The 249780-nt window shown below is 42.1% G+C and overlaps 2 protein-coding genes across 4 annotated transcripts; one reads left to right on the top strand and one right to left on the bottom strand.

The window, feature by feature from the left end:
- Positions 1-40183: 40183 nt before the first annotated feature.
- On the bottom strand, positions 40184-182211 carry AFG1L (AFG1 like ATPase). 2 transcript variants are annotated; one of them, XM_037894589.2, is made up of 13 exons: positions 182008-182211; positions 162050-162273; positions 135565-135616; positions 134346-134447; positions 125041-125171; positions 115024-115123; positions 112781-112839; positions 79727-79809; positions 72444-72514; positions 72087-72187; positions 46363-46503; positions 43432-43545; positions 40184-42302 (listed from the first exon to the last, which is right to left on the bottom strand). In XM_037894589.2, exons 1-13 carry the CDS (start codon positions 182090-182092, stop codon positions 42174-42176), a joined length of 1392 nt encoding a protein of 463 aa, XP_037750517.1. In that variant the 5' UTR covers positions 182093-182211; the 3' UTR covers positions 40184-42173. The 2 variants fall into 2 exon arrangements, 1 of the variants encoding a protein (XP_037750517.1); XR_005224661.2 differs by having other exon boundaries at positions 42166-42302; positions 43432-43507; positions 182008-182189.
- Positions 182212-213766: 31555 nt separating this feature from the next.
- SNX3 (sorting nexin 3) lies at positions 213767-248886 on the top strand. 2 transcript variants are annotated; one of them, XM_007057403.4, is made up of 4 exons: positions 213767-214203; positions 241783-241878; positions 242228-242352; positions 248179-248886. In XM_007057403.4, the coding sequence occupies exons 1-4, from the start codon at positions 214042-214044 to the stop codon at positions 248282-248284; spliced, it is 489 nt and encodes a 162-aa protein (XP_007057465.1). In that variant the 5' UTR covers positions 213767-214041; the 3' UTR covers positions 248285-248886. The 2 variants fall into 2 exon arrangements, with proteins under 2 accessions (XP_007057465.1, XP_027675598.1); XM_027819797.3 differs by lacking the exon at positions 213767-214203 and adding an exon at positions 239020-239469.
- The last annotated feature ends 894 nt before the right edge of the window (positions 248887-249780 follow it).

Raw genomic sequence — 249780 nt, 5'->3', positions numbered from 1 at the left:
GAATTAGCTCAGAAGAGAAATAAAATTATCCTTGGTTTATTTATAATTATGGATTAGCAGTAGTGTCTGAAATAATTTGATTTTAAATGGTTATAAAAAAGTGAGGCTCTGATGCTGCATGCCTTTCTCAGTAAGTCAAAACTGAGTATGGCTCAGAATTTGGCCCTAATTATGTATTTTGTCTCCATTGCAAATCTGAGTGGCTCCCATTAGGAGTCTTTCACCATTATTTTATTATAGGGGACAACACTTCAACAGATATAGGATATAATTTAGATGTCAACTACAAGATTTAGTACATTTTAATATGGATACAAGTAATCCTCAATTTTCCTGATGGAATGGGGACATTGAATTAATTGGGATAAACATAGGTTCCAACAACAAAGGGAAATTTCAATGCAGTTAACACACATCTCATTTAGGATCATCAAGGTTTGACTCTGTGAGCATGTCTGCAGAGGCCATCTACAGGAATTAAAGGGTAGTTCAGACTCTGGTAAGGATATCACCAAGGGTACAGTTGTGACACTGATATTTGTCCGCTGAGAACTAAGCTAATTATTAGTTTGTATTATTTATAATGTGGTAGCACCTAGGATCCCCAATCATGGTTCAGGACCCCATGATGCTAGGCACTCTACAAAGAATTTAGCCCACCAGTTCATCTCTGAGCAGTCACTAAATGGTAAGGACCTTCAGTAGTTCACAGGCTGGAACCATTGACCTATAGGTGATAGGCTCTCCCTCCTAATATTCCCCTGGACTATTGAGTGACTGAGGTGTGCACTGAGATTTTTAAACATAATTTATCCTATTTAAGAAAAGTTTATATAGCTCAGTATTCAATGAGACCAGCATTGGATAGTTGGAATTAATTTGCCAGAATTACCAGTAGAGTTAGGCCCACTTTTATTTTTCCCAGATTCACATCACAAGAAGAGACCAGGCTTCCTTCCTGACTACCGGGGCACAGTCCTGGCATGGACTGAAATGCTAAGTTACATAGAATCTCTTTTTAAAATGGTCCCTTCTGTACTTAAATTCTATGAAATCTATGAACTAGACTATTTGTTAAAATTGAAATTGGCTGGCACACCTTCCATGTCAATAAATACCTTCCAAAAGAGATCAGACAGAAATATGTTGTAAAGAAAATTCATATTTAATGGAGAATGGTGAGAACACTAAGGGATGTATTTCCACTTCCGGCACATGGGTTGGGGGGAGAGGTAGCAGGCTATGCAGAGCTGCTATGTCCCTTGCTCGTGCAGTGGAGTAGGAGAGGGTAGGAAGCAGAGATAACTTTGAGTCTGCCCTACCAATGTATTTGGAGGCATAGTTATGCTGGCATGCTGGGCACCCCAAAAGAGATTGGCCTCATTGTGCTAGATGCTATATACACTATATATGTATGCTATATGTATAGATGGTAAGAGCCAGATTACGTCCCAAAGAGTTTACCATCCAAACGGGCAAGATAGACAAAGTATAGCAGACAAGAAGTAGTATTATCGCTATTATATAGATGAAGAACTGGTGCACAGAGAGATTAAGTGACTTTTCTGAGGGCACACAGGAAGTCTAGGCAGAGCTGGGAACTAAAGTTAATTTTCCTGAGTCCCAATCCAGGGCCTTAACCACAAGATCATCCTTCCTTTTAAAAGTCCACTGACATGTCAGCCATATAGTCTTTATCAAAGGGAGTTACAGCTAACCAGTTCTTCAGAGCTCCACATAGAATTTATTGTCTTCATTTTTGCTGTGTAGAGGAAGAATGAAAAATTAACACCAAAATTTTTTACCTGCACAGACCTCCATATAAAAAAGGAGTAAATGGGCTAAAAGCTGCTTATTACAATCCCAGGAGTAGCCCCACTGAATTCAACATGTAAACTGAGCAGAATTTAGCCCAAAGTCTTCATGATCTGATCACTCTCTTCCTTCAAGTCTCTCCCTAAAACTCACTTCTTTACCACTTCTTCCATATCTCATCTCAAAATCCTTAACTGATCTCTCATTACAACATAAACACACACATGCGCGCGTGTGTGTGCGCACACACACACATATCCTTTGGCACATGCCAAACATAAAACTGCTCACTCACTTTGCTCACATGTTGCATCCATTCCCTCAGCTCCATTGACAGAATTTTCAAAAGGGCTCAGCTTACAGGAGTTGGCTTCAGTGGCTAAGCAGAATTAGACCAGCACAGACACCTTTTGAGAATCCACCCGTGTATTTTGTCTATTCAGATTGAAAACTCTTCAAGGCAGAGCTATGTTTTCCTGTATGGCACTCTCTCTGCATATGATCTTCACACACTCTAGCTAACTACTTATTGTGGTGGGTCATGCTTCTACACAGAGGTATGTGATGCCACTCTTCCCACATGGAATGTGGGATTCAGCAGCTTCTGTGGCAACATCCCCTTTCCTGAATTGTGGGGAAGGCTATCTACAAATCCAGAGGTTGGCATGGGTGAGGGAGTACAGTGAGTGAGTAGGGAGGAGTGGACTGGCTGGGGGCAGAGCTGGTAAGGCTGCAATTTATCTCCATCCAGCAGAACTTGCTAAAAAAAAAATCAGCCTGATGTTATATTACCTATTTTGTGGAGCCTCCTCCATTGTGGGAAACTCTTTAAATGTACAGATATATTTAAATCAATGATGCACCCTCACCTGGATACTGTGTTCAGTTCTGAGCACCCCAACTCAAAAAAAGATAAGCAGAAATAGAGGGGATTCAAAGATGGGCGACAAGTCACAAGAATGATAAAAGACAAAGAAAAACTTCCTTATGAGACAAAATTGGAAAGACTAGCAGTTTTTACCTTCAAGAGGAGACCAATACAAGGGATTAGGGTGAAGTTATGCAAAATAACGAATAGTAAGAAGGTAGATCAGAAACTTCAGTTCACCACCCTGTCTCATATACAAGAACAATGGAACAGTAAGTGAAACTAAAGGCAGCAATTTTAAAAAGATAAAAATAAATGTTTTTTCACACAGTGCAGAATTAGAATGTGGAACTCAGTAGCACAAGGTATAATTGAGGCCAAGAACTCATCATGACTCAAAAAAGGATTTGGATATCTTCAGAGAAACTAGAATAGCTGTCCCGAGTTATAATAGTAAGGTTTGAAAAAATAAAACACTCAGATAGTTTTGGAAGGAATATAAATGCTCATGTTTCAGGGCATAAGACAACCTCTAACTGAGGAGATTAGGAAGAAAATGTCCCTATGGGCAGGCTGTTTCATAGCTGTCTACTGCAGGGTTTCTTGCACGTTCCTCTAAAACATCCGGTAGGATGTCAGAGATAGGATACTGATCTAGCTGGACTTCAGATCTGACCTAGGATGGCTGCTCCTATGCTCTGTAATACAATACAGTTATGTAATGAGGCAGCTCTAAAAATTTTATTTTGTCCTAATTTTTAATGTGTGCCAGCCTGCCTCGTTCATTGCACACCATACAACAAATATGCATGCTGAATAAAGCTGACGTGCAATTTTGCAGTGAATGAGTCCAGGGTTTGCCAGAGAAGGTTACAAGAGCTGTGCCCCACAAACATTCCCTCTGAACAATGGACACTGTGATTTGGAAGACTAAGGGTGGGTTTTGACTGTGGATTACTGACTCACCAAATATCCTTATGTGGGGCAGGGGCGGCTCTACCAATTTTGCTGCCCCAAGCGGTCGCAAAGCTGGTGCCTGGATGAGGGGAGAGACAATGCAGTAGCAGATGAAAGGGTTGCATTGCTGTGGAAAAGGAAGGAGAATTCCTTCCCCTGACCACTATGGAAACCTCTTTTACCAAGAGAGCTTGACTCAGGGTTGAGAAACGGGCCCTAAAACTGGGCAGTTTTAAACTCAAATATGCCTGCATCCAGTAGAAAGTATCTGCCACCTTCGACACTCTGCAGGCCCCAGAGACTGCAGTTGCTGGCTCCAATAGACAGGCTGACCAATCTAAGGGAAAGCGATCTATTGCAGAAGGCCCAAAAGATATAAATCTCAGCAAGGAATTATAAAGCAGACTGGAGAAGTGAGAAGATCTCTTCTACTCTACAATTCCCAATTACAGTCCAGTCTGCTTTCCACCTGCTGGGGTTGCACTGCCAGAGTTTACCACAGCTCTCAATCTTGTAGTCTTTACTCAAGAAAAACTCTTACTGAGTTCAAATAGTGTTTGGACTGAGTAAGGACTGCAAGAAAAGGACCATCCACTAGGTGGGAGAAGTAGATTTTTAACCATTTATTTTATTTAAAACAAGAACCCCAAAGTGTATATAATTTAAGCATTAGCTGTGTTGCCAGCTTTCACAATTCCATTGTGAGTCTTGCAATATTTGGTGTTTTTCCTTAAAGACCCAGACCCTAAAGTCCTATTAAATGAAATCTCCCCTTTAATTTAAAACAACCGTACAGTCCTAGACCTTATGGTTTCAGAGAAAAGCTTGAAAATGTCATCTGTGTGTATTCTAAGGGTTCAAAAACTAGAAGTCAAATAGAAAGAAACCCACATGTAGGGTTTTTTTTAACAGCTCATGATTTTGTGGGGGGACCTGTTTTGTGGATTTTTAATACTAGGGGGTTTGCAATAGTTCAGTTTGTATAGTGGAATTAATCTAAGCTGCTAAAACCTACCAGCCTTTAAAAAAGAGAGTCCTTCTTTTTTGCACTAATTTTTAGGCAATATCTGAAGTATTTCACCTCTATGATGGAAGATTTTGCTCTCTGTGTGTTATTCAATGAGGCATTTAAAAATCTCAATTTTTTCACTCAATATTTTGCAGATTGACAGCTCTGATCACTTGGTTGGGTGCTTTATTCATTTCACCAGGACTCCTCTAATGAGTCAGGAAATGTGGTTCTGCTCTTGGCTCTGACGCTGACTCGTGTAATCTTCAGAAAGTCACTTAACCTGTTTATGCCTCAGTTACCCCACATAGGAATAATACCTGTTTATTACTTAATTACCATATTAGTATAATTTAACATGCTCCTTTACCTAGATATTTGAAGGTATGATCACTACCCTAGGCGCATACAGTCAGTCTGCCTCAGAGAGGTGTTGCGAGGTATTATTTATGAAGGTTTGTAAAGTATTTTGAGAGGCTTCCAAGAAAGGTGCTATATAGAAGAAATATCACAATGCACCTATTATTATTAACATAAATAAAGCACCTTCCAACTGAGAGGCTCAAAAGTGCATTCAGGAACCCTTTGCCCCTCTCCTTTCCCCCATGCAGCAGAATTATTTGCAAAGAACTGAGCAGGACGCCAGAGTGTACTGTACAACAGTGCTTCTCAAGCTATCTGATGTGGGGGACTGGCAATTCTTTTGTCCAATGTGCGCGCAGACCGGCAGCCAATGGCTCGCGGACCGACACCGGTCCGCGGACCACCACTTTGAGTAGCACTGCTGTACAAGGCAGTAAGTTAAAAGCTGCTGGCCTGACCCCTCTCCTGACCCCTGAGCAGCAGGTCCATGGACACTTTCTTGGGGGATGCATACAATATGCTGTACCAGGCATGGACGCATCAGCAGTGCATGGACTGGGAACTGTATGCAACGCAGAGCAACTCTCTTCGCAGCCTTCTCAGGGCTTTATAGGAGCCACCAGTTACCCGAACTGCAAACAACCCACACCTTCCCCTCCCACCCCCGCCTTCTCGTAGGTCGCTCCCCCTCCCAGCCCGCCTCTCCCCACCAAGCTAGGCTGCGGCGTGCAAACAGATGATGTCATGCTATAAATAAGCGCGTGATCACAGGGACCCGCCCTCTCTCAGCATTGGCCGGACACTGCCATCCGTCCAGGCAACGGCGTTCCTGATTGGTCGTGCGGGGCGCCCCCTCCCCCGCCCATTACAAAATAATAAACAAGCTAGTAACATTAGGCGAGGGGCGTGGGCAGGCTGCTGTAGCCTGCGCCGCTGCCGCCCGCGACCCTGCTGTGACCGGGGAGGGGCCCCGGCAGCGGCGGGCGGCCTCTCGGGCCGCTGCGGGAGGGCGCCCCGGGCAGAGGGCCCTGCGGCAGTTCGGCCGGGGTGGGGCACGTGGCAGGCGGGCAGGGCCCGGGGGAGGTTCCTTGGGCGGGCAGGGTGGCCCAGCGCTGTGTCTGTGAGCGCTGCGGGGAGGTGCGTGGCGCGGGCCTGGGGTGGGGGGGCTGTACAGCGCCCACCGGCCTGAGGCTGGGCCGGGGCAGACCTCCGTGCCTGTGAGAACTTGGGGGTGGGGGAAAGGAGGGGGCAGGTGGAAACCTTAGGGTTACGCTGCGTTGGCCGCCCGTGTTGAAGAGGGAGAGGAGGAGAGCGATGGGGCCTGTATGAACTAGATTTGTGACGGGGGGAGTAGGGTTGCCAGGTCAAAAAGGGATCCTGGCAGCGCTGAGCAGAGCTGACCAGGCTGTTAAAAGGTCAATTGGCGCAGGGCTGGCAGGCTCCGTGTGGCTCTCGGGAAGCGGCCCACGTGTCTTTGGCTCCTAGGTGGAGACACGGCCAGGAAAGCACTGGCTCTGCAGCTCCTATTGGAGCTGACCTTCTCTGTGAAGACGGAGGCAAAAAAAGCATTGAGTAGTCAGCTGTTTCCACATCATCTGTCACTTGGTTGCGTCCCCCATTCAATAAGGGTCCTACACGTTCCCTGACCTTCTTTTGCTAACATACCTGTCAAAACCCTTCTTGTTAGCTTCACATCCTTTGCTAGCTGCAACTCCAATTGTGCATTGGTCTTCCTGATTACACCCCTGCATGCTTGAGCAATATTTGTATGCTCTTCCCTAGTCATCTGTCCAAGTTTCCACTTCTTGTAAGCTTCCTTTTTGTGTTTAAGCTAACCGAAGATTTCTCTGTTAAGCCAAGCTGGTCGTCTGCCATATTTGCTATTCTGTCTGTACATGGTTTGTTCCTGCGCCTTCAATAAGGCTTCTTTAAAATATAGCCAGCTCTACTGAACGCGTTTCCCCCTCATATTAGCCTCCCAGGGGATCCTGCCCATCAGTTCCCTGAGGGAATCAAAGTCTGTTTTTCTGAAGTCCAGGGTCTGTGTTCTGCTGCTCTCCTTCCTCATTTCAGGCCACACGTCAGAGCCTGCACCCCCAGCCCAGAGCCTGTACTCCGTCCCACACCGCAATCCCCTGCTCCCTCCCACACTCCTAGCCTGGAGCCCCCTACAGTACCCTGAACCCCTCATTTCTGGCCCACCCTGGAGCCCGCACCCCCAGCTGGAGCCCTCATACTGTTGTGCACCCCAACCCTCTGCCCCAGTCCGGTGAAAATGAATGAGTGAGGGTGGGGGAGAGCGAGCGACGGAGGGAGGGGGGATGGAGTGAGCGGGGGCAGAGCCTCGGAGAAGGGGTAGGGCTTCAGAGAAGGGGCAGGGGGTAGGGCAAGGGTGTTTTGTTTGTGTGATTAGAAAGTTAGCAACCCTATTGGGGGGGGGTATCCTAGAAGGGGCCTAACTGGGGTAAGAGATATAATGCATGCTCAGCTAACCTGGTGGGATGCACACACCAGTCATATGTGCCTCTCTTCATCTGCTGTTGCAAATCAACTTGCACGTCCTTACACGCATGCCTAACTCTTATAAAGAACATAAGAATGGCGACACTGGGTCAAACTAATGGGCCGTTTAGCCCAGTACAGTAGAATTTCAGAGTTACGAACTGACCCATCAACGACACACCTCATTTGGAACCGGAAGTACAGGCAGCAGGAGAGAGTAAAAAAAATAAAAAGCAAATACAGTACAGTACTGTGTTAAATGTAAATTACTGAAAAAAAAAGGAAAGCAGCATTTTTCTTTTGCATAGTAAAGTTTCAAAGCTGTATTAAATCAATGTTCAGTTGTAAACTTTGAAAGAACCGTAACGTTTTGTTCTTGAGAATTGTGAACACTTCAGAGTTACAAACAACCTTCATTCTTGAGGTGGTGTAATGGTGAGATTCTGTTGTATTCTGTGTTCTGACAGTGGCTTGTGCCAGAGATTTTAGAGGGAATAAACAAAACAGCAAATTTGAGTGAGCCGTCTCCTGTTGTCCATTCCTAACCTCTAACAATTAAAGGTTTAGGGACACCTTGAACATGAGATTGCATCCCTGACCATCTTGGCTAATAGCCATGGATGGATCTACCCTCCATGAACATAGCTAATTCTTTTTTAAATCCAGTTATACTTTTGGCCTACAACACCCCTGTGTCAATGAATTCCATAGGTTGGCTGTGCGTTGTGTGAAGATGTATTTCCTTATGTTTGTTTTAAACCTGCTTGCCTATTAATTTCATTGGATGACCCTTAGTTCTTGTGTTATGTGAAAGGATAACACACACTTCCTTATTCACTTTCTCAATACCATTCATGATTGTATAGACTTTTGTCATATACGCACTTAGTTATCTCTTTTGTAAGATGAGCAGTCTCAGTCTTTTTAATCTCTCCTCATATGGAAGTTGTTCCACACCCATAATAATTTTTATTCCCCTTCTCTGTACCTTTTCCATTTCTAATATCTTTTTTGAGATAGGGTGACCAGAACTGCACACAGTATTCAAGGGGTAGGCATACCATGGATTTATATAGTGGCATTATGATATTTTCTGTTTTATCTCTCCCTTTGTTAATGGTTCCTAATATTCTGTTAGTGCTTTAGACTGCTGCTGCGTATCGAGCAGATCTTTTCAGAGAACTAGCTATAATGATGCCAAGAGCTCTTTCTTGGGTGATTACCGTGAATTTAGACCCCATCATTTTCTATGTATAATTGGGATTATGTTTTCCAGTGTGCATTACTTTATCAACATTGAATTTCATCTGCCATGTGTTGCCCAGTCACCTAGTTTGTGAGATCCCTTTGTAACACTTCTCAATGTGCTTTGGACTTAACTATCTTGAATAATTTTGTATCATCTGCAGACTTTGGCACCTCACTGTTAACCTCCTTTTCCAGATCATTTATGAATATGTTGAATAGCACTGGTCCCAGTACAGACTCCTGGGAGACCCTGCTATTTACCGCTTTCCACTGTGAAAATCGACCGTTTATTCCTACTCTTTGTTTCCTATCTTTTAACCAGTTATTGGTCCAAAAGAGGACTTTCCCTCTTATCCCATGACTGCTTAATTTGCTTTGGTGTATGACCTTGTCAGAGGCTTTCTGGAAATCCAAGTACAACTATATCCACTAAATCACTCTAGTCCACATATTTGTTGACATCCTTAGAGAATTCTAATAGAGTGATGAGACATGATTTCCCTTTACAAAAGCAGTGTTGATTCTCTTACCTTTTTTTTAATTGGGTATACATTTAGTTTGAGTGTCTATTATGGTGTTTTTAAATAGTTTCAATGCAACTTGCAGGCATTTTACTCTTGTGACTGTTCCTGTTCTAAATGGGATGTACTGATGGTGGTGCTCTAGCTGAAGGGGCAGCAGTACTGCTGAAATTAGCTAACTAGGATGCCAAAAAGGAAAAAAAAAGAGCAAACTGTTACTATGATGATTTTTTTAGATGACAGTCAAGATGTAGAGAGGAAAGAGGCTGCATACTGCTTAGGGCCATTAGGCAGCTGGGACACTGAGAATGAGAGTTAAATTATGAGGGACATTTTAAATGTCTCATAGATTTTAAGACCGGAAGAGATTATTGTAATCATCTAGTCTGACTTCTGGTATAAGAAAGGCCATAGAATTTCTGTGCAGTAATTTCTGCATGAAGCCCCATAACTTCTGGTTGAGCTAAAGCATATCTTTTAGACATTTAGTCTTGATTTAAAGACGTCAAGTGATGGTGAATCCACCACATTTCTTGGTCTGATTGAGACACATGCAGAAAAATTCCCTCATCCTTCAAAGGAGAGACTTTAAACACTGCCTAAAAATTAACTGCCAAATAAAAGTCTCCATTTGAAGGAGACATGAGGCACCTCTCTGTTTATGTAAATTACTGCACAAGATTTGTTCCATTCCCAGTGATAGTAACAGTGAAAATGATTCTATGTTAAAAGTACAGGGAAACTTGCACTAAAGACCACCTTCAACAGGCCACTTTAAAGCTTCCCTCAGAGTTTCTAGTATATTTTTGTTCAGCATTTGAATGAAGACTACCCTCTGCTTGCTTGTCCCTTGAGTAGTTGCTTAAAACATGCTTCACTATGTACTGTATCTTTCATTTGGTTATGGTTGGGGTTTGTTTTGAAATTACAGTATTAGTTGCTGTGTTATTAAAACAATTGTAAGTTTTATGATATATGTTGAAAGTGTAATTATATTTCATGCGGGGAAAAGTTCAACTTTAATGTCTGACCACTGAAATATGGAGAGAGAATTTAGGGCTCTGAATGAACATACAGTGAATCTGTCATTCTTAAAAGTCCTGGCTGAGCTCCCACTGAAGTCAATGGGAGTCTTTTCACTGAAATAATGGAAGCATGATCAGTCTCATAGATATGAATATGTCTTGATCTTTTCAAGTGAAATCAAAATCTGTTGTGGGGTTTTTTTGGAAGAAGCAGTGACGTTCCTACTCCACTTAAAATGCATTTCTCCTGTGAAAAATGACTGTAAAAATGAGAGTGTGAGATTCCCAACATGGGAAATTCTTTATTAGACCCTGTCATAATAGATAAAGAGGAACTGATCACAGAATTAAAAATTAATGGTAGCTTAGGTACAAGTTATCATGACTTGATCACATTTGTAATGTGATAACAGAATAAAGTCCAGACCAGTTATATACTTGGTGCTTTAATAAGGCCAGTTTCACAAGGCTGAAAACAATTACAAGCCAGATCAGCTCAAAGGAAGAATTTAATCAGAAAAGAGTGAAAGATATTTGGAAATTATTTAAGAACACCATACTAGTTGCCCAAACAGCCACAATTGAGAAAGAAGGCCATACTGGTTAAAAAACCAACCTGGCTTAAAGAGGAAATGAAGGTAGCTATAAAAAATAATATATAACAAATGGAAGAAAAGGGAAGTTGATAGTAATGAACATAATTAGATGTTAGGAATTGTAGAAAATGGATAAGGGAAACATTTGAATGAAGACTACCCTGAAGACTACAAGGAAAACTCTATGGCCAGCAGAGTTAAGGACAATGAGAAGGAGTTTTTAAAATATATTAGGAACAAAAAGAATCCTGACAGTGGTGTTAAATGGAAATTGTAGAATTATCAATAATAATGCAGAAAAGGCAAATGTGTTCAATAAATATTTCTGTTTTGTATTTGAGGTAAAAACAGGAGATATAGTCTCATCATATAGTGATGGTAACACTCTTTCCATTCCACTAGTATCTCTGGAGGATGTTAAACAGAAGCTACTAAAGTTGGGCATTTTAAAATCAGAAGCTCGCTGAACCATTAGAGATAATTTTCAGTTAGTCTTGGAGCACGAAGAAAATTCCAGAATACTGGAAGAAAGCAAATGTGCCAAATTTTAAAAAGGGTGAGCAGAATGACCCATGTAATTATAGGCCTATCAACTTCAACTGGATCCTGGGCAAGATAATGGAGCAACTGATACAGGACTTGATAAATATAGAATTAAAGCAGAGTAATGTAATTAATGCAAATAACATGCATTTGTAGAAAATAAATGCTGTCAAACTAATTCAATATTTTTATGAGATTACAAGTTTGGCTGATAAAGGTAATAATGTTGCTGTAATATACTTAGACTTCTGTAAGATGTTTGAGTTGATTAAAAAATGTTATACTATAATGGCACACATTAAATGGGTTAAAAACTCGGTGATAGGTCTCAAAATGTAGTTGTAAACAGGGAATAGTCATTGAGTAGGGTGTGTTTCCAGGGGGATTCCTGACCTGGAATAAAAACAAAATCATCACTGATAAAGTTTGCAGATGACACAAAAATTGGGGGAATGGTAAATAACGAAGAGGACAAGTCACTGATTCAGAGCGATCTGGATCACTTGGTAAACTGAGTGTAAGCAAACAGTATGCATTTTAATACATCTAAATGTAAATGTATCCATCTAGAAACAAAGAATATCAGCCATACTTATAGGATGGAGGACTCTATCCTTGTTAGCAATGACTGAAAAAGACATGGGGGTCATGGTGGATAATCAGTTGAACCTGAGCTCCCAGGGTGACGTTGTGGCCAAAAGAACTAATGTGATCCTGGGATGCATGAATGGGAATCTTGAATAGAAATAGAGAGGTTATATTTCCTTTACCTTTGACATTGATGCAACTGGTGCTGGAATACCATGTCCAGTTCTGGTGCTCACAATTCAAGAAGGATGTTGATAAATTGGAGATGGTTCAGAGAAGAACCGCAAGAATGATTAAATGATTAGATAATATGACTCAAAGAACTTAATCTATTTAGCTTAATAAATATAAGATTAAGTGGTGACTTGATTACAATCTAGAAGTATCTACATGAGGAACAAATATTGAATAGTGGATCCTTCAGTCTATCAGAGAAAGGTATAATATGATCCAATGGCTAGAAGTTGAAGCTAGACCAGTAGTTTTCAACATGTGGTCCACAGACTCATGGGGTTCTGCAAACTATTTCTAAGATTTCCAAAGGGGTCTGCACCTCCTTTCAAAAATTTTTAGGGGTCCATAAATGAAAAAAGATTGCAAACCACTGTGCTAGACAAATTCAGACTGGAAATAAGATGATTTTTTTTAATGGCGAGAGTAATTAATCATTAGAACAGTTTACCAAAGGTGATAGTGAATTCTCCATCACTGACACTTTTTTAAATCACGATTGGATGTTGTTCTAAGAGATCTGCTGTAGGAATTATTTTGGGGAAGTTCTGTGGCCTGTGTTACACAGGAGGTCAGACTAGACGATCACAGTGGCCCTTCTAGTCTTGGAATCTATGAATCTATTCTATGTGCCTCAATGACTTCCACTTTAAATGTGCTTAATTTAGAAGTGGATAGGTTTGTGTGTGTGTTTAATTGCCAGCCCTACATACTCTTCCTGGGATCTGGCAAATTTACTTGAATTTTTCCCTTCTTGTGCATTATCAATAACAGAGGTTCTGCAAACCACATTATGCCCTCATTGATACCTCTGCAATCTTATTGCCTTCAATTTAGTAAACAATAGTTCATGCACAAAAAAAGAGCTATAATTCAGCTCACTCTCAGCTGTTTTAGCTCTGAAGGGCTAACAGGAATAAAAAACAGTAAAATCTGACAACTGCTTCTTCCTTTTTTGTTTGTTTTTGGTCATTGAGATGAGCATATAACGAAATACACAGGGAACAGGTCTCTTCAAGAAAGAAGGTGCCATTTCTAAAGGCTCACATTTCATAATATAAATACACATTAAGCTTAAAATATATAAGTGATGAATTATTGCAAAGACTTGCTTTTTCAAAATGATTTTTTTTCTGGCAAAGTAGAGTGGAAAACTAGGGTGGGAGTGTAGTTTGGGGCTGACATATGTTCAAGTACAAGAGGCTTACGGAGGAATGTATGCTATTCAATTTGCTTGCAGAGGCTTTATGTCCTGTGTCTTTGCAGTAATGATGACACAAGCAGTTTTTGAGTAAAAGGAGGAAGAAATTAATTGTCCAGGCTAATGGCATCCTTGCTAGCTAGCTGACCAAGGACAGCATTTGACTATGAAAGCTGTTAATTCACCCAACCTCTCAGCTGGGGAGAACTCTTGAAGTGTGTGTGTGTCCATGTCCATGTGTTAGAAAATCTATTTAAAGCTTTTTAATTGGAAAATTAAACATAAATTGCTTTAAAACAGTAATGTACCACTTTTAAAAATGAAGACCATATGGAGCCATCTATTACTTTTCAGTATGTATTCAATCTCTCTGGTGCAATTTTATGTACCCACTAATGCATAAAGTCTTCTGAAACAGGAATAAAGCACCACAAAGCATGATTTAATGCTATAGGGTCACCAAATCTGTTTCAGATTACTGCCTATATCAATCAGTTGAAAAGAAGGGGACATCCCTGAACCAATGAAACTGTGACAAGACACAAAAGCCCATAAAGTGGGAAAACTTTGGAAACATGGTACACACATCAACAAAAACTTTCTTAAATAGTATTTATGGGGCATGCAACATATACTAGTATGAAACAAACTATATTTAAATAATCTGAAGCTTGAGACACAAACAGATTCAGTGCTAATGATACAGTACTTGTCTTGATGGGTTTGAATTTAAGATGCCTTAACTTTCAAGGGTTATGTTTTCAAATGGAGAGGCCAACTTGTACAGTCACTGTAGCCAAGCATGAAAGTAAGATATTTGTATGAGCAAATAGGTGTCTTTTGCTTATGAGTTTGTGGTAATTTCAATTGCATATTTTATGCTATTTTTTTTAATTACCTCTGCTTCCCTCTTTATGAAATGCTGTCCAGAGGCCTGCTTTGATTTTGACCTCAAGGGAGGAATATTTTTCTTCAGTCTTTAACACATCATTTCTACTGCTCCTCCCTCCCAGTTCTGTGTTACAGTGACCTTTCTTGTCCAAATAAGCCTGGATAGGTCTCCCTTCAGACATGTCAACACTCTGATGTCTCAGCCATTTGAATCACTGTGGAGTGACAGGACATGGGGCAATCTTTGCCTTCAGGATCAGAGCATTTTCCCTTCACAGCTTTCACGGTTTCTGCCAGGAGGGCAATAGCTTGGACCTAAAAATGGACCCAAGTCTCTAATGTGTCAGCAGAGAACTTTACCAGTTGGGTGGCCTTATCCAATCCTTATTATCCGATAGCATGGAGACGAGTGTGGTGTAGATGCCTGACTAGTTAGATTTTAACATAAAGCATGTTTTATTTTTGGTTTGTTGATGGTAGAGTTATTTTGACTTCTTTTGCAATGTCACCTCTACAGTCTCTCAGTGAGCGTGAGCCTTCAGTTTTGTTTTGTATATCTTATAGAAATTATACTTCTAAAAAAAATTCTCTTTAAAAGATTTCAGTGAAGAAAATGATAGGTAATTCATATATAACCCACCTAGTTACTGAATTAGCACAAAATTCTTACTTAAAGGCAAATATGAATGAAAAAGAGTGGTGTTTAAAAATCATTTTTGCATTCGAAGCAATAGACCAGAACAGATTTTGGGGCACGGAGTGGGGAAGGGATATGTATTTGTTTTCACATCAACCAATAAACCAGTTGATTGGCTCTTCCGCCAGGATAGCATCCTCTGTTCCTACTGCAAATTTTAGGAAAAAAGGTTAAATTTACTCCATCATGTAGGACAGAGGCATGTTTGTCAGTGTTTTGTGTCTTTCAAACATCTTAAAACATCACAACAAAAATGGACCTGAGTAACTTCAGAGTAAGTTCAAATCTTTAGTTTAAAACAATAGAACACAGGATCATTGTGTCCATACTTTATTATTTTTATTTTGTCTTTCTAGAATTTATAATGAGACTTCTCTAGATTGTTGACATGTGAGCATCATAATATAGTTGTTCGGCCAAAAGTAGGCCATTCAAGTGAATACTTAATGTTATAACAAACGCTTTGAGAAGTAACTACTGGAATTAATTTAGTTTTCCTCAAATTATATAGCTTAGCTGTTACAAGATATTTTAAAAAATTATTTAAAATCCCTTAAAACTTTCCTGACTGTAGTCAGAATGTGACCAGTTCAATATATGTTTCTACTTTGTATTATAAAATATGAATGTTAATGCTACTACTTACCTATAGGTGGCAGTAACATTTCATTGTTGCAGTAATTCCCAGCCTATGGAATCCTGGTATGATAGTGAATATTGATTTCAAGAATGGGTTGAAAAATATTACTATGACTGAATTTTTGCTGCAGACTGGTTTTGGAAACAGCTCCACTTGCATTGCTGTTGGGCCCTCTCATATGAGAGAAGATATTTGAACTATCATGTAGCATATTTTTCATTACTTGTCAATGATCAGTTCTATTAAATGAACTTTCAATAGAGGCCCATAATGAGGAACATGACACCAAAGAGCAGACAGGGAAGCTTGAAGTGAGGTAAGATACAGGTCTTCAGTGTATGAATTACTTTTTTTTTTTTTGCTTTGTTTTGTTTTTGAGCTTTGGGTTTGTGATTCAGCATTTTTATGTCACTAATTTACAGAAAAATTAATAATACATCAGGAAAATAAAACATCTGTGGGAAGGCAGAGAGGCTTGAACCAGATGTAAATATCTTTTTATAAGATAGTAAAAATAAAAGACTGATTTAAAAAAACTTAACCCAGTAATTAATAGTGAGATGGGTGGAGGATATCTTGTCTCAAAACATTCCCTCATCTAAATATTCCTGAAACTGGAAGCAGTTGTGGCTTTGGAATTTGAACTCAGCTATGGATTTCTCAGATGTCTCCTATGTCTACAGTGGATCTGAAAACCCTGCAAATTTTGTGGGATTAGAAACTTGAATTGTATTGTGTTGTGCAGGCCCAACCTTACCCATGAGACACAGATATATTTGGGTCTAAAACAAATAACCTACCCAATAACTGGATGTAACTGGATTAAAGTAAGCTTTGCTGAATGCACCCAATTCTAGCTTTTGCTGATTTATTGTAGTGGTTAAAACTAGATCAGAGGTAGGTAGTAGACCCAGACAGGAAGTGCCATATTTGTCCATATTGTGAGGTGTAAGAAGGAATAGAAAACTGATCTACTTTATTAAAGGGTTTATACAGAGGAGTCAACTTCTTGCACTTCAAGCAGAGAAACCCTGAATTAGTGGCTCTTGAAAGGATACAAGGTTTGCTGTTAGTGTTTGCCAAAGTTCTGTTAACACGTATTTCTAGCTCATGATGGTCACACCTTATTGCCATCTATGGCTAACAGCAAACTGCTACATTTTCAGTGTTATGCTGTGCTCCATTCAAGAAGGAAAGCATCTCGTACATAATTTACATAAATGGGAGACTCTTTGTATTTCCCACACATTAAAAGGAGGGCAGATTGGAGTTATTATATCCTTTTACCTGGATACCTCATCTCAGGACAAATGCACAACTTCTGTTTTAGACTTCATTACAGTGTCATCTCTGTGGATGAACTACTCACCTGCTGCCATTCATGTAATTTCATACACAACTAGCTTGTTGGCCAAAGACTCTTGTGTGTCTTTGACAGGGTGGACTAGGCCCTGAGGCCCCTCTGCGGGAGGCCTTGCGACTCTGCCACACTCCACCCCAGAAAAGGGCAGTGGAGCAGGTCCTCCAAGCTGCCTATACTGGCTGTGTGGGATGTAGCCAGTCAGAAGGGGCTGCAGGGAGCAGCCAGTCTAGGCCCAGCAGCCCCATATAAAAGAAGCTGCAGTGAGGAGCAGAGATCAGTTCCTTGCTAGAGGTGGAGGAGAGTGGATGGTGCACCTGACTGGCTGAGGGAGCTACAGAACCTTGGACAGAGCAGTGCTGGCAGAGGCCGGGGGGAACATGAAGGAGCTCTGGACTGGCTGCTGGAACTCAAACAGGACAAGACTCTGAGGTAAAGTTGAAGAATGTGCTGGACCACAGGGAAGTGTTGCTCAGGGAATTGTAGCAGCAATGCAGTTTATTTAAAGGGATGTAGTGGAGAGCTGTTATCTATAGGGTCCCTTGGGCTGGGACCCGGAGTAGAGTGTGAGCCCAGGTCCTGCCCCACCAGCCACTGGGAAAGTGGCCTGACCTTTGATACACCCCAGAAGGGGTACTGAACTTTTTTAGCTGAAGAATTGGGGCCAGAAAAGCCTGGAGAGGCAAAGATGTAAGGAGCACATAAAAGTGGAAGAGTCAAAAGTGTCTGTGAAAGCCTATAATGGAGGAACAATTCCAGTGTTTGGAGAGAACACACTGACACTTAACTACAAATGAAAAATGATAAAACAAGAGTTTGTGGTGGTACACAGAAGCAAGCAACCGATCTTGGGCATACACACGTGAGGTGCTTGGTCTCTTAAAGAGGCAGTGAGCCATAGAGAGACAGAAAGACAACTAGCTATGAAAGTAGTATCATAGGAAGATGTATTCACAGGAAATGGGCTTCTTTCAGTACCATACAAGACACTCTTAAGAGAGGTTACAGAACCTGAATTCTGGCCAAGACAATATATAAGTATCTTCACAGGAAGAAAATAACAGGTACTAAAGGGCTCTCTAATCTGTCAGAGAAAGACCTAACAAGAACCAATGGTCAGAAGCTGAAGCCAGACAAATTCAAAATAGAAATTAGGCACACATTTTTAACAGGGAGGATGATTAAAAATCAAAGGAACAAACTACCAGATCAAGAGTGGAAGATCCGCTTTAGCCAAATATGAGTTATGATTTAGTCAATACAACTTATTGCACCCCGTACAGGGGCAACTGGATGAAATGTAAGAACCTATAATATACAAGTACATGATCTAATGATCCCTTCTTGTCTTAAACTCTACTGAAGAGCTGCACTTAGACGAAAGTGAAAGAAAACAGTCAACATGAAGGCCAAACACTGACACAGAAATTTGTCCAAAGTTTCTAAGAAAGGTGTATCTTTTACAGCTACTTGTTCAGTGCCTTATAATATATGCTGAGCACAGAGTTCTTCCCCAGTCCACAAACCCTGTGCCAATTGGCTTCAGCTTCTTTCATTTTATTGGATTGAGTGTAAAAGGCACCATGCTTAGCAGCCCATCTGGTAGCCCCATGCTGCTCTGCTGTCACTATCCTCATCGTTTTTCTAATATAACCTTTGTCTCAGATTCATGAGTTCCCTTCTTTTCTATGTTGGAATATGAGTGGTCTCCCTTTGGATTGTTCTTATTTCATCTCCTAGAGACTTGGAACAGCCTGTACTCTAGACTTCCTAATTTCCCTAGGAACTGGTGTATGCTTACTTTCCTTCTACTCTCAAGCTGAATATACTGTATTATTCATGGGCATAAACAATTTGGGGGTCTAGCTCCCCCTGCCCGCCCCCACAAATAATTAGGGACTGCATTAATGAATAAAGGAAACACTGAATTTGGTTCTGAAGCTCATTTATCTCACTTGTTAAAAGACAACCAATTTAGTTATGGTACAAAATTACTCCAGTGATATTCAGCAGCTATTATTTTTTACCTCTAGCCCCCTCCCCCAAATAAAAAAGGCTGTCTCTGTCCCGTCTATTGATAAGCTCTGGCACGGGAAGCCTTAGATGTTTCCCAGAGCAAATTCTGGGAGCAGGCTCTGTTTCTTTCTCATAATGTGTTTGACAAAATGCATCAGTTCTCCCTCCTACAAATGTATTGTGGCCTGGGTCTGTTAATGACATGGTATTTTAGATGCCCGTGTTTAGGTACATGTAAGATCCTAGCACTGGAGAGTGGCAAGACAGTGTTTGAGGGAGCATAAGCCTCCAAACTGGGGAAACAGAACAGATCACCCTGGAGGTAGGACTTGTGAACAGAGGGAAAGAAACGGATTTATTAAACTCCTGGTAAAGTCCTGCCTAGGGTTTCTGCCATTCTTATATGTTGGCTTGCATGGGTCTTCAGTAGAGTGATCCAAACCAGACTCAAATTTTCTATTCTTTAGGGGACATTCAGCTCTGTAATTTTATGAGTGGGTCCCTATTTCTAGATCTGGAATCAAACCAAAACCATGAATCTGAAATCTGCCCAAACAGTGGGAAATTTTTAATTGGGAACTCTGCCTTGTTGGTTGAGGCCATCTCTAGTTTCCAGGTGGGTAAAGATTTCCTCTGGGTGTTAAAATATCCCCCCTCTCTCCCCGCTGTCTAAGCTGGAATTTAGCATACCGTTTCATTCCTTCAGTTTCCTCTTGGCTTATCTCTCTCTCTCTCTCTCTCTTTGTACCTCAGTGTTAAAGCTGGGGTAAAATAAGTGATTGGCTCCCCCAATGCTGTTTTTTTTTTCTGCGTGGTGTTCACAGGTTTCAGTCACTCTTACAATAATGTATCACTGAGAACTGATAGCTCGGCCCAGCTGGCTTAGATCCAGTTCTTGGGCCAGCACTGTGAGGTCCCTTTCTATTTTGAGTGGTGTGGAAAGCCCTCCAGGTCTCGGAACACTAGCACTAGTAATCAATTCTTGCAGAAATACTTCCATGATACCACAGAATCCAGCAAACAGACGTTGTTAAAGTGAAACCTGTTTTCTGGGACAGCCAGTTTGTCTTAATTTTGGGGGGTCCATACAAGTTTGTAGCAGATCTCTACATCCCTCGGTGTGCTGATTTGTGTTCTTGGGCCTTTCCAATCTGGTTACCCCAGCAATGCAGCTAATTATCTGGGGAAATCAATTCTCTCAAAATTCATTGACTTGTTTTGTTAATGTGCCTCTTTTCTATGTTAATAGAATTTAGTATTGTCTTATGTTCAGTCTCAGGCTCTTTAGCAGGGTTGGAATCCTTGTTTTCCTCAAAGATGCCCTGCAAAGAGAGTTATTGTTTCACGTCTTTGGTTGTGTTTTTTCTTTATTTCGCCTTCGATTTAGCTTGACTGATCATCTTTCTTGCCTGCCAAAATATTGCAGCTTCTACCCCTTTTTATTTATTTATTTTTTTAGTCCTGCCTTTTTAAAAAAAGTTTTCCTTGTTTTTAGACAATATTAGACCTCTGTTGTGGCAGATTCTTCCTAACAGTGAGGCTTTCTAGCAACATTCCTTTCACTACATGACCCTTAAATATGTTTTGTGTGTTTATATTTCTGAATCATGGAGAATTTTTACAGAATTGTTGTGGTTTGAAAAACCCCCAGAGGTACAGTCACCACATCAGTAGTGCTCACTAGACAGAATTTGTATATGCAGGAAAGAATGGAATATGATTATGCAGTATATTTGTTTTCCTTTATTTGCTGTCTGAAGTAGAGGGGGAAGGTCCCAGCATGGTTTTTCTCACTTGTTAGGAGTAAGAAGAAATATCTTCCATTAAGTTTGCAGGCTAGTGAAAGAAGTCACTTCCTTCCCAGCTGTTTAAAATCAGAAATATTAATACCCTATATTCAATGATCTGATTATGCCATCTTGTGGTCTTAATCATACTTGCAGGCAAATTCCAATTAAAAGCATGGAATGTAACATAATCCTCCTTTTCCATAAGTTTCTTACTGGTTCTTTTAAATTCTGAAAAAAATTATTTGAAAATAAGGGAAGAAAGAGGCCACAGGCACCATCACAATATACACAGCCCTTCTATAAGTGGTAAATGTGTAATTACAGGATAAACAGACAATTTTTCAGAGCACCTGTAACTGTCACTGACTGTACTTAAAATTAGGGGTGTGTAGCACTTCTGAAAATCAGGCCTCATCTGTAAAAGTCAGGAAAGACACTAACTGGAGTGCCCAAAATAGGCGGCCGCTTTTGAAAATGTTGTCCTGTATGGTGGAAGGTAACTCCCACAGGAACTAAGAACCAGCACAAACCTCACCACTGTGCGCCCCAAGTGTAAGGTGCACTTCTACCTGCCTTCTCTAACAAACACAGAGCAGAGTGTACTTTTAAAAACCAATAAAGCACTACCCAAACAATACTCTCCACTGCATACACAGGTCTTCCCATGAGAGAGAGCTCATACTACACACATGAGATACTGTAGTCACGTTGCTTAATGCACTACTGAAAAGCTACCATGAGGAGGGCTGTATAAGACCCTCTATAGGCTAGAATTTTTAATCAATTATCAAATACCTGTAAATAACAAAGGCTCAAGAGATGGAAATAAAAAGGAGATTTTATTTTTGTACTCTTAAAATTCATTAAATACAATTGTGTTTTGGATTTAACCATGGTTCCTTTTGCAACCGGTCAACAAAATTCCTTCCTCATTCTTTAAGATAAACATTTGATCGTTGTTACTGGCAAAACGTAGTCAGGCTCTTCCTCTTCATTTAAAAATGACACATTTAAATAATATCAAAATTTTCGAAACAGGGGAAATACATTAAAAAAAGTTTTGGAAAAAAACTAGGACAAAATTTTCACAAGTGGTGGCTTGTTTTGGGTTCTTCAACTTTTGGGTGCCTAGTTTCAGTTGCCGTGGGCCTGATGGTCAGATATGCCCAGCACCTGCAGCTCCCATAGTCATCAATTGTGGGTAGCATGGCCTTCCTCGTAGGTAACCCAAGCTTTCCAAAATGTCACATGCATATAGAGATGAGTCAGTACCAAACTCCTGCTCCATACAATTGAACTTTGGGACAGTTCTGATTATATACAAAGTGCCACCAAGTGCACAAACAAACTGGGGTGGGAGGGGAGAGAAATGTTTTGTTCTCTTTTCTCTACTAGCCTTCAGTCATAGTAAATGTTAGGTGTTACTTGTAACAATAGCAGGTAGGAGATTTTCAGAAAGATGTGTTTTTTTTTTAAGTTGATTGTGTTCTTTTTTAAGTTTAATTCCATTAGTTCAAAATGACATGCTCCCTTGGATGGTGGACAAGGTCAGACTTGTGCATTGAAAAGGACGGAAGGGAAGTTCAGGCAGTCTCTATGGGATGCTGTGAATTGCATTGAAGACTCTATGGGCACAAAGGGAATACCCTCAGCATCTCTGTGGGAGGGTGGGTGGATATGGGAGTGAATCAGGCTCCAAAGTTTGAAGGGGAAGAAGCAGCAAAGCCCAGTGATGTGAGCTTTGTATATGACAAGTTCTTACAGAAGTCTGGTACCTTACTTCTAAAAACATGGCTCCCTCAGAGTCCAAACACAACCAGAAACCAGCAGGCCTACCTCACAATTTTCCTGCCATTAATGCAGCAGGAATGGCCATGTTTTTCAGGTGCATATTCCTGCAGAATGTCTGTGGAAGACTAGAGGATAAGACCCGATTGCAGAGAGTACATTTCTCTCTGACGTGTTAAGGAAGCACACTGGATGATGCATTTGATTTATGTATACAATGTATATTGAATATATTAAAACATTTAGAGGTTTAAAAAGTGTACTATTATGGGCCAGTTGGTATGTAATGGGGTTAGAAATAAAGAGTATCTTCTCCTCTTCCCCCACTGCAGAAAGATTTGATCTCAACACTTGGTGGAGCTAGATGATGACATATGAAAAGGAACATATATACCCAAAGTAAAAATGTTTTTTACAACCATGAGGACTAACTACCTATTCATGGCTTTCAGTCTTACATGATAGCATACCACATGCACTATTTTATCTTGAAATGTTTAATCCTACATTTTAACTGGATTATTGAATTATACTATATAAATTAATTTTTAAATACAGTATAGAATAACATTCCTGATCTGACATGCCAGTGATGAAAAGGTCAAAAAAGTAAAGAAAACACACCAACCAGCATGCATTTATTTTTTTCAGAAGTCAATTTTCCTTAGGTGAAAGTTATGAAAAATAAAACTAGTAGCAAAGTTTACGTATAGAAGCCCCTAAATCAGATACAATCGCACATGTAAATATTTCCACGTATATTTTGTATGGTCCAATATTTGCACAGTGTGGTTCAAACAGCTTGAACAAGGAGAGGTAATCTCACTGCACCAGGGGGAGGGGACCAGTGAATAACCAATACCAGGAAGAAGGGGGATGGGAGAGCTCTATTCTGCTTTCAGCAGAGAAGGGGGAAGCTAGGCTCCACCCCCTCTTCCTTACTTTAACCCCTGATCACACACACAGACCTAGACATGTTACATTGAATGATCTTCCTGTTTAAAAGGCAATGGGTAAAATTTTCAAAAGCAACTGAGAGACTTAAGAGCCAGAGTCCCATTTTCATGAGTCACTTAGGCCCTAAGGAACGTAAATCTCATTGAATGTCAATACGACGTAGCAGCCTAAGTCACTTTTGAAAATGACTCAAGTCATTGAGCTGCTTTTGAAAATTTTACCTAATAGCTGTAGACTAAGTAAATGCTGAAGTCCAAGCACCATGAGGCTATTGCTAGATATAAAACTGTACCATTTCATTATTAAATAAGAGAAAGTTGGGTTTACAATGTTTACTTTTAATGGTAGGAAAAGCTGACATTTTTCTTCTTGTCAGTGGGGTAAAATGAAAGTTGAGGCAGTCAGCATAGTTGTGGCCATAGGGAGAGCGATTCTAAGGCAGGAGAGAATGAGTGAGCAGGAATTTGCACACTGTGGTTAGAGAATTCCTGTATAATGGTGAGTCAGTAATTTTAGTTCTTAAAGTGATCTGAACAAAGGGGAGGGCTCGTCACCCCACAATCTGCCCATCCCCCTGGCCAGTAATTAATTCTACCCCTAAGCCTCAAATCAGTTCCTCCCTCCCATCAGTTTGGTCCCCCCTCCCCATCTTCTTATGAATTCAGCACCTCCCAACCTCACTTCTCCTGCAGCTTCTGAAATTCTTCATCTCCCTCCCCAGGCCTGCAGCAGAGTCCCTGCTTTGCAGTGTAGGGGAGGAGCAGCAGAGCCATCCCATTCCTCACGGGGAGGGGGGAGAAGAGCTGTTCTGAGCTCTTTCTGCTCCCCCTCCCCAGCATGAAAATAGTCTTGGCTTCAGATAGAGGTGGGGGGGGGGAGAGAGAGCTCTGCAGCAGCTCTGATTGGCTGCTCTACCTCAGGATGTGGGGGACAGCTAGGGAAAGCAACCAGTCAGAGGGTGTTGTTTCACAGGTGCTATGAAGATCACGAGTCCCCTCACCAACCCAAATCATTTTTTAGAAAATGTATTTCCCAGGTCTGTGGCCCATTTCACCCTAGCGCCCTTTAAGCACTGAGGAGTTGTCTTTACTATCGGGGAGATCGACACTGCCGCAATCAATGAGGCGGGTGGCGATTTACGGATCTAATGAAGATTCACTAAATTGACAGCAGAGTGCTCTCTGGTCAACCCCGGTACTCCTCAGTTCTCTGAGGAGAGTGAGGTAAGTCTACTGGAGAGCGTCTCCCGTCAACTCAGCGCAGTGCAGACACCAGGGTAAGATGACCTAAGCAACGTCGACTCCAGCTCCGTTATTCACATAGCTGGAGTAGCGTAACTTACGTTGACTTACGCTTGTAGCGAAGACAAGCCCTGAGTAATTGTGCATCAGACTGGCAGGCTGACTGGCTGAGAGCAGTATGAAATAGGAATGTGTAACTGGAAAGAACCAGAGTAAAACTCCAAAGAATTATACAGACTGAAGAAAATATTTTAAAATGAGACCAATCAATTACACTGTGGCTTAAAGGAAATGATTATAACCCACATTGGTGTAATGGGGATGTCCTAGGCCCAGAAAATATTTAACTTTGTGCCTTATAAAGCACCTACAGTGCACCATGCCAGGCTATTATTAGGGTCAGTCTGACCTGATTAAGGTATCCCCAAGTATCACTCAAATCACTTTGCTGTGTCAATAACCAATTTCAAGAATCAACAGATTAGAGTCCCTTAATGAAACTGTAACTCAAGCCTATGGAAGCAATTACTGTCCATGAAGACACCAAATCCCATTAAAAGGTCTCTGAGTATACACACATAATATGCTATAACAGCTCTGTATTAGCCATTAGTAAATCAAGTCATCAATGCATGTGAAAGAGCCTGCGTCTACAGAGACAGATAGTGTCGTAAGCACAGTCAATTCACTTGTAGCTTCACTGATGTCGGAGAACGAATGTAATCCAATTTAGTGTCTTGCATACCTCCACTGAGAGTTTTTCTGTATTTAATTTAATTTACATATATAAATCTATGATTTTAGTACTAAAGTCAAACACCCGTGGGCAGGGCAGGGCATATTTAAAAAAGAATTTCAGCTCCAAGCCTAGATTTCTTTGGTTATGTGGTTAGAGCCATAATTTCAGTGTTATTTCTATGTGGCTCAGGCCACTATCTGGGCCTGGTACTGTAGGATCTGAGCACCTTACAATCTATAATGTACTTATCCTCCTACACCCAAGGGAGGTAGAGGAGGGTTGTTCTCCCCATTTTGTGCACGGGGAACTGAGGCACAGGGTGAGTTGCCCAAGGTCACACGGGAAGGCTGAGGCACAGCAGAGAATTGAACCCAGGTCTCCCAAGTCCCAGGTTTAGCCCCTTTACCACTAGCTCACCCTTCCTCTTCACTTGGACAGTTTGTAGTGTAATCTTGAGGGAATATTACAGTGCAGTTACATCTGATTGTTGGAACCACAGAAGTGTTTTACCATACCTAGTACAAAGGAGTCTCAGCCCTGACTGGGGTCTCTAGCTGTTACTGTAACACAAAAAATTACTAACTTACAGTACAATTTTTAGTAATCACTGCAAGACCAGAAGACTATCAGCAGAGGGTGTGCTTGAGTGCAGATTTCAGAAGTGGCCGTACAAAGGGAACCGTACAAACTGAGTGCTGACTGAGCCCTTTACACAGCATAAGGCAAAAAGCAGCAGCCTCTGTGTGTACTGGTTTGGTTTCATAGCAGAAGGGAGGAAAACCCTTGCAACACATTCTATTCATGCTTATCCTCCAGTCAAGTTCTGCAGCTCCAGCTGGCAACAGAGTAAGGCAGCATCAGAGTGCTGAGTGGTAGACTTTGGTGGTGCCCATTGGTGGTGAGAGTTCATAAATATAAAACACCCCAAAGTGTAAGAACAGCAGTGACCATGGAAGGCCTTGGGATAAGCACAGTGTTTTGAACTCACAGAAATGGAACTCTCTCCCTCACCCCACAAAAGAAGACATCTTGAAAGAAGAAAAACCGTTGCTGTAAAAATGGCTACTGAAAGATCTGAAGAAGTCCAACATTGAACATGTGCAGTATTCCTATTAAATGAAAGCTGGTTTCCACTCTTGAATAGCAGATGCCATACCAGAGTTTCTCTTTGATTTATTTTCCTTTAATCTAACGGGAATAATCATTAGGAGTGACAAGGTACGTTTTGAACCTAGATAGTAGGGAGCGGTTGAGAATGAAAGGCAATGGGAGCAGGTGGCACCAAGGAACACTAGTATCCTTATACAGAGCAGAAGGGAATTGGAGACATTTCACTTTGATACCTATTTTATGCAGTAAACATAAAGGACAATCACTTTTTCTAACATGATACTTGAGCTTGCGTAGAAAATATCAGTTTCTGTATTGCTGGTTCAGTGCTCATACACAGCATCCTGTTTTATTACTGTTTTATCAATAATTCACTAGTTATCACGGATAGTTCTCAGAAAACATCTGCTCAATGTTCAGTGGCAGTCAAAAAAGCCAACAATGTTAGGAAACCTTGGGAAAGGGAGAGATAAGACAGAAAATATTATAATGCCACTATATAAATCCCTGGTACACCCACATCTTGAATACTGTGTGCGGATCTGGTCTCCCAATCTCAAAAAAATATATATTAGAATTGGAAAAGGTGCAAAGAAGGGCAAAAAAAAATGGTTACGGGTCCAGAACAGCTTCCATATGAGGAGAGATTAAAAAAGACTGGGACTGTTCATCTGAGAAAAGAGACGACTAAGGGGGGATATGATGGAGATCTATAAAATCATGAGTGGTGTGGAGAAAGTGAATAGGGAAGTGTTATTTACCCCTTCACATGACACAAAAACCAGAGGTCATTTTGATTAAATTAATAGGCAGCAGGTTTAAAATAAACGAAAGTACTTCTTCACACGAGATACAGTCAACCTGTGGAACTCCTTGTCATGGGAGGTGGTGAAGGTCAAACATACAAATGGGTTAAAAAAAGAACTAGATGAGTTCATGTGGGATAGATTCATCAATGGCTATTAGCCCAGATGGTCAGAGATGCAACCCCACGTGCCAGGTGTCCCCAAGCCTCTAACTGCCAGAAGCTGGGACTGGATGAAAGGGGACGGATCTCTCAAAGTTGCCCATTTCTGTTCCTTCCCTCTGAAGTACGTGGCACTGGCCACTTTCAGAGACAGGATATTGGGCTAGATGGACCGTTGGTCTGACCCAGTATTGCCATTCTTATGTGAAAAACCACTATTTATTTAGGAAATGTAGGTAAACCATACATGTAAGCACAATCATACAAAAAATTCAATATTAACCACCACTAAAAGGAATGTGTCACTTTTTTGTGGAGAAATATTATATATGGTCTTAAAGCTTTTCTGTTAAAGTATGAACCTCTTCAGAACATCCAGGACATGTTTGTGTGGATTTTTTCTTGCACTGAAAGATAATTATCTTTACTCAGATTAACAATGTGCAACAAGTTGATGACACTTATTTGTATTCAAAACATTTGCCAAATGCAATTTTCCTTTTGCAGACCAGTGTACTTGGAGTATTGAATAAATGGTAACTAGATATCTAAGGATCTATTGATGCTGTTAATTTGCACACAGTTTTTATGCTTTGTCTTGATCTCAAACATTGCAAAAGGCAGCTTTCCTAAGATATATTAATGCAAAGAGGAGGAACACTTTTAATGCTTCATTGCTTGTGTCTGTATACTCTTTGGATGCATGAAACCAAAACTGGACAGGAGTCTGTGACTGAAATTGCATTTGTGTTGTGCATTCAGTGGACAGTTCAATCAGCATTTTCCAACAATTTACTTGGCAAACAGGCACAACTGGCAGCTGCCTCATTAAATGGGCCTCACACTCAGTCCGACTTTACAATTCTGGAAAATCTCTCTCTCTGCTAGGATATTCTATAGTGATCGCCACCATAGTATCCAAGCGTTTAACCTCAAGTTTCTCTCAAATACAACAACTTGGTCAGTCATTTGCAGAATGATTAAAATCTTATCTCTATAGGGAAACGCTGAATGTGCTCAACACATCAGCCAGATCAAGAAGATGTGAGTGCCAGTAATAGTCAGAACAGAGTTGGTGGAGAAAATGAAAGAAAGAAAACAACCAAAACCCAATCCTCATCCTAACTGGAGCTAGCACATGAAAGACATTTCAGTCTGTTCATAGCATACATGAGCTCAACGTCATTAGAGACTATAAACAGAATTAACTCTGTGCTTGCTGTGTGAAGATTTTTTTGGCTTTAGCAATTCTTAAAGATACAGCAGAGGACACATTTAAGACTTTTTCCTGAGGCAGAGGTAATTCTTTGCTTTTCCCAGCTTGGGTAACTTCTGCTTAAAATAATATATACATAGTTATTTGCTTCATTTTTAGTGGTCCCTAAGGGCCCCAATTAAGATGAAGGCCCCGTTGTGCTAGACACCCTACAAACATAGACATCTAGTTTCTGAAAGGCTAATGTAACCCACAGAGGCTTTGGGAATTCAGTGTTACAAGTATAAGTTAAGCCTAAAGCAAAGAAGCTATAATTATTCCTTTCAGAGTAGCAGCCGTGTTCGTCTGTATTCGCAAAAAGAAAAGGAGTACTTGTGGCACCTTAGAGACTAACCAATTTATTTGAGCATAAGCTTTCGTGAGCTACAGCTCACTTCATCGGATGCATAAAGTGGAAAATGCAGTGAGGATGTTTTATACACACAGACCATGAAAAAATGGGTGTTTATCACTTCAAAAGGTTTTCTCTCCCCACACCCCACTCTCCTGCTGGTAATAGCTTATCTAAAGTGATCATTCTCCTTACAATGTGTACGATAATCAAGGTGGGCCATTTCCAGCACAAATCCAGGGTTTAACAAGAACGTCTGAGGAACAGTGGGGTGGGGGGGGCGGCGTAGGAAAAAACAAGGGGAAATAGGTTACCATCGCTTATTAGCACTGTGGTGTCCAGGAAGTGGATCTCTTGTGTGGACTGGCTGCCTGGACCAGTCCACACAAGAGATCCACTTCCTGGACACTATGGTTCTAATAAGCGATGGTCACATAAACACCACCCTATACCGGAAACCTACTGACCGCTATTCCTACCTACATGCCTCCAGCTTTCACCCAGACCACACCACACGGTCCATTGTCTACAGCCAAGCTCTGCGATACAACCGCATTTGCTCCAACCCCTCAGACAGAGACAAACACCTACAAGATCTCTATCAAGGATTCTTACAACTACAATACCCACCTGCGGAAGTGAAGAAACAGATTGACAGAGCCAGAAGAGTACCTAGAAGTCACCTACTACAGGACAGGCCCAACAAAGAAAATAACAGAATGCCACTAGCCGTCACCTTCAGCCCCCAACTAAAACCTCTCCAACGCATTATCAAGGATCTACAACCTATCCTGAAGGACGACCCATCACTCTCACAGATCTTGGGAGACAGGCCAGTCCTTGCCTGCAGACAGCCCCCCCAACCTGAAGCAAATACTCACCAGCAACTACGTACGTTAGTTAGAACCACTAACCCAGGAACCTATCCTTGCAACAAAGCCCGTTGCCAACTGTGCCCACATATCTATTCAGGGGACACCATCACAGGGCATAATAACATCAGCCATACTATCAGAGGCTCGTTCACCTGCACATCCACCAATGTGATATATGCCATCATGTGCCAGCAATGCCCCTCTGCCATGTACATTGGTCAAACTGGACAGTCTCTACGTAAAAGAATAAATGGACACAAATCAGATGTTAAGAATTATAACATTCATAAACCAGTTGGAGAACACTTCAATCTCTCTGGTCACGCGATTACAGACATGAAAGTTGCGATATTACAACAGAAAAACTTCAAAACCAGACTCCAGCGAGAGACTGCTGAATTGGAATTCATTTGCAAATTGGATACAATTAACTTAGGCTTGGATAGAGACTGGGAGTGGTTAAGTCATTATGCAAGGTAACCTATTTCCCCTTGTTTTTTCCTACCTCCCCCCCCCCCCCACACTATTCCTCAGACATTCTTGTTAAACCCTGGATTTGTGCTGGAAATGGCCCACCTTGATTATCGTACACACTGTAAGGAGAGTGATCACTTTAGATAAGCTATTACCAGCAGGAGAGTGGGGTGTGGGGAGAGAAAACCTTTTGAAGTGATAAACACCCATTTTTTCATGGTCTGTGTGTATAAAACATCCTCACTGCATTTTCCACTTTATGCATCCGATGAAGTGAGCTGTAGCTCACGAAAGCTTATGCTCAAATAAATTGGTTAGTCTCTAAGGTGCCACAAGTACTCCTTTTCTTTTTATAATTATTCCTGTGTTTTATAACCTTCTGCCACTTTGTTTCTGCTTCCTTGTCTCTTGCTTTTAGATACCAGAATGTGGTGTCTTTTCAAACCAACCAACAAAAAAGGTGGGGCGGGGGAAGGTGGGATAGGGTTTGTGCCCAGCAGAGTTGCTGTCACCAAGGAAATGGAGTACTCCACAAGCTATATGCACTGCAACTCAGTGAGGATAGAAAGGTTACCCAAGTTCATGGAGAGGAACATCGTTCCTTACATTTCCTAGCCATTACTGTTACAGTGCTGCTTCCTCTACAGCTCCTGCCATCTGCAAAAGCCTTACAGTGTCTGACCATCTTATTTCAAATCACAGTCAAACCATATTGCTTCACCCTTTAAGTGACTTAATAGCAGACAGTTGGAGAAATGATGAGACTCTGCAGTTCTGTTATGCACAGTAACCCTAATGAGTTTTTTGCACTACAGTTCACATAGAATAAATTTGTATCATATAAATCATGGAGCTCAACTGTGTGGAATAATCTTTTTGAAGTAGAAGAACATGACAGAGCAATGTTATCATTGTTGAGGGAACTTGTAAACAGATAACTGTTGTCATCACTTGAGATCTCCTAATTATTCTTTCCTATGCTTTTATGGATGAGCTTGCTGATTGGAAGCTAAACTGAGGGCATTCTGGACAGCTGTTTGTGAACTTGCTTTGGACAGGTCGAGACCCTGATTGCATTGAAAGAAGAATTTGGAATCTTTGTATTTGAAGTGGGAATGGAATTTTGGAAAACAAGATTCTCATCGGAAAGGACTGGGTTTTATAATGATTTAAACGAACAATTTCAGCTAGCAAGTGAAGTATCAGAGCCAAGCAAACCCTTCACCCTTACAAAAAACTGCATGGTAAAATATAAGAAACTCAGCCAACATTTTACCAGCCTGAATGCAGAGTGATAGGTCAGAAAGAAACATTTCTATATTTTGATGGCACTCAAAGAGAATTACATTCATTTTTAAAACAAAAGTAGTCTTACAAATATGTGGAGAATGCAGAAAGCTGGAAAGGAGAGGAAATAAATCGCTTGCATGCTCCATCTGTTGTCCCTTTCCTGTTCTCTTAGACAGTGGATTGCAGCTATAAATGCTTCTTCTCAGCAGGAGGAAATGGGAATGCATCCATTGACCTAACCAAAAGGTAGGAAAAATATTCCATCTCAAAGGCAGCATGGACATTCCAGATTTACCATGCTATTTCATTCCAACTATTAAGGGAAGTGGTGCACTTCCAGAAGAAAGAAAATTCTCTACAGTTATATTCCTGAGAAAGGTTTGTGCTGTAGAGCTCTGCAAACCTAATGAAAATGAATCCCTACGGGTGCCTTATTAATGTGGAATACTCTGGGGTGTCTCTCTAAGCCAGGGCAAAGAAAGGTGACATTTGAAGGCACACTTTTCCTGGTCCCCTGCAACCTAATAGTGAGGTGGACAAAGCATCCTGTCTTTGAAGATGCTTCTCTGATGGATTTATGTTAGTGGGCCCTGGCTACATTGCTGGGAAAGGTCTTGCCAGCCATCCACTAAAGACATTGCGTGAACATAGGCCTAATAGGCTGGTGAGGTACCCTTACCCCAGAAAATGACAGAAGATAAGGGGAGCCTAGTATCTGCTGGCAGAGAATACTTGAACCCAAGTAGCCTTCCTAACCCCTCGGTGGGAAGAAGTCAGCAACAGGGATTTTCTCTTATAACCTGGCTGAGTATAAGGCAACGTGATTGCAAATTAAGTTCAGTGTTGATAAATACAAAATAATGCACATTTGGAGGGAAAAATTTGAAACTACTCTTTCATCTCACGGGGTTCCACATTAATAGTATCAGCTCAAAAATGGAACCTGGTCATCATTATGGGCAGCTACAATAAAAAGGCAAAACAAAAGAAATAAACAATAAAACACAAACAAGATGCAAAAGGAATGAAATTAGGAACAATACAGAAAATATGACATTATATAATCAATGGTATGGCCTCATCTGAAATACGGTGTGGAGTACTGCTCATGTTCACCCTACCTCAAAAAAGGATATTGCATAATTAGAGAGGGCTCAAAGAAGGGCAATGAGAATGATCAAGGGCACAGGAAAGCTCTCATATGAAGAGAGATTGAAAAGACTGGAATTATTTATTTTAGAAAGGAGACAGTTAAGAGGAAACAAGTATATAAAATACCGAATGGCACAGAGAAGATAAATTGGGAACTTCTGTTCACCCTGTCTCATAACACAGGAACAAGGGGACATTGAATGAAATGGAAAGATGGCTAATTCAAACGGATACAAGGAAATACTTTTTCACACAATCAAATAATGGAAATCATTGCCACAGGATGCCACTGTAGCAAAAAACTTAGCAAGGCTTACAAAGGGACCAGACATTTATGTGAATAATAATTTCTAGAGTTAGAATAGTTAAGGTTAATGTTAATTTTGGAGGAGATATTAAACTTCATGCTTCAAAGTTTAAGCCTGTTTTAAATACCTTATTTAAACAAATCTCAGCCATACCTGACAGAGCATTAAAGGATCTTATGATGAATACATCTGGTGTATATAAGCAAGCTCTGTGACCAGGCCATATCTGGTATAGAGGAACATGACATGGTAGTAAGAATGGGATTAAGAACAGAAACAGAAGGAACAAAGCTACAAAGGTTGCAGGATCTCATCAACGTGCCACTCTTCAATACCCCAGAGAACTTCAGCTTTGACAAATCTTCAGCATCGACTGGAAGCAAGATTTTGCATTGCTACCAAGCTCTTCAAGGAAACTGATATACCTTTACATTCTTTAATTTATGCTATCAGGAAGCAAAAGCAAAGTCTATCTTTAAATCCTTTGACTTTACAGAAGACAGTCACAAAGATGACTATGAGGGGGTTCTGGCTATGTTTGTTGCACCCTTTATACCCCAGAGAAATGTGGTTTATGAAAGACCATGTTTTCACCAGTGAATTCAAGAACGAGGGGAAAATGTTGAATGTTTTATAAGAGCTCTGCATACATTGGCTGAAAACTCTGGTTTTTGAGCATGTAAAATATGAAAATATCAGAGGCAGGCTGTTTATTGGGTTAACAGATAAAAACCTTTCACAACAGCTACAATTGAAGAGATTTAATCCAAGCCACAGCTATAGAGAGAGCAAAGCAGTCTGAATTAAGCAAACAGAACAAACATCAGGAACAACTTGAAAAACCTGAAAATAGCTTAGAAACTGTAAACAGACACTTGAGTGTTAAGTCATTATCATAAAACCCCTATACATGGCAGCCATGATGGACCTAGTGAGAAAGGTGAAAGAACTTGACGGAGAATTTGATGATACTGGACTTTTGATAGGAGAACCAGTACAAATCAAGTTAAGAGACAATGCTGAACAATACAGTATACAAACACTTCTACCAGAGAGACCTTGGAAGAGACTAGCTGCAGATGAATGCGAATTCAGAGGACATCATTGCAAGGTCATAGTGGACTGTTTTTCCACATATATAGCATACATGTCACAGTGTTATCGAGAAACTGAAGTGCTCTTTTTCCTCACTTCAGTATTCTAGAACAACTAGTGATGGACAATGGACTAAAATTCACTGTAGCAAAATTTAAGTCATTCTGAACAAAATATGATTTTGACCATATTACAAGCAGCCCACATCGCCCATGAGAGAATGGAGAGGCTGACAGAGCTGTACAGACAGCCCAGAAAATCCTACAGCAGGAAGATCCATTCCTTTTCTGAGTTACAGATCAACACCAACATTAGCTACTGGATATAGTTCAGCACAACTCCTAAATGGGAAGACAACTCAGAACTATTGTTCCAACTTTAGAAAAGATCCCATTTTCAAAGAGGCCAGACATGAAGAGAGTAGCAAGCTAAAAGAGTTTATGAACCCTTTTTTACAACAGACGTCATTCAGTTAGAGAACTGCTGGGTCTAGAACCTGGTGACTGTGTTCATGTCAAATTGGATGGGGAAAAAGGATGGACAACTCCTGCTGTTATAAAAAAAATAATTCCGTGCCCAGATCATATGTGATCAAGACCAACAGTGGAGAATTTGACAGAAAACATCAATATCTACAGTTTGTTCCTCAGAAAGAACAATCAACAGAGAAAACTCTACAAATAGCAGATGCAAAAGAAGATGACTCCAAGGGATTCCAAACCAACCACAGCCAGTCATTGCAACCAATAAACAGCCAAATGACCAAGTTGTTATGCATTTGGGTTGCATAATTAGAAAACCCATAAGATTCAAAGACACTTAACATACTAACCTTCAAAGACAGCATGATAGTTTAGATATTGTAAATGGTAGGCATGGAAAACTTAAAGGGGGAGATGTAATGGAATGCTAAACTGTATTATACTGTATTATACCTGGCAGAGCATTAAAGGATCTTATGATTAACACATTTGGTGTCTATAAATAAGCTCTGTGAACAGTCCATATCTGGTACAGAGGACCATGACAAACATATACACAGCACATCAATTAAAACACTTCGACAAATCTGGACTCTTCTATTAGTTTCAGACTTCTTTACTACAGCATAAATTGTTTTCATGTAATTGAAGGACTTAAAATTGTTTAACCCTTTATACATTAGACTGAAATTATAATTTATAAAATTCTCAACAAACAGTGAAATGAAAATCCAAACAAAGTTAATGCAGATACTGTAGCTGACGACAACAGGTCACATCCAGTGAAGGTAAAGCATTAAAGTAACTCAGTCATTACAAGAAGAAGAAAAACTGTAAACGAATTGGATAGAATTGATCACAAAACTAAGAAGTTTCTTTTCACATATATATAAATTGTGCAGAGGAAGGCACTGCTACAATGAGGGATGTGGTTGGCACAGCTCAGCAACTACCTAGAATTTAATTGATGCATTTATTCTTTAACCTTCTTTCTTGTTTAAATTTAAAAAACCCTCAGATATACTTTCAGAGGCTGTATTTAATTTCTAATGCACTTTTTACTACAACATCTGTCCCTAAAACATTAATAAATGAAGTCCGGTAACAGCTTTGTGAGTGTTAGTAAATTGGAAGTAATATTATCCCCATTTTATAGATGGGGAAAACTGAGGTACAGACAGATCATTCTGGGGCAAATCCAGGAACAGAATTTCCAGACCACCAGCCTCTCAGTTCTATGTCTTGTTCACAAGATCATTCTGCCTTCTCAGAAGATACTTGGCCACTATGCCTATCTCTTTTTAAAAGGTGGCCATTTTGTATAGTTAGTTGCTGGAAATGACATTTGCAGGTGATGTGAAAAGCAACAATTGACTGGGTGTGCACTATGGTCAAACGCATTCAAAAAGCCACTTCTGGCTTTAACAAGTGATTCTCCTTTTTACACAAAGGAATTTTTTTAAAAGCCTTCTTCATTCTCTGCATAGAGCTTTAGATCCCATCTCATTATACCAAAAATACCTAACTGATCCCTTTATTTATATGAAGCTAGAAATGAAAACTGTTAGTACAGAAAGAGGGAAAAAAGGTTTCAAAGTTCCAGTGCACATAAAGGATAAGAATGGCCATACTGGGTCAGACCAAAGGTCCACCCAGCCCAGTACCCTGTCTTCCGACAGTGGCCAATGCCAGGTGCCCCAGAGGGAAAGAACAGAACAGATAATCATCAAGTGATCCATCCCCTGTCACCCATTCCCAGCTTCTGGCAAACAGGCTAGGGACGCCATCCCTGCCCATCGTGGCTAATATCCACTGATGGATCTACATAGCCATTGATGGACCTAAATGAAGTGATTACACATTTATAACTAAAGTTTCTATGCTTATTAGGAACCTAATTGAAGAAAATTCTACTTTAATATTTGGGGCATTAGAAATACTTGTTTCAACTAAGTGCTTGTAACAATTAAATTATCTGACACCTATTTCACTAAGGTTATTATAGATTTATAATGGAATATAGGAAAAAACTGTACATATCAAACTCCATTATAAAGATTTTACTTAAGCCTATTATGTTAACAAATATACAAGAGCTATCAGATTATTCCTAGAAGACATCTTAAAATAACTTCATAGCAATGTTTTTACTTACTTACTAGTCATTAAGCAAACAATGTGCACATCTAGTTTATGTCTGGACTGCATGGGAAAAAAACATCACTTGTATTTCATTTAGTGACTGTCAGAAATACACCGTATATGCACATAGTTTTAAGGCCACTGAAGAGTGTGCACAATTTAACTACAGGTATTTTTCTGCTTGTCATTATATGGCTGGCATTTTCCTGTCTTTTAGAAGTAAAATATTTAAATGTAGAAATAAAAATGTAAATCAGCATTGATTGGCTGGACCTGCAATCTAGTCACAATGCACCACAGGGACTGGAGTTCAAGTGCCTTAGTAATGCCGTGGGCTGGAAGCACTGTGGAGATAATATGTCCTGCTTTTGGAGGGTGGGGGACACGTGGAATAATTTAATCATTCTCGAGTAACACTCTCTGGCCAGTGCTTTTTGGCTTTAGAGGTGCCCCAGCCAGTCCTCAGCTGGAAGGAAGGTTAGCGCAGTGAGAGCCCTTTGAGGGGCAGAAAAGTATTGTAAATAAATGTGTTGGGCCTCAGTTTTAAAGAAATCAGGTAATTTATGTGTGTAGTCACTGCACTTACCCCTGCCAGGCACCCCACGTGTTGAAACTACTTGGTCCCTTCAGTCTGTGGCTGTTGTCCAGATCCAGAAGGGGCCATAGCCAGTCCACCATGTGTAATTTGTCCACAAGTACTACACAGAGCTGTGAGCGGCTCCTCTTTGTCTCACACTCTCCACAAGTGACCCTGATGGGGTTTTTTTGTGGTTTGCCTGTTGCTGCAGAGTGTGGGGTGGGTCACTTGCTGGGATTATCTGGGTGCATTTCTCTTAATCAATTTGCTGCTGTTGTGTGGCCTTGAGCTCTGGTGCATCTCCATCCCTCCTGTTCTCTGCCAGTGGCATGTAGTAGTTTCCTGTTGGCTATAATACGTTGGTCTAATTTTGGTTGTTGGGTTTAGTGTGTGGGTGCTGGATGGTGTTGGTGTCCTGTGATATACAGGAGGTCAGACTAGATGACCTAGCAGTCCCATCTGGCCTTAGACCAGGGGTGGGCAAACTTTTTGGCCTGAGGGCCACATCAGGTTTCCAAAATTGTACGGAGGGCCGGTTAGGGGAGGCTGTGTCTTGGCCCCCGCCTCCTATCTGACTCCCCCTGCTTCTCGCCCCCCTGACGGCTCTCTCGGGACTCCTGCCCTATCCAACCCCCCCGTCCCCTGACGGCCCCCCCGGGACTCCTACACCATCCACCACCCCCTGCTCCCTGTCCCCTGACCACCCCTGGACCCCCCACCCCTGACTGCCCCCTGCCGCCCCATCCAACCCCCACTCTCATTCCTGACAGCCCCCCCAGGACCCCTGCCCTATCCAACCCCCCTGTTCCCCGCCCTCTGACCACCCTGACCCCTATCCATACCCCCACCCCTGACCACCACCCCCAACTCCCCTGCTCTCTATCCAATCGCCCCGCTCCCTGCCCCCTTACCGCGCTGCCTAGAGCACTGGTGGCTGGTGGTGCTACAGCCGCGCCGCCCAGAGCACCGGGTCAGGCCGCAGCTCTGCAACTGCGCTGCCCGGCTGCCCAGAGCGTTGGGCCAGCGGCGCGGCGCGCTGAGGCTTTGGGGAGGGGGCACAGTAGGGGAGGGGCCAGGGGCGAACCTCCTGGGCAAGGAGCTCAGGGGCCGGGCAGGAGGGTCCCGCGGGCCGTAGTTTGCCCACCTCTGCCTTAGACACTACTAGGACTCTAAGTACTTCTGGAATGCCCTCCACGGCCTTTCCATGACAACTGCAGATGCCTTCCAAAAGCTCCAGCTGAACATTTTCTTGCTGAGCGTGGAATGCAAGCTGACCACTGATCCTGACCGCTATTTTGTGAAAATGTCTTGGAAGTGACACTGGCTCCAGAGGATTTATGGGAATTGGATCTCTTCCCCCATAATTCTCCAGGGCTCACCAACATATCCCAGAAGGCCTTTTCAAAATTTCCCAGAGCCAGCTTCTTTTGGGGGCAATGCCAGGGATTTTGGGATAGGTACCCAGAATGCAATACATTGGGAAAAAGTGTAGAACAGCGCTAGTGAGGTGCAGAGCAAAACTGTGACAGCTAACATGAGTAAGAATGGCTCTGGGGGCAAACTGAACTGAGTGTGATTAAACCAGTTCAGTCTCCAATCACACCAGATCACTGAGAGACAGTTCCATTTTTTAGCTTCAGGTACAAGCTATTTAGTAGCAGGGGAAACCAGCAGAGCAGCATCCTCTCTCCATGTGAGTCCCCCAACCCTTTTCGCTAAGTTTTTGGCCCTCCTACTCCCCGCCACACAAAGTGGGAGAGCACAGGGGCTGTGTCTATAACAAGTTTTAAAAACCACGCAGATGCTTCACCCAAGTGCAAAAATGCATCTGAAAAACAACATGAAATGAAAAATGCTTTTGCAGTCCTGTTTATAGCATCTCTACTGTTATTCCGATGATACTACTGCTTTTCCCATTCAAATTCAAACATCTCATTTACTATGAATGTTTTTTTTTCATAAATACTTTACAATTCTCTTTTATCACCCCTTTGTGTGAATGAAAAATCTTGTATTTATAAAAGTATATATGTACAGACTTTGAAAGTGATTTGAAGTACAGGTGTAGCAAACATGGGTGTCTTCCAGTGCAAAGAGATGATCAGAGTGGCAAACCTTGTAGGATTAATACACCCAGCATATGGCTCCAAAGAAAACCAGGTCACGCTGGAGTAATACATCAAGTATATGGCTCCACCACCTAAAAAAGTATAAGGCCATGAAGCCCAAAGGACTAGTTCCTTTTAGACAGTTTCATGGTAGTGGCTGTTATAGCAGCAGTTTGATCAGGTTGCTAATCGATGGGGAGAGAAAAACAATAATACTGAGCCATACGCGGTACATGGATTCTTCTCAGAAGAACCAACGGTGAGATGGAAATTCAAACAAAATGTGTCTTTATACTATAAAGACAATCCTTTTATGCCCTGTCTGCAACCATTTGCCCTATCCAACGAAACTGTTTTGAAACATGCTTTTACAAATGGTTTCTAATAGAAATAATGTACTCGTCAGAAAGGACAGTACATAGCTTTATTAAAACTAGGCTTAAAAAATATCCAAGGCAATTTTAACGAAAGGCAAGTTCATGCTACAAGTAGAGGGGACATGGTTACACACCACAGTTAAGGTTTCATCTCCACTGTAAAATGTAACCATGTTGGAATTAGAGCCCTGCGCAGATACACAAATGTGTATCTGCATCCGATCTGCTATCCGCAAAAATTGTCTGCGGATATCCGCGGGCGGATTTGCAGGGCTCTACCCTGGGGGCTGGGCTGAGGCTCGGAGGCATCCCGCCCACCGGAGCCCAGTCGGGGAGAGCCGTGGGCAGCTGTGGGGAGCCCGCGGGGAGTCGCCAATCCTCCCGCAACTGCCCTCAGCCGGGCGGGGAGCCTGGGGGGTGGGGACACGGCCAGCTTTCGGCCTCCCCCCTGCACTGGGGGCAGATGGAGGGTCTGCCGTGGCTCCCCAGCTAGGCTCCACGCAGGCCTGGTCCGGGGGAGAGGGGAGACCTGTGGAGCTGCCTGGGGGCTGCTCGGACGCCTCGCCCAGGGCAGGTAGAGGGTCCGCCATGGCTCCCCACCACTTCCCCCACCTGACTCTTACCGTGGCTGGGTTGTGGCTCCGAGCCGCCCGCCTCCCCAGCCAGAACTGGGTCAGGGAGAGCGAGCTGGCAGCTGTGGGGAGCTGTGGCGGACCCTCCACCTGCCCTGGGCATGGGGCCTGAGCATCCCACTGCCCAGTGTCCCTGTCCCCCAGGCTCCCCGCCCAGGGCAGGTGGAGGATCTGTGCTGCGGTTCCTCACAGCTGCCCGCCCGGCTATTAACATCAGAGCCCTGGGTGGATACAAAATTTGTATCCACATCTACACTGCTATCCGCAGAAATGGTCCACGGATATAAAGTGGGTACCCGCGGATTTGCAGGGCTCTAGTTGTAATCTTGTCTCTTGACTCAATTGTACTATAAAGTGTGATCAAGTCATGCCCAAGTCGACACTGCCCAGTACACGGGTGTTTATGGAAACACAGGAGAAAATGTAGTGTAGCCCAGGCCTTGGTACTTTCTAGCCTAAAAGTTCTAAGGGCCCATGAAGTCCCATCCCCCATCTTCTGGCAGGAACACCCAGCTGGCAGTAGAGATGGACTCTTCTTTCTTGTGCTTTGATGGAAAGTCTTGAAAAAGTACTTTTCTACTACATTTTACTCTCTCCCTTGCATAGTTTTTTATTTTTTTTATTTAGTCACCCTTTTTAACTTGGACCTCTAAGGTGACAAGCACCCTCACCTCCGGCTAGGGCTCAGCCCGTCCCCAGGATCAGGCCCTTGGCTTTCAGGCAGTAAGATGGAGCAGCAGCCTCATTAGAATGACAGCAGACAATATTTACCTCAGGAAACTATCAGAGAGTGAAGCATATCCTTGCAGTAGAAGAGAGGAAATTTGAAGTTCAGCAGATGGCTACAAGTCAGAGTTAGGAAAATAAAAAGATAGGACACAGGAGTTCTAGAATCTTACAGACTGACTCTAGAGGGAGCAAAGTAAAAAATACAAGTAAATTTGATTTGTGTGGCTTTGAGCTTTCTTTTTGTGCAAGCTCTCATAAATATGACAAAAATAGTGCATAAACCACTAAGATGTGCATCCCTGATTTACTGTGACCCCTGCCTATATGGTTGACTTGTGCAGCAGACTAAGAAGTTAACCAGTTAACCATGTTGAATACTGAAGTCATGCTGTACCGGACAAAAAAACTGAAATATAAAAGGCATAATAACAGATCCACAAGCTGGGGGTGTCAAAGAAACCTAAACCAAAACATAAACCACAATTTACGAAGCTCTTAAATTTGAAATGGCAACATTGCAGATGAAAAGTTATGGTCCAGAGGATAAGTGCAATAATAATCAATTCATTTATATTAAAAATGCTTCCAATTCTATTAGAATCTTTTTTCTTTATATACTATTTTTTGTGTCCTCAGAGGCTTTGTTCATCTTTGAGCTACAACTATTTCTTGCTTCTGTCCCCATCTTTCCAATATTGTTCAGTCTGCATTTCTGTAAGTCGTGAGATAGTTCGTTGAAATGCAAAGATTTCCTCCTCTCCTGTAAACATGGAAAGTCCTCCAGCTGAATCCTAGATTGATATATAAAAAACGACACAGAACTGTGAGGCACGGATCTATTTTGATCAGCATCCCATCCAAACTATACCTCAGAATTCTTTAGAGAGCTAAATAATACAAGACAGTGAACAGTATAGGGTACCAAAAGGGAAATAAAATGTAAAACCCCTCAAAGTAATGTTAAAGGAAATCCCTGTTTCAACCACTCAATTCTCTGTAGAAATATGACAAAGCAATATATGTGGGCTAACAGGAAAATGATGATGTTGGCGCCTACTTCCACTTTTTTGTTGACTGACTCAGTACAGAGCTACATTTTCTTGATTGTTTTAACATACAATTGTTACAGTTTAATGGCTGATTACCATCACTGGTAAAATATGCTTTTATTCTTTCCTTAAAATTAAATAATTATAACAAATGTTAAGTAATCCCAAACCTTAGATGAATCTAAGCGATCAGAAGACAGGCAATACTTTTGGGGGCCAGTAGTGCTTGCTTTGTGTACACCGTAATGCACATTGCCAGAGGGTTAATTCATTTGAGTCATCCAAAAAAACTGCAGAAAAATGCCCTATATGGAGCGATCTAGTTAAAAATTATTTTAAAAGCTATTAGCAATTGTAATAAATCAACTAGGTAGATTCCCTCGTAACAAACACAAACTTATTAGGAGCCACTCAGACCAGTAGCCAGTGGACAGATTTGTAAGGTAGCTCTGCATCTCTACAAAGAAATACAACTGACAATTTATTTGTCATTTCCAGTTGTTAAACATAGTGAGCTAAACTGATGCCTGGTGCAACTCCACTGAACTCACTGAAATTACATCAGGGTGAAGCTTGGGTCGGTCACTATTTTCATAATTGTTGAGCAAATACATAGAATATTAAGATATAAAATGATCCATAGATTTATGCAAAATGGATCCAAATCTATTGATCTTTTCCTTGACCATACAGATACAGTAAAATATGTAATTAGAAAAGTAACAACTGTGGTGCATGGATTCTACTACACAGCAGCAAGCCATCTGTTAAATGTTTACTTCATTCTTTCTCCTGCAATGGTGCCATGATATCAGACCAAAGACAATTATGCTCTTTTGTAACAAAAGGAGATGATGTTGATATCACTCACCTGGCTCAACCCCAAATCATCCATCAGTATTCTGCTTTCCTCCAGGCCACTGTCATGATGTTCTAGCGGAAACAAGCTTTGGAGAGGTGTCAGTGCAGAACAAATCATACGTATCTGAAATAGGGAGAAATGTGTACTGGCACCATTGCTTGTGTTCTACACACATCTTGTATGGAAAAAGCTTTAAAGTACTTCACTTTGTTTTTCCAAGTACCTTAAGTTTCACCCACCCACTAGTACTGCAGCTATGTGGATTTATTATTTAGTCACTTGTGAGAGGCAAGTAAATAAATAATGATATTAACTTTAATTAACCAGGTCTTTTTCTGAACAACAGCTTGAAGACTTTTTATGCCCATGCCAGGGTGGCAAGTGCTTTCTCCCCTCAGTGATTCATTCAGCAGGAATGGATCCACCTAACTGTGTCACCTCAGAATATTTGCTATATGACATAATATTTACCGCTGTAATCTACCTTTTTAAAAAAGCAATATGAAAACCACAAGGAAATTATGGATTCTCACTAGTTAGGGTTGCACTGAGAGGATAAATGAACTGCACAGACATTCCCATCAGCTGAATGTTTAAGGAATATGAAGTCTTTCTAAAAGTTCAGTTTGGCCACTTCGTTTTGGACTCTCAAAATTCAAGTGAGTTAAAAATTTAGCTTGAGTTTTATCATTACTACTTTTTAATAATACTATTAAGGCTGGAATAATTATTTTCAGATCAGATTTGAAGAGATACTGTATACAGTGAAGTACCGGTATCCCTATGAGGTTTATGATATAAACATACTGTAATAGTATTGTGGACAGTGTACAGAATATGGATAGATCCCAGACAAAAGATTTCCAATGCAGATCGGTCTCCACAAATATTTAGTTTCACAATGATGGAAAAAATATAGATTAGTATGTATTAAGTTTTAAGTGTGATTTTTTAGATGATTTTTCCACAGGATTAGTTATAGGGTAAATAGGGATAATGTTGCTTAATGCTCATATGTACTTTGGAGGAGGTCATATTTCATGATCAGCTGATGTGCTTCTTAGAGATGATACTAAGAGGTAACAGATTGCAAAAATAAGTATCTCTGATTTTGTTACTCCATGCCTATGCATACATATTTTCTAAGACACTGTATTTTGTCCCAGTTCAGCATGGTATTTAAGCAGGTTCCTAACTGACTTCAATAAGACTACTCACATGCTTAAAGTTAGGCAGGTACTTAAGTTTCTTGGTGAATCACGGCCTTTATGATCATCATGTAAAAGACTGATATCTCAATTGATATTTCCTGATTGCATACATATTTAAGTGTGTACATATATAATCACACCCAGGATGGAACTTAATATTTTCATTACTCTTTTAAAATGATCAGCTTAAATATGAAATGCCTTTTTTATTGTTTTAATAGTGCTGATTTTGCTTCCCCATGATTGAAACCTTTGTAAATCCAAGTTAAGTGGTGCATTTATCATTACTGTTCCATTAGCAGTTCTGCAACCTGATTTAAAATCTACAATCAATGTTTCTTCTAAAATTAATATCACATTTTAACAAATATATTAACACTTTAATATTCTCTTCATTATTAGTCCCGACTGGCTGTGCTAACATGCCAATTGTCCCTTCCAAATTAAAATCATCTAGCATGAGCTTAGCTCCAGAATACTCAGTGGCACATTCTTTAGTTACTAGAATGACACCACCCATTTAATTGTTTATTTCCTGATTCAGTAAAACATCCCTATTCAGGAAGGACAAATAAGGACCTACCTAAATTTAAGCACATGCTTAAGTCCCATTGAAATCAGTGTTTGTTTTAAAACATCGTCGAATTACGCTAAGCTCACAAATTTTCAAATTGTTTACAATAATTTCTCACTTTAAAAAAAACACTTCATAGATTACAAATGTCTAGAAATGGCCAGATTTTACTCCTAAGTGAAGGTACCTTTCATAAGGGAAAATATGTACATTTCAGATATGGAAAAAGCCGAAGTAAGTTATGTTTTTGAAAAATGAAAATAAAGGAAAATTAATTCCCTGTAATTCTGCTTCTCTGAAGACATCGCATAGGATTTTCAATCCTGGAATTAAGCTGGAAGTTTTGTGACATTGTACTAAGGAGCACAAACTCAAGAGTGAGAGTCTTATAGGAGTAGGTCTTCAAAGAAGAACATTCAACATTATTAAATGATCATAGACAATTTTCTGGACATGGTCATTACTTTCTATTTAAATATGAAAAAGGTAAGTGACCTCTTTCCTCTCTCAGTACCCAAGCCACTCTTACTAAGGGTAAAGGAAGAAATTAAAATATAGCAGGACCTTGCTAGTTCACTCTAATGCCTGGGAGACACCTGGCCAATTACTTGAAACTTGTGAAAAAATAAGGCCCTGATCCTCCACTTAGCTGCCTGTGAGCAGACCCTTCCACCAGCATGGAGCCCCAATGGCTTCATTGGGGTTCTGTGCGGGCTCTGGGGTCAGCCCCCATGGAGCTCTGTCCTGGATTGGTGAGCAAACAATTGTGCACTAAAAGTGATAACAGAGGTGATAGCAGTCTATTTGACTTGATTTTTTAAAATGGATGTTGCAACATTTATTGTGTATTTGAACGATTGTAAAGGCACCCAATGAGTCTTGGCTGGACATGATCATAGCAAATTTTATAGAAGTAGTCATCTCAGTAATATATTACCTCTGTTGTCAAGTCTTTGCCAAAAAATGCAGAGAAACTGCCATTTTTGTGTGTGCAAATTATGTATGTGACTGAACTAAATGTGAGATTCTACTATAGCTGACAATGTTATCTAAAATAAGATGGTCTTACTTGTTACCTGATGGAAGACAGGATTAATTTATAAAATGGCCAAACAACATTATAATACATGTGTAACTGAAACACTTAGTTCTCACCTTATGATCATAAAATGTATCAATAAGAGTAATGAAGCGGCGAGCCTGGGTCCTTTTTGCTATGGTAAATAGTGGTATGTTACGAACAAAGACTGTGTCAAAATTCTTAGATATTTCCAAATAGTCGCTAGCTCCAACTGGCTGAAATTTAAAAAAAAAAAAAAGTGATCACTGGAACGCCCACTACAGAGAGAATGATACATTAACCCTACATTTCAAAATACTACAATTACAGCATGGTGGATGAAAACTCCTCCAAAATATTTCTTATTTTCCTCCTTTATATCGTTTGTCTCAGAGAAGCTTCGGTTTCAACGTCTTCCATTTCTGATTGCGCATTCCTATTGTTGATGTCTCAACCTAACAGTGCTTGATTGTTCAGAATTTGGCTCATTTGAAAACTTCTCATCTGCTTTTTGACAACACATTATGACCCCTACGACAATCTTAAACACAATAACAGCAATAAGCCAAAATCTGCAGAGGAATAGACTGAACATATTGTCTAGCTACAAAATCAACCCAAATTATGAATAATTTGGACTGCTATTAGAAATATCCATTATTGATGCTTTTCAGTAGCAAAATTTGCATTCAAAACACAAATCCATAGTTTAGATACTAAATCTTAATTAGAAATGTATTTGGCACAACTAAGAGCAATTGTCTCACTTTCCAGATTCTGGAAGTCAGGGGAAGCGGACAAAAACCTTTAGTTATAGCAACATTTCTGGCAAAACTATATCTAAAAGAGATGTCAAGATATTACATACAGTTCAAAACTTGATCTACCATTAATACTGAATTAAAAGCTTTAATGAAAAGGTTAAATGTTCATTTAAAGCTCTGAAATCATTAACAGAAGATACACACTGAGATAAATGTCACATGCAAGAACACACAAGCAAATCTGTTTAAAATGATTTTCTGCACTATTTATACATCAAGACCTAAGCTGTTTGCAGTGTTTTTGTAGCCATGTTGGTCCCAGGATATGAGAGACACAAGGTGAGTGAGGTAATATCTTTCATTGGACCACCTTCTGTTGGTGGAAGGGACAAGCTTTCAAGCTTCACAGAGCTCTTCCTCTTCCTCTGAGAGATTGTCCCTTCCACCCACACAAGGTGATCCAATAAACAATAATTACCTCATCCATCTTGTCACTCTCAAGACCTAAGTTCACAGGTCTACATTTTTCCTGCAATAGTCAATGATGTCCCCAATACAGTTAACCCCTATATTACTGCAGGGAATATTTTATATTGAGCTATTCATATGTAACTGTGCTTAGAAGAAAAAGGCTCACACACTGATTTACAACTTATGGGCCAAATCCTATTTGCCTTACTCATAAAGAGGTAGTTCAGTGCCTTGAATGGAACATGCAGGATTTTTCTCTATCAACACAGAAATCCCTTCATCCATTAATGAAATGTATCTACTTCTACAATTAAATATGGTGACAGTGCATAGCAACACCTTTAAACAACAGCTTAGAACAGGAAGTAAAAAAACGTTATCCAACTGAGAGTACCAGGGGAAGTTTTTTGTAGGTCAAATGCAATTACCCAACTGGAATTTCACCTGGACCTCAGGGCTCACACCTCTCCTCTTAAAAGAAATTGTAGGAGATCTTTAATTACTAGAAGTGACCAGGACCTTGGTTTCAAGTCTCTCTCCCTCCAAAGCATCAGTCAAATGGAAGAGAGCCACAAGAATTAAGATCTTGTAGAGAAGAGGTTGTCTATATAAGATACACAAACAAGGGAGAGTGAAGTTCTGAAAGACATTCCAGAAAAATCTTCTCAAGAAATAGCGAAACTGAGGCAACCAGTTTCCAGCTCCTTCAGCAGAGGAAGGCATGGATGCTCCTAAAACTTCTCTAATATCTCAAGGGTTCCCATGGATCCCTTCCCCTCCCATTCATAACCATGCAACATTCCTATGGCAACTACAGCAATTACCTACATCATGAAAAAGTAATATTAAAGTATATAAGTATTTTAGCTGTCTTTAGGGTGTTATATATTGGGTAGTCACTCAACAATTAAGCACAGAGTTTATTTTTCACTTCATTTCACCTCCCCATTCCATGAGTGATGTGTCTCACAGCTGGAATGTGGACCAAGAACAGCTGCATCATCTGGATCAGATAAGCAGGAAAAGTTTAAGGAAGTTGTGGAAGAATTTGTGGATGGAAATTCTGCAGAAGATATCAAGCTGAAACAATCCAATTTAACACCAGATTAATCTGACTGAAATACCAGCAAACTGGACAGTAGTCATATTGTATACCAGAGCAAATGATGTACAGTGTGTACCATGATGCATCCAAGGATTAGTGAGTTGGCCATAACCAAATGATTCAGCTAGTGATAACTCCTATTCCAGGTCTCCTGGAATACACAGAGAAGAACTAAATACTTCTGCATTCCAGAATGCATGTAAGGGACACTGGGAAGTGTCCTGATGGTATTTGAGAAGAAGAATAAGCACATATCTATAATTCCGAAGAAACACATAAGTGAATAACCACTCAGGTCCATTCTAGCACATGACCAGACTAAGCATTCTTTTACTGCAGCTCCAAGTTCTAAGGCATTAGTAACCCATACAGGGTAGTTTTGCACTCTACTTCTCAAGTAGTGACTTGGGCTGCCCTGACTCATTTTAGGGACAGTCCTTTCAAGGATGGAGGCAAATCTCCCAAACTAAAAGCTAATTAATAAAAGAAAAGAAAAAAGTACAAAATATTACAGAACTCCAAACCAAACACCCATCCACCACGGTGGATTGATTGAAATCAAAGTGATTTAAATGAGCAAGCAGACACCCTTGTTTTAAATAATCTATTTTAATCTTGTTTTGCATTTGTATTTCTTATTTTCCTAAAGAAAAGTTGATTCTCACTGTTCGGTAAAAATTGGTATATCTTTTTGTTAACCAGGAGGACACACTATATCCATACACTTTAAGAAATTTAATAATTTAAGAAATTATATAGCTTAACATACAATTATTCAGATTTTGATTTTTTAAAAATTATGTTAGAAGATAGTGAATGACTTTTTTAATAGATGATCATTTTTTACTTGTGATTTGTGTCATCTTGCATTTGGATGGAAATTGGAATTCAATTAAAACTGCACAAAGCAGCATTTAAAATTGCTTTTTACTTGTTAAATAAAACTACTTTAAACATGATGGATACTTTTTTATGTAAGTTTAGCAAAACATGTTTTGCATTTAAAAATTAACTGATTTTAGGTTGGACATTAGGAAAAACTTCCAGTCAGAGTGGTTAAGCACTGGAATAAATTGCCCAGGGAGGTTGGGGACTTTTAAGAGCAGGTTGGACAAACACCTGTCAGGGATGGTCTAGATCCGTGCTTCTCAAGCTATCTGATGTGGGGACCAGCAATTTTTTTTTCCAATGTGTGCGCAGACTGGCAGCCGATGGCTCGCGGACCGGCACCAGTCTGCAGACCACCACTTTGAGTAGCACTGGTCTAGATAATACTTAGTCCTGCCTTGAGTGCAGGAGACTGGACTAGATGACCTCTCGAGGTTCCTTCCAGTCCTATGATTCTATGATTTATTAAATAAAGGAAGTGGTTAGTGAATTGAACTAATTGTTTCTGGTCACCATGTCCTTCAAGATTTTAGAACTGGTAGATCTCATCCTTACACACCTCATTTTTATTCATATATTAGAAGAGGAAAACAAGCTTTCCTGCTTTTCAACACCCAGTTGGTTTCTTAACTTTGAATGAACTAGTAATGGAATTTAACTCGTTGAATTAACTGAAATTAAGAAAATATTCTCTCTGAACCTGCTACTGCTTTCAAAAGTTAGTTTAGCACATCAACAAATTTTGCTTCCAGGTGCTTAGTGAGCGACTTCCACCATGTTTGACTTGCTTTAGCAATTTGGCAGAAAATGTTCTGCTAGTATATTTTTAATGTAACTTATTGTAATGGATTATACTAAGTTTGTGCTTTAACATAGGTTGTCATAATCTCACAATTAATTTTAAATAGGTTTTTTTAAAAAGAAAAAATGTATTTTAAATCAGATTTTTTTAATGTAAATTTTTTTTTATAAATCATAAATTTTCATCCATCCTGCCACCATCCACTTAGATTATATCTTCTGACAATAAAAATTACAATTAATTAACCCAGTGGACTCCCACTCATGGAGACTAAAAAGTGCGATAATGCAAATTATACTTTAATAGAAACTGAAATAGTTGTAGAACAGACAAAAATAAAGCTAATGTGTTTCAAATCTGTAAAGAGCAACAAGGTTTTTTATAAACTATGGTTAATTTTTATGTATATCAAGATCTAATATATACACACTCAATTTATAGAGAGCTAAAATATACCTCCTAACAAGTGTAAAAGAAGATCTTGAGGTACTTCAGCAATGCAAAAGGTGGGCAATTTAAACAAAGAGATATCCCAAACCAAATAAAGCTACGGCTAGATGAGTTTGAGCACTCCTCAAGCTTGGAAATAGGTTCTATACTATTGATAAGCCAAACCCATATTCTTGTTTAGAAGCCAAATCTACGCAATAATGCTTGGTAAATATGTGCAGATAGCACCATGGGAACTGCTATGCAAATCTGAACAGAGAGACCTGGCGACCATATCTGTTCTATTCTGACTGGAATGATCTTTGACATCACTGCCAAGCTGCACACCTGCCTACCTGTAACTGAGATGTAGACAGTAATATCTCTTGGCAACAGGAAAAACTAATCACACTAGTGTCATATGAAAGACAGACCTAGGCGGGCTTTCTAAGAGCAATAGTTCTCTGCACGTAAGAACTCTATGACTTTTTCTTTTCCAAGTTCGTGTAGAAGGGCCTGGGCCTAGCGAACAAGCACAATGGATTTTAATCTTAGTTCTAACAGTGACTTGTTTTGTTATCTTGGATGAATCACTTAATGACTTTGAGCCTTACTTTCCCCATCTGTAAACTAGGCATAAGAAAAATTACCCAATTTATAAATGCTTTTATGGTACTTTAAAGCTTATCTTTGCACTCCCCAATGTACTGCTGCTCTGGGTAGACAGCTCCCTCTCTGCTGTGTTTAAGCAGTTTGAATTTACATTAGGTAATATCAGAAGAGACCAAAAATGCAGCTGAGGGTTAATGTGACAGGGCATCCGGATGATACCCCCTTCCCCATTCTCATGTCCCTGCTACATGGGCAGCATGAAGAGTGCATGGCATTAGCACTCCTACACTGGTGCTATCCCACTGAAGGATCTCTGGGCCAGTTAATCAAGCTTTATGGCCAGATTACACCTGCACTGCAGCAAAAAGCAGTTGCATTGTACTGGAGGTTCTGGCTTTTTTAACTGCAGTAATATTCAGAGGCTCCAGTCAGGATTAGGGACCCATTGTGTTAGTCATTGCACAAACACAAGAAAACATGGTTCCAGCCCTTCAGAGCACCTCAAAAGCTTTCCCCCCTCCCATATTGCCAGCTGGTCCTTATCCAGCTGCCGCTCTCTGGCAGGCACTGTGATACTGTGTGACACACCTGCTGAAGAAATATAAATCTGGATGTGGCCAGCGTATCATTGGCAATGGAGCTCAAGCATCATCACAGACAGTTACGCTTCCTTCTGTCATGATTCATGATGGAAAAACTAGGTCTGGCAAAAACAACTTCTTTTCTTCTTTCAAAATATGATAGCATGTACAAGTATAAACTTAGTAAATATTACAGAAACCCAAGTACTACTTGCTACTAAGGAGGCAGTGTTGCCTCATAGAAGGAGACCTGAGTTCTATTTCTGGCTCTGCTATTGGCCTGCTACATGACCTGGGGCAAATCACTTCCCCTCTCTGTGCCTTAGGTTCCCACCTGTTAACTTTGTAATGCACTTTGGGCCAGATTTTGAAAGGTATTTAGGTGCCTAAAGATGCAGGTAGGTGGCTAGTGGGATTTCTAAAAGTGCATATTCAAATTCCACTAGTGCCTACCTTTATTGTTAGGCACCTAAACGCCTTTCAAAATTTGAGATCTATGGATGAAAAGTTTTATAAAAGAGCTGGGTATTATTTTTATAAAGCAAAAATATATTCAACTTAAAAAGTCTGGTTAAACCTGAGATCCTGCTGGGATAATACCGAGCCCTCTGCAATACATCTCCTTTGAAGTTTTGCACATTCTGAAAGGCTCCTGATCACTCAACACAGATTAGGTTCTGACTACCATTAATCTATGTCTGCAAGATTGGTGGCAACTGATAGAGAAATGGCGGTTTTCTAAACTTTACAATTCTGACAGGCTGTATTTTATTTTATTTCATTTCATAAGCCTTAATATAATGGATTTTTCAAGCCATAATTAGTATTCTGAATTCACATATTCTGTCCCAGGAATACCAGAAGTTGGCTGATTTATTGAGTACTGAATGGCACTTTAGTTAGTAACATCTCTGAGTATATTACTCCATCTTTTAAATTTCAGTTAGGATTACCTCATACCAGTCCGTCACAAGGTAATGATGATATTCTCATCCCCCTACCTGAGCAATTAAAAAGTTCAACACTCTTGGATGTATCTGGTTAGCTGAATAATTTTCCAAATGGGAACTATTAAAATCTACTTTTTGATTGGGTGTGCATTCTTTGGTATTGTCTGAATATCTTTTGTTTTTGTAAAATTCTGATCAAGACTCAAAGAACTTTAAAACAATCAGGAGTCTGCAGGACACATTTGTCATTTTAAATTAGCAGTCAGCCATCTCATATGCTGAGCAGACTTTCTGTAATAAACTTTCACAGATAAGGATCTGATTTGCTGTTGATCTCATTGCTCCTGTGTAAAACATGCAGGTGAGGTAAAATCATTGTAGATTTTTGTAATTAACTCTGATGCCAGGCCTCAAGATTTTATCAACAACACACTAATGCAAAATGCATTAGCACTAACATGGGCTACCTCCTGACCAAGAGGCTAGTCCACTTCAGTTTGCCTGACTGCGCTGTCAACTTTGTACTTTTTTGTTTCTCTGTCTAGTTAATGCATGTTCTGCTATCATCATGTCTGTTCAAGTAGGAGGTTTATTATTTAGTGTTCTCTGTAGACTGTACTGTTCTCAGAGTTACTCTTCTATTTCCATTATATATTCCTGGTAGCGATACATGGATAGCTAGCTCTTCATTTAACAAGAGTATAAAACATCCTGCTCAGCAATGACAACACAGTATGTCCTATAGAAACTAGTTTTTCGTAGATAAAAGATGCCTTACATAAGTTAGGATGAAATGTCCTTTTCTAAACGAAGGGAAAATATTATATTGATTGATGCTGAACTAGATTATAGGTCCAGACTTAATGAAATACGTAAGACTAGTGATTGATAATTAAGAATACTGAGTGCTGAAAATCATGTACACAACAATACAATTTAGAATACATACATTTACTAAAAGTCAAAAACTGTTCAAAACCTAGAAGCTTGTGAATTTACATACTGAACAATATAAATATATGAAGCCCTTTCTACAGATTCCAGGGAAATCATTCTTCTGTAAGCAGTTTGGCTGATGATGCACAGAATCAAGACAATACCCTTACGATTATGATTCAAGAGAGAAATAATAGAACTTGGGGCATGACCTGTGATTCAGTTACATGTCTGAGGTTGAAGATGAAGAACACAGATAGCTAAAACACTCTGATACCATGGTGAGGAGTATGGTATAAAAAATGTAAAACTCAAGGCATGGTTGACAATGTAAGTGTACTGGACAGCTTTGTGAATTTAAAGGTAAAAGACAGTGATTACATTTTACCTATGGTTACATTCTGAAGATTTACTCTAAGAAATTTTCGTACTGACCTACTGACATGAGCTATATGGTCTGACTGTTCTTTAAAAGGTCCACTGTGGGGTTTCTTGCACCTTCCACTGAAGCCTCTGATATTGACTACTTCCGGAGACAATATACTGAACTAGACAGACCAATGATCTGATCTGGTATGGTGGTTCCTATGTTAATTACACACAAAAAACCTGGGTTCAAATAACATTATTAAGGTTGCAAAGTTAAGCTCTCAAAAGCTAGGAAATGCCAGAATTAAGGTTGCCTGTACAACCTTAATTTAGCTTCCTTGTGCATATGCATTATGATAAGGTCTTTAATTACATGATCACATACTGTTTTTTCAATAGGACCCCAACCTCTCTCAGGAGACTGTGTGAAGGTTGGATCTCTGGAATTCAAGCAAGAAGTGTGGGTAGCTGAAATAGTGGATGATAATTTGTTTGGAGTTCATTGTGGCTAATAACTGTGTAATCAATGCCAGGAAAGGGGTCTTATAAATTCAGTCTGTAGAAATTCCCTTTAAAGATATGGCCCAGGTTATACACATGGTTTATATGCAATTGGTTTGCAGTGAAAGAGTTGTCGGGCTCCAAGGAGCAGAAACCATTATAATAGCTACATGCTGTGGTAGCTTTCTAGCAAGGGAAAACATGAGGAGTGGCTGAAACCTTTTTGAGACTTGGGGAGCAGGAAGCGGAGAAGAGTCTCTAGGCGGAATCTGAGATGCTTAAGTGCTTGTGGATCTGAAACAAGAATTGATCCCTGTTTGTTTACTTATCATTTGACAAGTGAAGCAGCAAACAGTGAAAAAGGGAACCACGGTTGCAAAGTGTGAACCGGTAGATCTGGTAAATGCTGGTACAAAGTAAAAGTACAAGGGAGAAAAGGGTGAAGGTGAGCTCTCAGAGTTTCTATCGGACCTGTTCCAGGGCAGTGTTATACACTTAAATGAGGAACAACAGGGTGTCTAAATGACTTTCTGGTTAGGATTCAGCTGTTCTCTGAATCCAGCAAAGAAATAGGTTGTTCTGTACTGGTCCAGCACATGGTTGGTACTGGGGGGAAGCCAACCCATTAAAGCACCCCCTCCCTGTTTAACAGTAGCAAAGAGGGACAAGGCATTATAGGCCATTGCGGAAATGTATGGGGAAGGCATAAATAATCAACCTGCAACCAGTCCTTGGGCCCTTGTGTTGGTTAAGAAAAAGGATAGCAGCACCAGATTTTGTGAAAATGAAATGAAGTAACTTTAAAAGATTCTTATCCATTAGCACAAATAGATGATATCCTAGCAGGTTCAATTTGGTTTTCCATAACGGATCTTCAAAGTGAGTATTGGCAAGTGAAATTGAATCCAAAAACTAAGGAAAAAACTGCTTTTCATAGCAGGTCAAGATTTATGGGAGTTTATAGTGATGGCTTTTGGCTTGTGCACTGCATCAAGTATATTTGAGAGGCTAATGGAGAGGGTATTACATGGCATCCCCTCTCAGCCTGTCTGCTATACTTAGATGATATCCAGGTGTGCACTAAAACATTCACAAATCGTCTGTGATAAGCTGAAGGTGGCCAATTTGAAACTGAACCCAAAGAAATGTGAGTTGTTTCTGGGTACAGAATGAGTGAGTAGGGAATTTCCAGTGTCAAAAGCCAGACACTCACACAAGTGCAGAGTTTCTAGAGCTCTGCTCTTATGGTTTATTTGTGGATTTGACAATATTGCAAAACCACTGTATATGTTGGGTGAGAAAAGGAAACCAACTGTTTTAATTGTAGTCCCAGAGGGGGAACATGTACTAAAAATGTTGGGGTATATAGGATAGTCAAATCCTGATAGAAGGGATCAGATTGAACAACGGTTGTGTTTTCAAAGACAGGAATAGGGGAAATCACTTAATTTCCAATTGAGGTAAACTGCTTAGGAGTAAAACAGAAGTTTGGATCTGTGACCTGACACTCCAAGGAACCAAAAAGGAACCTTTCCTGGTTGGTTACTATGCAAAATTGGCTATTTCCAGCATTGGTCACCCTCTCTGTAGGAGTCTTCCATCTGGTTAGCTGGACCATACACCCTAACGATGATTGATTCTGGAGCTCTCCCTGCAGTCGACAGAAGATAGTGTTTGCCTCAAATACATTACATCTGCAGATATACTGAGGCCCCTTTTTAGAGCAATAGGCCATCTGTGGAACTTTCCATTTTTGGGTTAGAGTGTGATAGACTACCAAGGTACGCACATTGACATGTTCCTTGTAGATGCCATCTTTAAGGTGACCTATAATCACCTGACCCAAAGTTGAATATATACAATTGTAACTTGAGGATTAACAGGTTCTTGCCCCAAGATCAGGCCCAGTTAGATTATTGTAAAATTATCATATAATTTGGGAACCCAAATGTGCACAGGTGCAACGTTCACACTATAGGAATTCATATATATATATATATACACACACATACACACACAAATAAATGATTTATTAATAATTTAGCAAAGTTATACACACACACAAACTCAACAAGGCAGATAGAGATAATACAGAAAGTACATTTAGATGGCCATACTTACACCCTGGAATGTTAACCATTATCTCTCTCATCACGGTCACCGTCCTCATCTTCCCCAGTGGCCATCATTCTGGCCCCTCCCAAGGTCTACATCTCTCTACTTGCTGCCCCTGGGAGGTTACTTTTATTATAGGTTATGCTGATGTTACCATGTCCAATGCATATTCAATAAAGGTCCTTATTTGTATTTCCTACCTTAAGGTGTCAGTTTTCTATAGGTTAGTATATGTACGATGTTACACGTCAATTTGTTGCCATGGCGCCATTCTGTCCAGAACCTTCCAGGTGCTGGCATCAGCTATGTTCTGTGGGTGGTTGATGTCGGTATTCTGGACAAAATTCCCCTTCTTGCATGCTACTTTCAGTTCCCTATAACTTATGAGTTACTTAAATTTATCTATGCCAAAGGTTATAGGCCTCAAGCCTCACACTATCTATTAAAGCCAAATCTTACAGGATAAAAGCCTGTAGGTTCCTTGCAGAATAACAAAGCAATGAGTATAATATAGGTAAGCTGGCCCACTTGTTCTCTTAAGTCACTTACGTGCTTTTGAAAATTCCACCAGTGAGCTTCTTAACTTAGTACTAAGTCCCTACCTCTCTCTCTCTCTCTCTATTTTAAACACTTGCTTGCCGCATCTGCTTTCATATTAAAGTTAATCTATTCAAGCCAGGGACAGGGTCTTCCTATAAATATGCACATCCCCAGCACAGTGGGGCCCCAATCCTGATTGGAGCCTTTGAGAACTGCTGCACTACAAATAATAATATAATGTAAATTACAGTTTGCAGGTTACAAGGAGGCAAAACAACTTTCAAACTAAAAACATAGTGGGAACACTTTAAAAGATATGGATTGCTGTATTTTTTTTTTTTTTTTTTTACTTTGCTGTAGAATAGTATGTGATCTAGTCGTGAGAGGCCAGGACTGGTAGGAATCCGTGGTTCGCCGCCAGTATGACTTATGTTGGTCAAATCACTTAATCTTTGTTCTTCAGTTTGCCCATCAACAAAATGGGTATTATAAAAATACTTTGCTCTGATGTTGATAGGACAAGCTAATTAATATTTGAGATTCTTGGATGGAAGGAGCTATTTAACTACTTAGGATAATAATGAAAATGCAGTATATATAGCACATCAGAACAAAGTTAGATTATCAATGTAAAAATAGAGTAAGGGCATGTCTACATTAAAAACTTAAGTCAAACTATATTAGGTTGACTTACAACCATGGCAGTAATTACATGTCCACACTGCCCTCCTTTGGTCAGTGTTGTGCGTCCTGACCAGGAGCACTTCCATCGACCTAAGAGGAGCAGTGTGGGGAGCTGAGAGCCCAGACTCTCTCAGTTCCACTCACAGCTCCCTGCCAGGAGCCCCGCTGCCCCATGGGCTCCTGGCTCCCTGCTCCCCACCAGCGGCTTCACCCCCTGCCCCTGCTCTCCGTTCCCTGCTCCCCGCTGGGAGCCCGCCTGCCCCCTCCCATGCTCTCAGTTCCCTGCTCCCCACTGGGGGCATGGCAGCCCCAGGGTCTCTCAACTCCGTGCTCCCCATCAAGAGTGGGGCAGCGACTCAGAATCTTGCCTCCCGACTTCCCTACGGGAGTGGGGCAGTCACCTGGGCTCCCAGCAGGGAGCTGGGAGCGTTGGTGCAGCTGAGCTCCCAGCGGGGAGCTGGGAGCTTTGGTGTAGCCAGGCTCCCAGTGGGGAGTGGGGACGCCAGTCAGCACCTGGGCTCCTGGCGTAGAGCAGTGAGCTGGGACCCCAGGAGCAGCCTGGCTCCGAGTGAGGAGCTTGGGCAGCAGCCCAGCTGGGAGTGGGGAATCGGAAGCACGGGGGCAGGCCGGCTCAGAGTGGGGAGCCTGGGCAACGGGCAGCAGCCCAGCTGAGAGCGGGGAGGACTTTCTTGTCTATTTCATGGCTCCAGTGAGGAGGCATGAAATAGACAAAAGAGACAGCCAACAGCGGTTGTAAGTAACGCAGTGCTCTAACTACACCGACATCACCTCCACGAGAGGCATAGGGCTTGGCACTGGGCTCAGTGACCCATCATGCATTGCTTTCTGTCCAAGCATTCCATGGGCTTCCAGCTTTCTTTCACACCATATTTCAATGGCTCTTGTTTGTTGTGCATCCCAGCATCTTTGTGAGAAGGGATGGATCTCGCAACTGCTCTCCTATGCTCTTATAACTGTCATGAAGACATTGTGGGTGGCAGTGCAGTTAATTGCGAAGTTCCTAACTGAAGACGACTTCCTGTTGCCTGACATGCTGTGTGATATGGACAGGAGCAACTTTAGATTGCTTTTTGGCATTCACAGAACAGCTGCAGACGGTGGACCATCGCTTCTGGGCTCGGAAAACAAGTACTGAATGGTGGGATCATATCGTCAGACAGGTTTGGGATGATGAGCAGTGGCTACAGAACTTTTGGATGCAGAAATCCACCTTTCTGGAACTGTGTGCGGAGCTTGCCCTAGCACTGCAGTGCAAGGACACCAGATTGAGAGCTGCCCTATCAGTAGAGAAACGTGTGGCGATCACTGTGTGGAAGCTGGTGACTCCAGCTGCTACCGGTTGGTCGCGAATCAATTTGGAGTCAGGAAGTCAATCGTTGGGGCTGTGTTAATGCAAGCATGCAGGGCAATTAATTGCATCCTGCTATGAAGGACCGTGACTCTGGGAAATGTGCGTGAAATAGTGGACAGCTTTGCAAAAATGGGTTTTCCTAACTGTGGAGGGGTGATAGATGGCACACATATTCCAATTTTGACATCAGACCTCCTTGCGACGGAGTACATCAGTAGGAAGGTATACTTCTCCATGGTGTTGTAGGGGCTTGTGGATCATCTTCAGGAACACTGGCCTGTATAGAGAGCTACAAGTGGGGACTTTCTTTCCAGAACTGAAGATTACAGTGGGGGATGTTGAAATGCCCATATAGATCCTGCGCATGCCTTACAGCTGTGGCTCATGAAACCTTATATGGGAAACCTGGACAGCAGTGAGGAGAGGTCAACAACAGACTGACTACGTGCCGGATGACAGTAGAATGTGCCTTTGGCAGATTGAAGGTGCTCTGGCAATGCCTTCATGCCAGGCTAGACCTCAATGAGGATAATATTCCCTTGGTCCTGGCCGCATGTTGTACATTGCATAATCTTTGTGAAACTAAGGGTGAAAGATTTGCTCAGGGGTGGAGTGTTGAGGCAGACCGCTTGGCTGACGATTTTGAGCAGCCAGATACCAAGACTATCAGAGGGGCCCAGAGGGGGGCAATTCGAATCAGGGAGGCTTTGAGGCAACACTTTGAAATTGAGAACCAGTAATGTATATCTCTGTGATTGGTGCTGCAATGTTACATTACATGTAGTTTTCCTTGGAAATAATGGTGACATTTGGGGCCTTACATTCCAGTAAGCAAATGATGAAACTGCCTGTGTAGGTATTGGGAGTGCCTGCTATCTCAATTTGTAGGAAACAAATAAAGATGAGTTACCATTCAAAATCTTTGCTCTTGTTGCACAAGAAACAAGAGAGAGACACACACACACACAGATGCTTGGTGGGAAAGGCGGAATCAGGGAAGGGCAGACTTTCAGAGCTATCTGTAGGTCCAGCTATCCTTTTGAAAGTTGTCCAGGGCGTGGAGTGAAGGGGAAACCGAGAAGTCCCAGAAAGCGGAAAGGACTGTAGGTCAGAGTTTGGGACAGGGTATAGAAAAGAGTTCTGAATATGCTGCAGGGGAGGGCAGGCACACATCTGCTCAGTCTGCAGCTTTATTAAGGACTTCAGCATCTGCGTTTGCTCCTCCACGACTTTAATCATCCTCTCAGTAGCATCCTTAAACTCCTGATTTTCTTTTCTGTCCTGCCTTTCAGCTTCCCTCCACTCCTTGTGTTCCCTTTTCTCTGCATTGGAGCAATGCAGTACCTCCTGGAACATGTCGTCTTTGCTCCTTCTTGGGCGCTTTCTCATCTGGCAGAGACACTTGGGGCTGGTATGTGTGGGGTGTTCCTGAAGGCTACATCTGCTGAGGCAGAGGGAACAGTGCACAGAAACATGATTGTTATGTTCATGCACAGCACTGAAACATTTCAGTAAAATACACCTTTTGTAACATAACAATCACTTTCTCACTGACCCTTGGCAAGCACACATCTCGGTGAACATCCAAAGCGTGGTGAGTGTTGGCTGGGGGTGCAGGTCACTCTACATGGGGTAAAGGGCACTCTGCAAGGGTTGCGGTGCAGCTGACTAGGGAAAAAATTCTCCCACACTTTTCCACAAGTGGGGGTCATTATAGCAGACATCTCACTGCTAAGGGTAAGCAGGGAAGCAAGGGCACATCTACTACATACTTGTGGCTTCTGCCCTGGTCCCTATGCTGCTCACCTGTGTGCTGCTTTGGTCCCTGCCCAAGTGACTGCTGAATGGCGTGGAAAAGTTTCCTACAATGGGGGAAGGAACAAAGCAGCTCTGCCAAGGAACCTTTGGCAGAAGATTGCTGAGTACGTCCAGGAAACTTTCCTAGAGATCTCAGTATGCATCAACACCCTGTTCCGCTGTACTGATTAGTTGTACAGGGGAATGTCCAGCACACAGAAACACAGCCAGCCTTGTATATTTCTATACCCTGAACCCACCTCCACACTACACAAACCACAGCCACGTACCAGGCGTCTCCTCTCCTGCTTCTTGCTCGCTGAAGAGCAACTGCTGAGACTGGTAGACACTCCAGAGTGGTGAACAGTTCCTGGCTGGCTACCTGCCCCACCGGGCGACCCTGCCAGGAGCTCCACTTGGTCATCTAACTCCACCTCTTCATCAATGACTTCGTCCTCAGGGTTAGGTGCTCTTTACGCCACCTCCAGGCCTGCCGAAGTATCCACCGGGCTCTTGGCAGTGGAAGTGAGGTCGCCACCAAGGATAGCGTCCAGTTCCTTATAGAACCGGCAGGTCTTAGGTGCAGCACTGGAGCGATGGTTTGCCTCCCTCGCCTTATGGTACACCTGCCTCAGCTCCTTTATCTTTGCTCTGCACTGCAGCGTGTCCCAATCATAGATCTTTTCACAGAAGGTATCAAAATTCCTACTGCTCAAGTGCAGCTGGGACTGCACAGCCTCCTCTCCCCATATACTGATCAGATCCAGCAGTTCTGCAATCGTCCAAGCTGGAGAGCGTTTGCTGTGATAATCTGCCATGGTCACCTGGAAAGGTATGATGAGACCTCTCCATGCTGAGCCAAAAGGAAATGGAATTTCAAAAATTCCCAAGGCTTCTAAGCAGGAGGGGCAGATGGTTGTTTACCTGACTGCAGGGCAGTGGAGTTCAAACTGCTGACCAGAACAGTCAGGATGGGCATTGTGGGACACCTCCTGGAGGCCAATTAAAGTGATAAAATCAAGCGTGGTGTCAACACTGGCACTTTGTTGACAAAAATTTTGTGCAAAAAGCCTTATGTCTCTCGTTGGGGTGGTTTTATTTTGTTGCCAAAAGAGGGCATTTTTGCCGCCAAAAGTTGCATCGCAGTGTGTATGCATTCACTGTTTTGTCGACAAAAGCTGCCTTCTGTCGACAAAACTTTGTAGGGTAGACAAGGTGTTAGGTCGACATAAATTGCATTACGTCGACCTAACTATAGTGTAGACCAAGGCTAAGATGTGCTTTGGATACTTTTATGTAAGCGAATAGTGCCAGCAGAGGGCAGTATTTGCTATGCATAGGTGACAGCATCTTTGAAAGGTGCATCAGGCAATATTGAGAGCAGCTAGACTATGTTCTAGTCCTTAAGAATAAGGAGAACTTTCCTTTATCTAGAATGGATACTTCTATCTATTTAATTTATACTAGACTAAGCCTGAAGAGTCACAGTTGTCAAAGTTATCAATTTTAAAACGAGGTGAAATGTAAATAAAACAGAATGGAAGAAGAAGCAGAGGAAAAGAGACTTTCCATAGAGTCATGAAAAACTTCATGTGGCTTCAGTCTCATGAGATATTTTATTTACAATTTTATAATTTCCAGTTGGCAAATTTGAAAATTTTACATCTAATTAGTATCTGTGCTTTTAAAATAAACGAGGGAGAAATGTTTATTTGACCTCTCTATATATTTACATTATCATAGCTCTTTGACTGACCAAACGTGTAAGGAAGGAGAGATGTTGTTTATTAAACATTTTGTTAATTTCAACGCATCTGGTCTAATCCATCTGAAAGTCTTCTAAAATCTGGTAATTAGTGATAATTATAGGTGCTATTTAATTGACAGGATCCTGTTCCTTAGGCTCCAGTTTAATTGCAACCTTTTTCTTAACATACTAGCTATGTGGTCTACCTCACTTTGCAAACATTTTCTGTATAATATAGCACTTTGTGTGGTATATAGCACCTGACATAACTAAACTTTGCAACACTCTTGTCATGTAGCTAAGTTTATTCTTCACATAGAGGTGTAGTGACAGAGAGAGAGAGAGAGATTAAGTGACCTATCCAAGGGCACAGAGAGTGGAAGGGGCGTCAATGTCACCATTAGAACTCAGGAGTTGCATCTCAGGCCTATGCTCATCACCTCTCTCAGGTACCTCTAATTAATTAAGTCTTTGTTTATTTGGAACAGAAGAGGATGTTGAAGCAAAGAATAGATGTTTGATAAAAACAGACAGGTATATTCTGGAACATCACCCAACATTGAGAAGTGTCTTGGTACAGAGAAAAACAAAATTATAGCATCAATTCCAAATGGTAGAAGATTACGTGCAAGTCATGGCAGTTTCTGAACTACCAGCATGAATCTTTAGTGGGTCTGAAGTACAGAAAGGTTGCCACACATCACGATTTTGTTAAAGCAAACAAAATAGGTTAAACCTCTTTCATCCTGCTTTGTTATAAATTATGTTCTTGAACGCTGTCACATGAACCAATAAACCAAATAATTAATTGTATATGTTTGTCTTATCTTTCTGCTTTCTTGATCCTATGTTAGTTGATCATAACTGAGAATTCTACCTATTTCAGGACTTGTATCATGACAGATTGAATTGTCCCTGAGTTTACCCAAGACCCAAATTTATGACATACTGCCACAGAGAACAAGTCTGACTTTGTGTTCAGTCGGTAAATAATTACTTGTTTCTACAACTTATGCAAGAGAGTTCATCCTCTCACACATCCTCTCCAGCATAAACCCATCAAAGAATTTTGGCACTCTGGAACATGCAAGGGCTCTAGCAGATTTGAGAAAAATCTGTAATGTATTAAATTCATTGCTGTGCTTTTGTGCCAAGGAGATGATCACATATCAGACCATATCAGCTGGCATATGCTTGTTTGGGAAAACTTCACCTGATATCTTCTGAGATGTTGCTGCAACATTACAGTGCAAGCCATAAGAATTTCCAAGGACAACTGATACTCACTGATATTCTGAGTCATTTTTCCTGTCCTAAATTATGTAATGTTGTTGGATATGCTAAACCAAGGATAAATGAGAAAAAGACTTAATTAATTAATGATCTGTATAATGCTTTGAGGACCTCAGGGGGAAAGTGCTACAGATACAAAGATGTCTAACCACACTATTTTATTTTAGGTAAGACAACATCAGAGATAGATTAGATAGAAAATTATCCATGGCAATGGTAGCTACTTTCTGTTATAAAACCGTGTTTTCAGTTGCTTATAACTATACTATAAGCAAAGTTTGGCCTGAAATTTTCCATAACGGATGGCTGCCTCAGACTGATTTTTTTTGGAAAGTTTCAGCTAAAACCATTCTGCTGTTTGAGAATGAAGCTAAGAAAAAAAATATTGTTCTGCCCACGTTAAATTTTTATAACTGTTTTATTGAGACGTTCTAGTGCCGCCATCGCCATGCTTTGGAACAGTGACATGACATGTGTCAGGAGAACTGCCCTAATGTTACGCACATGTCTTGAGCTGTTCTGTGAAAATCTGGGAGCTGCGTGTGGAGCTGAGAGCCCAGGCTCACAGCCCCCCACACTTCCCCTCTTAAGCTGTTGCAAGTGCTCCTGGTGAGGACACATGCCACCGACAGAAGGAGTGTACTGTGGACATCAGCCACCAGTGGTTGTAAGTCGATCTAACATAGGTCCACTTATGTTTCTAGGGTAGACATGCCCATTAATGTAGATCAGTCCTCAGTATAGTTAGATCCATAGAAGGTAAGGCCAGAAAGAACCATTAGATCATCTAGTCTGACCCCATGCATATCAAGCCATTATATTTCACACAGTTGCCCAATAATCTGTGATTGGTTAAAGCACATCCAGCCTTGATCTGAAGACATCAAGAAATGGAAAATCCACCAACTTCCTTGGTAGTTTGTTCCAGCAGTTAAAAAGTTGTGTTTAATTTCTAATCTGAATTTGTCTTGCTTCAGCTTTCAGCTACTGTTTTTTGTTAGGTCTTTCTCTGCTGGATTGAAGAGCCCATTAGTATCTGGTCTTTTCTCCCTGTGAAGGTACTTGTACACAGTAATCAAATCAGTGCTCAATCTTCTTTTTGATAAACTAAACAGATTAAGTTTTAGATTGATTTTTAAGTCTCTCACTGTAAGGCATTTTCTCCAGTCCTCAGGTCATTTTTGTCTCTCTTTTCTACACCCTCTCCAGTTTTTCAACATCCTTTTAAAAATATGTACACCAGAACTGAATGCAGTATTCCTGTGTCTATCTCACCAGTGCCATATACAGAGATAAAATAACTTCCATATTCCTACCTACTGCTTCCCGGTTTATACAGCCATGGATCACATTAGTCCTTTTTGCCACAGCATGACACTGGGCTCTCTTGTTAAGTTGCTTGTCCACTATGATCCCAAAATCATTTTCAGAGTCACTGCTTTCCAGGATACAGTCCCCCAGTTTATAGGTATGGTCTGCATTCCTCATTCTTAGATGTATAACTTTGCATTTGGATGTATTAAAACAGTTTATTTGAATGTATTTGAATACAGCCAAATGCAAAGTTGTATTTCTAGGAAAGAGGAATGCAGTGACACAGATCACTCTGTGCTGTAAAACTGAATGGTCTCTTACCCCTTTAGTGGCACAGGGAGGACAACAGGCATTAGGTCAAGTGGTTGAGGTATGTGCTGCGGATCTAAAGGTCCCAACCCACTGATGACCGAGGTGGGGGTCAACATGGTTCCACATAATGGAACTTCTGTGTTTTTAGTTTGCTTTTTAAAAAAACCTAGGAAATTACATATGAAAATAACTTGGTCAAAAGAAGATTATTAAGGTTGCAATATCAAGCACTCAAAAATTAGGAATTGCCAAAGTAAGGTTGCTCATGCTCATCCCAGTCTTCCGCCACCTCCTCTTCCCAGTTCCTTACCCCTAAGCTCCACTTCCCAGACTGCATCCCCGCCTGCTGTGTTGTACCCTTCCATTGTAATTCATATATGGCAATGGGGTGAAGTGGCTTCTCTGAGCGGTTTCACTCATTGTTAAGAGGAGGAGAAGTGAGAACAAAAGGCAAAATTAAAGTTGGAATTGGAACTTTCCCTGAGCATTGTCAGTATCAGCTATTCAGGTTTTTTTTTAAAACTAAAACCTCATTAGTTGATTTTCACATATTTATTGTAAAATTAACTCTCAATACTCTGAATTTTAAATTTATAACTTTTCTTGTTACTGTTGTTTTAAATTACTCACAGAGACTTATGACTGTAAAATAATTTTTTATATGGAAAGTTTCCTAAGTTCACTTTTGCTTTTATTAAACAAATTTCTACCACTAGGCCTGCTTTTGTCCATCCACTGTAAAAAAAAAATAACAGAAGGCCCTAGGGAAGAAACCTGGTGGCATTTCCCCTAAATCACTCTATGGGAAGACAGAAGTTTGAACCTTGGTGGAACAAACAAGAGATTCCACAGTAGAATTTTTAGGCCCTCCTGAGATCCACATGGATCTTAGGGAGATGGGCAGGAGCCCAGTACCTTTGGCATGAACTCAGGGTTTCCCTATCCACTACCCTATGGTTTCTAGGCAGTATAACTTATCCTGCTCTTTCCCAACTCAGCCCCCAATAATGGAGGCTCTACAGTACATGGGGAACCACAAAAAACTCAGTGGAGCCTTGGTTACCTCAAAAATCAACCATCAAACTTTCCACAGAATACTCAAAGGCATTAGCCTTCACTGGAGATCAATGAATAAAAAAAATCTGGAGTTTATAAACCAAATAGTTTTTGAGATATTACATTAAAAATGTTAGACCTTTTCTGAAAATTAAAATATTATCAAAATATTATCCTCTCTCAGGAAACTGAACAGAAAGGTATTATTTTTGTGTTTTGTTTTTCAGGAGAGTGTATGTAAAAAAACCAAAGTATATGGAGTTTGCTACCATGTCTCTCTAATAAACAACAGAGTTCAAAGATATTATTTTACTGAAATGTAGTTCTTATTAGAAGTATTTTCATGTCATCCCTACTTCATTGCTCTAGGAGTAAGAAAGCTGTTGGTATATTGCTCAGATTCTCAGCTCAAAAGAAAATAAGTTTTTTATTTTGCACAAAAAGGAAAAGTATGTGTCTTTCTGGAGGTATGTAAAACATGTTGAAAATTGTCAAGATCTGAGGTCCAGAAAACTTGCCTTACAATAAGAGACGAAAGGAGATCAATCTAGCTAGCTTATTGAAGAGAAGGTCAAGAGGTGGCTTGATCAGTCGTTAGGCATCAGCACACTAGAGGACTCTTTAATCTAGCAGATGGATATGTAACAAAAGCCAGTGGCTGGAGCTGAAGTCAGCAAAGTTCAAATTAGAAACAAGGCACACAATTTTAACAGGATAAACCACCACTGGTCTGGCACAGATTTCCAAAGGATGTAGTAAAATTCTCCATCACTTGGAGTTTTTAAATCAGAATTGGCTGACTTCTAAAAAGAAAAAGTGGGTGCGGTAATATCTTTTATTGGACCAACTTCTGTTGCTGAGAGACAAGGTTTTGAGCTACACAGTCACTCTACTTCAACCACAAATTGTTGGACTAGATTCAGGAGTTCAGAGTGAAATTTATGGGTTGTGTAATACAGGAGGCCAGACAAGATGATCATAACAGTCCCTTCTGGGATTGAAACGAATGGATTTAAAGGTAAAATTGCCTGGCTTCACATTTTGATTCTGGTTTTGTCAGACAGGAGTGAATCACGGTTTCTGAAACCTAACGCTTTTGGTTTGCTGAGATGGATCACACCAGAGCTGGCAGGTTTTGCAAATCTTATTACTATGTTTCATCCAACAATTCGTGTCATAATGCAGACAACCTGAATAATTAAACAGTAGTACGCTGACATGTTACTTTTCATATATTTGAGTAAGCTGTGTCATCCTGACACAGAAGAAAGGTAGGGAAGTTTAGTTATCTGCAAATAAAAATATTAAGAGGGCAATTTTATTTTTTTTAAATATTACTTCATACTACAAAGTTAAGAGAAGAAACAGGGTTGGGTCCAGCACAGTCTATTGTGACACAAGGACCCATTAGTACCAGCTGGCAAAGGGTTCCATGTTCTATAACAGCAACTCCTATCAGCCTGACAAACTGACTACACCTAACACACTGCTTTCATAATATTTAGGTCATGTGAGGTGTCTAATAAAAAGGCCATGTGAGCTGTCTAATACAACTGTATGTCATATAGAGCCTCAATCATTGCAAGATGACTGTAAGGATATTTAAGGAGCTATGTGTATGTACTGAAAATATGTTTTCGAGTCTGTGTCCCAGGCATGGTTGACAAACAGGTTTTGCCAGACAAAGGGATGTATGTTCACCTATTGCCTAGGTTCACACGTAGATTAAGCATCATAAACCAACACAATGGAAGTCCATTTTGGACTCAACACCAGTATGTGAAAACAACTTGGAGCCAGCACACCAAGAAAGGAACCACAGGACTCATCCTGACTCTGGAGGAAAAACAATGAGCTCTAGGTAATACGAGGAGAAGCAAGGACATTTTGTTATTCTGCACTGAGGAAGTAAATGGACAGCGTGTTTACACTCATGAAAACAGGATCTCAATGAAGATTTGGTTGAATGCACTGAAAAAGGCTTAAGGGTGCGATAAACTTATTTAGACAAAAGGTTAGACTGCTAAGCTAAGTTTAGTTTTGAAGAAGTGTGTTATACTTTTGCTTTATATGTAACCATTTCTCTTTCCATTATCCTTGTTCACTATCTCTTAAATCTTAGCCTTTGATAATAAACTTGTGATTGTTTTCGCTATAACTATATCTCAGTGCTGTGATGTTATAAAGGACCTGATCCGGAGTTGTACCAGTCAAGTTGTACGTATACTGTTCTCTTGGGGACAAGAAACCTGGTAATTTCTGTGGGTATCCAGTGACAGGGGCTGGATACTATAAGGGAACGCTTTCAGAGGGGGCCAGGGGCTGGGATGCACCTGTTGCTAACCTGCAAGGCAAAGTAAGGGCTAGCAGGACCCTGAGGAGATTGTTTGGGTTGTTAATGGGCTGGTGGGGTCAGGGAGCTGACATCCAATTAAGTACACGCAAATCTTCCTCTCGCCAGAGACAGGGAGGTAACAAGGTGACTCTCAGTCCTGGGTATCCTGAGAAAGTGGCACATCTATCTACAACTTCTGGAATGTAGAAATCTCAGAAGACCATGAATGCTGGCTCTGGGCAGGCCAATCTTTTTAGGCTGAAGGTCAATTTGTTGCACAAGTCTCCTTTTTCTTTCAGCCCCCAAAATGTTTCATACTGGTAAAGACTGCACAGTGTAAGTGAGGAGTGATGTAACTCTAGGCCAGGCGTTATTTCTCCCTTGGTTGGGAGAGCTGAAAGCATCAGGCCAGTGTGTGAAAGTATTTTGAGTAAAGCACAAGAGTACCAGAAATTTTTCTGCACCTCCTCTATCCCAATAGCAGGCGGTTACAAAACACATCACCCATTTTTATTTGCAATGATGGTTCTCTAACAACTATCATCACTGCATTGGGGGACATCTCCTACCCATACTATTAGAAGAGTTCATGGGTTGCCACCCTCCCTGCTCCCCAGCTCCTCCTTTAGCCTTTTTTTTTTTTAAAACGTGAGGGGGTTTGGTTTTGGGATACCTGGTCCCTTTGTTCTTGCTGGTTCAGTTCCTGTATGGAGCAGTCCCCCAAAAGAGCCCAGTAACGTTAGCTGCAGCCCCTTTAAATTTCTTTTCCCAGTCAGCCCCATCTAGGACTTAATGAGCCTGCTTCTATACTATTTTTTAGATCCAGGTTGTCATATGGTGATGGAGGTGGGGGAAGGGAGACAGATTCCATCTCTGAGCAAGGATGCTTGTGGGATGTCCAATTCTGTATTCTGCAATTCCTTGCCTAGCCATTCAAAGTCTCCTCCTTCACGCTCACTGAGTCCCAATTTCTCTCCCCAACTCCCAGTCCCTCCCTCTCCCCAGTCCCAGTCTCCTTACCCAACCAGTTCCCACTTCCATCCCATTCCTCATCTGATCCGTCTTGCTCCTTGTCCCAATCTCCTTGTCCAGCCAGTCCCAGTTCTCCCATCACACCCCAGCTCCTTGCCAAATCTGTCTCTCCTCCCGCACTGCCCAGTTCCTCCCACTAGTTCCTAGTCCCAGTCTCCTTGCCCAGCCAATCCCAGTCTCCTTGTTGCTCTTCCCCCAGTTCCTTGTCCAATCTTTTTGTTCTGCATCCCCAGCCAACTGGCTCCCAGTCTCTCCTCCTCTCATTTCCCTCACTGGTTCTTAGGTCCAGCCTCCCTTCCCCTGGGTCTGAGCCTTCTTGTCCAGCCGGTCCCAGCCTTCCCAATTCCAACTCCCAGTCACAGTTTCTCTCCTCTTCTCCAAGCCCAGAATCCTTGTCCCAATTTACTCCTTTCCCTCCAGTGCTGGTCTGTTTTTTCCCCCTGTGTATTCAAATCAGATGGCTTCCTCCACCCAGAATGCCTGGGTGCCAACAGGGGCATGATCAAGAGCACAGGAGAGACAGGTTCCCTGCTCTCCCTTCCAATGCCTGGTCCCACTCAGGCCTGAAGCAGCTGGGAGCAACCCTTACAGGGAAGGTCCTTTTGAGCCCCTGGGCCTCTCTGGCCAGGAGTGTGCTCAGTTGCTCTGTGGGGAGGACTCATGTACAGTCTGGTCAGCGCTATGAGGGGATGGAGCATGCTCAGTGAGGAAGTTCAGAGATTTTAGTTGTTAAGCTCTAGCAAGTCTCTACTGAGCACGTGTGGACTGTGATTTTTCAAAGGCTTATAACTTGGTCAAACTCAGGTGGATTTTCACAGGGTTGGCAAAAAGCACATCCCTGACATAAAGGCAACCTTCTGCCAAATTTCAAGTTCCTACTCCATAGCCTGGGGGCACAACAGCATTTAACAGAAAAGGTCTCCATTTTTAATATGGGCAAAACAACCCATTTTTCCCTAGCCTCGTTTTCAGAAATGACTGAACCATTTTGTCTGAAATGTTCTAGTTCACTTTGAAGCAGACACCCAGCATGGGAAATTTAAGCCCACATGGGTAAAGTTTGCCATAGTTATAAACACCTGAAAACAGGGTCTTATAATAACAAGTGTTTGGTATCACTAATAATAGGCAGTGCTACCAGCCATGCCTGTAACACAGTTACGTAACTGGCTAATGTTATAATGCACTAAACTTTTACCTCTAGAGACCTATCTTCAAACCTGGGTTAGGTCATGTCTGAACAAGGACTTCATGGAACATATTTAACTTATGACTATATCACATAACTAGCAGAAAACTTGGCACTATTCATCATCACTGGCAATCTTTGCTTAGAAGAGGCGCAGAACTGAATAGCAGGCAATGACAGAGATGTGCAATGATAGTTGTGTGGAGAAGCTTGCACAGCACCTGTCTCATGCTTTGAAGTGCCATCAAACCATCACTTGAATGAGCATCAAGTTTACCCAAAATTTTAAACACATTATAATTTTGTTTACATGTGGATGTGTTTTGAGTTTTAATATTCAAGCAATAAAACTAATTATCCCAGCCACGTAATTCTATTTAGATTTTTAATTATATTCTAGGTTGCCTTCAAGAGATTATTATTGCACCATTATCCATAAGGAAACATTTACTGTTTTTCATAGGCGTTCACCCTTTTTTTCTTTTGAATTCACATCTTTTTTTGTAAGTTTTAAAAAACCATCTTTGGGATACCTGGGGTTTGGAAAATACGAACTTTAAAAAAAAGCCCAACAACTTTGAAAAGACTCAGTGTTAAACTGATCTAGATTTGACTGGGTACTCACTCTGTCACATAGCTCTTCAAATGTGAAGTCTGCAATGGTTCCACAAGCTTTATTCAGCTTCAGCTCTCTGCCTTGCACTTTTAGAATCCTTGGTCTAGTTACTATGGGAACATGAACAAAGACTCAATCTTGTCTGGATAATTACTATAAAATTCATCTCTTACAGATAGGAAATGCATAGCTTGATGAATAATAGCACATGATTCAACACATAAATTAGACAAAATGCTGATACAATGACTGCCACTTGAGTGTGGCATCAACCCATATACAGCAATGGAACTTATTAATTGGTCAGTGGAGATTGGGCATTGTGTTCTAAATGTATTCTCTTTCAAGAGAAATTAACTTACGCACAATCATTTTGTTTCTGAGCCAGCTCATCAAACAACTTATCCATGACAGCCTCCACATCAGCTTCACTTGTGCTACAGTGAAAAGAATAATAGAATATGAAATTAATAACACTTGAAGCCAACATCAAACAGCTGCCTGAGCCTGCTTAGCTTTTTGCCCATAAAAAACAGAGAACAGGATGTTATGCTCTAAATACAAACATTAGATTTAGAATACACTTAAAAGCAGAGAACATTAACTCTCAGGTAGATGATTCTACCTTATTTGCATACACTGAAAGACTTCTGTGTTTTGAGCCGTTTCCAGTAATGAGGCAATACAGGCAAAGCAAATCCATTAACACTATGTGTACCCAATGAGAAAGAAAGGCTTCTGGCTCTATCCTGCATGCAAAATAAGAGCAAATAGACAAGGCAAGGCAAAGCAGTCAAGCATCTGAAGACGTATCCTTTGAAATCTCTGAGAGGGGACATTCTGAAATTAAATATTGAAATGACTATTTTAAAAAAATCAAGTCAAACTGACTGTGCTGATCAAACATTTTCAAGTTAAAGTATCAGCTTTGAAATACCAATCTGATCAATCAACATCAATAAATTTATCAGATTTCTTCCCTTGTTTGGGAAACATCAGCTATAAACAGCAAAGACTCTCACAAAATCACCTTGTGGAGCACACAAACTAATTAGAAGACACTATATGGTTTATAGAGTCCAAATTTATAAGTGTCATCGTTTCTGTGACCTTTTTTCTCATTTTACTAAGCATATTATTTACACTTCTCCTTTAAAAACAAGAGTATGAAAACTGATAACAGTAACAAAAAATTATTGTATATCATCAAGCCAAAACTTAAGTATACAATACTTCGTCCAAATTCATACACAGTGATCTGTCAGTGAATTTACTGTTGGTGTGGAAGTCCACCTTTAAGAAGGTATAAGACACAATGAAGTTTCATTGGTAGCGTAGTTGTAGGCCTTTCTTAATTGACAAATGATGATCTATCATGTCGTACTATTATTCTCTCGTTTACTGTGCCTCAAGCACTTTAACTACAATTAACGTTGAAACTAATTAAAATCAACTGAATTAATTTCCAAGAGGAAATGTAACTACAAATAATGTTGTAGGTTTACAACACAAAGCTGTTCAGCGTTTCTGGGGTAGAGGTGAGTGGCTGTGGGGAAACAAAACCCCACATTGTTTTAAACTGCATCATGAAGTATAAAGTCAGTCTGAAGTGCTAGGAATGTTCTATTTTTCAGTGACACCTTCTGCAAGTGCCATTTCAAAGAGTAACACTTATAAAAACCAAATCTTCTAAATGGGAAGTTGTGTCAGCGTAACAGTATAACTTTCTTTAATTCATATTAGACTCTCTCATTAATAGTATTATTCCAGTGGCACATTACTGCAATGAAATGACATTAGGAAGGAAGTAGTTCAATCAGAAACAAACCAGCAAAGGGATAAGAATATTAAAAATTATTACAAATGTTTGACTTGAGGGCTACAATGAGCAGGAAGTGCATGAATACAGTTTTTTTAGGTGGATATTTCATTCCTAAAATTCCATTCCTGAGAAGATTTGTGTTGGAAGCTGACAGTGAGACCAAGCAAGTTTACTTCGATCATCACTCTCATAACTTTGGTTATTATATGCAGAGTCTGTTTGAAGAGGAGTGGAATACAGTTTTATCCACATTTATTTGCATGTTTAAAATAATAGACTATGTAGATTACGAAGGAAGAAGAGGATTGTGTTTTATAAAATAATTCTAAGTGATAACACTATAGCCGTATTATATAGGTGTCCTAATGATTGCCTTTACCAGAAAATTGAGTCATGTCAGAGCACACCTGAAGGAGTCATGTTTGATGTTAAACACAATTTTGCAGTCACTGTAGACAAGGACAAGCTGCGTTTAACATTGCAGTAGTTGGTCATGGTTAAACCCTGCTTGAAGCAATAGAAATGTAATTGTAGTAGGGCTGTCAAGTGATTAAAAAAATTAATTGCAATTAGTCACGCGATTAAAAAAATTAATAGTCGTTAATCGCACTGTTAAACAATAATATAATACCATTTATTTAAATATTTTTGGATGTTTTCTACATTTTCAAACATATTGATTTCAATTACAACACAGAATACAAAATGTACAGTGCTCACTTTATATTTATTTTTGATTACAAGTATTTGCACTGTAAAAAAACCAAAAGAAATAGTAGTTTTCAATTAACCTAATATAAGTACTGTAGTGCAATCTCTTTATCATGAAAGTTGAACTTAAAAATGAAGAATTATGTAAAAAAACCCAAAACCCTGCATTCAAAAATTAAACAGTGTTAAATTTTAGAGCCTGCAAATCCACTCGGTCCTACTTCTTGTTCAGCCAATCGCTCAGACAAACAAGTTCGTTTACATTTGCAGGAGATAATGCTGCCCGCTTCTGAAAGTTCTCACCTGAAAGTGAGAACAGGTGTTCACATGGCACTGTTGTAGCCGGTGTCCCAAGATATTTATACGCCAGATGCGCTAACGATTCTTATGTCCCTTTATTCTTCAACCACCATTCCAGAGGACATGCGTCCATGCTGATGATGGGTTCTGCTCGATAACAGTCCAAAGCAGTGCGGACCCACGTATGTTCATTTTCATTATCTGAGTCAGATGCCACCAGCAGAAGGTTGGTTTTCTTTTTTGGTGGTTCGGGTTCTGTAGTTTCCGCATTCAAGTGTTGCTCTTTTAAGACTTCTGAAAACATGCTCCACACCTCGTCCCTCTCAGATATTGGAAGGCACTTCAGATTCTTAAATCTTGGGGCAAGTGCTGTAGCTATCTTTAGAAATCTCAGATTGGTACCTTTGCATTTTGTCAGATCTGCAGTGAAAGTGTTCTTAAAATGAAAAACATGTGCTGGGTCATCATCCGAGACTGCTATAACATGAAATATATGGCAGAAGGCGGGTAAAACAGAGCGGGAGACATACAATTCTCTCCCGAGAAGTTCAATCACAAATTTATTTAACACATTATTTTTTTAATGAGCGTCATCAGTATGGAAGCATATCCTTGGCCGAAGCATGAAGGGGCATACGAACATTTAGCATATCTGGCATGTAAATATCTTCCAATGCCGGCTATAAAAGTGCCATGCAAATGCCTGTTCTCACTTTCTGGTGACATTGTAAATAAGAAGAGGGCAGCATTATCTCCTGTAAATGTAAACAAACTTGTTTGTTTTAGCGATTGGCTGGACAAGAAGCAGGACTGAGTGGACTTGTAGGCTCTGAAGTTTTACATTGTTTTGTTTTCGAGTGCAGTTATGTAACAAAAAAAAATCTACATTTGTAAATTGCACTTTCAGATAAAGAGATTGCACTACAATACTTGTATGAGGTGAGCTGAAAAATACTATTTCTTTAGTTTATAATTTTTACAGTGCAAATATTTGTAATAAAAAATATACATGTTGATTTCAATTACAACACAGAATACAATAATATATATAAAAATGTAGAAAAATATCCAAAATATTTAATAAATTTCAATTGGCATTCTATTGTTTAACAGTGCAATTAAACTGAGATTAATCGCAATTAACTTTTTTAATCGCAATTAATTTTTTGAGTTAATCTCGTGAATTAACTGCAATTAGTCGACAGCCCTAAATTGTAGTAAATATTATAATACTAAATTGTTTATATGGTTGATAAACAATTAATAAACCAATTCATCATCTATGAGATGTATGAAGCTTTCAGTGGCATGCTCGTCACCATTTAACTTTTAAAACTTTTTCAGGTAGCACTTAAAAGTCAATTTTTTCTATATGAAGCCTTAAAAGGAATTGCAGCTTTGTAAGTTTTGTAAATTACAGAACGGCAAACCTGATCTTTCTTTATAGTATCCCACTTCGTGCAAAAGAAGGTCCCTCAACTCCAAGCTTCTGTAGCATTAGACAACACAGCCGCTCCCCATCAATAATTAGAAGATACAACCACTCCCCCAAAAATGTAAAAGGGAATCTTAATCTTCATTTAAAAAAAATAAAAATAAAAATGGAAGCTTCTAGTATTCAGTAGGATGATACTACTACTGAGGGTGGTGTCTTATTTTGGTATTTCAAGTGGGTGGTACTTATTTTGTAGGTAGAGGTTGGAAGATTACTACTACATTCCCTTCCCCGCCGCTCACTCCTCCCCACAAAAATCTGACCTCCATTCTAAACACAGAGAAATTTCCATTTTTCAGGACACACGCATACCCTGTTTATTTATCGAAATTAAAGTTGTGCTAATCATACTTATTAATAGACAGCAGGGTGTGAGGATGGTGGACAAGAATCAGTCAACAGGGGGTGGGGGACAGAAGGAGGGGCATGGCAGAGTTGGCAGCAAAATATTTCAGAGATCTGACAAAAAATGTCAATGCCAGCTCTACAAAGACTGAAGGTCCTCGTGCATGTAAAAGAAATGTTTATTCCTATGGAGATGGTGAGAAAGGGAGGCAAAATGCATCCATCCCTCTGTTGGAGTTGCAAAGATTCTACTAATTTTTCTTTGCTTCACATTACACTATTTCAGTGGTTTTCAAACTTTTTTTTGGTGATCCAGTAGAGGAAAATTGTTGATGTTCGTGACCCAACAGAGCTGGGGATGCGGGGCTTGGGGCGGGCTCAGGGCCAGGCAGAGGGTTGAGTTCAGGGTGAGGGCTGTGGGGTGGGGCCAGGAATGAGGGGTTCAGGATGTAGGAGGGGGCTGTGGGCTGGGGCAGGGGGTTGGCGTATGGGAGGGGGTGGCGCTCTGGGCTGGGGGTGCAGGCTCTGGGCTGGGGCCAGGTATGAGGGGTTTGGGGTGGAGGAGGGGGCTCAGAGTTTGGGGGGACTCAGGGCTAGGGTAGGGGATTGGGGCACGGGGTTGGGACGTGGGGGGCGGGAGGGGGCTCCTGGTCAGCGATGCAGCCAGGGTGCAGAGGCAGGCTTCCTGCCTATCCTGGCACTGCAGAGCACGCTGCGCCCCAGAAGCAGCCAGCAGCAGGTCCAGCTCCTCGGCGGAGGTGCGCAAGCGGCTCTGTGTGGCTCTTGCCTGCAGGCACCTCTCCCCGCCCCCAGCTCCCATTGGCCGTTTCCCGGCCAATGGGAGTGCGGAGCTGGTGCTCAGGGTGAGGGCAGTGCGTGGAGCCCAGTGGCCCACCCACCTAGGAGCCAGACCTGCTGCTGGCTGCTTCTGGGGCGCAGCGCGGTGTCGGAACAGGTAGGGACTAGCCTGCCTTAGCCCGGCAGCACCGTCGACAGGACTTTTAACTGCCCAGTTGACGGTGCTGATCAGAGCCGCTGTGACCCAGTGTCTTACATTCCAAGACCCAGTACTGGGTCGCGACCCACAGTTTTAAAACCATTGCACTATCTTGTGGGTTCAGGAGGCAACCAGCATCCTTTTAGTAACGGAAAGCTGGATGGGACTACCTTCAGTCTCCATCACTATCACTTCACTGGTCATAAGTTTTGCAACTAGTATCATGTACTAGGGCACTAAGCCTTGGGACAGATGTGTATGTCCCAGTTATGGTCCTTTAAACTGGGAGCTGTAATTGCAGGTCACATTCTTGTTCTTAATCATTTGGCTTACAGAAAACCACATAAAGCTTTCTGCCTCTTAGGTGCGGAAGCAAACAAGACAGATCCAGGGTCAGGGCCCCGCGTGCCTCTTGGACAAAAAAGACTTGAGAGGGAAATAGGTGCAGGAAGCAAGGATCAGATGGGAAGGGTGTGGGGAGAGGCTGTGAAGACCTGGGGACAAGGGTTAGAACAAAACCCTGCTCGGTGATTATGACTGTTACAGTGCGTATTTCTAAATGAATATAGAAAAGCCCTGAGTAAAAGAACTGGAACGGGACAGTTTCCTGGAGCATGATTTCACTTTTTCCAGGTGGTATCTGGCCACTTGCTTCCATACTCCTTCCCACAGAGGCTAAGTATGCCAGATCCACAGTCACAGCCTTTGAATAAAAGTTGGCTTTTGGTTTCTGGGCTCCCATAAGGTACAGTACAGTACCATTACGGATTCACCAAATGTTTGTTCATTAAGTATAAGGCCCAGATCCTGCAAAGATTTACACATGCACAGTGAAGTCATTGAGACTACTCATAGGGATAAAGTTAGAAGGTGCCTAAATCTTTGAAGGATTGAGGCCTAAATAAGTACAATTTTGATCTAATAATTCCAAGAATAAAGAAAAGCACCATGTATTTAGAAAAAAGGAAAAACTTTCTAGTATTTAAATTCTCTTCCTCTACAATGCTTTTTAATAAAATGAATACTCAAGAGTAATTTCACTGTTGTAATTTTACTAACTAGTTCTTTCTACGTCTAGAGAAACAACTGTAACTCTTTAATTTTATTATGTGGTACAGGGACATTTAATTTCAAGAGGTCTGTCTCCCAGGCTGAAGCCCCTGAAGGTGCTCATAAACCTATGTTACTGGAAGCATACTTTGCGACTACATTGTAATTACACCATGGGCAAGAAGATATTACAGCTATAAATCTCATTTAAAATAAATTTGTCTGCACCACTTTGGTTGCCACTGACCTAATGATAGACTTGCCTTAAAAGCGCGTTGGCAAAGACAAAAGTCTGTGATGCAAAGGTGTTCCAACATTTTGACTCAAAGAGAAGATGTTTCTATCAGGCAGATGTATCCACTTGTACTTATGGCTGTATTGTGTATCATTTAAATATTTTTATCATGTTCAAATACAAAGTAAATGCTAAAGTAAATTCATCATGGTAAATACAAACAGATCATCTGTCAAAATAAGACTTTTTTTTATACCCACACCCAACATTAAATGAATCCTTGTCAGAAGATTTCTATAAATACTTAATTACTTTAATACAATACGGATGTTCTTCTATTATAAGTGAATTGCACACTCTCCTACAAGAGGATATTCATTACTTTCTAACCATCTGTCACTTCAGTTCTCCAAACACCACACCTCCCCAAAAATCTAATTAGTTTTGATTCAGTTGCACATTGTAAATGAAGCTAGTGTGGATATTGAAAATGTAGTTTAATGAAGTTAACATTATGGCATAATGGAAGGCAGTCCGCTGTACAAAATGGATCAGAAGGCAAAGAAAGAAAAAAAAAGTCACACTCTTCTAATTGTATTATACATTTTTCCTCTCCTACTGAGGGAGAAGTTATTGGCTATTAAGAAAAAAAAAGGGGGGGGGGGGGCAAAAATCCCACAATAGTTCAACTTACAGGTAGTAAAGTTTCCCTGCTGCAGGAAGAACCCGTTTCCTATAATCTATTCCAGAATCAAGTTGGATTGTGCTGCAGTATTTCTACAGAAACAAAAGATACCATGATTACTTTCCTCAGTTCTGGCATTAGGGAATGCAGGTTATAAAAATAAAACTAAAATACTAAAACCATACAAACACAACACAGTCAATCATACTCTGGAAAGAAAGAAGTACCCTACAACTACTTCTAATTTGTAGCAATCTTTATATTTTTTTAGTGCAACCAAGATTATAAAAATTCTTTAACTTGACTGAAACAGAAATACAGTTTTTAAAATCATCAACTAATTTAAGTTTTGTTGGGAAAAAGACTGAAGCACAGAACACAAAGATTAAAATGCTCTCCCTAGACCAATTATTTTCTTCATGCCCAACTGATGTAAGTCATAATAAGGAACATATTTTTTTATTTTTAATAAACTATTATAACCTTTCCATTTCCATACTTGAACCATAATGTATTCATGATCGCTCACTGACTCTATTGTCATAATAACTATTCAAGCAGAAAGCATAGAACCAACAGTACCAGGTTGCATACTCTTTGGGTGAAATCCTGGCCCCATATAATTCAATAGCAACCGCCTCATTTGTTGGATCATATTAAAGAAGTTCTGTATTAAAACCACAAATGAGTTTGATTCCCCATAGTTTAAATTCCAGGGTATTACTAATTAAGAGGTCCCTTGGTTTTTGGTACTGTTTCTCTCCCTCTGTGTGTGAAACTTGCAAGCTGCTAGTTGTGTTAGTACATTCTAAGACAGAGTCTGTTCTCAAAGCAATTCACAGAGACTCAAAGCAATACTCTAACAATAGAAACAGCACCCAGAGACTCCCCGCCCTTTTGTTGTATTAACAATTGTGATTAAAATAGAGATAGAGGATGTATGTGGATGGATGCTTGGTGTGGATAATAACTGAATGATCAGGGAGGTGCCAGCCTAAGAATCCAGTGTCCATCGGCTGAAGAAGGCGTGAAGTGGAAATAACCAGAGGACCCCCGGAGGGCAGACTGGAATCCACCCAACAGCCTCAAGAATGGGAGAACCAAAGAACAAGATAACATCTTGGAGCCATCAGGAATGTGCTATCTGCTGATTGATTCAGCAACAGCATGATGCAGCAATTCCCATAGACTGGCATAGGAAGAAATTTCTATAAAAATAGACTCTAAAAAGTGAGAACTTTGGGGTCTGATTCTGCAAACCAACTTCCAGGAGCATCAGATGAGCATCTGACAAGGCCCTGCTCCCTCCTCATGTCCAGGCCACCTGGCCAGTGGCTTGGCATGAGCAACTCTAAGGCTGGTAACTATGATAACAACCTTGCAGAACCTGTGTGTGTGTGTGTGTGTATGAATGAATGTGTGAATAAATATGAGATTGAATGGAAAGTTATAGCTATAACTAACTGCTTACTATGATAACAACCTTGCAGAACCTGTGTGTGTGTGTGTGTGTGTGTATGAATGAATGAATGAATGAATGTGTGAATAAAGATGAGATTGAATGGAATGTTACAGCTGTAACTAACTGCTTACTATGATTCTTTCTGTATTCACAATAAATGTGGTATTTTGCCTTTTTCCCTTTAATAAGATCCTGCTGGTTTTTATTTTATTGGTACAACATTTTGGTGGAGAATTGCGAAAGGGGGAATATTGGTAAAAAACCTCAGTTATTGTAAATATTGGTGTGCACACCGCCAGCTCTAGTGAGCTAGGCATTTCTATTAGGTTAACCAGACCTGCTGGCCTCCGAGAAGGTAGCAGGGGACCTGCTGGCCTCCGAGAAGGTAGCAGGAAAAACAGATTAAACCAGACCTGCTGGCCTCCGAGAAGGTAGCAGGGGACCTGCTGGCCTCCGAGAAGGTAGCAGGAAAAACAGATTAAACCAGACCTGCTGGCCTCCGAGAAGGTAGCAGGGGACCTGCTGGCCTCCGAGAAGGTAGCAGGGAAGAACAGATTAAACTAGACCTGCTGGCCTCCGAGAAGGTAGCAGGGGACCTGCTGGCCTCCGAGAAGGTAGCAGGGAAGAACAGATTAAACCAGACCTGCTGGCCTCCGAGAAGGTAGCAGGGGACCTGCTGGCCTCCGAGAAGGTAGCAGGGAAGAAACAGGTTAACCAGACCTGCTGGCCTCCGAGAAGGTAGCAGGGAGAAATAGGTTAACCGGACCTGCTGGCCTCCGGGAAGGTAGCAGGGAACCTGCTGGCCTCCGGGAAGGTAGCAGGGGAAAAACGCATAGATTAAGCTATGATTTCAGAATCTAGGCTGTGTCACTTGCTAAGTAATACCATCAGTGACAAAGAGATTGAAATATCCATGTTAAGATGTTTAAAAGAAAACAGGGTAAGCCAGTACCAGAGGGAGGAATGGAGTCAGAAGGAACTCCAACCTCACCTTTTGTTAAAGAAATTACACCTTTTAAACAAATCCTTCAAAAATTTGGCCACAGTCCTTGGACTAAACAAGCCCTAGCTGATGTCTGCACTATTTCGGACCTAGAGGATAGATTGGCTCAGTATATCCTCATATACAAACCTTCTAGTGCTGCCAAAAGAGATGCAGCAGCAATTTGGTTGTTGTGGGAGGCATGTAAGGATTCTTCCCTCAGCTTGTCTTCATGTAAAGAGGAAAAGGCACAAATGGAAAAGGGAGCAGACAATTGGAAGGTGCTGGCTACAAATACCCAAAGCCAGCTGAAAATAGTGAAAGAGGCACTCCAGGAATACAAAAAGAGTGAAAAAGTTAACTCTGCAGAGGCTGGAGGGAGGCAGGTAAAGGGGGAGAAGGTCCTATGTACGGCACCCCCAGGCATAATTACAAAGAGAAAAGAGAGCAAAAAAAAAAAAAAAAAAAAAGTTAACTCTGCAGAGGCTGGAGGGAATTAAGCAGCTAAAATTTGTGAAAATGTTAAAAAAGAAAAAAGTGTTAGAGAAAGAGCATTCTTGGTTTCTTTGCAGCCATTCTGAAAGAAAAATGGGCCCTTTTCCAAAGGAATGTCTGTAAATTAGCCAGGCAAAAATAAACTATCTGATTAAAATCATTTGACTGGACAATTTAGTCAAATTTGCTAAAAGAACATAAGAGGCTTCTATTGGAACTTAATTGCCTCAAAAGTATAAAGGGAATGTAAGCTTTAAAAAAAAAAAAAAAAAAAACAACAAAAAAAACAGAGCAGTGTGGAAGGGATGTTAAGGAAAAGAAAATGTGTATGTATCTGTCTGTGTGTGTGTAAATATGTAAAGTTCTAAGGACCAGTTGGTTTTGTTTTTGTTTTAAATAATGCCACTAAAAATCCATTTGACTCTTTAATTCAAAGTTGCAAAACTGACAGACCTTTTTGCTAGACACAGGTAATTAGTGTTATTTGGCTTTGGGATTTGGCATTTAACCCTTAAAAGGTAACTCAATGCTTTACAAAATTTAAAATGTTTTTAAGTTGTGGCTGCAGCAGGGCGGTCAAAATCAGGAGAATATAAAAAAAATTCTGGATTCTTTTTGTTTGTTTGTTTTTTTGTTTGTTTGTTTTTGTAACAAAATAGCAGATGAGAGTTGTAGAAAAAAAAAATTAAAAAAAAAAAAAGAAGAGACAGTGCCTCTCTGAAGCAACAGCAGGGGTGAGGTGCACAAAACAAAAAGAAGCAATGTGAGAAACACTGAATCTTAAAATGGCTCTGAGTAATCAGACTGTCACTTTGATAAAGGTACATGAAATCTCTGTAAGCAAAAAAAAGAAATAGTGACACCTTATGTAAAAATGGATCTGGATAATGTTATAGAAGTTAAACTATGGAAGGAATGTGCATTTGCCCCAGAACATGTGCAGGGTATATTGTAGAAGGGGCAAAAGAAATGCAAAAATACCATGCTACTTAATTAAAATGCTATTAAGGCTCCAAAGGGAGCCACAATAAGTTGGGTTTTCTTTTTCAGATTGCTGTGTGTTTTGGAAGCAGAAGTTAAAAGTAATCAAAACTCTGGTGAAAGTTGATTGTGTCCCTTTTAAGATAGAGTCTCTGAGCTGCTGATGGCTTTAAATCCAAAAGCAGGAAGCTTCTGTGAAAATGCAAATTACCTAAATGATAAAGGAAGGAAAGAACTAGCAGCACAAAGGAGCTGCAGATAAAGGACATACCTGGTCAGCAAACAAATTGTCTAAATAAAAGGCATGGGATAACAAGATAATTTTAATAAATTTAATGATAATAAGTATCCCTGTAACAACGTATAGTGTGTATGATTTTTGGAAAAACCCTTTAAGGTCATATGGTAATGATGCTTCTCAGTTATTACCTGTAAATAAAACTTAAAGCTTAACACAGCAGGAAAAACATTATAAACTTGGTCTGGTGTATAAGAAGGAAAACTCAGGGATTTAATGACTAACAGTGGGATAATTTCCCCATAACCCTTAAAAGATAAAAGCCATTGAAACCTGGCCTGCCTATAGAACAAAAACAGGACAATGTGGGGGCAATTCCTCTGTTTTGCCTACAATCAGCAAGGGTATTTGCAAAAGAAATATTTTAAGCAATAATCTGCCACCCCAAAAGGGGTAGAAACATGTTCTTTTTGTCTTTCAGAAAATCAGGAAAAGCTGATGCCAGCTGAAAAGCAACCCAATACCATGAATCTACTGTCACAATAGAAATTGTGTTTTTTGTTCTATGTTTTGTCTTGTGTTTGTCTTGTTGCTAGCACTGTTGTGTGTTTAAAAAAAAAAAAAAAAATACTGAAGACCTGCAGGAACTTAAAAATAAATTAAGCTTTCTGTCCCAGCTACAGGACAGCCTGATACAAAAACAAGTACATGCCAATGTAGACTTGGTCCAAATTGGTCTGGGTAACCTAAAAGGCCAATGGAATCTTTAGTAATGGCTTAATACTATCACATGGCTTATCCATAAGAAAAAAAAAAATTAGAAATAGGAAACTACACAGCCATAGCTATGGGACGCACTGAAATGCAGATACTTGCACTAGCTACTTTGGAACACAAAATGTTCTGGGTCATATTGGGAAATATTATGGGTTTGATGCATTTGTTAAAACAAAGAAAGAGATCATTGTTTGACACTTATCAATATGAATGGATGCAATATGTTTCCAGTATTGTAAAACCAGACTTGTTAATGGGAGAAATTGTTGTCAAAATTGCACACCAACAGTCCTTGGAGGCAAAGGTATTGAAGGTTAACCCACTCCCCATATTACACATGGGATCCTTCTGGCTACCCTGGACCTCGAGCCAGTGGGCTGGGGAGGGAGGGAAGCTATTGGACACTAGAGGTTGTACCGAATGGACTCCTCAAAAGTGGGTGTGCCTCACCTTGCCTGTTGCCCCAGAACCTTGTAGTAAAGATACATCACTAGGATCGTGTATGTGGCATGAATTGGAATCACAAACTCAAATTGCCTCACAGTACCTTCTCTTGAATAGGCTACATAGAAAGTGACACTGACGATTATAAATCTTAGTGTCAAAAGGGGGATTATGTTGGATCATATTAAAGAAGTTCTGTATTAAAACCACAAATGAGTTTGATTCCCCATAGTTTAAATTCCAGGGTATTACTAATTAAGAGGTCTCTTGGTTTTTGGTACTGTTTCTCTCCCTCTGTGTGTGAAACTTGCAAGCTGCTAGTTGTGTTAGTACATTCTAAGACAGAGTCTGTTCTCAAAGCAATTCACAGAGACTCAAAGCAATACTCTAACAATAGAAACAGCACCCAGAGACTCCCCGCCCTTTTGTTGTATTAACAATTGTGATTAAAATAGAGATAGAGGATGTATGTGGATGGATGCTTGGTGTGGATAATAACTGAATGATCAGGGAGGTGCCAGCCTAAGAATCCAGTGTCCATCGGCTGAAGAAGGCGTGAAGTGGAAATAACCAGAGGACCCCCGGAGGGCAGACTGGAATCCACCCAACAGCCTCAAGAATGGGAGAACCAAAGAACAAGATAACATCTTGGAGCCATCAGGAATGTGCTATCTGCTGATTGATTCAGCAACAGCATGATGCAGCAATTCCCATAGACTGGCATAGGAAGAAATTTCTATAAAAATAGACTCTAAAAAGTGAGAACTTTGGGGTCTGATTCTGCAAACCAACTTCCAGGAGCATCAGATGAGCATCTGACAAGGCCCTGCTCCCTCCTCATGTCCAGGCCACCTGGCCAGTGGCTTGGCATGAGCAACTCTAAGGCTGGTAACTATGATAACAACCTTGCAGAACCTGTGTGTGTGTGTGTGTGTATGAATGAATGTGTGAATAAATATGAGATTGAATGGAAAGTTATAGCTATAACTAACTGCTTACTATGATAACAACCTTGCAGAACCTGTGTGTGTGTGTGTGTGTGTGTATGAATGAATGAATGAATGAATGTGTGAATAAAGATGAGATTGAATGGAATGTTACAGCTGTAACTAACTGCTTACTATGATTCTTTCTGTATTCACAATAAATGTGGTATTTTGCCTTTTTCCCTTTAATAAGATCCTGCTGGTTTTTATTTTATTGGTACAACACATTAACTTCAGTGGGGCCAGCATTTCACTCTTTGACAGGGACTATGTCTTTGGGGATGAGGGGACTGGGTTTTTTTAGTTTTTTTTAAGTGCCCAAAACACATTTGGGCACTGTACAACCAGCAACCACAACAGGAGCCTCAAGAGAAGAACGGTCTTTAAGGGAAAGGTCTGAATAGATAAACTTGAATCAAGAAGATAAACAATAAAGCAGAATTTTTTTCAGACAGCTCAACACTATTAAGATTACCCTTAATTCCACAAATCCATACAGTACTAAACTCCATGAAATTGTTGTGGATCTCAGCTTTCCTCTGTATTAATAGATTATCTTTAACACTCTTAGTAAAGATTTCATACTTTGTTTTTGAGAATCTTTTCATCAAAGTTTGTCTGACTGTTTGACTAGGTCTGATCATTGATCAAAATTACTTTAAGCAGATAACTAATTCAATTCACAAGTATCAAATCTAGTCTATAACAACTAGATAGCAGAAAGAATAGGTTAAGGAAACCTTAGAATACCTTCACTATAAATCTAGGAACACTCTCTTTTTGATGAGTGTGCTGCTTTCCTAGGAGTTACTGATTAAAAAAAAAAGTTCACAGGAGGGGACTGTGATGATAGGGAATCTTGCTATCACTTTATAATTTTCCTTGGACATTGCTGAAGATTCTGTAGATCTAAAAGTATCAGCTGTATATTTTGATTTAGCCTTCTTCCTCCTTTTAAAAGACATAAGAGTAAAGGAAAAAAGTGAAAAGGCCACCTTAAAAGAACAAAATCCTAGGAAAGAGAATTATTAGAAATGCCTGGGAAGGAAAATAAAAACCAACCCCGCCCCGCCCAAACCAAAACAGCAACAAACCTAACATAGATTAAATGGCCACAAAAATAAAAAACAGAGTAACATTGTAATTGGAAAAAATACGCTCCGGAGATAGGCAGCAGCATGAACAAGCAAGTGAGGAATGTTTGAACTTCCCCTTAGCATCATCTGTATCTACTGGTAAGCAAGGCAAAGTAGCAGAGCCCCAGAATTTTACAGCAAGGCTGGTGTAGTCTGCTTTTCTTTGTCAGGAAGCCGTACTCAGCATTTCACTCACTAGAGCTTTCTAGTTCAACAGAAATGGATCAATGAAAATGTAATTTTCTTTGTCAGCCAGAGAAACAAATTTTGGCAAGAGTTATCAGTGCTCTGAGGTCATATATCTATATGCTTTGGGTCTCTGATAATGCTTTGCACTGGTTTCTTTTATCTGGAAATAGTGATCCCTAACTCTCACAGATCTTGGGAGACAGGCCAATCCTCGCTTGCAGACAGCCCCCCAGCCTGAAAGCAAATACTCACCAGCAATCACACACCACACAACAAAAACACTAATCCAGGAACCTATCCTTGCAACAAAGCCCGTTGCCAATTCTGTCCACATATCTATTCAAGGGACACCATCATAGGACCTAATCACATCAGCCACACCATCAGAGGCTCGTTCACTTGCACATCTACCAATGTGATATATGCCATCATGTGCCAGCAATGCCCCACTGCCATGTACATTGGCCAAACCGGAAAATCTCTAAGCAAAAGAATAAAGAGACACAAATCCCATCAAGAATTATAACATTCAAAAACCAGTCGGAGAACACTTCAACCTCCCTGGTCACTCAATTTCAGACCTAAAAGTCGCAATTCTCCAACAAAAAAACTTCAAAAACAGACTCCAACAAGAAACTGCAGAATTGGAATTAATCTGCAAACTGGATACCATTAAATTAGGCTTGAATAAAGACCGGGAGTGGATGGGTCATTACACAAAGTTAAAATTATTTCCCCATGATAATTTTCCCCTTACTATTACCCACACCTTCTTGTCAACTGTTTGAAATGGGCCATCCTGATTATCACTACAAAAGTTTTTTTTTCCTCCTGCTGATAATAGCCCACCTTAATTGATTAGTCTTGTTACAGTTGGTATGGCAACACCCATTTTTTCATGTTCTCTGTGAGATATCTATATCTATATCTATATCTATCTATCTTCCTACTCTATTTTCCACTGCATGCATCCGATGAAGTGGGTTTTAGCCCACGAAAGCTTATGACCAAATAAATTTGTTCGTCTCTAAGGTGCCACAAGTACTCCTCAGTTTTTTTGCTGATACAGACTAACATGGCTACCACTCTGAAACCTGTGGGTTTCTTTGAATTTTGCAGGAGATTATGGGAGTTTTACCTCATTTTCCACAATCACTTAGGGCTTTTAGGAGGCTTTTCAAAATCCTCCACTACTTCAGGGAGTTGTGGGATAGGTACCCAGAGGGTAGTGCAACTGCAATGGAACAGAATAGTTCGAGTATGGCTAAGGGGCAAAGTGCATCTGAAACACGACAGCTAGTTTGGTCACACTGCACTGTAGGTACTTACAATGATGTTATCTCACTAGTTCAACTACCAATGGTTCTAATTTGCTAGGGAAGATGCTTTGCATACTTTCACTTTGCTGGTGAGGAATGGGGACCGATTATGCAGACTACTGTTATGAGCAGGGTGAAAACTTGTTACGGGTTGCGTTTAAACCTCCTTCAGAGTGATGTGTGAATGACTTCCCCATTGAAGGCAGATAAGGGCCCACATCTAAAACAAAGCCTCACAGAGTCTGCCCAGAAATAGCACTAGGTTTGGCTGGGTATTGTGATCAGACGTGTGGGGGTGGGTGGCAGAATTGGGGAGAGAACACCCAGAAAACTAAAAGAAAGCCAGAAGGAGCAGCTGAAAACTCGATGGCTGACTTTGCAAGTGGTTTTTGTGTCAGGGTGCAGGCTGAAACGATTGCTCTTGAGCAAAAGCAGCTGCTTCCTGCTATTAGATTCCTTCTGCATTCAGAGATACAGGACTTTGTACATTCTTTTTAAATAAACAAATCCTGCATTATAAAAATACCGATCACCAATTTCTATTCCCAGCTGGAACACCCACAGGGCCCCAAAAATTGAATACTGCACGCGTCAAAAAGGGGCAACACTACTGAGGTCGGCAGAAGTACGGTAGCATTTGTTGCTACTGTTATTCATAGCTTGTTTGGCTGATGGGGAGTTTACCATTGTGAAGAAGGTAGGAGTTTGTTTTAATCATCCCAGTGATTTAATCTGTATAGTGAAGGAGTTTATGGAGATGAGAATTGTGAATATACATATTATCAATAACAGCTACGAAGTACCTTTGTTGTGCTCTATTTGTGGTTGATTCACTTTTTTGCTGTATGTCTGCCTTGCCTCCTTTTGTTCATAGGTTAGAAATCTTTTTTAGAAGTGAATTGCTATATTGATATTAAATGTAAAATGATTGGTATAGGATCACACAAAATCTATTCTGAAAAATATCAGTATTAGAAACACAAACATGCAGACTAGCTGCAATATCGAAACAGGGTAACTTTAACCAGAAGGGCAACAGAATATGTACATATCAGGGACATGAAATATACATTCTGTGGGTTTCTATTTTCTTTGCTCTGCTCATGTGCAGGGGTGGAGAGCCACAGAATGGATTTAGGGGGATTGGAACGCAGGAGCAGTCTGATATGGAGCATTGTATTATACTGAGCAAGTGGTACAAGCACTGGTCTAGGGGTCAGTTACTGGAATAGACACAATGTCTTCCTCTTTAGAAGCCTTTTGGTATTTATTAAATATTTCTCTTTGGAATGGCTGGTGCTCACACCTTGTTTCCGTGTCATGGCAGATATAGTTCATTGTAAGTTCTTTGTTGTCCTGCTTAAATCTGTCCTGCCTTTCTAACAGTCCTGGTTTTTCATCTTCAAACCAGAGTAACTAGAATATTCATCGTCCTGTTTCACAATGCTCTTTGTATCCCTGGCCCAGGCATGCTTATTATTGTCCCAAAATTCATTGAATTGGACTTTAAAGCCAGCCTCTTACTGCCACCGCTTGCCAGAGTGATGCTATACTCGGCAAGGTGCTTCAACAGCTGGTTGTAGATGATCGTGTTCCCAACAGAGTTCAGCTGCAACAAAATCTCCTTACCTTTCTCTGTGGTCACCAGTGTCTGTATGTCTGCCACTGACTTTTCTTTTTAAAAGTGAGGTAGCTCAAAGAGGCCCTAAAGCCTATTTTGCTAGGCACTGTATACAAATAACAAGAAGATGGCCCCTGCACCAAAGAGTTTATAATCTAGCTGGCAACATGCTCATAGGAAAGCTTTCTCTGAAACATGATTGCTGTTAATTAGATTGTAAGCTCTTTAGGGCAGAAACCATTTTTTCCTTATGCGTGTGTGTATAGTATCTAGCATAATGGGACCCTGATCTAGGAGTGGGGCATCTAGCTGCTACCACCAAACAAATTAATAATACAAATAATAAATAATAAATCACAAAGGAGTGGATCATTGGATAGTAAATATGCAAGAAACTGATGCTGGCAAAAGTAGCACACAAATGAGCTCTGGTGTGTGCAGTATTTTTGCAAAGGAGACTAAAGAGATTTTCATTCCAGGTTTCTCTAATATAGGCACGGCCACTGTTGGAGAAGTTTAACAAATCCCAAGTTTTGTTTCCATATTTGTAAATTAGGAATAACTTTAATTTACCTACCTCACAGGAGTGTTGTGAGGTTACAGCTAATGTTTGCAAAGAGCTATGTAAGGGTGAAATGCTGTAAGTGTTAAGTATTAGGAAATGTAACTGGTATGTATTGTAAAAAGAATGAAAATATGCACTAGAAATATTGTATAAATTCAAAATTGAGGGCTTTCAACATTTGAGATTTATAAAAGACGAAGATTGACATACATAAAAAAGGTAAACATTATGGAAGGGCTATTAGTATGTGGTTGTATGAAAAGATGTGTACTGTTCACAAGTACAAATAGTGAACATTATAGAATGTATATAAATGTATTGTGGCAGGTCTAGAAAAATGTCCTTTTCTCCCCCTTATAGATGCCTGTAAAGCTTTATTTATAAATTTGGGAACTGGAAAAAATGATAGTAAAATTTTACAAACTCTTCATGTTCTTAGATGCACTGTCACAGACTTCCCAGCCTTTTAAACTTAATCTTTTATTAACATTTAAAAAAAAGACTAATATGAACTATAGGTTTTAATTTCTCTTTCTTTGGATAACTAACTTCTCCATCTTCGGACTGATTAAACCCTACAAATGTGATTGCATTCTCATACTCACTAATCACCACCAAGAAATCCTAATCAGCAGCAAAAGAACTTTAACTGGAGTCCTCAGATTGTTAGTCCTTAATTATTAAAGCCACAATCCTAACTATTGGTTTACATTTTTAAAATGGAGCTTTAAACTTTCAGATTTCATCTGCTTGTGCTAGACTTCTCTTATCTTTGTCCCTAAATAAAAACTTAGGGTCAAACCTAGAGTTAGCCTACTCAGGCCTTGTGCTACTACCTTGGGTTTCCAGCAATTTCTCTGTACAATGAAGGTATTTAAAGACTGTGACTTCTTACCCCATTCAATTCAAATGCATAAAATTAATCAGCCTTACAATTTATTTTGAACTGGTTTATGTATTTATGTATACAAAGGACAAATACAATTACAGTCTGAAAATGCAATTAGTAAGTTAAAAATAGAGAGTTATCATGTACTCATTACCATATAAGTGGGAGAAAAAGCTTCTGGTTCTGGAAGGAAAAAATGTGAAGCCTCAAAGCTCAAGTGGGGGTAGACAGCACTAAAGAAGAGGCCATAAAACTTAGAACGGCCAATGGGGTGGATTTTACACTTTGAATAGCTCTAATGCTGCTGTTAAAAGTTATTAAATGCACAATGGCTGTATAAATCATCACAGAAATGTAGGACTGGAAGGGACCTCGGTAAGTCATCGAGTCCAGTCCTCTGCAATGAGGAAGGACTAATTATTGTCTAGAGCTTGTCTGACAGGTGTTTATCTAACCTGTTCTATGATGGAGATTCCACAACCTCTCTAGGTAATCTGTTCCAGTGCTTAAGTACCCTTACAGTTAGGAAGTTTTTCCTAATGTCTAACCTCAATCTCCCTTGCTGTAATTTAAGCCCACTACTTCTTATCCTGTCCTCAGTGGTAAGGAGAACAATTTGTCATCCTCCTCTTTATAACAACCTTTTATGTACTTGAAGGCATCATGTCCCCCTCAGTCTGCTCTTCTCCATGCAAAACAATCCAATTTCCCCCCCAATCTTTCCTCGTAGGTCATATTTTCTAGACTTTTAATATTTGTTGTTGCTCTCCCCTGGACTTTCTCCAGGTTGTCCACATCTTTCCTGAAGTGGTGTGCCTAGAACTGAACACAGTACTCCAGTTAAGACCTTATAAGTGCTGAGTAGAATGGAAGAATTACTTCTCATGTCTTGCTTACAACACTTTTGCAAATACATTTTTGATCCATATTTAGTTTGCGATCCACTATAACCCCCAAATCCTTTTCTGCAGTACTCCTTCCTATGCAGTCATTTCCCATTTTGTATTCATGCAATTGATTGTTCCTTCCTAAGTGGAGTACTTTGCATTTGTCCTTATTGAATTTCATCCTCTTTATTTCAGATCGCTTCTCCAGTTTGTCCAGAATTTTGAATTCTAATCATGTCCTCTAAAGCCCCGACAACTCCTCCCATCTTGGTATTGTCTGCAAACTTTATAAATGTACTCTCGATACCATTATCCAAATCATTTATGAAGACACTGAATAGAAATGGACCGAGGACACATTCCTCCAGGACCCCATTTGATATGCCCTTCAAGCTTGACTGTGAACCACTGATAACTACTCTCTGAGTACACTTTTCCAACCAGTTGTGAACTCTCCTTATAGTAGGCTTGTCAAGGCTATATTTCTCCAATTTGATTCCGAGCAGGTCATGTCAGATAGTATCAAAAACCTTACTAAGTCGAGATATATCACATCTACTTCTTCTCTCCTATCCACAAGGCTTGTTATCCTGTCAAAGAATGATATTAGGTTGGTTTGACATGATTTGTTCTTGACAAATCTATGTTGAGTGTTACTTATCACATTATTTTCTTCTAGGTGCTTACAAACTGATTAATTGCTCCATTATCTTTCCGGGTGCCAAAGTTAAGCCAATTGATCTATAATTCCCTGTGTTATCCTTATTCTCCCTTTCATAAATAGGTACTATAGTTGCCTTTTTCCAGTCCTCTGGGATCAATCCTGTCCTCCACAAGTTCTCAGCAATAAGCACTAATGGCTCAAGGATCTTTTCAACCAGTTCCTTAAGTATTCTAGGATGTATTTCATCAGGCCCTGCCAACTTGAAGACATTTAACTTGTCTAAGTGATTCTTAAGTTGTTCTTTCCTTATTTTAGTTTCAGTTCCTACCCCATTTACATTTATGTTCATGATATTAATCCTCCAATCACTGCTAACGTTTTTGGTGAAAACAAACAAAAAAGGTTTAACATTTTGGCCACAGCTGCATTTTCTGTTATTGTCTTTCCCTGCCTCATTGAGTAATGGGCCTACCCTGTCCTTGGTCTTCCTCTTGCTTCTCATTTGTAAAATGTTTTCTTGTTAAATAAATCTTGTAAAATAAATATTCCTTCCTTTAAACTCTTGTATTATTTATTTGCTATTGCATTCATGTTCAGTACAAGACCGTTTTTAAATGTTGTCATGATACTAATATATAGTATCTTGGACTAGATGACCTCCTGAGGTCCCTTCCAACCCTGATATTCTATAGCACAAAAGCCTGGTAAATAGAGGGACAAAGATTTTTAAGAAGCTCAAATGAAGGTCAAATAAAGTTAGTGTATTAACCTGGCAGTCCCCAAAGTACAATTCCCCTAAGTCGCAGTAACATATATGAAACCAAAACAGGTATATTATTAGTAGTAAATATTTATATTATGCTTGTACCCAAAGACCTTTCTGGGATTGGGGCTCAATTGTACTGGGCACTATACAAAGAGAAGAGAAAATTCTGTCCTGGATGACTTATCCTCTAAAGGTTTCAGAGTAACAGCCGTGTTAGTCTGTATTCGCAAAAAGAAAAGGAGGACTTGTGGCACCTTAGAGACTAACCAATTTATTTGAGCTAGAGACAAAACAGACAAAGAATAGAGGATGGCTACAGAATATACAAACAAATGAATCTGAAGAACTGGCCCAGCACTGTTAGTTACATGTATTGCTGCTTTTATTTATTTGGGGGTGCAGTAGGGAGTAAAGCAGCAGGGAAAAGAAAGAAGAACAGAGGGGCAATTGTAATTCATTGTCTGCCTAGCCATTGCCAGCAGATAAAGTTTTGCAGGCACCACAGCAGAGGATAGTCTTAAGCTTGGACTTGAAGGAGGAGGATGTAGTAGTAGTTGTATGGATTTTATTAGGGAGTTTTCCCCATGTAAGGGTCACCATGAGAGAAAGCATGGAGGTATTTGAGCAGCTGATTAATGGGTAGTAAAGCCAAGAGTTAAAATCGTGAGAAGTTACTAAATCAGATAGCAGCTGAGATGATGGGTTCAGAGTGACAAGCCAGAAAGTTTATTTTACTATATTTGAGGAGAATGAGGTTGCCTTAGTCAAGGTCAGAAAGAAGGAGGTGGTAGCATCACAGCATGAAATGAGGATTCATGAGAACAAGACTTTTGGCTGAGCAAATAGACAGGAAAGGCCAGATTGATCAGGATACACAGGCAAATGAACGACAGACACCGGGATGGATTTAAGCGGCAGAGTGCAACTTTATTAAATTAACACTGGGGAGAGGTGCTACACGTCCACCTCTGTTCTCATGTATCAGACATTTAACTAGTCCAGTGCATGGTTACAGGGCTCCCATCATGTAACCAATAATTTAGGATAGCCCCTGATTGGCCTAGCCCTAGGACTCAGATCGCTTCTCAGTCCTCTCACCCTCAATCCACATGCGGAGGGGAGAGGGTTTACCAAGGAGGGACCTCAGTCCATAAAGACTTCAGGTCTTCCCTTCTCCTGTAGGTTCACCAGTGAAATCCTTGGTCTCATTTGCTTCTGAGAGTTAGTTTTTTTTAGCTTTTATTCACATTGGACACCAAACACAAGTTGCGACAAGCTAAACAGTCTTACCATTCCTAATATTAAACATTCAAGACCTATTCCATTCAACCCAATCATGCCTCAACAATACTGTGAGGTAGGTGAAAAACTCCACCAGATCTCAGACAGTCTGATCCACTGGGAAAATCTACTTCCTGATCCTAAAACAGGCCAGCCAAATCCTGAAAAACACAACTCTTACACAACAACTAAAAGGAGAACAGGGGCAGCTAAATGGGGTTTGAGGCTCTTCAAAAGCCCAGACAGAGTTTAAATACACTGGGCAGGTTGGAGGAGAGGATAATGGCCAATCAGCACACCCAGTCCCCAAAGCCTGGCTAATGGGAGATGCAGGACCCGAGAATAACTGGCCAGCTCCTGCCTCCCCACTCTCTTTCAGGCACTGTGCCTCAGTCCTCCTGGTCTGATCAACAGACCCTGTGTTCATTGTAAGGGGGATGGAATGGCAAGATTTCGTCATAGTAAGACCATGCAGTCAAACTGGGGACTTATCTCTGCTTTATCTACTTATTGAAGGGATCCAGATTACATTTTGCACAAGTATTAAGAACATAAGAATGGCCATAGTGGGTCAGATCAAAGGTCCATCCAGCCCAGTATCCTGTCTTTTGACAATGGCCAATGCCAGGTGCCCCAGAGGGAATGAACAGAATAGGTAATCATCAAGTGATCCATCCCCTGTTGCCCATTCCCAGCTTCTGGCAAACAGAGGCTAGGGACGCCATCCTGCCCATCCTGGCTAATAGCCATTGATGGATCTATCCTCCATGAACTTAGCTAGTTCTTTTTTTAACCCTGTTATAGTCTTGGCCTTCACAACATCCTCTGGCAAGGAGTTCCACAGGTTGACAGTGCATTGTGTGAAAAAATACTTCCTTTTGTTCGTTTTAAACGTGCTGCCTATTAATTTCATTTGGTGATCCCTAGTTCTTGTGTTATGAGAAGGAGTAAACAACACTTCCTTATTTACTTTCTCCACACCAGTCATGATTTTATAGACCTCTATCATATCCTCCCTTAGTTGTCTCTTTTCCAAGATGAAAAGTCCCAGTCTTATTAATCTCTCCTCATACGGAAGCCATTCCATACTTCTAATAATTTTTGTTGCCCTTTTCTGAAACTTTTCCAATTACAATATATCTTTTTTGAGATGGTGACCACATCTGCACGCAATATTCAAGATGTGGACTCAGCACGGATTTATACAGAGGCAATATGATATTTTATGTCTTATTTTCTATCCCTTTCTTAATGATTCCCAGCATTCTGTTAGGTTTTTTGACCTCCACTGCACACTGAGTGGATGTTTTCAGAGAACTATCCACAATGACTCCAAGATCACTTTCTTGAGTGATAACACCTAATTTAGACCCCATCATTTTATATATATACTTGGGATTATATTTTCCAATGTGCATTACTTTGCATTAATCAACACTGAATTTCATCTGCCATTTTGCTGCCCAGTCATCCAGTTTTCTGAGATCTGTTTGTAGCTCTTTGCAGTCTGCCTGGGACTTAACTATCTTGAGTATTTTTGTATCATCTGCAAATTTTGCCAACTCACTGTTTATCCCTTTTTCCAGATCATTTATGAATATGTTGAATAGGACTGGTCCCAGTTCAGACCCCTGGCGGACACCACTATTTACCTCTCTTCATTCTGAAAACTGACCATTTATTCCTACCCTTTGTTTTCTACCTTTTAACCAGTTACCAATCCATGAGAGGACCTTCCCTCTTATCCCATGACAGCTTACTTTTCTTAAGAGCCTTTGGTGAGGGACCTTGTCAAAGGCTTTCTGAAAATCTAAGTATACTATATTCAGTGGATCCCCCTTGTCCACATGCCTATTGACCCCTCAAAGAATTCTAGTAGATTGGTGAGGCAAGATTTCCCTTTACAATAACCATGTAGACTCTTCCCCAACAAATTATGTTAATCTATGTGTCTAACAATTTTGTTTTTCACTATAGTTTCAACCAGTTTCCCTGGTACTGAAGTCAGGCTTACCGGCCTGAAATTGCCGGGATCACCTCTGGAACCCTTTTTAAAAATTGGCGTGACATTAGCTATGCTCCAGTCATTTGGTACAGAAGCTGATTTAAATGATAGGTTACAAACTAGTTAGTAGTTCTGCAATTTCACATTTGAGTTCCTTCAGAACTCTTGGGTGAATATCATCTAGTCCTGGTGACTTATTACTATTTAGTTTATCAATTTGTTCCAAAAACTCCTCTAATGACATCTCCATCTGGGACAGTTCCTCAGATTTGTCACTTAAAAAGAATGGCTCAGGTTTGGGAATCTCCCTCACATTCTCAGCTGTGAAGACTGATGCAAAGAATTCATTTAGTATCTCCGCAATGGCCTTATCGTCCTTGAGTGTTCCTTTAGCATCTCGATCGTTCAGTGGCCCCTCTGGTTGTTTAGCAGGCTTCCTGCTTCTGATGTACTTTAAAAAAAAAAATTGCTATTACTTTTTGAGTCTTTGGCTAGCTGTTCTTCAAATTCTTTTTTTGGCCTTCCTAATTATATTTTTACACTTAATTCGCCAGGGTTTATGCTCCTTTCTATTTTCCTCACTAGGATATAACTTCCACTTTTTAAAGGATGCCTTTTTGTCTCTCACTGCTTCTTTTACTTTGCTGTTTAGCCACGATGGCACTTCTTTGGTTCTCTTACCATGTTTTTTAATTTGGGGTATACATTTAAGTTGAGCCTCTATTATGGTGCCTTTAAAAAGTTTTCATGTAGCTTGCAGGAATTTTACTTTTGGCACTGTACCTTTTAATTTCTGTTCAACTAACTTCCTCATTTTTGTGTAGTTCCCCTTTCTGAAATTAAATGCTACCATGTTGGGCTGCTGTGGCGTTTTCCCCGCCACAGGAATGTTAAAATTAATTATATTATGGTCACTATTACCAAGCGGTCCAGCTATATTCACTTCTTGAACAAGATTCTGTGCTCCACTTAGGACTAAATCAAGAATTTCCTCTCCTCTTGTGGGTTCCAGGACTAGCTGCTCCAAGAAGCAGTTATTTAAGGTGTCAAGAAACTTTATCTCTGAATCCCATCCTAAGGTCGCATGTACACAGTCAATATGGGGATAGTTGAAATGCCCCCTTATTATTGAGTTTTTTATTTTTATAGCCTCTCTAATCTCCCTGAGCATTTCACAGTCACTATCACCATCCTGGTCAGGTGGGCGGTATTCTAGCCCTACTGCTATATTCTTATTATTAAGTACATTCCATTGAACAAGCCAAAATCTCGAAGCATTTAAAAGTTACTTTTTTGAAAATTTTCTCTAGATTTTAACATTTTTTCTACTTTAGAATTGTTCAAACTTAAACCACTCAACTATCCATACCTATACATCTTAATGCAGGGGTAGGCAACCTGCGGCATGTGTGCCAAAGGCGGCATGCGAGCTAATTTTCAGTGGCACTCACATTGTCCGGGTTCTGGGCACTGGTTTGGGGGGCTCTGCGTTTTAATTTAATTTTAAATGAAGCTTCTTAAACATTTTAAAAACCTTATTTACTTTACATACAACAATAGTTTAGTTATATATTAAAGACTTATAGAAAGAGACCTTCTAAAAATGTTAAAATGTATTACTGGCACGCAAAACCTTAAATTAGAGTGAATAAATGAAGACATGGCACACCACTTCTGAAAGGTTGCTGACCCCTGTCTTAATGTCTACAATATCAAGTAGGATGAACTGAAAGAGACTTCATACATAATAAAGGAATTATTTAAATGCAGGTTTTATATCAGCTATCCTATATTGCCACAGTGCCCAGTGCACATATATAAAATATATACACATGTGCACCTGGTTTCAGGTCAACTTTCCCCTTACTGTAATATCTACTCTACACATGTGCAGCAGGTTTCAGGTTCACTCTCCTTTTACCGTAACATCTGGGCTATGTCCACAGAACTGGTTTTACATCAACTCTCTCTATCATAATGCCAAGACTATACAATTGTAGCTGGCTGCACATCAGCATTCTCCGGAATGCATGGACTATACATACACACAACTCTCCCATTACTGATCTACACACAGCTGGTTTCAGATCTCGTCTCTTTTACCAGTATAGCAGCACCATACACATACTGACAATTTTACATCAGCCACTCACACTAAAACACCTCACAATAAAGTGTTAAAACTTTTAAAAAATATTATGCACATTTCAAGCAAAATTAACAAAATCATTTCCCCCCCTCCCCAAAAACAGAGGGAAAGCCAAACAAACAACAGCACTAACACATTAAGGTTCCTGGACTCCATTCATAAAAACACAATAATTAAAAATAAGGAACTCCTGAGTTTAGGTTCTCTTTCAAAATTTAAGAGAAACTTCCATAAATACTCAACATTTCAAAAACAAAGCATAGCAACTTTTAACTCTGACCATGTTCACAAAAATTTTGTATGTTGCACTTATTATCAAAACAGATTCATATGGGCAAGTTATTGTATAGCACACATATGCCTTTAGGGTAGAAAATGAGTTTTAAAATGTAACTTTTATAACAATGCAAGACAGAAATTATTACATTAGTAAATTGTTTATGAGTAAGATAATCTATTGTTTGGCAGACATGCGGTTACGTGTTAAAACATCAACATTAGAATATGTTTCCAGCTACAGATTTCAGACATCTAGTCACTGTGACATTTTAAAAGAACTAAAGAATGATTTATGAAAACCTCAACTACAAACTTAAGCACAAAAACCCCCAACCCAACATGAATGGATATGCTGCATTATATGTTCTCTATGAAAATTTGTGAATGATACAGTGTTTCTTGAATTACATAGCATCAGGGTGTTTAAATATTGAAATGCATCAGCTATTAATATCTTGTCCTATCTCCAATTACTACAGTAATCCAATCAACATTCTCTCTCAAAGCCATTTGATAACACTTTTTAAGAGCAAAAATGTGTACATATATAAATTGACAGTGTATTCAGGGTCTTGTGGTACACAATCTGTTCTACATAATTCTTGTTAGAATCATAGAATCAGCGGGTTAGAAGGGACCCCAAAGGTCATCTAGTCTAACCCCCTGCCAAGATGCAGGATTTGTTGTGTCTAAACCATCCAAGACAGGTGGCTATATTATTTTTTAAAAACTCAAATAAAAGCACCTGTGAAGTATAGATAGAGAAGAGATTACATTGCTATCTTGTATAAATTGTGGAGAATTAATTGTGTAGATGTGTGCTATGAAATATTTTGTATAGAATATTTAGTGAACTGTAATCTGTGATTTAATATTTTATTAAATAATGCGTGTGTATGGCAATATGAGATTGCCAGAGTTGAAGATGCTTTTTAGTTTTTATTTTTACCTACATGTAGTGCAATACATGAAAGATAAAGTGATTTTTAAATATTGAGAAGATATATACATATGCATACACGCACATAACTATTAGCTTTATAGAAAAACACACTTTGATGAACCTGTGCAAAAAAATAAAATGGTAAGTGTGGTTTTAAACAAGAGATTACAGGGATAATGACACCACCTTTGTAAAGTGTTTTGAGATCTACTGATGAAAACCCCTATATAGGAGATAGATATTTATTATTATTATTATTATTAACCAGCAAGGATGGCAAAGTACATATGCTAAGGTCCCAATCCTGCAAAATTTATGCACATGCTTAACTTTAAGCTTCAACTGGACTATTTACATGTATAAAGTTAAGCACATGTATATGTGTTTGCAGCACCAGGGCTAAAGAGTATAAGTTACCATCACTGTTCTGAACTACTCCAATATGACCTAAATTGTGAGTATCTTAGGGATGGGGAATCATAAGAAATGGGAAATAAAAAAAAAGAAATGTTTTAAAGAACCTGGTACTGTTCCTACTATTGTGTAAAATAACCAGAGTTACACTCTAAATTTCAAGTTAACTAATATGAAGTCCTGGTATTTTGTTTCATGGCCATCACTTTTTCTGCTACTATTCCACTAGGATGCAGTTATATGGATGGAGTGCACTCTCTTTTACAGCACCATTAGAGAACAAAATTCCATACAATCAGTTGCTTCTGCCAACTAACTTGGCAGAAACCTGCTTTCACAAATACATCTGATGGCAAGGACTGCTTCATACTACTGAAGTGAGCTAAGATTAAGAACTTTTCTCCTGTTCTCAGATTCACAATGCTATATAATCAGCTATTACGCTTACACATACATACACCATAATGAATTTTAAAAAGAAATATATATGAACACCAACTGTTTATAACCAAGGGCAAGCTGAGCCAGAGAAGTGCAACTCCAACAGAGTTTTCTCAATGAAAGATCAACAACTACTGTTTTAGACTTCAATCTTCCCTTTTCAAGTACATCCTCTCTAGCTAACTCCTTCACGTTACATGACGTCCAAACAAGTATCCAACAATAACAAGACTGCACAACTGATTTAGACTTCCCTGGCTATACATGACGACTGAAAATCCCTCCTTCCGTCAAATTATCCAACAACAAGAATTTTCATTAATCATTCTCCTCCCCACCCAGGGATAAAAAACACTCTCCCTTATGATGGAATGCATAAACGTATTGTGGGTGTCTTCCATCACTATTACAAAAAACAGTAGTTTTACTTTTCTTGGCCAAAGTCTTATCTTTTCTGGTTTCCTTGGTATTTTCATTAATTGACTCATATCAAGTGTCTAATTAAAAGCAAGAGTTTTATCTGAGGGTTTTAAAATTCTTAACTGAGGGATACCAGGAGAAGGCTAACAGACACTTCTCCTTCTGAAGAACACCACTGGAATGGAAATCATTCCAAATAATTCATAACTATAGTAAAACAATAATACTTTCTTAAGTAGGCACATAGTATGTTTAACGAACACATTTGTTTTCTGAGCCACCATATATGATTAACATTAGACTAGTTACAATGGATGGTCTTGAAATTTTCAGCTAATGCCAATCACCATCTTATTTCAGGATTTAGAGTTAGTCAAGCAGGCCTTATGATTTATAAGACCTGCTCCTCCAGCTGTTTGAAGTTAGGTGGGGCAAATTGGACCACAAGTTAACTCCATCCCTTGTCCTGTTAAGAGAAAGAGAGAGAGAAAAGGTATGCTGGCAGTATATTGGTTTCTCTCTGGGCCAGCTTCTGAAGGAGATAGAACTAGGCCATGAGTTACACAACATGTATGGGATGCAGGACCCTGAGAAGCAATGGTTGCTTGCTTTGCTTATGCTTAAGGTTAGCCCTGTTAAATGAATGTACCGCATTTTCAGCACTCCTAATACTCTGCTGTCTAGAATCCTAAGAATTTAAATTTACAACAACAAAAGCAGGAAAGAGGAATCGTCAGGTATTTCATGGCATAAAAAATTTGATCAAAGTCTTGTTCGATATGCACTCAGTTTTCGTCTTCATGTTCAGATGCTATTGAAACAGTAGACTTAAAAGAAATAATGTCAATGAATCCTCCCAAGCACTATACATGACCTCTGGGGTAATTAGCAATCATTCAAAAGCAACAAGACTAAAATGTTCTATTCTTTATTACTGTCAGCTCTTATCTTGATCAGCATTTTAATAAAGATGGTTCGTTTCTAAGACAGTTTCATGAATCAGTCATAATTACATTCTGACATGCAGTGAATAGTAAAGCAAAACTAAATATCACTTCATCAACCTTTCTAACCTTTATGCAAGTATTAACTGTAAATAATTTTTACACAATCCTACAACAGAAAATCTGCATATTTCTTAGCTTTGTACATATTCTACCCTAAGTGAATTTCCTGTGACCTATACCTGAAAAACACAATCAGCCATAATTATTTAGTCTTGTGAGATATTCAGGTGTTGCCTTTCACAGCTCAAATCAACTTCAAGTACAAAAGACTACTTGTAATGCATAATGGCACAATGCTTCAAAAGGGTTAAATGAAATGCTACTTTCTTCACAGGTTTTTTCCTATTATTTTTCAATAACTGTGGAATGATACAACATTGCAGGTTACTACAGTGGTGCTAGAAGCATCATTCCTAATACAACTTTAAAAACACTAGAAAAAATAAACTTTGTCGACAATTTTCAAAATGTTATCTTGGTCAGATTTTGCATTTTAAATAATACAAAAACAATTGGACTGAGTTGTTGTAGTTAAGACTGATCATGTATGACAAATGCAATTCTTATTTATGATATTTTAAAATTGTTATTTTAAACAGACAACAAAAATCTAGGCAGTTACGTGTTGACAAACAGAATTTGTAATATGGGTCTTCTTACACTTGTGATAGAAACATTTTCTCTTTAATCTGAGTGGTTTAACAGGAAAATCATTGAGATTAAATCTATGGAATTACACAGATTTACATCAGTTTAGCGTGTGGCCCTATAATTTTAGTGATTAAAAATAAACACTTCTAGCTACTGCAGGAGAACACACAATTCATTTTAGAATCTTGCTACAAATTATTTTAAACCCTGTCTATAAATGTCTATAAATACAGTATCCAGTAAATAACTACATTTCAAACAATGGGCAATGGGTGTAACATAAACGATTCTGAAGTCACTATGATGTATAATATTTCAGATCCTGAAACTAAACAAAATGTTTTTTATATGGGGGGCGGGGGGGGAAATGGGGCATGTGGCTGGGCACAAAATGTCTTACTTTTTCCAGCCTTTTGAAAGAGGGAGAAGAAGGATAAAGAATAAGCTGTGTGCAACAGAAACAACACTAAATTAAACAGCTCTATTTCACCTCACTCTTTTGAAGGTCACCTTGTCTCCGAGTATACATCATAAATCTTACATGTTGCTTTAAACCTACATATATTTTGTGTATGTGCATACATATACCACCCCAACTATTGTTATTACTAATGGTTCTTAACAGTCTTTAAATAATAAGCAGTGGTTTGCTGAAAGACAGAACCCTAGCAATATCTCATACTGGATTAGAAGTGTAATAATTTACAAATTAATCCCTGGTATAATTCTGTATACTTTAATGGAGTTGCACCAAAGATAAAGTTGGCTCACCATGTTATGATTTTTTTTCTTTTTTAAATTCTCATTTTATTTCTTTCCCTAGTATTAGCCTTTGCTCTTGCAAGAGCTGCTGGCACGGAGGGGGGAAAAGGAGTGTTGATTTAAGAAACTAGATTTCCCAGAATTAAAAAAAATGCGATTAAGATCTAAACAAAGGCTAAAGATGGCTTACGCTTAGCTCTGATGAGGTCCACTACCTCATTACCCACAGCTGAAAACTTCTGATGCATTTTGTTTCAAGAGAATCCAAAAGTCCTTGCTGTAAAGCAGACTGGGGGGTGCAGAGTCCATTCACTCTTTCTGTATCACAACCATTATGTAAGAAGTATAAAACACTGCCTTTATGCTGCCAAACCACAATGACTCTTCTCACATCAAAGCATTTTCACCAGTAGGGTTTTTTCTTCTAAATTTATTCAAGCCAAGGGCAGGGAGACAACAATTCATACACACTAATTACACCTAATTATCTATTCCTTTTTTCCCCCACCAACTTCGGCCAGTGTTATTTGCTATCTGGGTTTCTCACAACCTCCCCTTGCCCTGTCCATCCAGCTCAACAGTGAAGTCTTTGAAGAAAACAGTTGTGGCTTTTTACAATTTTCACAATATAAGGTTCAACTCAAATTAAATTATTCTATTATTAGTTTTGACACGTTTATGTGTTAAATATGAAGGTCTCTTGGTTAATTTGGCAAATTCCTCACATCTCTTCATGGTTAGAATCACTGGTAACACCCTCTCTTGTAGGAGCTTCTCCTCAAGCTTTCTTTTCATGATCTAAATGAAATGTTTATTGGATTAAAGTTCTTCTCTGCAGACCTCCACGGTGGCCTATGACAAAGAGCTTAAAAGCTTTATTAATTGGCTCGGGCTTTTTTGGGGAGAGGGAGGACCTTATTTCACATTACATCACAAGCAAAGAAAACTGCCACGTGTAATTAAACTAATTTATCCTGTTACATCAAGAACTAACGATAACATATCTGTAATATACTTTGATTTGCCCATTTTAATCAAAGAATTCATTCGCTGAAACAGAACTGAGGAAAACCATTATGATTTAAGGGGAAAAAAGAAAAAGAACACAAGACTCAGCTACAGTAGCAATTATATTTACCCTTGGGTGATAAAACCTAGGAGTCTGTATTTGAACAAACTGCCGGGGGAGGGGTGGAATGTCAGATATGACTTGAAAAAAGGCTTGTAATATTATATAGTTCATAGTATCTACAATGGAATGAATAGATCACAAGAATATTATAATCCCTAAAAAGTCTTTGAAGTACACAAATACAATTAAACAATCCTTGCCTGTAAATATTTTATATATTACATTCTCTCACATGCACACATACACTTATTGAAAGTATTTAGAACAAAACTGTAAACCTCTAATCAGGCACACAGTAATCTGGATGCAATGTGTTTTACTTGTTAAAATGTTCTTTGAAAACTAATCTGTGTCAAACAAAAACTGTCCTCAAACAATTCTGATATTAAGCACAGTAATTCATGACTACATTGTAGATGAAGAAGTTATTTTTATCCATTTGATTACTAGATATACTTCACAAAAATAAAATAAGCACCTCCACCAAAGCTCGCAAAAAAAGTGCCTTCTACTTAAGAGCTTGCTTGGTTACATAATAAGAAGGGAAACAAAAGGCCTAACATCTTCAGTAATGAAGAAGTCAATTGATAAGCAAAGCCATCACAATATCAAAGAATTAATCCCCCCAGTTCTGACTCAGGTGACAGTTCAGCAGAGGTCAGAGTGGCTGACACTGACCTCAAAAGCAGGTTTTAACTATTCAATGTACTGAAAGCTCCTGAGCTATCACAGCATTAGAATGGAACAAGCTGACAAATCAATTTAATCAGCAAAATGACTTTTTTTAAAAACAAATTGGCAGATCAGCCAATCAACAAATGTGTGTGTTCCTATCACAGATGGATGGACAAAGCACAGCACACAATTACAAAAAAAAAGTTATATCTACCAATTCCTTTATATGAAATTTAAAACCTACAGATCTCTCTAAGAGTTCTAAATTGGTTAAGTTTTAAACACCTTCATTTCTCTGAACCAAAACCAAAAAAATACAGTCAGCTGATAAATATTTTTAAATTGCTCTGAAGATGGTTTTGTAAGAACAGATGTACATTTTAATATGAAAACCCTATAGAATAACTGAAGCAACCTAAGTATCACTATATCACCACTAACCAATGCTGCAAAAAGTGATATTGAACAGTACCACTCCTGTCATTGTGAAAGCAGGTTATTGTGGTTAGCATCGAATTATTTAAACAAAAATAATTTTTAAAAAAATGAAATATTGATTTATTTTGACCCTGAACAAGGAAATAAAAAAATGATTCAACTGAAAGAAATCTTATAGTGGTTTAATCTCTTATAAATACCACCAATTATGGATATCTGGTTTATATTTTGTTTTATTTCAGTTTAAAAGATATGCTCAGTCAAAGTTCAAGATATTACTTTAAAACTGTACCTGTCAATGATATACCAATGCTTCAGACTTGCTTATTTTTAGTATTAATAGTAGCTTTATTGTATGTAATAATAAACTTGACAGAGAAAATATTTTAGCTATATGATGAAATTGCACTGTGTGATTGTAATTTACATAGCATTTTACAAGAAATCTTTGGATGTTTGAGAATCACTATTTATTGATAGTATTTTTGCACATCAAAGTACGGTTCGTAGAACACCAATGGTCCGAGGAGCCCCTCCTGCTGGTCCAAAGAATTCAATGTTGAACCAAACAGAGGGGGATTAGGTTGTTGGAAAGGGCAATAGTCCATGAGAGGATCTCTCTTTTACTAAGTGGCCTGCAGAATGAAAAAAATTGGTGAACTACTGCCAAACCATGTATTAAAGAATCCCTTCACCTCTCCTGCTAATAAAACAAGAACTCACTTTAGATCTTATGTCATCAAGTTTTTAAAGTATTGGTTACAACTCTACATGTAATTATCTCTGTAAAAATGTCTGGAAATTTTTCAGACTAAATCACTGGGTACTTAGGCTCCTTAACAATTTGTGGAGTACTTGCATTCTCAAAGCATTTGGAAACTGAAGCTGAGCACTTGTTTGTGAGAATCAAGTAAGCCGTGCCTGTTAAGAAATTTTTGTGAATGTGAAGAAACTTTGTCCCATACCTGCCTACTTTAGAAGGCCCCAAAACTAACAGCACCTTAGAAAAGTATGTATGCAACTATGGAATTAAGGGATTTTCACCAAAATATTTCATATCTGTGGTATATTATATTTAAAAAATGGTATGGACTGAAGAAGCAATCTGATTGGTGGAAGATTACAAATCTATATGAATATTTAGCAACAATTTTTTTCTCTGCAATCCATACGCCTACAAGAGGGGCAGGATCATGGAGGAGGTAACACTGAACAAAAATGTCCCCTCCCCCACCTTATATTTGTTTCATTTTAGGACTGTGTAAAATCAGCCAATAGATTTTTGAAAATAGATACTTAAATTTAAGCAACGCTGACTTCTATTTCTAATGCTTTTATTTCTAACCACCACAGGCCAGACACATAATTCAGACAAGGAATTCTGCCCCAACAGATGATACTCCCCACTCCTTCCTTGTTTACATCACATTTTAAAGTAAGACTGTCGTTTCTTGTTGTTGAGCTTTTCTGAAGCCACCTTTCGGTTTGCTCAGAGAATCTGGTTTTACATTAAACTCTAAAAGCATCAGGTTCAAACCAAATCTTGATCTCCAGTGGTAGAAAACCAAGCCCTTTTATAATGAATACTCTACCTTGCAGAGTTTCAGCCATGGCATCCTTGTACAACGCAGCTACAGCTGAGAGTTGCCATTCACTCTGTATTCTCTGAAATAGCTAAGTCTTAACCTACTGACAGCTTTAGAAAATTGAACCTGGATTTCAGAATAGATCCAGAATTGGACAGGGAGCCAAGTGCACTCCATGAAGAACTGCCACAGTGTGATCTCATTGGTCAATCCCACTTGGGAAGCAGGCTCCCGTAAATTGAACTAACTGGAGCTTGTATATGGTCTTTGTAATCAAGCCCAGATATTATTTATTATTTTTATTGCAGTAGCTCCCAAAGACCCAAATCAGGATTAGGGCCCTATTGTGCTAGGTGCTGTACGAACACAATGGAAAATACAAGCACTGATGAATTTACAATATAAAAAGGCAAGATAGACAAGCATATAAATAAAATACCAAAGGTATAAATCTTGTGAATTACTTAAAAAAAAAAAAATCTTTCCCCGACCCACCTCTGCCTCCCTTGTTCCCTGAGCTTGGGGCCCAGCCAATCTGCATCACTAGTGTTGAATTGATATGCCTTCTTGCTCACCCCACAAAAACTGATTCAGGAATGAAAAAACATAGGCATTGCAATTATACAACTTGGAGACAATGAAAGAAAGGATGAATGTGGGTTAAGTCTGTATCTGAAAATAAAGGGTAATTTGCTGATGAGCCAAAGATGGGAAAAGATATTTCTGGCCACTACTACTATCAGTGTGTCTAGGAGCAGCAGTGTCTAATGCATTGCAACTCCTAAATTGTACACCACATTGACAACTCGGAGGCAGATACTCTCAAAGGGTGAGAAGCTAGTTTCTTCCAATTAGTCAAAGTGGTTTCTCCGTCCCACCAATCTCAGGTCCATCTTGAGCATATTGAGGTTTAAAGCAGGCAGTTTGACATTGACACTGTTTCGAGAGAAGCAGCTCTTTTTAGAAATATACCATTTTCCTCCCACTAAAGAGCACTCCCTAAAACCTGGTATAGGAAATTAAAGCCTCTTCTGCTGAGTCATTCTGGATTCAGGTGCTAAAACCTACATTATGATTCAGGCTAATTACTACTGAGTTATGGTGGCAGGTGAGTCCAATTAGCTCCAAGCAGGATATGTGAGACTGGGAGACGCTCTGTGTGTGTAAAGGGAATTGAGAACAGAAGAGACTTCAGAGAGAACTCCTAGATGCAGTTAGGACTGATAATTTATGTTTTATTATTTTTTAATTATCCATAAAGCCAAACCCTAGGGAGGGGCTGAGGATGAACTAACTCATGGTCTGTGGACTCTGTTGAGGATAGGGTCAGGATGAAGACCATTCATAAGCAACCAATTTAATATTTTCCTCCTGAAGTTAGATTGTCATGGAAAATTTCAAGGAACACCTTCAGTTTAATTTGTGTGTGTGTTTTTTAAAAGCTTAAATAGCATAATTGTGAACATGAACAGGAAATGGTGGTTATAATGAGACAATGTAGATGAATACAATGATATAGTTCACATACAAGCATCAAGCTTTTGGGAGGAATAAATTGTCATGGTAAAAGCCTATGGCAGACAAAAAATTAGTTTATGTCCACACCTTCTGAACTGCATTCCACCACTTAAGACAATTTTTATGTCTTATTTTTAAATTTATTCAATTTTAAAAAATGACTGTCCTGCTCCCACAAGTGCCGTATTAAAAATATGAGTTTTGAAGGTCGTTCTTTACTTTATATACATTGCCACCGTTGTTCAGTGTTTGTTATTGAGGACAGAATCCCGTTGCCTGATAAGCCTCCTATGATTTGCTTTTAAAATTTTAAGGGGGATCCAAATTATTTACAAGTACTGTAACATATACTAAACTAATATTAAAGATGGATTTAATTACAGAAGTATTTAAAAACAAAGTAACATGAAACATACAAAGAACACAGAATAGCGAAACTACAAAGATTACCCTATTAACTAATCTCAGGAGCGAGAAGGTATCTCTTAATATTCCATATGTAAGATCCTGCCTAAAATCTTGAGATAACTTTAACAGTCAGGATAGTGATCTGGTTTAAAGGCATGTAGTCATTCATTTTTTTGATAGCAAAAAAAATGAGGATAAACGACAAAGGGTTTGGCAAGATAAAGATTCCATAAACCCAGCAATTACAGCAATATATGTGCGTGTGTGTGTGTACACACACACACACACTCACACACACTCTCCCAGTAAGGAATGAAGGCGGCCAAGGAGAAAAGACTGATTAATGGCAAGATGAAGGAAAGGTTCCAGTGATGCAGGCTGAACACAGTGTTGCCGCTCAGGAAATTAATATAGTTACAATTACTCCTAAGAATTAGGGCCCTGCATGTTCTAGGAGCACAGAATTTGCTGCAGAATATACCTCTGGCTGCAGAATTGTGTTGGAGAATCTCAGGCCTGGTCCACACATAAAAATTAGATTGACCTAGATATATCGCTCAGGGCTGTAAAAAATTTCACACTCTGAGCACTGTAGTTAGGTCAACCTAACCCCCAGTGTAGGTGTGGCTAGGTCGACAGAAGAAGAATTCTTCCATCGACCTAGCTACCGCCTCTCAGAGAGGTGGATTACCTACACTGATGGAAAAACCCCTTCTGTAGATGTAGGAAGCCTCTACACTATGGTGCTATAGCGGCATAAGTTGCAGTGCTGTAGCTATGCTGCTGCAGCAGCTGTAGTGTAGACGTGGCCCAGGCTTTAATTTTTAATTGAGTTTATAACTTTTATGGTTATGAAGAAAACCTTTCAACATTGCCTTCTTGACAGCATGAAACAGTAATTCTGAGACATGTGAACTGCCACATTCATCTCAATGAGATGTTAATTTTGAAGCCTGATAAGTTTAAATGTCAACACTGAATGGGATTTTCAAAGGGGCCTAACACAATTATGGGTCCTATTACCATTAAGCTTTAACGGGAATTGAGTGTCTAACTCCCTTAAGCCTCATTGAAAAATCCTAGCCACTATTAACTATTTCACTGCTGATTACTTTAGCAGAAATATTCAATTAATATATTTATCCCACAATCCCAAACTGCTTCCCACTGATCCGTAGATATCAAAACCTCCAGCTTCCCTTCCCTCAATTTCTACAATACAGTTACCTTTTGTGAATTAAAAAAATCTGTGCCATACCAAAACCTGAAAGTGTCGATACTGCATACATTCATTTTATTTATTATCAAAACAAACCAACCCCAGTGGTTACTCAACTGACTGCATTATTCATATTTAACTCAATGAAAACCTCCATTTTGAATTTAAATGAAGCTGTTGCAGAATTTCCAGTTTGTCACACCAGAGTATGCAGATGTCAAGGAGCTTCCTACAGAATTTAAGTTCCCCTTGCCATGTAGTACTGGAGTCTTGACCATCCCCACTTAGAAAGCCACTTACATAGGAGAAAATGTATTTAAACGTAAGATGGACTTGAATGTTGAAAAAGTGAGGGACAGTCGAATTCCAGAGAAACTCCAGAGAAACAATTCTTTTTCTGAGTGAGAAACAATGAGACCCAGCAATTAAAGTGGTGGTGTAGCAGAATGGTTCCCAAACTGTGCTCCACGGCACATTTGCTGGTGGCCAGAGAGCTGGATGATCACATGGTGCTAATTCTTATATTGCTTGTATAGGTGTCCATGGACATCACAGTAAAGGAAAGCTTGGAAATAAGGGGTTGAATCCAGCCACATGCTAGCCACAAGCAGAATAAAAATGTCCACGAGCAGGGAGGAGAGAATGAAGCAGATTGGTAGTAGGTTCCTCTTCTCCCCTCATCAGCTGGATTAAGTCACAAGGAAAGCATATTGGGGGGTGGGAGGGAAGGAAGGGGACAAGGCAAGAAAGAAGCATGTGCATGGGAGCAGAAATGAGAGATGAAATGAAAAGCAAAAGTAGACAATGTGATAACTTGAAAAAATTACGTATTATATAACTGAAAATATAGGAGTACCAGTAACTATTCCTTTACTTAGTGTAGTTTTTCAGTTGCAAAGCCTACACTGATGGAGTGCTTACATTTTAAGATAACATCTTTATAGAAAATGCCATTGGCTTGGGAAAAGTATGCTAGCATGATAAATCTAAAACGTCAAAAAATATTGCAGCAACATTTGTTATAACAATTACAGAAATATTACAATCTCAACTTGCACATACACAGCTGTAATAAAATTCTGTCCAAACAAATATTTTCTACTATGTTACTTATAGAAGCTAACATTTTGCCCTGTTACATGTTCAGCTTTTCCATTAAATACAGATATTAATGTTACAGATGAAAAGTTGTTCCCCCCCATTACAATTTGCTTCAACGCCATAATAAATAAAGCATTTTTTCCTGGAAGTAAGATTGAAGTAATCCTGTACAAAACTTAATTATCAATATGACAGGCAAAGAAAGAAAGCATTCAACAAGTGACTTTCCTTACCTTCAGCACAGCGATGAATGGTACAAAGTTAGCTCTCTGAAGCCCATTTTTATAGAGGTCTGAAAGAGAAAACTGGTACTAGTTTTGCTACTTAGCCTTGCCCCTTAATAATAATGCCAGCTTGTCTTTTAATCTGGCAAATAAAGCTCTGTGCTGTTAGAGGGATAAAGGAATGAAAGGGAATTGAAATTGATTTCTATTCTTTTGCTGCATGAAATTCATTACATTCTTAATAAGGGGGGAAAAAAAAAACAAAACAGAACAGCCCAAGAAAATCTCAAAAGGGATTCAGTGAAATTAGATTTAAATCTCTACTGAGAACTAAGTGATTTTAGCAGAAGAGATACAAAACCTTTGTATTAAAATAAGCTCATAAAAGAATTCGAAACGTTATGTATCAATCAGTGCAACTATAAGGCCAAAATATACAAAAGGCTTAATCTTAATGATTTTTTTTTGTAAAAAGATTTAAACTACGAAGAAATAATGTCAATTGCCAGAGTTGGTAATGTCTTTATTCTGTTGATTAAGGTTACTCCCTTCATCTTCTAGTAATTCTCATCACATATACCATTTTTTTCAAGGCAAGAAAATACAATTTGCTTTGTAGGCAAACAATAAAAATATTACAAATAAATACATTACCTTTGAAAAAAGGTTTAATTTATTAAAATATTTTATCATTAAATGCATATTTGACATTTATGAAATAAAATGTAGATTAATAAATATAACTGGTAAAACAGAATTTTATATCTATAATAAAAAGTTCTCTTTTCTGGAAACTATGTAACTGTAGGGACAGGATGAATAGTTCCATTACAGCTTTATCATCATACAATAGTTATGACGTGCTACTTCACTTTATTAATACAAGTCTCCATCTGACTGCAAGGTCATAACACTTGATAACTGGGCAGGTCAACAGAAGAATGTAGACACTGTTACAACTGCTCACCTAAATTCCCCTGCCTCTGACACAGACCACGTCAGATGATTATTATATAAGGATTAGATTTTTATCGCTAAATGTTGGTACATGTTGATTTCCCTATACACACAGGCAAACCAACAAAAAAATAAACCTATAAACATTTAAATTTATATTTCGGCAAAGTAAGAAAAATGCTGTTTGAGAACGTATTAGAGTTTCATTTAAGAATATTTACTTTGTCTATTTTACATGCTGCTTCAATGCACCCCCAGCAGCAGGGGACATTGAAACTGCAGCAGCATCCAATGTGCCTCTCAAGGAGAAGGTGATTTGGGAATCTCATATTCCCCCCTCCAACAAAAAGTGATTGTTAAGTCTCCAACTTCTTGTTAATTGAGTCGATCCAGCCCCAAGCACCATCCCACCCTGGCGCCACCCATCCTGATGGTGCATGGGGGACTGCGCATCCCAACTGTGTTGCCACTTTTGTTGGTCTTGTTTTGAACACTTGCTAAATTGATTGAGGATAACTCAGGCAGGGAGGGATGCCTGCAAGCTCTGCAAGGGGCTGGGCAGGACAGAGAGCAGGAGGGCAGCTACCAGTGCTACCGTGGCTTCCTTATTTATACATGTGCTAGCACAATGAAAACTAGTGTGAGTATGTTTTCAAAAACAGGGGAAATCACACCCCTCTAGACATAGGACTTGTCTATACCACTGATTAAGTCAATATAACTTACGTCACTTACTCAGGGGTGTGGAAAAGTCACCTCTGTGAGCAACGTAAGTTACACTGACTTAAAGCGGTGTCTACACCACGCAATGTCAGCGGGAGATGCTCTCCCAGCGACGTAGCTGCAGCGGCACCGAGGTAGCACGGTAGTGTAGACAAGCCCACAGCCTAAAAATGGGGAGGGAAGAAACAGTTACTCATTCCCTCTCCCTTCTGCTGGCCAGGCTCTGCCTGTGTCCTTGAGCCCACCCAATCCTGAGGCAGTTTCTCAGCTTTTCTCCCCACTGTAGAGATAGGAAGGGTTACAAACATCACTTAAAGAAGCTGTGGAAGCAGAGAAAAAAAATATTTGGGGGGGGGGGAGAGAAAGGAGGGGGGTAGGACCCAGGATGAACCCTTTCTTCCATATATGAGAGAAAACTAAGAGGGGTCTGCATGGCATGGACAGAATACCCCAGATTTTTAAAACTAGAGATTTTATCACCATTAAATTTGAATACATGTAAAGTGGCTTTTATAAGAAATGTGTTAGTTTCACTGTACTTTTATCATACTGGTAGCATGTTTGTTTTTTACCTTCAGGTGGCCTATTGGATGTTGCCACAACGACAACCCCATTTTGGAACAGATTTTCAAAAAGCTGTTTCAGAATCATGGCATCAGCAATGTCAGTGACCTGTGGAAGACAACACAGTTGTTTTTCTTGCTTTCAACTTCTGCCATAATAGATCTGCAAATGGTTTCATAGTCAGAAAAAAAAATGGCTTGTTAGTAAAATCCTGGAGAAGGATTCTAATTATTGCTTGGGGAGGGGAAGGGGGAAATAAAGGAGATAATTAATAAGCAGGGAACGCATGGCAATCTTTTAAAACTTGCCTGCTCTTTATTACAGAACCCCATCATTTCTTTACCAATTGCTAAATGAGTCCATGTTAACTTCTATTATAAAACTACAGGTGGGAGACACAGAAAACAGACCTACACATTTCAAAGAGGCCTAATTAATTAGAACCAACATGAAAAACAGAAGATAAAGAAAGAAAATACACACCAGCTGTTTTACATTTCTATTACCTTTCTAGTAAAGGTTGGTAGAGGTGACTTTAAATGGTCATGGGACTTCAGAAATAAGGACAAGTAGCCAACTATACATAATCAGCTGCTGTAGAAAATAGAATGATATGACATAGATACTATTGTGTGATTGTTGCACAAAACAATTCAACAGATGGCCCATCACAAAAATAAGCAATTTCATTGTTCTTTTTAAGTGCCTTCTATTACTGTCCATGAATAATCAAAAGGCACTGCAGTCACTTCCAGCATAGTCAGCCTCTTCTAACCTTCAGACAAAACATTCACTTAAAAAACATGAAAAAAATTGGGCGCTACAATTAATAGTGAAAAAAATTAACAAGCAGGAAAGTGAAAATTCTTAGGAAAACTATTTACTAAGGCTAATTTTAACTAACCTTAGGGTATCTAGAAACTGATACTATAAACTTGCAGCATACATAATGTTATGCGTCAGAATGGAGAAAAATGTAATAAACTTTTCTGAACAGAAGAAAAATTAGATATGACAGTATAATATATGGGTTACAGAATCTCACAGGCTAATAAAAAAAAATCAATGTACCCAATAACGAAACCATCTTAACTACTGTTATCTATTTCAGAGTGGTACCCATGTTAGTTTGTAACAGCAAAAACAACAAGGAGTCCTGTGGCACCTTAGGGACTAACAAATTTATTTGGGCATATGCTTTCATGGGCTAGAACCCACTTCATCAGATGCATGGAGTGGAAAATACAGTAGCAGGTATAAATACACAGCACATGAAAGGATGGGAGTTGCCTTACCAAGTGGCAGGTCAGTCTAACGAGACAATTCGATTAATGTTTTCCTCATACTTTCCCTCCTATTGTTCATTACATCAACTTGTTACACTTTGTCTTAATTTAGGCCCTGATCCCACAAGGGGGGTCTCTGCACATCTGGATTGTAGGTCTGGAGCTGCGGGCTCCAATCCTGCAATAGATAACACATGGGTAGACTGCTATACCCACATAAAGGCATGCTTTTCACAGGCCAAACAGTCCATCTATGTGTTATCAGTTAAAGGATTGGAGCCTTAGGCCTAGGGTATGTCTACACTTAAAATGCTCCTGTTGGCACAGGTAATCTACCTCCCTGAGAGGCAGTAGCTAGGGACATGTCTTCACGTAAAATGCACAGCTGTACCGCTGGTGTAGCGCTTCAGTGAAGGCACTACCTACATTGACGGGAGGGCTTCTCCTGCTGGTGTAAGTATTCCACCTCCCTGAGAAGCGATAGCTAGGTCGACAGGAGAATTCTCCCATTGACCTAGTGCTGTCTATATCAGAGCTTAGGTCAGGGTAGCTACATCTCTCAGAGGTGTTGATTTTTAAATTCCCCGTGCAGACCAGGCCTTAGTCTACATTAGAAAATGTTTGCCAGTATAGCTATACTGGCAAACCCTCCTAGTGTAGATGCACGTTATACCAGCAAGAGTACTTTTGCTGATATAGCTCGTGCCGTTCCCCAAATAAAAGCACTTCTTTGCCAATATAACTGTGCCTACAATAGGGGTTTTGCTGGTATAAAACATCATACAAAAAAAAAAAATCACACCCCTAACCAACTTTACTATACTGGCAAAAGTTGTGTGTGTATATCTGGCCTTAAACTTTTGGGGGTTTGAGGGTTAAGTAGTTGAAGTCACTGCAGCCTCCACTTAATCCACCAATTTGTGGGGAACCAAGACAAAAAGGGGGAAAGGAGGAAAGAGTCAGGCTTTGTCTACACTAGCACTTTTGTTGGCAAAACTTTTGTTGGTCAGGGGTGTGAAAAAAACCACACTCTGACTGACATCAGTTTCACTTACAAAAATGCCGGTATGGACCGCGCTGTGTCGGTGGGAGATGCTTTCACGCCGACGTAGCTACCGCCACTCGTTGGGGGTGGTTAAACTATACTGGCAGGAGAGCGCTCTCCCGCCGGCATAGAACAGCTACACAGGAGACCTTTCAGCAGCGCAGCTGCAGCGGTACAGCTGTGCCACCGTAAGGTCCATAGTGTAGGCATAGCCTTAGACTCTGCTCCTGACAGCTAGTTTGGAGACAATGTGGGAAAGCTTTATTAACAGAAGCAGTTTTCTCCTTCCCTGTGATCCATCCTTCGGCAACCATTCACTTAATTCTTGTGGGAGGACTAATATTTAGGTGTATTGTTTTTACATTTTCTTTTCTTCCTCAACAATAAGTTCAGTAACACACTCCATGGAGTGCATGCATCATCCAGCAACCCTCTGGTGTGTTCAGGACAGTTATTATACTTCTATCAAGGTATGCATGTATTGGCTGAGGAACACACAACCTGTTGAGTGTAGCTGCTTACAGGTCAGCGACGTATGTTTTCCTGAAGGCTCTTCTGAATTATTAAAACTTCAGAAACTTCCAAAGCTGTCTTCAAAACTCAAGACATGTAAAGGAAAGTGGGGCTGACATTATTTAATTTGAAAGTTAAGATCCCTGTTATTTTTAGTTTCTACACACTCAAACAGAAGCTTCTTTTCAACTACTTGAATGCCACTGTTATTTCTGATAAGAAATCAGAACATAATTTGAAATTTTAAAAGAATTTGGACTTTTTCATTGTATCAGAAAAAAATCTCAGGCATTGGATTTTTTAAAATTATGATACATATTATTTTACTACAAACTTGGTATTTTTTTTAATTACACACTTATGTGGCAGAATATACTTTCTCAGGAGCAGAGTCCATAATGGAGGATTGAAGAGAATTATAACATTTATGTACACTCCAGTGCAAATGTTTACAATGAAGTAAAAGAAAGCAATGAATAAAGGCCTGTTACTGAGTTATTATTTGATGTTACAGAATTTTAGTGTTTTTGCCTTACCAGAATAAATTAACTTTTGAAAGCTATATAATTAATAAAGCAAGAGTCATTTTGTGTACTGGGGTGCCAATTTATTTTCTTTTGATCTTGTACAGCTTTGGAAGGGAAAGATAATTTTACAGTGTAAGCAAGCAGAAGACAATAACTGAAGCGTTCTCATAGCTCAAGTTTTTTCTGTATCCAGCATTCATTACAACCAGGAACAAAAGAGAAGGCTACAAATTACCAATAAGGGGAGTCTGCTAATGGAGAGAATGGAGAAATTTCATTAGCATTTAAGAGAAAAGATTTTTATGACCTAGTGCTGCTTTCCATTATGACTCACTTAAGTAAAAAAGAAAAAAAAATCCAATAGTTAATTTACATGTGTAAGTGCTTGAGACTCAGTCATCCACTGATTGGTACTGCTCCATATAATGAATGACAAACATAAGCATGTATTATCAGTAATTAGTATTAGCACAAAAATAAGAGCCTAGTTTTTTATTAGAGGCTTTTAATAGCTTTGCTGGCTTGTAAAAACTGTCTAAACTGTAGTTCTTTTTTAAACCCAAGTGATACTGAATAGTATTTAAATACTATCTCTGCGCGATCATTCTGCTTACCAAAAAGTAGGGATTCTATTTTCATTACCATTGCTATCTACCACAGGTAATACAAAATTAGAAGCCTAATTACTTTTGTATAGAGTTATTTCAGCACTCGACAAAATAAAATAAAACCCAGATTTTATAACCACCCGTTAGGATACTGAAAAGCACCAATTATAATTACAAATGGCATGCATCTCAGGATTTTACATTTAGGGCCATCTATTAAAGGAGTATATTATTTATGTGGATGCAAAAAAGATGGGTTGTTTTATTTATCATAAGCACTAATGACAAAAGATTGGGAAGAATACTATTTATTAATCTGTGCACAAGCAGCTCATATTAAGACTGATCAAGCTTTCAGAAACATCTAGTTCATAAGGCATGCTCAGAGGCTTAACTTAGGCATTCGTATAATGGCACCCATACAGTACTTGCAACATGATACCTATTACATCTCCACTTTAAGATACCTGAATTCTTTCAGTAAGAACTTTAAGAAATAATAAGTAGAATAAGTCAATAGATCCTGAACTAGTTTTCTAAGTCACTTAGTCAATACATTATTTTAATTCTGTATTTGTCTGGCTGTTTCTCACCCCCACTCCTACAGGCTCTAATATGATTTACTCCAGGGTCACTATGATGTGGCTTCAGCCAGGTGTTAAATGGAACTCAGCAACTTCAGCAATGCTGTTGTCTTTAACAATGCTGCATGTGGTAGTCTCTGAAAAGTGGGCATCTTCATTGCTTTCTGCTGTCAATGTCACAGAATCTCATCTCCTCTATACCACAAAGAACCACATCTTTACTTTTTCTCCTATATGCAAAAGGTATCGAAAGGAAACCTTCAATATTTCAAGTAAATCTCGACAACTACTTCTGTCCATTTCCACAATGCATGATCCTGGTTCTGCTGTAGGAATAATGACTTGCTTCCACTGTCATTGTCTGTTCTAAAGTAAAAGGATTTTTCAGCTGTCATTGTGGACAGCAATTTTTTCTGTATGTCACAGTTAATATTTGTTCTGCCTCTTTTGTTTTTCTTCCAGTTGTATTTGTAAATCTAGTATTTGCTTAAATTTGAGTAAATCAAGTCTTGTGTGAAGACTGCCAATTAGCATCTCTGCTGGGGAAACCAACTAGGGAAATGAAGGATAACATGTGTCTTTCTTTAAGAGTTTGTTCCCCCCATCTGAACACTCTTCCAGTCATCACATCACTTTGTGACTATTTCGGCAGGAAGAGGACATATTCAGAAAGAGAGGCCTTAGCAAATTTCTGAAAATTGGGACTCACTGTCAGTAATTCAAACCTATACAGTAGCACATGGCTTACATATTCTATGATTTGCTACAAATGATCAGCAATCTACTGTCTGTTTGATCGTTTTGAAATCTCTGAATTCAGAGTAGTACCAAATTAATAAATATATTTCTAAAATTGGCATAAGTATTCAATGTCCCGGGAATACTAAATTTGTTGTTTCCCTCCCAGCCACACCTTGGAGATAGAAAAAGGAAAGCGTTATTTTATTCAGTAAAATGATGGTAGTACTTCTACCTTGACAAAAGGGTGATGAGGCAATCAACTTGAAAAAAGAATTCCAGAAGGATCCAAGCCTACCTTTGAAATGTGGAACGAAAACAGAAAACTCCTCAGTACTGGAGTAACCAAGCAGTGGGTACCCATATGGGAAAAGAGTTATTTATACCAGTATATCCAATACTGGAATTAGCAAAGAGGTTCCTTTACCAAGTGTTTAAAATGTACATCTCTGGCATATCATGTTTACTCAAAAACTTCTCATTGCTTAGTAGTATAAATACAACATGGCATGTAGTTTCATAGATTCATAGATATTTAGGTCAGAAGGGACCATTATGATCATCTAGTCTGACCTCCTGCACAACGCAGGCCACAGAATTTCACCCACCACTCCCACAAAAAAACCTCACACCTATATCTGTGCTATTGAAGTCCTCAAATTGTAGTTTAAAAACCTCAAGGAGCAGAGAATCCTCCAGCAAGTGATCCGTGCCCCATGCTACAGAGGAAGGCGAAAAACCTCCAGGGCCTTCCAATCTGCCCTGGAGGAAAATTCCTTCCCAACCCCAAATATGGCGATCAGCTAAACCCTGAGCATATGGGCAAAGTTGGATTATGTATCAGTTTCTCCAGAGCTCTGTTTTGTGATACTATTCATACTCACTGGATGAAGTAAATATAAAATTACCAGCAAACAACTAGGTTAAGAATCAGAAACAGTACTTCATTCAAAGCCAAGAGTTAAAACACATGGAAGAGGAAAACATGAGTAAGCCTGGTACAAGTGGTTTCTTTTACCAAAGGAACACAGGGAAAAGCAAGCAAGCATGCAGTACAAAAACTAAAGCAAACTCTGAGGAAGCGTAATGTGGTGGTGAAATCCTTGTGCCTGACAAGGAGTGTAGAAATGCACTGGCAGTGTTTTCTAGATGGAAGGAGGAAATTGGGAATAACATCTAATGAATAAGACAAATGAACTCTTCTCCCATCTGGCAACATGATTTTTAGCTTCTCTTCTGCCTGTGAAATAACTTTAAAACATAACCAGTCTTTTGCAAGAGAGGAAAAATGGCACATTTTCACTAAACTAAAATTTTACTTATCTATTACAAAGTGTACTTGTATTTGCACAAGCCAACTAATCAGCCATCATGTATTTTTTGACACTTTTGCATCAATGGTGGCATACACACACACACACCTCCGCCTCCCCACAAGTCTTTGTATTTACAATACCTACACACATAAAAAAATTTTGACATGAGGTATCTTCCTCAAAACTTTACAAAAGCCAGGCGATTCATAGCTAAAGTTGAAACTTTTTCTTGATTTCACCTTGCTGTCCTTAAGTATTGCCTGCGTTGCCACCTCCACTCATAAATGAGCAACCAAAGTTAGAAGCAAAACAAAATCCCAAACCAAAGGCTGAATATCTCAGGCTTGCAGAAGCTGAAGGATTTTATACTACTGTACGGGCAACAAAGCCATTATTTGAGAGTCTTCTGAGAAAGTTTGATCAGATTAGGGAAACAGTATTCTACCCAAGTTGCCTTATTATTATACTTGAGGATTTTTTAAAAAACACCATCACAACAAACACACGAAGGCCTGCCACCTGGTCAGTTCATAAATTTGCAGAATTGACCACACCACACCTTTGAGAGAGAGAGAGAGAGAGTGTGTGTGTGTGTTGGGGGGGTATTGTCCAACTTGCCGGGGAAGAGGGAATAGCTCTTTATGGCCAAGAGTGGGAGCAAGGATCAGAAGCTGCTGCAAAAGGGGGAGTGGGTCAGCGTGGCGACACTGACTCATCCCCAGGGACCAGAAGGGCTGGGAAGTTCAAAAGGGGCAAGTCTGGCAGGAGAAGCCCCTTTTCCCCGGACCAGGTGGAGCAGCACCCACCCTGCCTCTCCTTGAGGGGGCAAAATAACAGGTTTGCTCAGGACCTGCTGTGGGCTTTGTGCTAGCTGCTCCTTTCTAAGGGGGCTGGGAAGGAATTTTTCCCTCACCACCAGATTGGCGTAGATGGAGCGGGGTTTTTTTCACCTTCCACACAGTGGGTTCAGGAAGGGCTTTGTTATTGTGAGTAGGGAAGGGAGTTAGGCTATGATGTCACAACTCATTATACAAGTGTGGGGCAGATGTCTACGCAGGTGCTTCACAGGGAAGGGATAGAGTGACCAGATGAATAGCTTGGTAAAGGACTCAAAAACAGAGATGACCTGTGCCTGCCCATTGGGGGGTGGGGGGGTGGCGCAGACGACAGAATGAGGGTAGCCAGCTTCAGCAGTGTTACTGAGCATGCTCAGTACAAGCCAAGCAGCAAATCTGGGGGTGCACATGACCTCAAATGCCCGCCCACATCACCACTGTTTAAAAAGGAGCAGAATGCGGGGGGGAGTTCCTATGACTGGTACAGCAGGGAGCCAACCCCCTTACTTATAGCCAACCTTAACCCTCATTCAAGAGGGGGATGGTAAGGTCCCAGCAAAGGGTTTGCTGCGGGACCAGGATGGAAAAAGAAAGGGTCTGGTGGAAGCCCATCAGGTAGATATTGAATGAACATGGAATTACCTGCGCTGTACATTTTTATCTGCTGAGTAGCCCCAGACATCTAATAATAAAGTTGCAACCTGATTAAAACCATATCAATTGTCTCTTGTCCTTCTTTCAGTATAGCCAGACAACAAGTTTTGACACAAAAGCCAAAACAAAACACTATAGTCTCACTCCATGTCTCAAAGACATATCATAACATCTAGTTATTTGTAAATATTCAATTACAGTATAACACTAGCATACTAACTCATATAATTAAAACAATATTTGACAAAATATCAAACAAAGGTTATTCTGTGATACAGAATCCTTTATCACAGTTGTTCACTTACTCATTAATTTGCATAATTCAATAATGTGCATTTCATCCTCAGTCACTAGGACAAAAAACAAGTTCTAATAAGAGACCAGCACTGGCTTTTACCTATCAAAAGATATGTAAGAAATTTTCTTAAATAGAATATTCTTTATTATTAACAAACATTCCTATGAATGACACTGCACCACAGCAATGTCCTTGTCCATTCTACAGCCATACAGTTTACTAAAGAATTCACTGTTGCTGCAAAATTATACTCTAGAACAGAAGATTTAATTTTTTTTAAATTAACTTTATAGCACTAATGGCTGTAAAAAAGCATTCCAATATGAACTGACTATAAACTGATGGAAATAAACAATTGTTCTCAGCGTCCACCGAAGGTAGGACAAGAAGTAATGGGATTAATCTGCAGCAAGGGAGATTTAGGTTAGATATTCAAAAACATTTTCTAACTGTAGTTATGCTCTGGAATAGGCTTCCAAGGGAGGTTGTGGAATCCCCATCACTGGAGGCTTTTAAGAACATTCTGGAGAAACATCTGTAAGGCATGGTCTAGGTCTATTTGGTCCTGCCTCAGCATGGGGGGCTGGACTTGATGACCTCTTGAGGTCCCTTTCAGCCCTACATTTCTACAGCTCTATGATGCAGTGTTGTCTTCTCAGGTCGGTAGATTGCCTGAAACAATGGCTGAAAGGTGTAAGCTTCTCCATTCATCTCAACAGGATATTAACTTTAAAAACTTAATGACAATTTAAATGTCAACACGGATAACTACTTAATTGCTGATCATTTTAGCAGTAATACCCAGCAAACATCTTTATCCCAGACTGTCTCCCACAACTTCTCAGAAGCCAACAAGCCCCAATCATCTCAAGCTACCACAACCTCCAGCTTCCCTGTGGACAATTTCTATAATGCAGTTGGTGTGTTTTCAATATAAATTTGTGAGGCACAATTAAAATTAAGAATTTAGGGGTAGTACAGAATAAACTGAATTAATCAAGGTAAGTTAAAAAAAGAATATTTTATCAATTTATTATTCATTTTCTTATTTAATTCAATAAAAGCTTCCATTTTAAAATTTATCTGACATGGCCACAGATTGATAGCCCAGTGCACAAAGTCTTCAGGACATTGCCACAGAATTTAGGTTTAATTTGATATATTGTTCCCATGTCCTTGATCTCAATGAGTCAAATTATTATTTTGTTATTTCAATTTCAGGAATGCTGGGGGGGTACCAAACATGGACCAGTGTACCACTGTGCTAGACACTGTACAAACTCCTCATAAAAAGAAAGTCTCTTCCCCAAAGTGCTCATAAGAATCTCATCAAATTCTATTTGTCCTCTACAGTGAGCTTTAATGATGTTGATTAGAGCAGATAACTGAAAGTGACTCAAAGTAGACTGAAGCAGTCAACTTCCACCTCTTTGAAAAATATTTTCTTCACAGTCTTGGAAACTCTTTCTATTTCTGAACTTTTATCTTCTACAGTTCACCATGGGCTAGTAACTTGAATACTATACTAACAACAAAGGGTATTATATTTAAGGTAAAAGATCAAACAATACTTTAAATGTTTTATTGAAGCCAGGAAACTCTCTCTAATTAATTACTTACCTGAAATTCATCAAAACACAAGAGACAGGCCCCCTCACTTATTTCCTCAGCTATAGGGGCTATTGGATCATATGACTTGGCCATTAGTCCTGGCTTCCTTTTAGGCAAGCTCTGTTTAAGACGATGTATTCCTGTAGTGAATAAAACAGAAAAATAAACAGTGCTGCATTTAACTCTGTGGAACATATAAAGCAATAATACACACATTTGTAGTTTAGATACAGAAATACAAAAATCACATGCATTATGATTTTAAAAGGCACACTAGGTAATTTTTCAACCTTTTAAAGCAAATTGCTAAAGCCTCACAGAGTCAGGAATCTGTGTTTTCTTGTTTACAAATAAAGTAAAGTATTGTACTGTAGCCCCACAGATGCCTGCTTTTACATACTTTTTTTAAATGGTGCATCTATCCTACCATTGTTTCAAAAAACTTTGATATTGTAATTGGTACTCTATCATTTTGTCTTGCTTCAAATTTATGACCTTGATTCAGTTGCATTTCTTTGAAATTATACCCACTCTCTCCTAGTCTATGCTCTAATAATCAGAACCCTTAAAGCATTTAGAAGTCAGTTGCAAAACACTGCACATTCCATTTCCCTAAAATATGTTTACAACCTGTAGTCAAACTCTGAAATAGCAGGGAAAAAATCAACTCAGAGAAACCAATCCCTATGGTTTTAAAAAAAGGAAAACTGACTAAGATGCAAAGATTGTACAAAACAAGTATTACAGTAAAAAATGTAGGATAAGGTGTTAGAGATTGTACTCTATGTATGTATTTAAGATAAAGTGAACATTAGGAAAAGAAAGGCCCTGTGATGGGAGATTAGCTTTATTACTAGTAGACATAGACATAAAGGAACACACAGATAACAAGAGATATTGTCACTCTGGCCCACCTACAAGGGGTGCAAGTGGGACAATTGCCCAAGGGCCCGGGCCCTTTTAAATCACGTGGGCGGGCTGCACAACTCCTAGGCACACACGACTGCTCCAGGCCCTGCGCTTTGCACGACTGGCCAGTTCGTCAGTCCTGGAAGTGATGGGCGGTCCCAGAAGTGACAGATTCGTCACTTCTGCCCCAGGCCCAGCCCTGGGGCCCATAATTGCTGTCAGTGGGCCTGTTGTCACTGCAGAATGTATCTATTAGATTTCCAGAATATGGATCACCACCAAGTGCAAAATTGGTCATGTATCACAGAAAGCAATTGCTGTCTTGGAGTAGGTGAAGCATAGGGTCCCAAAGAAGGCAGATCTTAATATTTTATAAATGAAGAGGTTAAGTTTTAAGAAACAGTTTAGGGAAAGAGACGACTAAATAAACTGGGTTAAAAAAAAAATTACTAACCGTTTGTAATTGTTGTTCTTCGAGATGCGTTGCTCATGTCCATTCCATTGTAGGTGTGTGTGCTTGCCATATGCACTGGTGCCTGAAGTTTTTTCCTCAGTGGTATCCATAGGGGACTGGCTCTGGTGCCCTCTGGAGTAGCACACATATGCGCTGGTAAAAGGGGCTCTGCTGGCCCTCTCCCTCCCTCAGTTCCTTCTTGCCAGAACTCCGACAGAGGGGAAGGAGGGTGGGTCATGGAATGGACATGACCAACACAACTTGAAGAACAACAGTTACAAAAGGTTAGTAACCATTTTTTCTTCGAGTGCTTGCTCATGTCCATTCCATTGTAGGTGACTCCCAAGCAATACCTCTGGAGGTAGGCAGGAGTTCATAGATGTGTCGATTGCAACACAGCTCTGCCAAATCTATCGTCATCTCTGGCCTGCTGGGTAATGGCATAATGCGTGGTGAACGTTTGCACTGAAGATCACGTCGCAGCCCTGTAGATGTCCTGGATAGGGACATGTGCCAGGAAGGCAGCCGGTGCCTGAGCCCTAGTAGAGTAAGCCTTCACTATCGGTGGAGGCACAGCCTGCACCAACTTGTAACAAGTGAGGATGCAGTTTGAAATCCTCTGAGAGGACACCGGAAGGCCCTTCATCCTGTCAGCTATCGCAATAAAGAGCTGAGCCGATCTGCGGAAGGGCTTGGTGTGCTCCAAGAAGAAAGCTAGGGCACACCTGACATCTAGAGTGTGCAGGTGTCTCTCCTAGTTGGTTGCGTGCATCTTTGGATAGAACACTGGGAGGAAGATATCCTGGTTGACATGGAAGTGCGACACCATCTTCAGCAGGAAGGCTGGATGGGGCTGCAGCTGAACCTTGTCCTTGTAGAACACCATATACGGGGCCTCCGAAGTGAGGGCGTTAATCTCGGAGACTCACCTCACCGAAGTAATGGCTACAAGGAATGCGACCTTCCATGACAGGTGCGAGAGACAGCAAGAGGCTAGAGGCTCAAAAGGAGGACTGGTAAGCCTGGAAAGGACTAGATTGAAATCCCATTGTGAAACCAGATCCCAGAACGGAGGAAACAGCCTCTAGAGGCCCTTGAGGAACCTGACAGTCATCTTATGTGAGAATACTGATTGTCCCTGGACGTGCAGATGAAAGGCTGATATGGCCGCCAAGTGCACCTTGATTGATGAAAAGGCAAGGCCTTGGCACGTTAAATGTAGGAGGTAGTCCAGGATGGATTGTAAAGAGGCAGTAACAGGGCAGATATTCCACTCTGAAGCCCAGCAGGAGAAGCGCTTCCACTTTGAAAGGTAAGTAGCTCTAGTAGAGGACTTTCTGCTTTCCAGAAGAACCTGCTGGACCTGACTGGAGCAGGCCAGCTCCTCGGGGCTCAGTCATGCAACATCCACTCTGTGAGGTGGAGAGAGGCGAAGTTCAGGTGCAGCAGTGATCCTGAGAAAGTGGGTACGGACATACGGGAAGAGTCCACGGTGCTGCCGCTGCCAAGTCCATGAGACTGCCAAGCCAATGCTGGTAACGCCAGGCCAGGGCAATCATAATGACTCGCGCCTTGTCCCTCTTGATCTTGGAAAGGACCCTGCTGATCAGTGGGATTGGCGGAAAGGCATACATGAGACCTCTAACCACGACAGACGGAAGGCATCTGACAGTGAGCCGCTGTCGAGGCCTTGTAATAAGCAGAATTGATGCCATTTTCTGTTCTCCCTGGTGGCAAACAGGTCCATTTGGGGAGCTCCCCACCTTTGGAAGAGCATCTGGCAACCTCTGAGTAGAGGGACCACTTGTGGTGAGAGAAGGACCTGCTGAGGCGATCTGCCAGCATGTTCCGTATGCCAGGGAGGTGCGAGGCTTCCAGGTGGATAGCATGCTGGATGCAGAAGTGGCTCAGAGCTTCTTGACACAGGACAGATGATGTGATGAAAGATTTTGCCTCTGTTGCCTAAAAAGCCTTATATCACTTTAAATTGAAGGTTTACAGAAAAACCTCAGAAGAGGTTTAAATTTCGGAAAAATTATAACTTGTTTAATTGGATATAAAAAGGGTGGTGATAGTGTCAGGACCCTTTGGGATGCTTAGAGTAGTGATTAGTTTTAAGAATAAGGTTTTAATTAAATAGAAATTAATAGTAGTTTACATTAAGAAAATCCAGAAATGGTGGCTATAGGATGATGTACTGTGGTGAAAGACTCCACGGGAACACATAGAGGCCCATAAAACTGATGAGGGATGATGCAATCAGGAGACAGTATTATATCAGCCTCCTATGGGGAATGACTCAGCAAAACCCCATTGAAAGGAGCTACCTATCAAGGGTGGAGCTAAGAAAAGTTGGAAGCTGATTGGCTGAGCTTGGGAGAACAAATAGTGTACAAGACCGACAGCCGACAGACTAAACCCTATAAGTGGGTCTGGGGTCCTGGAAGAGAGAAGACACCTGCAAGGAAGAAGATGCTTGCACAGAAGAAGCCACCTGAGAAACAATATCAATGGCAGCAGAAGAAACTAGGCAGCTTTGGGTGGAGGCTTGTTAGGCTTTGGGGTTCCACCTAAGAAGCAGCAGCAACCACAGAATTCTAAGGTCGCCAGGGCAATGGCTTTCTTAGCAGCAGCAAGCAGACAGCGGAAGCAGACAGCGCTTATTGACGGAGCAGAAAGACCAATAGATGAATCAGAGGGAATCTGATTGGAAGAATGTAAGTTATCAAGGAGCGTATGGATTTTGCCTCCCAATAAAGCTGGATGTCTGTGGTCTGAGAGAGATCTTCCCCTACCCATTCAATAACTGCCTGATCAGCACTTATTGGATGTTAGTGTAAATAGTTAAGTATTAAATATATGTTTAATTGATACATATTATATGCTTAATTGTTATATTGTTATAAGATACAGAGTATTAAGTGAATGATTATATTGCTCTATTATCTGTTATAGTGATATTGAAAGTGTTATTGTAGTGTTGCGTCTTTATTTGCCGCGCCGTTTCACTCCTGCAACTGTAACCTTTATTGTATTTGTTCCTACCATACTTTATATCCATCTCTAATCTTTTACTGTAATCACTCATTCTAAATAAATATTATTTTGTTTTCAAAGATTTACTGCTTACCTGTCTATTCTTGATCGGAGGGCTGTATCTGTGTCCTTTCAAGGGAAAGCAAGCTAGCTGCAGCTTTCCCTGGCAATTCCTTTAGGGCAGGCCACAACCTTGGTTACCGATTTAAATAGTTAATAAGAAAAGGTTTTAAATTAAAAGCATTATTTTAGAGCACATCATTGGTTTAATATAATTGAATTCAAATCTTCCGGTAACCAAGACCGGTCTCCCCCTTGTCTGTTGATGTAGAACATGGAGGCAGTGTTGTCTGTCAGTACCTGCACCACTCAACCAGATAGACGGGGAAGGAACACCTCGCATGCCAGGCAAATGGCCCTGAGCTCTCCGACGTTTACGTGAAGTGACAGCTCCTCCCACGACCATAGTCCTTGAGTTTTGAGGGAACCGAAGTATGCTCCCCAGCTGAGGTCAGATGCATCTGACACCAGGCACACTGTGGGTCGTGGAGCCACAAACAGAACCCCTTTCATCACCGAATTTGGATTGCACCACCATTAGAGAGAGGTGAGTACCTGAGGTGGTATCGTGAGGAGCCTGTCCAAGCGGTGTCTGGCTGAGGAATAGACTGACAACAGTCATATTTGAAGGGGCCTCAGTCGCAATCTTGTGTGCCGAACTAGGAGTCTGAGACAGACCCAAGATCCCTTCTGACCTAAATATCTATGAATCTATTTGGTGAGCGGGTGTGCAGTGACTTGGGCAATCAGATCTGACATTGCTCTGAACCTGGCTTGTGGGAAGAATGCTCTGGCTTGGGTAGAGTCGACGACTGCTCCGATGAACTCTATCCTCTGAACAGGGACCAATGTTGATTTTTGTTCATTTATCAACAGGCCCAGGGCGTGACAAGTGGCTCATCGCACCTCCATACTGTGCTGCACCTGCCCTTTGGAGCAGCCCTTGATGAGCCAGTCATCCAGATAGGGATAGATTTGGACCCCCCCACCCCCACCCCACACCTGAGGTAAGCTGCGACTACTGCCATGCACTTTGTAAACACTCTTGATGCCGTCGCTATGCCGAACAGGAGCGCTGTGAACTGGTAATGTGCCTGACTGACAACAAACCATAGAAATCTCTTGTGTCCGGGAAATATTGAGATGTGAAAGTAAACGTCTTTTAGGTCAAGGGCAGTATACCAGTCTCAGGATCCAGTGAGGGGATGATGGAGGCCAGGGAGACCATGAGGAATTTCAGCTTCTTGAGATATTTCTTGAGGTCTCAAGTCCAGGATGGAGCATAGGCCCCCTTTGACCTTCAGAATGAGAAAATATCAGGAGTAAAAATATTTCCCTCTTCGTTCTGCGGGAACTTCCTCCACAGCCCCCAGCCGCAGAAGGGCTTGCACCTCCTGGGCGAGCAGTTGCTTGTGAGAAGGGTCCCTGAAAAGAGACAGGGAAGGGAGGGTGGGAAAGAACAAAATTGGAGGGTATACCCCGATGCCACTGTATTGAGGACCCAGCAGTCCGTAGTTATGGCGGTCCAAGCGGGGAGTAAAGGTAATGAACAGTGGGAAAATAAAGGGTGAGACAGATCCTGGTTGCAGGCTGGGAGTTTGCCCTCGAGTGTCCCCTCAAAATGATTGCCTGGTTTTGGGATGGGCATGGCTCAAGCCTGAATGAGCCCCTGCTGCAGGCTGTTGGCCTTGGTGACACCTATATCTGATGTCTCTCTCCTTTCTGATCCAGAGCTTGAATCCTTTGCAGATATGGCTCTTTTCACGAATGTGGGACTCACCCAGACACTTCAGACAACTAAGATGTGGATTGCTGATTGGCATCGACTTCTTACAGCAGGGCTTGAAGCCTGGGGAGCCGGGCATTCCCTGTTCCTGGGCAAAGTCCCTCGGGGGACTATGCATAACTAAGTACACTAACACTATTAGGAACTGATGACTATCTACAACTATTTACACAATAAAAGTTCAAAGAGAAAGAGAAACCACTTGCCAGAGCAGGGGTGGGCAAACTTTTTGGCCCGAGGGCCGCATCTGGGTATGGAAATTGTATGGCAGGCCATGAATGCTCATGAAGTTGGGGTTGGGGTTGGGAGGAGGTGAGGGCTCCGGTTGGAGGTGCAGGCTCTGGGTTGGGGCTGGGGATGAGGGATTTGGGGTGTAGGAGGGTGCTCCGGGCTAGGAAGGAGGGGTTTGGTGGGCGGGAGGGGGATCAGGGCTGGGGCAGGGCTCTGGCTGGGGGTGTGGGCGCTGGGCTGGGGCCAGAAATGAGGGGTTCAGGGTGCAGGAGGGGACTCCGGGCTGGGGGTGCAGGCTCTGGGATGAGTCTAGGGATGAGGGGTTTGAGGTGCAGGAGGGTGCTCCAGGCTGGGATCAAGGGGTTTGGATGGAGGGAGGGGGCAGGGGTGTGGTGGGGGGAACTCAGGGGTGCAGGCTCCGGGCGGCACTTACCTCAAGCAGCTCCCAGAAGCAGCAGCAGCAGCAGCAGCATGTCCCCCCTCCGGGTCCTACACAAAGGCGCGGCCAGGTGACTCAGCACACTGCCCCATCCACAGGCACCGCCCCTGCAGCTCCCAGCCATTGAGAGCTGCAGGGGCGGTGCTTTGGGTGGGGGCAGCATGTGGAGCCCCCTGGCTGCCCCTAAACATAGGAGCCGGAGAAAGGACATGCTGCTGCTTCCGGGAGCCACACAGAGCTATGGCAGGCATGCATGGAGTGGCCACCGACCCCGCTCCCGAGTTGGAGTGTGGGAGCGGGACAAGCGGGAGCTCGAGAGCCACATTAAATCGGCTGAAGGGCCAGATGTGGCCCATGGGCCGGAGTCTGCCCATCCCTGTGCTATAGCAAGGGGAGCGTTCCAGCACTGTCACTGGCAATAAGAAGGAACTGAGGGAGGAAGGGGGCCGGCAGCGCCCCTTATACCGACGCATACGCGTGCCACTCCAGAGAGCACCAGAGCTGGTCCCCTACAGATACCACTGAGGAAAAAACTTCCAGCACCAGTGCAGGTGGCGAGCACACACACCTACAATGGAATGGACATGAGCACTCACTCGAAGAAGAACAATTAGATACGTTAATGGCAGATAGGTCCATCAGTGACTATTAGCCAAGATGGTCAGGGACACAACCCCATGCTTTGGGTGTCCCTAAACCTCCAAGTGCAGAAGCTGGGCCTGGATGACAGGGATGGGTCATTCTAAATTGCTCTTTCTGTTCATTCCCTCTGAAGCATCTGGTACCGGCCACTGTCAGAGACAGGATGCTGGGCTATGTGGACAATTTGTCTGACCCAGTATATCCGTTCTTATGTTCTTATTATGTTAAATACCCAATCTGATCTTTGCAACATAAAAGGTACATTGGCTAGAAAAATGTCCACTCAGAGGGTGGGAAAGGAAAGAGGAAAAATGAGGGTGGCAATGAATGAAATAACATGATTCTTTAGTAAGGCATACACAGATCTTGACAGATTTTTTTTTTATTAGATCATCTAGTCCACCTTCCTGAAATTTTGCAAAATCGCTTTAGTTATTCTTATGCTGTTCCTAGCAGACATATAGCTAGTATAGCCCTAAATAACTCAAGTAATGGCAATTCCATAAGCCTTTGCAGAAGCTTTTTTCACTGCTACCTGTTCTTAGAGCTCAAGTTCTCACTGAGAATAACTGATTCCTGTCCTCTCCTAACATTCCTTTTCATATGTGTAAAGTTATGTTTCCTGGACATGGAAGATATCCCAACCCCTAACCCTTCCTCATCTTATTTTCCAAACTTAACTTTGTTTGTTTTCTTTCTGAAATCGTTGTACCCTCAACTGAACACAGATGCCAAATAAGTATCAAATAATTTAACTGTAGCTTTTACATAAACTATATCTTTGGGACACCATCACATTATTTACCTCAGTCAATGTAAAATTCATTATTAGCATATAACTTCTTCCGAATGGAGTGTAAGTTAATTGATAAATTATGGGTGTTTAGTTAAGGGGTAAATTAATCCTGAATATACATCTGATTTCACATACATCTCACACTACATTATCTTTTGAGTGGATATTCCTATTAATATTGGATATTGTAGCTATTAATAGCTATACTGGAATAACAGAAGATTCTAACAATGCTTTAATAAATGTATTTTTGATTACTTATGTAAAAGAAAGTGAAATTGGCTCATATGCTAAGAAGAATAAACCAGGGTTGCTTTATAGATCAGAGGTTCTCAAGCTGTGGTCCATGGACCACCAGTGGTCTGCGAGCTCCATTCAGGTGCTCTGTGGATAGTTCCCTCTAAGGTGTGCGCCTGGGTGGCTGCACACAAGAGAACGAAGAGCCACCCGTCTAGTTAGTGGAGCCGCGCAGGCGTGGCTCCACTAATTAGATGCTTGGACCCTGGAGAAGACACACATGTAAGGTGAGGTGGTGGCCTTGGAGGGAATAAGGGGTAGGTAGGAGGGGGCAGTGGGGTGAAAAGAGGGGGTGGGGGGAATTTGGGATGTGCAGGGCTGCGGCAGCCAGAGAAAGAAGCGACTTTCCGCAGCTCCAGGGCTGCGGCTGCTGGGGAGAGATGGCCCTTCTTCCCAGCCTCAGCTCAGGGGCTGCCGTGTTGGGGGAGAGAGGGAGAGACCCCACCTCCTTTTCAGCCCCAGCTCGGGGGCTGCCGTGTTGGGGGAGAGAGAGCACATCCATTGCATTAGAAAGGTAAGACTACTGATATTAAAATATGAGTTGTGTGCTTTTAGACCCTCAGCAATTTTCAAGTGGTCCACAAAAAAAAAAACGTTTGAGAACCACTGTTATAGATTATACACTCAATGAGACTCATGTAAATGTCAGAGTATTTGCACTTACTTTTGTGTACATCTAGCATGAAACCATGAAAATGGACTCTCTTTTTCTTCTCTACTTCTATATGAGAATAAAACATGTCCATCACCATTGTCTTTCCTGTGCCTTCAAATAAAAAACAAATAGACCCAACAGGTAGTTAATTTAAAAACAGTATGTACTGATTACAGTAATGATTGTTCATTAGCTTTGAACTAATGAAACTACACTCTTCAGCTGAACAGTAAAAAGCTTGCTTGTTTGGGAAGAGAGATTATATTTTATGTTAAAAGAGCTAGGAGGAAAGTTGTATTTCACTTTATCAAGGACAAATTCTGAAAAAATAAAGTATGACATTTTGAGCGAACAAGTGGCCCTATTGTCTCCATCTGAAATATTCCAAATATTTTCTTATTCTGAGTCAAGGCATTTTCATGGTACATTGACATGACTGAATAAAATCTTCATTTCTCTGCCTCCTTCTTCTTACTTTACACATGTTGTTAAATATTGGGTATTTAGGAAATAACATGTCACAAACAGAAATACATTAATACAGCAACTGGATTTATACTTAATACCATTCCATATTCTAAAAGAAACAAGTATGAAAAGTTAATTAAAATAGTAACTTGTTATACAAAATAAAATAAAAAACCTTTGACATTAAAGGCTACATTAGAACTTGAGTAAGTCCTCTGTAGAAGGGCATGCCTGTCCTGTAGCATCCCCTGCTGGTCAAGTGTGGCCCTGCCTCAGTTTCCCCTACTCTCAGCATCCCTTAAGAATTCCACACAGTCCAAAAGTTATAAGACAAAATACCTATCCTGGGGTTCTACTTTATTAAGTTAAAATAAACTTGAAATAAAGTCTCTTTTTCCCCAGACTCCAAGTAAAGGCTCCCTGGGCTTTTTTCTCTTCCCTCAGGTTCAGAGGGTGGCAAAGCCATCCTTTCTTGGGGTTATGTTTCTGGGCTCTCAACAGCTACCCCAACAGCTTTTTTTCAGGAACCCTTCTAGCACCTTTTCCTTGCCTTTCCGGGCTGAGAGAGATCCATGGGTAGCAGTCCTTCCCTTGCTGCTACCTTCCCCTTTGTAAGGCCCAGATTCCTTCCCTTAAACCCAGCTAGGCAGCAGGCAATCAATCAGTCACAGGTGCACTAGATCCTGCTCCCTCTTAAATGGAAACTCTGTGAAACCCTCATTTAGCCAAAACTTCCAATGAAATCTTTACTGAAACTTACCTACATCTCCATAGATGTAAAGACCTTTCGGAGGTTTGCTTTTTGCAAAGAGCTGCAAAAAAGAGAAGGATCACTTTATATAAACACGGTGTGTAATTAATGTGAGCCTATTGTTGAGGGAATGAAATCAGGTGGCTGGATTTAATTAACTAAGTAGGGCTACCATAAAAATTATTATAAATAAAACAGTTACTAACCTTTCTATAACTGTTGTTCAAGATGTGTTGCACACATCCATTCCACTGTAGGTGTTTGCGCGCTCCAATGCATAATTGTTGGAGAGTTTTTACCTTTAGTAATGCCCTCAATTTCCCTTCTCTCCTGACCAATGTAATAGCTACTAAAAATGCTATCTTCATTGAAAGGTGCAACAGAGCGCAGGTCTGTGGAGGTTCAAAGGGGGGGAATCCATCAGTTTTGTTATGACTAGATTCAGGCTCCATGGTGGAAGAGAGCTCTGTATGTGTGGAAACGGTCTGCCCAAACCCTTTAAAAATCTTATTGCTATCAGGTTGGAAAAAAGGGAGTGATTATCCACAGGAAGGGGAAATGCCAATATAGCTGCTAGGTATACCCTGGTCGAGCTAATTGCCAATCCTTGATGATTCAAACACAAAAAAGATATTCTTGCTTCTATTCAGAATGTGTTGGACTAGGGGAGACCCCTTTTAGCCTCGACCAGGTGAAAAACTTATTTTATTTCTCAAGGTAAATTGACCTCATTGATGGTTTTCTACTAGTCAGCACTACCTCCTGCACCTTTCCAGAGCTGGACTCATTTGCCAATGTTAACCCTAAGGTCTCCAGGGCCTGAAAGTTGGAATGGAGGCGGCGTCCGTGATTCTCCGAAAATAGGTCTGCATGAAGTGTGAGTAACAGTGGGGGACTGACTGAGAGGTCCAAGAGCTGTGAAAACCAGTACTGACGGGGCCACGCTGGGGCAATCAGTATAAGACAGGCCTTGTCCTGCTTGCCTGGCAGACAACTCTGGGCAAAAGAGGGATTGGCAGAAAAGTGTACTGCAGACCTTCTGACCACAGCAGTAGAAAAGCATCGGTCAACAAACCTGGGTTGTGTCCTGGCCCCCAGAGCTAAAAAAATGACCTTGCTATGTCTGGGTAAAGGGACCACTCATGGTGATCAACGTTGCTCAGTCGATCTGCCATTATATTCTGAGTCCCTGGGACATGGGCTACTTTCAGAAGTATAGTTACTGATACACAAGTCCCAGAGCCAGATTGCTTCCTGATAGAATAGTGAGGATCGGGCTCCTTCCTGCTTGTTTACATAAAACATGGTAGTCATATTGTCAGTCAGCAACAATATGCCGCTTCCTAGTTGGATGTGAGAAAGGAACGCCATGCAAGCTAAACGGCTAGCCAGCAATTCCCTGATGTTTATGTGTAGACTGAGATCCTGTGGAGACCAGAGACACTGCGTTGGAGGGGGTCCGGGACGAGCCCCGCAGCCCAGGGCCAAGACATCCATGACGAACGTAAGAGATTGTTGAAGTGGGGTGAAAGTAGCTCACTTGCAGACATTGGTTGGTTCTATTCACCAATCTAGAAAGGACAACATGTGACTTGGTACATGCACTAACCTATCTATGAGATGCCTTCTTGAAGGGTATACACCTTGGCCACCCAGCCCTGAAGGAGTTTGAGATGCAGTCTGGCATACTAAACCACATAAATGCATGCTGCCATATGCTCCAGCAGCCTTAGGTAGTTTCTCACCATGGGGAGAGCGTAAGCCTTTTAGTGCAGAATGAGGCTTTGCATTGTGTGAAACCTCGCCTGTGGTAGTAAGGCCCTGGCTGTAGTTGAGTCCAGGATCACTCCAATAAATTCTATTTTCCGTGCTGACAACAGGACTGACCTGTTTGTGTTGATCAGCAGACCTCGCGCATCAAAGGTGGATCAGATTATGTGAATGCTCGGCACCACCTGCACCCTGGATCAACTTCTTATCAATCAGGGAATGGTACCAAGACCCTTAACCTCTGGAGGAATGGTGCTACCACCACCATACACTTTGGAGCCGCCAAGAGACCAAAGGGGCGGACTGTGAACTGATAAAGGTTTCCGCTGACAAAGAATCTCAGAATTTTTCTGTGGCTCTGATGAACGGCCATGTGAAAGTAGGCATCCTTTACGTCAAAGGCAGTGTACCTGTCCCCTGGCTCCAGAGAAGAAATAATAGAAGCTAGATTGACCATCCGGAATTTCGATTATTTTTAGGAACTTGTTTAGCTGCCTTAGATCTAAAATAGGTGTGAGACCCCTTTTACCTTCGGGATCAGGAAGGATGAACCTCCTCTATAGCTCTTACAAGATGAAGTGATTATATCTCTTGGAGTAATACTGTCTCTTGGGAGGGGTCCCTGAAGAGAGATGGGGAAGGGGAGGGAAGGGGGTTAGAGGCAGAAATAAAATGGAATGTATATCTCACTGCCACCATGCTTAGAACTCACCGATCTGTTGGGGCGTGGGCCCAAGCACAACAGAAGTGGGACAGGCAGTTTGAAAAAGCTGGAAAAGAAAAAGATGGCACTCTTGTAAGTGGTGGACTGCTCTCAATCCACCCATCAAAATGAGCTCTTGGAAGATGCTGCTGCCGGTCTCACTGAACTGGTGGCTGTGGAAGCAGAGGCAGTGGTGGTCATCGTTTGTAACCTCTGCTCCTTCTCCTTGGTAGGTCTTGGGGTCAAGGGGCAAATCCCTGAAAACACTGGAACTGAGAAGGATGAAACCCCTTCCACCTCTTTGCTGGGGTGTAAACTTCACAGAGTCTCATCTGTCTTTTCTGTAAAGCGCAATGGTGCTTCATAAGGTAGGTCCTGGATTGTATGTTACACATCTGGAAGGAGGCCAGAAGAGTGTAACCAGGATGATAGCATCGTGATAGCAGAGGTCAGGTGGTGCACTGCAGAATTTGCTGCATTGAGACCTGCCTGCAGAGTTGTTCCAGCAACAAACATTCCCTCCACTATGAGAGGCTGAACTCTTGTTTCACTTCATCTGGAAGTTTGTCTTTGAACTTCAAAGCATATAGATTCATAGATATTAAGGTGAGAAGGGACCATTATGATCATCTAGTCTGACCTCCTGCACAACGCAGGCCACAGAATCTCACCCACCCACTCCTGCGAAAAACCTCTCACCTATGTCTGAGCTATTGAAGTCCTCAAATTGTGGTTTAAAGACTTCAAGGAGCAGAGAATCCTCCAGCAAGTGATCCATGGCCCATGCTACAGAGGAAGGCGAAAAACCTCCAGGGCCGCTTCCCATCTGCCCTGGAGGAAAATTCCTTTCCCAACCCAAATATGGTGATCAGCTAAACCCTGAGCATATGGACAAGATTCACCAGCCAGATACCCAGGAAAGAATTCTCTGTAGTAACTCAGATCCCACCCCATCTAACATCCCATCACAGGATGAAATCGTAGTGCCTCAGCAAACCTTGCTGGTTTACAGGATGAAGCTGTAATTCACCTGTGGAATAAAGCTTCCTCCCAAATAAGTTCAGCTTCTTGTCCTCTTTATTTTTTGGCATTGGTGCCCTATCTTTCTTTTACATTGGCTGCTGCAACTACAAGGGAGCCTGGAGGAGGATGGTTACATAGGTGTGCGAACCCCTGGAAGGGGACATAATACCATCTCTCCCCTCTTTTTGCAGTTGGAGGCAGGGAAGCTGAGTCTGCCAGAGCACTTAGGTAGCATCTAAGATAGTTTTACTGATACATGAGGCTATTCTAGCCAGAGCTGCAGATGTCAGAATGTCCACCAGTTTGTGGGATTTTTCCTGGATGTCCTCTGGGTGGATATCAAGGGTGATAGCCATCCTCCTCAACAACTCCAGATGAGCCTTAAAATCATCAGGAGATGAAGAAATAGGCTCTACCACAATTGGCTCATCAGGGGATGAGAACGAGGCTGCCAACAGTACCGGAGACTGATCCAGTTCCTGCTCCTCTTGCAGCTGTTCGTGAGAGGGATCCTGACTGCTTGGTGCTGGGCTTGGTACCAGGCTTGGTACCAACACTATGGTGTTTGAGATGTCAATGCTCCTGATGCCCAGAAGTTGGAGCCAGCTGAGGTGGCCATGGGGATACTCTTGACTGAGAGAGGAAGCCCCATGGTTCCAAAAGGGCCACTGTGCAGCCTGGTCCCCAACTATGCATAGCCCAAAGGTCACAGCTGGAACTGAGGCTGAAACCAGGGCAGGCAGGTGACATATCCCCTCGGTTGGGACCGGCTAGGAGTTTGATGAAGAAGCTTCTTGTTAGTATGTTGGTGCCGTACCCATCAATACCAGTGAAGAAGGCTGACTCTGAAGAAAGGGGAGCCAAGGAGATCATCTGTGGCTTTCCCCTCTAACGGGGTGGGTGAAGCTTTTGGCCTAAGGGCCACATCTGGGAATAGAAATTGTATGGTGGGCCATGAATCTTCAGAAAATTGGGGCTGGGGTGTGGGAGGAGGTGAGGGCTCTGGTTGGAGTGTGGGCTCCAGGGTGAGGCCAGAAATGAGGAGTTCAGGCTGCGGGAAGAGGCTCAGGGCTGGGGTGGGGGAGTGGGGTGCAGTGGCGGGGAGGTGAGGGCTCCGGCTGGGGGTGCAGGCTCTGGGGTAGGTCTGGGGTGCAGTAAGGTGCTCCGGGCTGGGATCAAGGGGTTTGGAGGGTGGGAGTGGGATCAGGGCTGGGGCAGGGAGTTGGGGCACGGGGAGAGGCTCAGGGGTGCAGGTGCTGGGTGGCACTTACCTCCATCTTTTAAAAAGGGAAGGAGGATCCTGGGAACTACAGGCCAGTCAGCCTCACCTCAGTCCCTGGAAAAATCATGGAGCAGGTCCTCAAGGAATCAATTCTGAAGCACTTAGAGGAGAGGAAAGTGATCAGGAACAGTCAGCATGGATTCACCAAGGGAAAGTCATGCCTGACTAAACTAATTGCCTTCTATGATGAGATAACTGGCTCTGTGGATGAGAGGAAAGCAGTGGACATGTTGTTCCTTGACTTTAGCAAAACTTTTGACACGGTCTCCCACAGTATTCTTGCCAGCAAGTTAAAGAAGTATGGGCTGGATGAATGGACTATACGTGGATAGAAAGTTGGCTAGATTGTCGGGCTCAATGGATAGTGATCAATGGCTCCATGTCTAGCTGGCAGCCGGTATCAAGTGGAGTGCCCCAAGGTTCAGTTCTGGGGCCGGTTTTGTTCAATATCTTCATTAATGATCTGGAGGATGGTATGGATTGCACCCTCAGCAAGTTTGCAGATGACCCTAAACTGGGAGGAGAGGTAGATACGCTGGAGGGTAGGGATAGGATACAGAGGGACCTAGACAAATTAGAGGATTGGGCCAAAAGAAATCTGATGAGGGTCAACAAGGTCAAGTGCAGAGTCCTGCACTTAGGATGGAAGAATCCCATGCACTGCTACAGACTAGGGACTGAATGGCTAGGCAGCAGTTCTGCAGAAAAGGACCTAAGGGTTACAGTGGACGAGAAGCTGGATATGAGTCAGCAGTGTGCCCTTGTTGCCAAGAAGGCCAATGACATTTTGGGATGTGTAAGTAGGGGCATTGCCAACAGATCGAGGGACGTTATCGTTCCCCTCTATTCGACATTGGTGAGGCCTCATCTGGAGTACTGTGTCCAGTTTTGGGCCCCACACTACAAGAAGGATGTGGAAAAATTGGAAAACATCCAGTGGAGGGCAACAAAAATGATTAGGGGACTGGAACACATGACTTATGAGGAGAGGCTGAGGGAACTGGGATTGTTTAGTCTGCAGAAGAGAAGAACGAGGGGGGATTTGATAGCGGCTTTCAACTACCTGAAAGGGGGTTCCAAAGAGGATGGATCTAGACTGTTCTCAGTGGTAGCAGATGACAGAACAAGGAGTAATGGTCTCAAGTTGCAGTGGGGGAGGTTTAGGTTGGATATTAGGAAAAACTTTTTCACTCAGGAGGGTGGTGAAACACTGGAATGCGTTACCTAGGGAAGTGGTGGAATCTCCTTCCTTAGAAGTTTTTAAGGTTAGGCTTGACAAAGCCCTGGCTGGGATGATTTAGTTGGGAATTGGTCCTGCTTTGAGCAGGGGGTTGGACTAGATGATCTCCTGAGGTCCCTTCCAACCCTGATATTCTATGACTATGATTCAAGCGGCTCCCGGAAGCAGCAGCATGTCCCTTCTCTGGCTCCTATGCGGAGGCATGGCCAGGTGGCTCTGCATGCTGCCCTGTCTGCAGGCACTGCCCCTGCAGCTCCCATTGGCTGCGGTTCCCAGCTAATGGGAGCTGTGGGGGTGGCGTTTGAGGTGGGGGCAGCGTGCAGAGCGGAGCCCCCTGGCTGCTCCTACGTGTAGGAGCTGGAGGGGGGCCATGCGGCTGCTTCCAGGAACCATGTGGAGCAGCCTCTGACCCTGCTCCCCAGCTGGAGCGGGGTCATTCCGCTGCTTCTGGGAGCTGCGTGGAGCGGCCCCCAACCCTGCGCCCCAGCTGAAGCACCGGAGTGGGGCAAGCCCCAGACCCCACTCCCCAGCGGGAGCTGAGGGCCAGTTTAAAACGGCTGGTGGGCTGGATCCGGCCTGTGGGCCATGGTTTACCCACCCCTGCCCTAGATGGTACCAGCTCAATTGGGACCCAGGTGCAGAGATGAAGGTGTTCAAGCTGGTATCTTGGGCGCCAGTGCTGAATGAGTCTCTTTAACTGATGGTGACAGTGGCACTGAGAGGTTTAACAACTCTCTTGCAGCCTCAAACACCTTAGGAGAAGAGGGCATCAGTGGCATCTCAGCGCTTTATGCCTGTGTGGTGTGTGAGGGACTGCAGAGGCTGCCCCAATGGGTAAAAACAGGGGTAAAAACTCTCACATCTGCACACTGCTGTGCACAAACATCTACAGTGGAATGGACATGTTCAATCACTCGAAGAAGAACCTTGCTAAATTACTAACTCAGAAGTTTTTAACCAATCTAATATTACAACAATATGTGGGTTATGCAAAGGGGAAAAAGAGGAAAAATATGTACAATTTTATTTAGAACTATTTAAAACAATCATATCTCTAGGAATCCTTACAGTATTTAACACCACACGTCCAAACTCCACAATTAAACTTTTCCCAATCCACCATCAAAACAGACTCTCTCATCATCCACTAAACGCTTTGACCACATAGCCCAGCAAGAACTCGGGAAAATAGATTTTGTTATATAAACCAGTATCACAATATTTGCAAATACATACTGTAGATTACCAGCAATGTTTAGGATGTGAAGTTTCTTGGCTTTAAAAAGGAGGTAGGATTGCGTGGAGGATATTCTTAGCCTCCATCCTTTCTACCTAGAGCTTTTGAGCAAAAGTTATCTCTGGTTTAAGCTTCATTCAAGACAAGAGTTACAGTAGGGACAAGTCTGTCTTTTTAGGTCTAAAAGTGTTTCACTTCAAAACATGTATTTTACTAACTCACAGTTTATCTAATAGTAAGTTGCATTTATCTTGAATGAATATTGCTGAAGTGTTTTCAGCCTGAGTAGCTGTTACTTGAGACATACCTGTTATATTTGAAAGTTTGTTTTCTAAGTTACACTTAATAAAGGCATTCCTACTTGGAAATATTTCCATGTAGATGATTTTGCTAAGCAGTTTGCATTTATCTTAAGATTCACAATTCACTTCCATTTTTCAAGTAACTGAACAGAAACATTTACAAGTGTATACATAATTCCAAACAGAAATCAGTTTCTAAAGTAGAGAACTGAACAAAAGTCTGATCAGCTTATGAGACTGGACTGACATCCACTACAATATTTCGCAAGGGTACTTGTTTGGTTATTTTAAATGCTGCAATTTCACAAAGCAATAAAAGCGAAGCAAGAACAGAGGAAAATTAAAATTACAACCCTGTGGTCTCATTTGGATTTGTGTAATTGCTAAACAACTTGAATCTGGAGCACATTTCAAAACACAGTGCTACATTAAAGAAACAGTAGCTTCTGTAGCAAAAACATTCATTAATGGGCATACAAAAACATAATACATGACCAAAAACAGCAAGATGCAAGTCTCAGAATAACACGCGTTTTTAGTACCAATATCCTCAACAAATATGCAAGTCTAACTATAATGGAACCACTTATAGTTTTAATTTAGAGAGCTATATTAATAGAAATGCCCCAAAATTTTATTAATTTAATCTGCAGTTGAAACAAGGTTTCAGATGTTCGGAACAGTTCCGCTAATAGATTAATAGATTCCAAGGCCAGAAGGGACTCCTGTAACCATCTAGTCTGACCTCCTGGGTAACACAGGTCATAGAACTTCCCCACAATAATTCCTAGAGCACATCTTTTAGGAAAACATCCAATCTTGATTTAAAAATTACCAGTGATGGAGAATTCACCACCACCCTTGGTAAGTTGTTCTGGTGGTTAATTACTCCTACTGTTAAAAAATTATGCCTTAAGAGTCTGAATTTATCTAGCTTCATCTTCCAGCCATTGGATCATGTTATACTTTTCTCTGATAGATTGAAGAGTCCATTATTAAATGTTTGTTCCCCATGTAGATAATTACCGACTGTAATTAAGGGACCCCTTAACCTTCTCTTTGTTACATTAAATAAATAGGTTTCAGAGTAGCAGCTGTGTTAGTCTCTAAGGTGCCACAAGTACTCCTTTTCTTTTTATTAAATAAATAGAGTTCCTTGCGTCTATCATCACAGGACATGTTTTCCAATCCTTTAATCATTTTCCTGGGTCTTCTCTGAATTCTCTTGAATTTACCAATATCCTCCTGGAATTGTAAACACCAGAACTGAACACAGTATTCCAGCGGCAGTTGCACCAGTGCACAATACAGAGCTAAAATAACCTCTCTACTCCAGTTTATGGATCCAAGAATTGCATCAGCCTTTTTGTCCACAGCATCGTATGGGAGCTCACGTTCAGCTGATTATCCACCATGACCCCCAAATCTTTTTCAGAATCACGGCTTCTCAGAATAGAGTCCCCCGTTGTGACAGTATGGTCTACATTCTTTGCTCCAAGATGTATACAATTACATTTATTCATATTAAAACACATTGTTAGCCTGCGCCCAGTTTACCAAGCAATCCAGATTGCTCTGTATCAATGATGTGTCCTCTTCATTATTTACCACTCCCCCTGCAAACCTTTTTAGCAAGGTTTTCTTCCAGGTCATTAGTAAAAATGTTAAACAGACGTAGGGCTAACAACCAGTCCCTGCCGTACCCCAATAGAAAACCCATTTGATGATGATCCCCCTTTACAATTACATTTTGAGACCTATCATTTAGCCAGTTTATAATCCATTTAGCATGTGCTATATTAATTTTATATCTTTATGTTCTTTTAATCAAGTACCAAGTAAAATACCTTATGAAAGTCTAAGTATATTACATCAACACTATTACCTTTATCAACCAAACCTGTAGCAGAACTGGCTGCAACTGTTTGCTTGGGCTTTGAACATATAGCAAGATAATTTAATTGATGACTTTTTCCTGTGTGCATTTGTGCATTTTTTTAAAAAAAGCTTTCTCTCAATATAGTTGCAAAATCTCAGAGTTGTACAGCTAAGGAACAACAACAAAAACAAAAAGGATATTTGTATGAAAATATAGATCTACAAATTTCTTTTTGAAAATAAAAGGATTTCTCTAGAGTAAATTTAGGATTATTGACCGCACACCTGGTCATTTTTCATTTTTTATGAGGCATAAGATGTAATATTTATTAGTAAATAGAAAAAGTTTGCATTTTTAAAAAAATCAGGTTCCACAACTTAAAAAAACAAAAACAAATCAACTCTCTCTCCCACAAACACATACAGATAAAAAACAGGAAATGCAAATAGGTCAAAGCAAAAGTGAGGGTGTTGTTGCACAAATGTTTCCATTCTAAATGGTCTGTCTGAGTTGCTTGTAACTTCCTTGAATTTCAACCTTTTGGACAGATACTTCTGTTTGATTCTCACTCCAGGAGTTATCATCTCTGGAAAGTCTGAGAAAAAAAAAACTGTTTTGGGTCAAAGGAAGGAAGCATAATTGCTTGGACTCTCAGAACATCCAAGATTAACTTTTGAGGATGAAAGCAAAATTTGTCTTCACAAAAAATTGTGACTGGTGAATGAAGTATCCCTCCGTTACTTCAATTCTGCTACTGAAGTGGTCTGAATGGATGTTCAGTGAGAGCTTCTGAAGATGTATTTAGTCCCAGGAAATGGCCCTACATACTTGGAGGAATTCTAGTGGTTTAGGGGATCTTTTCACATCCAAGTGAAACGATGTTCTATTTTATTTGATGTTGCCAGGAGAGAAGACACTGTAGTCACCTTTAGGATAGCTCATTTTAAAGACAGGTGGAAATTATAAGAATGGCCATACTGGATTAGACCAATGGTCCATCTAGCCCAGTATCTTGTCTCTGAGAGTGGCCAGTGCCAGACACTTCAGAGGGAATGAACAGAACTAGGCAATTTTGAATTATACATCCTGTCATCCAGTCCCAGCTTCTGGCAGTTGAAGGTTTAGGGACACCCAGAGCATAGGGTTACATCTCTGATCATCTTGGCTAATAGCCATTGATGGACCTATCACTTATCTAATTATTTTTGAACCCAGTTATACTTTTAAATGCTTTTAAATTTTAGCATATGGTTTACTTGGGATTCCTAAAAGTGTCGATTTTTAAAAAAATTGAATCTTCTCCAAATTAAAAGAATAATTTGATTAATAGATTTCCAGAACTGCCAAGCCTAAACATTCAAACACCATGAGTCAGGCATCCAAAATCATGAGATCATGGTTTGTATCAGGGCTCTGAATCACTGCAGCATAACATTTAAGGCACCCAACGATGCAATACAGATGTTGACTGAACACTTTACTGGGCTGAATAAACCCCAGAGCATCACAGAATCCAACTGCTGAAACAACCAGGCCAGCACCATGCATACAGAGGGGAACTACATACTCTCTACCCTGGAGCAGAAAAGAAATATTGGATCTCCTGGGCCTGTGGGGGATAAGAGGCTATACAAGCACAGCTATGGACCAGCTGTAGAAAATGTACATCTAACGGGCAGATTGCATGGCAGTTGCAGGCAAAGGGATACAATGGGAATCAGTAGCAGTGCTGTGTGAAAGCGAAGGAACTTCACCAGGGATACCAGAAGGTGAGGGTAGATAACAAGAAATGTGGTGCTACCCTGTAGATCTGCCACTTTTACAACAAACTGCATGCCCTACTTGGCAGGGACCCCGGCAGCGCTCCGTGTACAACTGCGGACACTTCATAGGAAGCTGAGGCAGAAGCCCCTGTGGCGGACAGTGAGGAGGGAAGAGCACGTGACATGACAGAGGACTCAAACCATGCCACAAGCCAGAAGCTCTTTGAGACTGTGGAGTCAAGCCAATCCCACCACACAAACACATAGGAGCCCAGTGATAAAGGGGAAGGAACCTTGGGTAGGTTTGTACAGGAATTATTCCTTGTATTAATTTTTCCCCTTGCTGTTGCCCAAAACCTGATCTCTCACCTTCTTCCTCCCTCCCACTGCCCTTCTTCACCATTTAAAAAATGGCACCCGTCCCATCCTGAATTTTAGAGAACAAAGGCATTTACTTTTGATTGATTATTGATAAAGTGTTAGAAAATATAGTGCTAGAGAATACATTCTAAAAAATAGTATGGCAGTCAGGTCACACAATCCATGCCACATCAATGGCCTGTGCTCAGGTGGAGGTAGGTAGGAGAAACAGAGGTAGAATCCACATCTGTTTTTCAATACTTTGGCTTCTTGGGTTAGGCTGAGAGGCCCAAGCAGAGTACTTTGTTTATCTGAATAGGGATGTCCCTTTTGTCCTGTTGAGAGTTCTCAGTGAAACTTTAATGGAGATACTCTGTGGCCCTCTCCTGAACATTGCTAGGGATGGCAGCCTTGTTTCTTTCCCCACCATAGAAGGCTTTCCCATGCCACTCTGTGATGAGCTCAGATGGCATCATTGCAATAAATAGGCTAGCAGCATATGTGCCTGGATGGCTTCAGGACGACAGTAGCAGCTGGTTCTCTGTGCCTTTATCATCCTCAGGAAAAAGATGTTAACAAAAGTGACCACTGCCTGTGAAAATATTGCCTATATTCACTGCATGAATATGAAAATATATTCATATTTTCCCCCATACTCATAGGCGCCTAGTTTTTAAAGCTTACATGCAACAGAAGCCCACCCTCTTCTCCCCAGAAGGCTATGCCACAATGGTTTAAGCTGAAGAGTGGTTCTGTACCCAGCCTCCCCAAAGCAAAAGTGACCATTAGCATTTGTTAAAAATATTTATGGGAATAATGCAAGGGAGTTTTGAGACTTATCTTTCCCTTTTCTATTGGGACTGCAAATCTAACACTGTATCTGTTTGTTGTAATCATCAGCCTCCTGCATGGTGGCCTTGAGAGGTTCCCTCTTCCACACCTACTGAAAGTCTGACTCCGATCAGGAGGAGAAAGAAGAGCACTCAAGAGGATATGTTTGGCAAGCGCCTCCAATCCTCTCTGGCCTCGGCCCATGAAAATAGGGCTTGTAGAGCCATGAACACATAGAAGGTAAGAGAATGGAGGGTTCAGTTGCCGCAGAAGAGGGAAAAGGACTGAGAGGCACATCAGGAAATCCACCAGGATATAATGGGTCTGCTCAGGTAACAAACACAAATGTTGTAGAGCACCATTGACTCACATGCTCACAGAATACTGACTCCACAGATTTTTCAGTCCCTGGAGAACTCTTTGGGTCAGTGGTCCCTACATCCCACAACACAACAGATGGCATCACGGTGTGCACCCATACCCCTACTACGCCACACTGGGGGGGAAACAAGGAGAACCACAGTTACACATACACAGACCTGTGGAAACTACGCTATCAGACAATACTTGTTGCATTCCATTTTGGACTGGGGGTTTGAAAGTTTGGTTAACCCTGTTATACTTTTGCTAGACTGTTTTTACTGAGTTTTTTGCACATTACTTTTGTTGGCTGTTGGTTTGCAAACAATAGAGTGCAATTTTTGAAAACTCTGCATATCTTTATTATTATAGGCAATAAACAACCCATATTCATAAGTTTAAACAAAGCATTACAGATATTATACCTGGAGGCAACAACTCTTCATATTAAATAAGGTACACCAAGCATTACTGAATTCATAGTGACACACAATCCCTTCCCCCCTCCCCATTTTAAGTAATTTACACTAAGCATTACAGATTCAAAAATGGGAGAGACAGTAACCCATTCCTGAACACTGTTTCATAAAATGTTCATCAGACAATTCTACTGTGCCTGACTGCTAAAATGGTCTTTTAAGTCTCCCTCAGGAATACAGCTCTGTGGTGAGCTCTTCTAATAGTTCATGTGTCTGACTGTTCAAATTCAGCAGACAGCTGATCCACCTCACTCCTCCACCACAGGATAACTTTTCTCCCTTCACTTCACAGATATTGTGCAATAAACAACATGCAGCAATAACAATGCCTCGCTGAAATCCAATCTAGTGGGCAAACATCTCCAATGACTCCTCAATCTACCAAAAGCACATTCAACTGTCATTCCACTGAGCCAGTCCCTGAATCTTTCCTTGGTGCTGTAGAGGTGGCCAGTGTATGGCTTCATGAGCCAGGGGAAGGCTGAGTCACCCAGAATCACTACTGGCATTTCAACATCCCCAATTTGAATGCACTGGTTGGGGATGAATGTCCCTGTTTGCAACTTTTTGAAAACTCTTGTTTTCTTAAAGATGCGAGCATCATGAACCTTCCCCAGTATCAGTGAAGTGTCCTGTCCTTGCATAACCATTGGAAAGTAACCCTTTCTGTTAATATACTCAGTGGTGACATGGGCTAGTGCCAGAACAGGGATACGTGTGCTGTCTATTGCCCTACTGCAGTTCGGGAAACCCATTGCTGCAAAACCATCCAGTATTTCATGCATGTTACCAACAGTCACAATTCTGTGTAGCAGGAGATGATTAATGGCCTTGCACATTTCTATGATGATGGCCCCACACTGTGGATTTTCCAACCCCAAATTGATTGTCCACTGACCAATCTGGTGTTGCAAGTTTCCAGAGTGTGATCGCTACGCACTTCTCCACTGCCAGTGAAGCTCTCATTTTGGCATTCCAGCACAGCACACCCCTTCAGGAGCACAGGTTTTTGCACCCGAATGTTCTGAAGCCACCACTCATCATCCCACACCTGTTTTATGATGAAATCCCATTAGTCAGTGCTTGTTTCTTAGGTGGCAAAAGTGGTGATACACCGTGAGGAGCTGCTCTGTGAATGCCTGTAAGCAACCAGGCTTTTTTTCCCCCACCGTGTCCAATCAGCATGGAGTTACTGAGCCCAAACATCTCTGCATCTTCCTCATTACACTCCCAGTTGTAGTAGTATTCATTCAAGCTCTGCAAACAGGAGAATCATGCATCTTGCACTAGCAGCTCTCACGAGAATTCTGCTGAGCTGTGTAGAGTCCATGCTTCTGCCAAAGAGATAAGAGAAACCTAAAATGGCATGCAGGATTGTGGGAGATTTAAAAAACTGTTCCAGTACTATGGGACGGAACAGGTGTCACAGTTCAGAGCAACTGCATCTGTATTTCCCTAGTGGTCCACCAAGGGAACCCAGGCTCAGGCTTCTGGCTCCCCAGCTGTTGCCTTTTTTGGGTGGAAACCCAAGTCTCTCTCCCTCCCGACTGGTCTATTTCCAGGCTGAACAGTTCCCTGCCTTCATTGTTTTATGCCCAGTATACAACAGTTGGGCCAAGCAAGCCTGCTTTGCTTCTTGCCTTCAGAGATGACACATGGTATAACTGCCAACATTTGTAAGTTACCACACACCACTGCCTATGAAAGCCTATTTTATTAGTTAGGTAAAAACACTGCAGACAAAACATTAAAAACAATAAAGTAACTTACATGCATGGTAATAAGCTTACTAGAGATCACCCCAACTATCTCTGGCAGCTGAGTCGTTCAAACCCCAAAAAGGGTTCTCATTTGTGGTCATTAGTTCATAACAGCCCTAGCTCAAAACTAGGACATCATGAAAATTTAGTCCCTCTGTTATACAGTTTGGAGATCTTAGAACTGGAGATTTCTGGAGCAGGTAATCAATAGACAATCAGTTTCTTTCCTCAGGGTGTAGCTTCAAAGGGAGGGATTCAATGAGAGTCATTTGCATTCCCCTCACCCCAAGTAATTCCCAGGAAATCCATTTCAAACACATTGTCCCAAAAAGTCCTTTGAAATACCACACATCTCCCAGAGATTGCATGAATCTTGTCTTCCTGGTAAAGGAAATTCCATACAATCCCACAACAGTAAATATTATAGAATCATAGAATATCAGGGTTGGAAGGGACCTCAGGAGGTCATCTAGTCCAACCCCCCACTCAAAGCAGGACCAATCCCCAATTTTTGCCCCAGATACCTAAATGGCCCCCTCAGGGATTGAACTCACAATCCTGGGTTTAGCACGCCAATGCTCAAACCACTGAGCTATCCCTCTCCCCCCTAAACTTTGCATTTTTAATACAATTGACCCCAAGCTATTAAATGCAATTCAATAAGGTTTAACTCAATCCTACAAGTTTTGCTCAAGATATTGCAGGATACTGTCATATCTGTCACACTAGGCATTATTGGATGAAGAAAGCGGCATGATAGAAACTCAGTCTCTACTCCCAGAAATCCCTGGGTGAACTGGAGGCATCCCAGGAATTAAGGTGGATGGTGGCTTTGGGCACACTGGGATACCGACCTGTTGTGCACCGCATTTTATGTCAATGCAACCATTCACAGTGAGGACACACACTGCTTAAGCAAGCACCCAAGTGTGCACACGTACGAGCGACATGTTACAGTTGGCAGCTATTCAGCAACATAATTTATGTTGACCAAACTTTGTACTGTAATGTAGACATGGCCATAAACTGTCAGATGGAAGTAGAGTAAACTGGAATCATAGTGAAGTGCTGCAGCAAGCCAGCAGAGAGTGTCTGAATTCAAAGGAGAAAGGACAGAAAGTAAAAAAACTTGAATTTTGATGGAGTGAGCAGATGTAAACCAACAAGTAGTATCCAGACCAAGGGATGCTCATGAAAGAGAAACACTGTGGAGAGCCGTGGAGAGTTATTGTAGTTAGCTTATTCCATTCTTCAATTTTAGGAAGATTTTACACATACACTCCATACGTTTACCAAAAAGGCAGTTCAAATAGTAGGATTTTTTCACACTGCTCTGCAACCAGATCTCCTGATGAATATGGACTGACTTGGAATGGATCTGTAGAGTCCTTTTGGTCCTCTTTTATGGATATTAACCACTTATCATAGAATCATAGAATATCAGAGTTGGAAGGGACCTCAGGAGGTCACCTAGTCCAACCCCCTGTTCAAAGCAGGACTAATCCCCAATCACTTCATGGGGCTTTGAGTCGTAAAGGAGGCGGGGAAAACAAGGTAAAGTAGTGACTGCACTCAGATGTCTAGTAAAGATACTTAAGTCCACCTCTCCCTCAGACAAGATAGATTCTTGGACAGCTTTGTTTTTGCAGTGGCATCATTTAAAGATAACTAACTAACACTTAATACCTACAAAAGCAAAGAGGTTAAGACATACCACAAAAGCTGACTTGCACAAGGAATGGTCAAAAATCCACTATATCAATACGCTCCCAATAACCTTCCCAAGAGATGCAATCAGTACATTAACATACAGTCTTAACTATTTCCTTCTTTAAACCCTGTCACATCCAGCCCGGTGATAGACTGCTAACTCCTACTTCTCTGCAATATCCATAAAATACACTATGCTTATGATACCACATAATGCATAGAATCACTGGAACAGGCACATAGTGCGGGATACATATTTTTCTTTTCCTTTTTTATTTAAGTTGCTTTGCAAAAGTTTTGAAAATTGTTTTATATTCTTTAAAATATTAATTTTTCCAAAGGAGAGGCAGAATTTCAAACTATGTTCCCATACCAAATTAAGTTAATTTTGTTCTCTACTATTGAGATTCTTTTTATCCTATTTTTAAAAAGTAATTTGTCTCTCTCACAGTGTCTTCTACGCTGGTTCAGACTGGATTTTTTTCTATTCCTTTTTTAATGTCTCTTTGATTAATCACTATTCTTTCCCAAGTGGTAATATGGTCAGAATATTTCATTTCAGTCTGAGAACTCTCCATTATTTCTTGAGTATTTTTAAAAGGGTCTGACAATTTTTTCTGTCTTGGATACTACAGTATAATAGGTGCCTTAGAAATACCTAACTGCCAATTTTAAACGTATTTGGATCATAATGTATTTGCCAATATGAAATTAGTCTAAATATCCAAAATTCCAGATGCAATTCTCTATATTTATCAGATTAGATTAATACAGGCAGTATCAAGTTAAAACATATTAGAGAATATTCTTTATTTAAGAGCAGATCAGTCTCTTTCTCATCTTCTTTTCAGAGCTCCTTTTGGTTGCAGCTATATTTGAAGATATTTTCAAGGTCCTGAATCACATTTACTATTGTTCATACCCTATTTCAAAACATAACCTCACTTAGAGTTGAGCTTATTTCGAGTCATTAATATAGTTGCTCAACAACACTTAAAATGCCCCAGTTGGTGTTTATTCTGAAAACCTGGAGATCTGAAACATTTATACAAACTCTTGTGGCCTTGAGCCTCAGATATTTTCAGATCCTCTGAACTGAACATACACAAGGCCATTCCTTAATAAAATTAAAGTCATTGTTTAAAATTTGAGGCTAATAATTTTGAAAAATTTATTCTATTTGCATCAATAGACTTCATAGCTTTTTTTTTTAAACTCGAGTTCATTTTGAACTAATCCAAAAAAAGCATCTTGAAGTACCAAATTTATATCTATATTTTCATAATGGAAATGTTGTTTCAATCATAGATAATAATAAGGTTTAATAATAAATCTTATGTTTGTCATATTTTAGTGAATAAAGCTATTTGAACCCCAGTAAACCATTAAATTAAATATACAAAAAAAAACCAAAACCCAAAGTGTGTTGTGGTTAGTACAGTTCATATCTTCAAGAAGCTCGCAAGTTATCTGCACTGCGGAAATGGGGCCAGATTATTCCCTGATTTCTAATGGTATTAAACCTGGACATAAACCTAAGTCCATGATTTCACGAGGTACTCCAGATTTCCGCTGCTAGAAGTGAGGGAAGAAGTCAGACCATGAAATAAAGTGATGTTGCTCAGACTAAATGGGATTGTACTATCAACTATTTGTGCCTGTTTCTCTCCTCATCCTCTTCACCACCATTCCTCAGATACATTATCTCAAAAAATGACAGAATCAAAGACAATGATTCCAGCTGGACTACTGCATATAATTACTTCTTTTAAAAGAACTAGTATTTATCACTCTGAACAGAAAGCATTTCTTGATAAAAGTAGATCATTTCAGGTTTCTAAGAATATCTGTAAAAACTAAAAAGCTGAACTACATATAAGCACCCTCCAACTCCTACTAAATAAAAATCTTTTGTATATAAAAATATTTTAGCTAATTGCAAAAAGCATCTCTGTAATCTAAAATACACCAATCTGTTCAATTTAATTCCATAATCAATCCTAATTTAAGTATCTCAATAACCAATAAAAAAACAAAACAAAAAAAGAAGTCCAGATTTTAGCATAAAAATAACTGAATATCCCTGCCTAGGTTTACCTTGATCTGTTAATGTGTCAACACTACAAATGACCTTTTCTTCACTAGAATTTTACCTCATGTTAGTTACTGCATGTTAGCTAATTGATGGTAAGAACACACCTTTGTTCCTTGTGAAGATGAACCTTTGAAGACAGGATCATACTCATTAATTACTGGCACAAAACTTGGCTCCACCCAGTCATGAGTTTTCCAGAGTTATGATACAGAAACGATTCCAATCAGACAAGCTGTTCTAACTCACACTATATAATAAACCCAGATGGAATGACCACGACAGAACACCTGACCGACTCCTGCTGTGAAAAATAACGAAAAAACCAAAAACCGAACAGCCCCCATTCCCGCCTAACCTTTTACTTTTTCCTAACACTGAGTGAACCTGCAACAGCATTTCAAACCCTGTGCTAAATACACATAGCAGAAAAAACACACATTGCCTGCAAGTACCTTGCTACAAACAGAGATATTATCATAAGAATTGAAATAAATCTGTGACACCACCTGCAACCTAGGCTTGTGCCCCTCTTGGCTGTCTAATACCAGTGGAGAATGCCTTGGCCCACAGCTAACAGTAACAGTCAATGCCTCTTTCTGAGACAACACTGAAACAGATGGTAGTCCCAGTGTCAAGAAACACTAGATGCCAGTGACCTCACCATTGACTATTCAGTGTTGAAATTCTTATTCCTGGGCAAGATTTTAATCAAGACTATGACAGTAAACTAAATGTAGCAACACCGGGCTTCCATTGGTATTCAAACCCCAATCAACCTGGCTTACGCCCAGGTCATGTAACTGAAACAGCACCATTTTCACTGTGCCGCAAGTACTCCTTTTCTTTTTGTTTCACCTCTGCCATTGCTGAAGAAAAAGGTGGTACTATGTGATCTACTCTGCCATCTGACATGGATCATGAGGTACTGCTGCCCAGCTACACGTGCTGGCAAGAGTCAACAGAATCACACGAAGCTCATTATACTCATTCTTTTCAAACAGATCCAAAGGAGTTACGATAAGCAGCTACTGCTCCTGACCAAGAGTTTTTGGTGCGTGGAGCCCCACAGAGCTCAGTCTTCTCACTACTCTTATTTAATATTTCTATACCACGTTAGAGAAACATTTTGTGATGAAACAAGTTGCAACATGAATGATATGCCAGTGACACACAGCTCTATTTACCTTTTTCATCCAGTGCAGACGGCATTCCCTCCCAGATATCAAAATGAATGAAGGAGACAGAAGCCTGAATTTGGAACAAATGGCTCAACTGGAACAAGACTGAAGCGAGGCTAACTAAAAGTGTTTTAAAGAACCAGTGAACACCATGGTCTCACTCTGCATCAGGGGCATCTGATCACATTAAGAAAATGTGTCATCATGGGGTCCTACTGGAATCAGCATTGTCACTGAATAATAAAGTACCAGATGCTGTCACAGGCACCATTTCCAACTAAATGACAACTACAATCATTCCTCTCATACAACAGCTCTACCACTGTATTTTGTGCACCTGTCACCTCAAGGCTAGACTACTGTAGCTCAACCAAAAGCTTCATAAAATGTTCAAAAAGAAGCTATAACTGTGCAGTCTCCTAAGCAGGATGAGCCAAATACAGCATATCACTTCTGTTCTCTGCAACACACATCTGCTCCCCCATTCACTACAAGACCCACTTAAAGATTCTTGTATTGAAGCCCTTAAAAGTCATCTACCTTAACAGCTGCAATCATTCAGTATAGTCTAATTAACATAATTAGGTATAAACTCCAGGAGACAGAGGTAAAGCTCTTTCAACAAGACAAGAGGTTCAAAACTCTGGAACAACTACCCAATGGAGATCAGAGTCCTAACATTCCTATCCTCAGGTCATACTGTAAGATTCAACTCTTTTTCCCCAAAGAACCACAGCAGAAGATAGCCTGGCAGAGTGCTCAAGAGGAGGGAAGATAACTGTCTGCCCTTCTGGACAGTTATGACTTTTTATATATATAATTCTCTGGCCAAATGTTGAGGAAAGTAACTGAAAGGTAAAGAGCTCTTGGAAATGAGCTTACCTCCTCTGGCTTAACAGATTTTTGCTTCTTTAAACCCCACACATGCAACTATTCTGCAAATGGGAGTTATGTCAGCTCTAGAAATGACAAACTGTCTAATGTCCCTAGAAATTGTGTGTGTTTGGAAAACACTGAGGAAAACTGATTCCAAAGATCATCCTCACAAAAGTTTGTGATTTTGTTTCCTTTAATTTAAACAAAACCTGAAAGTTTAGGTGAAGGAAGGTGAATGTGTATGCAGTCCCACATGGCCAGGGTTTTTATTTTATTAAAAGATACTTGATACATCTTCAGTTCATGCAGGATATCTTCAATGTTGTTTGTCAGCTGATTGTCTGCTTTTGAGGTTGTAAGGCTGAGCCATTTGCCTCTCCATTCAGATCAATAAAAAAAAGTTAGCAAGCCAATATCAAGAAGGCCTGTTAGCAAGGGAAGAAGACAGAGAATCTGAAATTTCAGCTGTGGTCCAATAGGAAGTAGTTTTCCTCTGCTTACCGGCTACATCAGGATGCCTAGAATACTCTCAGAACACGTTCAGTGTATATTGTGTTAGCTCTCCTTCCCAGATACACTCAGGAAAACATGTCCCATACATCACAACTGGACTGTAAGGACTCAGACACTGTGTGATGGTGGTAGAGAATGCATAAGCAGATGTTTCATTGCTATATTCCCCCCACTAACCAGGATTAGCCTATCTAGCCGTGGAACACACTAGGGCTACAAAGCTCCTGTGGGCCAGCAGCTAAAGATGTTATTTTTTACAGGATTAACTCCTTAAAATTGCAATCAATTCCATGATTATTATTAAATCAAAATCACTGTGTGTAGGCTTATCGTTGTATGTCAAAATAATACCTTAAGCTTTCTAAGGGTACATCTATACTCCAGTTAGACACCTACGGCTTGCCTGTGCCAGCTGACTCAGGCTCGAGCTAAGGGGCTGTTTCATTGCTACAGCCCAATCTCTGGGACCCTCACAGCTCCAGCCTGAGCCCAGACATTTACACCACAATTAAACAGCCCCTTAGCCTGAGCCACAGGCTTTTAATTGCAGTGTAGACATACCCTAAGTATGACCTTACAGCAAAGGTCAAGTGCATCATTCATCTCTGACTTTACATGCAAAAAGTGTTCTATGAAGAGAAAAGAAAAATAACATCTGCCAGCGATGATAGAGTGTATTTTCCAGTAGGTTTTACCATGCTAAGGTGTCAGGCTGCCAACCCAGGAAGGGAACAGTTGTCCTCCTTCTTGAGGTTGGGTGCTAGCTAAATTGAGGAGGCAAACGTGCCACTGACAGCATAGCCAGCGGGTGGCTGAAGAAATGGCTAAAACAACACGAATAAATGGGCCCCAGTTTCTTGCGTGTCCCTTGATCTATTCTACAGCGGCGGCATGGAGTTTGATCAATGAGAGGCTGCTAAGAATCTCAGGGGCTACAAAAAGACTTGCCCTCTCAGTGTGTACCTACAACTGTAGGACACTGATAAGGGATGACTTGATCAACCATTTAATGGAGGAGAAGGCAAGGCCAGCCTGCAAAGTCCTTGGTCTCTGCGAAACATGATGAAGAAAGGAGATGGAAGCGAAGTGAAGAGATAGAAGCACCATCATATTGGGAAAAGGAGAAGGTGCGAGAACTGTTGGAGGAATTGATTTTATTGTCAACAAGGAATGGTCTTCAAAAATCATCTCCTGCAAGTTCAAGTCATCACACATCGGAATGCTACACCTCCAACTGAACAAGAACAGCACCCTCAAGACTATCCAGATCTATGCTCCCACAAGCACAAGTGAAGATGATAATGTGGAAAAATTCTATCAGTAGCTCGAAGAAACCCTCACTCAAAAATCCACAAATACGATTGCGAAGGGAGACGTCAACGCCAAGGTTGGAAGAGGGAAAGAAGGCGAAAAGTTCATTTGAAGGTATGGCATCGGCAAACGGACTGCATGAGGAGAGTGACTGGCAACTCTGGTGGAGATGAAAGAAATGTTCATTGGTAACACTGGTTTAAGTAGAACAAGAGAAGGTGGATCATGCCCAATGTGAAGAACAAGAACGAGTGACTATATTCTGATCGATAAGCAGCACATCATACAAAACATCTCAGTAGTGTAATCATTCAACACCGGTACTGACCATCGCTTGCTTAGAGCGAGATTCATCTTCAACGAAAAGGTAGAGAAGAAAGCGCTACTGATGGCAAATCAGAGACAGGGGCCAAAAATATTCTACGAGGCAATCCTGAAAGTGAACATTTCCAAGGAAGACTGAAGTCTCATAGAATACTGTGATGAGGACTATAAAAACTTCACTGATAAGCTGAGGCAATGCATGCAATTAGCCAAGAAAGAAAGACCGAAAAGAGCAAAGGTAAGAATCTCGGAGGAAACAAGGAACTTGCTACAGAAATGGAGAATTATGAAGAGAAATGATGGCAACAAACTCAAGTACTCCCTCCTCTGCAAGCTGATAAGAAGAAGACTAAAGGAGGACTTTGAGAAGTACTGAAATGAAAGCTTCTTAAAGATGGCTAAAGATCACAGAAGCCTCAAAAAATACCAACGGGAATTGACACTGTACTGGTTGACAATAATGGCACTGAAGAACAAGGATGGAAAAGCAGTAATTGACAGAACAGGGATGGAAGCAGTCTGCAAAGATTTCTGCACCGAACTGTTCATGTATCAAATAAACGTCCCACTACCAACACTTCAACAGACCAATGAGCACATACTCCCGGTCCTCATCAGCGAAGTTCAACATGCAGTTTATCAAATGAAGGAAGGAAAAATTCCAGGAAAAGATGGACTGACAACCAAAATAATAAGAACTGGAGGCCAAGACCTCTGGGAAATTCTTGCTAAGAGGTTTAGCTGGAAGGAGTCCAACACCATTTTGCTGTATAAGAAGGGTGATCGTGAACATCTAAATAACTATTTTCCAATATGCCTGCTTTCACATGTTTATAAGCTGTTCCAAACTAATAACAAACTGACTCTCAAAGTTGGGACGAGCAGCAGCCAAAAGAGCAGGCAGGTTTTCGAAGGAATTTCAGCACTATGGACCAGCTAATGGAGCACTCAAGGCAATACAAATTCCCTTTATGCATTGCTTTATACGACTATGAAAAAGCATTCGACAGTGTAGAGATCAATGCAGTGCTGAAAGTTCTTGCAGAGCAGGGCATCGACACAAACTACATCAACCTATTAAAAGAAGCAAACTCTGACTGCACTATGCATATAACTCTGTTTGACACTCCCCTTCGTACCCCAATCAAAAAAGGTGTGAAGCAAGGAGACATGATTTCACCCAAAACTCTTCACAGCCTGCCTCGAAATGGTAATGAGGTGGATGAACTGGAAGGGTGGAATTAGTACCAGTGAAGAGCAGTTAATCCACCTCAGATATCGTGCTGATTACTGAAAACACTATGAAACTACAGAAAATGCTGCAAGAACTCGACAGAAAAAGCAGCCAAGTTGGACTAAAAATGAACAGCTCTAAAATGAAATTTATGCGGCCTGATGCCTTGCCTAAAGCCCAAATAATAGTTAAGAAAGAACAAATTGAAGAAGTCAAGCAATACGTTTATTTGGGCCAAGAAATTAATATGCACCACGATCAGTAAGACGAACTCTCACAAAGAAAGAAAGCTGGTTGGCACGCATTCAGTTCTATCAAGGATGTCCTCCAAGGAAAAATCAACAAGGCAACACACACCAACCTCTTCAAGTCAACAGTACTGCCAGCAATATTGTACAGCAGCGAAACATGGATACTGATAAAGGTAGAGGAGCAACAACTGGCTGTAACAGAGACAGCGATGGAAAGAAGAATTCTGGGGATGGGATTTCAATCCACAACCGATTCCCCAATGAAATGATCAAACAGCAGAGTGGAGTGCAGGACGTCGTTGTTGAAAGCAGGTACAGTAAAATGCGATGGGCCAGGCATATAGCTAGGCTCACTGTCAGTCGATGGACTGCAGCTGTCGCTGAATGGTATCCACAGGAACTGAAACAACCATTTGGCCAACATCCAAAGAGATGGGAAGATTTTATCGTAAAAAGGCATGGCCGCACATGGAGAAGGAAGGCCAGGATAAGAGAAGAATGGAAGGCATGTTGTGATTGGCTCAATCTATATGAGGGCTGAAGGACTGATCAATCAAGGTGAGATAGGAGGCCAAACTCAGCCAGTAAAAAAGTTAAATTAAACTTTTAAAAGTTCACATGGGAACAGGTGCATAAATTATTATTCTAGAATAAATTTGGTTGCCCTGTTATTACTGTACCTATTTTAATATATACCATGGAACACCTCATTTTGTTCAACAGAGCACCAAGCAATTCCCAACATTTATTAAAAATGCATATAGATCATTAAATTAAAACTCCTGCATACCATCCTCACGGAGAAGGCAAAAGAAATCCCAGTTTATTCCTACATCAACTGGCCTCCAGATATAGATCTTTGGCATTGTAGAGTACGTCTACATAGGATTTTCCCTGACCTACACTAGAAAAGGAAGCGTATGAATCCATCCCCCTGCATCTATGTGAAAAGAAGATCTAAGCACCACAGCACATGCCCTCTGGATATGGAATATGGGAGATACCCTTTGTGGGTAATTTTAAGGGGAAAAATATCCCTTCCTCTGCTGGTAGCCCAAACACTGATTTCCAAGCGTCTGCTTTTGGATTCAGAAGCAGAATTAAAAAGGAATTACGGAAATCTAGGGCCCCAAGAGCACACATCCACATACCTAGACTTGCAATAGAAGTTTCAAAATAGAGGTTCGTTTTCAGGTAGTGTTCCTCATTTTGGAAACAGTCTTCAATTATTTATTTATTTTTAAGAAATCCCAGAATTGGCATTTTTCAAAGAAAGGCCCTGGAAAGTGATGGGTTAGTCCACAAGCTGGAGAAAGCGAAACCATGATCTGGTAAATAGTAGTGTAAATAGTAATGATGTAGGTCCAATATTTAAGTTTTGTTTAAAAAATATTTTACAGAGCTTAAAATTAATTAGAATCTTGGCATTAATTGAAAAATATTAATTACAAAGTTTGTTATGACAAACATTTGCCTCCAGTGTTTACAACTCAAGCACTCCAGCATTCTACCTCTGCACATGCACCAGAAACTGACTAGGCCTTTTTGCCAAAGCTCAGTGAAATACAAAAGCAGACAGCATGTGTGACAAAAAGTACATTTGATTTAGTTTTAGAATTCTTTTAGTTTTAATAACTTGATTATTATTATGGTGTGGCAGGCTTTCTAGGGGATGTCCATAAACTACATAACACATTTTTTGGTTATTTTCATCACTCACTTTCCTCCCCTTGTAACAATGAAACAAACATGCAAAATTAAGGACTCACCCACCCATAATGTGTTACATAATTTATTGACAGCCGCTTATATTCTGAAAGCAAAGAATGGAGCTCCATGCAGGAACAAGAGTCTGATTGCAGAACTGGGGCCAAAGTTAGTAACAAAGAAAGATTTTTTAAAACGTGACAGTCTCTTTAAACATACCCATGTAGACAAAACATTTATATAAAAAAATATAAGTTCTGAAGACAAACATTTAAAGCGGTTTTCTCTTATCACCATAAGCCTCACCTTTGACAGAAGATTGTTTGGACTGATACTGTAGCCTTTAAGGCTCTCATGTAACTTCTGCAAGCATTGTACGACTCTTCGTTGTTGTTCATCATTCCCCAGCTCTTCTGCTTTGATCAGAAAGTCATAGTGTTCTAAAGGTCCATTGCAAACCAACAAGGCCCTAGAGTTAGCATCTGCTAGAGTATTAGGGGCTATGTTCTCAGCTGCCTGAATTGTGTATGCTGTAAAATAAGAAATAATTAACTGTTAATCGAAAGGTTCTGAAAGTTGTTTATTATATTCTTAAACAATATACACATTTACATAAATTATTATGTTCAAAAATGGCTGCTACTTTAAATAAGTAGTAACAGAACAGTATAGATTAGCTAAATATGCACCAATATATTATATGCAATCTCTTTGTATTTCGCTAAATAAGCTTTTTAAAATGTAGTTCAAAACTGGAAGTTGCTTAGTACAAGGGAGAAGGGTTAAACATGTTTTTATATATATATATATATTAGTGACAAAGCTCTGTCCTTGCCTCCGTGGGTCCCACGTTTCCTGGCAGATTTCACTAGCCTCAGAGGCTCACTGTGACCCTCCACGTAACCCTTCTTTCTCTAAAGACAAGGGTCACAGTCTACTGAGCCATCTTCATCATAAGCCAGCGAGGGAGGTGAGGAGAAGTTATCCTTCCTTGCACAGTCTCTGTTGTCTCCCAATCTCAGTGATTAATCAGGGGGCAAAGAGCGGGGAGCCCGGGCCCACCCTCTATTCTGGGCTCCAGCCCAGGGACCCTAATAGTATCAGCTATGGTAGCTGATCTTTTAGTAACATGACGTGTACAATTCCCTGGGCTACTTCCCCCACAGCAGCCCTCACTTCCTCAAGCTCCACTTCACCCTTACCTCAGGGCCTCCTTCCTTGTGCCTGATATGGTGTATACTACTCAGTCTCTCCAACAGCGCAACTTCCTCCCACAGCTCCTGACATGCACACCCACCTGACTTACTGGGAGGCTTTTAACTAGTTTCAGCCAGCCCGATTGGCTTCAGGTGTCCCAATCAACCTAGCATTCTTCCTGACTTCTGGAAAGTTCTTAATTGGCCCCAGGTGTCTTAATTGACCTGGAGCAGCTTCCATTTCACTTAACCTGGTACCAGGGATTTGTTTAGCCTGGAGCTAATATATCTATCTCCCACTACTTTTCTATAGCCATCTGGCCTTGCCCCATCACTATATATATATATATACACATACACATACACATACACACACACACATATATATATAAAATAAATACACAAACTTTTAAAAAAAACAAGTAGAGCTGGTCAAAACTTGCGATTTGCATTCCACAGGAAATTCTATCATTTAGAAATCTGGCTTTGTTCCAAATTGGAACAAAAACAAAACATTTCAAAACTGACCACAAAATGAATTATTTTTTAAAAAATTATTCAATTAAATTGAAACATTTCATCCCGGTTGACTTTTTTAATTTTATATTTAAACTAAAAATCAAAATGATATGATCCAATAAGATAGAAATGTTGAAACTAAATGTTTTGACCTTATCAAAATACTTTTTTCAAAACAAAATTTTGTTGAACAACGTATTTCTGTGGCAAGTTTTGATTTTGCTGAAACATTTTCTGACAGAAAACAGCTCCAACCCAACAAAACACTGACTACCAGACAGTGCTATATATCAGGGCAATCCTCAGATCAGTCTGGATGGTCCACCAGAAATCACCATCCTTGGAGACAAACCCCAACTATTCCTGATTGGACCTGTGAGTTTGGATCCTGTATAGTTTCTTCAGAGCTGTCTTCCCTGTACACTATGTGGGGGGAGTTGATGCTATGGGAGTTTTGATTCGAAGGGAAGCCAGTGCCCCCATCAAACCCACAGAGCCCCAGTTCCTATTGGATACCCCAAGATTATAGAACAAGTAGCAGCATGAACCCTAGATTTATGGAAGGGTAAGTAATCTGGTGCCGTTCAGTTCCTGAACACAGGGCTGAAGGCATCAGTAATAGAGATCTCCCTCAGCAGACCACAACAGGCTCTCCTTAAAGATGGGGCATCTGTGTGCCTTGGACTTCACCTGTTCTGTCTTGTCAAACAGCAGCAGAAGCGGAAAGTGATAAACCCCCAGGTAGTCTCTTGGGATGGAAAGGAAAAGGCTTCCTCATTTACAGACATGGGAGATAGAGAGCATGTGTAAATGCTGATAGAGGGTTCTGTGGGAGAAACTGCTCACGGTTGTCCCAAAATAAACATTCAAAGCCGAGGTTGTGAAAGAGGAGCACTGCTGCATCTTCACCACTAGATGGACAAGATCTGGTGGGTGACAGAAGAGGCACGGCTAAGCCCCAAAACCTGGGTGACATGTCTGGTGTTGGGACTGCTTCCAGTATCTACAAGAAAAGATGTAACCCCACTAGAAACAGATTCGGAGAGAGATCAGGAGCCAAACTATATCATTCCACTGCATCATCTACCCTACAAAAATAATTTGATACACATGGCCAGAATAGACTTCTCAGTCATCCAGTATTTTACAGGACTGATCCATGTATCATTAACACTGCTTCTCTACTGTCACCTGTTCTTGAACAGATCCAGAGAAGGGGATTCTTCATTATTATGAGCAAAACGTAGCAAATGTACACCAGAATATTCTTCCTTCCTTATTCTTACAACTTCTTATTCTATCATTTTGTGGTAATGTCAACAAAGCTTTCTTCATTTACGGTATATATCACTTCCCTGCAAGCTTTTATTTTCCAGAGTGTAGAAACTGGGCTCTGACCATTTCTCTTCCTGCCTACCCTCTAATGCTTGTATTATATATCACAGTTCTCTGTGTGTTTTCTCTATTTCCCTCCACACTCAAAAGTATCCTTCTTAAACTGTGAGGATTACATGTAATATTTCTGATATGGTCACAAGCCATATCAGATTCCCCTAATTTTATATGAAATCTGTGTATTTATACAAAAACAAAATTGGTTTTTTTCACAAGAGTTCTATATTCCAAGCTTGTTTATTTTGTTATACATTGTCACTCTCTCTTCTTAAATTCACTGCTTTCTAGAGAGCTGACTCCAGTTTGTATCAGTATTTTTATTTCTGTTCCTAAAATACATGTATTCAAATTTAATCTCATTTTATTGCATGCAGCCAATTTTGCTGCCCTGCTGGCTGTCTACTACCCAAATATTACTGATCAACATGCCAGAAGATATTGATAATGAAATAAAGTGAAAGAAACCTCTTACTAACAGAAAATAAAAAAATAAAACCTGAAGCAAACAAGAATACATGAACTTAGGGCTTGAAAAATCCATTTACAAAGTATAAAAATTTTCCTGGCAAGCGAGGAACCTAAGAGCAATTTCTGCTGCATCTAATCTTTCTTTTTTAGAATATTGTTTATTGTTGCAAAGATCACCATTTGAATGTAAACCAAACATAAAACAATGCAGTGATATCTTCCTACATTTGTGATAGACAATTCCAGTCCCTCAGTCTTGCCAACCTACAGCAAGATGAAAATTAAATTGAACCTTGTCAGTTTTTCCTGCTGCTATTCAGAAACTTGCAGCAGCACTGAAACTGATCAATCAGTTTTGATTTTGATTCGAGCTGTAAAGCAATTAAAAAAATTAATTGCGATTAATCGCAGTTAATAATAGAATACCATGTATTTAAATATTTTTGGGTGTTTTCTACATTTTCAAATATATTGATTTCAGTTATACAGTGCTCACTTTATATTTATTTTTATTACAAATATTTCCACTGTAAAAAAAAAAAATAGTATTTTTCAATTCACCTAATACAAGTACTGTATTGCAATCTCTTTATCATGAAAGTTGAACTTACAAATGTAGAATTATGTAAAGTGCCAGTGTAAGACAAGCCCTCAGTATGAATTTCCAACTTACCAATGCTGATGTTTCAAATTCCAACAGGCAGTGTTACAGGAAGGAAATAGTAGTCAGGACTTCTGGGCTTTATTCTCATCTTTGCCATCAGTTCACTACATGACCCTGGGCAAGTCACTTACCCTGCCTATAGTTTACCCGTTATGGTACTATAAAGCTCCTCAGAAAAAAGTATAAAGTATTGTTATTAGCCCTGGAATTCCGTTTTTTCCCCCAGCTGCTTCACTATTTTGATATGAGAGGACTGCCTGTGCTACTGCTGCTCATGGTAATAGCCCCATGTATAGTCCTTACGATTGGAAAGAAAATCTTGAAAACATGTTGTGACAGAATATACCCGTGTCCACTATTGTAGTAATCTTTGTACAAGGTATGCCTTGTGAGGTGTTATTTGAAAACTCATAATTTACTGGTCATTATTGTCCTGGTAAAATCCTGTATATGAATTTATAAGATGCCACTGTTTAGTGGTATTAACATAGGTTCCAAACCACAGCCCTGCCCAAACAGAAGTTGGCAAACAGGTCTGTCTCAAACAAAATGTGTGCTCTGCTTAATCTGCATTTAAGCAGTAAACAGAGTCATCAAGCAGGAAGGGAGACAAAGGGTAAACTACGTGTAAACAAGGCAGATGGGCCATTACATGCTAAGTGACCATTCTCTGGCTGGAAAGGGGGCAGGGGCAAAAAGAATCTACATTAAGGCCTTGTCTACACTATTGAGTTTTGTCAACAAAAGGCCGCTTTTGTCGACAAAACAATGGATGCGTACACACTGTGATGCGACCTTTGGTGGCAAAAATTTCCTGTTTTGGCAACAAAATAAAACTACCCCGACGAAAGACATAAGGCTTTTTGCACAAAATTTTTGTCAACGAAGTGCCAGTGTCGACGCCACGCTTGATTTTATTGCTTTAGTTGGCCCGCAGGAGGTGTCCCACAATGCCCATCCTGACCGTTCTGGTCAGCAGTCTGAACTCCACTGCCCTGCAGCCAGGTAAACAACTATCCACCCCTCCCCCTTAGAAGCCCTGGGAATTTTTGAAATTCCATTTCCTGTTGGCTCGGCATGGAGAGGTCTCATCACATCTTCACAGGTGACCATAGCGGCTTACCACAGCAAACACTCTCCCACTTGGACCACTGCAAAGCTGCTGGATCTCCTCAGTATATGGGGAGAGGAGGCTGTGCAGTCCCAGCCGAGTTTGAGCCATAGGAATTGGGATACCTATGGGCAGATTTCTCGAGGCTTGTGCAAAAAGGGCTATGATTGGGACACGCTGCAGTGCAGAGTGAAGATAAAGGAGCTGAGGCAGGTGTACCATAAGGCGAGGGAGGCGAACCATCACTCCAGTGCTGCACCTAAGACCTGCCAGTTCTACAAGGAGCTGGACGCTATCCTCGGTGGCGACCCCACCTCCACTGCCAAGAGCCCCATGGATACTTCGGTGGGCTTAGAGGTGGTGGAAAGAGGACCTAACCCGAAGGACGAAGTCATTGATGAAGAGATGGAGTTAGACGACAATGTGGAGCTCCTGGCAGGGTTGCCTGGTGGGACAGGCAGCCAGGAACTGTTCACCTCTCCGGAGGTGTCTACCAGTCTCAGCAGTTGCTCTCTGACGAGCAAGAAGCAGGAGAGGAGATGCCTGGTTAGTGGCTGTGGTTTGTGTAGTGTGAAGATGGGTTCAGGGTATAGAAATATACAAGGCTGGCTGTGTTTCTGTGTGCTGGACTTTCCCTGGTACAGCTAATCAGCACAATAGAACAGGGTGTTGATGCATGCCGTTCCGTGAATGCCAAAAGCAATCTCGAGTTGCTCCTGTCCGTAACACACAGCATGTCAGGCATCTGGGAGTCTTCTTCAGTTAGGAACTTTGTGATTAACTGCACTGCCATCCGCAATGTCTTCATGACAGTGATCAGAGCATAGGAGAGCAGTGCAGGATCCATCCCTTCCCACAGAGATGGCGGCGTGAACAGCAAACAAGGGCCATTGAAAAATACCATGAAAGAAAGCTGGAAGCCAATGGAATGCTGGGACAGAAAACAATGTATCATGGGACACTGAGTCTGGTCCCAAGATGCACCGCAATCCCCTCTGCCCTCCCACAAGACCTAGCAGCAGAATGTGTTGAGTTGGACTGTGGGATACGTACCCACAGTGCATTGCTCACACTGTCGATGACAGTGCCCCAACTGTGGACACACTTTGCTGACAGAGGGAGCGAGTGTGAATATGCAATACTGATTTTTATTATAGCACTTCTTGATTGTCGACATATCTTTAGTCGACAAAACTCTGAAGTGTAGTCAAGGCCTAAGACGCCCTTCCTCCTCTCTCTCTCTCTCTCTCTCTGTCCATTGATTTACTGCATGAGAAGGAACAAAGGAAACAGCCATTAAACAGAAGAATGAGTCCTAGCCTTAAAGTTTGGTCAATAAGACTGTTGAGGACCTGTGGTAAGAAAAACTTTGCTTTGAATTTAACATAGTTAAATTAGGCATTAGTTGCATTTTATCTCTATTTTTCTTGTAAACATTTAGACTTTTATGCCTCATTACTTGTATTCACTTAAAAAGCTCTCTCTCTTTGTAGTTAATAAACTTGTTTTACGTAATCCAGTGTGTTTAAACTGAAGTGTATGGGATACTCCATTTGGGATAACAAAATGTGTGCATATTATTTCCATTGATGAAATAACAGATCTATATAAATTTCTATTATCCAGGAGAAGGCTGGGCAGTACAGGACATACACTTCTTGGGGGAAAATCTGGGACTGGGAGTGCGTTGGGGTCACCCTGCCGTATAATTCAAGATGCGAAGAGCCTAAGTGTGGCTGGCTGGCTGCAGCCCACAAACAGACAGAACTGTGAGCGACTTGCATGCTGGAGGCTGTTCCTGAACAGTTCAGGTCAGAGGCTGCAGCAGCAAAGCTTTGTAAAGGGCACCCCAGGTTGGAGGGCAAGGGTGACACAGCTACGCATTAGTCTGGATTGTACTCTGGTTGTGTCTCACATGGACAGAGCATAAACCAATGCAATGATGGATTCCCAACTCTGCAAACACCCTAAAACAATAGGTCTGAGAGGGGAGACCCTATTGATCTCAATGCATTAAGGCTGTGTCTACACTACAAAATCATGTTGACCTAACTTACATCGGCATATAGCCACCATAGTTATTAAATTGTGTGTGCGCGCACACATTTGGCTCCTTATGTTGGCAGTGCACGCCTGCATGAGGAGCACTTGTATGGATTGTATTGTCAGCATGAGGCATATTGGGACAGGTCCTGAAAGCCAGTAACAGTCAGCATAAGCAACACAATGTCTATGCTGGCACTGCATTGACCTAATTATATCTACACTGCTTGGAGAAGTGGTGCTACTACATTGGCATAGAGAGGCACTTACATCAGAGGAAGCCAAACTTAAGCAAAGACACTTCCACAGCTAGGTCAACACAAGGCAGCTTACGTCGACCTAGCCCTGTAGTACAGATCAAGCTTAAGTCTGTAACTTAAAAGGGTCAAGTTAAGTAGCAACATTGTTAACTATTCCAAAGCTTATCGTTTTTAGTATGAACATCCAGCTCATGTGTCTTCCCATAATCCCAAACTGCTCTCGTTCCTCCACTACGGCAAAAATTTGTATGCAGCTGCTAAAGCCTCCAGATTTGCTCCTGACAAATTTTATAAGGCAGTCACATGATGGCAGCCCAACCCTCAAAAAATATTAAATAAACTAAAAAAAACAAAAATGCTGGTACAAAGTAAATTGAATGTAATATCAAAATAACAGTGACTACTTAAAACGGACGACCTGGGCCCAGGACTGTACTCCTGTCCACCCTTCCCCCTCTCTTCTTCTTACGTTACACCCAGGCTTGGCCAGCTTTGGATCGGGCGTATGTAAGTATGAAAGTGGGTTAGAGGTTGATGCACTAACGCTTTCTTCCTTTCTTTAAGTGATATGAAAGCATTTCCAGCACTCTCCGCTGTTATTTTATTATTTTATCAATAAAGCTTTAAAATTTAAACCCTTGGCGTGTTCCGTTATCTCCTCCCTTAATGATCCTGTGGCCTCATACTGATCACCTGATGCTTCAGGCAGATTGGTAACAACAATCTGTTTTGGTGGAGAAATGTGGAGGGGAGGAGCCCTGCGGAGACCACCAACTGTTTTGTCTTTGGTATTTCATGTTTTCTGTGTCCGGCACTGTTGGTATTGCATGTTAAGGATTTTATATGATTAAAGGTGGGCCCTACCCTCAGTCATAGCAGGACTGAAAACCGGAGGGAGGTTTAGCATTCCTCTTTCCACCCCGGTCGGCGGTGGAAGGGTGCAGGTGGGTCTACCCCTGGTCGTAAAAGTACCGGGCAATGGGAAGAGGGCTTAGAGTCCCTCTCTCCAAACGGAAGGGATAATCCTCGGTGCATGAGCCCTCAGCTGTAGTATAACTAAGCAAAAAAGAAAAACTTAAAGCTCCTCACTCTGTCTGCGAAGGGTTTGGGATTTAGTGCATAAACCCTCGGTGGTAGAGGACCGAGTAATATGGAGGGAGACTTAGCGTCTCTCCCTCCAGCCCAGGGGTGAGCATTGCAAGTCCGAGTGCTAACGTGGGCAATGTAAAATCTCAAGTAATTAAAAACACCTTAAGAGTGGTACTACCAAATTGTAATGACATGTTCAAAAAACAAAAGGGTATAGCTGCGGACTTGGGAGTCCTGCAGTCATGGGCGATGGCATCAATGGTGGGTTCACGGCTGGACGCACTGGCACTAGGGGGCGCGGACACGGAAGTCCGGCTGCTCGGCCCGCTGGTGTCATGGAAGTCGGGTGAATCTGATGCCCGAACCATGGGAGAGGCAGCAAAGAAGGACGAAACCCTGCTGCCTCTTTCAAAGGGGGGCGAGAACCTCTCCCAGTTGGAGAGGGCTCTCACCAAGGTGGGATACAATCCCTGGGGTTCTGTGGCGGAGCTTCAAAAAAGTGTACGTACTTGGCAGGACTTGTTAGACCTGTATGCCAAGTATAAAAAGCAAAAGGGTAAAAACCTAGCAGCAGCTGTGAGATTAATCTAAACTGCAGCGGCCATGTGGTATCAAATGTTGTCGAGACAAAAAGAACAGTTGGGGAAAAGGTGTGTACCTGATTGCTGGTAAAAATTAAGCAACTAAAAGTGCAAATTACTAACCAGGCTGCAGCTCAAGCCTATGCTCAGAACAAGTTGCAAGCCTTAAAACAAAACTTCCAGACGAAAAAGGCAAAACGCACCTGCCTGGAAGCACTGGCTATGCAAGTACCAGTCCTTCAAGAACTCGTCAAGGATTTAACCATTCGTACGCAAAATACACCGCAAAGGCAGTGTGCTTGCCATAAAAAAAAAATTGAACAGTTAAAATGCCGTGAGTTCTGTCCAAGTGGCAAGCCTCACGGAAAATAAATCAGGTAACCCTTGTAAGGGCTTTAATCTCTCCCTCTGTGAGAATCCTCACTTTTGGGCAAAACCTTGTTGCACCCCCATAGCGGCCCTCATTAAAACTAAGGAGAGGTCCATCAAACAACTCCAGGATGGGGCTTGGGTCGAAACTCAGAGTGTTTCAGCGAGAATTCAAAGTCCGCTGGGCCCGGCTAACATCTCCATGCTGGCTCGCGAGCTTGGCCGGTTTAAAATAAAAAAAGCTGCTACCTGGCTTCTTTCCTTCTAAAATATCATACCTGTAAATAATTTGTCCCAGCAAAAAATTAAGCGGGTGCTCACCGCTGCCAGTTCAAAGCTGGCCTCCACCCTAAAAATCGCGGTGGGTCAGCTGCAGGGAAAGGAGTTGCTTGTTGTGCAAGCTGTGGCGAACGTCCTTCTTTCCACCCAAGAAAAATGAAAATATCTGTCAAACCTGGACCAGGCCCTGGAACAAACCAGGTTAAATTATTTTTATCAACAAAGTTTAATCGCGCTGGTCCTGAAGAAAATCCAGCTGGTGACCGCAGCACAGTGTCACTTGTCCCAACCTCCCTGAACCATTGCTCAGTTACAAAAGCTTACAAAACGGATAAATAATTGGTGAAGAGATAAATTGGGGCTTTGGGCCGAGGACAAACCCGTCACCTGGAAGGCATTAAAAAATAAAATTATGCAAATTGCTAAGCATTTCAAAAAACCAATTAAAAGGGTAAAGGTGGCAGCGCTCCAGGCCACCCAAAAGGTGGAAGGTACCCTCACATACACTAACTGGGTACCCAGGAACGGCGAAAAAAAGCCAGTTAAAAGCCAATCAAACCGGCGCCCCGAAGAGGGCCAGTCTTTGCCACTAACTAAGAAGAAGGTATATAAAACCAAAATGGCAGTCCGTAGGCAAGCTTGGAGCTCCCTCCGGGCTCTGGCGGAGGATATGAACAGATGGTATAAAAAACCCACCTTCGTGTTAGTAAAAAGGCTCTTGGCCCTCTCGGCCAGGTGGGATGAATGGGCCGCCAGCATCTCCAAAACCCGGGCCCACACAGTGGGTGATATGCCACCCCTGCCCCGGCCTGTGGCAGCAGCCACCCCTTCCGCCCCATCGGTGGAGAATTATCGCCAGCTCCACAAGCAACTCCCGCGGGCTAGGAACCCCAGGGAGGGCTTCAGTTAGGGCAGCCCCATTGTCGGCCAGGCGTCCCGCTGGCAGTATCGGGGTAAAGTAACCTAAAACTCCAACCGCCGCCCCAAAATTGCTGTTGTAGTCATTCAGAGTCCGTGCGTGGCCCTGTTGGACAATGGGGCTGGTATAAATGTATTAAATTTTATCTCTGCTAAGGGTAACCCAGGGCCTCCTACCCGGGTCTCTGCCTTCAATTCGAAGCCGCAACAGCAACTAACCCGGAACCAAGTCCCAGTAACCATTGTAAAAACAGTTTTACATGCCTCATTTACCATTAACCCCTCCTCTATAAAAACGGTAATTTGGGGAATGCCATGAATGCTGGAGCAGCGGCTGTGGTTTAATCCTTACGATCAAGGGGGCACACTATGGCAGGAGAGGGGCATGCCCCTGCCCCGGGACGAAGGGGGGAGGTTTGCCACCGCCACATTGCAGCTTTAACTGCAGAGAAGGAGGCATATTGAAAACAAGTGGTGCCAGGGGCCTGGCAAACATATCCCTCCAAGTGTGGTAGGCATAAAACGGCGCTAGTGGGAGGAGGTGGAGTCCCCGGTTCCCCTGCAACAACAATATCTTTATTCCAAAGCAGCGGAGGAGGTTATTGCAGGGGTAATTGCCAATTTGAAAAGACAAGGGGTGCTCCAAACTACCCATAGCCCCTTTAATAGCCTGATCTTTCTGGTATTAAAGGCGGGAGGGCAGGCCTAACGCCTCACCGTAAATTACCAAAAAAATAAAGCGAAACACCCCCATAATGGCACCAGTAGTCACCTCAATGCCTAAGGTCTTGCTCCATGTGCAGCCACAAAACAAATGGTTTTCGGTTATTAACCTAGCCAACTGCTTTTTCGCCTTACCCCTGCCTCCCAAGACCGCTTTGCATTTCAGTTTAGGGGAAAACAGTTTACTTTCACATGCGTCCCCATGGGATTCCACATGCCCCCTCCATCACCCACCAGCATGTGGTGGCTATGCTAGATGAATTGCCCCCAAAGGTCTGTTGCCATGTCATTTCATACGTGAATAATTTGTTGGTGCATGGAAAAACAAAACCCCTGGCGCAAAACTTTACGAAAACAATTCTAAATAAAATTTAAAAAACTGGGTTCAAGGTGTCATTAAAAAAGGCACAATTGGTCCAGCGGTCAGTCATCTACTTGGTCATCACCCTGTGGGAAAGGGGCAGGCTAGTAAATGTAGCCAAGGTCTGTGCATTGTGTAAGATGAAAAAGCCCACCAACTTAAAACAATTGCGCACTATTTTCGTGGGCTTTAACTTTATTCGAAACCACATTCCCAATTTTGCCACTCTCACTCGCCCCTTGTGGGCACTGCTTAAAAAGAGGGCTCGTGGCACTGGGGGGGGGGGGGGGGAGAACCACAAAAAACCACCTTTAATGCCTTAAAGCAGGCTGCCGTGCAAGCACTGGCCCTTGCTTTCCCAGGCATTGCCAAGCCCTTTTACCTTTGGCTGTCCTGTGGTCCGGAGGCACTGGGGGCTGTCCTCCTTCAAAAAATCACGAAGGGTCTGCTAATCCCAGTTGCATACAATTCCCGGGCGCTACAGCAGCCAAAGATAAAATATAGCCCGTTAAAAAAAAAAAAAAAAAAAGCTTGGCGGCGGTATGGGCAGTGCAAACTTTCCAGGCATACACCAAAGGAGCACCAATAATACTGCAAACCCCGCACACACACTTAAAATACATTTTAACCGGGTCCAAAATGAGTTCAGTCTCAAACACCTTCTTGGCACAGTGGACCCTGTTTCTCACTCAAAGGAGGGTGGCCTCAAAAACTCTGCAGTCCCCAGACCTGCTCAGCACGGCCCTGGTGAAACGGTGCAAAGCATTCCTGCAAGGTTGCCAAGCGGAAATGGACAGCTGCCTGGGAATGGGATCCCCTCCCAATCCTCCACAATCCAACCCGGGCCAATCATTTATGGTTTACCAATGGCTCCTTCTTTTTCCACCAAGGGAATTGGTACGCCCAGTGAGCAGCTTTCAGTGGGGGGAGTGGGGGGGGGGGGGGGGGGGGGGGGGGGGGGGGGGGGGGGGGAGTGTGAGCCTCACCAAAAACCTAGCGCATGGCTCAGCGCAAAATGCCAAAATAGAGGCAGTGCTCCAGGTTCTAAAATATAACGCTCAGTTGGGGGAGAACTGTGCGGTATACCTCGTTGCAAACAATAGGTATGTGGTGCAGGGGGTATCAACGTATATGTTTTATTAAAAAAAAATTATTAAAACACCGCAAACCGCAAGCCCATCAAACATCAAAAAAGTGGCAAAAAATAACGGCATTATATAAAGCACAAAAGGGGAAGGTTTACACTGCCTGGGTAAAATCACATGCCTATAAGGATAAGGGATTACTTCATAAATAAAACAAACAAGTAAACAAACTAACTCAAATTTGTTCAACTAAGGTAGCAGCCTTAATCACAAAATTAGCTACCACCAAGCAAAACAACATGGTCTGGAAATTACATGAGTGGGCACATGAGGGGTTGGAGGAAACCCTATTCAAAGTCCAACAGTGGCACAGTGGCCAAAACAAAAACAAATGATACAACGAATCGTAGAGGGATGCCTTAAGTGTGCCCAGGTAAAGCGAGAGGCCCAGCTCCCTGTTTTGCAGGGGCAAAAAACCCAAGGGGTATGGCACCATCTGCAAATAAATTTTACTAATTTACTACCAACAACAAAAAAGGGATATAAATACCTCCTAGTAATAATTAATGTATTTTCTGCCTAAACAAAGGCATTCCAAACCCGGGTTAATACTGCGGCAGTGGTGCCAAAAAACTCTATACGAAACTCATCTGCCGGTACGGCACACCCTAAATTATGGTTTCTAATCAGGGGTTGGCTTTTGTGGAAAAAGTCCTTAAATCCTTGCTGGCGGCCTTAAACATTAAGCAACAAATTCGCATCAGTTATCGACCACAAAGCAGTGGCGCTGTAAAAAGGCAAAACCAAAATCTAAAAAATGCCCTCCGGAAAACGTGCTCTACTTCAAAAACGAACTGGCCCCAAAAGCTGACAACCATTTTGGCAGCTTTACGCAATTCAAACTGCCTAGGTACCGGGTACGCCCCCTCCCATATTCTTTTTGGTTGCCCAATGATGTGGGGCAATCTATGAAAATGGGAGAAAAGCTCGCCCGCCAATTCACCAAATGGTTGGTATATTGCCCAGCTTAAAAAAAAAAAACTTTCTAAAACCCGTAAAGCCGTAAAGGCCGCTCTAAACAAACAAACAAACAAACAAAGGCCAGATGCAAAAAAGCCTTCAAAAAAAAAAACACACGACCGGGGGTGGCAAGTCAAAAATAAGGTAATGTTACAAAAACTGGGGAGAGCGGCCCATACCTTAAATGTTAAGTGGATGGGCCCGTACCCCGTGGTAAACTGCATTTCTCTGGTAGTTTACCAGCTGCACCTACCCGGTAAATTAAAATGGGCACATGCCAACCAGCTTAAAACCTATGCTTCTTTCTCGGTTTCTAATCATAACGTCGTGGGCCTCAGTTGTGAACCAGCCACCTGCCTGAACCATCCAGATTTCCATATATCCATGGAATTATTTGAATAATTACAAACAAACAAACAAAAAAGTACTTCCAAAGGCTCTCCATGGTTTGAGCCACCAATGGGGCTCAAGCCACAGTATGGCGCAAGGCTGGAGGGGAGGGGCCATGGGAACAATGCATAGTCCAAATAAACACCGTAGGGCCACAGAGAAATATGTGGTGGGTGGCCCCGGACCTTCCATGCATCCCCGAGGGACAAACTCTGTTCCCCTGTGGTGGCCTGAAGCAAAATAAAAGCCTAAAGCAAAATGGAAGGCCCCTTGGCAAGCAATAGCCACCCCTAATCCCTAAACAAAATATTGTTGTTGCAACCTCCTAAACCAGGCAAACAACATCCATAATAAAAGCCCAAACAAGCCATAGCAAAATAACTAATGGCTTAGAGGATTTTATGTGCCTCAGTTTCCCCAATAGATGCGCTTATAATATGTTGCTTTTTTCCCCCCTTTGCTTTGTTAACAGGGCAAGGCAGTTACAGCAAAAGCCCAAAAACACCCCAAACAAAAGCTGTGGAACCGCTCTTGCTGCTTTAAGCCTACGGAATTCGTCAGGGCAATACAGTGTATGTATGGTGGTACATTTCTAACGAAATCCTCGTGTTTCCGGCGCTTTCGGCCTCCTTTGTTAATTTTACTGTTGTTCAAAATTGGCCCTGGTGAAAAAAACAATCGATTATCCACTGGCAGGGGGGCAATTGTGGCTTAGCATCCTGGGAATGTGGCGTCATATATTACTTGGGCATTTTCCCAGGAGCGGCCCCCTGCCGAGAGCCCCAGGTCCCCTGGCCCTGTGTATCCCTCCCAAATTAAATCCCAAGCAAAATTAATCCAAAAAGGCCCTAGGCCACGCCAAACATCATCATAAAAAACAACATTACATCCCTGCACTACCTAAGCCCACCTCCTAAAAGGTGTGTGTCTACCTGGAAACAGTGGCCCCTACCTTTAAAGGAAAAAAAACCTCCATCCTTACTGCCAATGTTTGCGGTTCCACTAGGATGGAAAAATCTAAAAAAAAAAAAAAAGGCTCAAATAAACTACTAATGGCAGGGTACATGGGCAGGTGTTCAATGTCACAAAAACATTCAATTTGCCATCCAAGTCACTGCTCCACATGAATAGCTCGCATAGGGATGTAGCTGCAATATTAGTCCCCGAACGGTGTAAGGTGCAACCTAACCCCCACAGTTCCACATGTTGGTATATCACGTATATCATCCACTCACACAGCCCGCCAGTGTAAAAAGGCACATATTACCTGCCTCAAACAATTTCCAGCATTCCTTCTTAAATGTAGCCTCCTCCGCTTAGTCCCTAGTCTTCAAAAAATAATCCTAGAAAGGCACCTCCACCTCTCCCCTCACCAGCATTGGTGGCAGATGGCACCCGCCACCAACTAGGAGGTGGCCACTCAACGCTAAATCCTCCTAAATGCCACCTTAAAAGTATTAAACATTGACCTACCCCTAACACGACTTCAGGCAGGGCCAGTGTAACCACTAGGCAAACCAGGTGGCCGCCTAGGGCGCCAAGATTTGGGGTGCCAAAAAGAGGTTCCCCCCAATTTTTTTTTTGCTTCATCCAAAATGGGACGGGGTGCAGTTCAGTCCTTTCCCCAAGCCGCTTTCCCCCATACCCGGGTCTCCCTCGCTCTCTGTCTTTTCCACACACTATATTGGGCAGCTCTGTCCCATTATGTGCGCAGGTTGCCTCATGGCAACCCAGTTGTGCACGCAAGGGGGGTTCATCTTTGTTCCTTTCTCCTTCCAGGGAAAACCTCTGCCTGGGGCAAATAAATCAAGGAGCCGGATCAGAGAGCTTGTCAGGAATGGTCTAGATCAGTGGTTCTTAACCTGGGGTGCATGCACCCCCTGCGGGGTGGGAGATGTCTTTTCTGGGGGTGCGAGACGTGCCAGATTTTTTTAGAAGGTAAATCATCGAAAACACAAATTAAGCACAGGCCCGTAAGTACAACTACTTTGTTTCATCAAACCTATATATTTATTAACATTATACATTTTTTAACGATTACTGTAATATACAAACAAAAAATATATCTAGGTTTAAAGAACTGACCTACTTCAACAATTTTTTATAAGGGCTGTGAGAACATATTTTGAGAACCAAAGGGGTGCAGGGTGCAGTAAAGGTTAAGAACCACTGGTCTAGATAATACTTAGTCCTGCAATGAGTGCAGGGGACTGGAATTGAGGGCCTCTCGAGGTCCCTTCCAGTCCTACGATTCTATATCCATGAGGAGATGTCAGAGAGACAGGCTGAGATTTTAGTTGAACAGATGGAGAGAGGTCCAGAGTAGAGAGGTAGGTCTGCATAAAGATGGTAGTTGAATTTGTGTTTGTGGCTAAGATTACCCAGAAATAAGGTGTAAAGGAAGAAGAGAAAGGAACCAAGAACAAAGCCCTGTGGAATCTCAGACTGAAAGTTGCAGAGGGTGGTGGTGCGGGCAGGGAGGGAGAGAGCAGGGGGAAGGATCCTCTGAAGGACAGACTGAAGGAGTGATTTCAGAGGCAGGAGGAGAACCAGGAAAGAACAGTCATAGAAGCCACAGGAGAACAAGAATCCAAGAAGAGCATGACTGACTGTTAATATGGCTGACAAGTCAAGACAATTATGATGGAGTGCTGGGTCCTGAGCTTTGGCTAGGAAGAGGTCATTAGGGACTTTGCCAAGAGCAGTTTCAGTTGAGTGAAAGGGACAGAACCAGGATTGGAGAATAGTCTCAGATAAAATTGGAAGAGAGCAACTCCAGACAATTATTGTAAACAGTGCATTCAGTGAACTCAGAGAAGAAAGGGGGAAGGGAGATGGGGCAGTAGCCAAACAGGCAAGCAGGGTCAATGGTGTGGATTTTTTTTTTTTATTTTTATTTTTTTTTAGATGGGAAATACTAAAGCTTACTAGTATTGTGACAGGGAAAAGCCAGAGGAAAGTGAGAGGTTAATGAGAAGAGTAAGGGAGGGGAGGAGAGTAGATGCAAGAGAGACAGGATGGGATGCTTACAGCATACAGAGGGGTTAGAATACATGGGGCCTTGCTCATAATGCTTTCCGCTCGTGCTAAAACTGGTAGGTATAAAAAAGCATAACCCAACATCATCTTCATTCTGTTTCATTCTGAAAGGAGATTCACACGTGATCTCCTCTACTGCTATGGAAAAAAGGTACGAATAATAAGGAGGGGAAGAAAGAATTAAACCTCTGCTTGTAGTACATATTACCCCTGTGGCTCAACAAAAGAAGCAAAATGAAATTAACAGGAATACAGTCAGTTACACCTGACTGCTGCTTCCCCCAGGCCCTGTTGCAGAAATACTGAAAGTCAAAGCACAGATGCAGCAGAAAAGAAAAAAATGCTAAAATGGGATGGGTTGTAGGAACAAACAGAGGCTTGAAGAACAAATGTGGAGACTACAGAAATTTGGCATATAAAGCACCACTTGGTCCATCACATATCTGCACAAAAAATGTTCATAATGATGCAAAGGTAATCAAACTGTTTGCATTAGATTTCCTTTCAGCAAGGCTAACTGTTGTATGGTCTTCCACTATGCCAGTCTTCACTTGTGCAATGTGGACAGAAATTGCTGGTGTAATAACACCAGCCAAGCAAAGAGTCTACTTTCCCACAGTGCACTGATCACTACTTAGGTGGTCTGCCTGCTCTATTTTCTTTATGGCAATACACAGAGTCATGTTTGCAGGAAGCAACGTACTGAACAAGTCATACTGCACACACTGCAGCTCATTTGCATATTATTTCACAGCAATCAACTTCTTTAAGTATCTACTATAAGAGGACTTCTCCCCATGAAGATATTCACAAATCATGATCAAATCATTTCTTAAGCTTCTCTTGGTTAAGCTAAACGGAGTTGAACCTCTTACGATTCTCACTGTAAAGCATGTTTTCCAGACTTCAAACCATTCTCATAGCTCTTTTCTGAACTCTTCCCTATTTTTCACAAGCACTGGATACAATATTCCAGGAGTTCTCTCACTAATGCTGTTTGCAAAGGTAATACTACCTCCCTTCTATTCAATCTTCCCCTGCCTATACATCCAAGGATCATGTTGGCCCCCTTAACCAAAGCATAATACTGTGGGAAGTCATGTTCAGTTGGTTTGCCTACCATGATTTCTAAGTCCTTTTCAGAATCAATTCCTTCCAGAATACAATCCCGTATCCCATAAATTTCATCTATCTTCTTTGTTCCTACATATATGTTACATTTGACTGTATACCTACACATGCTATTCATAGGAGCCCAGTTTACCAAACAGTTTACAGATTACTCTGTAAAACTGACCTGTCCTTATTCTTATTCATTACTCCGCCATTTAGTTACCAGCTTCTGTTCTCCAAACTTAACAGAGGGTGATGAAGAGTGCAGTTCCTCATCTCCTGCGGCAGCCCCAGCTGGTGATCAATCTGTGGCTCACTGGTCAATAGTCTCACTTTGACAACCTACCCATAGTTTGTTAGACCTGAACTTGCAGTTGGCAAACTATGAGTGATCACCCACTGAGGAGTTACAGAGCTGGAGGCTTTACTGGCATGGGGGGAGAGGGGAAGGTACAAAACAGCAGGAGGCAGAGAATGCAGCCTCACTTAATGATCCATAATTGGATCCAGACCTGCAAAGGTATAGTAGGGGGATCAAGACAAGGGAGGCCCATGGCTGAGCCATTTCAAGGGAGGAGCGCTAAAGACGATAGGGCGAGGAGCAGAGAGGAGACTCAACCAGTGAACTAAGGATGTTTGCCAGCAGAGGGAACTGTCAACTCTGACAGCTATTGATTGTGTCAGTGGGAGGCGACCATACTAGCATTCAGTTGATTGAGATGCAATCAGGGTCTTACCTCTACAAATTACAGGGGTAACTCAATGATTGCAGCTGCCCTGATAATCAGCTGAAGCATTTGTGTTTGGACACACGTGTATTTCAATCAATTGAGGGGGGAGCAACTGGTGTTTATGCTAGTAAATTTCTCCAGTAGAGACAAGGACTCCGAACGTATGAGTTTAGGAACAGGGACCTCATCTCCTTATACGTCTGGGGCTTGGAAAATGTCCTCGCCCACATGCCAGAAAACTTCCCTTGGCAAGCAGGTGAGGGCAGGTACACGTAGCCATAATGGGACACTGAGCGAGAAACGTGGTTTGTTCCTTGGGAGCAGGGCTACAGCTGCCCACCAAGTGTCAGTTACCCAGAGGCTCATTCTTTCCACTGCCGGGGGAAGGAGACACTGTCCTTTGCTCCTGGCTCTCTCTTTCCTTCTTGCACCAAGGAATGAGCTGAGACTCCCCGCCACTCTGCTGCTGCCTGCGGGTAGCTCCGTGAAGCTTATGCGTATCTGAGCAACTTACCTGCTGCTCAGACAAGGGAGAAGAAGCCCCCGACCCCGCTTCCGTCCCAGCAGCCGCGGGGTGGGCAGAGGGCAGCGCCGCTCGCTTTACTCCCAGCCGCAGGGAAGGGAGCGCCGGGCGTCCCAAGCCCATCAGACCCCCAGAGCCAGGGGAGCGAGCAGCAGGGACACACCGCAGCGCTTCTTCTCCCACCAGCCCTGGCGGGGGAAGGCCCACGTGGGGGTGCCCAGTGCCTGGGGGGACCCCGCGCAGAGCATCACAGCGCGGGGCACCCCCGGCCCATCAGCCTCCCCAGCGATACGGGCAGAGCCGGCGCTGGCCCGGGCCCCCCAGGGGCGAGGCGGCGCCGCCTGCACCCAGCCCGGGCTCCCCGCCCCCTTTGCGGCCGGCACTGACCTCTCTGCGGGGCCGCGGCCCGAGCCGGCAGCAGGCGGGCTGCGTGTCTGGCTGCGGTAACCAAGGGCGACACGGGCGCCGCCATCTTCCCGGCAGAGTCGGTCCTCCCTCCCCCCCCCCCCCCCTTCAAAGTAACTTCACTCAGAGCCTGGAGGAAAAACGGCCAGAGCCCCCACCCCCGGGTCGCTGCCGCCGTGCGTGACACGCCCCCTGCGCGCGGCAGAGCCCGAGCCCGGCCCCGCCCTCTCTCCCTCCGTTCGGGGCCGAACCTCGTCCCGCAGGGCCTACAAGCCCCAGCATGCAACGCGCCACCACCGCCCGCCAAGCGACCGGGAGCGATGCGTGCTGGGAAATGTAGTTTATTCTGGGCTGTGGGAGGAGCTGGGCGGGCAGGTCCTTCGGCTGGGCCCGAGGTGAGGCGCGTTCCTGGGGGGCTCATGGGCAGCCCCCTGCCCGTGCATTTGCTCAGTTACCCCTAGGAGGCTGGGACTGGTTTGGCTCACGTTGACTGAGGATGTCTGCCTGTTGCCCCGGCAGGAGAAGTGGTGTGTGTGATTTTACCAGGTTCCTCTGTCTCAGAGGGGGATTTTTCATGCCCCTCTGACTCCTCAACAGGGAAGAAGGCTGGTCTTGTAGGGAAGGTTAAGGATGTGGATGTGGTACCGCTGGGTTCAGTTTCCGTTCTGCCACATCCTTCCTGAATAATGTTAGGCAAGTCACTTAACCTCTCCAGGGTCTGGGTGACTGATCCCTGCGCTGGCTGGCTCTAGGGACAGAATGGGACGTTGCTTGTGTTTCCCTTGCTCAGGGGATGAAGATGTAGACTAGGGTAGCCCTGAGACCTCTCACTTGCACTTCATGCTGCTGGAGCTCCCATGGGACTTGTGGCAGTGAGGGATGCTTAGGGTAGTGTGCAGATCTGCCTCAGCCATGCCTCCTGTCCCCACCGCTGCCATATGCTAGGGCAACTGGTAAAGGCAGAGGAGTAAGTGGTAATGTAGTGTAGCATGTGCTGATTTGTCATTAAGTAGAAGGGTGAAACAAGCATATTGTATGTGCAGAGAGGTCAAAAAGGAAATGTACAAAACAAAGTAAAAGAAGGGTGTAAAATAAAGCAGGCCTCAGCCACTGATTATTTGCAGTTCCTACTTAAACCCCTTATCCCACTTGGCATAAACTGTACTCATTCTACAAACCTACTGAGTGCCAGATTGCTGCAATTTACACTACTTTACCACATGTATTCACTTACTCCAATTTTTTTTAAAACTTACATGCTGCATATAATTTACACCATGGTTTATAACACTACTGGATTTGATTCAGAGACTTCCATGGAAGTAGCAACTGCTTACCCTCAAGTGTGCCCCAAATTAAATGTGAGCTTCTTTCTGTAATGCAGATTGTTACAGCTTTGCTTCAGCATAGTGAATTTATGAAGGATCTTTGCAGTTAATATACATTTCTTGGTGTTGGTCAGCTTGTGGGGTTGTTTTTTTTCAATTATGTAGATTTTGTAACTGAAAGTGAAAGGCTAATACTTCTGGCTAGAGCAAGATCTGGGGCACAGAGATGCTGTGCCATCTCCTCCATTTGCATGCCAGTACACTTTGATGTTGAACAGTAACATCCCAACATTTTCAGTGGGGAGCATATTTTGCTGGTTTTAAGGCAAGACACAGGGACTTGAGCATAAGGCAAGACACAGGGACTCTTTCCCTGGTGTAGTCAGGTCAGAAAACCTATCTCATACTCAAGAGAGCATGAGGGTAGGGGATGGGCTACTTCCCTAGCTTGGTATGGCCAATTCCCCAGTCAGCTAATGTGGGCTATCGTCTGCAGCCTGTAGTACAGGGGTGGGCAAACCTTTTGACCTAAGGGCCACATCCGGGTTGCAAAACTGTATGAAGGGCCATGTAGGGAAGGCTGTGCCTCCCTGAACAGCCTGGCCCCCATCCCCTATCTGCCCTCTCCCACTTCCCGCCCCCTGACCACCCCCCTCTGAACTCCCGACCCATCCAACTCCCCCTGCTCCTTGTCCCCTTACCGTCCCCCCGGTACCCCACCCCCCATCCAACCCCCCTTGCTCTCTGTCCCCTGACTGTCCCGACCCCTATCCACACCCCCGCCCCCTGACAGGCCCCCTGGGACTCCCACGCCTATCCAACACCCCTGTTTCTCGTCCCCTGACTGCCCTGACCCCTATCCACACCCCTGCTCCTAACTGCCCCCCCAGGACCCCACTCCCTATCTAACCCCCCCTGCTCCCCATACCCTGACTGCTCCCCCCCAGAACCTTCGCCCCATCCAACCTCCCCGCTTCCTTACCATGATGGAGCCAGCTACGCCGCCACGCTGCCCGGCAGGAGCTTGCAGCCCCACCACCCGGCCAGAGCCAGCCAGGCCGCCACATTGCCCGGCAGGAGCAGCGGGCGAGAGCGCTGACGGTGTGGCAAGCTGAGGCTGCGGGGGAGGGAGCAGGGGCTACCCTCCCCGGGCGGGAGCTCAAGGGCCGGGCAGGATGGTGCCGTGGGCCGGATATGGCCCACAGGCCATAGTTTGCCCACCTCTGCTATAGTAGCTTGGTATACATCCTACTATTTTTGTCCAAAGGAACAACAGTGGGTGTCCCATCATGCAGTGCAGCTGCCAGCCCTGATAATTCTTGTGCTTCACCAGTAAAACAGCACTAGCAATTACTGCATTGTTAGTATTTCTCTGCTCCACGTCCCATCCCCACAACTGCTACTCCACCCAGAAAGACCAGATTTTCAACCACTAGTTTCTACTACCATCTCATCTTTTAATGGCCTCCACAGCAGCCAACACAAACATAAACAAGTTTCAAAGCTTATCATCACGTATGTCAGCTCCTCCCATAGTCTGTTGCCTGTAGCCATTACACTGAGACCACATCTACACTATAGAAATATGTCGACTTAAGTTATCTTGGTATTAAGCCACCGCAGATATTACATCGCTTGTGCATCTCCACACTATGCTTCTTGTGTCAGCAGTGCATGTCCTCACTAGGAGTGCTTGTATCGATGCAGAGAGCAGTGTACTGTGGGTAGCTATCCAACTGTGCAACTTGCCACCATGTAGCGCTGGGTGTTTTGAGAAGGTTTTGCAATGCCTCATGGGACTGAAACGAGTTGCACAGTGGTGACTGGGAGCACGGGTTCAATTTTATATAATGCAATGTTCTCCATCCCATAATGTTTCACTCCTCTTTTCAAAATCACTTGCACAAACCTGCGCATCCCTTCTTGCTGTCTGCCATCTGTGACAGAAGTATGGATCCTGCACAGCTCTGCACTACTGTGATAAGCATTGTAAGCATGAGCTGCCTGATCCTGCAGTATTTGCAGAGCGACAAGAGAAGGCGCAGAGAACATGATGATTCTTTGGAGGCTTGATTGCTGTGGGACATAGAAACTATCCAAGGTTGTTGGCAGTTTTCATGGAGCAGCTTCAGATGATGGAGCACCAGTTCTGGGCCTAAGAAACATGCGCTAATTGATGGGATCACATTGTGATGCAGGTTTAGGATGATGAGCACTGGATGCAGAACTTTTGGATGGGCAAGGCCATATTCCTGGGTCTCTGTGCAGAGCTCATCCCAGCCTGCCCGCACAGCCATATCAAAATGAGATCCACACTGACAGTGGAGAAGCAAGTGGGAATTGTTCTGTGGAAACTTGCAATGCAATTTGAAGTTGGGAAATCCTCTGTGGGGGTTGTTGTGATGCAAATGTGCAGGGTCATTAATCACCTTCTGCTATGAAGGACTGTGATCCTGGGCAATATGCAGGACATAGTGGATGGCTTTGCATCAATAGAGTTCCCAAACTGCAGTGGAGCAATAGATGGCATGCACATCCCCATTTTGACACCAGACCACCTTGTCACAGTGTACATCAACAGAAAGGGCTACTTTTCTATGGTAATGCAAGCTTTGTGGGATCACCGGGAATGCTTTACTGACATCATTGTGGGCTGGTCAGGGAAGGTGCATGATACACACATCTTTGAGAACACAGGACTGTTCAGAAAGCTGAAAACAGGGACTTTCTTTCCCGACTGGTGGATTACCATTGGCAATGTTGAAATGCCAATGTGATCCTGGGAGACCCAGCCTACCCCTTGGTCCTATGGCTTATGAAGCCATACAGAAGCCACCTCAACAGCACCAAGGACTGCTTCAACTACAGGCTCAACAGGTGCAGAATAGCGGTTGAATGTGTCTTTTGGTGGTTGAAGGGTCGCTGGCACTGTCTACGCACAAGCTTGAGCCTCAGTGAAAAAAATATTCCAAGGGATATAGTTGGTTGCTGTGTCCTGCATAATATATGTGAAGAAAAGGGGGGAAAGTTTCTGCTGGGGTGGAGGGCACAGGTGGAGTGGCTGTCTGGTGATTTTGAGCAGCTGGACACCAGGATTATCAGAAGGACTCAGTGCAGAGTTATATGGCTCAGGAAGGCTTTGAAAGACCATTTTAATAGTGAACCAGAGTAGTGTGTTGCTGTAGTTTGCTCTACCTGTCCTTGGTCTTTTGCAGCCCTGTATGAACCCTTTGGTGAATGCTGTGTGTATAATAATATAACATTGCCAAAGCACCTTTTAATACTATCTGTATCTGATGTCAGCCCCAGCCAGCATGTGTTATGAACAAATAAAGATGAACTTTTATTCCATAAACAGACTTTTATTCCATAACAATGCAAATAGAAAAATATTTATAACTTAATAAAACTTCATAAGTTCTTTTCCCATAATTTATTAAGGGAAAGAACAGTCATTTCCATTTCAGGTCAGTGTATTGGCAGCTGTGCATATCTTTAATGTCACCTGGGGTAGAGTGGTAGGTGTAGCAGGGAGAGAGCCTGAGATATAAGCTCTTGTATTAGAGGCCTAAGCTACAGTAGTGGGCAAGCTTTGCTGATGTAAAGCAAAGTTAGAAAAACTCAGGCTGTGAGGAAACGTCAGGCTCTGCCTCCTTGCAAGTTCACAGAATCTGTCAAGAACAGGGCTGATATTGCAGAAACACATATTCTTACGAAATGCTAGGCACAGAGTACTCATGCAAACACATTCCAGAAGATTGGTACCAGAACATCCCAATATCAAGGATGGGACAAAAACATTCCCCCAGGATAATAGGAACACACAGACCCCTCCTAAAAGATAAGGTCAGGATGACAATGTGATGAATAAAGATGTTTTGATCAAACCCACATGTACAAGGAGATGGGTAATAACTAGCCACGTCAAGGGGCAGTAACTAACTATGTCAGAGGGGCAGCATGTAACTGGTTTCTATCAGGGTATGAAGAAGTATCTCTGAGAAAGTGTCTTGGTCCAGCCGAGGGGGGAATGGAAAGTCCCACCATTCACTGAGCTGCATCCATTGTTATGGGCATACATGTCTCAGTATCCTCGTAGAGTATGCCAGGTGCTATTTCCGTGCTTTGTCAACAATAAACCTGGCTAGGTGCCTTCGTGCCTTAATGGATCTTGTGGTCATTGGGCAGTTCGCTTGAGGTCTACTGTGCTGGCTGTCTGCACAGAGCTGGGGCAGCACGCAGGGAACACACACACACACACACACACACACACAGAGCTGAACATCTAATCACAGTAGAGATAGTACAGCAGCCCCTGATGCCACGAGGAATGTTGAGAGGAGCTGTAGGGAGGTCCCGATATGAAGCTCTCTATGGGCTGCAGAGGGAGGCGAGCATGGGATTGTTGAACCTTCAGGTCCACCAGAGTTGGCAGCATGTCTGTTTGCTGCCTGAGAAGTGCAAGAATCTCCTGCTGCACATTCCTCTTCTTTTCTTGTGCCTGTCTCCTCTGTGCTCTGTCCCCGTCCATGCTGTCTGCAAGAGTGATCCTCCAAGCCCTGTGCTCATTATCTGAAGCAGCAGAGGCTTGCAGAATTTCTTGAAACATGTCATCCTGAGTCCTCTTCCTTCTTCTCCATATTTGGCTCAGCCATTCTGCTGGTGTGGATGGAGAGACCCTCAAAGCCACATTTGCAGCAGCTGAAGATACAATACGCAGAAATACTATTGTCACCGTATTCACGAGATAAATCAAAACCTATGATATTGAACTCACTCCCCTTGATTCACACAAGTTGTAAGCACTACATCCTCATTTCGCCTTGGGATTTATACAGCATAGTGGCAGTCACAGCACCAGTGTCATGGGGTCACTCACCATACTGGCACTTCCTGGTGGGAAGTTTGGGAATTAGCTCAGCCCCAGCAGATGTGCCCTCGGGTGATGATGGCTCTCCTGCCCTCACCTCTGCCTGCAGACCCGTTAGGCTCCTTTCTCTCCGTGTCTGCTTCGCGCAGGGCTGTCCTTACGCAGCTGCGTAGGGCACCTGAAAATTTGGGGCACACTGGGTCTTAGTGTCCACCCATCAGCCTTTCCTATCCCTGTTCTGACCCTTCCTGCAGGCTCTGAGTCTTCCTGAAATGAAATGAAAATGGAAAGGCGTTCCAGGCTGCCAGACCTATTAGCACAACATTGAAACTGTTAAAGAGCCATTCAAGGGGTAATGAAGCCATTTAACAGGCATTTGCCAACCCCCAGGTATATACTGTCAGTTCTGAATTTACTGACAAACAGTTGTGCATTACTGTAATATTTACTCAGAACATGTCAGTCTACAGGACCTTAGTTAAAATTTGCTTTAAAAATATTTCATTAGTCTGTTGGTGAAGATTATAAAATCACATCTCTAAAAAATCCTTGCATAGATTTTTAGATGCACAATCATCTTTAGCCTTAAATGTTTGGATCTTCAGACATATCGTTTTTTAAAATAAATCCTTCAAAAGACCACCCTTATCTAAAATACACATTTTAGTTACTATAGTAAAAAAAACTTGCTTCCAAAGTCTTCCTGTCCTTTCTGTCCATCCCTTTCTCCCTTCACCCACTCTTATCCCCCTCACCCCCATTGAAGAGGTTTCTTAAAGGGACAATACCCCTTTCCTTCCAGATAGCTGGACAAAGAGTTTCCTTTTCTTCTGACTATCTGATGAACTAGTTTTAAGAGAAGCCTCCGGAAAAATCAGTACCTTAGTAAGATATAAAATCCTTTGTTATGCCTAAATCTTTGGAGACATATTTTTTAAAGTTTGTGAAATTTCATAAATGTGTCTATTGTTATGGAGATCACAAAAAGTAAATTAGTGTTCCCTTTCCTACAAGCAATGAACATTGTTATGAACATTCTAAACCTCTGTGACTGATTAATTAAAATAATGTCTTTGTTTCAGTGAGTTAAATATGTAGTAATCTGGAATGATTACTTTATGAAGGCTTTTAAAATATAAAATCATCTTAGAAATACTGATTAAGAAAATGTAAAACAGAGAAGAGCTGCATCATGTATTCCATAATATTTAATGCTGTATTCAGCAAGACAGCTGACTCACCCTTACTACTAGTGACAGGTTTCAGAGTAGCAGCCGTGTTAGTCTGTATTCGCAAAAAGAAAAGGAGTACTTGTGGCACCTTAGAGACTAACAAATTTATTTGAGCATAAGCTTTTGTGAGCTACAGCTCACTTCTACTAAGTTTTTGCAAATAAATGTCTGACAAACTTCAGGGCATATCAAAAAACCTGTGACTGACATTTTTTATACTCAAGTTTAGTGCTTGTAATTAGGTACCTTCTGCATGAAGGAGAGGGTATGGGGGTCTCTGCGGGGAACTGTAACTCTCTGCCACCGTGAGGCGGGCCAGCCATCTTGTTATCCTTTGCTGCTTTGTCCCTCCCTGCCGCCAGGCTGCGAGCTCAGGCTGCCGTCGGGCATAGGAGCACCAGTTTAATAATACTGCATAGGTCCCCATAAATCCTAAGGACAGCCCTGGCTTCGTGGCACAGCCCTCCAGCTGTATCAACATCTGGTTTCCCTTTCAGGGGACTCCTCTAACAAGAGTCCAGCCACTCCTCACAGCGGCTTGATGGTCCACAGCCAGGCCACTCCTTCCTTGCTAGCACCTGCCCTTCCCCAGGTATTGGTCTCTCTGTAGCCCTCTAGGAAGGCAGTCTTTTCCCTAGAGCTTGCTGCAGCAGACTCATTCACTCTGGTTTGCAGCTTCCTTTTAGATGATTGGCTTGTCCAGCTGCAGCCCTAATTGTCTGAAGCCTCCACCCTAATTGACTGTTTCCCCTGCAGCCATTCCTTTGGCTGCCTACTGCTCATCCTCCCTAGGCTGGTTTTAACCTTCTCAGGGCCAGTACGGGGCAAATGCCCTGTCACAACCAATCGTGGTGAGTATGGCCCTGGGGTGGGAGGTGAATTGGGAAAATGAGGGGGGACAATTCACGGGCATGAGTATGTGGCTATAGGGCAAGCAAAAATACTGCAATCGTTTTCCACAGGTGGTGGCGATTTTAGCCAATATCTCACTCCTGAGGGTAATGGATGCTGAAAGGGAACAGCTTTGGCAGGCATCTGTCTGCTGTCTGGGATCATATGCTGCTAGCCTGTGTGCGGCAATGGTTCCTGCTGAAGTAATTGCTGAGTGGTGTGGAAAAGTGTCCTACCATGGTGAAAGAAATAAGGCAGCTCTCCCCAGAAACCTACAGCAGAGGATTGCAGACTACCTACAGGAAAGTTTCACTGAGATCTCTGTGGAGGATTCACAGGACATCCCAGTGCACATAAACCAATTGTTCCACAGGGCCCCCTCTGCCTAACTTTAGAGGTGGGGAGAGAAGCAGAGAGCAACTCTACCTCTGTTGTTTGTTTAACTACCTCTTCTAGCATAAGTAAAAAAAGAGTAAATCAAGAGATGTGTCCTGCTGTTTTGGGGGTTCCCTCCCTGTAATTTTAAAGCAAACAGCATACTTACCAGAGGTTCCTTCCCCTGCATCAGGCTTGTGCTGAAGTCAAAAACATGTCCTGGCTCACCGTGCAGCTGCACCCGATTGCCTGTTCCTCATACTCCTCCTCTTCTTCCTCCTCCTCACTGTTCACGGAAGGGGGTCCTCTGACTCAGGCTCCTTCAAAGTATCCTCACGGTTCTTGGGGGTGGTGGCAGGGTCTTGTCTGAGGATGGCATGCAGCTCTTTGTAAAAGTGGCAGGTCTGCAGTTCCACACCAGAGGGGGGGAGGGATAGCTCAGTGGTTTGAGCATTGGCCTGCTAAACTGAGGGTTGTGAGTTCAATCCTTGAGGGGGCCATTTAGGGATGTGGGGCAAAAATTGGGGATTGGTCCTGCTTTGAGCAGGGGTTTGGACTGGATGACCTCCTGAGGTCCCTTCCAACCCTGATACTCTATGATTGTTACCCTCCCTTGCCTTCTGGTACACCTGCTGCAGCTCCTTTGGCTTTCATGCAGCACTGCTGCCTGGTCCCTCTTGTAACTCTTCTCCTCCATGCCCCAAGCAACCTGCTTGTAGATGTCGACATTTATGTGGCTGAAGCTGAGCTGTGTCTGCACAGCCTCCCACAGACGCAGGAGATCCAGCACCTCCTGTGTATTCCAAACAGGAGTGTGTCTGCAGCGTATAGCCAGCATGGTCAGCTGAGCAGTTGTTAGATGAGCGCTGCAAGATGGGCAACCACAACCAGAAAATGGAGTTTCAAAAATTCACGGGGCTTTATAGGGGAGGGGTGGTTCCCTGCCAGCTGGTACCTAGGCAGCCGAGTTCACAATGACCAGAGTGGTCAGGGTGGGGTATTGTGGAACAGCTCCCAGAGGCCACTAACATTCAATGTAAGTAACGCAGTGTGTCAACCTACATTGACCTTGGCTCTGTACTGCTCGGGGAAGTGGTGTTAAGTCAATGTAATGGGGCAGCTACGTTGCCGGGAGAGAAATTTAAATATAGATGCATAGATAGCTATGTCGATGTAAGCTGCCTTGCATCGACTTAACTGTGTAGCGTAGACCAATCAGACATAACCATCATAAAAATGTGAGCAACATAGCACCTCACCTGCTGCTTTTCCTTACTACCATTTATACTAGCATGAAGGCCATGGTCCAAGTATCAGAGCACATGCCTACCTTTAATATAACTGTGACAGGTTGGTCTGCCCTCTTAAGGGTAGTGGTGCCTAATGGTCAGCTCACCCCATTGTGTGGCTTGGCCCTTTAAGGTTTGAAATGTCCTATATATTTAGGGACCTTGGGGTTATTGATAAAGTGGTCCTGGGAATAAGTGGTGCTTGGGAGAAAATCTTGACACTGTATCTTTAAAGGCCTGGGGCCTCTCCCCCAGTCAACTGAGCAGGGAGAAGGGAACCGCATAAATGCCTCCTGCTTCACAGTAGGACAGATGCCCGCAGGAGAAGCCTGAGGATTAATTGAGGAAAAGGGCTATCTGAGGAAGAAGCTGGCTAAATTATAACCCAGCTCCAGGAGGAGTACTGGGACAACTAACAAAGTAAGCCACACTTTGTAGAAAAAATTAATAAATCAAACCCCACAAACGGGGTTCACGTTTTTGAATCAACTCAAGTCTGGTAACTGATTGAAAGAACCCAAGGGAGTGGTGAATGAGATAAAGTAGGGTACTACAAGGGGGCATGTTGGAGACACACTCACCCCTTGACAATATCCCATGGATACAGCTCATCAAATCTGAGCTGTAGTCGATGGATCTACATAAGGAGCCTTTGCAAATGAAGGAAAAGCATTTGGAACAGTAGCCCCCAATGGGTAAAACTTCCTGTGGTGGTTCAATCAACTTAGGTGCCACTGAGAAGATTCACTTCTTCCATGCCCTCTACCAATGCAAGAGCAATGTAATATCATCCAGCCAGAAAAGCTTCGCGGTGAAAGAAATTCCTCTAAATATGTTATAAAGGCAAAGAGAAGGTGGGTCAAGTTCAGAGGCGAGTCTAAGTAAATCTAGAAAAAGTCTAAGTTGAGGTAACTTATGTCTTTGTCACCCAAGTACAGACAATATTAATAGCAGCTTAGACTTCCTTATATTTACTTAGACCAATTTGCTGAGGTGTAAGTAGGTTTAAAATAGTCTTACTGCATCTATAGAAATTTAGGTCTAAGGATCTATGAAGAAGTCTAACTTACATCATCATACATGGAACTTCTGAATCTGCTGCAGTGAATCTGAGAGCCAGTAAGGCGGCTCCAGAGTGAAGACCTGCAAGGGGAAAGAGAAGTGTTGTCTTTCCATCTTAGATGGCCTCCTTATCATAGTATCTTTAATGTATTTATTCTCACAACACCCTGTGAGGTAGGGGAAATGCTATTATCCCCATTTTATAGACAGGGAACTGGGGTACAGAGACAATAAGTGATTTGCTCAAGGTCAGACAGAAAGTTTGTGGCAGAGCAGGGAACTGAACCTAGGTCTTCCCAGTGAATGCCTTAACCACTGAACCATCCTTGAGCTCATTGTCAAGCTCTACACCCTTCCAAGAATCTGCTTATTATATTTCTCTGGTCTGTCCTTCTCAGTCTATGTTAAATTTTCCAAGAGCTCTGAACTCTAGAGCAAGAGCCTTGTTTGGCCTCAGGAACACTATTCTTGGTGTGATTTATCTGATTCCATGCCCATGCTTCCTAGGAGATGGAGTTTGTCACAAAGAAAGCAGAACAGGAGTGGGACTCTCAACTGAGGGTAGCCAACTATTTGGATTCCAACAGTCAAGAGAACTAGATAAAATGATGTGATATAAAAGGACAGTGGGAATGAATGAAGGAATCATCAACCATAATGTCAGGTTTCAGAGTAACAGCCGTGTTAGTCTGTATTCGCAAAAAGAAAAGGAGGGCTTGTGGCACCTTAGAGACTAACCAATTTATTTGAGCATGAGCTTTCGTGAGCCACAGCTCACTTCATCGGATGCATACTGTGGAAATTGCAGAAGACATTATATACACAGACACCATGAAACAATACCTCCTCCCACCCCACTTTCCTGCTGGTAATAGCTTATCTAAAGTGATCATCAAGTTGGGCCATTTCCAGCACAAATCCAGGTTTTCTCACCCTCCGCCCCCCCACAGACAAACTCACTCTCTTGCTGGTAATAGCCCATCCAAAGTGACCACTGTCTTCACAATGTGTATGATAATCAAGGTGGGCCATTTCCTGCAGAAATCCAGGTTCTCTCACCCCCTCACCGCCCTCCAAAAACCACACACACAAACTCACTCTCCTGCTGGTAATAGCCTATCCAAAGTGACCACTCTCCTTACAACCTGCATGAAAATCAAAGTGGGCCATTTCCAGCACAAATCCAGGTTTTCTCACTCCCCCACCCCCATACACACACAAACTCACTCTCCTGCTGATAATAGCTCATCCGAAGTGACCACTCCCCCTACAATGTGCATGATAATCAAGGTGGGCCATTTCCAGCACAAATCCAGGTTTTCTCACCACCACCCCCACACACACACAAACTCACTCTCCTGCTGGCAATAGCTCATCCAAACTGACCACTCTCCCCACACTGTGCATGACAATCAAGGTGGGCCACTTCCAGCATAAATCCAAGTTTAACCAGAACGTCTGCGGGGGGGAGGAAAAAACAAGGGGAAATAGGCTACCTTGCATAATGACTTAGCCACTCCCAGTCTCTATTTAAGCCTAAATTAATAGTATCCAATTTGCAAATGAATTCCAATTCAGCAGTTTCTCGCTGGACTCTGGATTTGAAGTTTTTTTGTTGTAAGATACGACTTTCATGTCTCTGATTGCGTGACCAGAGAGATTGAAGTGTTCTCCGACTGGTTTATGAATGTTATAATTCTTGACATCTGATTTGTGTCCATTTATTCTTTTACGTAGAGACTGTCCAGTTTGACCAATGTACATGGCAGAGGGGCATTGCTGGCACATGATGGCATATATCACATTGGTGGATGTGCAGGTGAACGAGCCTCTGATAGCGTGGCTGATGTTATTAGGCCCTGTGATGGTGTCCCCTGAATAGATATGTGGGCACAGTTGGCAACTGTCAGCCACACTATCAGAGGCTCGTTCACCTGCACATCCACATTATTGCATAGCTAGCTGCTAGCCCCTTGCTTGTCCTCCTTTGTTGGGGGGCATTGATCAGTGTTCACATCGCACTCGCCGTCAGTACCTGGCCCAAGTTGAGGAAGCTAATGATCCAACCTGCAGACCTAATTCAGTGATGAATCCTGGTCCCATGCCACCTGAGGCATGTTGCACATACGCTTAGAAGTGGTCAGTGGGTTCATTGCAAAACTGACTTCCCCTCTTTTCTCTGTGTTGAAGTGTGGAGAGTGTCTGCAATGCCCTCTGCAGGCTCTGCTGATTGTCCTTCCAGCATAGCAGAAACGCACCCAACAAGCAGATTTGAGCTTCAAGAGTGTTGCCCTCTGAGTACTTAGTGTGGGGGAAAAAGCTGAGATAATTTCACAATCTTCTCATCCGAGAAACGTGTAGGAAATACTTTTGATTACCACAGAGACATCAGACTGTTTTCACTGATATATAGCTTTGTGACATCCATTTCCCATAAATTACTTCTGAGGTAAATTTCTGCATTTCATGGAAAAGAGAAGTCATTTTCATTGAGCACTGCTCAATAATTTCTTCTTATAAGACTGTTTACAAGCTGTACTTTAGTGCCTTAGTTTGCATTTTTGCTAGAAAGCAAAATATGTCCTTAATGCAATTACTAATTTTTAAATAATTATTTTGATATTGAAAATACTAACAATGATTAAAATGTACTTTTGAAAATACTATTTAAAAATTGTGTGGTTGCTCAAAACACATTTTCTGTGCTATATATACCTAGTTTAGTAGTGATCTAAAATGCCATTTTTATCACATCTTTAAAGAGTTGATTTTAGTGTATTTCCTTCCTACCCTGCCTTTACTGAGCAGTGATTGGTTTTGACTCATTCTTGTATGATACATACATCAACACCTGTGCCCATTTAGCAGTGAATTTCAGTACAAATCACAGTGACTTGAATAGACATCTCAAAAGAAGCATTACAATTGTAGCAATATTTTTAGAAACTCAAACAAGGAAATAAACAACTTCAGTAAAAGTAATTTAAATAACAAATAACTTATCTTTATAAACTGCTTCTCTCCTTGAGAACAAAGAATAAACAAGGAGACAAGCCTTTTTTCCTTCCATTATTAACTCAGATCACAATATGAATGGGTGAAATGTCAAGAATAATTGGAGCAAATCACAGCATAATCTTCAGCAAAAACATGTGATTTATTTAAATTGTCACTGCTTTTCTTAATAGATCCTCTGTTTAACCTTGTTATCCAAGACAGCATGTAAAAAAAGGCACACTTGGATTTGTTCTGAAATTGTCAACTTAAAGGCATGTACTCTACTGTTGTGTTGTGAACCATAATCTAGGACACTTTCATGTCATGAAACATCAATATATTGTATTGTGACCCTAAGATGCTACAATTACACTGGTGCATGCACCCCAAAACAGTATTTTTCCATTCATTTAAGAGTATTTTGCCATTCATGGTCATGGGGATTCTCTTGATTAAGACCATGTAATGGGTACTGTAATGAGAGATTTTGCTTTGAATGTTCTGAGATACCTTGCAGCACCTTCATAGAAGCTTGCAGAAAAACCTTGGAGGGGGTTTAAAAACACCCTACAACTCACTTCTTCCCAGTAATATAATGAAGGTGGTGACAGCGTCAGGACACTTTGACTTGCATAAAACAGCAGTTAATTTTAAGATTAAGGCTTTAGATAATTAGTGATAGTTTAAAATTAGAAATCTAAAATGGTGGACGCAATAATCCTATATGAAAGACGCAGGGTTAGGATAACAAAAGTTCCAGCAACTCACAGGGAGGAGCTTTGCTATTTAAAAATAGGTTAGAGAGAGGAGCTCTACCCAACATGGCATCGGGGGAGGAGCTTTACTATCTAAAAATAAATAGGAAGGATCTAGAATTACGCTAATATCTGGAAGCTGATTGGCTGAGATAAGATGACCTTGAGAGAGCAACCAGTATATAAGGTGGACAGCCAGCAGGCTTAGTTGTGGGAGTTTCGGGGGGGATGTGAAGATCAAAAGCCTCAAGACGCAGCATGAACAGCAGAAGCTGAGACAACTGCAGCAGCATCTTAAGAAGATTCTAGGAAGCAGCTACCTGCAGAAACAGCAGCAGTAGAATCTCCTAGAGGGCAGCAGCTTTAGAACATAGTAGCTACGGAAGCCTCAAAGGCAGACAGCCTGAGGGAGATGGTGGCGGCAGCTTTAATCACCACTACAGTGGCAGTTCCTTCAAGACAACTCCATGGAGACAGCACCTGCCATCATTTCTGGTGCCATCCCCACCCAACTGACAGAACAGAAGGACCCCTGAGATGAGTCAGAAGGAATTGAGAGGAAAGAGTGTTAGGGCAGGACTACACTTGCAGATGTAGAGCGCTTTGAGTTAAACCCGCCTTCGGAAAGTGCAGTAGGGAAAGCGCTGCAGTCTGTCCACACTGACAGCTGCAAAAGCACGGCATGGCCACATTTGCGGCACTTGCAGCGGCACTGGGAGCGGTGCATTATGGGCAGCTATCCCACAGAGCACCTCTTCCCATTCTGGTGTTGTGGCTTGTGGGAAGGGGGCGGGAGGTGTGGGGCATTCTGGGACTTGTCCCAATGCCCCGTGATGCATCGGTTCACATCCCAGCAATCCCTGTGCTTCTGTCCACATTTGGCTCCATCTTTCAATGTTTTTTATACTGCGCACTCTGTCTTCCCTTTCAGTCTGCGGGAATGGAGCCCGAATTGCTGAGGAGTATGCTGATGAGTCTCGCCAGCACATCACGTTTGGCAGTCAAGTTATTCCTTATGATCCAAAATGACAGTGAGGGCTCTGATGATATCGACTCGAGTAACGCATAGGACACGAGATTGCTTGTGGCATTCACGGACATGCTCACCACCTTGGAATGCCACTTTTGGGCTCGGGAAACAAGCACTGAGTGGTGGGATCACATCATCATGAAAGTCTGGGATGACGAGCCGTGGCTGCAGAACTTTCGGATGAGAAAAGCCACTTTCGTGGGACTGTGTGAGGAGCTCGTCCCCATCCTGCGGCACAGACACGAGATTGAGAGCTGCCTTGATGGTGGAGAAGTGGGTGGCTATTGCAATCTGGAAGCTGGCAACTCCAGACAGCTACCGATCGGTCGCTAACCAGTTTGGAATGGGAAAGTGGACAGCTGGAATCGTGTTGATGCAAGTTTGCAGGGCCATTAATCGCATCCTGCTTAGAAGAACCGTGACTTTGGGTAATGTGCTTGACATTGTGGATGGCTTTGCACAAATGGGTTTCCCTATCTGCGGAGGGGCGATAGATGGCACACATTCCAATTCTGGCACCAGCCCACCTAGCCTCAGAGTACGTTAATCGGAAGGGGTATTTCTCTATGGTTCTCCAGGTGCTTGTGGATCACCGTGGGCATTTCATTGACATTAACGCAGGCTGGCCCAGAAAGGTGCATGACGCATGCATCTTTCGGAACTCTGGCCTGTTCAGGAAGCTGCAAGCCGGGACTTTTTCCCCAGACCAGAAGATCACCATAGGGGAAGTCGAAATGCCCATTGTGATCCTTGGAGACCCTGCTTACCTTTTAGTGCCGTGCCTCATGAAACCCTACACAGGGAGCCTTGACAGCAGCAAGGAGTGGTTGTCACACCCCAATGGCCTCCTCCCAAAGGGAGTCCCCAGGGAAGGCAGATCAGTACTGTATGTGGCTAACACTGTTGCAATCATTGCAAAGCATTTTGGAGAGGGTCAAAGGTGCGTGAGTGGAGAGTGGAAGTTTCCTTTGCAGAGTACGAGAGGCCGGGGGAAAGAAAGAAGAGGAGCAGAGAACAGGTTAACTCAACACTTCAGCTAGCTCCGTGTGAATATAAAACACTGGCCCTGGCCCAAGGTCATGGGCTCAACAAAAAATCAGCAGCTGCCCAGCCGTAAAAAAAAAAAAAAATAAATAAAAAATCTAAATTAAGCAAAGCTGCAAAAATAGCAGCAAAAACAATAAAAGCAAACAAAACAGCAACAGCAAAGGCCAATAGAAGGGAAAACAAAGTCTCCAGAGCTGGAATGTTTTGGGAAACAGAGGAGGCCACAGCAAGCCAGTTTGGACTGGCACAAAAAGCACCAGGAGCAGAGGTCCCTGAACGGAACCCCCCCCCCCCCAAACGAGCCCAGGACTTAAAACCCTCCTAAGAGCTGGAGCAACTCGGAGATCAACAGCGAATCCTTGGATGACCTGGGCCCAGGACACCACGCCCATCCACCCTTCCCCCCCTCTTCTTCTGACTTTACACGCAGGCCTGGCTAGTCTCAGGTAGTGCATGTGTGAGTATGAAAGTGGGTTAGGGCTTGGGGCATTAACGCTTTCTTTCTTCCCGAGTGACATGGGAGCATTCCCAGAATTCTATGCTGTTATTATTTTATTAATAAAGCTTTTAAATTTAGACGCTTGGTGTATTCCAGTACCTCCTCCCCAAACAATCCTGCAGCATCAGCCTGATCAGCCGACGCCCCAGGCAGATTGGTAACAAAAATCTGTTACAGTTTTGGTGGAGAATTGCAGAGTGGGGGAGCCCTGCGAAGCACACCAACTGTTTTGCCTTTGGTATTTCATGTTTGCTCTGTCCGGTACCGTTGGTATTACATGTTAAAAATTTTATAATTAAAGGGGTGCCCACTCTCAGCTGTAGTAGGCCTGAGAACCCGAGAGAGGTTTAGCATTCCTTTCTCCACCCTGGTTGGCAGGGATAGGGTACAGGTGGGCATACTCCCAGTTGTAGAAGTCTGGGGTAGTTGGAGGAGAACTCAGGGAGTCTCACTCCACACATATAATCCTTGGTGCATGTGCCCTCAGTCGTAGTATGACTGAGTTGAAGAGGAGGACATAGGGTGTCTCACTCTGCCTGGGAAGGGTTTTAATGTATGGACCCTCAGTAATATTGGACCAAGTAATACGGAGGGAGGCTTAGCGTCTCTCCCTCCAGCCCAGGGAGGTGAACATTGTAAGTCTTGGTGCCAATGTGGGCTACATAAAATGTCAAGTAATTAAAAAAATCTTAAAAGTGGTACTAACAAATTGTAACAGTATATTAAAAAAACAAAAGCGTGTAGCTGCGGACTCAGGAGTTCTGCAGTCGTGGGCAATGGCATCAGCGATGGGTTCAATCCTGGACGTACAGGCATTAGGGAGCACAGACATGGCAGTCCGGCTGCCCAGACAGCTGGCATCATCGAAGGCTGGTGGACCTGATGCCCAAGCCACAGGGGAGGCAGCAAAGAGGGACGGGACCCTGCTGCCTCTTTCTAAAATGGTTGAAGACCTCTCCCAGCTGGAGAGGGCTCTCACCAAGGTGGAATACAATCCCTGGGGTTCCGTGGTGGAGCTTCAAAGAAAAATGCAGACTTGGGAGAATTTGTTAGACCTGTATGGCAAGTATAAAAATCAGAAGAGTAAGAACCTAGGGGCAGCTGTGGAATTAATTTGGACTGCAGCAGCCATGTGGTATCAAATGTTGTTGGGACAGAAAGAGGAGTTGGGGAAAAGGAAAAAGGTGTGTACCTGACAGCTGGTGGAAACTGAGCAACTAAAAGCACAAATTACTAACTAGGCAGCAACCCAAGCCTACACCCAGGACAAGTTGCAGGACTTCCAGGTGGAAAAAGCGGAACATACCTGTTAGGGGGGCTTATTCCTTCACCCACTTACAACCCTGGTCCTTCTCGCATGAACAGAGAGCAACAATACCCGAAGTCCAAAGGTGCAAACAATTCGATGTTTATTGGGGTGAACTTCCAGCAAGCATGATTCCAGTTTCCTTCCTTAGTGTCCCCCTTCCCAGCTCTGACACCACAGAGCCTTACTGTGTCCCTCTTCCCATTCCCTCCCTTAGCAAAACATGATTCCAATTTCCTTACCCCCATTCCCTGTTCCCATTTCTCCCACCCATACACTTGCTGATTGAGTGCAGACTATATAGTAAAACTTGAGTTCTGCTTAGCTATACCTTAACCAATCATTTTACATTTAGTTTGATAGCATTCTGTCTGGCAAGAACTCACTTATCTATAGCTGAGATGTGAAATCCTCACTTCTGTATTGTTTTGTCATTATAGTTCCCACTTTGCTATTGTTTATTTGCATGGTCTCTATACGGCAGACAGAAACAATCACAGAACCAGACAATTAATTTTGCTTGGTGTAAACTAATTAAGGTGGTGGGATATAATTGGTTAAATAATCATGTTAGGAAATGTTAAATAATATGTCAGGGTTGGTTAGTTAAATTTCAGTAAAATGATTGGTTAAGGTATAGCTAAGCAGAACTCAAGTTTTACTATATAGTCTGCAGTCAATCAGCAAGTGGGTGGGGGAATGGGAACAGGGAATGGGGAAATTGGAATCATGTTTTGCTAAGGGGGGGGGGGGGGGGAAATGGGAACAGGGACACAGGTAACGCTCTGTGGTGTCAAAGCTGGGAAGGGGGACACTAAGGAAGGAAACTGGAATCATGCTTGCTGGAAGTTCACCACCATAAACATCGAATTGTTTGCACCTTTGGACTTCAGGTATTGTTGCTCTCTGTTCATGCAAGAAGGACCAGGGTTGTAAGTCGGTGAAGGAATAAGCCCCCTAACACAAACCATCATTGGAGTGCCTGAGGTCTACATTTTGGGGTAACTGTACAGGCATATTCTTACCTGCAGTATTTTGGTATAGCTCAGCAATACTGCTTGTCCCTCTCACTGTTCAATTTCAAATAATGGGATTCTAACTGGGCAAAATGTAGATCATCATTAAGGGCGCACTCTCAGGTTTAAAATCATGGGACAGATTCACTCTTGCTTGCCCATGGAGGTATAAATTATACCTCCCTGTGCCGGCCTGATCCACTGACCCCCAAAGGGAACTGGCCTGAGGGTGGGGAGGCAGCACGATCTCCATGTGTCCTCTTCTGGGTTTTTGCAGGAGGAGAGCAGCTTATTTGCACTTCAGGCTCCATGGCAGCCTCACCAGTGGAAGCTGATCTGGCCATGTCCCCCTTTTGTCCGGTACTTCTCCCATTTTGGGCTGTGCTGGATGCCTGTTGGCAACCTGGTAGAAGGGAATTTGTAGTTGCTTTTCACTATGGCAGCTTCCTCCAGAGGTCATCCTGTTGCTGGGGTCCTGTACCTATGTTTACGCCAGCAGAATTTGGGGGTAAATCTGGGCTGATTTTAGCCAAATTTATTACAGAAAGAAATCAAATGTTATTACCAACCTGTGTTGTTTACGATACTTAGATTAATAAGAATTTTACAAGTCTAATTGACTTTTCACTATTTAGGCTGTTTTGTTTACATTTTCCATTTCACTTGGCTTGGACAGTAAATCTTGTCAGAGCTGTCCCGGAACAGTGAGCAGGAACTTTGTGGTATATGCTGGGAGGAACAAGTATACCACTGCAGCTTTAACACTTTGATGTCCTGTTCACAATGGCACTGCAAAGGCGAAGGATGTAATGGTGCTCAGCTTTACTCAAAGCCAGTGCCTCAGAGTAGTGGTACGAGTGCCTCTGGATTGTTGGAAGAAGTTTTGTGTGTAGACAGGAAGCACATTATAATCATGCTTTTAGATGTAAGCAGGGTCTGAATGAACTCTCCCCTGACAGCTAGTTGGGGAGGGGGAGAGACTTCAGAAGCAAACTGTATTTACATGAACACACCTACTCTTCACAGGTATCTAGCAGACAGGAACTGTGTAGCTCCATGTGATCAGTTTTGGCTGGTGTTGAGTTACAAATCACATTAGTACTGAATGCAAGGGTAGTGAAATGTTGTTATCAATGTTATCTTCATTGTATGAAAGGGGATCAGAACTGTGCTGAGCTGAAAGGAACTCTCTAAGCCAGGGGCTCAAATGCCAGACCTCTGTGAAAGTAGAGGAGTGGGGGACAGGTGTTCCAGCCAGGAGGTGTGGACTCTCCCTAAGGGTCCCTGGTCTGTACCTCCCCACTGTTCAAAGATAAAGCTCAGTAGGCTTCATTAGGAGCCTTTTGTTATTTTTAGTGCTCAAAAAGAGCTGAAATCATTTGTGGTGGGGCACATGACTTATGAGGAGAGGCTGAGGGAACTGGGCTTATTTAGTCTGCAGAAGAGAAGAGTGAGGGGGGATTTGATAGCAGCCTTAAACTATCTGAAAGGGGGTTCCAAAGAGGATGGAGCTAGGTTGTTCTCAGTGGTAGCAGATGACAGAACAAGGAACAATGGTTGCAGTGGGGGAGGTCTAGGTTGGATATTAGGGAACACTATTTCACTAGGTAAAGCACTGGAATGGGTTACCTAGGGAAGTGGTGGAATCTCCATCCTTAGAGGTTTTTAAGGCCTGGCTTGACAAAGCCCTGGCTGGGATGATTTAGTTGGGGTTGGTCCTGCTTTGAGCAGGGGGTTGGACTAAATGACCTCCTGAGGTCTCTTCCAACCCTACTCTTCTATGACTCAATGTGGCAGGGGGCAGCTAAATAGAAAAGCTTAGACTTTTCAGCTTCCCTGAAATAATGCCAGTACTCTTCTATAAATTCACATTTGAAGTTCTGAACCTGGGAGGCTTTACAAGAACCTGGAGATTGATCCAGATGTGTGTGTAATCAACAGTGGAATTCACAAAGTTTTCCCTGCATGACTGCATGATCAGTGTAACATCCAATAATAGCATAAATATTGGCAAAAAGAAAAGGAGTACTTGTGGCACCTTAGAGACTAACAAATTTATTTGAGCATAAGCTTTCATGAGCTACAGCTCACTTCATTGGATGCAAACACTGAATGCATCCGATGAAGTGAGCTGTAGCTCGCGAAAGCTTATGCTCAAATAAATTTGTTAGTCTCTAAGGTGCCACAAGTACTCCTTTTCTTTTTGCAAACACAGATTAACACGGCTGCTACTCTGAAACCTGTCAGCATAAATATTGTTATTATGTTTATAGAGTTGGAGTTGCTACCTGGCAGAAAAGAAGCAGAAAGGTGAAGTAAGAAAAGGGAGGAGCGAGGCTGGAGGAACTGTGGGCAGCCTATACATACAGAGTGCAATTCACCTACAAACTAGGCATTTAATGGTTTTTCCCCACCCATCATCTCTCATTCAGTATCAGAAGGTTGACTCCTGCCTCTGGCCCATGATGCCAGCTGCTATTGCTCAATTTTACTTGTTCAATTTTCAAACAAGCACTTTTGTGCTTTCTGCCGTGCTGCACCTCATGCTTGAGAGGAATTCCCTTAAACAGACTCAAAACTAACTCATTATCCTTCTTCCAAACCCTCCTTTGCTTTGAGATCTACAAAAAACGTGAACAACAAGGTACATCAATCCACACTTCAATCACTTCCTTATGAACCTATATTGTGAATCATCCCCCACTCCCATTTTTTAAGTGTCCATGTCATTCATAACTACATTGCATGGCAATAAAGCCACCGCTTCCACAAGCACTGAACCCCTACCGCAACACAATGAGCACCATCCCCCGCACCAAGTGCATTCATAAAGGTACTATTCCCCTGTGACAGGTTGGATCACAGAAACCCCCTGGGAGCTGCCACCTGATGTGCCAAGACTACTTCTGCTCCTGCTTTCCTGCCCTGCCAGCTTAGGACTCCAGTACCTTGCCTGGTTTGAGCCAGATCCGCTAGCCTGCTGCAAACCCAGACCCAGCTCTGAACCACGTCCCCTAACAGCTGTAGGCTTAACTGAAAGCAGTTTACAAAAGTGTTCCCATCTTTAACACTCAGATGCCCAACTCCCAATGGGGTCCAAACCCCAAATAAACCTGTTTTACCCTGTATAAAGTTTATACAGGGTAAACTCATAAATTGTTCGCCCCGCTATAACACTGATAGAGAGATATGCACAGCTGTTCCCCCCCCCCTCAAGTATTAAAACATACTCTGGGTTAATTAATAAGTAAGAAGTGATTTTATTAAATACAGAAAGTAGGATTTAAGTGGCTCAAGTAGTAATAGACAGAACAAAGTGAATTACCAAGCAAAATAAAATAAAACCCACAAGTCTATGTCTAATAAAACTGAATGCAGACAAAACCTCACCAGTTCCAGTAAGCTTCTTTTTACAGACTAATCTCCTTTTAGTCCAGGTCCAGCAATTCCTCACACCCCCTGTAGTTACTGTCTTTTGTTCCAGTTTCTTTCAGGTATCCTTGGGGATGGAGAGGTTATCTCCTTAACCAGCTGAAGACAAAATGGAGGGGTCTCCCACTGGCTTAAATAGACTTTCTCTTGTGGGTGGAGACCCCCTCCTCTCTCCTATACAAAGTCCAGCTCCAAGATGGAGTTCTGGAGTCACCTGGGCAAGTCACATGTCCATGCATGACTCACAGTTTTTACAGGCAGAAGCCATTGCCCACATGGTATCTTGAATGTCTCCAGGAAGACTTCTTATGTGGATTGGAGCTTTCGAAGATGCATTGTTCCTTAAGCGCTTCTTAACTGGGCACTTAACTTTGCGAATTCCTTTCTCCAGGAACTGAGCAAATGCTCTACTAAGGTTATTTAGAAATCAAGCCAGTACACGGCCAATATTCATAACTTCAACTACAAAAATGATACAGGCATACAAATAGGATGAATAGATTCAATAGATCATAACCTTTACAGAGATATTTTACATGGCATATGTAGCATAAAACATATTCCAGTTATGTCATTTACATACATTCATAAGCATATTTCCACAGAGCTTTATGGTGTGCACTGTCACATCCCTCTCTTTCATTGGGTCACGCAAGTCCATAATGTGGAAGCACAAAGAATCCCTGACTTCTGTTGCCCGGGTGCATCCAGCTTCAACCATGGTAAGTGCACTGTCTGACTGAGTGTACCGATTCAGTGGCCGCTCACTGTCATAGGTCCATTCAGGGGGAAATGGCTCACCTCTGGCTTCTCAAAGATTGCGAAGATGATACACGAGGCTTTTAGTTGCTCTATACTGTGTAAAAAAATCAGGAGCATCAAGAATAGCACCCAAACATGCAAGAAGGGGAAGAAATCATCTTAACATTCACCTCCCCCAGTTATCATAAGAAAAGTAGTGACTGGATCATAATGCTTAAACATGGATAGTTAGTACTGTTAAAGATTAAAGATTTAAGGCTTTTGATAAGTAATAAATAGTAAGAGTTTAGAGTAGGTATAGCTAGAAATCTAAAATGGAGGACTCAGACTGAATTGACCAATAGCAGACAGGAGACTGGGGTGAAATAAAGTTCAGCAGGGTAAGGCTGAGTTCACTCCAAAATACCTGAAGGGAGAGGTCAGGAGCAGGCTCTCAACTAGGTTCAGCTTAAATGACAGGTAAAGCTGATTGTCTAAGCAGGTATTGCCCCACTGGGGGATCTATGCTAATAGCTGGAATTGAGAAAGCAGCCAATCAGAGAAGGCCAAAAATCGAATACAAGGCAGAGAGATGGCAGGCTTGGGTGTGTGAGTGGAGAAGGAGAAGCACAGAAAAACAGCACCAGAACCAGAACGAGCAGAAGGACGAGAGATGGTCCAGAGGAGTATAATTCCTCCTTAATTATAAGGAATGCATAAGTATGATTGTACATAAAGCTGGATGCCTGTGTCTGAATGAATTTTACCCCACCTATTCCGTGATTTCCTGATCACCATTCTTAGAATGTTATTATTTAGTAATGTTCTTTAAGGTGTAATGTTACTTTATACATATGGATAGGGGATCTGTGTGTTACATTGTAATAGGTTTAATATTATGTCACAGCATTGTATTAAGGCTTGATACCAGGGGTGGCCAACCTGTGGCTCCAGAGCCACATGCGGCTCTTCAGAAGTTAATATGCGGCTCCTTGTATAGGCACTGACTCTGGGGCTGGAGCTACAGGTGCCAACTTTCCAATGTGCTGTGGGGTGCTCACTGCTCAACCCCTGGCTCTGCCACAGGCCCTGCCCCCACTCCACCCCTTCCTAACCCCTCCCCTGAGCCTGCACTGCCCTCGCTCCTCCCCACTCCCCCCCCCCCCCCCCCCCGAACCTCCTGCACACCATGAAACAACTGATCAGGAGAGGTGTGGGGAGGGAGAGGGAGGTGCTGATCAGTGGGACAGCTGGTGAACGGGAGGTGCTGATTGGCAGGGCTGCTGGTGGGTGGGAGGTACTGGGAGCACGGGGGTGGGGGGCAGCTGACATGGGTGGAGAGGCGCCAATGTATTACTGTGGCTCTTTGGCAGGGGTGGCCAACCTGTGGCTCCGGAGCCACATGCGACTCTTCAGAAGTTAATATGCAGCTCCTTGTATAGGCACCAACTCCGGGGCTGGAGCTACAGGCACCAACTTTCCAATGTGCTGGGGGGCGCTCCCGGCTCTGCCACGGGCCCTGCACCCACTCCACCCCTTCCCGTGCCCTCCCCTGAGCCTGCCATGCCCTTGCTCCTCCCCTTCCCCTCCAGAGCCTCCTTACACCACGAAACAGCAGATTGGGAGGTGTGGAGAGGGAGGGGGAGGTGCTGAACAGCAGGACTGCTGGTGGGTGGGAGGCACTGGGAGGGGGGGAGGTGATGGGGGGCTGCTGATGTATTACTGTGGCTCTTTGGCAATGTACATTGGTAAATTCTGGCTGCTTCTCAGGCTCAGGTTGGCCACCCCTGCTTGATACATATGTAAGGGGTCACTCTGTACCATATCATGCAACATTGTATCTGCATGGTTTCTGTAGTCTATTGCAGTGGTCTCCAAACTAGGGTGTGCACACCCCAGGGGGTGCGCGAGATGATCCCAGGGGGTGTGCAGCAGCAGGAGCGCCGCTGGACGACACTCTGCCGTTTTTTTTCTTTGGCGGCAGCTCTGCACGTCCACGGCTGGTGTTCCCCTCCGGCGGCGCGTCTGGTCTTCCGGTCTTCTTCCGTTGGTGGCACTTCTGGTCTCCTTCCGTCGGCGGTGTGTCTGCGGGAGGTCTTCCAATCTTCACCCTGGGGGTGTGTGAGCCAAAAAGTTTGGAGACCACTGGTCTATTGTGTCACCGTAGTATATGATTTCTAAATGAAATGTAATTGTGTTATGCTATGTGTCATGTATTGCAGTGTATTCTATCTTGCTTATTAAGTGTATTGTAACTGATTATTTTCTTTAAAATAAGTTATTTTGTTTTTGAAGAATTACTCCTTGAGCATCAATCCTTTGGGTGGAAGGCTGGATTCAGGTCCTCTCATGGGTTAACAGAACTAATCTGTTCTGGGGAGTCTTCTGAGATGAGACACAAACTCTCTGGTAAAACCAGGGCAATTCCTCTAGGGCGGGCCACCTCCTGTTACCCACTGAAGCGGACCAAATTGACAATTGGTTTACAGTTATAGGTAAGCCATTATTGGGGTGCCTTGGGTCCAAATTTTGGGGTAACAGAGCACAGCAAGCCACAGTAACGCAGACAACATTGATAACACTGCAATCCAAATGGGTCTGTAGACAGCTCCAATGGGATTTCAGTCTGCCAAAAGCACATTTAGCAACCATTCTATACCCACTGAGAGTGTAATTAAGCCTTCTTTTGCCGGGGCCTCTGAAATCAGGGAATGGTTTCATAAGCCAAGGCAAAAATGGGTATGCAGGGTTCCCCAGAATAATGGTGGGGACAGTAACTCTCTTTATGACAATGTAATTTGGTGGGAATAGTGTCCATCCTGTCCGTAAATGTAGACTCCTGATCTGCAAAAAACCCTGGCATCATGAACTTTCCCAGTACAACCCACACGGACATTCATAAATCATCCTCTGTGATCCATTAGGGCCCACATAACAATGGAGTAGTACCCTGTGTGGTTTATGTACTCATGCTCCTTGAGGTGAACAAACTATGGGCACATGAGTCCCATCAATGGCCCCAGCACAGTTTGTAAACCCCACTGCCATGACTTTACCCAAAGTCAACTCTCAAACACCAAACTGCTTGGCAATGGACCTGCAGAAGTCTGGGGTAGCCAACTTCCAGATGGTTACAGCAACCTGCTTTTGGACCAGTAAGGGTGACCTCATGTGTGTATCTTTATGCTAGGGGGTCGGGGCAAGCTGCTCACAAAGCTCCAGAAATGTAGTTTTTTTCATGCAAAATTTCTGAATCCACTGCTAGTCATCCCAGGTCTGCATGACCATGTGATCCCACCAGTCTGCACTTGTGGCCCTGTGCAAGGAGCACAAGTCTAAGTAGGGGGCGTCAGTGGTTGTACTGAGTGTAACAGCAGCATTAGCCAGTTTGAGTCTCTTCCTCCTCTGCCTCCTCCTGATCAATCATAAGCTGTGTCAGGTGCCTTTGGTGGGTCAGAAAACACCGCCAAAATGTCCACCAATGCCTTACAGAAGCTCTGCCCGTTTCCTGACACAGGAGTGTAAGTGCAAGCAAGAGACGTTCTTCAAATGGCATCTCTGCCATGTTGCTGGCTCCAGTAGCTGGGAGCACATAGACCAAAATGACTGCTTGGCAGCATGTGTTGTCAGGTTGTTCAAATTTCCTGTAATGTGCAATGTGGACAGTCCAGTTTTCCCACAGTGCATCACAGTCCACAGACTAGAGCAGCCACATTTCAGGTGGGTGCTAAAGAGTCTTGGATATGATTGGTTTGACTCGGGACTGCATACTACAGTGAGGACACTGGATTCCAGGTTAGAAAATTCTTAACATGTGGTTAACAATCAGTGCCAACAATCAAGCCCTGGGTTATCTAACCCAGGATCAGCTGACTCAAGTCCCTCTAACTCTGGGCTTACATTGCAGTATAGACATACCCTAATTCAAATTGCTGGTGGCAGGAGTCATGAACTCTGGACGTTGCTTCCCTCTTGGTTTGCCAGAACATTGTTTTGATTGTTTTCAGGGTACAGTACAAGCATCACCTTGTTGGGAAGGGGGATTGATATGGTTATTCTGGTGCAGATAGTAGGGAGGAATTTCATTTGTTTCATGGTTGTAAAGATACGTTGGGGAGCATCCTTGGATATATACAACATTATCTTCAGAGGCTAGCTGAGCATATACAATGGTTCTTTTGTTCTGAGCCTGGGCAGATCTTTCTGAGTAATAAATGAGTAACAGAATTTAGTTATTATTTTAACTGTATTTATGACAGCTTTCATATATGTGGGCTATCAAATATTTTCCTAAATGCCTCAAGATTTTTGAAAGTTGCAATAAATCAGATTGAAGAAATAAGTATGACTACCTAATAGAAATCCTGAAAGCCAGGTTTAAGAACGTAAGAATGGTCATAGTGGGTCAGACCAATGGTCTATTTAGCCCAGTATCCTGTCTTCTGATAGTGGCCAACGCTGGGTGCTTCAGAGGGAATGAACACAACAGGCAATCATCAAGTGATCCCTTGTTGTCCACTCCAAGCTTTTGGCATTCAGAGGCTTAGGGATATCCCGAGCATGGGGTTGCAGCCCTGACCATCTTGGCTAATAGCTAAGGCTACGTTTTAGTCATGGGTATTTTTAGTAAAAGTTATGGACAGGTCACAGGCAGTAGACAAATATTCATGGCCCATGACCTGTCCATGACTTGTACTATATACCCCTAACTAAAACTTGGGTGCTCTGGGGGGAGCGGCCCAGGGGTGCTGTGGGTGTTCTGAGAGGGGCAACCCTGGGGCACCACAGGTGCTGGGGGGGGCGGGCAGCAGTGCGCGGCCCGGGATCCCCACTGCTGCTGGCGGGGCTGGCAGGCTCCCTACCTGGCTCCACACGGCTCCCCAGAAGTGGCGACATGTCCCTTGGTTCCTAGGCGGAGGTGTGATCAGGGAGGCTCCACGCACTGCCCCTACCCTGAGTGCCTGCTCTGCAGTTCCCATTGACTAGGAACCACAGTCAATGGGAGCTGCGGGGGCGGTGCCTGCGGGCAGAGGCAGCGCGCAGAGCCGCCTGGCCGCACCTCCACCAAGGAGCTGAAGGAAGTACATGTCGCTGCTTCTAGGGAGCCCCCCAAGGTAAGTGCCACCCAGAGCCCTCCCCGCCCCACACCCCAACCCCCTGCCCCAGCCCTGAACCTCCTCCCACACCCAAACTCCTGCTGCTGCTGCTGCTGCTGGGGGGTGGGGGTGGGAGGGGCATGGTGGCCCAGCCAATGGAAGCTGCGGAGCTAGTGCTCAGGGTGGCACCTGCACCATGGGCAGGGGCAGCGCACAGAGTCCCCCATGTCACCTCAGGAAAGGAAGCAGAGATAAAGTTTCTTGACACCTTAAATGACTGCTTCTTGGAGCAGCTAGTCCTGGAACCTACATGAGGAGAGGCAATTCTTGATTTAGTCCTAAGTGGAGCACGAGATCTGGTCCAAGAGGTGAATATAGCTGGACCCCTTGTTAATAGTGACCATAACATAACATAATAAAATTTAGCATCCCTGTGGCGGGGAAAACACCACAGCAGCACAACACTGTAGCATTTAATTTCAGAAAGGGGAACTACACAAAAATGAGGAAGCTAGTGAAACAGAAATTAAAAGGTACAGCGCCCAAAGTGAAATCACTGCAAGATGCATGGAAACTTTTTAAAGACACCATAACAGAGGCTCAAGTTAAATGTATACCCCAAATTAAAAAACGTAGTAAGAGAAACTATGGTGACAAATCTGAGGAACTGTCCCAGATTGAGGAGTCATTAGAGGAGGTTTTGGAACAAACTGATAAACTAAATAGTAATAAGTCACCAGGACCAGATGGTAGTCACCCAAGAAGTCTGAAGGAACTCAAATGTGAAATTGCAGAACTACTAACTGTAGTCTGTAACCTATAATTTAAATCCACTTCTGTACCAAATGGCTGGAGGATAGCTAATGTGAAGCCAATTTTTAAAAAGGGCTCCAGAGGTGATCCTGGCAATTACAGGTCAGTAAGCCTGACTTCAGTACCAGGCAAACTAGCTGAAACTATAGTGAAGAACAAAATTGTCAGATTAGCATAATTTGTTGGGGAAGAGTCAACATGGCTTTTGTAAAGGGAAATCATGCCTCACCAATCTGCCAAAATTCTTTGAGGGGGTCAACAAGCATGTGGACAAGGGGGAACCAGTGGATATAGTGTACTTAAATTTTCAGAAAGCCTTTGACAAGGTCCCTCACCAAAGGCTCTTAAGAAACGTAAACTGTCATGGAATAAGCGGGAAGGTCCTCTCATGGATTGGTAACTGGTTAAAAGATAGGAAACAAAGGGTAGGAATATATGGTCCGTTTTCAGAATGGAGAGAGGCAAATAGTGGTGTTCCCCAGGGGTCTGTACTGGGTCCAGTCCTATTCAACATACTCATAAATAATCTGGAAAAAGGGGTAAACAGTGAGGTGGCAAAATTTGCAGATGATACAAAACTACTCAAGATAGTTAAGTCCCAGGCAGACTGCAAAGAGCTACAAAAGGATCCCTCAAAACTGGGTGACTGGGCAACAAAATGGCAGATGAAATTCAATGTTGATAAATGCAAAGTAATGCACATTGGAAAACATAATCCCAACTATACATCTAAAATGATGAGATCTAAATTAGCTGTTACTACTCAAGAAAGAGATCTTGGAGTCACTGTGGATGAAAACATCCACTCAATGTACAGAGGCAGTCAAAAAAGCAAACAGAATGTTGGGAATCATTAAGGGATAGATATTAAGACAGAAAATATCATATTGCCTCTACATAAATCCTTAGTACACCCACATCTTGAATACTGCAAGCAGATGTGGTCACCTCATCTCAAAAAAGATATATTGGAATTGGAAAAGGTTCAGAAAAGGGCAACAAAAATTATTAGGGTTATGGAATGGCTTCTGTATGAGGAGAGATTAATAAAACTGGGACTTTTCACTTTGGAAAAGAGATGACTAAGGGGGGATATGATTGAGGTCTATAAAATCATGAATGGTGTTGAGAAAGTAAATAAAGAAATGTTATTTACTCCTTCTCATAAGACAAAAACTAGGGGTTACCAAATGAAATTAATAGGCAGCAGGTTTAATACAAACAAAAGGAAGTATTTCTTCACACAACGCACAGTCAACCTGTGGAACTACTTGCCAGAGTCTGTTGTGAAGGCCAACACTATAACAGGGTTCAAAAAAGAACTAGATAAATTCATGGAGGATAGGTCCATCAGTGGCTATTAGCCAGGATGGCGTCCCTAGGCTCTGTTTGCCAGAAGCTGGGAATGGGCAACAGGGGATGGATCACTTGATTATTACCTGTTCTGTTCCTTCTCCCTGGGGTATGTGGCACTGGCCACTGTTGGGAGGACAGGATACTGGGATAGATCGATGGACCTTTGGTCTGACCCAGTGTGGCCATTCTTATGTTTGACGCTGCACCTAGGAGCCAGCGGGACATACGGGTTGCTTCCAGAATCTGCACAGAGCCGGCCCCTGTAGCCAGCTGGACTTTTAGCAGTCTGGTCAGCAGTGCTGACTGGAGCCATCAGGGTCCCTTTTCAACCCAGCGTTCCAGTCCAAAACCGGATGCCTGGCAACCCTACCTATAAATGAGAAAGGAGGAGAAGTGACTGAGGAGCCTGCAACTCCCCCTCCCTCACAAATGCAGAGACTATGAACTCAATCCTAGGGCTAGTGAAGTTCCTGGCAGTTTCCCCATAACTATTATTAGGCCCCAAGTACTGATCTGGGCCTGCCCCATGTAGCTTTCCATTTCCCTCTGCGTGCGGGCCCATGAAGACAATTTTTTTCAAAGTCCTGCCTGTTGCGCCCCTTCCCGGTGCAGTATGGGAGTTGTAGTTTTCTCGCCCCTGCCCGTGCTAGCTCTGAGCGAGTTCGGCGGCAGGGAAAGGACTACAAGTCCCGGGATTCCCTGCGCGGGTGGCGGGCGCATCCGCTCGTGCCGGGCGGCGGCCGGGTCGCTGCGCGTTGCTGGGGAGTCAGCTGTTTGCCGGAGAATAAGAGGGCGAGTGGGGTTAGCTTGCTACGTTCCTGCTGTCTCTGCGCGGCTGTCTGCGAGGGAGGGGCGGGGACCCGGCGCGGGCGGGCAGGGAAATGGCCGAGACCATCGCGGACACCAGGCGGCTCATGAGCAAACCGCAGAATCTGAACGACGCCTACGGGCCTCCCAGCAACTTCCTCGAGATCGACGTGAGCAACCCGCAGACCGTGGGGGTCGGCCGGGGCCGCTTCACCACCTACGAGATCAGGGTCAAGGTGAGGGGGGAGGGTCGGTGTCCTGTTGCTGCCGCCCAGTGGATCCCCGCCGCCCCCCAGGGTTGCGTCTCCCCTCCCCCGCCGCGTGGGTGAGGTAGCGTCTTCTCTGCTCCCTCCCACTCCAGGCTGGGACCTTCTCCCCAGCCCCTCGGGGCTGTAACCGTGACACGGCGGGGGGCTGGGCCGTGCTGGGGCTGCGGATCCCCCTCGCGGGTAGCGCCGTGTCTCACATTCACCATCTTGCGGCTGGGAGGGCCCGTGCTGGCGGGCCGAGGGCCCGGCTACGAGCCCCGCCTGAGCAGCTGAGGTGGTGCCGCCTAGATTGGCGCCTCAAACCGCCCCTGTTCCACGGTGTTCGCACCAGGTGTTAAAACTCCGCCTAACCTGTAGTGTAAACCTGCCATAAGGGGGACACTTGACTCTCCTTTCCCGCCCACTCCGCTTTTGTGAGGGTGGCACTGAGACCAGAGCGGGGCTTGGCTCCAATGTGAGCCAGTCTGCCTTGGAGGACTAGGGGAAAGCTTGATGATGGCCTTTGTATGGTTTAGCTTATCTAACTCTCCTGCTAGTTGGTGTGTGCCCCAGAGGGGTCTTATTTGTGTTCGTGACAACTTGGCAGTGTTGTCGCTGTGGTGGCCCTGGGATATGTGGGGGAGGGAATATCTTTTATTGGACCACTTCTGTTGGTGAGAGAGGCACTTTTGAGCTTCGCTAGAGCTCTTCAGCTCTGTGTAGCTCCAATGCTTGTAGTTCTCATCAACAGAAGTTAGTCCAATAAACAATATTACTTCACCCACCTTGTCTCTTTAGTGAGAAGTGACAGGTTCACTTTAAGGAAGATGTGCAAAACATAATATCACATTTTTATTTTATTTTTTTTTTTTAAGTAAGCAGCTTCTGCTATATATTTGGGTGTCTGTCAGGTTTCTCAGGCTATTGAAACTGGAGCTCAGACCTTAAGTAATCTTCCTGGCTAACATATGCGTATGGATATCTTGTAGGTGTCTGTTTGCCAGGGTGGGTAGTAATGACTGAATATATTTTATTGGTGTAATGGGGCTCAGCTAATAGAAGCATGGGAATTTATTTTAGATTATAAACTATTCCTGAGAGGCATATGAAAGCTGTGTGATAATGGATCCCATCCTTATGCAGAGCAAAGGAGCTAACCTTTTTATTGGGGGGGGGGGGGAGTGTCTGAGCTGGATACAGGCTTATTGATGGAAATAAAATACTGTAAATAAAACTGCAACTGGCTTTTTTGCTCTTGACTAAGACAATGAAGAGAATTTATAAATAAAAAAATGTTGTCTTGTGTCAAAGTTCCTTCCCCACTCTGAACTCTAGGGTACAGATGTGGGGACCCGCATGAAAGACCACCTAAGGTTATTCTTACCAATTTAGGTTAAAAACTTCCCCAAGGTACAGACTTTGCCTCGTCCTTGAAACCTATGCTGCCATTACCAAGTGTGTTAAACAAAGAACAGGGAAAGAGCCCACTTGGAGACGTCTTCCCCCAAAATATCCTCCCAAGCCCTACACCCCCTTTCCTCACCAATTTGTACAGGTGAACACAGACCCAAACCCTTGGATCTTAAGAACAATGAAAAACAATCAGGTTCTTAGAAGAAGAATTTTAATTAAAGAAAAGGTAAATACCTTACAGGGTAATCAGATTCAAAACATAGAGAATCCCTCTAGGCAATACCTTAAGTTACAAAAAGAGACAAAAGCAGGAATATACATTCCATTCAGCAGAGTTTATTTTACTAGCCATTAAACAAAAGGAAATCTAATGCATTTCTAGCTAGATTACTTACTAACTAACAGAAGTTCTGAGACTGCATTCCTGATCTGTTACCCTTTGTTCCCCCCCGCCCCCCCCCCCCCCCCCCCCCCCCGACTTGAAAGTATCTTGTCTCCTCGTTGGTCATTTTGGTCAGGTGCCAGTGAGGTTATCTTAGCTTCTTAACCCTTTACAGGTGGAAGGGTTTTGCCTCTAGCCAGGAGGGATTTTATAGCACTGTATACAGACAGGTGGTTACCCTTCCCTTTATTTTTATGACATCTTGTAAAGTGTTAATGTGGGTGGGTGCTATTTAGATTTTTTTGCTGCTGCTCTAGTACAGGGGTGGGCAAACTGCGGCCAGGGGCTGCATCCAACCCTCGAGCTCCTGCCGGGAACTGGGGTCTGGGACTTGCCCTGCTCTGGTGCTCTAGCCGAGGAGTGGGGTCTGGGGCTTTCCCCACTCCGTGCGGCTCCCACAAGCAGTGGCACGTCCCTTCTCCGGCTCCTATACATAGGGGTAGTCATGGGGCTCCACATGCTGTCCCCACCCCAAGTGCTGCCCCTGCAGCTCCCACTGGCCGGGAACTGTGGCCAATGGGAGCTGCAAGGGTGGCGCCTGCAGACAGGGCAGTGTGCAGAGCCACCTGGCCGTACCTCCACGTAGGAGCCGGAGAGGGGACATGCTGCTGCTTCTGGGAGCTGCTTGAGGTAAGCACCACCTGGAGCCCACACCCTGAGACGCTCCCATGCCCCAATGCCTTGCCCTGATCCCCCTCCCGCCTCCAAACTCCTCAGTCCCAACCTGGAGTACTCTCCCACACCCTCAACTCCTCATTTCTGGCCCCAGCTGGAGCCCTCATCCCCTCCTGCACCCCAACCTCCAATTTTTTGAGCATTCATGGCCTGCCATACAATTTCCATACCCAGATATGGACCTCGGGCCAAAAAGTTTGCCCATCCCTGCTCTAGTAAATGGAGCAATTGAATTGCACAGTAATAATGTAATATCAAACTGAAGTAATATTACCAAACCAAGTGTCTAAAAGTGTCTCTGCTTGTACTGTCAAAATAATGGGCTGAAGTAAACTTGCATGATGTAATGTTCTTAATCTTCTGAATTACTTATTAACAAATCCCACGCAGAAATATGCTAACTGAAAATGGTGCCAACCTTGACATATGAGCAAAATATTGAATCTTGAACTTAAATTGCAAGTTAAATGTATCTTTAATGATGGTGTGTATAAAACAGGGTAGGGAGAAATAGAATTTGATACTTCAGTTATCTAGTGTGTATTCTGCATGTTTACTACTCTCTAAATAATTGGATTTTAATGGTAGTGGAGCCTAAATTCTGAAATGCCTATGAGTTTGGATGTATCTCATTACTTACTCTTCTATGGAATACCCTCCTCACTCCCTTTGACTCAGAACTATTATGTTAAAACATTGGTCTCACTTGACTTGGATTGGCTAACATAGACACTTGTGGTAAAATCCTGGCACTAGTGAAGTTGTTGTGAGGCGGATTTTGCCTACAATATTGATGTAGTGCAAGACTTAGAAAAACTTACTAGCTGGATGCCTAAAATTATTTACAGGAGGGGTGGATTGGGTCCCACTACCAAGGCCCAGGGTCAGTGTTCTCCTAAACCCAGCCTTCTGCTGGTTTTGGTGGAGAGGGAAAGGGAGAATGCTGGGATTTTTACTGGAGTGTTGTTGCTAGACTGTTTTTTGGGCTCAGTTGCTTATACCTGTTTGAGTAGTAAATGGCTAGTATGTGTCATGTGGAGCTCTACCCCTTCTAGATGCTGGGTGGTAAAAGTAGCCTTGTCTAGTCCCTCCCCTCCATAGCCTCCTGTCTACTGTTAGGGAGGAATAAACCTGGGCTACTGTACTCCTCCCCAGTCTTTTTTTTTTTTTTTTTTTTTTTTCCGCCCCTGGGGTGGGAGAGAAATCCTCTCTTGTGAATAACTCCAGGCTGCTGCTTGAAGCTGTTCTTGATGGCTTCACTAAGACCCACAGGGATATAATTAGTAGAAGTGAAACTAACCATTTCTCTCAATTTTACTCAGCTGCTGTTTGGGTAAGCAGCAGTGGTGGCACTGGAGTTGCCAGTCTCTAGACAGAGGAAGAGAACATTGTCAACCTTGCAAGTGTTAAATGCATGTAAACTATCTTCACGAACAATGGCTAGAAACTTTAAATGAAAGCTTTAATTATGCAGAAGCTGATGGCTTAATTCTCCTTATGCATACAAGAGAGCTTGCTGCCAGTCAGCAGATGAGACCTGATATAGTAGTTTGAGGTTTTTAAAGCTTATCTACAGTAGGCCCCTCTTAGAGTTTGGAATCCAAGGTTAAAATTACTCCTAAACTACATTTTATCTGAGAGCTTGGAAGCCTTGGTTGGCAGGGTTTGATATGACTGCTTGGTTCTACACAAGTTTGTCCTCATTTTAAAATGCTTCTCACTTAGCTAGCTAAAAAGTTGGTGGCTGAATTTCAGTTGGAGGGATCAAGTTATTTCTAACAAGCTTAAACTTCTGATACTTAAAAGCCACTATGCATTAATAAACCCACTTGCCAATATTAACTTCAAGTGTTTCTTAAAGCCTAGAATAAATTCTTCCAGCATCTACAGATTAAAAAAGGAACTGTCTGCAAACACTTGTCAGCTAACAGTTTTATTTGTAAGTTCTCATTCATGCTTTTTTGTGACTAGACAACTCCATAATAGTCTTACACTCTATCCGCTTTCCACTTTTAAAATTTCAGTTGCTCTGACCATGACATTGGAGGCGAATAAGTGGTAGAATTTCATATTTGTTATATTCTTGCAGCACTTCAGTCTTTTTTTTTTTCCCCCCCTCTGAAATTCAAACAGGAAAATAATTGTGAATATACCTGAAGCACGTCTTTAATGAATGTGCTGATATGATGTATACAGCTAGGTGAGTATTTTAGCTTTGAATTTGTGAATGCTTAACCAATGGCTCAGGATGAGTAGTACCACTTGATGTTGGGTAAAATATTTAAAAGGGCATAGGTCCCATTGTCAATTGACTTAAGCACTTAAGGTGGATAATAATCTGTACTTTTTTCTAAAAAAGCCTATGCTTTTAAAAAAAAAAAAAAACCTATTGGAAATTGACCACCTATGGTATGGTCTAAACCAGTGGTTCTCAAACTTTTGTACTGGTGACACCTTTCAAATAGCGAGCCTCTGAGTGTGACACCCCTCCCCCCTTATAAATTAAACACACTTTTTTAATATATTTAACACCATTATAAATGCTGGATGCAAAGCAGGGTTTGGGGTGGAGGCTGACAGCTCGTGACCCCCTGAGGGGTCCAGACCACCAGTTTGAGAACCCCTAGTCTAAACGTATTGAGACAAGGTTTCAGCTTCCAGTACTTCCATTTTTGCAAATGACTTAGGCAAGAAGAGTTTACATTGTAGACTTTATGCCAGGAGGATTAAATATGTTGGTACATGTAATATGCCAACAGTCTGAACAATATTTATGGAGATCTGCTCTATGAAATATAGAATTGTAATGTAACTGAGTTCTTTCATAACTAAGCAGTAGTGTTGTCTAGCCTTTATAGTAAAGTACAGATTCTCTGCAAGAGATTGTATCAGAGAAATAGAGAACTCAGCTATGCTTGTACAAGGAATGTTTCATACTGTAAGGGTGTGTCTACACTACGAAATTAGGTCGAATTTACAGAAGTCGGTTTTGTAGAAAGTGTTTTTATACAGTTGATTGTGTGTGTCCCCACACAAATGCTCTAAGTGCATGTAGTCGGCGGAGTGTGTCCACAGTACCAAGGCAACCGTCGATTTCTGGAGCGTTGCACCGTGGGTAGTTATCCCACAGTTCCCGCAGTCTCCACCGCCCATTTGAATTCTGGGTAGAAATCCCAGTGCCTGATGGGGCTAAAACATTGTCGCGGGTGGTTCTGGGTACATATCGTGAGGCCCCCCTTCCCTCCCTCCTTCTGTGAAAGCAAGGGCAGACAGTCGTTTTGCGCCTTTTTTCTTGAGTTACCTGTGCAGACGCCATACCACGGCAAGCATGGAGCCCGCTCAGCTAACTGTCACCGTATGTCTCTTGGGTGCTGGCAGACGTGGTACTGCATTGCTGCACAGCAGCAGTTTATTGCCTTTTGGCAGCAGAAAGTGCAGTATGACTGGTAGCCATCGTCAGCGTAGTCCTGGGTGCTCTTTTAACCGACCTTGATGAGGTCATGGGCACCTGGGCAAACATGGGAGTGACTCAGCCAGGTCATTTCCCTTTTAAGTTTCGTGTCATGGCAATTGAGTTCTACCGGCAGTGCACTGTCTTTTAATCAGCAGCCAGCAGATGATGATGGCCAGCAGTCATACTGCACCATCTTCTGCCGAGCACGCAGGAGATGACGATGGCTAGCGGTCGTACTGCACAGTCTGCTGCCAGCAAGATGTATAAAGATGGATGAAGTGGCTCAAAACAAGAAATCGACCAGATTTGTTTTGTATTCATTTTCTCCTCCCTCCCTCTGTGAAATCAACGGCCTGCTAAACCCAGTTTTGAGTTCTATCCTTGAGGGGACCATTCAGTTTCTCGCAAAGCCACCCCTTTTGTTGATTTTAATTCCCTTTAAGCCAACCCTGTAAGCCATGTTGTCAATCGTCCCTCCCTCCGTCAGGGCAACAGCAGACAATCGTTCTGTGCCTTTTTTCTGTGCAGACACCATACCACAGCAAGCATGGAGCCTGCTCAGATCACTTTGGCAATTAGGAGCACATTAAACACCACACGCATTATCCAGCAGTATATGCAGCACCAGAACCTGGCAAAGCAAAACCGGGCAAGTAGGTGACGTCAGCACAGTGACGAGAGTGATGAGGACATGGACACAGACTTCTCTCAAAGCACAGGCCCTAACAATGTGGGCATCATGGTGCTAATGGGGCAGGTTCATGCGGTGGAACGCCAATTCTGGGCTCGGGAAACAAGCACAGATTGGTGGGACCGCACAGTGTTGCAGGTGTGGGACGATTCCCAGTGGCTGCAAAACTTTCACATGCGTAAGGGCACTTTGATGGAACTTTGACTTGCTTTCCCCTGCCCTGAGGCACAAGAATACCAAGATGAGAGCAGCCCTCACAGTTGAGAAGCAAGTGGCAATAACCCAGTGGAAGCTTGCAATGCCAGACAGCTACCGGTCAGTCGGGAATCAATTTGGAGTGGGCAAGTCTACTGTGGGGGCTGCTGTGATGCAAGTAGCCAACGCAATCAAAGATCTGCTGATACCAAGGGTAGTGACCCTGGGAAATGTGGAGATCATAGTGGATGGCTTTGCTGCAATGGGATTCCCTAACTGTGGTGGGGCCATAGACGGAACCCATATCCCTGTCTTGGCACCGGAGCACCAAGCTGGCGAGTACATAAACCACAAGGGGTACTTTTCAATGGTGCTGCAAGCACTGATGGATCACAAGGGATGTTTCACCAACATCAACGTGGGATGGCCGGGAGAGGTACATGACGCTCACATCTTCAGGAACTCTGGTCTGTTTCAAAAGCTGCAGGAAGGGACTTTATTCCCAGACCAGAAAATAACTGTTGGGGATGTTGAAATGCCTATAGTTAACCTTGGGGACCCAGCCTACCCCTTAATGCCATGACTCATGAAGCCATACGCAGGCAGCCTGGACAGTAGTCAGGAGCTGTTCAACTACAGGCTGAGCAAGTGCAGAATGGTGGTAGAAATGTGCATTTGGACGTTTAAAAGCGCGCTGGTGCAGTTTACTGACTTAGACCTCAGTGAAACCAATATTACCACTGTTATTACTGCTTGCTGTGCGCTCCACAATATCTGAGAGTAAGGGGGAGACGTTTATGGCAGAGTGGGAGGTTGAGGCAAATCGCTTGGCTGCTGGTTACACACAGCCAGACACCAGGGCGGTTAGAGCACAGGAGGGCGAGGTGCACATCAGAGAAGCTTTGAAAACCAGTTTCGTGATTGGCCAGGCTACAGTGTGAAAGTTCTGTTTGTTTCTCCTTGATGGAAACCCCCCACCCCTTGTCTTACTCTACTTCCCTGTAAGCTAACCACCCTCCCCTCCTCCCTTCGATCACCGTTTGCAGAGGCAGTAAAGTCATTGTTGCTTCACATTCATGCATTCTTTATTAATTCATCACACAAATAGGGGGATAACTACCAAGGTAGCCCAGGAGGGGTGGTGGTGGAGGAGGGAAGGACAAGGCCACATAGTACTTTAAAAGTTTTTAAAACTTATTGAATGCCAGCCTTCTGTTGCTTGGGCAATCCTCTGGGGTGGAGTGGCTGGGTGGCCAGAGGGGCGCCCCCCCCGCTTTCTTGGGCTTCTGGGTGAGGAGGCTATGGAACTTGGGGAAGAGGGTGGTTGGTTACACAGGGGCTGTAGTGGTAGTCTGTACTCAACCATACGCTGGAGCATATTAGTTTGATTCCCCCAGCAGCCTCAGCATTGAATCCTGCCTCCTCTCATCACGCTGCCACCACCTTTCAGCTTCAGCCTGCCACTTACTCTCTTCAGCCCGCCTCTCCTCCCGGTCATTTTGTGCTTTCCTGCACTCTGACATTGTCTGCCTCCACGCATTTGTCTGTGCTCTGTCAGTGTGGGAGGACAGCATGAGCTCAGAACATTTCATCGCGAGTGCGTTTTTTTTTTTCACCTTCTTCTGGTCTTCGCTAGCCTCTGGGAGGGAGAAGCTCCTGTGATCCTTGAAACACATGCAGCTGGTGGAGGGGAAAAAAAGGGACAGTGGTATTTAAGACACATTTTATAGAACAATGGGTATGCTCTTTCACAGTAAACCTTGCTGTTAACATTGCATACATAGCACATGTGCTTTCATTCCAAGGTCGCATTTTGCCTCCCCCAGCGTGTGGCTAGTCCCTCCGCCCTCCCCTCTCCCCATGGCTAACAGCGGGGAACATTTCTGTTCAGCCATAGGCAAATAGCCCAGCAGGAACGGGCACCTCTGAATGTCCCCTTAAGAAAAGCACCCTATTTCAACCAGGTGACCATGAATGATATCACTCTCCTGAGGATAACAGAGATAAAGAACAGATGTTGTTTGAACGCCAGCAAACATACACTGCAATGCTTTGTTCTACAGTGATTCCCGAGTACCTGCTACTGGCCTGGAGTGGTAAAGTGTCCTACCATGGAGGACGCAATAAGGCTGCCCTCCCCAGAAACCTTTTGCAAAGGTTTTGGGAGTACATCCAGGAGAGCCACGAATGCCAGGGCAAATTAATCCTTAAACATGCTTGCTTTTAAACCATGTATAGTATTTTAAAAGGTACACTCACCAGAGGTCCCTTCTCTGCCTGGCAGGTCCAGGAGGCAACCTTGGGTGGGTTCGGGGGGTATTGGCTCCAGGTCCAGGGTGAGAAACAGTTCCTGGCTGTCGGGGGAAAACTGGTTTCTCTGCTTGCTTGCTGTGAGCTATCTACAACCTCATCATCATCTTCCTTGTCCCCAAAACCTGCTTCCGTATTGCCTCCATCTCCATTGAAGGAGTCAAACATGGCTGGGGTAGTGGTGGCTGAACCCCCTAAAATGGCATGCAGCTCATCATAGAAACGGCATGTTTTGGGCTCTGACCTGGAGCGGCCATTCGCCTCTCCGGTAGGCTTGCCTCAGCTCCTTAAGTTTCATGCGGCACTGCTTCGGGTCCCTGTTATAGCCTCTGTCCTTCATGCCCTGGGAGATTTTGACAAATGTTTTGGCATTTCGAAAACTGGAACATAGTTCTGATAGCATGGATTCCTCTCCCCATACAGCGATCAGATCCAGTACCTCCCATTCAGTCCATGCTGGAGCTCTTTTGCGATTCTGGGACTCCATCATGGTCACCTACGCTGATGAGCTCTACATGTTCACCTGCAGCTTGCCACACTGACCAAACAGGAAATTGAAATTCAGAAGTTCATGGGCCTTTTCCTGTCTACCTGGCCAGTGCATCTGAGTTGAGTGTGCTGTCCAGAGCGATCACAATGGAGCACTCTGGGATAGCTTACAGAGGCCAATACCATCTAATTGTGTCCACAGTACCCCAAATTCAACCCAGCAATGCCGATTTCAGTGCTAATCTCCTTGTCGGGGGTGGAGTAAGGAAATCGATTTTAAGAGCCCTTTAAGTCGAAAGAAAGGGCTTTGTCGTGTGGACAGGTGCAGGGTTAAATCGATTTAACGCTGCTAAATTTGACCAACTCCTAGTGTAGACTCAGGCTAAGAATGTTGGCTTTAATTCTAGTTAAGTTCCTCCTTTTTTTTGTGTGTGTGTGTGAGGGGACAAGAGAAAGCAAAACATTAACACAATGAGCGGTGGTGGTGGTGGTTTACCCTTTGTAGGCTTTTCAAAAACACTGATTAGCACAGGAGGAACAAATTTGGTACCTGTTTTTTGAAATTGCGTGTGTGACTTTTTTTTATTTAGTTGAAAGTTTTACAACTTATAATACAACTGCATTCACAACTCTCTCCTAGACTTGTTAGAAACATACTGTTGAAAGGCAAGTGCAGAACTGGAAATACATTATAGGATACTAGCTTAGGAGAAATAATTAGAATGTCAACTTCTGAAAGGGGAAGTGGTTTAAGAAATAGTAACTCCTTGTTTCAGGACAATGGGAAGCAGACCAAATATGCCCATCCATTCATTTCTAAATGGTTTGAGTATGAAGTCTTCATTAGGAAAATATCTAAATTACTACCTGCACTAAAAATTAGGATTATTGAAGTGTTGTCCACATTCAGCATAATATAAAATCTAGGAATTCCAAACCTTTAGTTGAATCGCATTTCTTCAATGCCCTTCTATGTGCTCTATCATTATATTGATTCTGAACACTTTGGTTTACACCAATTAATGCAGGTCTTAATGGTGTTTTGTGTTCATATAAATACTTCTACTTTGTATGTAAAATGCAGTTTTCTACTCATAATGTTCTGTGCCATACTGATTAGAACTTAGCAAATATAACTGATTAATTTTACTAGGGCAAGTAGGCATGTGATACCAGAATATTTCAGATCTCTCCTTATTTTAGAGGAGGCTTGCCAAAAACATTCTTGTCAGCTCAAATTTCATACTGTCATATTTATCTTTCCCAAAACTCAGAACATCTTATAGAAAATAAGGAAGCCTTATAATATCAGATATCCTAGCTAGGACTGCAGCAGTGTCATGATGTGGGGTAGGGAAATGTCATGGATATCATGATTTTCCCGTTTGTCCACGTCTTGTCCATGATTTCAATACTCACCTTGCAGGCTGGGCCTCGCTCACCACTCTTGGCATTGCCACCTGGCATATGAGTTCACGGCACCGTTCACACAGATTCAGCCTGGCCATCGGCCAGCCAGGCCAACTTTGGGTGAGTGGTGCTGCAACCACTTGTGCCAGGTCACAATGCTCAGAGTAGTGAGCCAGGCCCAGCCTCATAGGATAGGAGCTGCCCCGAAGGGTAAGTATGGGGGCAAGCTAGCTCTCCTTCCTCTTTCTCTTCTCCTCGCCCCTCCCCCACCCCCCACTGTCCCTGTGTCTCATTTGTCACTTGTAGCAAAAAACAAAACCCATGACTTCTTCTAAACTTACTAGGACTGATCAATGATTTTGGTGTGTGGGGGTGTGGTTTTTGGATTTTTTTTTTTATACCAGGACAAGTCTGCAGCCCTACTCAGCCTTATCAAAACTTGACTTGATATTAACTGCTTTATTTTAAGGGAAAGCAAAACTTAATTGTAAAGGAATCAATTTCTCTGAACTAAGTGACCATTGTAGCATCAGAGAGCCCTATGCTTGCAAGAAGTAACTTTGTGCCTCTGCTATCTGGCCATTTGAAAGACTTACAATGATTAAGATTCCTTGATATCAATTTTCAGGAGTTTCTTACACAACAGTTTAGACAAAGTGCCTGTAATGCAATCCTAACTGCACAGTTGAAGATTTAGCCTAGCATGGGAGAATATTCAAATGGCATAGAACTGGTACTTCCATCTCTGTGCCCTCTCTGATGTAGAGATGAATGTCCTACACATTCCAGGTTATGCTGTTACAAGGTAGAGCACTAGAGAGCAGCCCCAAGACTGTTCTAAACTATGTTGGTGACCAAGATAATGAAAAAACTGATTCCAGGATTAAGGAACTGTAAACAACTCCTTTTTGGGTCTCCAGCTGTACCCAGCACTTAAGCCCTAAGTGAACAACCTACTGGAAAATATACCTAATCAGTGCCAAAGAATTCATTCCATAGCTGATACAAAAATATGTAAAATCCCAGGATATTTATGAAATAACAAACTGATTATCACTTTTCTCTAGAGTGATCAATTTTATGTTCAAGTCAGTCAGTTGGCTGGCTAAGATGTTTTTCTTAGTGTGAAGGGAATCTTTTTTAGAATTTTTTAAAAACTAAGCATTTATGAACACCAAGTAACTTCTTTTTTACACTAATATAGTTTCCCTAACTCTAGTTAGGAATCTGAGTGTATGAAGTGTTCAGCTATGTTTGTAGGCTTATCTTGAATTCAGTAAAGGCATATGAAAATTTCTGGCCTGTCTGACTGGCATAAAACATTGTATAGTTCATAACCTGCAACCAGGTGCTCTAGCTTCATATCTAACAGCAATGGACAGCTGTGTGAAAGCATATATTGTTTGATCATTATTGAGAATAAAGCAAGTCTTGGTTTAGACTGCTGGAGATGCAAAACTGCTGCTCCCTTGTGACATAAGTAGTGATGTCTTTTCAGTCTTTGGATCTCCTGAAAGCTCTTGCTATCTCAATTTATATTTGCCTCATGTAATTGTGCATTGGTGACAATCGTGTATTTTAGAGGAAAAACAAACTTAGAGGCAATAAGATCAAATGTAGAGTTGATGGACTGAATTCTGCCCTCAGATGTTTGACTTGCACCAGAAAAATAGAGTAGAGTTTGGTCCTCTTACTGCACACAATGATGCTCCCAAAACATACCAAACTATATACAAATCGCTACTATAAAAGCTTGCTGCTTTTCAAATTTGGGGAGCTGATGTAAGCAAAGGACAAACTAAAATATGAACAAGATAGGTATAATATATAGATACTCAAGCCTTCTCTTCTGAAGTTAGTGTTGCTAACTCTTTTCTGTGTGGAATAGAGGCAGCTTGTGAGGGGAGACTTCAATCCTTGCATATTGGATATGGAGAATGACTGACTTCTCGGTTTGGTGGGTCATGTGGAACTATGCTATAAAAGCATTTTGTGGCAGCAGCATTAGGACCAGCTTATACATTTTTGATACTTAACCAGGGCTGAGGGAAAAGCTTCCAGAAGCTAAACCCGCTTGCTATAGGCTTGCACAGAATTCTCATCTGTCAAAGGGAAGTGGTAGGACCTCTAACAGAGGACTATCCCTTTCACCCTCTAGGTGGGCTTCCATCTCCATCCTTCAGTTTCTGGGGAGAAGCTATTTGATAAAAACGAAATCACCTGTGAGAACAGTTTTTTTTTTTTTTTTTTTTTCCCTCCTCTAGAGTTCTATTTTACTTCACTGAGCCTCCTTTCTGACCTTTGTGAATATGTCAGTGCCTGGCTCTGCTGATAACTTTATTTAGGAGCAGCAGAGTGAAACTGACAATTCTTAGAGTACACCCTCTCAACAAAGTTCTAATCTAAGTCAGTGTTCTGTTGATGTTTAGAACTCTGAGCAGCACCATGGACACTGAAGTAATCTATAGTCTTAAAGACAACGGTGCATTTGTAAGGTTTACTCTGCAACCAGGTGGACTAGAAGCTTATCTTAAGGGAGTCTCAGTTCTGCAGAAATTGATAGTAAGTAGCTTAAGTCATCAATGGCAAGTTGAAAACTTATCCTGACAAGCAGGCATTGGGTTTTTTTTTTCGAGCCCTTGTCCAATGTGCCATAGCTTGAAGTATGAAATTCAATAGTAACATTAGTGGGTGTGTCCACAGAATATTCTTATAAAGTTGAACTCCATATTTGAGCTTTAAATTAAAACAAAATGCTTTCAATATAGGAATGTCTTTGTAAGACTACAGCACTGTAAAAAAGTTCTTGTCTGACTTATCGCTTCTCTTTATATCCCATTATGTGGCAATACAGGGGAAGAAGACGATGGTGTGACGCAGATGTATATGTAACACTAGTTCAGAATGAGCAAGAGCGTGTTCCAAAAAGTATTAAATAGTCTTGCATGCCCTTACTGTACTTATATCTAACTGTATTTTGGAATCCAAATGCAAGACTTTCTTTTCCAGGGGAGCATATTGTATAAGGTAACTCAAGTGTAGGGGCAGATCTAAACATCTTGGATAGTGAGGGGGGGAACTCCTGGGTTTTGAATAACATTCAATCTACTCTTGAGATTTTTTTTTTCCTAGGGAGACCTTTTACTGTAACTTCTGAATTTGATTTAATAACTTGCTAGCTTTGTCTTCCTACTTCAGAACTCTGGTAGTGTCAAAATATTCACTAGATGTCTGCCATAACAATGAATGGGTTATATGTTAAAGCCCTCCATTTTCCAGTTGGCTGGCAGAAGGTAATAAAGGATCACGACTCCAGGCCTGAATGTTACTGCTTTACAGTGTCAGAGCTCCACTGGGATGATGCATGTTTTATTGCGGGACGATGGAAGGCTCTTTTCATTGCTGAAGACAATGTTCTATTTGGTTTTTTACAGGTCTGAATTCAAAGTGCTGATTCAATTGTAGTTTTTTCCATAAAACGCAATAGAATCTTTTTTGAAAGTTAATTGCATTTAAGCTTGTGCCATCAAAAGTGAACTTAGTGCATTTTTATGAAGACCTACTATAGCTTACTTCAAAATACTACATGCAAAGAGGTGCTATGGCAACAGGGTAGTTAAGAGGAGAGCGTATGCGGGGGGGACAAGTACTGCAATGTTTTTGATGAGTTCTACTTTCAGATAGTTTTTATTTTGAATAAAACTGTCCCATACTGAAGGAAATGCAAAATTACTGTTAAGTATCGAACTCATGCAAGTGTGTGGGTGAGCTGCCAGAGCATGCAGAATGACTTACAGATGGAATGTCAACTTCAGCTTTCCTTCCTCTAAAGCAACCTAAACACTATACAGATCGTCTTAATGTCTTTTGCATGAATGTTTTCAAAATGCATACTGGTAATAGGAACATGAGTGGCTGCTGTGGAAGGGCTTCTTCAGATCAAGTGAGTAATTATTTTAAATACTTTCTAAAAACCATCTAAAGCTTGATTACTTTTACTTCTATAATAAACTTCTATTTACAGGCTAAATGATTAACCCTCTAAATTCAACTCCTACCTGTCTTACCATATGTATAATCTTGGCTAGTGGGCTTTTTTTTTTTTTTTTAAAAGCCTGAAGGGGATTAGACCATATTCATGGGCAACAGTTTGCCAAATTTCAGTTTAAGGATTAGCCTTTCTAAATTAGTATTCAGCTTTTCATTTACATAACAAGTTCTTTTTTTTTTTTTCTTTTTCTTTTTTTTTAAAGTGCTTAAATCTTGGGCTGGGCATAGCTGTTACCCAGGGCAACTTTTTACAACCAAGCTAATGCATCTTGAAAAATCAGGCTCCTAGTATTGTCTTGTCATAACCAAGAGCCAGTTCTGAGATGTGTGGGAGACCTGGAACTCTCATTGAACTTGAAGTTGCAACTCTGTAGGAGTGGGCCAATAAGTCACTGTTCAGTGCATGTGCCAATATCTAGCCTTTTTGAGAGGGGAAATTGATTATTCCAAGTCCACAAACCTGTCCTTGGCCCAAACATTAATCCAATTCATAGCTATACTCTTCCTACTTGTCATATGCTGCTAGGGAAATGTTTCTTAGCAGAATTAATCTGCTAATATATTAGAGAATAGGATTTTAGTAAATTCCATTTGACTGTAAACCAGCAGAATGGAGCAGAGCAACACAACAGGAGAGGAGTTATAGCTAACACACAATGGATTGAAATGGGAGAGACCACTGAAGTGCTAACAATGGCAAATCTGATAAATTAAACCCCTTGTTGAGTGAGTGAAACTAAATGATGGTAGCTGGTAGCTAATCTTGGTTATAATGAATTTATTTCCCTTGAAGTTCTGGTATGTTGGCTCAACCATATCAAACATCAGGTTTTGTTTGTGGTACAAATACAATTTAATACGCTTTCCATAAAGACTTCTTGCAACAAAAATGTAAGCACTCTTCATGCTTATGTTGAAACAAAATACAGCAGGTATGACTTACAGCATATTATGCCTTTTTACGCTTGGCTTTGAATTTTGTAGCCCTTTCATTGTGTGTAAGTGACTTATTAATTCTGCAGTTCTCTAAAGTAATTATTTGTGTTCCAAATGCTCCAATTGGGACTGGGCATCCAGTGTTCTGGATGCACACAACAGTCCTTGACCTGAAAAGTTTACTCCAAATACAGGGTAGATGAAGGTTATGGGAAGGAATGCAGTTTGGTTAATTCAGGTATCAAACTTGGTTTTGGTCCTTTGTACATTAGTGGAGGACAAAGGTGGGAGGGGGGCAAACAGCAGGGCTGTGAGAGTGGATGTTCATACCAATATGATCAGCAAGTAGGAAAACACTCAAGCAAAAAAGTTCCTGAAATTACCTGTTTCCAAAGGTGCCTCCATATCTCCCATCATATAGCTGTCTTAGCTTCCAGCTCCTACCAAGAGGGAGGGGAGTCCTTGTGCCCTGAGATCAAACTCTGCCCTTGGAGCAACATGGGCTAGAGGAGGGAGTATGGGCTACAAGGAGCTGGTTATGAAAGATCTCCAGAGGCCAAAAATGCTGCAGATTTGCATGGATGCAAATTGAAACTCTATTGGTGATATTTTCTTTAATGGAACTTGTTCCATGAGTTGAAATATAAATTCTTACCATTGTTGCTTTCCTCTTCTAATGGGGGAGAACAAAGCATTGGTTTGAACAGTCTGATCATTTTGGCATACACAGGATACTCTGATGGTGTCTTTTGTTAAAGTAGATGGATCCAACCAAAATAAACTGGACTCCTTTGGAATCATGAGGGCTAAAATCTTTAGCAGAATAACTCTTGATGCAATTCTGTTCTGAAGTAACTTGGAGTCCAGAGATGCCTTTGTTTTTCTCCCTCTCTGTGTTGTCTGATTATGGACACATCTTTAGTTCTTGTTAGTCTTGCATAGCCAACATTGCTGTAAAAGAGTGAGCTGGATTACGGTTAGTAACTCCCTCCCTGACTCAAAGTCCAGACAGATTGCAGAATATTTGTTGTTTGACCCAGAAAGAATACATTTGGTCTCTGATTCCAAACAGATTTTGTAGGGCTGGCATTTTGAATCTGTATTGTCATTTCAGAAGCATATGATTGCACTTCTGGTATTCCAGAATACCAACTTCAGTTTCTCTTAGAGAACTGTGATGCTTTGTGGAATCGGTCTGTAGAATTTATGAATTCTGGCTTCATCATGATTTTTTTCTTATGAAAATTGCTATATCATGGAATGTCTGTATACCTGTGTATCCACCACCATTCCCTCTAAGCTGTGCACAGGTGCACATGCACACAGATCCTAAACACCCCCCCACACACACACACAAATTTGCACAGAAGAAATTTTTTGCACACATGGCCTGTCAAAAATTAGAGGGAACATTGGTATCCACCATTGCTGACAAGCCTCTAACCATGTCTCTCCCAGGCTAGATACAGTGGAGAGGAGATGTATTAAGGAGGCTGGCTACAGCTGGGAGAAACCAGTTCCTCCAGCTTGCCTGTAAAGGGCTGGGATTTGGAGAGTGGAAAATTACGAGACACATGACACAAGGACTCAGCTGTTAGTGGTGGGACTTGAGACTCTCAAAGCCACACAGGAAACTTAGGGCAGAGGCAGGAATGCTTTTGTAGCAGTAGAGGCTTGGCTTAGCTGCAGGATCAACCAAGGTCAAAGTATGCAGGCAGAGAGAGGGGCTCCATAACTAAGAGGAAAACACATGTGCTGCAGCAGAAGGACCCTAGACAGTCCACAGAGGATCCTGACTGCAGTCCAAATTTTTCAGAGTGGTGAATAAACTGTTAGAGAAATGTATGAAGGGGGTATTTTTGTATATTTCTCATGCTTAAGTAAAGAGCAAAGGTTTAGAATCCTGTGCAAAGTCTCTGTTGTGACATCTATCATATTCCCTGAAGTTAACTATAGACCCTGAACGCCCATGTGGGTGGGTTCTGGGAGAGGGTGTGTTTAAGCTATGCAGGAGTCTGGGGGCGTCAGTACTGATCCTGGGGGCTGGGCAACTAGACCTTGAGGTCTAAACTCTCAGGATTGGGTGCAAGATGGGGACTCTCTTTCCTGAGAATGTGCCTAGGGACCTTAAACTAAGGGCAGTATGTGACCTTCCACTGGTGGTATCTGGACCAGTGATCTGCTAGGTCACTCCAATCCTCAACTCTGGGGGCCAGCCTTACTCTACTCTGCTGTGAGAACCCCCACTCCCAGGCTGTTCATGCACAGCCTCTAGCATGTAAACTGCTTCCAACTATGGGAGTGAGCACTTGGATTGTGCAACTGAATGACACTACCCAATATCTCTGGTCCCAGACACAATCCTAGGAACCTCCATCTTGCAGTGTCCAGTTATGCCCGGTGGACGCTGCAAGCTTCTGAGTTTGTCAATTTAACAAAGAAATTGATATGTATCAGGCTTGTTATCCCAAGGGGAGTCTCTGACATGCTTCAAACCAAACACACACTGTTTCAGGTAGAATAAACAAGTGTATTACTTAAAAAAATCTTTTTTGTAGTTGATTATAAGTCAAAGCTCAATAAGTCGATTTGCTTTTATTTCATTTGACCGAAACGCGTTCTAAGCTGATCTTAACACTTTCAGTGCCCTTACAAACTTAGGGCATGGCTACACTGGAAACTTCAAAGCACTGTCACGGGAGCGCTCCTGCGGCAGCGCTTTGAAGTGCAAGTGTGGTCGCACATGAGCGCTGGGAGAGAGCTCTCCAGTGCTCCTGGTAATCCACCTCCATGAGGGAATTCGCTCTGAGCACTGGGAGCGCAGTTCCCAGCACTCAGCCTGTTTACACTAGCGCTTTAAAGCACTCTGACTTACTGCACTTGGGAGTGATTTTTTCACACCCCTGAGCCAGCAATATGATATGTTAGAGTGCTATAAAATGTAAGTGTAGCCAAGCCCTTAGATGCTTCTCACCACAGGCTGGCTGGTTGACCTTCAGCCAGGCTGTCCCCTTTGATCAGCGCTTCAGTCGATTGGTGGTAGTGTCTGTAGATGGAGGTGGGGGAGAGAGAGCATGGCAAACATCTCTCCCTTTCATAATGTTCTTTCTTCCCTCTTGGCTTTGAGGGGGGGAGCAGAGTCAGGTGAGCATTACCTCATCGCAGTCCCAGACTGACCAGCAGAAGGGGGGTGACTCACTTGAGAGTCCAACAGATCCTTTGTTGCCGCCTAGGCCAGTGTTCCTGTGAAGTTGGGCTGGGTTTGTCCCATCCATGCCCTGATGAGGTGTGAACTGCTCCTGGAGAGTTTTTTGCCTGGGCTTGTTTTAAGCCATGAGGACACGTTTTCAGCCTCATAACTGTATACATCAAATTACAACCTATAACACTGCTATAACAATAAAGCTCAGTGCATCATGAGCCTTCCGAAGACACCCGACATGACAAACTTTGCATTGGATACCACACAATCCTATTAGAAGGATGAACATGTGGGTGCAGTGTGTTTCCCTGAGGTACAGAGTGTCACACGGTGCATGAACGTTGTTCAGACTCTGGAGGAGTAAAACGGAGTGTGGTGAGGTGGGTCCCCCTCACAGCAGCCTGGTGAACACTCAGGATGGGGCAGTCTGGTGACTATGCATTGGATATCAGTTTGTAAACAGTAAAGGGCCCCAGTAAGCATTTGTCTTTTTTGATCCTAGATGGAGAAATAAAACAGTTTTTTTTAAAAAAGACTTGAATCCCTGAAGTACTTCAGCTCTTTTGTGGTCCCACTTTTTTAACGAGCCATAGCCAGCCACCCTTACCGTGCCAGCTTAGACTGATGCAAAAAAGCTGTTTCTTTTGTTTTCACCTTATTAGACTAAGGTTATTGCTTATTTTGATGGGCTGGCTCACCAGCCTTTATGAAACAATTTAGTGAATTTTTCTTACAGAAATAGTGCAAACTAGTGCTGTAAATAGGAAACAGTTAATTGTAGCAAAAAGAAAAGGAGTACTTGTGGCACCTTAGAGACTAACCAATTTATTTGAGCGTAAGCTTTCATGAGCTACAGCTCACTTCATCGGATGCATACTGTGGAAAGTGTAGAAGATCTTTTTATATACACACAAAGCATGAAAAAATACCTCCTCCCACCCCACTCTCCTGCTGGTAATAGCTTATCTAAAGTGACCACTCTCCTTACAATGTGTTTGATAATCAAGGTGGGCCATTTCCAGCACAAATCCAAGGTTTAACAAGAACATCTGGCTGGGGTGGGGGGGGGGGGGGAGAGTAGGAAAAAACAAGGGGAAATAGGTTACCTTGTATAATGACTTAGCCACTCCCAGTCTCTATTCAAGCCTAAGTTAATTTATCAAATTTGCAAATGAATTCCAATTCAGCAGTTTCTCGCTGGAGTCTGGATTTGAAGCAGTAGCAGTAGCTACTGGAATCAGTGGTAATTCTCCCTAATCTCATGGGTCATGGTGATCTGTGGCTCTTATAGTGAGTAAGTGAATGAAAGGTTAATCCTGTTGCTGCTCATATTAGCCAGAGACTCTGGTAGGCTTCGTTTGGATCTCTTGCTTGCTGGCATTGTTACCTGGTGCCATAGATTATGCCTCCTTGCACTATCTTAGCAGGATCCCTCTTCATGAGGAACTGATCCCAGCCCTCACCTGCTGGGAGTTACAGCTTCTTCATGAATCTTTGGTACAATAGGTAGCTGCCTGGCTAGATCATCTGATGCCTGCTCTTCTTGTTTCTTCATCAGAGGTTGAAAGGGATGCAAAAGCTATTTCACCCCTTCTAATGAGATTCATCTTGGTACTTCGGGTTGCTCAAGAGCCCCTCTATCAGCTCCTGTAAAGAGGCATGTATAGCCCACTTCCACTGGGAATACAGCCTCTCTGTTAACCTACCTTGTAAAGTGAGAGCAGGGTGGGTGAGAAACAGGAAAGCAAAACAGTGCTTTCAGTCTGCAGACTTGCTTGAAAGCAGATCCATTCAGATGTATCAAACAGGTGTACTTCTGGGAAACGAATATGGCTGTATCTGCGCTATTTAAAATAGCTGTAACTGCAGTGATTCTACTTCCTTCAAAAGGAATATTAAATGAAAAAAGGGGTTAATACATTGCTAGTCCTTTTTCATAGCTTCCTTCAGGTCATGGATTTGAAGTATAGTAAAAGTACACTGTCTGGTCAGTCCACATGACTTCTCATCAATAACTTTCAGTTATGAAATACTTGCTGTATGTCTAACCCATTATGTTTCTCAGGGCTTTGTGAAGTAGACTTAATCAATACCAGTAGATGCTTTCACAAATGCTGAAACTGCATCAATTAGCCACAGGGTATTTCAAAACTGGAGGAACTGATAGAAGTTGGGAGGCACAGGAAACAAACCAAGTGCTGAAATAGTTAAACTAATGAGTCAGATTTAATCACAGTTGTGCCAAAAGTTCAAAAGGGAAAATGTGGAAGGTAAAATGAGCTGAACTGGCACTTTTACCCCAACATTGTACCTGTAAGCCTGATATGTTGTTTAAAGATTAACTTTATAGACTTCCGTACCCAGAAGTATGAAAAATCTTAGCGAACTCTTTTCATAGGCTTGATCTTAGCATTGAATAAAAGAGCAGCTAATCCCTTTTATTAAGTAACTTGAGAGGAGGGAATCTAAAATGTGAAATCTCACCTGCAGAAAACACTCAATATTGTAAAGGCCTTTCTATCTTTAGACACTTACAAAGACTTAATATTTTAATGCGGAAGGTTGAACTCAGTTAAAAAGCCAATAGGTGAAATCAGAGAGAAATAATCCAGTTCTTTATTTCTGGGAATCCTCATCCTGCACTCTGGGGGACCTAATTTATTCCCTGCTGGGGATAAGAATAGTGTTCTGTACAGAAAGCCAGCATCTTTAAATATAAGCCTGACTTTTAGTATAATAAGAGTCTTGTTAGCCGCATTTTTGCGCTTAGTCATTAGTACAATGAACAATGTTGTGGTTACCTGGGAAAGAACTCAAATGCTTTCAGACGTCCAGTGAGCTCAGATTTAATGTATGAAACATATACAGTGTTATGCACACAAGCATCTGTAGAAGGTACATGGGGGGGTATATGCAAGTAGCATAGCATAGAAGTTCATATACATCAGAAAAGCTTAATACTAAACAGAATTGCTTTACTACATTAGGCATAATACAAGCTCTTATTGACTGGCAGTTACACCTATGTGTGCAGTGACCACTAAATAGGCCTTCTTCTCTTCTATATAGAAGTAGTTTCGTAAGAGGTAGTGCAATTATAGGCAATTAAATTTGTCCTCAGTGGCTTAACTCTTCATTCAACCTCAAAATATCACTTGGGTAGCCATCGAGCTTAGCTGCCCACTTCCTTTCTTAAATGGAAACTGAGTTGGGCCCAGAATTTGACCACAGCTTACTAGTTTGTATAGTCAGTAACGGTCAACACGTGTTTCAAAACCAAAATGTTTCATCAGCCCACCACTCATCTGTAATTTTAGGGTTGCTCATAACAGTGTATGATAGACTAAGGAGTCTCAGCTCTTCCTGTGTAGTACACTTGTGGGAAAGATACTAGAGGGTCACACACTTAGTTGCTTGTGTAGGGTGAACTATACATCCAGTTGGAGAAAATTATTAAGGGGGCGGGGTGTGAGAGAGAGAGAGAGCAGGGATTGCCAGAGAATCTTCTACCTGCAGCGTGGAATAGGCACTCCATGGGCCTGTTTGTTTATGATTTTTTTAAAACTCTTCCTTCCTTTTTCCCCACGCCTAGGAGTGGAAATCAGGCTTTTCCCATTGATGCCTAGAACACTCTCTGAAATTTTGGGATTGATCCGATGTGTTGTACAAAAAGCCTTCAGGAGAAAGCTCATGTGCTTGCCAAGGAGTCAGACTAGATCAAAGGTTTCAGAGTAGCAGCCGTGTTAGTCTGTATCAGCCAAAAGAACAGGAGTACTTATGACACCTTAGACTAGATCAAAGGTCATTAACAAACTGTTAATGTGTGTTAGCAGGGTGCATGTGGACAGAGTGCAGTAGGCTAATGGGGCAAAGATACCCAACCATTTAGTTCAAGGCAAGCTAAGGTGTGAATCTTTGCTGGAATGCCCTCCCCTTCCCTCCCCTCCCCTAGAGCAGTACTTCTCAAGCTATCTGATGTGGGGGACCGGCAATTTTTTTTTTTTCCAATGTGTGTGCAGACCGGCAGCCGATGGCTCGCAGACCGGAACCGGTCCGCAAACCACCACTTTGAGTAGCACTACCCTAGAGCACCATCCATCTGAAGATATCAAAGCCTGAGAGAATTCACCCTTTCACTCTCCAGACCAAGAAGAGACGAAAAAAAGTAAGATTAGTCAGTTCCTGCTGCCTTGATCCCCCTCTGCCCCTGAGCTCCCCACCACCCAGGCTTGCAACCTCCATGTTGCCTTTTACTCCCCTACCCCCAGAATGCTATTGAATCCTGTTTTCCATCACCACTAAACCCTGGTCCCTTGCCTTGGTCATCTCTCCCCGTGCTTCCTGTAATTGTTGCCTCTGCAGCCTTGCTCCATCTCCCTTCGCTGCCCCTTGCCCAGCCAAAGTGTCACTCACTATTTCGGATCCCTGCACAGCCTTCCCCTTGCTTTCTGCATCTAGGGCAGATTTCTCACCTGTAAGGCCCTACCCAGCTCTTCCTGTTTGTCTCCATCCCCTACTTTGCTCAGCCTAAGCTTCCCTCCACACCATGCCTTCATATTCTTTCACCAACACCTTTATGCTGCCTTTCATGCCCCTGCCTTCTGTGGGGAACAGTCTCCATCTTTCTGTAGGTCACATCTCAATTCCTCCTTCATATTCCTCCCTACTGCAACTTCTGAGATTCCTGCACATATCCCTTGGTGTGCTCTGTAGGTCTGACCTGCTGACTGGATCATAGTCCTTGGGACAGGGACTTCTGTAGAAGCTGTCACTGGCACACTGCAATTCTGAACTTCTAGTACAAATCTCTCTGCCACTCTCTGAAATGGAAAATGCTTTATTATGTAGGCTGAGCTGTATACCAATGAGAGAATAGCGTATTAAGCTGAGTGTAGGCAGGAGTAGGGGATGCCAGAGATTCCTCTGTCTACAGCGCCAAATAGGTATTCTGGACCCAACCAACAGAAATCAAGGTATTCCAATTTGCTAGTTTTTCACGAGAATTCTACCCACTGATGCTTAGAACAGTCCCTGAAATTTTGGAATTGAGTGATTGAATGCCGTAGTGAAAAGTTACCATGTTAAGCAAAGAGACTGCCATCAGGTTGAGTGTAGGGGCCTGACTTTAGTTGGCCAAACCCATTCATCCGTCAGTGACTTATCCAGGGTGGTGGGTGTATGTGAAATAGCAAAAGGGAGACCAAAATCTCAAGTGTGTAGCTGTCCAATGTCTACTACTGTTCTCAGCAATGAGATGAGCCAGGATTATTGTAGACTATAAGAAGCCAATAGGATTCAGTGAAGTAGAAAGAGCTTTAATTTAACATTATGTATCTAAATGTTGGCTCTGAGATTGTTTGTTTGTAATCTCTCAGTATATAAACATACAGAATCTCAAGCTATGAAAGTAGGTTAATAAATTATTCTAATTTAGTAGATCTCAAGCATTGCCGGGTAATATTTCCCTTTGCCAGTTGTGAGCAAGTTGCTCAGTGCAAGTTTGTCTGATTAGTCTTGTACATAATTAACTGTCAGACTTTTCTGCCATGTCCACTCTGTCAAATGGCCTTAATATGGTAGTGGGAGTCAAGAATTCTCTTCCTGAGGTCTAATCCTTTCTCTGACCCTTATTTGCTATGAGACAGTGTCACACATCTGTGTCTTGTTTCCTCATCTGTAAAATGGATACCAGGCTCCGAAGGAATGTTGAGGACTAACATCTCTACAATGATCCAACTATGGAAAGCCCTGAGGGGAAGGTTATAAGCAGGATGAAGACTTTTTGGGGTACCAGAGGAATAAGTGTCCAGTTGCCAATCTTAGAATCAAGCACCACCTCCTGTTTAAAAATAACTGCACACAGGAAAACCTCTTCATTATCCCTTCTGCCCAACAGCTGTTGTGAGAATCCTGATGAACAAATGCATCTTGCATTTGATCCGAGTTTTGAAAGATGGGGATTCCAGTATTTCATGAAAGTCAGATCGGTAGGTGTGGCATGCTCCTGAGAAGGCCTAACCAGAGAACCTGCCCTTAGGGCTCAATTTTAGTTTAATGACTTATGGAAGTTCTTGACCTAGGAAGTGAGTGCTAATCCTGACCCTCAGTGTCATTGGAAAATATTGCTGAATGTGAACTGATGGAGACCCATTGCTATATTTTCACATTTCACGGAGCTTAACGATCACAGGTTATTTATGGTCTTATCCCCCTTCTGTCTCTGTCCCTAGGTCACAACAAACTGCCTAAGTGACATTTGCTGCCAAAAAAGTCTTTAATACTAACTAGTAAATAATTATGTAGCCTATTACAGGAGGAGCTGGTAGTGTTGCTTGTAGTCAAGGTTGCTTAACAAGTTGTATCACAAGACCTTGTCAATTGCTTATAAACTATACCAGGCTGAAACATCCCATGCTGGATGTCTGCCTTAGGCTGGATTTTTTTTGGGAAAGTTGTGGGTGTGGGGTGTGGTGTTTTTTTGTGTTTGTTTTTTTTTAGCTGAAGCCATCCAGCCAGGTCATCCTATAACTAGGTTGGAGGGGGATGGAGGTAAATGCCCATGTCAAAAAATCTGTTTCATTGGGAAGCTGTAGTGCTTCCATGCTCTGAAGGGACTTCAGATTTGGCAGGGGTATCACCCTGGAGTCAGATACACCTTTTTCACATCCCTGTAAAGTGTCTAATTTGGCCAAAGTATAACCCTCTGAAAAATCAGCCAAGTGCTTGCAGGGTTGTTAAAAGCTGGCAGCTAAATTCTCTGAAGATTCAGTCTTCACTGAACATGCTTATTCCCCCTCCCCCCCAGCTCCCACATGTGACTGGTCTGCAAATACTTTATCCCCACAGAGCAGCTGAGCAGGACTTTCCCTATAATTGCTGCATCTGGCTGTTGAGAGCCATTGTGATGCCAGGCACCAGAACAGAGAGCAGGGAGACTCTTCTGTTCCTTTTTTTTAAATTTTATTTATTTGTTTTAAAGGAATGCTACTGATGTTGCCAAGTTAAGCACTCAAATTTTAGGACATGCTAGATGTAAGGTTCTCTCTGCAATCTTAACTTGTGTGTATTATGATAGTCTCTCTAATTGGTCACACTTTTTTCCACAGGACTGCTGCCTCATTCAGTGCACAGGATTGACTCTGCCCACTGAATGGGCAACTATTTAATATTTTAATTGTTTGCCACAGTGGCATTCAACTGCCTTTACAATGAGATTCTGCTTTCTGTTCCTGGAATCCCCTGTCTCATTCACTACACACCTTCCAACTTCCTGAGGCAGGGGTCATACAAACAATACAACCGTGATTCTTTCCCAGAGCACAGTCTATCCTATGCACAAAATGAGACTGTCTTGAGGGGTGGCAGGTGAGGGAAAGTATGTGATCATATAATTAAAGACTGTATCAATGCATCCAAATTCACAGCTTTAATTCTGGCATTTTCTAACTTGAATTTTTGACTTCACACATCAGTGTTTAACCTTTTATTTGTTTAACTTAAGAGCAATGATGAGGAAAAACATTGACTCCTTTCCTCATTTTTAAGGAAGGGTATTGGGGAATGTCGTGACTCGGAACTTAGCAAGAAACTTCAACCTATTTTTGTCACCTCTTCCGCCCCCCACCCCCGCATCATAGAATCATAGAATATCAGGGTTGGAAGGGACCTCAGGAGGTCATCTAGTCCAACCCCCTGCTCAAAGCAGGACCAATCCCCAATCAAATCATCCCAGCCAGGGCTTTATCAAGCCTGACCTTAAAAACTTCTTCTAAGGAAGGAGATTCTACCACCTCCCTAGGTAACGCATTCCAGTGTTTCACCACCCTCCTAGTGAAAAAGTTTTTCCTAATATCCAACCTAAACCTCCTCCACTGCAACTTGAGACCATTACTCCTTGTCCTGTCCTCTTCTACCACTGAGAATACTCTGGAACCACCTCTCAGGTAGTTGAAAGCAGCTATCAAATCCCCCCTCATTCTTCTCTTCCGCAGACTAAACAAGCCCAGTTCCCTCAGCCTCTCCTCATAAGTCATGTGTTCCAGACCCCTAATCATTTTTGTTGCCCTTTGCTGGACTCTCTCCAGTTTATCCACATCCTTCTTGTAGTGTGGGGCCCAAAACTGGACACAGTACTCCAGATGAGGCCTCACCAATGTCGAATAGAGGGGACGATCACGTCCCTCAATCTGCTGGCAGTGCCCCTACTTATACATCCCAAAATGCCATTGGCCTTCTTGGCAACAGAATCAGTTGTTCACTTTGAAAGTGTAGTCACTTAGTGATCTATCTTTGTATTTCAGACAAACCTTCCTATTTTCAAATTAAAAGAGTCTACAGTCAGAAGAAGATACAGTGACTTTGAATGGCTGAGAAGTGAACTTGAAAGAGAAAGCAAGGTGAGTCAAATACTAAAAAGTAAATATACAAATCTACTTGGGAAAGCTTAATTATCACAACATATTAACCTTTAAATTCTCTACTGGGGTGCTGAAGACCATATAAAAGCTGTGGAGAGGCTTCAGGTCTTAACTCCAAATTTAAATGTCGTAATCTTACGGTCTGACACAAGAATAGAATCGCTTTTTCTATGTGGACTAACTTTCTTCATTGCTTCAGTGTAGGCAAACAAATTCCTTTTTCACAGCCTAAATGTAGTATTGCTTATGAGGTGTGTCGGGGGAGGGGGTAATCTGCTTGCAGCCTGGGGTTATGGTTACTTTTTTTTTTTCTTTTAAATTGTTTTAGGTTGTGGTACCACCCTTACCTGGAAAAGCTCTCTTTCGTCAGCTTCCTTTTAGAGGAGATGATGGCATATTTGATGATTCATTTATAGAAGAAAGGAAGCAAGGTCTTGAGCAGTTTATAAACAAGTGAGTGAGGTTTATTTCTTAGTTTATGAACAAATGAGTTTTATTAGCTCCTTTCCATCTTTTAGTGTTAAAAGGTGGCTACATCATGTTTTAGAACAATAAGCAAGAAGCTCAAACCACAAGTTTTAAAACATAAAATGTTAATATCCAAATCTGATGATCATATCCGATATTCAGCATTTACTCATTCAGCCATTCACATGTGTTGACCAGAGTTCTGTATGTTTTGCTTAGTTAATTTATGCAAATTACTACTGAAATTACAGCATTCAAAAAAGTTCTACTTGTATGATTCTTTTTCCAAAAAGATACGTTCTATCAGACAAACATTTAAGCTTACAGACATTTTGTTTGATTGCAGATGTGAGGTATTATCAGCTCATGTCATGGGGCACATTTTTCTTTTTTATGGTAAAATGTGTTCTTTTGAAGCTGTAAAAACACTACTTGATTGAGACAATCTGGTATATTATATGTATTAAACTAAATATCAATTTGAAACAACCAGGTTGAATCAGGTTGTCTAAAGGCTTATGCCAGGAAGCAGAGGTGGCCCAACTACTCTTCTTTTTTTTTCCCTCTCTCTCCATGTATTGACCCAAACAAAACTCTTTTAAAGTAAATTTCAGCTTTCTAATACCATTTACTGTAAAACAGACTTTCAAAGGCAGTCCAAAAAAGTACTAATTTGTAGGTGGGAGTGCTTTTGTAAGGTGTACCTCATCTGTTTTGAGAATCAGTGATGACTAAAATTTAAAAAAAGAAATCTAGAAGTTATCATTCTGAAAGATAAGCATTTATAAAGGACTACAAACAATTACATTGGCATTTAATGTCCATTGAGACCTAAACTGCATGAAAGTTTCAATGCTTGGGAGTAGCACAAATGTCTGACACTTTATGGCAGATTGGTTATTGGCTTGGTTTGCTCGGAGGCAAAATGTTCTTTCTCCCCCACCCTCCCACCCCTTCCCCAGTGTATATATAGATTAGAATACTGCTTTTGAATTTAAACAGCTGAGGCTAGGAACTTTCAAATATGGCCTGTCAGTGAGGATAAAAGCTGAGGTAATGCTTTTGTTAAAGGCATCAAAGTCAAAATGATCTGCCAAATTCAGGTGTTCATACTCTTTGAAAAGTACAGAACTGAGTCTGTTTTAAATCTAGTTGAGATTGGGGCTATCAGAATTTTAAATTTGGGTTTGGACAGATCAAATAATATGTCCAAGGTACTTCAGTTTTCTCTTAAGGAAACAGCACAGCTTCTTTTAATCAGGAGACATTTGGGAATGGGTATTGAAGACCCTCTTTAAAAGCAAAACTATAAATACTTTCATGTCAGACAGGATAAACACATGTACTTGCTACACTAGATCTGGACAGTGAAAGGGTGCTTTGTATGTTTTAGAAATCTGGACTTCATGGACATAAACATAACCCTACTAACGATGCTACTAGGATAACATGACTTAAAACCTGTAACCGCTAGGTTCTTGAGGCAGGCACCCCTACAAAAATTATTCTAAGGATAGCATTGAATAATAAGTGCTACTTCCCTATCCAGGTATCTTACTACTAAAATGCCTTGCATCATGTCTCGAAGCTCATTTAATCTGTCTAGCAGAGTGTACCAAGGAAACAAACTTGAGAAGGAGATCGCAAATGGCTTATCTGCAGCTTAATGTTTTTAGCCTTACTAGGTATCCATAGCACAAAGTACCTCTTACGCTTTGTTGAACAAACAAAAGGTGAAGAATAGAATTCTATAGCAAGTCACCTGTCTGGAAAAAATGCATTCTAAGTTTGTAAGTGGTATGTTGAGTGTGATATGTTGAATGTCACATTGACTACATATGCCTTGGAAAAATCTAGCTTGTTTCATTCTAACCTGCTCCAAATGAACTTGCTCTTTACATTTAATTTACAGCCTCTTCCAAAAGTAACATATCCAGGTACAAAAGACAGCTAATCCAACTGCAAGTAGAGTACACTATTGATGCCCATAAACTTGCTGGAAAAATTTAAATCCATCTTGAATAGTTAACAATATATTCTGAAATTGTAGAACAAATTATTCAAAAGTCAGCTTCCCTTCTTTTGAAAGATAAAAGCAGATTTTTAATGCAGGTATTGATGCCTCTTGAGTACAGCTGGAACAGCAGCCATTACTGTGTAAAACTCCTGATTGCTCTGAACTTGTTGATTCAAGTTTAACATATCCTACTTTAATGAAAAGAGCTGTTTCAGGTAATAGTGTGTGCTGTTGCTTGACAGAGAATGACAGTGGTGAACCTTGGGAGTTGGACCCTGGTCCTCTACGTTGTAAAGCAGATCCAAATATTAGTGCTACTGAAAAGTACTAAAAAACAAATCACCACATTCCCAAATTCTCTTGCAGCTAAGGTTGAGTGTTTCAGGGGAGTCTCGCTAGCACCCAGAGACCACACTTTCCTTACCAGAATTCTATACTTAAGTCTAAATGAGTAGTTAAGGTGTTGGCTTAATGATTATCTACTGGCGCCTTCATCAGGTCGCACTGCTATCCACACTTTTGACTGCTGGATGCTTGAATACAGAGTTTTCTGGTAGCCTGTGTCTGCACAGGTGCATAATTTAAAGAACCAACTAAATGACAGCAGTGTAACTTGACTGAATTACTTGCAGCCATTCAGGATTGTGGCTGGGTTAACCTTGAGGTTGATAGTACCATCTTTGCACAATGCAGTTCTGACACCAATTTTGTTGTACCAATAAAATAAAAACCAGCAGGATCTTATTAAAAGGGAAAAAGGCAAAATACCACATTTATTGTGAATATAGAAAGAATCATAGTAAGCAGTTATAGCTATAACATTATACACACATGCGCGCGCGTACGTTCTACAAGGTTGTTAGCATAGTTACCAGCCTTAGAGTTGCTCATGCCAAGCCACTGGCCAGGTGGCCTGGACATGAGGAGGGAGCAGGGCCATGTCAGATGCTCATCTGATGCTCCTGGAAGTTGGTTTGCAGAATCAGACCCCAAAGTTCTCACTTTCTAGAGTCCATTTTTATAGGAATTTCTTCCTATGCCAGTCTATGGGAATTGCTTCATCATGCTGTTGCTGAATCAATCAGCGGATAGCACATTCCTGACGGCTCCGTGCTGCTAGATGTTATCTTGTTCTTTGGTTCTCCCATTCTTGAGGCTGTTGGGTGGATTCCAGTCTGCCCTCCAGGGGTCCTCTGGTTATTTCCACTTGACGCCTTCTTCAGCCGATGGACACTGGATTCTTAGGCTGGCACCTCCCTGATCATTCAGTTATTATCCACACCAAGCATCCATCCACATACATCCTCTATCTCTATCTCTATTTTAATCACAATTGTTAATACAACAAAAGGGCGGGGAGTCTCTGGGTGCTGTTTCTGTTGTTAGAGTATTGCTTTGAGTCTCTCTCTGTGTGAATTGCTTTGAGAACAGACTCTGTCTTAGAATGTACTAATGCAATCAGCAGCTTGCAAGTTTCACACTTAGAGGGAGAGAAACAGTACCAAAAACCAAGAGACCTCTTAATTAGTAATACCCTGGAATTTAAACTATGGGGAATCAAACTCATTTGTGATTTTAATACAGAACTTCTTTAATATGATCCAACAATTTGGGACACAGCATTCTGTGCCATACTTGCATCAAGACTGACTAGCTTCACCAGTGTGCATAGTGCCAACATCAACAGTGATGATGCCGCCTGTGCTGATTTAGTATTTACACAAAAATTCAAGGGCAAGAACAAAGTGCCTGGTCCAGGTTGCATCTTATTCTGGATGATCTGATGTTGAGCTGTCACACCTTTAACTCTTCCTTCTCCAGCTTGGTGGAAAGACTTTCCCATCCTCCATATAAGAGCAGGGTGACTAAGACTGCTATTGCTAAAGAAAGGATTGTCAAATTCCTTGCACGGTGCACCAGAAATGTAAGGCTTGATGCTAGGACTTGTCTGGTAAAGTCTGTGGCCAAACTGAAGCTGCCAAGATAACAGCTTTTGCTGGTAGATTAGCTGACCTACATAGCCAAAGGTCACTTCAAAATGTGGAAGGATTGCTCTGGTCAAGAATCTTTACAGAGAACGGAGCCAAGAGCTGTGGAAGGTCTCTTGAGGGCATTGACCTCCCATGACATCAAGTTGCTAGCATGCAGTGGAAAGTGCTGTTATCAAAAATGTCTTGCTGCATGGGCTGGCAAATGTCTGGCTTCCACTCAGATCCAGAAGAAGCTTTGACTAAACTTTGATTCCAGAAGAACATGTTCAAAAACAAGTACAGGCCGTTTGACAGGAAGTGAAAGACTAAGTCCTCTATAATCTCAAACGATCAATAAAATCCATCTATAATAGTCAAAACTCAGATAGGCAAAGTAAGAAATGCTTCCTCACTTATTACTTTGGTATAAGGATATTTACTTTGTATATTTGGACATGTGATGTTGACAGTTTGTTTTAACAGATTCAAAAAGTTAAAGCTTTATAACCTCTATTAATTAGTCTGATCCTCCCCATAATTTTCCACACAGTGAAAACTTTATTGATGATGCTTAAAACCCATAATTTTGTGCTACTGTGAAAATGTAAATAAAAAAAATTTAAATGTTGAAATATTAAAAAAACAAACTGCAGAGCCTAGTCATGTTATAGGTCATCTGCCTTATGCTGGATCTTTTGAATTTCTATCAATTCAAAGAAAAGTTTAAAGATGGTCATTCTGGGGACTCATTCCTTTCCAAGAGAAAAGGGGAATCAGGGCCTTCTGATCCCTGCATGCACGTTCTGACCACAAAACGAATCTCCAGTTTTCAGTAGAACAGAACTGCTAATCTTGGTCTGGAGTGAATGCTGCTCAGTAATGGTGGCCTAGTTGCACAGACTCTGAGTAACATGTTCCCTGACATGAATGATTGGGATGGAGGACGCTACTGTGGAAGGTACCCTAAGATTGACTGATTCTTAGATATGTCTACCCTGCAATAAAACACCCACAGCTCGCCCATGCCCACTGACTTGGGCTCAGAGGGGTTGGGCTCTGGGGCTATAGAATTGCAATATAATCATTCAGGTGTAGGCTAGAGTCTGGGCCTACAATCCCCTCCCCTCCCCTCCCCTCCCCAGGGCCCAAGCTCCAGCCTGAGCCCAAATGTCTACTCTGCAATTTTATAGCCCCTCAGCCCAAGTCAGCTGGCACGGACCAGCCATGGGTGTTTTATTGCAGTGTAGACTTACCACTGGGATTGGTTGCTATATCAGAGACTCTAATCCCTACTGGACTAGAAGAATACCTACATGTGCTGCTAGAACTTACTCCAAAGCAAAAAACCTTCCTACATCAGGGTAGGATCAAGTATGTCTGAGGACTTGCCTGAGCCAGTGAATCAGTCCTTGTTACAAACTTTGGATTTGGCCTTTATTAATAATCTCCACATTACAGCGGTTGCACAGACCAGTCAGTCAATCTGGTACCATAAAAATAAAGTAACAAATGAATATGCCTTGCTGTAATCTAGCTGCTTTCCCTCAATGTTTTAAAGACACCTGGCTCACTGGAGAACATCCTGTCATGTACCTCCAATATATGGTATAAACACAAATATCCCAGGGGTCAGGATGGGAAATTGAGGAAATACTTGAAGTCTCATTCTTGCATAATGTGTTGCATTTTAGGTGTATACACTTCTTATCTGGGGTTGGGGATTTAAGTGTCTTCAGGTTAAGAACCTGAAGGGGGTTTTAGCAAAACATATTAAGCTTTTGTTTCACTATTTGTCTGGAACTAACTTTTTTCTTTTCTTCCTAGAGTTGCTGGCCACCCTCTAGCACAGAATGAACGCTGTCTTCACATGTTTTTACAAGATGAAGTAATAGACAAAAGCTACACACCATCCAAAATCAGACATGCCTGAATGCTCTAAATATATACTTCAAAATAAATGTTAGTGATTAATACACATGGTTTAAGAGTTTATAGTTAAGCATGCTGCAGATACTGGCACAATAAGCCTCCACTATACTAACGTGAGTATGCTGCTCAGTCTTTGCATTAATTTTATGGCAGTAAAGAACTAATTTGCTTTAGCTAAATCACTCCATGAATCTCTTACGATTATACTAGCATTAAAGCTATTTAGAGTCCATCCACACTACTGATGGAGTCCTTTCCACTCTTATCTGCAATGACCCTAACAGTTTACTGAGTTGGCCTTACTTGAACTAGCACTGTTCCAGTGTCACATGTTCACTTGCATTTGATTAAATCACTTGACTGTTTCTTGTTAAATAACTGCTATATTATCTGTTTAACTTTTTGTGTAGAGAACTGAGGCACTCTTTCAAATATCCCCATGTGTAAGATAGACACTTCTGCAATTGTCTTGAAGCTTGAAAAACACTTTATACTGAAAAATGAGGGAATTATCTTTATATTCTGTAAAAAGAAAAATCAAATTTATATACTAAAATCATTTGTCAAAAGTTGTTTTGAAATAAAAGTGAAAATGCACTTCCAGTGAGTCTATTGCTCTGATGCTGACATTGAGTGGGGGAGGGAGAGAAATGTTTTCTTCCCTTACATTCCTTCACCTCCTGAGCAAGTTGGCTCACCTCTAATACAGTATAAATTTGATAGTCTTTCCACTTCTGGTGGTATCACATACTGCTAGCCAGTAATAAGTTACAAGTTCTTGCATTACAGTAGTGCACCCGTAACAAAGTTGTGGCTCAGAATGCTTCAGCTGTATGAAAGTGAGTAAAGGTCACCTATAGAAAACCTAGCCAACTTGAATTGCAGAGTTGGTCACTGGCTCTAGATGAGATCTCTACATTGCATCTGCTGCTTACAAGAGAATGGGAGGGAGCAATGTTTCTTACAAGGTTTTCGCTATCGCTGAACTTTCCTTGAAAAGGAGGATGAGTTGTGATCAAACTGAAGATGGAAGCCAGTTCAAAGTTGGATACAACTAGCATGCTTACTCCTTGTACTGAAAACTTGCCCAGAAAAAATAGTTTGTTTCAAACAGGTTCCTTTTACATTACTAAGGGAACTAACAGAACTGTATGATAAGAATATATTTAACAAGTTAATGACATGTAAGCTGGTGAATCATGAGTTCTTAAACCCTGCAATTCTTTGACAGGCTCAAAAATACTACAATATCTTACCTGTCTTGGCAACTTAGAGTAGGGGCTGGTTGCTACAATCTAGGAATAAATCTGAATTTTATATACTAAGAATTGCCTATTAAGGAGTCATTTGACAGAACGGCATTGGTGGTTCTCATTCTTTTTTTTTTAAGTGTTGCACAACTTCCGTTTTAATGTAAATGAATTCTTAATCTTGGTTTGCTGAAGACAGAGTCCAAGAAAAGCCATGAGCTTCAAGTAATACTCTGGACAGTTGCAA

This window comes from Chelonia mydas, chromosome 3 (genome assembly GCF_015237465.2).
Source record: "Chelonia mydas isolate rCheMyd1 chromosome 3, rCheMyd1.pri.v2, whole genome shotgun sequence".
Taxonomy (NCBI): domain Eukaryota; kingdom Metazoa; phylum Chordata; order Testudines; family Cheloniidae; genus Chelonia; species Chelonia mydas.
The sequence above is the reverse complement of the archived record's forward strand: the minus strand, read 5'-3'. Positions and strand labels throughout refer to the sequence as shown.

Excerpts from the sequence above, each read along its gene's own strand:
- AFG1L (XM_037894589.2), bottom strand. The coding sequence starts at position 182,092 with ATGGCGGCGCCCGTGTCGCCCTTGGTTACCGCAGCCAGACACGCAGCC. Across the intron at positions 162,274-182,007 it reads GGCCGCGGCCCCGCAGAGAG|CATACACAATTCAGGCAGCT; the intron begins GTCAGTGCCGGC and ends CTTATTTTACAG. Across the intron at positions 112,840-115,023 it reads ATCCAATAGGCCACCTGAAG|ACCTCTATAAAAATGGGCTT; the intron begins GTAAAAAACAAA and ends TTTCTCTTTCAG.
- SNX3 (XM_027819797.3), top strand. The coding sequence starts at position 239,221 with ATGGAAAGCCCTGAGGGGAAGGTTATAAGCAGGATGAAGACTTTTTGG. Across the intron at positions 239,470-241,782 it reads ATTTCATGAAAGTCAGATCG|ACAAACCTTCCTATTTTCAA; the intron begins GTAGGTGTGGCA and ends TTTGTATTTCAG. Across the intron at positions 242,353-248,178 it reads CTTGAGCAGTTTATAAACAA|AGTTGCTGGCCACCCTCTAG; the intron begins GTGAGTGAGGTT and ends TTTTCTTCCTAG.